The sequence below is a fragment of the Oculina patagonica genome, chromosome 4 (genome assembly GCF_052425735.1).
Source record: "Oculina patagonica isolate OP01 chromosome 4, crgOcupat, whole genome shotgun sequence".
NCBI lineage: Eukaryota > Metazoa > Cnidaria > Anthozoa > Scleractinia > Oculinidae > Oculina > Oculina patagonica.
The window spans coordinates 7,340,879-7,627,123 of record NC_135761.1 but is presented as its reverse complement, the minus strand read 5'-3'; the positions used below and the strand labels follow the sequence as shown (position 1 = coordinate 7,627,123).

The following is a 286,245-nucleotide window of genomic DNA, read 5'->3' as shown; positions in this document are numbered from 1 at the left end:
TCTCAAGCTTGTCTATTCTGGTGTTGTCTGAAATTGTGGTAGGCTTTGCGTTCTGAACAAGACGTGAAATGTCTTCTTCCCGTCGTTGTTGCAATGATTGCTGGATGGAATAGATTAATCTTGCAGTATCTTCGGCCGCCGCATAAGTCTTGGGTTCTTTCTTTAAAACGTCAGCTTAAATATCGGCGCGTAGGCCTTGAATAAGATAGCTTAGTTTGTCCTCATCACGTAAATCTAGGCAGCTAAATTTCTCGTTTAAATCTGCGAGAAAGTTTTCAATTGACTCGTTAGGTCCTTGGCGTCTAGTGGAGAGTGCTTGTCGGAGTCTGAGATGGTGATGTGCAGGAGAAAAACGTTCCTTTAGTGCTTCTTTAAGTGCATCATAGGAAGCTTGCACTGTGTTGGAGAGGTTGTAATAAAACGACTCTGCTGGGCCAGATAGGTGTAAGGCCAACTGAACGGCTGCTTGATCACTGTCTGGGTGTATTTTTCTATTAGCAAGGAAAGAGCAAAGCGTTGTAGCCAGCGGTCGACATTTTCGTTTTCTCGTCCGTGCAATGGAGTAGGTTTGGCCACTGTAGACTCGGCCACAGTAGGGATTTGTAACGAAGCTTGTGCTGCTTCAAGTTGTCTGCACATTTGGTGTTGAAGGTTGACCATTTGTCGTTGAAGATCGGTCATTTCGTCTGAATCCATTTTAAGATCGTTTAAACTTTCTTGACTAGAATTGATCGACGAGCCAGGAGATATAGAGGCAATGATTCCTTTATCGGTGTGTCCTTTTTCTGTTTCTATTTCAGTGGGTATAGAAACTGTCTTTTTACGGGACGAGGAGGGTAAAAGAGGTGTTGTTTCGTCCTCGTCTTGTTCAGACTCGTGAACTACTATTTTCTTCGTCGAGGTCCGGTGTAGTACTACGGGACGAGCTTTTCTCTGGAGTATAAACGGCGTGAAGGGCCGTGGAGGGACGGGATTGTCCGGCCTGGGTGGCTGTTTGAAAATTCGTGGAGGGACTGGGTTGTCCGGCCTGGGTGGCGGGTAAAAAATTCGTGGAGGGACGGGATTGTCCGGCCTGGGTGGCGGGTAAGAAACTCGTGGATGGACTTGGTTGTCCGGCCTGGGTGGCGGGTAAAAAATTCGTGGAGGGACTGGATTGTCCGGCCTGGGTGGCGGGTAAAAACCTCGTGGATGGACTTGGTTGTCCGGTCTGGGAGGCAGTTTCTTGGTTGAGTTGACGTAAATATTCTTGTTGTAAAATACTGGGCGAAGCTGGGCTATTTCTGCGGGGCGATCCGCTTGGTTCGTGGACGGGTTCCGTGTTGTCTTGGCGATGACAGGCACAACGGCAAATTCCGGTGTTGGAATCAAAATATCCCGGTGGACTAAAACAGTCTGGGTTATGGACGATTTGTTGACTTTTCTTTTTTTCTTGAACTGGTAAGAGCTTGTATTCTTCGACGGAGATTATATCGGGCTGTTCGTTTACCTTTGGTCATTCGCGCAACAGGCGAACAGGCACAATGTTTCTTAATAAAATATTGTTATCGTACAATAACAAAGTACTATCTTCGGCTAAAAAGCACGATAGATTGTAAATAAATTCAACAAAGTTCTTGGATGTAAACGAACAGAGTTCGTGGATAAACACGCAATTTCGAAGTGACTTCGTGGATAAATACGAGGTGTGTAACTCTCGTTAAATAACTTCAAGTGGAAATAAAACCACGAATACTCGAAAAGTTTTAGTTTCCGAGGGATTACCTTGAATTATTCGTTGAGTTCCTTTGTGTTGTCGATTTTCTGTCCTCGTTGATCGTCGTAAGAGCTGAAAGAACGTCTCGGGTTCGAACACCGCTGTAACGATACGTTTTATGACTATCGGGCGCTTATTTGCTTGTGCTTGAAACTCACGACGGATGAATGGACGATTGGTTCGGTAAATAATGTATTTCGACGCGGGACGGGGAGGACAACTCGGTAGAGCCACTGGCTAGGCTGCCGGCACTCGTTACGTATGCCAGAAGTACGGAGAACTTGCTCTTTAGCGTTAGTGGACGATAACACAGCAGAAAACCATGAAACTTCTTTGGAACTCAGCAAATCTTCTTTATTGTAGGTTAAACAATGACAGTACTTCACACTAACTCATAGTACAACTCTCGAGGTAATCCTCATAGTCCTCAATGACCTCAAGGTAATCGATTTGTAACAGTTTACCCGTTACTTATATACTAACTAAGGTAAATACAGTTGTCTTTCGCTATTGAGTTCTTATACAAAAGAGATCTTAGTAAATAATAAAGGTGGTAAATTGCAAGCTCGGGATAAATAGTGAAGAAATTATTCAACATGACACGAGCGTGGGACAAAGAAAAAATCTGAGTCCCCGATGGGAATCGAACCCATGGCCTCCCAGATACCGGTTGGTAAGATTCCCAACCGGCATGGGTTCGATTCCCGTTCGATTCCCGTTCGATTTCTTCACTAAAAGAGATTTTATTGTACATGAATCAAAGTTAGTTTTCATGCGAGAGATTGATGTATTTTCCAGAATATAGTATTTTCATTGGTTAAGTTGTAATTAAAAATCCAGATTAACTTTTGGTTCGTTTACCTTGAGAAATATAATGCGAGAATAAAAGGTTACTTTTGAAATGAAAAATCTATTATGTTTATGAATAGATTGACTTATTAAGCTATTTGCAAAGTCTGGGCAGATGTTCCTTTGAGATCTTTTCCTAATGTAAACTTTGTACTGAACTTATTGTATGCTAAAATAACTACTTCTGAATTGTATTGTATCGTTAACCATATTTGGAAAGAAGGTCAAGATTTCAGATAGAGTGGTCGTTTCATGTGCAATTCAGAGGTATTTTCTGGTTTTGAGGTATTTTTTGAGTTCGCTTCCTTATACTTAGATAGGGGTCTAATTCCTATCGTGACAATATATTTCGAACGACCCAACACCTATTTTCTGACATCACAACTACTTTTTTATTACCCTATTTTTAAAATGCGAGTACACCTTATTGCAATAACTTTGTCATAAAAAAGAAAAAAGGTAAGTAGGAATTAATTATAGTTTCATAACTGGTAGCATGCATTTACAGAAAACTCACGAGTTTTTCACTTTGAGTCCACTTTTAACAAGGTAAATTTATTTATTTGTATTTTGAGGCCATTTGTACGAATAAATTTCATGCATGCGCTTAATTAATTTCTATTTGACTTTTTCCTTTTTTCTATGACAACCTTATTGCAATTACGTGTAAATATCACAGGGGAGCTTATATCTTGCTTGCATTTTTGTTTGAAACTATACGCGAAGCTGATTGGACGTATCGCTTTTTTCACATGTGAAATATAGCAAAAATAGAATTCTATTTGCAAGGTCGTCTAAAATTCTCATTCTACATAACAGGTCAATTTACTGTGCCTCTCTTTCAGCATTGTTAGTTCCCTTCTGGTAAATCGCGCGGGGTGCAAAAGATACTAACAACAACTACGTGCTTGGCTTATCACTGCATCGAAGGAATCATGAAGACTTTGGTTTTATACCTCTCGTTAATCTTTATGTGTTTGGCAAAGTCCTCTGCTGATCTCGTATCACAGCATTCCTTCTTTGCTCCTCTGGATGAAGACCAAAAAGTGAAGCTGTACTGGAATGTCAGCATTGCAAACAAAGAAATTTATTTTACTGTGGAAGCTCAAACAACTGGATGGGTCGGTTTTGGAATCTCCAGCGGTCAAGGCAAGATGGAAGGAGCTGATATTCTGATCGGTTGGGTGAAAGATGGTAAACCTTACTTTAAGGTAAAAAGAAAATGAGTTATAAGATTGACACTTGGTTAATTTAACGTTAATGAAAAGCAACCAAGCCCTCGAGTCACTCTATTTAAATGTACTGTCCAAGAACTATCGGCTGATAGTGACCCCGTGGAAATTTGACGTGATTAAAACAAATGACTAACATGCTAACATCTTTCACTCTATCTTTTTATTGTACACCACTAAATTTTCTTCAGAACGGCCATTCAAAAACGAGCATCTTGAATTAATTTTTACGTTTTAGGATAAAACAGATAAAGGACTTACTTGAAAGCCGAAATCACAAACGAAACAAAACCAGGCAAGAAACCCACTAAATGCAATGAATTAAATGAGGTTTTCTGTCTGTAGGCCCGCTTGTTGACAAAAAATTCTCACGGACGAAAACTTTCCATCCGGGTATATTTTTCTGTCTCTCTGCGGATGAAAAATTTAAACCAATCAGATTCCGTGAACTATAATGATCGATATAGGGTATCTGCATAGCCAATCAAATTGCGCGTTTGCAAATGGTGAGCCACTGTAGTGGCTTGTGCTGATACGGCTCAAAATGCTCAAAAATCGCTACGTTTGTACGTCAATTACCCAGCTTCCATTTTTGACTACGTGGCAAATTGGTAAACGTGAAAGCTGCTATTTTAAAGCGTATGAAGCTGACAGCTTTTGTACTTCATGCAGGATCGTCATGCGACTGGTCACGTGACACCTCAGATAGATTCGCAGCAGGACTATGAGCTGATATCTCTGGTGGAGAATGGCGGGAAAACTATAATGAAGTTTAAACGAAAGTTTGAAACTTGCGATTTTCAAGATAACGCAGTTCAGGTAAATGTTTACTGACGTACTGTTTAGCGACTCACGATAAGTAATCGTGTGGTCGATATATTTTTAACAAGTTCGCCATGTTTTTATTGTCATTTTTATTTTTATTTTTTATCAATTGTAATTAAATTAGGTTATTCTTTGCGTATTTTTATCTGATTGTAATTTAAATCGGGTTTTTATATTTTTACTTTTAAATTTCAAATGTAAACGCACTGAGACGTATGTAAAGTGCGTGCTTAGAACTGTTATTATTATTTATTATTATTACTTACTAATTTACCTTTCATACAGGAGGGAACGACCAAACTCATCTACGCATTCCATCCAGACGATCCCTCCTCTGAAAATGACATTCCGCCACATGATTTTAAAAGCAGAGGAGCTCGAAGTTCACGACTACTCAACACTGTTGGTAATGTGCCAAAACTTCCCGATGATACAAAGACTTTCAACTTTACCGTCAACAAGGTAATATTGCTGAGACAAAAACACTTCGGTTTCTATCGGTTATGCATGTGTTTGCAATAAGGGAAAAACTTAAGGCCTGGCTAAACCAGAAAACATTGTTCCTTGTCATATTTCCTAGGTGGCAAAATTAACGGGAAGCAAGGAAAATGTTTTGCTAACCGAGTGGCTGAACTAGGAAACAATGTTCCGGGAACGAAGTGTAACGCATTCGTTTAAACTGATCAACATTGCTTCCAGCGTGGCTAAACTGGGCAACATATGTTTCGGAAGCAAAATTTGTGTCCGGGAAGCAAAAATGCTTTTGAGTTGAGGCAGAAACACTTTTTGTTTCCGTGAAGCAACATTTGTTTCCGCAAATATGTTTTTTCGCGTAGTAAAACTGGCAAACATTTGCGTCCGCAACAATGTTTCGGCAACGGTGTTTCCTAGTTTAGCCAGGCGTTTAATTCCCTCAAGGCAACACACGAAGCCATGCGTTTGGACACTGAAAGTTCATGACGCGTCGGTGAGATGCAGTACTTTCTAAGTGCTACAAATGATGGCTTTGTTCTCTAAGCCCAGGGCAAACGAAAAGTTGGATATAAGAAATCGAAAGCGCTCTTCTGAATCGCTTAATTATAATTAGCACTTCTTAATTGACGTATCAAAGTTTGGTTTTGCCAAGTTCTGAAGTAACAAGATAAACAAGACTAAGTGCATTGACGACCTTGACCGGCTGCCGATCATTTAGCCACAGTATTCCGAATATTCTTCGTAGCATTCGCGTCGGTATTGTTTTTGTCGACGTTCGTAGCCTTAGCGGTAGCGTAGCGTGTCGGCCAACACGTCGACGGCCGACGCGTTGACCGACGCGTTGTTTGGATCGGATTCTTTACCTTCCCCTTTTCTTCTCCCTTTCTTACTTTCTTTCATCCCTTCATCGTTTCTTCTTCTCTTTCTTTATCTCTCATAGGCAGCGGTGTTGAGTGAACGTACAACATACTGGTTTCGTGTGTTTGAGTTTCCAAAGTTACAGAAGAGACATGACATAATTAAGGTAAAGTCATTTAGTAAACGTACAGTATGTTTATCCTTGCTTAGTTTACTGAAAAGAAATTAAACGTATTGAATAAAATCTGCTCTTTGATACTTAATAAACCCGCTTAGCATTTACCCAAGCTAACTATCACCACGTTAATTAACTACTTTTGAGATAAGTTTCGTTTATTTTCTATTTTTGAGTCTAATGCTTGCGTGCGCTTTGCGCATGCGCATTAGACTCTTTGTTATATGAAAAAAGCTGTTAGCAATCCCAAGGGAATGGTTCGGGATCGATAATCGTTCGCTGTAATGTAGAAAACAATGATCAGCTGCAAGAACGGACTCCGTACGGACACGCACGATTAGTTTCAATTAAAAACAGCCAATCAGCGACACGTGTTCCCACGCATAATTAAAAGTTCTTTCTCAAGTCACGATTATTCAACACTTGAACAGGACGAAATAATTTTCCAGTTAAGACATTTGTAAGCTTTTTGTGAAAATAAATCTTCGTTTTCAGTTCAGTTAAGCACTTGTGTTTTCGTCTTGCTTAAAAAGCAAGACGTCTTTGAGAAAAAATATTTCGACGGCGACTCGCGTTTATTTACACAATGCGACCAAATATTTATTTTGTTTTAAAAAATAGAAAACTTTACCTCGGTTTTTGTATTTAAGTCATTCGAATTTTGACCAATTTTTTCTTTACAGTGCAAACAAAAACCTTCAAAAATAAAAGATGTACATGGATAAATGTAAATCAAGTTACGCGACTAAATCAAAATGCGTTTGTTTGGCCGCTTTGCAGTATTACACTGTCCCGGCCTTTGCCATACACTGAAATCGAATTTCATCTTTTACGACTCTCAGAGATCTTAAGTTCTTCTTACAGCTAGAAAAATATAAAATGGTTACATTGATATGGAAGTGATGATTCGCGAAATTTGTACATCATGATAAACAGTCTTCGCTCCTGTGTATGGTAGCTCGATAATATGCCTAGTTTCCAGCGTTCAAAAGGTCATCATTATTACGAGCATTTACACCCGTTTTTAGGAAAATCTGTCACTAAGTGCTTACATAAATGGAGTAAAGTCACTATTTCAAGTGCTTTTATTGCAAAATCTGTTTCAGAGTCATCATCAAATGGTGAAAAATCTGAAAGAAAACGATGTGAAGTTCTTCAACCCTTGTTGTAATGAACATGCTTTTTGTAAATCGTCACGCAATCTTGTCCAAATTTTAATCGTTTCTGCTTTTACGGACAATACGGAAGAAGTAACATCAACTCCTGTTCATACTTTAAATTTTGTGAAGATATAACATTTATGACTGTTTCGTTTTATCATATCATCACGTGCCCCTAGCTGCTATAAGAAAAACTCCCGAACACAAACCTCTAACCAATTTTAACCGGCTTACGAAAACCGCGCAATCTGAATCACTATGCCATACGGCATTAGACTCATGTCACCCTTGGTGACCTATTTTTGTAATATATAATCAATAGCCTCCATCTGGTGCGAAAATATGCACTGACATTGATCTATTCCGATCGAGAAGCGAACAGTTTTACGAGAGCTTCAAATTCGCTCTCGGAAAACTGTGAACTTCGTGGAACAGATAACTATCAGTGCATATTTTTTTTTGAGCCAAATGGAGGCTACTGTGTTTTTTGTCCTTTAAATATTTTTACGCAAGGCTGCTTGTTTCGGGAGATCTTTTCTCAAAGGTGTTTTCGAAAAATTGTACGTCTGTTCAGAATATTCAGTTCTATCCAATTTGAGAATTTACTTGGGATAAAAACTAAACGGGTGAACGTAAATCGCAAAGTCTGAAAACTAGGGAATATTACTTGGGGGATATCATCTGATATTTCCCAGTTTTGGCTACATAACGTGATGTGTTTAAACCAATCGATCGCGCACGTGGAGATAATTAACGGATTATAAAGAGTAGTATGTTTGGATGCTTGGGCACCTCTCCTAAGAGGACGCGTTTCCTAGCTGTAAGAATTCGGAAGTCCCCGTTCGCAAGAGTAGACTTTGCTTCGTAAACTGACAATCTATGTTTGGTCCTATTTTAGATCGAGCCTATACTTCAGGAAGAAAGTGTAGGAGTGGTTCACCATATGATGCTGTATGAGTGTAAAAATGATCTCCCGAAAAGTGACCTAAATTATCAAGGAAAACTAAATTCTGCTGACATGCCGCCTTCTGTGAAGGAATGCATTGGACCCTCTATCATCGCGGGCTGGGCAATTGGAGGACAGGTATCTATAACAGAACTATGAACATTCTGTAGACATTTTCATCCATGCAAGCCATAAACCATGACGAACATATTTTGGTTTTCGATTTCGTTTTTGCCCCCCATGTTCTAACCTGTGAATCCTGGTTTTCTCTGTTTTGCTGCAACACCGGGGGGGGGGGGGGGGGGGCTTGATGTTGCATCAATTACTGATGTTTTCTGACTTTCTAAAAAAATGGCGAAATCCAAGATGGCGGCTATATTGACGTCATGTAACGTCATACGACGTCACAGCCAACAAAACTTATGTCTTCTTGTAGAGTACGCTACGGGTTTTCTACGCAGTGCAAAATAATTTCGCTGTGCCTTGATAGAACGAAACCCTGTGGAGGGTTTCCATCCACACCCCCCCCCCCCTCACCCTTGTACGACGGTGGGGGTAAAAAAACCCAAGTACCGTATGCGTTTACGTCTGTAAACCCATAGATTTTTACAGTTGTGCTCTTCGTTAAATCGTAAACAGTAGTAATAATGGGCGGTGTTGGAAGTAACGAATCATCGAACAGCATTTAAACATGTGACATCACATACCGATTACATCTTCGTTCCATGTTCGAGAAGGTTCGTGTTCGTATTTATTCTCGCCGGACTTGACAGACGTGTTGACAAAACAGTTTGAATTAGTTCCCACGTCGTTAGCGTATACGCAGAATCGTAGCTCAGGGCCGGGTTGTTCAAAGCACGATTAAGCTAATCCAGGATTAGCGTGAATTTTGATATTAGTTTTTCAACGTATAGTGAGGGTTTTTTGTTAATATTCTCTATCTTCCAGTTTTGAAGTCGACTAATCTCAAACTCCACAAAACATAAGCAATAAAAACACTTTTATACAAGAGAAATTGAACCCTCGATCAACTTTTAATCCTGGGTTAGTGCTAATCAACTTTCGAACAACCCGGCCCAGATGTACAACCGACCGTGCTTATGATATCGTTTGCTTGTTCCACAGCCCTTCTATTACCCTGAGGACGCGGGGTTTTCCATCGGAGAACACAACAGTCCAAAATTTGCAGTCTTGGAAGTTCACTATAATAATGTCAAACTAAAACCAGGTAATCTTTGAGACCAATTAAATTGTGTTTACCTATTCTCGGCGCGGTGGCCTAACGGTCAAGGTTCGAGAGCGGTCAAGGTTCGAGGGCTGGCCGGTGCTGTCGAGGCAGGACACTTTACTGGGCGCTAGTGTCCTGCCCTGGGATGGACTCCACCGCGCGCGGTCAAATGTCTCAGGCAGCTTTTCTCTCTATTTCGTGGAATTACATAAATTATGAAGTGTTAGTATGAGCAAGGATAGATAAAATAGTTCCTGAGTGTAAACATATTCTCATTTCCTCAGGTAAACGAGTGTTTTCACTTTTTTAAATGTTCCGCATCCGAACCAAAGTGCTTTGACAAATGGTGCCGACAAGTCTGCATATCGCTATTTTCAAACACGTAGGACTTTTTTAGTAAAGCTCCAAAAAACTAAGTAAATCGTCAGGATACCGATTATGTATCGAACTTTGGACTGTGAAAATTAAAGCCTTACCTTTGAAGTACTTTTTTGCTTTTTTGCATATTCTGACGTTTGACCGCGGTCGAGGGATGGACTAGCATCGCATCCAGGAAAGGGGCCGGGGTAGAAATATTCGTAGTCGCTTTATACTGCTGAACACGGAGGTGGCGTTTCGAGTGGGAGCTATGAGCTATTTACTTTCTTTTTTTTATTAATTCCAGGCATCATAGACAGTTCTGGTCTACGTTTTTACTACACAAGCCAACTTAGAAAGTATCAGGCTGCTCTGTTAACTGTTGCAGCTTTATCCCTTGTTATCCCACCCAATCAAGACAGCTGGGAGACAGACGGCTATTGTGTAGAAGAGTGCACAGCTAAGGTTTGTTTCGATATTTCCCATTTTTCGTTGTATAGAGCAGTTTTCAACCGAGTGTCGTAACACCAAAACCATCGTAATCAATCTGGATAATCACAAAGGTCACAGACAATCCAGTGAACCATGCCAATCAAAACTCGAAGCAAATACATGTAGCCGGTGCAAAGCGCGGGAAAACGTGCGCGAGCAATTCACGATTGATTTTGGTTTTTACTTCTGATTAGTTGAGAAAGTGACGCGAGTTATTTCAACCAATCACTAAGCGTAGCAATGCAAAACCAAAGCAAACACGAATTACTTATGACACTGCAAAGCGCTCTGTGTACTTTTCGAGCGATAAGTTGCTGTCGCGATTTGAAGTGGGCCTAGGACGAGTGTAGCATTACTGAGCGGCAGATCTATGTCCGGGGCTACAAAATTTCAGATTAGTTTTACATTTTGAAGAGGAATGCAAGCAGGCCTTACGGCGAATAACTGAAACCTCCATAGTCAACTTTCACGAGCGAAAAGCAGGCGCGGGGAATGATGGGAAGGAGGCAGAGGAGGGTGAGAGACTTCGTCCTTCCCACCATCCTTTGCGTGTCTTACAATTTTCTTATGAATCGACTGGGTTCGAGCCAGGATTTATCAGGAATGATAGTTCCTACCAATGAAAAAATAAACATTTAATCTGCGCTTATTTTCAACCAAAAGGCTAGCGATGCCAACCATCTAGATTACAACCAAATTTACTGGATTTTTATACCATGACATTTGATTTCACAGGGTTTGAAAGATTCAACATTGCCAGGGGGAGGAATCCGGATATTTGCCTCTGCTCTTCATACTCACTCGGCAGGTAAGAGACAGCATGCGAAAGCTTAGCTCTCTTTCTATCTACACAACCATCATTTCACGTCTAGTAATTATGGAGTAGCAGTTCCAGCGCCCAGTGGCTTCATGGCGCGTGTCATGGCAGAGCTTTTACACCAGCATTGACAAATACACGTAACATAAAAGATCTCTCTTTTTGACAGGAAGGAAGGACTACGAGTCCCAGTTTTCTATGAGCGAATTAATAGTCAACGAGGCGCAGGCGAGTTGACTCAGGGCTTCGCCCCTCGCCAACAATCAGCCGATAGAAACCTCGAGCTTGCCGTTTAATTGTTAAACAGAAAACAGTGGGAGAACCAATCAAATTCGCAGATTTCCAATAGAACAACAATTTGTTACACCTTACACGGTATCATTTGTGCTTTTTTCGAGTTTTTAAAATATCATCGAAATTTTTATTTTATTTCCATTTTTCTTTTTGATTAAGGGAGTGACTTCTTTCCCCCTTCCACTCCCGTTTAATTTACGTAAGGCATTTCGCCAAATTCTAATAACACATGCAGAAATATGTAACATATATAACGCATTCAACTTGTGAATATTTCTCATATTAATTTTTTAAGGTCGGGCAGCACACACTCGACATGTGAGGAAAGGGGTCGAGCTTCCAGAAATTATCAGAGACGATCATTATGATGCCACGTTTCAGGTGGGTCCAATAATGCGAATGTTCTCTCCTTTTGAGCGTGGACTGGTATCAACCTTTCGTCATAAAGACCATATAACAGGGGGGGGTTATGCCCATAGTGTTTGATTCTGCTGGGCTATTTCTTGTAGCTATGTTGGAGTTTAGCGGAGTTTGCCCTCGCAGACAAAAAATCCTAGATATCGATACGGTCCTGATAATGTGCTTATTTTCTCTTGCCTTGCTTTAATTTGAATGTAACTAATGTATTTCTTAGCTATTTCCTTAACTATTTCTCTTCTTTCCATTTTAATCAAGTCGTACCAGATTCACGACAAGGAAATTACGGTCCTACCGGTAAGGCAGTCATAAAACGTAAAATGTCCTATTTTATCTTTCTTTGGTACTGTCAGTTGTCCTAGTCAAACACAGGCTTGTAGTTTTATTATGTTTTTTTGAAATTTTTTCAATATTTTACTCAAATTAATATATTTATTTTTTCAGGGAGATTCATTAATAACCATCTGCAACTACCACTCAGGAGAGAAAATAATAAGAGTACGTTGACTTATGACCTTTTCATTTCTTACAACAAGTACTTGTATTGTTACACACCGCCAACATGAAATGGTTTTTTACCCGAGTTGCATCAGAAAACCTTGAATTCATTAATTGAAATTTTGAACACTGCGACGCTTTGACCTGTCGAACTTTGTATCGAAATATACTTCTCTAAACCTTTGCGTGTTTATATATCTTTTTAGTGCAGAATACACTATTGTGATGGTTGCGTGGGCTGTCGTCCGCAAAACCGATAAAGCCCTAAAGCGCTAAGGTGACCTAAGGTGTAAACTTTGAAAGTTATTTTATTAATTGATTAATTAATTAATTAATTAATATTAATTAATAAGTAATTAATAAAATAAGTATTCCTGTGGAGAGGGTGCATGAGGGCTTGGGGAGCACCCACCGTACGCCCTAGGTAAAGGCATGGAGCATATCTACGTTACTTTAATAAAAAAATGCATATTTAGTAAATAAACCCCTTCAGGCGGCTGGTATATTCCCCCCGGCGGTAGGAGGATAATGCCCGAGGCCGAAAGATTGTCGAAAAGTGAACAGTTGGCCGAGAAGCGAAGCTTCGAGGGCAACTGTGAAATTTTGAGGACAATCTTTCAGCCAAGGGCATTATCCTCCAATTCACCAGCAAGCCGGGTTTATTTATTTTATAACCCTCCGACTTATTTCTACAACGCGTTTCATCGCCAGTAAATTTATAGGAAAAAACCTACGTAATAAAACTGGCGTAACTGTGGTTGAAACAAATGTAAGTTGATTGGTTTACGTGATTTTTTAACTCTCTGATTTAATTAAAAGTTAGAATTAAATAAGGTGACTTCATTCGTTTGTTTTGTGCCTGCCTACAAAATCGGGCGACGGATGTCAAATCGGACGGGGTATATTCGCTGATACCCGTCGTCCGATTTTGTACCATAACTATTTCTGTGATGCATTTTGTCCAATGAGCGCGCGCAAAAATTAATGGGTGGGTTATAAGACTATATATTTGTTTCCGAAAACCCCATGCTTTCCTTGTGGTACTATTCTTCGTATTTGATATTTGGCAGCGTTTTCAACGCACGTCCTGTTCACGTCATTACTAGTAAGTTTTCTTGTCCTGGGAAGATTTGATTGTAAAGCACAATATAACATTGAATCAATCGCACTCGTCCGCTTTTTTTCAGGGTGGTCTGGGTGCTAATGATGAGATGTGTATGTCCTTTCATTCTTACTACCCGAAAGTGAATTTTACAGGATGCGCGTCAGAAGAGAAGCCTGCCTGGGATAAGTTCTACGAAACACATGTCGAGTGAGTTGAGTCTTGAACGAAAATTTGCACTGTCAGTTCAGTAATTTAAGCAATGACCAACTGCAATCGCAGCGCGAAGTTAAGAGGGGTGTGTGTGTGTGTGGGGGGGGGGGGGGGGGGGGAGGGGATCTTTCCGGCTCATTGGATGTAAATGTAACAAAAAAGTGAGCGGACATCTCCCCTAGATCTGCCACTGTAATTCTCCTAACAACTCTACCAACGTTGAAATTTACTGTTCTGCTTCCATTTTTAGGCCAAACCCTGCAAGGTTCAAGTGGACCGATGAAATGGTCTCTGAACTACGTAAAACGTATCAAGATACAGATGAGATTTACGCATATTGCAGTGGCCGCAATAGCAAACCGTTACCGGTGAGCATTTAAGATGGTTTCTGCACAATGTTCGAGCAATACAGGCAAAAATAAAGTTATTTCAGTTAAAACGGACGTTTTGCGCCAGTTCAAAACAAAATGGCGCGTGTTCTATACATTTTTTCGAGGTTTGACTTTAATTTTTTATACAATGCTTTAGAATTTAATTGCGGGGTCACTAAGACAAATGAATTTCAATGAGATCTTTTAAATAGTATACAAAATGTTGCCGTGCAATGAGAAGATTTTTGGTACTTAATTTCGCACTCATTGCTCAAACTTTCAGCGGAATCCGTCTTAATATATGAACGATATTAAGATACTAGCTGCCCCGTAGCGCACTTCTATTGTTGGGGTGCTGCGCGCATGGAGTTCACAGCGCCTGTTGCACTTTTTGAGAAAAGGAGTATGTATGTTAACTTTCACTCGTTATTGTAACATACCGTAAGATTCCAAAAATAGGTCAAGGCGCTTAGCTCCACCAAAAAATAACCTCTCCAAATCTTAGACGCAAAAACTCTTCCGAAAATTAACACCCGAGAATATAAAGCCATGGTGGGATTATTTTAGTTACAGCTATTCCGATTACATGTATAACCCCTTATGGTGGGGTTGCATTTTACGTTTTAGAGAATGCTCATAGGGAACAACAGGACTTGTTTGGGTATCATATTGTTATGTTTAGAGACGTTTACTATGTGGTAACCTTGTAAGCACCAAAAAAATACGTCACAGTATCCTTAATCGCAAATCTCCATCTGAAAACACCCCCACCCAACACGTATATAAGCTCTCCCCGACAAAAAAAAAATAAGAAAAAAACAAATGAAAAGAATGGAAAGGAATGGGTTTTTGTTTGAGAATAAACACCAATATGGTGGTTGTGACGTCACGTGAAAACGCTCCACAAGCCGGTGGGCTGCTGGAAACATTTGTCGATTCTAGAACCTTCGTCAACTCTCCTACTAACTCTCCTCGTAACAATAAGAAAGAAGGCCCTGGGCACGAAATTGTCAATGGCGAAGCTAGCCTAGGGCTGTAAACCCGAGCCTATAAATTTTTTAGGCCGCTCGTATTTTTAAAATGTACAATAATAGAGAGCAGTTCAGGTGGAAGAATTTTCAAGATGATGTAGAAAGCAATATGCATCATATATATCGCAAATAAAATGTTGCGGTTTGTCAGGCTATAGCACGTAGAACGCGGGAGACTTCTAGAGTTATATAGAGACAAGTGCGTTTATATCTTTAGCAATAAGTGAAAGTTGGCCCATTTTCTGTAATAAAATCGCCCCCCCCCCACCCCCGCCAAAACGTGGTCATGCCTACAACTCTTCAAATAGCTGGCTACGCCCCTGACTGTGTCATTATTTGTCTTCTTTTTCACAGGGTCTAGTAAAGAAATTGGTCACCAAGCCAGCCATCAATTCTCCGTTGAAGAAAGAATCCGAGTGTAAATAGGTTAAAAGTCCCGTGTCAAACTGGCATCACATGCACACAGCCTTTTATTTATGGCAGTGATTTTAACTGATCTTTTTTCCTGTATTCACTGATATGACGTCATTGGATCAAAGGAGCCACGTAATGTATAGTACATTTTAGCAGAAATTAAAGAAGCTACGTCACGAGGATTTCGCGGATTTTTGGTCTAAACTGTTCTGGAATTAGTGGTAGGCAACTTAACTCACGAAAAACATTATATTTGAACATATAAAGGAAGATATAACTTTAATTTGCCAAGAGAAATCAAACCACGGCAATAAATATCGATATTTAGAAGACGCGCGGAAACAAACTTAAAAAGTTTAGCCTCAATTTTTCAAGTGTAACCCATTTCAATCCTAGCCATCCGCAGCCAAAAACAATTTCAGTGCTTCAATATATGACAATTGTAAATTAAAAAGGAATGTTATTTTAAGGTTTCCTACGACATAAATATGTTTTTGGGCTGTTAATATCCCTGACAAAGCCTCTTTAGTCAAAAGTTTGCTAATTGTACTCAGAGTCAATATTCCTCAGTTCTGACCATCCTGGTCTCTCTTCGATGTATGTTTACCGTCTTGGAGGAGGATACCACGCAATTTTCGCGGTTCCTCGCCCGCAAGGTTAGAGACTGTTCGTGGAGTTGAACTGGTCAACGTCCTGAAAGGGCGGGAGTGCTAATCCTATTTCCCAGCCCAAATTTTGCCCAAATCTCATTTCCCAGCCCATTGTTTCCCAAATTATTCTAAATCCCCGTCCCTGTTCCATTTTTTGTTCGTTTGTGTTTTCCAATCCCAGTAACGCAAATCCAAGTTCTCATTTTAGCTATTTAGGACCTTTGGCCATGTTTAATCCACTTTAGAGAGCTTGAGCCTGCTGTTTACAATCGAATAAATAATTGTCGTCTGCAGACTGCTTTGTATTCTTCCTCCTGAATTGAAACAGCTGAAATTGATTGAAACCTTCTGAAATCCCTTATTCGGCTTTCTCATTAGGTAGGCGTGATAGCATGAAGCAACTTCCACCCCCACCCCCTGCCCGCAATTTTGTCAGGCTGCTCTGACAATTCGTCAATAACCATTTCCAAATCTATATATACGTAAAGGTTTAAAGAAAGGTACTCTGAGGATAAAGTGTCTTGCCCCAAACACTTAAGCTGCGCCATTCGATCAGGAGTGTAATCCCATCCGCGCGTCAATCGCTTGCTGTTTTCCATTGACGTGTTCACTCACAAGACTTAACTAACCTCGAAAATTATTATTGACACGATAAATTAGTAACTGGACTTCGTGTAGTACAATTCATTATGGTAATTGGACTGGCGAGCGTCCGATTTCTTTAATCACGAGTATGCAGTTACACCCTGAATTGTACTCCACTCGGTCCAATTACCAGGACCTTACCTAGGATTTCTGTCTGCGGGGGCAAGTTTTCCTGGCGGGGGCAACTCCCCCCCCCCTGCCCCCCGCTAGGTGCCCTTTCATTATTATATATTATTATTATTATTATTATTATTATTATTATTATTATTATTATTATTATTATTATTATTATTATTAACCGAGACTAAGGTCAGAATACTAGGAAGCTGCTAAACAAGCCACCCTAGTTAAGTGGCTATAACAACTGTATTAAAAGGTCTGTTCAAAAATTGGAATATGATCTCAAGTTTGATATCATGTCCAATGTCCAAAGTTAGAAAGAAACCAGTACAAGTTTTCCTAGGTCCCATTTGGTTGTTTCATTTTAACACTACATTATTATTACTCAGTTATTTGTTAAAACAACATAAACGATGCCCTTTAGCCATTATAAAACAGCAGCAGCCACGCAGTTGAAACACATGACTCGAAATATAATTTTATCACGTTTTGCCACCATCGTGGAAATTGAACAGTTTTTACACCGTGTACGTTACAATATTTCTACTTTTGTTCTCAGTTTAAAAGAATTTATATAATTTATTGTTTGTTTAGCACAATTTAGCATATGGATATGATCAAATGCGCCTACAAAGTCCACAATTAATTACAAACCTAACAACTAACACTAGAAAGATGTAAAAATACATCAAAACTTTCCTAGAATAGTAAAAAAAATTAAACATTTGCGAGTACTCATGCTTACAGAGGCTCTAGAGCTGTAACAACCAAATGCGTTCTTGAACAAGTACGTCTTAATTTAAAAAGATCGTAATTTCTAATCCCTCTTATTTCAGTGGGTAAATTATTCCACAGTCCGGGGGCTGCTACTTGAAATGGTTTGTCTTATTTCATTTATTTATCCAATTATGTATTCCATTCCAAAATTTACAATGATTAACTACAAAGCAAAAAAACTAATTTGGCAAATAGAAAAAGAGAAATGGAAAAGGGAAAAATATAGTAATCTGATTCGATGCCCTTGATTTAATTACCATAATAGTTAAGGATAAAAAGTGAACAAATAAGGCCATCAGTTTGTCACCAGAGCTTTTAGTCTATCCACACTCCGACTCCTTCTTCAACGGAGAATTTATGGCGGGCTTGGCAAGCAATTTCTTTTCTACACCCTGTGAGAGAGAATAGACAAACGAATGATGACACAGTACCGTTCTCAGAGACTTTGCTCCTATTGTTAAGCGGGGAGTAGACGAAGGCTCTGAAAACGAGATATCTATCCAGTAACTCAGCTGTTTGTAGGGCAATTTCACATGACATCACAGCCGCCATCATTTGTGAGTATCTAAAAACAACAGGCGCGCACCACAAATTGTGAGAGGATAACAGGCCTTTCGATAATTTTTACGAATGCAAAAAAAAAAAAAAAAACAGATTGGTTGCAACTTTTAGTACAATAAAATTTCAAAATACGTCTTGCTCAACGGCTCAGGTGGGCTTATTTTCGGGGAGGGCTTATACCGTATCTATATATTCGATTAAACGCCGCCCTCGAATAAACGCCGCATTTTAGAGCAGAAATATTGCCGCGTTTATTCGAATAATAGACCCAAAAAGCAAATGCAGTAATAATCAATGTTGAGCAAGCGTAAAAATTCTATCTTCCGTGATTGTAACAATGTTTGAAGATCAGTACATTCGAAGCTCAAAGGAATATAATAAAAACACGAGAATAATAAGCGATAGTTCAGCTTAATCAAGCTTTGGAAATATACTTTCATTGGTAACAATGTTTTTCAGTTCAAGGTGAGTATGAATACTTGAGAACGATATAGAAGATGACTCTTCAGACAAGCACTACAATATGTTCCGGTTTTTTAAAATTCAAATGTTCTGTTACCATACTATTGTTTGCAAGAAATAAATTGGATTTTCAAATAAACGCCGCCCTCGTGTAAAGAATGCCCTCGAATAAACGCCGCACTCGAATCACGAAAAATTTAATAAACGCCGCGGCGTTTAATCGAGTAAATACTTGGGGGTTTGTTTTCGGATGGAAGTTTGCCTGTCAAAAAGCTTAAGGTTTCTCTTAGGAGGGATACTGTGACTACTGAAATTTTTTAGCGCATACACGAAATACATACTAGTTATGCAACGCTTTCGAGTGGTATACTGTGGAATATCCCTGTATACCGAGAAAATACAAGTGACAAGTGGGATATTCCATATTATTAAAAACTAGCAATGGTATATTGCAATTCCTGCGTTTTGATTGGTTGACAGCCAATAGTATATGAGTTCATATACCATTGACCACAAATATGGTAGCCAATACGCGTCAACAAAAACAGCTTGGGTGCTAAAATTTTGCAATTCTTTGGGCGTTTTTAATAAAACAATTATTCCATTCGCGCTTGTTGGATATGAGATCGTTATAGCCAACTCGGCACTACGCGCCTCGTTGGCTATCTACCATCTCATATGCAACGCGCGCTCGTAGAATAATTGTTAAGTATACCACGAGAAAGTGTTGTGTCACTTTTTTATATCCATGCCATAAAAATACGCTTTCTAAATTTTCTTTGAGAAAGATCGCAGTGGACGATGGGAAGGTTGAGTTGAATACCGTCGAATACCGTAGAATTCCGGTTATAAGCCCTCGGCTTATACAACTACATAAGGGGTTTTGGGTGGGCTTATAAGCGGAGGGGCTTATATCCGGGAGGGCTTATAAGCGGAATGAAAAAAAACGTTTCGAATAGAGCCACGAACGTGTTGATCGAAACATGTTTTTAAGTTAAAAACGCATAATAAAGCAACATTTAGCCTTGTTCAGTACTGTCATCCGGCAGAGAGGGGCTTATATCCGGGGGGGGGGGGGGCTTATAATCGGAAGTCCTTTTTTGTTTCCAGGTAGATGGGCCTATAACCGGGAGGGCTTATAAGTGGGGGGGGGGGGGGGCTTATAACCGGAATTTTACGGTATACAACGGCTTTTCTGAATTCTGATTGGCTGTATTTTCTATGGCATGTTATAAAACATAGTAAAACTCTCTCAACATAACGAAATGAAACCTCAATCAAGTTCTACAACATACCCCACAACGTAAAACTTAAAGGGGCTAACCAACTGGTCATAGAATTAACTGAAATATCACAATAATGGATCGATGGGCAAAATTCGAGAAGATTAAAACGGATTGCGTTCGGGTAAACTTGAAAAACGTCGACGTCGGCCCGACTTTATTAAAGTTATCTCAATTTAATTGTATTCAGTGTCATTTACATTCTCGGAAATCATCCTTGTTTGTTATGTGGCTGTGATTTTGCTAATAAAGCTTAAAAGAAAGACTTTTTCTCTGCCAATTTGAACTTAGGGCTCTTCATTTACGAAAATAAATAGAATTACCTAAAATACCGTGACTTACCCCTTAAAAACAAGCCAAAACATTCACAAAAATTGATACCCAATAAAATTAGGTCTTAAAATCGAAAATGCTATAACTGTAGTAATAGTTCTCACTATAAAGCTGCCCCCGCCTTTTTATCATTTGTTTTACAGCACTAATCTATGTTTAGCGGAGTCTTTTTGTCGCCTTTAAAATTAGGCTTCTTTTTTACTGTGTCATGTACGTCAAGACATTGTTTGGTCTGTTTGTTGCGGAATTTCTTGTTGTGTGACACCATTGCGTCCTAAAAAGTTCAATTACCTAGCGCGCGGAAATAACACCTAGCGGAAATAACACATATTAAACGCATTATTCCTGGTGACAACACGCAGGATTATTTCCGGGCTTATAACATTCACAATTAACTTACAACTAGTAGTAATCAGAGATTAGGGGAGTGCGCTCGACCTATAGGTAAAATAGACCCAAGGTAAGCAGGCAGTGGCAAAAAAAACCGACATGGTCGGCCTACTAGTAGTATTCCTTATGTCTGAGTTAGTTTCCATGCTTATACCTCACTGAACGCGAGGAGGATAAGTGTGAGAAAGATTGTGTGACGAGCCAAAATAACATAGAATGAATGAAATATTATTTACACAAAGATAATTATTTATTTCACTTGACCTGTTATCGTTTGGCACTAACGAGATTTAAACTTCCACAAACGTCTGGAAATAGTTTCACTTTGATTTAAAATTCCACAAAGTACTTGAAAATACAGACAATTTACACAGCAATCCACTACACGCATATACCCATACACAACGATTTCCTTGTCAAAACGTCTAGTGTTTCTAGAAATAACGGTATATCACAAATTCAAAGAAGTGATAAAACAATTTCGATCCGTATTATACCCACTCTCGATGCATTCAATTCTAACAATTTGTAGTTTTGTGCAACATATGGTAATTGCAGGAAAATACGCTGGTTTACCTACGAACTCTTTACGAAACTACTGTACGCATCGACTTACTCGATTTCCACTCTTTTTTTGACGTTCGGTGGCTGAAGACAACTCTGCTTCCTTGGATGATAACCTTTTAATGTTCTTCATGACATTTTTGGCAAAATTACAATTTTGGAAAACGTTTTTAACCCTTTTTTCAAGCAAAATAATGTTTCTAAGCTCCGTTTGGAACGCCATCTTGTTTTGCATGGCTAGCCATCTGTGGCTACCAGTTTCCCGGCCGAGATTTGCCCCTGCAAAAATCAATCGGGGCGGCCAATCTGGAGTCCATACATCTGCGCGCGCATTACGGCTCGATTCATTCCGCATAACGGTACACAGGCATACCAACTCAAAAGACACAGGACGCAAAAACAAAATTAGGCTTGCACTCTCCTTCGTCGAACGCAATAATTTCCAGGCCTAAAAGCCTAAAAATTCCACGAGTAACAAAATATGGCACATTAAAAGATTCGAGAAAACAATTTCTGATCATTATTCAAACCACTTTTTGGATTAATAATCTGACAGTTTGTTAGCGAAACGAATTACCTTGTATTACATGACAAAGTTCACGCTTTTTCGATTACTGGTTGTAAGATGTATACGACACAGGCAACTCCCGAAAGCAAACCACCTTAACGCTCGAACCAGCTCTTGGAACACACGTAGCCAAGAACACGAAACCGATTGCTCGAAATCTTTCGACGTATTACTAACAACTGCTTCAAATATCACTTAACACATCCAAACCAGAGAAACCGCTCGAACAAATCTGTAAACAAGCGTAAGCCAAAAATCGGAGTAATCAACGTGCAACAGATGCCAAAACACGCGTCAGTCTTTTTCATACCGTTCTAACCCAAGATAGGGATTTTCATTTACCGCTACACCCCTGTTATTGTTACGTCATGATACCCATAACTCCTTCGGGAATCTTCTGCTTATACGTCATCATTACCCAGAGAAGCTTTGCGGCAAAACGTCATCATTACCCTACATTCCTCGCGGCCTTTTTAGAGCAAATCGAGATTTTTTCTGGTATTCATACGGTATATTTTGACTGTAAGTACATTCTCTATATATACGCGCAAGCTACAATGAATGCCTCCTCGCCTCGGGCTTTCGCCTCTGGGCGAAAGCCCTGCGGGGGCAACTAAAAAAATCAGCCAATTTTCGGAAGGATTTTTGCGTCTGAGTTGTTCAATGTGGGAGGGGGGGGGGGGGGGGGGGGGTATTTTCGAAATTTTGAGTGGGCCACAACTTGGAGTCAAAGTTAATCTTGTCAAAACATGATCCGGCATTTTTCGGAACTGGAGCAACAGAACGGACACCGTACTCTAACAATGGAAGTGCGCCTGTAACAAGGGAAGGGACTTACTATTTTGCACTCAGTTGATGTAGTGAGACAATAGCGAGACACCTCATGACATATTTATGCCACGTAACACTCAGTTCATTTAAAATACTAGCACTGCGGTTATTAAATAGCACTCCGGTTAGCCTACTTTGCTTAGGTTGCTTGCGGTTAGCTTTTATAATAGGGTCAGGATTTCTATCTAAAAAATTCAGGATTCTGGCAGCTGGTCGTCGGTAGGCTAATGCATGGATATCATTCTCGCTCGGCATGCCGGCGACCCGGGTTCGAATCCTCTTGGTTAAAGAAAAAGTGTAATTTGTACCTCGTGCATGAAAAAATAAGAAGTCTCACGACATCAAGTGAGTGCTAAATAGTCACTCTCAACAAGGGAACTAGTAACTCGTAACTTAATTTCAATATCCTAACTTTTAAGTAAAAATAAATGCTTACAAATAATGATTCACTATTGCGGCCGCTGCAATATGCGTCAATCTCGTCTGTGTCTTGATAAATGTCATGCAGTTCAGAGGCCATCTTATCGGTCCACTTAAACCCTGGAAGGTTTGGTCTAAGAATGAAAGTAGAACAGTAACTTTTACATGTAACGTTGAAGTTTTTAACGGAGAATTACAGTAGCAGATCTGGGGGAAAGGGTCCGCCCTCTTCACACATCACAATGAAACTTCAGTCCAAAAATTGTAACGACTTTCAAGCAAATTAAATTGATTTATTCAAGTCTAAAATCGGAGTTCCCCTGTAATTTACTTTGCCCTTCATTGAAATCTGAATTTGTTGATGGTTCTTGTCCTTGCTCCGTAGGTTTTATTTCGAGTTCACCACTTTTCCTTCCTCCGCAAAAACCAACACTTCAAAATTACAATTCGATCGGGAATTTGAGCGGTGCAGGTTTGTCAGTCCCAACTCGCCAGACTGTTATGTGCAACCCTCATTAAACAAAGTCGATTTATTTATTTATTATATTTTATTGAATAAAAGCAAAATAACATATTCTGGACGAAAGTAGAGACATGCGGTGAACACAAAAAATAGCCGTAACACCATGCTGGGCCGTAAAGTCCCTCCCGCCCCCTCTACCTCCCCAATTCTTTAACTTTAGTTTGAAAAGGTCGACCTTCACGCTGCGATTGCGATTGGTGATTGCTCAAATTAGAGCGGTTTTCACTTGAGTGTCGAAATTAATACGCGTTTGCTTTGGTTTTGCATTGCTACGCTAATAGTGATTGGTTTAAAACTCTCGCGCCACTTTCTCAGCCAATCAGAAGTAAAACCAAAACCAATCAGGACTCGCTCGCGCACGTTTCCCGCGCTTCGTGCCGACTACATGAATTTGCTTCGAGTTTTCATTGGTTTACTGGATTGTCTCTGTTCTCTTTGTGATTGGCTAGAGTGGTTACTTTGGTTTTGGTTTTACGACACTCAATTGAAAACTGCGCTACTGAACTGGTAATGTTACTTGCTGTTCAATACAAACTCACTTGACATGTGTTTTGTTAAACTTATTCCAGGCAGGCGTCTCTTCTGACATGCATCCTGTTAAATTCACTTTCGGGTAATAGGAATGGACAGAGAGGCACATTTCGTTATTTGTCCCCCGACCACCCTGAAAATAATAAAAGAAACGCACGTGCAGTTGATCTAGTGTTGCATTGTTACATTTCTCAATGGCCATCACCATCGCTATCGCCATCCTCTTCAAATCATGATGATGATGATGATGATCATCATCATCGTCATCGTCATCGTCATCAACGTCATCATCATCATCATCATCATCATCAATCAATCAATCAATCAATCAATCAACTTTATTAAAGAAGGGTAACGACAAACAGGAAAAACTGACAAACAAACAGCCCTCGGATTACAAATTCATCATCATGATCATCATGATCATCTTCATCATCATCATTTTCATCACTAAGTGGATAAGAAAAGGGAAGGTCAAAACATACAAATATCGGTTTCTCTCCTGAGCGGTAGTTGCAGACTGTTATTAAGGAATCCCCCTAAAAAAAGAAAATGAAAAAAGATTTCAAAAAATTTCGCTCATAGAAAACGTGGACAAGAAGTTTTATTGTTTTAGTACAACTCTAAAGGATCGCAGTTCAAAACCTAAGCCAAAAATCAGAAGCAGCGCGCATTCAGTCGCGTTTTATCAGCGATTAGTAGAAACTCAGTCGTGTTTTATTGGAAATCCGTGAATCTGATTGAAAACGCATAAAAAAACCCTTATAAAACTACAGAATTCCGACCATAAACACAACACCACTTTCTACTCATTCCTTTGCTTTAAATGTTAATAAACAGACTTCTTTCAATTGTAGTTTTTGAAGCACTGTTGTAATTTTCTCAAAACCCTGTACACTTACGAGAAATCATGTGATCTCTGGTGCGGTAAGCCCAAGGTTAAAGCAATTTTCGATTATTTCATCGCGCATTCGTGCATTGTCTCCTATTGTAAGAGAGTAAGTTGGAAGCACTGCCGCCGACAAGGAGCACATCAAAATGAAGGCTGATAGAAAATATATAAAAAATACACAAACAAACAAACAAAAACCTGTGACCCTTTCTTACCGGCAGGACCGTAATCTCCTTTTTGTGAATCTGGTATCTCTTCAATAAGAAAGGAAAAAAGACTGAAGTTGATGAGGTAACAGCTATAACATTAACATAACATTTGAGCTTTATTTGCATGACCATAAAACATTACAGTATTGCAAAAGCATAAGGTAATATATAATAGTAATAATTACAATAAAAAGTCATTAAACAAAACTAATCAAATAATCAGTGATCAAGAATTTGATAATAATTTGTCTCTCATTTCAATACAGGAAGATATAAACTGCACTAAATGCATATTAATATAATAGTCAGTGGAGTTCATTAATTGCACAACCAAGGTTGAAATTGATAACTGCTTGGGATTCGAAATTATATGACCTATTTTACTGAAAGAAGATGTCTCAAATTGATGAATATCTTGGACAGTGAAATAGAAAATGGGTTTCATCTTTAACATTATGCCCACAAATAGTGCAAAGTCTGTCACTTCTGGGGATATTGTTATATCTTCCTGTTTCAATCAGGAGTTTGTGATTACTTATTCTGAGTTTCACGAGCGTTTTTCGATTAGGATTTTTTCTAGTCAAATCTAAATAGGGTGAAGGTGTATAACTGTCTTTAAAAGTATTATAAAATTCTTGTTTTTGCGAATTACAAAAGGAATGTTTTCAATAAGCGATACATTTCTTTTTCATTTGATCTACAAGGTACGTTATCTTAGTGTCATCTTAGAAATGTCATAATAATTAAGCATCTTTATAAGATTGGAATAGAAACTATTTGTACCAGTAATCACATGATTTCGAGTGCAATTTAGAATAAATAAGCACGAGTAAATTTTTCAAAGGCTAACAAAATTGCACGAGCCCGCAGGGCAAGTGCAATTTGTAGCCTTTGAAAAATTTACAAGTGCTTATTTATTCCAAATTGCACGAGAAAAATCATGTGATTACTTGTTAATAATATACAAGCGACAATTTCGGTCACGCTAAAAATTTTGACGTGTGAATTCATGCGTAAATATTCATTCACTCTGGAAGTGCTGCATGAAAAGTTTTCAGAACAGTCTTTTGACTCTTTTCGCCGTTGAATTTGAAGAATGTGAATGACAAAGCAAGGAAAAAATTCCTAAGGTTCTGCTGCTGTTCTTGGCTGAGAGGTATTTTTTGGTACGTTTTATCCGTGCTGTGTTTGTGTTCGCCCGAACAGAAATCAACCTCAGTTCAACACATGTTGCTCTAGCTGACAAATTAGTCAAACTAGAATACCGAACTGAAATACTGAACTATAAAAATCTACCGAACGGATTTTCTTAGTACAGATGAGCACTCTGCTACAACTCCGCATTGCTACCTGATTTCACTGGACGTTTTACAGGTTAGATTTGCCTCTTACAGTTGTAAAACTATCTTTTGTGCCTTTTGTTGTTGAGCGAGCTTTTAAATAAACAAGCTTCGGCTATTATTAAACAATCATGAAATGAAATGCTTGCTCCTTCTGTGTTCAAAACTAGGTAACCGGTTCCTTGGAAGTCTGGTCAGTACTTCTTCGCGTTTCGCTTCAGAGAAGTGAAGCAATGTTTCGGCGAGAATTTTAATTTACTATCGGCCGTCGGCCGTGAGCTTATTTCGAGTTTAGTTTATGTCTTGTCCTCTTTGCCTTTTTGATAATTCTACGTCTTTTACAGTAAGTAATGTTTGTTGTTCTTCTGTACTTTGCGTCGTTTTCAAGTCTTTTAATTAAAATTGCGTTATTAAGTTTAAATTTTGTCTCACTTTCGTCCGCCATTTTGTTTGTTCAAGATGTATTTTTCATGAGGCTGTTGTCAATTACACCGTTTTGCACTGCCAATTACACTTTTTGCACTGCCAATTACACTTTTTGCACTGGTTTGGAATAAATTGACGTGTTCTTAGCCAATCAGAATGGAGAAATTGCTGCTTGTATATTATTATTACCATTACAGTGGAGATATATTGACATTATCAGTAATTGCACGGCGAGGGAGTTTTGATCTTTATTTTGAAGATAACTTATGTACTTAAGAATTCGTTTATTTATATCAAAGGTTAAAGCCAAGAGACGCATTTAGTTGCATTGTAAAATTAACACAAAGGAAACAGTGAAATCCATAGTAAAATAAACGTCATTGTTATATAGCTAGAAATCTTTCCCCAACAGTGTGGGCTCTTATTCGAGGTCACATCTAACAATAAAAACTGTTTCCCGCCAAAAGTCTTTGAGTGGGCAACATTGCAAAACCTATGACGTCAGAGGGTAACATTGTTGCCCCGAATGTTGACCAACAAGCGCCATTTTTCTAAGTCTTCGTTGTACTATATACATGATATAAGATAATGACTGATCCCTCGGGAAACCAGGTAGTTTTGTTTGATCCCTTGGGAAACCAGTCAATTAACTGTTTCCCTCGGGAACAATAGCATAAATATCACAGTAACATTAAGAGCAATAACATAAGAGCGATCAAAATCTGCTATATATGACCAAACAAGTATAAAACAAATACAGTAAAAACCCGCGTGTAAGAACCTATTTTTTTAGAGTTTGGCAAAACAGGTTCTTGTATTATGGGGTACTTATTGACAGTTTAGGCTAAGTAGGTTCTTAATCAGGTTCTTAATTTCTACAGAGTAGACATTGTTGTTGATTATCAGAAAATAGTATAAAATCTGGTCTGTTCTTCATTATAAATATTTATTAATGTACCCATGTTACCAAAAGTCCAACAACATACTGTATATACCCCAGTAACATCACCTTAATCTGGTTTTTGGTAGAAAATATATATAAATTAAATAGTTAAACCCTACATATAAGAACCTGTAGGAATTTGTTTGGCTAAACAGGTTCTTATATTTTGGGATATTATAAAAGCAAATTTCTGCCAGAAGGTTCTTAAATGCCTAGGTTCTTACACGCGGGTTTTTACTGTAGCATAAAACAAGCTCCGCTTAGATTTTTAATCTTCAGTTTCTAACAATTTAATACGTTGTAGAACTGACGTAGCTCATATAATGGCTTGTGAAGCCATAGCTATATATATATCTTGAGCTTCGCCCCGTTTTGTCTTCCTTTACCAGCTTCCCTCGCTCAAAGCATAAATATCCTATTATAACATTTATTTTATGCGTTAGAAAGCAGGCTACAGATTGCGCAACAACATGTCGTGCATCGTTTTGTGATTTCATAAGCTTTGCTAATTACGCAACCACTTCAAACTTCTATTAACAGCTAGCTAGTACATTTTGCTTATATGGTCATAAAATGTAGACTGAAGGTAAAGCGTAGCTAAGATATTAACGAAACTATCTTAAATCTTCGGGTTTTAGACATTTTTGTTTGTCTTAGAACTTTTTATAATTGGTTCTTACATTGAGTGGATCGTGTTTTTGTTCAGTTTTTTTATTGCAACACAAAGACACACACACAAAAATTACAATACAATGACTTCCAATGCGCTATAGTTGCTCACATTAGTAACGATACAATAATTTATAACATCAAAAGGACAATGCCTAGCACTTTTTCCAGAGACTTTCCTTACATACTTATAGTTTAGTTTTATTTACAATAAATTTACTTAATTACTTACTTACTCTGTTTTGCTCTGAATTACTTTTATTGCAGTATTTGCTCTGTTTCTAGCGCTGTTTCTTGTTTTTAGCGGGCTTTCATTTCCACAGCTGAATTGGAAACTCTTGTACGATCGTCTCAGCGTTTAAAACTTGACATTTACGAAGAAAGTTTGATAATGCGCGCAAAAAGGTGAGTTCATTTTGTTTTAGACGGACCCACCTGAAACTTGGAATCATAATGATCGTCCCTGATAATTTCTGGAAGCTCGACTCCTTTCCTGACATGCCTAGTACGCGCTGCATGACCTTAAAAAATGTTCAGGAGAAAAAGTCAAAGTTGTCCACGTTCAGTACATTTCACATATTAATTCATGTGTTGTTTTACAAATCGAAGAAATAGCTATCGGTAAATTAATCAACCCTCTTAACCCACTAAACTTGGAAAGGAAGGAATAATAAGGTGTAAAAAAATGTTGATAGTTTTTGCTAAACTTAAAGAAAATCAAGTTAGGTAAACATTTGCTGACACCCCCTTTCCCCCTCAAAAAAGAAAAAAAAAACTGGGAATCAAATAAATAGTAAATAGAGCATTGGCTTACAGTCACCCTCTTTAAAAAAGGTTGGTGATGTAGCATCTTCGTGATGCTACTTTAAAAGTTTATAAACTGCACACGCTCGATCTGAAGCCTTTGGAAGCTGTTATTGCATTGTTCCAAATTACTACGCGTCACACGATGAATATGAACATAGAAAGTGAGTTAAACTTTCGCTTGCTGAGACTGTGTAAGGTGTAAAAAACTGTTGATGATTTTAGCTGGAATAAGGTAAGTTTTATTTGCTAGTAACCCCCTAATAAAAAAAAAACTGGGGAAAAATAAAATAGTAAACAAAATAGTTGCTAATAGCCGCCCCCTTTGTAAAATTCCTAGATCTGCCCATTTGAATCAAGAGGAGAGTTATTTTTAGTTACGTATACAGTCAACTCCCACCTATTACGGACACCCCTTTAATACGGACAGGAGTTTAAGTTCCGGCAAATAAGAATAACTGAAAATAACTCTCGCTACTACGGACCTCCTTTATTACGGACACCAATTTGTGGTCCCGAAGGTGTTCGTTATAGTGAGAGTTGACTGTATTTGGCAGTGCTGTTGTAAAAGCTCTACTACTGCGCGCGCCATGAAGACCTATGAAGCCAATAAATTGCTCTGGTAGCTGGAGCTGCATGGTCCATAATTAACACGTGAAATGATGAATATATGGATAGAAAGTGAGCTATACTTTCGCTTCCTGTCTCCTACCTGCCGAGTGTGTGTGAAGCAGAGAGGCAAATATCCGGATACCTCCCTCATGCAATGTTGAACCTTTCAAACCCTGTGAAATGAAATATCATTGTATACTTTGCGGTAAGGATGGTTTTCATATGATTTTGGGCATCACTAGTAGGCGATTTCTATCGTTATAAAATTCCAGTAAATTCGATCGAAAAATGAACCGAGATTGACTATTATCCCTGAAGACTTCCTGACTCGTCCCTAGTCAATTCATGAGAAAATTGTAAGACGGAAAGAACCGTGGGAAGGAGACAGTCTCTCTCTCTTTTCTGCCTCCTTCCCATCATTCCCTGCACCTGCTTTTTTCTCATATATAATTTGACTGGGGATTTGTCAGACATGATTCCCTGTATGGCCCAGTTGCATTCACCTTTAAAAGAATACAAATACAAAACACCCTACACTGATTTTTCACTTCCTTGCGTGCTTTATAAAAGAACAAGACACAGTCATGGCTGACTCGTCCCCAGTCGTCTTCATACAGCGCAGGAGACCTGATTGGAACAGAGAAAGGGGGCGCATCTCCTTTTCACCCACCTCGCGCGCTTCTTTCCCTTTGCCGCGTGCTATATGAAGACGACTGGGGACGAGTCAGCAGTCAAGGCTTAAATTTGATTTGTCCTATGATAGAGTTTTACTTACGTCTGGCTTAAACAGGTTTCGCGCGCGGAACGACGTCACGAAAGTATACGTTTTCGCTTCAACACAATGTTTTATTTTACAACATTCTTTTTAGAGAGAATATTAATTCATTCAGTAAAAACACGTACAGTGCACTTGCGTCATTCTTATTAATTTTGTGGTAAGGTGTATTAATTTAACCCTTTTACACCCGAATTTCCCCCCCAAATCGCGTTTTTTAACCGCTAAACTGAATTTTTGTTGCTATCATCTTGAATTTACCTTAACGTTGCTAAAGGAGCACTTTTTTACACTTCAGCAACATTTTGATAACGATTCCGCATAAAAATGTACAATATTTCATAAGCCAAAATTTGGACTCTTTTTGCTGAATTGTTCCAATTTTTTTTGCTCCTTCAGTTTGCTTCCGTTTTTTCTCGGCTTTCTCATTCTCATTACATTCTACTCTTCATATCCTTTCTTTTGGCCAAAAAAGTTTTGATGTTATCATTGGAAAACCCTGAAACGGGGACCTTGACCAATTACAGGTGTACTAGCCTATTTAAGCAACGATTTTGCACTAAAAACGGGTCGTATTTTTGTCTGACTAGCTCTGTGAGAATGCAACTGATATTCAAAATGAACAGTCCTGTAGAAAGGTCGATCCAAGCTCTATCAGAGTCTTATCACGAAATTCCACTGACGTGCTAATTGGTGACGTCACAAGTGGTTCAATGACTGCACCTTCAAATAGCGTAAATGCGCGTTTAGGAGTTAAAGGATTAATAGTGTAATTTCTCATTGGTTTGCGAAAAAAGCAAGATTTGTACTTGAATGTTCTAAAAGGTTCAGCAACGCTTGTTTGATTTGTCACTTTGTTATAAAATGCAGTAAAAGTAACTACAGAAACAAACCTTAGCCGTGCATTCTTCTACACAGTAGCCGTTCGTCTCCCAGCTGGCTTGATTGGGTGGGATAACAAGGGTTAAAGGTCCTGCAGTTAAGCTTAACAAACCCGCCTGATGCTTTCTAAGTTGGCTGGTGTAGTGAAACCGTAAACCAGAACTGTCTATGATGCCTGGAATTGATGAAAGTCGCGTATATTAAATCATGACAGGAAAAGAAGTGACGCGTTGTAAATCCAAGTGGGTCATAGCTCGCTATCTATACGCACACCTCCGGATTCAGTAGTATGATGCGGACAGGACTATTTATAAACTCCACTGGGAGGCGCGGTGGCCAAATGGTTAGCGCGCTGGATTCCAGACCGCGCGGTCCGGGTTCGAGTCCTGGCTGGGGTCATTGTGTTGTGTTCTTGGGAAATACACTTCACTCTCATAGTGTCTCTCTCCACCCAGGTGTATAAATGGGTACCGGCAAACCAATGCTGGAAGGTAACCCTGCGATAGACTAGCCTCCCATCCAGGGGGGAGTAGAAATACTCCTAGTCGCTTCATGCTACAGAAACCGGGATAAGCGTCCGCCTGTATGGGCCACTAGGCTAGACGCACAATTTACCTTTACTGATGGCCGAGATGATGCTAGCCCATCCCAGGTCACTAGTTCCCAGCAATTCATTTGTAACATTAATACTCCTGGGTAGATATAGGTACCATCAGAGTAAAGTTACTTACCCAATAGAGCAGTTTTTACATGAGTGTCGAAAGTAACTCGCATTTGCTTTGGTTCTGTATTACTACGTTTTGTCATTAGTTTAGAAAACTCGCGCCACTTTCTCATCAAATCAGAAGTAGAACAAAAACCAATCGTGACTCACTCACACGAGTTTTCCCGCGCTTTGCGCCGGCTTTTTGTACTTGCTTTCAAGTTTGATTAGTTCACTGGATTGTCTGTTTTTTATTACATTGGTTATGGTTTTACTATAATACGATGCTCAATTGAAAACTGCTCTAACATAACACACGTGTCCCACCCAGCCCTTAATCTGAAGTGTCAGCCGTCTTCTAGGACGAGAAGACGGCTGTTTATTCAAACTAACCAGCCCTCGAACTCGGACCACTCCGTCCATAATCCAGCGAACTAACCATTGAGTCATGTATGGCACCCGAGGTAAGGAACTACAACTTTTAATCATTAATTTTTCTTTCAGATTACCTGGTTTTCGTTTAACATTATTATAGTGAATTTCCAAGACTGCAATTTTTGGACTGTCGTTTTCTCCTATAGAAAATCCCACGTACTCAGGATAATAGAAGGGCTGTGGATCAGATAAACGGGTAGCATTAGCACGGGCGTGCATCGGCGAACGCTTAGGAAAATATGTGTTTACATACATGTCGCTTACAGTAGAAGGGGGTGTTGGTATGAGAAATAACCAATCAAAGAGCAGCGTTCAAACACTACTTGACATCGCGAACTGATGACATCATCAAAAATTCAAGGCACACAGAATTAAATAAAAAGCTAAAAAGAGAGTTAAAACTTTTTTTATAGACGGGAACGTGTGCTGATACTCTAATGCTCCCGCGTCCTTTTTTCTCGGTCAACATTTCATTCACTCGTATCTCTGTCGGTCCAACAGCTGTCCAAGCGACAGTGAACCCATACGGGTCGTAACGACAGAAAGGTTTGCAGATCTACGACTCTCTTGTCAAACACGACTTTATAGCGTTCGAATAAGGCCATGTGAAGGTTAGTTTCGAGGCAATGTCTCTCACGATCATGTGAGGATTCAACAAGGAAGCTCTCAAGGACCTCTATCACGTTCTGTGTGAGAATGTTGAAGTTCAGCTGTCTTTTAAAATTTGAACTTCGATAATTTAACGAAAATCCGCGCACTTCACGTTTGAATTTTTCATTCTCGTCTGATTTACGTATCTCTTCGATCCGTGATGTTTATAGCATTTCCGTTTACGTTCGTGACGGTTTATAACATTGATTAGAATGTCCACACATCGCACGACATTTTAAATAGATACTTTTCCTCCAATCGCCCAGCCCGCAATGACAGAAGGTCCAGCACATTCCTTCACAGCAGGCGGCATGTCAGGAGAACCCAGGAAACCTTCATAGCTTAGGTTACTCCTCGGGAAATCATCTTTGCACTCATAAAGCAGCATATGGTGAACAATTCCTTCGTTTCCTTCCTGAATTATAGGATCGATCTGCAATAGAAACCTACCTTATAAGAAATTTACGTTTCATGAAATTAACGTTAAATTAACGTTTAATTAATTTAAGTCGCGTTAATTCTTGCTAACATTAATTTCCGCCCCGTTAATAAAGTGGAGCGTTAATTTCCATGACCTTAATTTCCATTATTTCGGCCCAAATTCCACGATACGGTCTAGACGTTCTTGACTCCTAGGATAAAGCATTATTTTGTCAGGGTGGTATCACAGAAACTGCGAAACGCTCGAAGCAGTCAGATTCCTTCGCTTAACCTCTACGTTTGGGAAAAGTACCACGAACATTGTTTTTCATTATGTACGTCGCGTTAACTACCTTCATTTTAAAATGTTATCCCATTTTTCGCGTTAATTTCCTTTATTGGAAAGTAATTTTTCCTTCCCTTTGCGTTAATTTAAGTCGCGTTAATTTCAAATACCTTAATTAACACAAGCGTAAATCTCCTATAATAAGATATTATAAAGTAAAGTCTATCCTTGTATGAGAACCGGAGAAGGCGTCCGCTTAGGAGAGAGGCCCAATCAAAGTACAGTATTTTGCAAAAAATAGAAAATAACAACAAAGCACAAAACGAGTTAACTCTACAGCTTGGGTAAATGCTTATCGGGTTTCTTTAAAAGTATCAAAAAGCAAAGACGTTATCTCTTCCCCCTTTTATGGTAATAAACTAAACAGGAGTTTAAATACTATATATAACTAGTCGCTTTACCTGAATTATGTCATGTCTCTTTTGTAACTTTGGAAACTCAAACACACGAAGCCAGTACGTTGTACAGTCAGTCGACAGCGCTGTCTATGAGAGATGACCAGAGATAAAGAAAGAGAAGAAAAAGGTAGAAATGTTGCCTTGTTTCCTTGTTCAGGAAGGGTTAGAGGACTTAATAGTGTAGGGGGGCTAATTAAAAATATTAACTTCCAGTAGGGGCTTTTTACAGAGGAGATTTTGAGCTTTAACAGTATTTCCGTTATTTGTCTCAGGTACAACCCCTCTCCCCCAAAACAACAACAGCAACAACGGCTGTACCCTGTCTCAGTAATGTTACCTTGTTGACGGTAAAGTTGAAAGTCTTTGTATCATCAGGTAGTTTCGGCACATTACCAATAGTGTTAAGTAGTCGTGTACTCCTCGCTCCTCTGCTTTTGGAATCGTGTGGTGGAATGTCATTTTCAGAGGAGGGATCGTCTGGATGAAATGAGTAGATCAGTTTGTTTGTTCCCTCCTGTCAAAAAGAAGACATTAAAGAAACAACAACAGCAACAACAAAACTTTATTCACCCCTTAATATTTTACAAAAGAAAAATTAGATTTAGCCAAGCCTAAAAGCGGAGCTCCATGGCCACATATACATTTTTAATAACTTGTTGTTGTTTTTAGTAACTTGAAGTTATTGTATCACCTGGCGCAAGAAACTACTCAAGAAAGATTCCATAGCCGAGATAAATCTTCACTCCAATCGCAGAAATCACGCTGAACTTACTCCTGTCGTTACCCAAGATCGAAAAAGTAAGACGTGAGTCCACGATCCAAGTTAAAACCACTACCTGGTCAACGGTCAACTTAAAAACACGTGACCTTGATGAGCTTTAAACCAGAGCCCGCGATATGGTCATGTGATACTGGTTAGCGTATACGTTGTTTTGACAGCTGTCAATTGTCCACGACATGGTTGTGCTCACGTGACTACCAAATTTTCTCAGCTTGATGGGTTTACCAAAATTTCTTACCCATGGTACTCTGCTGGCGCACTTCGCGCGCCGGAGCTCCGCTATTAATATATAAATAATTAGGGGTCTGGCTGCCTAAAATAACTATAGTGTTAAAAAGGGCAGGCAGCTATACCAACCATATACTTATATACAAACCAAGTGCGTTGGTAAAGATCGAAAAAGGGCCGGGATGAATAGGGTTAATTACTGAAAATACCGACTGTCGATACTAAAGTCTTCTAGTACCGTCTCGAACAAGCTTGGTTAGTAAAAAAAAAACTCATAACTGAAAACCGCGGTGTAATATTCTGAAATTGGAACGGCAATAAACGTTTACCTGAACTGCGTTATCCTGGGAATCGCAAGTTTCAAACTTTCGTTTAAACTTCATAATAGTTTTCCCAGCGTTTTCCTCCAGAGATATCAGCTCATAGTCCTGCTGCGAATCTATCTGAGGTGTCACGTGACCAGTTGCATGGCGATCCTGGGTGTGGAATTACAAAAAGCTGTTAGTTACATACGCTTAAATCAACAACATCTTTCACGTTTCTCAATTTGCCATGCAGTCGAAAATGGAAGTGGGGTAATTTGAACTTCAAACGCAGCGATTATCTTGAGCATTTTCTGCAGTTCAGGGGGGGATGGAGAAAGTCGGCACTTTTCTTTCACGACATAGCGGTGCCGGAAAACGGTGCAAGTCTCTGTCAATCAAGCCGTTGCTAAGAAAGACGTCACCCAAAGGTTTGTTTTTCTCAGAAAGATTTAAATATCAATGACTGCATGCGTGTGAAATGCGAATAGTAGGGGTTTTTGCGTTTGATGTTTTACGCCGCTGAGATTGAGGTTTTTTTTTTGCATTTTCAGCCAGATTTCTCACCTAATGTTTCACGTCACTGAGAATGTTTTGGCGGCGTGCAATAACAAGCGAAAATTTGTCACGGTTAACATTTAAGAACCGTAAAATGGTAAATCATTTCAGAATCATTGGAGTTTTTTTAATTAGTAAAATTCGCAAGCCTTACTTTTGCCAGACTGGTCACCGTTATTACTGTTTGTTGTTTCAATGTCCGGCAAAGCTCAAAGAAGCAAACAAAATGCAAATTTCTATTGTGTTTTGTGCACAGTCAAGACAAAGATATTCGAACTAAAAAATGAGCTTTGTCAAGCTATTCACTATGCCCTTAGCAACCATTCGATAGCTACCTCGCACACTCGGTTGCCCGGCACTGCTATGCCGCATTTTTGAGTCGTGTAACAAAGGAATCTTCCCCACCCCCCATCCCGCTGCTGCAGTTTTAGCACAAGCCAGTACAGTGGCTCACAAAACGTGCAATTTTATTGGCTATGTGGATGCCCTATATCGATCAATCGCGGGACTCAGAGCACTTGCTTGCTTTTTCGTTACCGTTGAATTAACCTAAGTGTAAATCTTGTATAAACACATTTTTTTTTACCTTAAAGTAAGGTTTACCATCTTTCACCCAACCGATGACAATATCAGCTCCTTTCATCTTGCCTTGGCCGCTGGAGATTCCAAATCCGACCCATCCAGTTGTTTGGGCTTCCACAGTAAAATAGATTTCTTTGTTTGCAGTGCTGACATTCCAGTACAGCTTCACTTTTTGGTCTTCATCCAGAGGAGCAAAGAAGGAATGCTGTGATACGAGATCAGCGGAGGACTTTGCCAAACACATAAAGATTAACGACAAGGATGCCGCTAATTTCTTCATGATCCTTCCCAATCAACTAAATACAGAATAAATAAGAAAGGTGAGAATAAATATTAAACCCCAGCATTTCTATCACACCACTAACTGCTTTATAACTGGCTGTACAGCATGTATAGAGCAATTTAAAATGACCACGATTGACTCCATTGTACAACCAAAAAGGAAATTAAAGCGAAAGAGGAGTAGCATTTCAAAATGAAGGAAATTAACGCGACGTACACAAAGGAAAGAAAAACTTGTTGAGACAACAGGAACAAGCTTATTTCAACAAAATTTTAATTTAAAAGGCGTATAATATTAAACGTAAACAATGTTTTAGTGGTACTGCTTCGAGCTTTCTTCACAGTTTCAATACATACCGGCAGATTTCCACCCGGATACTCCTGATAAAAATAATGCTTTTTCCTATGAGTCAAGAACGTCTGGACTGTATCAAAAAATTGGTGCCAAAAAAATGAAAATTAAGGTCATAGAAATTCAAAATTTTTAACAGCTCTCAACAGTGAAGGCAGCTGCAAAAGGCCTTATTTTGAGCGTGGTCAGAACGAAAATTGCATAAGTTGACGAGCTCGCCACTCAAAAACTACCAAATGCAACAAAATATTATTATTCCTAAGTTAAGTGGTCCTTCAAAGGTTGGAAACGCATGTTAATTTTGATATATTTGGATTTTATATGGGTCCGTGAAAATTTAAATAGTAGCAACCTTTAGATCACTTTTTGTAAACATGCAAAAGTATGGTGTTTTCGCCGGCCTTTATTTCACAAGTCCAGAAGAGACCATTCTAATTTTCAACTGAATCCTACTAAACAGATGTTAGGAAGCATAGAAATATAAAAATACCTTGCACTTTTTATCTTCCTTTGCCACAGTAACAAACCAAGACTTCGAACATTTCGTGCTTATGCGAGTATTTCATATACATTATGCAAACGAGCTTACTAAAAGCATTCTAAGTCAAAAATATAAGACAGCCCACACACAAAAAGCTTTTAAAACGATCTTAATGGCTACAATTGGCGAATTATTGAGTATTGATCTTTGCATGCTTTTTTAAAATTGCATAAACGGCAAACGCAAGCTTGCCTTTCATTTTGTTACCTATTTATGCAATTCTAAAATTAATCCCCCATAAAAATAGGGGAAAAATCCCACGTTCACGCCAAAGACAGAACTACTCATTTCCGCGCACGAACGTCAAGCGGCAAAAGGCAGAAGTTGATTTTTTGCCGTTTGCGGGAAAAATAAACGATGCACCTCTATATTATGAAATTACGTTCTCTGGTAAGTTTGGTCCGGTTTCAAGAAACCTTGCGAATTATTTCGATCTCGCGTTTTTCTTTTGATCAGATTACAAACAATCATGCGCTATGCGAAATCTGTAGGCGTTTAGGGACAAAAAATTCGAAGATTTATTCAGTTTTAACTGGTTTTTAGCGTCGAGGATATTACCTTATTGTTTTATAGACAGTTTGAAATAATATTGCTCTTATTAATTTTTCCAGTGTAAGAATTGTCAAAACGGGCTGGGGGCCAACGCTACAGCATAGCTTAATTAGCAGCTATTTCCAAGAAAAAATTACCTTTTATCATTTGCTACATCCATGTATGTATGTAGATTTCACGACGCGACCACTGGGATTGCTAAGTCTGTTTAAATAAATATGAGGCAAATACTCAAGATAACGTACCTTCCAATGCTACACTAATAAAACAGTTGACAAACAACTCATCTAGAATAGCGATGTTTCTTCATACAGCTGAGATCTCAATCGAGTGTTTTATGGGCGACATTTTGTCAATAAAATGGTAATGAGCTGATAATTAGGCCTCGATCGTGTTGCGAGTGACGTATCTGAAGCTAATAGTGTTGTTGACACACCTTGAGAACATCACTTGCCGGATATATGACAGCTGAATGAATAAAGTTGCTTTTAAATGACAAGAGTGTTTAGCGAGAGATACTTCTCCTTTAAGAGAAACTTACATTTGCTTTTAAGAAACTTTTCTTCTTCAAAAATGTTTCGTTATTTGATTTCTGAAGCGTTGGTTTTCCTTTCGCTTGATTTTGTGTAGTAGAGCTAGCTACAAACTGACGCGGATTTATACAAGAAACAGCTAAATAAATAGTATATTCGCATTCATTTGTTATTTTCCTTTCCATTCGAAAATTTGGCAAAACTTTAAAAAACAAAAACTGACATTTTGAGTGGGAGTGAAGAAATCGAAGTTCAAATTGGCTGTTTTCACATTAGAAGACGGGCAAATCGTCGAGACGGACAAGTTGTCGTCTGACGATTTGTTCGTCTAGTGTGAATTTAAGACAGCTTTTTGACGACTTGTCCGTCTAGACAACCAAGTCGTCTTTGACGAATCGTCTTCACAGACGGCCAAATCGACGCACAAATTCAGACGACTTGTATGTCTGAAATCGTGTCCATCCCGTTTTCACACTGACGGCTTGTCTGTCTCAAGCTGCGTTCACATTAGGCCGAAACATGATTAGTCTGATCACGAATGAAACATGTTTCGCTGTAAAAGTGTTCACATCAGGCAGTGCATTGCGCGAATCATAATTGAAACATGATTAGTCTGATCATGATTGAAACTACCTCACGAGGTAGTTTCAATCATGATCAGACTATAAACAAGTTAAAAATGGCGGACATGCCGTGAGGAGGCAAGTGCCCAAAAGCTTCAAATTTGGGCTTTCTATGAGACCAAATGTTTATTTAAAATATGGGCTAATAAAGCGATACAATATGAATTATCGGTGACGGATAGAAAGCAGAATATTTGGCAAAATATTGCCACGAAAGTTTACGACGGCGGCTACAAGCGCGCAGCATTGCAGCATTGCAATTCAAAAACAAACTTCACACAATAAAAATCTTCTGCTACCGACTGATAGCGCAAATTCGGACAATACTGTCTTCTTGCTAAACGCTTGAAAGCCCTGCTTCATCGAAGGGCTTAAAAATAGACAGAAAGACAAAGATTTAATGGAAACTATTGTAATTTCGAGCTATATTTTTACGGTGAAGATTTATGCAAAAACCAAACACACAGGCATGAAACGTGTTTGAAACTAACACTTATATGTGAACAATGCAAAAACAAGCATGTTTTGGTGAAACATGTTCCGTTGAAACATGTTTATTCTAAACATGTTTCGGATTAAATATGAACGCAGCTTCAGACGATTTGTCCGTCTCAAGTTTGAAAACGGCCATTGTATGGTGCAAAACAAACAATTAAAACGTTGATCAGAATTCAATTAACATTTTAAAGCCGTTAATATATTATAATTTATGTTTTTTTTTATTTTGGGTTTAAGTTATGTTAAGAATCACTTCACCGACAAATTTCAATGTTCCAAGTTGCAGCAACATGTTGCACAAAGTAGAACCAAGTTCTACCCAGTTTTTGCAACAAATTTTTTCAACTTACCTCACTGAAATTAATTTGTTGCGTGTTCGTAATACGGGCAAAAAATCTTTTCAACTTGCAGTGCAACAATGTTGCGTCACAGGTTGAAAGAAAATGCTGGCCGTATGTACTTGCCCTTAAAGGATTATTGAGCTTTTTTCTTGAGAATCAAAGTTCAGATTATAGAGCGTTTTCACTCACGTGACAAGCGGCCATGTTGGATTACTGAAACAAAAGGCGATGTTTGCACTGGGGGAGGGGGAGAAAGTCGGCATTTTTCTTTGACGGCATGGCGGTGCCGCGAAACGGTGCAAGTCTGTGTCAATCAAGCCGTTGCTAAGAAAGACGTCAGACCAACGTTTTGTTTTTCTCAGAAAGATTTAAATATCAATGACTGCATGCGTGTGAAATGCAAATAGTGGCGGTTTTTCGTTTGATGTTTCACACCACTGAGATGTTGTTTTTTGCATTTTCTGCCAGATTTCTCACTTGATGTTTCACGTCACTGAAAATGTTTTGATGGCGTGAAATAACAAGCGAAAATTTGTCAAGGTTGACAATTAACAACATAAAAATGGTAAATCATTGGATTTTTTAATTTGTATGATTCGCAAGCCTTGCTTTTGCCATCACTGTTTGTTGTTTTGATTTCCGTCAAACTTCAAAGGAGCAAACAAAATGCAAATTAGCTATTGTGTCTCACGGTCAAGACCAAAACATGCCATCTAAACAAAGACCTTTGTCAAGTTATTCACTATGCTCTTAGCAACCATTCGACAGCTACTGTGTACACTCGGTTGCCTGGTACTGCCATGCCGCATTTTTGAGTCGTGTAACAAAGGAAGTTTCTTCCCCCTGTTCGAATTCAATCTTCTGAGGACCGTTGTCGCCTAATAACCAAAGGCTATAAATGTCGCTGTCGTTTTTTACAGTGTAGGTAGATGCCGTCGAAGCTTCACGTTTTCCCTGTCTGATCTGATGCTTCTACATTCCCTAAATCTGAATTAAAACCCGGGAGAAAGGTACACTGAAAAAATTTTGCTATTGATGATGATCTGCATTTAAAATTCGTTTTCTGAAATGCCATCGACATCCACATCGATCCGTTAAAATATGAAGGTACTACTGAAAGCTGACTTGCTTTACGAATTTTGCACGAGGCAGTATAGAATTTGGTAGTTTCTGTCAACATCGCGTGCAGTCACAAACGGCAATAGTCCTGCATGTGGGCACCCTCGTAAGTCTCACACAATAAATACCCTGCGCAGACTTCTCAGTAAGCGATCCACTGCGATCTATTACTTTTTAAAATGAAAAACATAGAGTGTAGAGGAATCCATGTAAAATTAGGCATTATGTTTCAAGGAAACATTATGTTGATGTCAAAATTTTTGTTCAGTTATACCATGCCATTATTTTTCCTTTTTTTTTATACTGCTGTATAGTCTGGGGTAACACCTATGATCATAATATTAAACCACTTGAAAGAATGCAAAAGAAAGCAATCCGTCTAATTTATTTTTCTGATTTTGATGCCCATACTAGATCCAATTTTATTAATACTTTTACAGACGGCACATCAAACGAAGGGTGGAAGCCAAGCGGCGTTCGAGAGAATACTTTAATTTAAATGTTTTCATTTCAAGCGGCAAGCTAATGTTTTCGAACTACTAGTGATCAACGAACAATTTTTACAGGGCGGTTACGTTATAGAACTCTACCTAAAGAAGTCAAACTTTGCCATGTTTGAAGATCAATAACCGTTTTAGCTGTGTTCACACAGCTTACAAAACTAGTCTGATCCCGAATGACACATGTTTCGTTGTGAAAAGTGGTCACATCAGGCAGTGCATTGCGCGAATCATGATTAAAACATGATTATTCTATCATGATTGAAACTACCTAACGAGGTGGTTTCAATAATGATCAGACTAAACACGTTAAAAATGGCGGACATGCGGTGAGGAGGCGAGTGCCCAGAACGCACTCTTAGTCCATGCTTATCAGCAGCGATCGCAAACTACTTGATACCTCAACTGTATCTGTTTTAGTTGGAAATTTTAATTAGTTGGGTGTAACATTGTCCTCAAATTTTACCTGGGCAGATCACGGATGATCACTTTTATATATCATGATATATATTTTTTTATTGCTACGCGTAAAACTTAAGACGGCTTACAAAAACAATATTAACTTGTTAGACAATACACTTCTTACAATATCCTTACAGTACACTATATCCACGGTTTGGAACGCTGCTTGGCGTCACGTCTCGATATAGTCGAGTATTAGCTCGCCCAGAATAGCTTGGTTACGTGAGGGCTACTAGGATCTGAAAACAATCTTTTGTTAATAAAAAAAAAAAACTATTTACTGTTTTTACCGTTACACTTCTAGCAGTACATTTACAGCACACCACTTACAATGTGCTTGATGATTCTACTTTCATGCACTTGACGCAACGTCAAACAAAAAGATTTCCTTGCTTACATTTTCCAAAGTTTTAACACCATACGGACGGACTAAAATTCATTGTCACGTGCAACATAAGTTGCTACACGGATTTTACCAGATTTTTGAAGCGCCAAAATTTATATTGGTGTCGCGTAAAATCTCAAAATAATAGTCCAGTTTTATTAAAAATTGCTATATTAGAGCACTGAAAGCACTGAAACTGTTAACTAGCATTAGTGGCTGCGGATGGAAACGGATTGGAAACTGCTGAACAGTTCGTGCAGCGGAGCTAAGAAGCTTTCAGCTAATGTTTTCACAAATTAAATGTGGTCGAATGACTGTATGCTCTCAAGTGCTCAATGTTAAAACAGCTTTTCGATGGCCCTTAGCCTTAAAAAAAAAAACTATAAATAGCATCTATGAAGTTGAATCATGTATGAAATAAAATACCTACCACATATATATTTAATCGAGTCTCGCACTATCGTGGATATTAGACAATAGACACAGGTTACGTTACAATAAACTCGACTTTTGTTTTGACAAAAAAATATGTTTTACACACAAGAATCATACTTTTGATTTCGAAACTTATTTAGTCTACTTTCGAGTGATAAAAAAAAATTTCATGTGTACTAAGGTTGATATGAAAGACTTTAAAATAACAATATTACGATATCTTGCGCCAACCCTCCTCTCCCTGCAAAAGCGGTAACATTGTTTCCCTGGCCGGAACATTGTTTCCTTGTCGTGTACGCGCAAAATTTGTTGCGGAAGCAAATTTTGTTATCAAAAAATACAAAAAGTGTCTCGAAAAGTTTCTAGAAGCATTTTGACTTACGTTTTGGCGTTTGCGCGCACCAAAGAAAACTTTTGGAAACAATGTTTCCGCGTTTGTGAAATTGTCTCAAAATGCGCCATCTGTGACCTGGTTCCTATGACATCATATCAGTAAATGCAGGAGAAGACCAACATAAACACCACTGTCACAAATACAAAGCTGCGTGACGCCAGTTTGTCACAGGAACTTGTTATCTCTTCACACTCCGTCTCTTTCTTCAACGGATAATTGATGACTGGCTTGGAAACCAATTTCTTCCCTAGACCCTGTGAAAGACAAAAGACAAAGACTTCTCAAAATTCTTCCTAATTTAGGAAGAATTTTGAGAAGAATTTATCTTGAAAATTCGCCCCTATTGGCGATAGGAGAATCGACAAAACTCTGAAACGAGATGTTTCCAGAAGCGTTTTGTTTATAAAGGAGTTTCACTTGTCTTCGCGGCCGCCATTTTGGTGTGGATTCCCTCTTTTCTCCTGGCCCTCTTTAGGAAATGAGCTTGTTTCTTACCCAAGCATTTCTTATTTATTGTTTGGAAAAACCAATAAAGCTGCCGTGAAAACGGTTTTCCCCGGACAAATGGTATAAAACGCGCGCAGTTATCGCCGCCCTGTTTCGCTATTTGCAATTGTTCAGTTATACCAATATGTAAAAACGTTTTCGTAGATTGACGACAACTTCATGCATTCGTAGGTCACACAAACTAGCAGTCAAAGTTTATCAAATACAGATTTGTCAGTCAAAACATGTTCCTTTCCCGAAAACGTCGACTGACTCTATTTAAAAAATCCTTGTCGCCGGTTGTCAAGCCAGTAACACTGTCTCGTCCCGAGGCAAAGCTGCATCTCGCGGATAAAACCGGGTGCTAGGGGCTTGGTGGTTAGGCCGCAAAACGTGGAACGTGTTCTTTTCGCAAGTCCAAAAAAAAAAAAAAAAAAAAAAATAGGTGCAGAACGCCACGCCCCTGTGCACCAGCCAGGAACTGAGGACAAGGTAACCAATATCTCGTAACTTTTACTCTAAATCGTTAACAAACTAAATGCTCACCGGTAGTGGTACGCTATTGCGGCCGTTGCAACGTACAGTTATCTGGTCAGTTTCTTGATAACTCTTACGTAGTTCAGACGCCATCTTGTCGGTCCACTTAAACCCCTTAAGGTCTGGCCTAAGAATAAAAGCAGAACAGTAACTTTCAAGCTGTTAAATTAAGGTTGTTAAGAGAAATACGATATTGAATGACAGTTTGCTCGTCGCAACTTGCAACTTTCAATTCAAATTTGCGCGAGCAATTTGCCAAGTTCCGGTTTTCCTTATAAAACGAGGTTGCATTGTAAGGGGCAATTATTTTCTGTTTCTTTGAAACAAAAGTGGTGCAACCTCGTTTTATACGGCAAAATAAAAAGCGGAACTTGGCAAATTGCTCGAGCAAATTTGAATTGAAAGTTGCAAGTTGCAAGATCAATCAATATTGAAACATTGCGCCGCAACATTGCAAAGTTCCCATCAAAAGAACATCCAGTTTGACTGTAAGTTAATTTTCTGACAAATTTTTCCTAAAAATTATTTACCCCCATTCCCCCGTTGTGAAACGTCATCGCTTCTGCATGCATTGCATACCAATTATTGTCGTATTTAGTCCCAGTACTTTCGGCCAAAAAGTTTACCCCTTTCTGTTATTCGAGTAATTAACAAGCCCACATTTACGCTGACCCCTCCCCACACCACCCTCTATTGGGGGAGGGGGGGGGGTAATTTCTCAATATATAAACTGCCGTTTGACACAAACTCACTTGACATATTTGTCGTAAAACTTATTAAAGGCAGGCTTCTGATTTGACCAGCATCTTGTTAAATTCAGTTTTGGGTAGTAGAAAAGGTAAGACTGGCACATTTCTTCATTTGTACCCAGGCCACCCTGAAAAAAAGAGGCACGAGGAATTTATTCAAATACCACAAGCAGTAACACTAGAAGCCTACTTGTGATCAACGAACAGTTTTTACAGTGCAGTTACATCACGAATTCTTTATCTAAAGAACTCACTCTTTGACATGTGTGAAGATCAATTTACCGTTTTAAATATGCTTTTAAAGTTAAAAGGACTGTGCCACGGATTTTAGCCACATTTAAAGCTGATTTCCAGTCCGTACTGCGCAGACTCGGGGTTTGTTTACGTTTTTGTTTTGAATTCGTTGAAACGTTATACTTCGGTGACACTGACAGCATACATGACGTTTTTTAGTCCGCCATTACAGTTCGTTTCGTTCAAGAATTTCCGATGAGCTGAAACGTCGGTTTGAAATAGCGTCAAGGTTCTTCTACTCGTTATTATTTGTTCTGCAAGGATATCTGGCGTTAATAATGAAGAAAAAGGTAAGTTTGTCGCGGAATTTTTAGTTTTGCTTGTAAACATTCCCTTCGTGTGAGGCTCACATAAACATTGCAGCCGAGATTGCGCAGTACGGACTGGAATTCATCTTTAAGCATGGGAAATGGCTATCAAATTCGGTCAAATATAAAAATAACCTCTTAAACTCAGAAAACAGTGAAGGAACATTTCAACAACACAGCAAATACAGAAGAAGCTACGAATGGCCAAAAGTGACGAAGATTGAAGCGGATTGCGACATGGGTTTTTGAAATATTGTTGGGCTGAACAGTTTTCAAAGTGAGTTTTGTTTGCTTGTAACTCTAAATTGTAACGTCTGGGAGACACATTTGGTTGTAATGAAGCTATAGTTTTATCTTTGAGATCCATAGAAATAATTTCTATGCAAACATTAAGTTTCATAGCAAGTATTTAGCAAAACTTAATAAAATAAATTTAACTCAGCCGTGACACAGTCCATTTAAAGATCTTAGAGATCTTTCTTAGCAGGACGCCCGTCTTAAATTCGCGGCAAAACAACAAGTGAAGGCAAGGCGTTTTGACATGGTAAAAAAGCTAAGTTTTTATTTAATGTTTTTATTTAATGCCTTTTTGTGCATTTGGGAGCCAACAGAGTGACGTTAAAAATAAACTTACATAAAGAAGGATATCTCAACGCAAAATACGAAATCTCAAAGTGTACATGTCGCACATGTCATTTGAAGTTTTATGGCAGACGTGAAAATTCAGTAGATAATAATAAAGAAAATATAATTTTCATTTTCAGAAGCGGGGTCTAACTGGAAAACAGTGAGTTTGAGAAGGTCACAACTCAACATACTTGAATCATTTTATCTTCTGAGCGGTAGTTGCAGACTGTTATTAAGGAGTCTCCCTGCAAAAAAAGGAAAATAAAAATACTGTTCACTTCACAATCCAGTAAATCCGTGTTTGACTTTTGCTCATAGAAAACGGGGGAAAGTTTTGAGTTATTTTTAAGCCAAAAATCAAGAAGAATTTTTTTTTTATTTCAAGAGCAACGCGCACGCGATCGAGTTCTGTCGATCGTAAGCATAACCCGCTGCCGTCCTGTATTGGCAAAACGCGAAATCTGATTGGTTACACAGGTGCCGTCTATTTAAACAACAGAGTGAATTAGTATATACTCAAACAGTGGATAGTGTTTTTGGCGCGCGCTGATTGGCTACTCAAACTCCGACTATAGCACAACTATAGTAAAGTGCGCGTTCTGATTGATTAATTTAGCGTCTACTATTTGCCCATGGGTGCACGCTGACGTATGCCTTCAACCTGAGCGCGCGCGCTGATCTGATGCGACATGGCACAAGAAAGTGCCACTACTTCACGAATCTTTACATGTTTTTTTTCGATTTTCCTGTGAATTTAAAAAGCTCAACATAAAAAAACCCATTTCTCCATAATGCTGAAAGACTTTGAAGTATAATGCAAGTATGAAATAGTTCAAAAGTTTGTTCGTTTGTATGTTTTTTCTTTTAGGTTTTCGTCAGCGTTAACGAGAACACTACACGCAATTGTTTAAATAAGCGTGCGCACTTTTACCTAGTAGTTTTACCTAGTATGGTAAACATCACAGCGTGCACTATTGAGTTACAGATGCACTTGGGAAGTTTGCTAAGCACTCATGACGCTTCTTTCGTGCTTAGCAACCTCCCGCGTGCATCTGTTACTCAATAGTACACGCTGTGACGTTAACCATTTGTTAATTATTTAAATTAGCATAACCCAGCTGCCGTCTATTGGCAAAACGCGCAATCTGATTTGCTACATGAGCGCGTTCAGTTTCTCGCAGAATTTATTTATCAAAACCTTCAGGTAATCAATTCTAGTGATATTCTGTGTTTAAGATCAGCCGCCCTGGTTATGCTAAAACAGTTAGACGGCTCACCTTTCGATAGAAACCTCGAGCTTGCCGTCTAATTGTTAAATAGTTTTTTTTAATTATTTTGTTACAGTTGTGGGTACACTATACTAGAAATAAAGACAATGTCATTTTATGATAAGCCCAATAAGCGCTTCCCTTCAAATAAGCGCTCCCCTTTCGCCTTAGAAAATTAAATAAGCGCTCTGGGTGCTAAATTAACGCGATATACGGTCATGCAAGCAAACACAGCTAATAGTAAACAAACAAACAAACAAACAGGATAGACAAAATACAAATTTACATTTTTTACTATCTTCTGTGACGCTTTCTTACCGGCATGACAGTTATTTCCTTGCTGGGAATCTGGTACTCCTTTGATTGAGGGGAAAGAAGGAAATTCATGAGGGGACAGCTAAGAAATACAGGAATCGCATTGTAAAATTAACGCAAGTGAGACAGTGAAAACCACAGTGAAATAAACGCTGATGTCACAGTGAAATTAACAGCAATGCTACTGAAGTGATAGAAACACAGGCTACCGGATTTGCTTCAATTTCTTTCGCTTTTCATGGGGATATCAAAAGGCGTATACATATAAATCTTGGAAGTTATCACTGGGGAGGGTGAGGGCTAAACAAGTGCTCCGCTTCAGCTGTTTAGCGTTCTTACGGTAGTATAATGTATTGTGAACATTTCTGAAAGAACGGCGAAGCCCTTTGCCCTATATCGCGTTAAGTTTCGCCTTCGTTTCCATTTCTTTGTCTTCTTCTCGCTGTGATCAATGCCCTCTTCCATTTTTTTCATGCTCCGCAAGCAGGCCACAACGTGCGCAGTGATTCCACGAGCTCAGCGAACGTTACATGCAATACACCCTTTCATGCAAGGACCTTTTGCTTATGTCATAAAAAAAATACACGCAAGGCAACACTTAATCTCCTTAAATCCGTCTTCTGCATGAAAACATTTCTGTCTCACTAATAGCCCTTTAGCTGGTTCTTAAACCACTCTGTTTCAATCTCATGTTCTTGTTTTTAAAGAGACCCACCTGAAAGTTGAAGTCATAGTGATCGTCTCTGATAATCTCTGGAAGCTCGACCCCTTTCCTGACATGCCGAGTATACGCTGCATGGCCTTAAAAAATGCATGCATAGGAGAAAAGGTCACATGTCAGCGTGTTTTTACATTTTACCGCATATATTGTTGTAGAGGAAATAGTAAACTTATCAGAACGGGAGATATTTGAAATTACCGTAGACGCTCTGTAAAGCCCCCGGTGGGGTTTCTTTCTTCCTTTTAATGACGGACTGGTGGGGGGGGGGGGGGGTGGACTTATTAGAGTGGGGAACTTATTGTTGGAGAGGTGTGCTTATTCAAATCATAGACCAGAAAATAAAAAAATCAAAGTGGCTTTGAGCCACTGAACTCGCAAAAATTAATTATGAAACAAGACTCAAAAACCGCAAACTGACAAATAAAGATTGCCAGAACAAATTATGTTAAAGTTTCCACACTTAAATTCACTTCACTTAGTTTAATACATCCAAAAAAAGAAAGAATCGCTTCAACACTTCAGCGAAAGTTTGTCACGACTTTGTAACAAGAACGTACTCGTTTAGCTGCTAATCGAGAACAGGCCAAAAGGCAGTGAGCTCAAGTACTAGTGCCCTAACCCGTCCGTTGTTTTTCCTTTTTTTTAAGGAGGCAAGGCAAAAAATAATATCACTGGAAAAACTAAGTTTTTGGTCTATTTTCAGAAACTGAAATTAGTACAATATTTCGGCTCTATTTAATAGTCATAGTAATGTAATGATAATTTTTAAGAAGGCAACTTCGATATCTTAGGAGTGCTAATATTACGTAATATAACTAGAAATGTAGGTAATCCGAGAAACTGGTTTAATTCTCTAGAGGCCTTATTACTCTTGCTCGCATTGCGTGCCTATGTCTAACAGGAATCGAAGGAGTGAAATTGACTACGCTCACTACAACTCGGAATTTTATGAGTTAAAAAGTGGGCTGTTCTGTTTGGTAGCACAAACTTCGGACAGCTAAATGAGCTAAACTTTGGCTTGCTGCATCTTACCTGCCAAGTGAGTGTGAAGAAAAGAGGCAAATATGCGGATTCCTCCCCCAGGTAATGTTGAGCCTTTCAAACCCTGTGAAATCGAACATCATAGTATTACGTTCCAGTTAAGTTGACTAACATATGATCATTGGCATTGTTAGCTGGCGATTGCTCTATTGCAATGAAATTCCATCGAAAATGGACCGAGATCAAATATTATTTACCGTATGACCTGCATGCATGCATGCATTCAACGTCAAAAGAATATAAAACATGACTGAATGAGATTGGTACGACCAAGTGCCAAATATCTGAATTTTTGTAGCTCAGCACATTCAATAAATCGGCTGCCTTGCTAGACGTCTTTCAAGGGCGCTTCGAATCGTGGCGGCAACAATCAGCTCAGTATTTAATTTCCTAAATATTTCATAATAAAAGTAAATCCCGAAACAAACCTCCGCCGTGCACTCTTCTACACAGTAGCCTTCTGTCTCCCAGTTGGCTTGATTAGGTGGGATAACAAGGGATGTGCTCACACTCCATCCAGCAGATATCATAGCAGCCTGATACTTTCTGAGTTGGCTTGTGTAGTGAAAACGAAAACCAGAACTGTCAACGATGCCTGGAAAAAGAATCGTGTATGTTTATTTTATCGGGACGAAAAAGCATTTAAAAATATTTTTTTCGTGCAAAAATTACCTGCTTTTTGCTCATAATTATCATAGTGGATTTCCAAGATTGCAATCTTTGGGCTGTCCTGTTCTCCGATAGAAAATCCCACGTGCTCAGGAAAATAGAAGGACTGTGGATCAGATAAAATGGTTTTATTAGCACGGGAGGGCGACAGAACTTTGTGGGCCTGAAGTGGGGGAAACACGTCAATAGCACAAAAATGAGGGCTGGGGACGAGTCTGCACACGCGTGGTTGTAACGATGTTGACTGAAGGTCATTCTCGTACTTCGAATCTTCGTTCCTTACTGCGCAAGCTTGACCAAACGAGCGAATCTCGAAAGTTCCGTTGTATAATCGCTTTTGATCTGGTTTAGAAAACAATAACAAAAGGCCGGAAGTAAAACACCAAGAAATTCGTTGAGTCATTCTTTTGAAAGCTAGGCATGCGCAATTCGACCAGAAGTCCGATTTTCTCGAACTTCCAATCAGATCTTTCTAGGATAGCTCGTTTTCCGACCGCCGGTCAAGGGAAACGAAGACTCTGGTTACGAGGATGCATATGGTTGAAGGTTCATTAGTATGGATGAGACTGTCTACACACTGTACAACGTTTTGTAATAAATACCTGTCCTCCAATCGCCCAGACCGCAAAAAAAGAGGTTCCATGGCATTCGTCCACAGCAGGCGGCATGTCAGGAGAACCCAGGAAACCTTCATAGCTTAGGTTACTCCTCGGGAAATCATCTTTGCACTCATAAACAACCATATGGTGAACTACTCCTTCATTTCCTTCCTGAATTATAGGATCAATCTGAAATAGGAAACGGAATTACATGTAAATAGTTTTAAGGTCATTGCCCTGAAATGGAACGAACACAATTTTTAACCAAACCGCCTGCTGTTACTAGGGAACTAAATGAAAAAAGGGGGTCACCAGATTCGTTAGGAGCGGGACCTTGTATTTCCATATCATTCCTTTTCCTCTGCGGTACTGCAAAGTCACGTTTTAGCGAGAGTCTGCTTACAGGAATCGCTCACCCATGGTCGTGGTCACCAGTGTACGGAGCGACATTTCTCGCGGACTGCCACATGAGCCGTCATTTTGTTGTGCGCGCGCTCGCCGCGCCGCGAACTGCGCGTAAGGATGCGCAATGCAATACGGGCAATGACCTTAACATGTAAAGTATACCTTTGTGTGAAGGGACTCTCTTACAACCAGAAAACGCGTCCGTACCTTCTTATGGTGCCCAATTATACTACTTTATACTACAAAATATGTATGTACTAGTTATGCAACGCTTTCGAGTGGTACACTTAACAATTATTCCACGAGCGCGCGTCGGTTATGAGAGTTGGCTAAAACGATCTCATATCAACAAGTGCGAGTGGAATAATTGTTTTATTTGACTCGTTTTAGTTGACGCGTATCGGCTACCATAGTTGTGGTCAATGGTATAAGAGCTCATATACCACTGGCTGTCAGCCAATCAAAACTCAGGAATTGCAATATACCATTGCCAGTTTTTAATAATATGGATTAGTATAATTTCCAGGGTGTTCTCTGTTGGTCGGGCCTTTCGCTCCCGCGCTGGCGGTGATTTGCTCTGGCTACTGCCTCCACGGTCTCCAGGCCGTGCGGCGGCGCTGGTCTCTTTTTGATCCTCCATCCTGGATATTGAAACATTGGGAATTGCATTACTACAGGCTGGGAAAATTCAGAGGCAGGCATAGAATCGTAAACATGGTGGTTTTGGAGATGCACACGGCCTACTCGTCGTCGACTGTCAAACATTATTTAGTTCTCTTCTCACTGGAGCTAGTAATTCGGAGGATTCACACAATTGCTCGGCCACCAACGATAAACAAAGCGGCTATCTATCTTTTTCGTAGTGTTTCTTTTGTTCCGTTTTAGCTAAAATGAGTGTAAAGATCTCGATGAAAACTGGTTACCGTATGCAAGCGAGCACTTCTGTTTGTTGTTTCGTGTTTTCTATTGTTATTTTGCAGTTTTTGATATTCACCTCTATCTAAATATTCGCCTCAGGTTCGATTATTGTTGAATAACCCCTCGCTTCGTCTCGGGGAATCAACAAATCACTCCCTTCGGCGAATAATTGTTAAATATTCCACGGGTCACTTGTATTTTCACGGTATACACATAAGCCTTTTCCATAGTTTACCACGAGAAAGTGTTGTGTAACTATTTTATGCCATACCATAGAAAATACGCTTACTAAATTTCGTTGAGACTTAGATCGCAGCGCACGATGGGAAGGTTGGGTTGAATACCGTCGCATGTACAACGGCTTTCCTGTATTCTGATTGGCTGTATTTTCTATGGCATGGCATAAGATAACGTAAACAGCGAAAGATATCTCAAGAGGAGTTAACTTGGTTGCTTTAGGTATCAAAAAGCAAAGACGTCAAGCAATCTCCTTCTTTCGCTGCCTTTTTGCAATAAGCTAAGCGGGAATTTAAATACTGTAACTGAAATTAAAGTTAGTAGTTCACCTTAATGACGTCATGTCTTTTCTGCAACTTTGGAAACTCAAACACGCGAAACCAGTATGTTGTGCGTCTAGTCGGCAGCGCTGTCTATGAGATAAAGAACGAGAAGATGAAAGAAAGAAACAAACAAACAAACAAACAAAAACAAAGAAAGAAAGAAAGAAAGAAAGAAAGAAAGAAAGAAAGAAAGAAAGAAAGAAAGAAAGAAAGAAAGAAGAAGGAGAAAAAAAAGAACAACAAAAACAAAACAGAGAAATTGAGAATATAAATTTATCATGGGTTTATTCTTGAATTTTTTTCGAAAAACTCTGGATTAGAGAAAAAATGATCTTTTGTCAAAAGAGCTTTTGTCGTTACTTTGTAGAATTAAAGTTCTTTACTAGTTGCAAACACATGTTCCATAGTCTTTCTAATAAACTATTTGGCGTGCGTTTGCAGTTAAATCGACGAAAAAAGCACAGCTGATTTAACATTACAGGAATATAATGCCAATGGAAATTCTTTCAAGAGACACTTCCTTTCTTCTTCAGCGTTTTGGCTAAAGGGTCGGCTTAGTGTCGAAGGTCGACCTGTCCACGTGGCAACGCAAACATGACCCTTTTAACTCGTGCAGTATTTAAAATCAATTAAAACCAAGCCAACTGGCCAAACTGTTTTTGTCTCAGCAATGTTACCTTGTTGACGGTAAAGTTGAAAGATTTTGTATCATCGGGCAGTTTCGGCACTTTTTCGGCACCATTTAGTAGAAATTTACTTCGAGCTCCTCTGCTTTTGAAATCATGTGGTGGAATGTCATTTTCAGAGGAGGGATCGTCTGAATGGAATGCGTAGATGAGTTTGGTCGTTCCTTCCTGCAAAAAAAGGAAAATTGATTGAAAGGATAAATATCACATGACTACTGAATTCCAGTCGCCTAACAGTCCGTAAGTAAACGTTTACCCGAATTGTGTTGTCCTGGGGATCACAAGTTTCAAACTTTCGTTTAAACTTCATTATAGTTTTCCCGCCATTCTCCACCAGAGATATCAGCTCATAGTCCTGCTGCGAATCTATCTGAGGTGTCACGTGACCAGTCGCATAGCGGTCCTGCAAATGATATTCCCTTAGTTACTACTGTACTGGTTGTGGAATCACAAAAGCTGTCATATTATATTAAACACTAACAATGGTATATTGCAATTCATGAGTTTCGATTGGTTAACGTTATAACAGGCAATGGTATATGAGCTGATATACCACTGACCACAAATATGGTAATCAAAACACGTCAACGAAAACAGCTGGGCCGCTCAAATACTGCAGTTCTTTGAGCGTTTTTAATAAAACAATTATTCCACTCGTTGGATATGAGATCGTTATGGCCAACTCGGCAATACGCGCCTCGATGGCTATCGACCATCTTATATCCAACGCGCGCTCGTGGAATAATTGATAAATATAAACTGCAGTGGTATAGCGAGTGGAAGCAAATCGATAAAAATGGTATCACACATGTGTGGATATCATTTTTATGTGTGATATAATTTTTGACCAATCAGCTCAAAGAGTTTCCATGTTTCAATGCTCAATGAGCCAAAGTTCATCGATATTTAGTCGAAACATCTTCGATCTTCCTCGGCAACCTTTAGGCATCTTTGGAAATTTTCGGAGAAGTTCAAAAAATGTTCGGAAACGTTCGTACGACCTTCGGACGACATTCTGGAAATCTTCGGGAAATGTTCGGAAATCTTCGAAAAATCGTCTTAAACGTCTTAATTAGTAGGTTTATATAATAAAAATAATACATGGTTGCTTGGAGATTTGAAATTTATCTTCTCGTGTTCAAAACCGATATCTCTATCGATTTGAACACTCTAAGATAAATTTCATATCTCCGCGCAACTATGTATTATCCTCTATATCTTGCATACGCTTTAATCAATAGCCATTGCTGTACAGTTAAAAATGGAAGAGGTAGTTTGGCAATTTGGCAATTTTGGTAATTTTCTTGAACATTTTCAGCGGTTTTAGTATAACGGTGTCTAACTATTTGCAAAGGCCCAATTTGATTGGCTATGCGGATGCCCTCTATCGACCAATGCAGTTGATTGCTTTTTCATGCATCATTGCCGAAACTTTTTGACAAAACCGTTAAATCAATGGATCATTTTGTAAATAGGTCCAAGCAGAATGTTTTGTAGAGTATTTTATATTTTGTTTTCTATTTTTTTACGCCTATAGCCTGCTGTCACGAGAACACGAAAGAGTTCATCACTTGCGTGACTGGCCAAGCGTTGCGTGATGGGGGCCCTTGCGTGATGACTCAAAACTGTATATTAAACATCCACGAATGGGACGAATTCCAATACAAGATCGATTCACATTTGAACGGTGAAGACGGGAAGCTTGCTCGATTAAATTAGCCTACGTTACATTGCAGTCGGACTTGTCACCGGCAAAAATAAAAATCCTTGGTATATTAGACTGTTTGCGACGCAGGCTAGATTAAATAGGACTCCTTTTAATTATAAATCCAGTGAGTCAGTCCCAATCTTAACTGAATCAAATCGTGATCAGAGTACGTTGTTGCATGACTGATTGATCGATCGTTAACCCGCTTTCCCTTAAATTCTGCATGGTTATGCTTAGTTCATTCGAAACAATGTTACACGCTATAGATTATAGATGCATCCCAAGCGTTATAATCTTCAATCGCATTTCTTTACCTTAAAGTAAGGTTTACCATCTTTCACCCAGCCGATGACAATATCAGCTCCTTTCATCTTGCCTTGACCGCTGGAAATTCCAAACCCGACCCATCCAGCTGTTTGGGCTTCCACAGTAAAATAAATTTCTTTGTTAGCAGCGCTGACATTCCAGTACAGCTTCACTTTTTGGTCTTCATCCAGAGGGGCAAAGAAGGAATGCTCTGATACGAGATCAGCGGAGGACTTTGCCAAACACAGAAAGATTAACGAGAGGTATAAAGCCAAAGTCGTCATGATCACTTCTAATGCACCGAGTAGCTTAGAATTAAAGACCAGAAAACGCAAAGCAAGCTATTTTTGCCACCCCACACGAAGCAGCATCCACAGTATATTTGTATCTAGCCAGTATGCCCCCTACACCACATGACATCATGAAGTGTCTTGGCATTTATTCCGTAATGTTTTGTCTGCCCAGAGCTACGTGACGGAACTATGTTGACCTATGTTGCAAGGATGCGTCAAGTTTCGTGGGAAAAACGTCATAAGCTTTGACGTTTTTTTGAAGTCTTCAGAATTTTGTATTTCTGAAAAAATAAATAAATCCTTCTTGTGCTTGGTGTTGTGACGTTACCCTTATGTCAAAAGCTACGTTAATGTAATTTGCAGGCTGGATAGCGCAGCATAAAACACATAATCTTAAGTACCTTATTTATTATATCAACTTTTCACGGTCGTATATTTCGCAACACTAAGCATTAATTTTACGGTGATTTTACGACAACGTCGAATCCAAAATCACTTCAATTTTTCGATTTTACCAACGTTACAAGTTTGGTTATTCCTGACAATGTAAAACAATTTTATGTAAAACAACCTTTTTATGAAAAAACATCAACACTCAACATAACGAGCTCATGACGTCAACAGCGACAAGTTCATCCTTTCATACGTATGGACATATGTATCAGACAGAATGACAGTCCCTTCCTTTATACGTCAACGTATGTTTGCGACACTATCTTTTGCGACACCTGAATTCTGCGATATTTTCGCGAAAAACGCGAAATAAGAAAAGCCTGATACTCAGGCTACAGTTTTTCTTAAACCTTCACCACTGCTTTTTTAGGAGGTGGCGCCTATATACTGTGGCCCGTGGACAGCAATTTACAAGTTACTCATGTCAGAAAGATAAAAAATGGGGGTCACCGAATTCGTTTTCGAGATAAGATTAGATAGTATCTGAAAGAAGGCGCTTATTTGGATAAATTTGACTTCGTCACTCGATATGACCTCTGCGGCTTCTGGAAACAAAATATTTTAAATGAATTTATGCAGGTCAACTTCCTTTGTCCGAAATTTATTTGAGAGGGTCTATTGAACGAATATATTTTACTTTAAAAGTCCCTTAGAGTAAACCTTGTCTTTAACAATTGGATTTGCAAACACTCAAAACAGTAAAATGCTGCAAAATGTGACTGATTCGATCGCTATTTGCACGGGAAGAGAAAATGAAAAAAATAAAAAAAAAAAAAAAAAAAAAATAATGAAGCGTTTTTAGTCAAGAATAAACAGTAGAATAGAACAAAATCAGTAGCAGACAGATGGTGTTTTGCTGAAGAATATACCTACCGAAAGAAGAAAATGCTCATGGGATAGCGCAGTTTAGACCCATTTCACTGCTAAACATTTTAGGTAAAATTTTGCTTGGCATAATAGCGAAGAAAGTGATAGAATTAGTTCAGATAAATGGATAAAAAAATAAAAAAAAATAAAATAAATGGGAATTTACAGTGGGATCTTCCACTTGGTGGCTCTTCTTGATCCCACTGATTCCAGATCGAATTGGAATTTTTAAGTGTTGGTTTTTGTGGAGGGAGAAAAACCGGAGAAGCCGGAGAAAAACCCTTGGAGCAAGGACGAGAACCAACAACAAACTCAACCCACATATGGTACCGGGCCGGAATCGAACCCAGGCCACATTGGTGGGAGGCGAGCGCTCTCACCACTGCGCCATCCCTGCTCCCGTAATGGATATGTGAACGAGTCGTTTCAAAAGGTCGGAATTCCAGGTATACCTGGGTGTGTGGAGCACGCGTTTGCCATCTGGGATGCAATACAGCAATACAGGAAGCAAAGGCATCAAAGGGAGATTTAACTGTGATCTGGTTGGACTTAGCGAGTGCATATGCCTCCGTGCCCCACGGTCTGATCGAGATAGCAATGGAAAACTTCTGGTTCCCAGAACCAGTGAAAGCAATGTTGATGCAGTACTACAACAACTTTCAGATGCGATTTACAACAGACGGCTTCACGACTGACTGGCAAAGGCTGGAGGTGGGAATAGCAGCTGGATGTACGATATCGGTAATACTGTTTGTCCTAGTCATAGAGATGATATTAAAATTAACAAAGGCCTGCATTGCTCTGCTAAGAACACTATTGAGAGCTTTCATGGATGACATCACTGTACTTGCAAAGTCTACGAACGCAGCAAATCAGATCCTAGAAATGCTAAATGAACTGATTACATGGTCAAGGATGAAGTTCGAGGCCAAGAAGTCAAGGATCAGAGTTGTTCGTTTGTGAAGGGAAAGCAGAAAGAGATTCGCTTCTCAGTAGCTGGAGACACTATACCCACTGTGAGGGAACAACCGGTGAAGAGTCTAGGCTGGTGGTATAAGGGATCACTGACTGACCGTCTCCACAAGGCGAAGATCCTGAAGCAGGCAGAGGAAGGTCTCAAGACTTTGTTAAGACTAGACTACCTGGAAAGTTCAAGATGTGGTGTCTTCAGTTTGGACTGTACCCAAGACTGATGTGGCCTCTTATGATGTACGAGGTTGCAGCATCAAGGTTGAGCGGATTGAGTAAAGATGTACGAGGTTGCAGCATCAAGGGTTGAGCGGATTGAGCAAAGATGCAGTGTTAATATACGAAAATGGCTCGGACTTCCAAGACAGCTTAATAACGCAGCACTTTATGGGAAAGGTGGCCAACTAGAACTATCTCTTGTATTCATTTTTGAGGAGTACAAGGTGGGTAAGGTGAGAACGGTAATTATGTTGAGGTACTCAAAGGACCAGGACATTCCAGAGGACCCTCCTGAGGAGCGAGTACTGGAAAAGAAGAAAAAAGTCAGAGGAAGAAGTAGACAAAGCGATGAGCAGTTTGAGGCATGGAGACATTGTAGGTGCAGTCCAAAGTGACAGCCCTTTTACCAAAGCAGCGCAAAGGAGAGAAGAGATGCGGTTGTGAACGAGGTGAAGCGGGTTGAACGCGAAAGAAAGTACGTGCACTCGGTACAGTGTAGTCAGCAAGTAACAGGTCACACAGATGATCACTTTTATATTTTTTTATTGCTACGCGTAAAAGACTGCTTACAAAAACAATATTAACTTGCTAGACAATACACTTCTTACAATATCCTTACAGTACACTATCATGATCCACGGTTTGGAAAGCTGTTGGGCGTCACGTCTTGATATTTATACCTAATCGTACCTTTCTGGTACGCTTCGGTGGCATATCAGGCGAGTTTGCTCGAAACAAAATACCGCCATTGGCGAAACTAAACGAGCCTGATATGCAGCTTAATATATATATTGATTTAACTGTGAAATTAAGGTAGAAAAAAATGGTTTCGTGTGTACTAAAAGCGATATTACACACTAACTAGCTATAGTAAGCTATATCACGTTTTGTTAAGGCCCCCACCGTAACACTTTTCCATGAAAAATTTTGTTTCCGAGAAATGCTGTCAGAGGCATTTTGCTACCACAGCAAATGTTTCTCCGTTTTGGCGCACCAAAAAAAACTTTTGGGAAACAATGTGTCTTCGTTTTTGAGGGCCTTTAAACCTATGGTTTGAGATGCACTAAACTTTGACCTTCCAAATCGAAGGATTACTCCAAATAAGAGGGTGCTACGGTAGAAAAAAATATATGATGATGAAAACTGGGGAAGCTTGACACGGGTTAGGGGTAAAATTTTCCTAAAATGCGCTATCCGTGCCGTGGCTACAATGATGTCATATCAGTAAATACAGGAGAAGATGAACATAAACACCACTGCCACCGCAAAAACGAGGTTGTGCGACGCCAGTTTGTCAGAGGAACTTGTAATCTCTTCACACTCCGACTCTTTCTTCAACGGAGAGTTGATGACTGGCTTGGTAACCAATTTCTTCCCCAGACCCTGTGAAAAACAAAGAACGAATATAGGAAAAATTTTGAGAAGAATTTATCTTGAGACTTGGCTCCTATAAGAGGAGAATTTACAAAACTCTGGAAACGAGATGTTTCAAGTAGCGTTATTTTTTTAAAAAATAAAGCGTTTCCGCTTGTCTTCGCGGCCGCTACATTGTTGTTAAATTCCCAAACAAAACATTCCTCTTCTTTGGGAAATGAGTTCGATCATTTCTCAACGCAAACATTTCCTATTTATTGTTTGGAAAAATCAATATGGCTGCCGTGAAGAAGCTATATATAGTATACTCGCACAAATTGAAAAAAACGCGCGCAGTGATCGCTGTCCTATTTCCCTATTTGACTGATGAATCTAGAAAAAGTTTCCATAGATTGATGACAACAACATGTATCCGTAGGTCACAAGTAGCAGTCAAATTTTATCAAATACTGTTTTGACAGTCAAAACATGCTCCTTTCTCGAAAATGTTAATGTTAACTGACTTTATTATCAAAATGACCAGGGGAATTATCCCCGGTTTTCAAGCTAGTATCACTATCTCGTCCCGTAAAAAAGGGTGCATGGGGCTTGGTGGTTGGGCGGCAAAACGTGGAGCGTGTTCTCTTCGCAAGTGCAAAAAAAACAGAACAAAAAAACAAAACAAAACAAAACAAAAAAAACAAAAAAAAACAGGTACAAGACTCCATGCGCACTGTGTTGTAGCCAGAGAAGGACAAGGTAGCCATTTTCTCAGCGTAACTTTGATTCGATATCGTTGAAATACTTAATGCTTACCGGTAGTGGTTCGCTATTGCGGCCGCTGCAATATGCGTTAATCTCGTCTGTGTCTTGATAAATTTTACGTAGTTCAGACGCCATCTTATCGGTCCACTTAAACCCATTAGGGTCTGGGCTAAGAATGAAAGCAGAACAGTAACTTCCAATGTTGTTAAATTAAGGTTGTTAAATGAAATACAATGACGCGCAAATCTAAGAGACCGGCCCACTCTACTTTTTAAGCGATGGCATAAGTGATCCAGTAAGTAACAAGCCCACATTCACGCTGACCCCCTCCCCACACCACCCTCTACCCCCTGGGGGGGGGGTGATTGCTCAAATTACATAACTAGTAATATAAACTGTCGTTTGACACAAACTCACTTGACATATTTGTCGTAAAACTTATTAATGGCAGGCCTCTGATTTGACCAGCATCTTGTTAAATTCACTTTCGGGTAGTAGTAAAGGTAAGAAAGGCACATCTCGTCATTTGTTCCCAGGCCACCCTAAAAAAAAAAAGAGAGACGCAGTTACGTTATAGAACTCTTTATTTAAATAACTCAAACTCATGACATGTTTGAAGAACACTTAATCGACTAAGATATGCTTTTAAAGTTCAAGCTCTTAGAGATCTTTCTTAGCAGGACGCCCGTCTTGAATTCGCAGCAAAACAACAAGTGAAGGCAAGTCGTTTTGACATTGTAGAAAAGCTAAGTTTTTATTTATTGCTTTGTGCGCATTTGGGAGCCAACAGAGTGACGTTAAAAATAAATTTACTTATAGAAGGATATCGTAACGCAAAATACGAAAGCTCAAAGTGTCGCACATATCATATTTGAAGTTTTATGGCAGACGTGAAAATTCAGTAGTGAATAATAAAGAAAATAGAATTTTCATTTTCAGTAGCGGGGTCTAACAAATCACTTACTTACTGGCCCCATGGAAAATAGTGAGATTGTTTCTCCTCGATCATCGATGTTCAATGAGCGGCTTGGAGAAACAAAACTCACAGTTTCATGTCTGTATTACTAAATGTAATGATACAATTAATTGTTCAAGGAAGGAGAAGGTCACAACTCAACATACTCTAATCATGTTCTCTTCTGAGCGATAGTCGCAGACTGTTATTAAGGAATCTCCCTGAAAAAAAGGAAAAAATACTGTTCACTTCACAATCCAGTTAACTAAGACTCCGTGGTTGACTTTTGCTCAAAGAAAACGAGAAAACGAGGGCAAGAAGTTTTATGTTATTTTAAAGCCAAAAAATCAAGAAGAATTTTTCTTTCAAGAACAACGCGCACGCGATCGTGTTCTATCGACCGTTGGCATACACACTACCGTCTATTGGCAAAACGAGCAATCTGATTGGCTACACAGGTGCCGTCTATTTAACAGTTATTCCACGAGCGCCCGTTGGATATAAGATGGAAGAACGATCTCATATCCAACAAGCGCGAGTAGAATAATTGTTAAATAGACGTCACCTGTGTAGCCAATCAGATTGCGCGTTTTATGCGTTTTGGATCTGTAGCACGCTGTGTAAATTACTAATTAACAACAGACTACGAGACCGAGGTTTCTATGAGCGCACAGTCATTGAGGCGCAGAAATGTAGGCTTAATTTTGGACACGAAGCAGAAAGCTTGCCAGGGAAACCTTTGACACTCAGTGCAGCTTTGCCCATTCAAATTGGGTTTAAGGCATAAGGGGAGACGTCTCGAGGACAAATTAAATTAAAATGCGTTTGCTCCCATGAAAATTAACCAGGGTTGAAACGTGTAACTCCCTATGATTCGTTTTGTGCAAAGCATTTGCACATTCGTTTCCATATGGAAAATCACGAGAAAAAATTAACCAATCAAAATTGGAATATTTGGATTAAATTCACAGCGCGAGCTAGCTCGCGCTCGATGGAAGTTTGGTTAAATTTCGATAAATTCTCCTGTATTATCGTCGTTAAGTAGTCCGGAGAACTCCTCTTGGATACCATTTTTTATTCATTAAAATGGATTTCTTTAGTTTCTGTAAGAAATTTACGGCGCTTAGGTCGGAATTCAAGTAACTCACCGCAAAACCTAAAAAGGGTTTTGCGTGTGTAAACGTTTGCCTACGAGGTCTTCGTGTTTTCAAATATGTTACTTGGCAAAACTGAATATTCAAGCGCTGTACCATGTAAGCGCCTTACACGTTTAACCCTTATGAGTTTCTGATATAGCGTATGGCAGTATTCTCTGCTTCATTTTCCTGGGTAGTACCATCGTGTGCCGCAACCGACCTTATGGTTTGGACGATCATGACAGCTAGCACAGCTACTAGTAAAAAAACAAAACAAACAAACAAACAAACAGGATACACAAAATAAAAGTCCAATATTTCTTTACTATCTTCCGTGACGCTTTCTTACCGGCATAACCGTTATTTCCTTGCTGGGAATCTGGAACTCCTTTGATTGAAAAGAAAAGAAGAACATGAATCACATTGTTAAGTTAACGCAAGTGAAACAGTGAAAACCACAGTGAATTAAACGCAAATGTCACAGTGAAATAAACAGCAATGCTACTGAAGTGATAGAAACACGGGCTACCAGATTTGTCATCAATTTCTTTCGTTTTTCATGGGAATATGAGGCAAAGTTACAAGCAATCGACGCTTTCAAGAACCTTTTGCTTACAGTAAAATTGCGGTTATAAGCCCTGGGCTTATCCAACTTCGTAAGGGGGTTTGGGTGGGCTTATAAGCGGAAGTGCTTATATCCGAGAGGGCTTTTAAGGGGAATAAGCTTATAAGCGGAATAAAAAAAACGTTTCGAAACGAGCCACGGGAGCGTTGATCGAAAAACGTCTTTAAGTTAAAAGAGTCTACTAAAGCAACATTTGGCCCTGTTCAGTACTGTCGTAAGGCAGGGGGGGGTGGGGAGCTTTAACCGGGGGGAGCTTATAAGCGGTGGGGGCTTATAACCGGAATTTTACGGTATGTCAGAAAAAATGCACACAAAGCAACACTTTAATCTCCTTAATTCCCTCTTCCGCTTGAAGACATTTCCCTCTCACTAATAGTTCTTTTGTCGGTTCTTACACCGCCCTGTTTCAAGCTGATGTTCTTGTTTTTGGCGAGAAAACTATCTTGTGATCGTTTTAGCGTTTACAATTAGTCGTTTATAAAAAAAAATTGATACCAAACTCTAAATCAAAGGCTCTATGAGCAAAGTCGTGAATGTGGTATATTATAAACTGATAGCCCAGAATTAGCCAAAATAAATTTTAAATGTCTGCTGACAAACAACATTTTTTGTAATTGTCTATGAAATCTGTTAACATATGTCACAGTTGAGTCATGTTTAAAATTCTAGCTGGTAAGTGATAAATAACCCCATATTCTAACTGAAAACTAACCATCCAGTAGTCCATCGAGGCCTTCTAGCTAAGCAGCTAAGAAGTGAAGATTATTTCAGAGCTTAAAATAATTAATGCTGAGAGAGACACGTATAGTGGTAACAAGATATGAGGTACCTTAAGATGCTGCCAAGCTGGTAATGGAAAGAAGCTAGGGATTTTTTTCCACCAAACTATTTCACATTTGCTAAAGGGTTCTTTAATTAATAACCAGGTAGCTCAGCCATTTTATACAGGACAGTGGTATTATTCGACATACATTTTTCTCTGTTAAAGAATGGCAGACACTGTGACAGAAGGCAAATAATTAAAAGAAACTAACAGATGCCTCATACATGTGACTTCTAAGAATTGAAATTGGCAGGAAACAGTAAAGCCAACATAATTTATTATCAATTTAGAGGCGTGATACATGTAACAAATGAAAACTTCTGCTTATTTCCTTTTCTGGTATCTTTACTTGCAACCAAAAAGTTTACTTTACCCCTTTACATGCCACGAAAATCATCAATGCATTTTAATCAGCCTTATTAATTCATTTTTAAATAATCTCTATACATTGCCAGCCATCCTGCAAAGATTTGGTGGCCATGTTGGATTAAAGGATCTGAACCTTAAAGCTTGTTTATCTTTTACTCTTTGTTTTCAGCAGTCAATAACAATAACTCCAAATATTTTATTTTTCAAGCTGTACAGTCTGCTAAAAGTCAATTTATAGAGAGCAGTATTCACTGTTTGTGAAAAATATATGAGAGTAAATTTGAAATAAAATTCTTTTTCTGATCATGTGTTTCATACAACGTTACGGCAGGAGGATGTTCATTCCAGCCCACACCTCTTGACAGCCTAGCCCCATGCAGAGTTCAGTGATGTGTTGTATTGCAGGATATTGTTTTGGCGAATCTATAAATTAATTCAAAATTCTATGTGCCTTGTTAAAATAAATCTGTAGGACAACACGTACAACAAACCATCTAAGTGTAAGCAATTTGTTATTTATCAGCATGGCATGCAACCAGGTTCCTTTTTGGCTGAGATAAGGGGGGGGGGGGGGAGGCATAGGACATGTACAGAAATCGACCTTAAGGTTACTATTGTTATATTAGTGGCCATTACATTTTAGTGCTTTTAGTGAATTGGGCGAAAATCGCTTAATTTAGTACTTGCTAAAATTTGTCTTGGTCAAATTTCAAGTACCCCGGTACCTCCCCGGTACCCCCTTCCCACCCTAATGGAACACAAAAATGGATACTGGTAACTTTGTTCTTTTAGGCAATGCAATTTATATTCATTCAATGTCAAGATATGGTAGTCTTTTTCTTTTACTGAACATTTATTTTCATCTTAGCCATATATTCATCACCAGCCAGTAAAAGCTGGTTTACACGATATATTTACTAAGTTTTTGGAAAATCCCTATATAGTCGCTAAATCTTGCTCAAAAAAATCGTTAAAATTAATAGCTGCTAACAATAGTACTCTCTCAGTATTTCTTTGAATGTCTACCCCATAGCACTCAGTGGATGTTGACAAAGCAAAAAATTACCTGAGTGCAATGATACACCCCTGGAGAACTACAATTACCACAGTTGAACTAATATGTCCCTTTTTTGACAGACCATGTGTATGAAGAAAAAATAATTGTAAGGGTTTGATGCATAATACTGTGTTTACAAATGTAGTTTTGCCTTCAAAAGCAGAGCAAATTTATCATTCACATAACATGATAAGGCTTGCTACCTAATGAGCTACGAATGCCAGAGGAAATTTTGATTTACGTTTAAGTCATGAGATAGATGTACTTGGGAACTTCGTTAACGAGAGTGTGACAACGAATATAAAATATTACGAGATACAAAAACTTGACGAACGTGCAAATGAATGATCGACCGAAAGACAAAGCAAGCCAACTATAGATATCTCTAATTGTTTCCAAACGCATCAGTTTAATCTTGCTGAGTGAGACTAATTTGTAGCGGAAAATACTGCCTTATTTAGGGTGATTTATTACTTACCCACTATTTGATTGCATTTCAATGGAAGATAATTTCATATCCGCGGACTTTCAAAATAAGCTATTGTTCGGCGTGCAAGTTTCTTGCTTCCTTGCATTGGCCATCCTTTCCATTGCATTGTGTGTAAATGTGGATTCGAGCACTGGCCTCACTAGAAAAATTCCTTCCAGAAAGGAAAAAATATTCGTATTCTCCTGATGTACATCCACAAGTTTGCATTACAACTCGGGAAACCAGCCCTTGTACACGTTCATCCGCCATTTTGAACTTAATTTAAACTTAATATAAAATTGCCAGGTTACCAAGGGAGTTTACACAAATTTAATTGAATTTCTCCAGCAAACCGCTATAAGTCGTTCTTTGCATTCACGACTTAAAAAGAGACCCACCTGAAAGTTGAAGTCGTAGTGATCGTCTCTGATAATTTCTGGAAGCTCGACTCCCTTCCTGACATGCCGAGTACGTGCTGCATGGCCTTAAAAATGAATGCAAAGGAGAAAAATTATATGTTGTTCACGTGATATATTTCACATTTTACAGCATATATTGTTGTAGAGGAAATAGTCAACTTATCAGAGCGGGAGATATTTGCATTTACCTTAAACGCTCTATAAAGCTCCCGGTGGGTTCCTTTCTTCTTTTATATGACGGGGTTGAGAGGAAAGAGGTTGGGGTGGGGTGGTGGTTTTAATAGAGAGGGGAACTTACTGTTTAAGAGGTTTGCTTATTCAAATCATAGAACAGAAAAGAAAAAAAGTGGACTGTGCTGTTTGGTAGCAAAAACGTCGCACAACTAAATGAGCTAAACTTTGGCTTGCTCGCTCTTACCAGCCAAGTGAGTGTGAAGATTAGCGGCAAATATGCGGATTCCTCCCCCAGGTAATGTCGAGCCTTTCAAACCCTGTGAAATGAAATATTAATAATGGTCTTACTACTACTACTACATGGTTTAAAGTACCTGTTAAGTTGGTTTTGATACATTTTGTTAGCTGGCGATTACTCTATCGCAATGAAAATGGACCAAGATCAAATATTATTCACCAACGTCCTACACGCTTGCATTCAGCGTTAAAAGAATATAAAACATGACTGAATGAGATTGCTACGACCAAGTGCCAAAAATCTGAAATTTCGTAGCTCAGTACATTCAATAAACGGGCCGCCTTATCACTTTTAAATGGTAGAGTAGTTTACACTGCTTATATCTCTGAGCATTTCACAGCAAGCACAGTACAACGGGCAAAGACAAGACCACAACACCGGGAACTCCATGCCCTACTCTTTACGATAAGTGTGTGGGTTCTTTTTCGTCCCCTGCTGACCATAACACTGAAAATGCAGGAGAAGGGGGCCTACGGTTTTTCGTCCTTATTCGAGAAGACTAGAATATCTAACCATTTGCAGATGTTATTGCAAAGGCACCATATTCTCCTCAGTTATTTTAAGACCCTGAGTGTTGGTTCGGTCTGGGACTCGAACCCGAGACCTCTCGCACGGTAGTCCGGCGCTTTACCGACTGAGCTAACCGGTCGGTGGTTAAACTTCTTTCAGGCGCGCGTCGATCGTGGCGGCAACAATCAACACAGTAACATCATTTTATTCCTTTTATTTTATTACTTTTAAAAGTAAATCCCGAGACAAACCTCAGCCGTGCACTCTTCTACACAGTAGCCCTCTGTCTCCCAGTTAGCTTGATTGGGTGGGATAACAAGGGATGTGCTCACACTCCATCCAGCAGATAACATAGCAGCCTGATACTTTCTGAGTTGGCTTGTGTAGTGAAAACGAAAACCAGAACTGTCAACGATGCCTGGAAAAAGAACCGTGCATGTTTATTTTATCGGGACGAAAAACCATTAAAAAATACTCTTTTTTTCCTGCAAAATTTACCTGCTTTTTGTTCATAATTATCATAGTGGATTTCCAAGATTGCAATCTTTGGGCTGTCATGTTCTCCGATAGAAAATCCCACGTGCTCAGGAAAATAGAAGGACTGTGGATCAGATAAAATGGTTTTATTAGCACGGAGGGGCGACAACCGACAGAACTTTGTCGGGGCCTGCAGTGGGAGAAACACGTCAATAGCACAAAAATTAGAGGACTGGGGACGAGTCTGGACACGCGTGGTTGTAACGATGGTGACTGAAGGTCATTCTCGTACCTCGAGTCTTCGTTCCTTACTGCGCAAGCTTGACGAAACGAGCGACTCTCAAAAGTTCCGTTGTAGAATCGCTTTTGATTGGTTTAGACAACAATAAAAATGGCCGAAATTAAACACCAAGGTGTTCGTTGAGTCATTCTTTTGAAAACTAAGCTTGCGCAATTCAACCGGAAGTCAAACTTCCAATCAGAAGTTTCCAGGGTCGCTCGTTTCCCGACCGCTGGTCAAGGGAAACGAAGACGCCAGGTACGAGTTTCACATCGGTTTAAACGCAACAAATGACGTCACGTCCGGTTTTTGCCGCCTCGAACTTTTCTAAGAATTTGAATCGAAAGTGTGCAAACTTTTGTAAGAATTGTTAAATATACAGTAGAAATAGTACGGTGAAAGAAAATTTCAAGCTGGGAAACTCAGTGGACATCAATTATCAAATTTCCCATCCATAAGCTGTGTATAAACCTTAACTTTCCAGGGACTGTGTTAACTTTTGGCTTTAAAGCGAAAGCTTTCGAAAAATTTAAGACATTTGTATGGAGAATTTTGGCGGGAATTGCACAGGAATTGCGCACGCGCGCAGCGTTAGACCGCTGTGTGGGTACGAGGATGGATGAAGGTTCATTAGTGTGGATGGGACTGCATACACACTGCACAACGTTTTGTAATAGATACCTGTCCTCCAATAGCCCAGGCCGCAAAAGTGGAATATCCAATGCATTCCTTCACAGCAGGCGGCATGTCAGGAGAACCCAGGAAACCTTCATAGCTTAGGTTACTCCTCGGGAAATCATCTTTGCACTCATAAAGAAGCATATGGTGAACAACTCCTTCATTTCCTTCCTGAATTATAGGATCGATCTGAAATAGGAAACGAAATTAAATAGTTTTTACGAAGTAAAGTTTAACTTTGTGTGAGGGGACTCTTTTACAACCAGAAAACGCGTCCGTTAGGAGAGGTGTCCACTTACGGTGCCCAGTCATACTATTATATACTACAAAATATGATAACGTAAACAGCAAAATATATCTCAAAAGGAATTAACTCCACAGCTCGGTTGTTTTAGGTATCAAAAAGCAAAGACGTCAAGCAATCCCCTTCTTTCGCTGCTTTTGCAATAACTGAGCGGAAATTGAAATACTGTAACTGAAAGTTAGTCGTTTACCTTAATAATGTCATGTCTTTTCTGCAACTTTGGAAACTCAAACACGTTATACCAGTATGTTGTTCGCGTAGATGGCAACGCTGTCTATGAGAGAGAAAGAAAGAGAAGAAAGTAGGAGGAGAAGAAGAAGAAGAAGAAGAAGAAGAAGAAGAAGAAGAAGAAGAAGAAGAAGAAAGGTAGAAAGGAAGAAAGGGAGAGAGAAAAGAAAGAAAGAAAGAAAGAAAGAAAGAAAGAAAGAAAGAAAGAAAGAAAGAAAGAAAGAAAGAAAGAAAGAAAGAAAGAAGGAAAGAAAGAAAGGAAGGAAGGATGGAAGAAAGAAAGAAAGAAAAATAAGAAAGAATGGAAGAAAGAACGAAAGATTGAAAGAAAGAAAGAAAGACAGAAAGAAAGAAAGAAAGAAAGAAAGAAAGAAAAAAAGAACAACAAAAACAAAACAGCCAAAAAATGAGAATATAAATTTATCATGGTTTTAGTGAATGAAACAGATTTTTTCTTCTCCTTCTAAAGACATTGAGCGTTTCCGACTCCCACCCATTCCTTGATTCTTAATTTAAGATGCCTCTTGAAGTTACTTCGAAAAACTCTGGATTAGAGAAAAACTATCTTTTGTGAAAAGAGCTTTTATGCGTTACTTTGTAGAAATAACGATATTTTCTAGGTGCAAACACATGTTCCATAGTCTTACTAATAAAGAAACTTTCTAATAACTATTTGGCGTACGTTTGCGTTAAAACAACGAAAAAAGCAAACTCAGGTGATTTAACTGTAAAGGAATATAATGCCAATGGAATGATCACTTGTGCAGTATGTTTGTCTTAATTAAACCAAGAAAACTGGCCGGCTGTTTTTGTCTCCGTAATGTTACCTTGTTGACGGTAAAGTTGAAAGATTTTGTATCATCGGGCAGTTTCGGCACATTATCAGCACCATTGAGTAGAAATGTACTTCGAGCTCCTTTGCTTTTGGAATCGTGCGGTGGGATATTATTCTCAGAGGAGGGATCGTCTGGATGGAATGCGTAGATGAGTTTGGTCGTTCCCTCCTGTAAAAAAGGAAAATTAATTAAAATAATAAATATCACGCGATTGCTGATTATGATTCTCTAAACAAAAAGTAAGCGAAAGTTTACCTGAATTGTGTTGTCCTGGGGATCACAAGTTTCAAACTTTCGTTTAAACTTCATTATAGTTTTCCCGCCATCCTCCACCAGAGATATCAGCTTATAGTCCTGCTGCGAATCTATCTGAGGCATCACGTGACCAACCGCATCATGGCGATCCTGAAAAGGATAGAATTACAGATGCTGTCAGCTGACAAACGTTTTAACCCTTTCACTGCTAAACGCGCATTAGGCGCTGTGTGGAAGCGCGGTCATTGAACCATTTGTAACGTGAGTGGATTTTGGGGATAAGCAGCTGATACAGCTAGGATTGCATTCTGACAGAACTGATCAAAGAAAAACATGATCCGTTTTTGGTGCAAAATTGGTGCTTAAACAAGCCAATACACCTGTAATTGATCAAGGTCCCCTTTTCAGGGTTTTCCAATGATTACCTCAAAACTTTTTCGGCCAGGAGAAAGGATATGAAGAGTAGAAAGTAACGAGAACGAGAAAGCCGAATAAACGGGAGGAAAAGGAGCAAGAAAAAAATCGGAATGGTTCAGTAAAAAAGTCCAAATATTGGCCTATGTGCATGCACCAAACTAAAATATTGTATATTTTTACATGTTTTTGTATATTTTTACATGGTGCTACAGTGTAAAAAAGTGCTTTTCTAGCAACGTTAAGGGAAATTCAGGATCATAACACTAAAAATTCAATTTCACAGTTAAAAAATCGCGTTTTTTGACAAATTTAGGAGTGAAAAGGGTTAATCATAGAATCTTTCACGTTTCTCAATTGAATTTCTATACAATTAAAAATGGAAGCGAGGTAATTTGGCGTGCAAACGTATGTGCTAAGCAGTGTAGTTATGATACACTCTCAGCGGTTTCCTTTTGTGTTTTTTTAATGTTTGCTTTTTTTGTATCAACGCCCCACGCCGCCGGCGGACACACAAACACAAATTCCTCGCTATGTTGGCATTAGACAGTCAAATGCCCCACCGGTTAGGGCTCACAGAGCGTCAAATTCGTCAGAACAAAACGAAGATAACGCCGATGTTTACTTTCGCTTCCAAAAGGAAGCCCGTGAAAGGTTTCTAGTAAAAGTTTTCTTCTGGCCACGAATCCACACTTAAACGTTTTTTTTTGATATAGGCAAAAGGATACCGTTACAATAACAGCAGTGGAATCGGCTTGGAATAACTCGGATTACGAAATACATGACATCTGCAGCCCGCCGTCAAAAGAAAACAAAAGATTTCATCTCTTCGATGTCAGGTTCAAACAGCATTGTACTTGAGGAAGTGTTCCATGACGACTAAGTACTGCATAATTTACATCCACGAATGGAACGAATGATCGATTCGAACGGCAAAAACTGGACTTGCTCGATTAAATAGTGCTCCCGAACCCGACGAAGCTCGATGAGTCCCCCCAGGGGGGGGGGGGGTACTCCGGCTTGTAAATGACGGGGATGATCGAATGGAGGCAAAACTCAGGACCCAAAAAATCCCTAAGTCTTCAGACATTACCCAAAAAAATCCCTGGACCAAAAATAACCCCCCAAAAAATCCCTTGTCAAATTACCCCTAAAAACAGAAACCACAAAACACAAAGAAAACCATAACAAATTGAAAGCTCGTGTTTGTTTACTCATCATACCATAAATACGCCAAGGCACTTTAATTCGTTTTTAATACCCAAAAAAATCCCCTATTTAAATCAAGTAACCCAAAAAAATACTTGCCAAATTTTCCAACCCAAAAAAACCCCGCAATTGAAAATTTCAAACCCAAAAAAATCCTTCGATCATCCCCGTCATTTACAAGCCAGAGTACCCCCCCCCCCCCCCCTAGGTGAGTCCCCGGGGATGAGTCAGCCTCAATCCTAACTGGATCAAATCGTGATCAAAATAATTGTTGTGTAATATTGATCGGTCGCTAACCACTTTGACGTAGGAAAACTGCATGGTCATTCGAATTACACGCTACGGATAAGCGATAAATTAACCCAATCGTTAAATTTCTTAGGCACATTTTTACCTTGAAGTAAGGTTTACCATCTTTCACCCAACCGATCACAATATCAGCTCCTTTCATCTTGCCTTGGCCGCTGGAGATTCCAAACCCGACCCATCCAGTTGTTTGGGCTTCCACAGTAAAGTAGATTTCTTTGTTTGCAGTGCTGACATTCCAGTACAGCTTCACTTTTTGGTCTTCATCCAAATGGGCAAAGAAAGAATGCTGCGATACAAGATCAGCGGAGGACTTTGCCAAACACATAAAGATTAACGAGAGGTATAGAGCCATGATCCCTTGTAATGCACTGAGTAGCTTAGAATTAAACGTGAAGCAAGCTATTTGCTGTTAAGTAGTCAAGTAGCTTTTGCACCCCACACGATCTGTCAAAGGTTTTTATAACCAGTTCGCTCCCGTGTTGCGTGATGTTATGCCTGATCTGTGACGTATTAAATCTGTGCAGTCTGAAAGAAATCAACCGACAATCATCCGTTTTGTTGGCGCTGACGTTAAGTCATGGTTAAGTGCACTGATGTCAAAAGCTACTGTGTAGCCTGGATAACATTAACATAGGTACGCTACCAGTTCGGTAACAACCGTAAAGATACCACAAATACAACTTTTAAAGGGGTTTCAGGTACGCTTTGATCTGCATTCCACTTCCAAACTTATATTCAGTCATTGTCAGTAGACTCACTGAGCTGATAATTAAAACAGTTTTATTGTTGTCAACGAAACGCCCGAGAAACTCCTGCTCGCTTAAGTTGGTCACGTCATTTAAAAGCATTAATTGTCTTTTTGTAAGTGCACTTAAGTTAGTCACGTCATTTAAACTGTAAAGGAGCATTAACTGCCTTCTTAAAATGCCTGAGTAACTCCTGTTTGTGTACGGCAGTGGAGAAAAACAATAAAAATAAAGCACGCTATCCACTATCCACCCTTTGAACAACTAGGCCCTGGTGGTTTTTATTTGACGTCACAAAAATTTTAAAATCTAAGCTAGTTTTTTACGTATTAAAGACATAATGGAGATATAAACCCATAAGCAAATTTTGGCATAGATTCAGTACTTAAAGGGACTGTATTACGGGTTTAAGCCAAATTTGGGCATGGGAAATGACCATCAAATTCAATGAAATATAACCTCCTAAAACAGTGAAGGAACATTTCAATAACACAGCAAATACAAAAGAAGGTAATTATAAGGATGGCCAAAAGTGACGAAGATTGAAACGGATTGCGATTAGTGTTTTTGAAATATTGTTCGGCTGAACAGTTTTCAAAGTTTATCTCGTTTTCTTGTAATTTTAATTTACAACGCTGGAGACAAATTTAGTTGCAATGAAGCTATGTTTTTGTCACTTACATCCATAGAAAAAATTTATTTGTAACATTAAGTTTCATAGCGAGTATTTGGCAAAACTAAATAAAATAATCCTATCTCAGCCGTGACACAGTCCCTTTAATTCGTTACGGTGGGTGCAAAAGGCTTTTCACGCACGATTCTTGTGACATATTCCGCCGCGTGCCAGAAAAATCATCTGGTACCCAGGGACAGAAGGGCTTTGTTTAGAAGACAAAGCATTTTAAAATTCCTGAGGTTCAGGATGAACGTGTTTCCTAACTGTCGCAATCTGCCTACTCATAGTTTTTGCGGTCACCCTCTATTAACCCTCGGACGTAAATGCAAATTTACACCCCCACTATGGTACAAGAGGCAACAACAACACTCGAGCTTTATTTGCATGGCTATAAAACGTTGCAGCATTGCAAAATAAGCATAATGCAATGAAAAAAATAAAATGTTATACGAACTGAAGGTGCCAGAATTTTCTTTTCGTTTAGTTTTAGTGTCATAGTTTCGTGTTAATTTTCGCGTTAATTAGTTCCCTTTGTTTTTAGTCTATTTCTGTACATGTTACTTTTATTTGTATATTGGTAGATATTCTGTTGCGTGTAATTTATACAGTCAGTTTTGCTTGCGAGTTCCGAGTCAAGTTTCGAGTTTTAACTTTACAGTCTATTTCGAGTTTATGGTCAAGTTACAAGTTTACAGTTCGTCTTTTATGGTTTTTTCACTGGTCGCAATTATCTTTGTAAGTTTCTCGTTTATTTTGCTTTGTCTTTTTCCTGTTTTCCTCATGTCAATCGTTGTAAGTTATGTTTGGCTCATTTCTGTGTTTGTAAATTGTTATTTTCAGTTACCGTATCTATCTTCGATTAAACGTGTGTATGGCAAGATGGTTTACGCGTGATTTTGCGCTTTGCGACTACATGAACAAAAACAACAAATAAGAGGAAAAACAAAACAAATAGCAATCAATTATCAAGTGTTTTACAATAATATATCTTGTATATCAGTACAGGACGATACAATATACGTACTACACCAACTGCTAGGAATAAGAATTGCTAGCAATTGTAGGTTCATTCTCGGAGATCCAGGGGCAGTGTGTGGGAGTAAGAGAAACGCGAAACTTCGGGAAAAAAATTCGGCATAAAAAAAGTTGGAGCGATTGAAAGGTGCTCCTAGGGAAGGAGTTCTACCAGGCCGTGGCCAGTTCCAAAGAGCTCTCTGAATGCTGCCTCCTGATTGGGCAGAAAAAGTCCTTTGTATTCCCTTTGAATTATTCTGCCCACAAACTGCCCCTGGGTCACCGAGGATGAGTAGGATTAAGGACTCTTAAAGCTCTCTTAAAGCACGCTTTCTTTTTTACAGTAGTACAGTGGAACCCCGTTAATACGGACACCAAGGGGACGGGCCAAATTGTCCGTAATAACGGGGTGTCCGTATTAAGCGGGGTCTCGGGAAAAATGTCACGGAAACATGTTTTATCGACACAGATGAAGGCAAACGTTTTTACGGCAACAGAACGTTGTTTAATTGTACTGTAACTGTAACAAATGCTAACTGTGAACCCTCTGACTAAAATTAAAAGTTTTTACGAAAACCTTTCGATCTAGTTAGACACTCGAACTAAACCTCAATAAACTCAACAGTGGAACTATCTGAAAATGTCTCAACTTTCCTATATACAAGAAATAAAACGCATTTTAACAGCAACAGAACGTTTTCTATTAAGTTGATAACTGAAATTCTGACCGTAACCGTTCTTAAACTCTACAAACTCATTTGAAAAAGTCGGTAACTTTACTTTGCAAGGAAGCCTTTAGCTTGCGACACAACCAGGCGGACTGAAGATTTGACAAAACCTTTGCAAGACACGCTATTAAGCTACTCTTTGCAATAAAATCGTTTTCACTCGTCTAATTCTGTCGTTATTTGACCAGAGTAAAGTAAGCAAAAAGTCGCGACTATGAAAATTGACAGCGCAGGGATAAACAGTGTCCGTAAAGCGGGGTTTGACAATGCATGTCAGTTTGTTATTCGGGGCACGGAAAAGTGTCCGTTGTCCGTATTAACGGGTGTCCGTATTAAGCGGGTTAATTTGAGAGAACATGTATGAGGTTTTCGTCGGGACCAACGAAACTGTCCGTAATACCGAGGTGTCCGTATTAAGCGGGTGTCCGTAAAGCGGGGTTCCACTGTATTATTTTTTCCATCTTTGATTACGCTCACACTGTTTTTGGGGACACAGACAATGTAATCCTAATGAACGATTTACAAGTCCCGCAAAACAAGGCTGCCAAAATTGTTCTGGATAGACCAGGCCATTATATTAGCGACCATATACCATCCATCTCACTCGCGTACTTTCTTTGAGTGCCACAAGATATTCGTGTCAGTTATCACTCGATGTATAGCCAGTAAAAATAGTTCTTACTCTAGGGTAGGCTTTTGTACATTATGCTAGCATTTTTTCGAGCATTTTAGTGAGGCAAAAGCATTGAGCATTATTCGAGCATTTTAGTGGCATTTTCTCGGAAAATTGATTTTTTTCCCCGAGAAAATAAAAAAGAAATTATTTTTTTTTAGAGAAAATGAAGACTAAAACTCAAAATTCAACTACAAATAGCTTTATAGAGATAGTCAACTGCTTTCTGTACTTAGCCTCGAAGATGATTTTGAGGATTATGATTGTTTTAGCTGTATTTATGAACTTTTATACGTTGTTGTTGTTACTTGCAACACTTGTACGTTTTTGTAAGTGTTAACAGTTAACGCCATGTTAAAAACTTTGAAATTAATTTAAAAAAACCGTTTGTATAATGAGCATTATCCGAGCATTTTAGTGACTTTTTTGGGGGAGACCGAGCATTTTAGTGGGAAAAATGGAGCATTAAGGTGGAGCATTTTAGTGGGGAAACAAAAGCATAATGTACAAAAGCCTACTCTAGGGTCATGAAAATAAACGAATTCTATAATTTTTATGACTTTAACTATAGTTCATTAAATGATTGTAATATTAAACAGGATATTAATATCATGAAACAGAAGTATATTTGACATTGGAACCAAACCCGACAAAACTCGCAAACACTATTAAAAATAATTATGCCCCTTCTACCTACTTAGCTTTAACAAGAAGGAACCCTTAAAGAAAAAACAGTAGTAAAACTGAGAATAAGCTGTCACAAACTTAGGATCGAAACAGGTAGCTACGACAATGAGCCCCTCCCAGGGCATTTTTTTTTACGCCCACTTTAGACACTTAGTTTTTTTTTTCGAATTTTATGAAAGAGGAAAAAGGAAAATGTTCGACATAATGTGCCCCGGGGTGGAATCGAACTCGGGTAGTCTGCTTGAAGAGCGAGTGTGATACCGCTACGCCACCGAGAGCCGGCTCCCAGAATTCGTAAATTTTAACTATATATCGTGTTTCCCTTGCAAATATCGATAGCTAACCGTAAACAGGCTAACCAAAATGCATAGTAGGCTAACCGAAGTGCATAGTAGGTTAACCGAAGTGCATAGTAGGCTAACCGAAGTGAATAGTAGGCTAACCAGAGTGCATAGTAGGCTAACCGGAGTGCATAGCAGGCAAACCGGTACTAGTTACCAGTCGACGACCGTAAGTGGCGGCAATCTTGAAGTGGGCGTAAAAAAAAATTGCCCTCCCAGGGGGGGAGGTCATGTTCCCATGATCCCATAGCCTTTTTGGATTTTATCCCTTGTTCCCCATTACTAAAAACCCCTTGTTCCCAAAAATGTTTTAGCCCATGTTCCCTTGATCGCGAAAATTTTTGCTTCGTTCCCTTGATCCCCAACAAAAATGTTTATCAGTGTTCCCTATATTTGTTTGCTTGTTTTAACAATGGTGTTTCAAAAAATTGACAGGCCAAACACGACTCCTATTGGTGAGATGGTATAACTTTGCCCTTCAAAGTTTTGCTCTAACGAATACGTCCTTCAAAGACCTCCCCTTTCCGTATGAAAGTTCTGTTGCCCGTTTAAGCGTTTAACATGTAAGCGCTCTACCGTGGTAACCAAGATATATCGATAAAATGACAGGAAATTGGCTACCCCTAACACCAAATCTGTCACGAATTCCATCCCCTTACAAAGATTCACAAACCAAACCCAGACAGGAGACCAATCATATCTGACTGTGACAGTCTAACAGAACGAATCTCATGATTTTTTGATTCAGCCAATTGCTAAAACACAGAAATCATATCAAGGAATCACCAATGGACATATTGAAAACATACGAAACATTCCACCTATACAAACCTTCGATACCAACAGAGATATACTTAGAAAACTCTTTCCAATTCAACGGAAAAACTGCTATCAAACACATGGTACCGCAATGGACACAAAAATGGCAGTATCTATTGCCAACATTTTCATGGCTGCAGTTGAAAAAGAAATTATTGAATGCTCATTTGAAAAAGATACATAGATGATGTCTACTCTGTGGAACATAAGAACAATGAAATAAACGCGTTCACAGAGCTAGCAAATAACTATCGTCCGACCAAAAAATTCCCGGCTGAAATTTCAGATACAGAAATAACTTTCCTGGATACATGCGTATACAAGGGCGAAAGATTTAGGAGCCAGTCAATTCTTGACGTGTCACCCTCCAGGTGTCTGGAAATGTTTCACAAAAGGCGAAGCATTACGCCTTCTGAGAACCAAAAGTTTCTTCAAAAGCTACATTTGAAGAAAACATTACATAATTCAAGCGTAGATCACATGACAGAGGTTACCCAGAGAACCTCTTAGACAATACTCTCTAAGAAGTTAAATTTAGCGAAAGAATGTCGGTCCTACAGAATAAACGAAAAAAGGGCAACAAAATTTTCTCGTTTGTAACAGAGTACTGCCCTTCAGTTCCTAATCTCAAAAAACATCCTTAAGAACAAATGGTATTTAATACAAATCAGCCTTTACTTAAAGAGAACTTAAAGACCCTCCCTTACTTTCATACCGAAAGGGGACGTCTTTGAAGGACGTACTCTTTGGAGCAAAACGTTAAGGGTGACAAAGTTATACTATCTTGACCAATACGTATCAAGAAATGGTTTATTGTTCCGGCTCAACTTCTCACATTAAGCATTAAACAATAGTCCTTTTGTTCTTGGTAGCGCTGAGGGACTTTGGCCGAAGCTAAGCGGAAAAGCTCGCGAACATGAAACATGAAACCTTGCTTAACGTTTTATTGACACTTTATGAAGACGCGAACCAACGCTTTGAACACGAAACCTTGCTTAACGTGATACTTTATGAAGACGCGAATCATCGCTTTGAACACGAAACCTTGCTTAACATTTTATTGATACTTATGAAGACGCGAACCACCGCTTCTCACACAAAACCTTGCTTAACTTTTTATTCATACTAATGAAGACGCGAACCAACGCTTTGAACACAAAACCTTGCTTACCTTTTTTACTATAAAAGAACTAATTAATCCGAGTGACGGCGTAAAGGCACAGTGCGCTACAACGGTGCATAAAATTTCGCATCCTTGACTAAATATTTACAAGCAAAATATCCGCAGCCATTCAAATAAACACAAAAATATAAAAATTTCAAATATGAATTTTACTTTTTTAAAGGATTTCTTCGAATTTTTTTTTTAACAATTAAAGCTTAAAAGGGCTAAAAACGATAAAATTAAAAATGATAACTGGTCGTCGATCTTCTCAGGATCCGTCAGGACATACCTTGCTTAATAAATCATTAGGCTAAAAACATCCATAGGTTTCCTCACTAACAGAATCCAAGAAGAAGAAATTCTAGCATGAACAGTTTCTTTGACTTTGTAGGATTTTGCTATAAATTTTTTATTTGCGGCCGGCTTTGCAAGAGTAAAATATGTTTTGGAGCCTTGTAATTTGCAAAATTAACAGGAACGGTTTTGAGTGAGAACTATCCTCATGAACTCGTTTGGCTTTAGAGCACGAAAACGCGAGCAACCATATTAACTAGCTCAGTGTTAACATTGCAAAACTTTCCACAAACATGACTCACCACAGTGGGATTTTCTCGTTCAGGTGTTTTCTTCTTCTGTAATAAGCCTTTGTTACTGGTTAGCTCTCTGTGAAGAACTGAATGCAATCGGTCGGTGGCTTTCTGTGCTTTACGAGGCGCTCGATAGTATCGATCAATTATAAAATTGGCATCTGTCAAGAACGAAAATTGTGTTTAATTGCTGGTTTCAGCTGGCGCCAGTTGGGCCTGCAAACAGCGCATGCTTAGTTGCATTCACCTTCCCATAAAGAATTTTCGCCGAGTTCAAAAAACTGCAAATTCTCACTTTACATATAATCTTTAACAAAAGTATAAGCAGCCATAGAGAGTGTGAATACTAGCAATTATTTTTGTATTTTGAAACTCAAATTAAAGGCAAAAACAAAGCGAAAATAACGCTAAAAAATTTCATTTTTTAAAAATAAATTAACAAACACTACGAAGTAATGATGACGAAGCAGGGGTGCCAGTTGTTACCTACGAATATCATTAGTTAAGTTCAGAAGGCTTTTGTTGACATCTTAAATTCAAGGATACATAACGTGACTGTTTAAAGCACATAGTAAATGAAAATGACAGTTAATGTCAACTAAACTGACTTTTAAGGAAAATACTTTATCCTAAGCAGACGAAACGTTTATCTGAATTGTCTCACATGACATGGCGCTAATTGTTCACCATGACAGATCACGAAATGAAAGGCGATCAATGTTGTTTTTCTAACGAAACCGGGTGTAATAAATTATTTGAAATAAAACCTACTATTTAGAAACTGGGAAAATGTTTCACGATTGCAAATCACAATTTTTTTTTTTAAGGTTGGCGGCGATATCCTTTTACGGTTTTAAGTCGAATGAATAATCATTCTGGTAAATTTCTGAAAGGAGATTTATATCGCATAGCAACATATTACCTGCCAAGGAATTGTAATGTTTCCATTAAGAAGAGTAAAAAGGCTTCTAGTGATCAAGTGCTTTGTTTACTTTTGAGCTCTTTTGGGTTCCAAGTAGAGATGACCGAAGCAGGTATGTTCATGGCTACTTTTATAGATAATTTATTAAGTCAAGAGAGGACTTTTGTTGACATTTGAATTTCAGTGATACATAACATGGCCGCACTTAGTAAATACGACAAACGGTTAATACTGCAAACCGAGTCCTAACTAACAATGAGTTTGTTATAAATGTGACCCTCCACGGGAAAACAGGGACAAAGGTGAAAGCACGCTCACAACACGCTTCCACTTTAAAACAAAATATTTCGATTTTAGCACGCTATAAGCGTGTTCAGAAACTTGCCTCATTACTGATTTTTTGTTTCACAGGACACACTAACACAATAAAGCGTGCGCAGCAGAACAAAGAAACGTGCAAAGCTAAAAAACAAAAGCTGCTAAGTACGCTAAAAAAGCTGCTAAGTACGCGAAAAAGCACACAAAGCATGACCAAGGCAAAAATAATTGAAATAATTCTCAACCGATTTTGTCAACTCTACATTGGACTCGTGAAATAAAGCAACAGAGTGATGTAAACGTCTTTGTGAAATGGTTTATTGAGCTAGCCGATAATGTTTTTTGTGTTTGCTAAATTTTCGGTGGTTTCGAAGTTTGTTCCTCGGTTGGCTCAACAGAATCCCATCTTTTCAACCGCTTCAAACAAATCCTTTTCTAACAGCAGAAACTGGGCTGGCAAATAAACGTGGCCAAGAAGACTTTATGACGCTCACTCTCGTCCGAATTTCTCACCAGCAAAAGGACCGCATTGGCCAGCAGCTATCCTGGGAAAAAAAAAAGTTTTCATGCACGGAAAGCGAAACATCAGTGCGCGATGGAATGTTTTATAACATAGCGCGTGCAAGCCCTTATCAATTAAATTTGCCGCGATCGGCGAATAAAATCGCCTCGTGTGTCGCGGGCTTAAGCTTACATGTTTACGGCCCCACGGCTGTCATCAAGACTACTAAGTATTTTATTCATTGCTGAAACTGAAACGAAAGTGAGCTGAGAGTCTAACAAGTTAATTGATGTATGAAAGGACAAGACCAAGACTGAAAGGTACCAACTTTACTGAAGTGTTGAGCCTAATTTTATGTTGTACAATGAATGCATTAATCGTGTTAGTTTTCGTGTCTTCCCGTAAATATTTGCTGCTTTTCTTCTTCATTAAGTCACTCTTGTTGTACCTTTTACAAGTATTTTGAAATAACGTTTTCGCATCAATCCTTTTGTTTTGCGTTGTTGAGTTAACTGTGGGCGGCCTTTTTGCAGTTTTGTGGTTTCAGGGAAGGCACTACCGATTACTGTACTTCTTGCTTATAAAGTTTGCCAAATTCGCTCTTTTCAGCTAACTTTGGAGTAGCTTTGTTATAAAAGAATTGGAACATGAAATCCCGCTTTTTATATGTTGTGAAGACGTGAACTAAGGCTTTGAACATGAAATCCTGCTTTTTATTTGTTATGAAGACGCGAACTAAAGCCTTTGAACATGAAATCCCGCTTACCTTTTAATTTGTTATGAAGAAGCTAAGTAAAGCATTGAACATAAAATCAAATCCCGCTTTTTATTTGTTGCGAAGACGTGAACTAAAAGCTTTGAACATGAAATCCCGCTTCACATTTTATTTGTTATGAAGAAGCGAACCGAAAGCATTGAACATTAAATCCCGCTTTTTATTTGTTGTGAAGACGCGAACTAAAGCTTTGAATATGAAATCCCGCTTTTTATTTGTTGCGAAGACGCGAACTAAAGCTTGGAATATGAAATCCCGCTTTTTATTTGTTGTGAAGACGCGAACTAAAACCTTTGAACATGAAATCCCACTTCACTTTTTATTTGTTATGAAGAAGCGAACCGAAAGCATTGAACATTAAATCCCGCTTTTTATTTGTTGTGAAGACGCGAACTAAAGCTTTGAATATGAAATCCCGCTTTTTATTTAATTTGTTGCGAAGACGCGAACTAAAGCTTGGAATATGAAATCCCGCTTTTTATTTGTTGCGAAGACGCGAACTAAAGCTTGGAATATGAAATCCCGCTTTTTATTTGTTGTGAAGACGCGAACTAACGCTTTGAATATGAAATCCCGCTTAACTCTTTATTTGTTGTGAAGACGCGAACTAAAGTTTTGAACATGAAATCCCGCTTAACTTTTTATTTGTTATGAAGAAGCGAACTAAAGCATTGAACATAAAATCTTGCATTTTATTTGTTGTGAAGACACGAACTAAAGCTTTGAATATGAGATCCTGCTTTTTATTTATTGCGAAGACGCGAACTAAAGCTTGGAATATGAAATCCCGATTTTTATTTGTTGCGAAGACGCGAACTAAAGCTTGGAATATGAAATCCCGCTTAACTCTTTATTTGTTGTGAAGACGCGAACTAAAGCCTTTGAACATGAAATCCCGCTTAACTTTTTATTTGTTATGAAGAAGCGAAGTAAAGCATTGAACATAAATTCCCGCTTTTTATTTGTTTTGAAGACTGACGCGAACTAAAGCTTTGAACATGAAATCCCGCTTTTTATTTGTTGTGAAGACGCGAACTAAGGCTTTGAACATAAAAATCCTGCTTTTTATTTGTTGTGAAGACGCGAACTAAAGCTCTGAACATGAAATCCCGCTTTTTATTTGTTATGAAGACGCGAACTAAAGCCTTTGAACATGAAATCCCGCTTAACTTTTTATTTATTAAAACTGCTGGAGCGATCTGTGGTCATAGCTTAAAATGTAAAAAAATGGTTTAAACAGATCTAAAAATATAAAAGGATACTCTAAATTTTCGATCGCCTTCTGCGGTCTTCTTCAGAGAATGATGAATTTTGCAAGGTTCGCAGAATTCTAATAAGTTGCATTGACGTTATTGTTCGTTGCCCCCCTGGGGAGCAACTAGCGATGCGTAAACCCTTGGGAAGGGCGCTCTTTCGTTTATAGTGTTTTTGTCGAGGAAAGAATGTAAAGACTCCAGAAACAGTCTTTTGTTCTTGCTGCTTACACCTGTTTTAAGAATTTCGGCGTAACTTGGATGTATGTCGTGGCCGATTTCTGCATGTTGTTTAATCGTGGAGTTGATATTTCCGTTTGTTCCGGGCTTGTGTTCGGCTCCTCGCGATTTCCAGCTTCTTTTGTTTTCCCCAACGTATGCAAATGAGCATGTCCTGCAAGTCACTTTGTATACAATTCCTTTCAACCGCTCTTTATTCGGTCGGTCCTTGGGCTTTTTGAAGATATTTCCTAACGTTCGTACTGGTTTGAACGCTGTCTTGATGTTTTCGCGGTTCAAAATCCGTCGAACGCGCTCCGACACTCCTTTCACATACGGGATGGACGTGTATGCCTTCGGATTCTCCTGGGTTCTTGGTTGCGTGTTTGTGAAGACGCGAACTAAAGTTTTGAACATGAAATCCCGCTTAACTTTTTATTTGTTATGAAGAAGCGAACTAAAGCATTGAACATAAAATCCCGTTTTTTTTTTGTTGTTGTGAAGACGCGAACTAAAGCTTTGAATATGAAATCCCGCTTTTTATTTGTTGTGATCGATTGTCAAGACGCGAACTAAAGCTTTGAATATGAAATCCCGCTTTTTATTTGTTGCGAAGACGCGAACTAAAGCATTGAACGGGAAATCCCGCTTAACTTTGATTCGTTGTGAAGATGCCACAGGGGGCCCAGACAAACTGTTTGTGTATGGACTGTGCACATTTACATTTTTATAGAGAATGTATGGAATTTACCGAATGGTTTGTAGAATTGCGTACAATGGTGCAAAACATTAACAAATTTGTGCTGAATAAATGTTAAATTTCCTACCTTTTGTGTAGTGTCGTTCTTTTGGCTCGAAATGGCGAATTTGAGTCGATTGAAGGGTATTTTGCTTTCGCTGTTTACTATACATCTAATTATATGGAAAGGGTGGAAACTCCAACAGCTCCAAAGTAGAACACTTCCAGCGCCGAGCCGATTTTCGATCTGATAATCCCATCGCACAGCTTTCAAACCACGCACCAGAAAAGAGGAAGGCTTGACGAATCTTCACGTATCATTTGATCGAAAATTTATCCAAACGGTCCGGAACAAGCCCTCAAACGAAAACGGGTATCCAAAAATTTAAAGCCGTCCGAATGCGTAGCACCAATTTGTGGTGCCGAAGGGAAACGCTATTCCCCAACCTCTTTGTGATTGGATACAATTGATCAATGGTCGTTAGAGATTTTGTCTCGTGGATAGGGAGGCAAAGGCAAAGCCAATACTCAATAGTATAGGGAGTGACGTCAATAGTGCGACACAACCTTAGGACCCTCGCGCAAATGGCAATTACTATGGTGATGCCGGAAGCGATGCAGTATCATAATAAATATGCGTCGTTGTAACTTGTATGCGTCGAAGTAAAAGGAGTGCGCCTATTTACTTCCAAATACACTCTTCCCGAAACACCGCTCCCACAAACAATGAAAACCTTTTTCCCTTGCTTTAGCAGTCAACTGTTGATAGCCTTCACCACAAAAGATTTCCCTGTTCCTCCCTCTCCAGTTACAAGAATATTGTGCCCAGCTTCGGCTATGTGTAGGATTTCAGATTGTTCAGAAGTTAAGGTTTCGAACCTAGAAAATGAGGACTATATATTTCGGTGATTGCAGCCATAAATGTTTAAAACATCAAAAACAGAAAGAAAAATAAAGGAACTCAAACACGAGTACCTTGCCATATTCGTATGTCGCGAAAAAATCCCACTTTTCCGCAAACTCGCGATCGCCTACATTTTCTGCGCTACGAAAGTCGTGATGGAACTTCGCGGGGTTTTCCCATACAGCTGGACCTTAACAAAAGAATAGCAAATCACAACAACGGTTTTGCACGAGAGTTTCACATGTGGGTGTATTGTTTTGCAATCTCTGTAAAACAACTAGGTGAGATGACTAAAGCCTGATATTTTTTAGGGCTGTAAAATATTTTTTTCTTTGAAAAATGAGCGCTGACTTTTATTTGAAGCTAGCTAGCTTTAAAAATGAACTCATACCGACTAGATGTAGGTACTTACTCGTTTCTTAAGTCAGTATGAATATTTCATAATTACTTCGCCACACTGACAAGTTACAACGACGCATATTTAAATGTTAATGCGTCGCTTTCGGCATCGCCGTCATAATTGCCATATTTTGCGCGAGGGTCCTAAGGTTGTGTCGCACTATTGACGTCACTCCCTATACTATTGAGTATTGGTTTTGCCTTTGCCTCCCTATCCACGAAACAAAATCTTGAACGACCATTGTTCAATTGTATCCAATCACAAAGAAGCTGGGGAATAGCGTTTCCCTTCGGCACCACAAATTGGTGCTACGCATTCGGACGGCTTTAAATTTTTGGATACCCGTTTTCGTTTGAGGGCTTGTTCCGGACCGTTTGGATAAATTTTCGATCAAATGATACGAGAAGATTCGTCAAGCCTTCCTATTTTCTGGTGCGTAGTTTGAAAGCTGTGCGATGGGATTATCAGGTCGAAAATCGGCTAGGCGCTGGAAGTGTTCTACTTTGAGCTGTTGGAGTTTCCACCCTTTCCATATAATTAGATGTATAGTAAGCAGCGAAAGCAAAATACCCTTCAATCGACTCAAATTCGCCATTTCGAGCCAAAAGAACGACACTACACAAAAGGTAGGAACTTAACACTTTATTCAGCACAAATTTGTTAATGTTTTGCACCATTGTACGCAATTTTACAAACCATTCGGTAAATTCCATACATTCTCTATAAAAATGTAAATGTGCACAGTCCATACACAAACAGTTTGTCTGGGTCCCCTGTGAAGATGCGAACTAAGGCATTGCACATGAAATCTCGCTTAACTTTTATTTCAGTTGTGAAGACGCGAACTAAAGCTTTAAAAATGAAATCGCACTAAACTCTTTATTCATATTTGTGAAGACGCGAAACAACGCTATGGACATCAAATGCCGATGGCATACTTGTCAGCCACAAGGCAGCTTTTACTTTTGATTGCAACATTTGCCCTACTAGCCACCCGAGAGAAACTATTTGCACCGAACAAACTATACAAGTACTACCTCCCCTGGGTAAAATTTGTTTACCCTTAGGTCTTGCCGATCGTTCAAATCTCACGCTCGTATGGTAATAATACTTTCAAAAACTCCCGCGAGTATTTAGAAGCTGTTACCGCCGTTGTTCAAAAATGGCCATGCAGGGGCCTTTTCAGGTCGTAAAACAAAGCCTATTTTTATTGAAGTTGAGCCACTTTCCTTGATACGAGGAGTCGTGATAGGCCTGTCAATTTTTTGAAACATCATTACAAACATTCCCAAGATGCCTTGTGCAGCTCGCAATAATAATCTTCTCGAAATAATCTTGCCTGACACTCAAGTACGTAATATATTTTATATTTTAGGGGCTCAGAAAAATAAAAATATATATAGTTTTGAAAGTAGATTGGTGTTGGCTTGTTCCCAACAATCTACCCAAGAGTTCCTTTGTTCCCTGAAAATAATTTAAAAATCTCCCCCGTTCCCTGAAAATAAATGCTCCAGTTCCCTTGTTCCCTAAAACCCCTGGGAGGGGCTCGACAATATACCTCGAAATGAAGGACTATGCAACTTCTGCAACTGCAACAAAATTGAAGATGAAACTCACTTTTTGTTAGATTGCCCAGCTTATTTTCAGGTACGAGACATATTCTTCTCTAAAATAGAATCCAAACTCCCATTACTACGACTACCGAAACACTAATATCACATCTTATGAATTCCACTGACTACTTTGTAATCATTCAGCTAATTTCATTTATCTCGGCATGCTTTGAATTGAGAGACAATCTCGTTACAATGATCACCACTTCGAACAGCTAAAATGAACAATTTCTGTTAGTTATTCGTTTATGTTTAATCTTATTTATTTATTTATTTTTGTTATGTTATTTTCTTCTTTACTAGATCTTAGTTAATGAAATAATATGTAATTACATTTAAGTAGCTTTTAAGTAGCTACCAAATTCCTATGTAGTCAACAAATAAAGCTTGTTGCTGCCCGGTGGGCTACTCAAAAGCGTTTTGTACGGGGAGGCTCCGCCCCGAAGTCCAACCCCTTACCCTTTTATATACCATTTTGACAGAAAAGGCACCCCTTTCGTATACCTTTTACTGAAAAAGGTACCCCTTTTATATATCGAAAAGACAGGACAAATGCCTAAAACAGGAAGTCTTGATGCCATTTTTATGTAGCGCTTAATAAATTTGAATGATACCTCCATAAGGTGCGTCTGTTCGAAATATTTTAATTAAAGGCCTTTTAAAATAACTAAATGAGCGATATCCCTACCCTTTTATATACCTGAAGCATGAAAAAGGTACCCCTTTCGGGCGGAGCCTCTCCGTATAGGCCAATATAGGGAGTGCTCCCCCCCCCCCCTCCCGCGGGTGTTGTTGTTGCTAGTAAATGACGAGGCTTCAAAATTTTATGCTCATGAAGCCCGGGTAAAATACAGGTCCACGCAGATGACCACTTTTCTTTATATATTTTTTATTTCCACGCGTAGAAAACTACCTACAAAAACAATATTAACTTGCTAGACAATACACTTCTTACAAAATCCTTAAAGTACACTATATCTACGGTTTGGAAAGCTGCTTGATGTTACGTCTCGATGTAGTCGAGTATTAGCTCGCACAGAATAGCTTGGCTACCTGCGAGCTACTAGGATCTGAAAACAATCTTGTATTAATAAAAAAATATTTACTGTTTTTGCCGTTACACTTTCTACAGTACGTTTGCAGCACACCACTTACAATATGCTTGATGATCCTACTTTCGTGTAGTTTAGGCAACGTTAACATTTCCAAAGTTTTAACACTATACCGACTGAAATACATTGTTACGTGCAACATAAATTGATACATTGGTACTACTTATTAATCGAGTTTGAAGCCATAAAACTTGGAAACTGCTTAACAGTTCGTGCAGCGCAGCTAAGACGCTTTCAGCTCATGTGCTCACAAATCTGTCGAATGACTGTATGCTCTCCAGTGCTCAATGTTAAAACAACTTGGCGATGGCCCTTAACCTTAAAAACCTATGCAGCAGCTATGCAGTTGAAACATGTATGAAATTAAAATAATTACCACATATATATTTAATCAAGTCTAGCCTATGGCGTTTCGTTGCGGACAAAATTAAATATCCACATCATAAAATAAGGTAAGGTAAAGTCTTTATTTAATGAGGGTAGCACTAAAATAGCATAAAAACACTAACAAACCAGTGGCCCTCAATAATTATTTACAATAAAATATAAAAATACTCAGAACAATACGAATATTAAAACTATGGATAAACTATGAAATATTACGAATAAAAATACAAGAAATACGAGATAAAATATTAAAAAGGTAAAAAGAGTAAAAGTGTAACTAAATTACAGAATAAAATGATTTAAAAACTGCTGTTCTTTAAAAATTCTCTTCCAAAGAGAGTTCCTAAAAGCTTTAATTGTTGACAATTTTCGCATAGATAGGGGTAGGCTGTTCCATTCTTTACAAGCAGTCACGGTAAAAGTTCTGCCACCTTCAGTTAATCGTTTTATAACTGGATGAACAATATTAAAGTTGGCATATCTTGTATTTCGTGAATGAGTCTCGCTAGTAAGCTTAAGTAAGCTTTTCAGATAGATGGGTACATGCCCCTGTAAACGCTTGTATATAATACAGCACTTAGTTAGTTTAGCCTGTTCGGTAAATGGTATCCAGTTAAGTCTATTAAACAGTTTGACAGAGTTCGCTTGGCGATCAGCATCTAGAATTACTCTTGCAGCCCTCTTCTGCAGTTTTAGAACACGTGTGAGGGTATGTTTATCACAGCTGGTCCAAACCACGCTCACGTAATCAATAATCGGTCTAATCATGGTGTTATAGTAAAGTAGTCTATGTTTTAGAGGTAAGTAGCATTTGATCCTCTTTAAAATTCCTATCCGCTGCGAAAGTTTTATACATATTTTGTCCACATGAGGGATAAATGTTAGTTCATGGTCGATCTCTAGACCCAAAAGCTTTGCACATTGGACATTCTTTGGTGCGCGCAAACGCAAAATATTTTTGTGGAAGCAAAAATGATGCTTCTAGAAACATTTCGAGACATTTTTTGCTTCTCGAAAACAAAAATTGCTTCCGCAACAAATTTTGAGTGTACACGACAAGGAAACATTTTCTAGGGAGACAATGTTACCTCGTTTGCGGGGAGGGGAAGGTTGACGCAATACATCGTAATATTGCTATTTAGATATCGCTTTTAGTACACAAGAAGATTTTTCATCCTTAGTTTCACAGTTAGATACAGATCGAAGCGGCAGGCACGTGAGAATTTGACAAATGCGAAGTCGAAAACACAACTTTTGTTCAAAAAGGAATAAATGAGTCCACTTGGTAAATATTAAGTCGAGAGAATAGACACATGTTACGTTACAATAAACTCGACTTTTGTTTTGACAAAAAAAAGATGTTTTACACACCAAAATCATACTTTTGATTTCGAAACTTTTTAAGGCTGCCTTCGTTTTGACTTGTCTATGTATCTAACTGTAAAACTAAGGATGAAAAATCTTCTTGTGTACTAAAAGCGATTTCTAAATAGCAATATTACGATGTATTGCGTCAACCTTCCCCTCCCCGCAAACGAGGTAACATTGTCTCCCTAGAAAATGTTTCCTTGTCGTGTACACTCAAAATTTGTTGCGGAAGCAATTTTTGTTTTCGAGAAGCAAAAAATGTCTCGAAATGTTTCTAGAAGCATCATTTTTGCTTCCACAAAAAATATTTTGCGTTTGCGCGCATCAAAGAAAACTTTTTGGAAACAATGTTTCCGCGTTTGTGAAATTTTCTCAAAATGCGCCATCTGTGACCTGGTTCCTATGACGTCATATCAGTAAAGGCAGGAGAAGACCAACATAAACACCACTGTCACAAATACAAAGCTGCGTGACGCCAGTTTGTCACAGGAACTTGTTATCTCTTCACACTCCGACTCTTTCTTCAACGGAGAATTAATGACTGGCTTGGAAACCAATTTCTTCCCTAGACCCTGTGAAAGACAAAGAAAGAATTTAGGAGAGAATTTTGAGAAGAATTTATCTTGAGACTTGGCTCCTATAAGAGGAGAATTGACAAAACTCAGGAAACGAGATGTTTCCAGTAGCGTTATTTTTTTTAAAGCGTTTTCGCTTGTCTTCGCGGCCGCTATATTGGTGTTGATTCCCAGACAAAACATTCCTCTTCTTTGGGAAATGAGTTCGATCGTATTTCAACGCAAACATTTCCTATTTATTGTTTGGAAAAATCAATATGGCTGCCGTGAAACGTTATATACCCGCACAAATTAAATAAAACGCGCGCAGTAATCGCTGCCCTATTTCCCTATTTGACTGACGAATGTAGAAAACGTTTCCATAGATTGATGACAACTAAATGTATCCGTAGGTCACAAGTAGCAGTCAAAGTTTATCAAATATTGTTTTGACAGTCAAAAGAAGCGTCTTTCTCGAAATGTTGACTGCGATTTTATTTTCTAAATAACCAAGGGAATTGTCGCCGGTTGTCAAGCTAGTATCACTATCTCGTCCCCAGGCAAAGCTGCATCTCGCGGGTAAAAAAGGGTGCGTGGGGCTTGGTGGTTAGGCAGCAAAACGTGGAGCGTGTTCTCTTCGCAAGTAAAAAAAAACGATTTAAGTCTCCATGCGCCATGTGCTCCAGCCAGAGAAGGACAAGGTAGCCATTTTTTCAGCATAACTTTGATTCGATATCGTTAAAGGGACTATGTCACGAATTTTACCAGATTATTGAAACCTAGAAATAATAGTCCATTTTTATTAAAAATTGCTATATTAGAGCACTGAAACTGTTAACTAGCATTATTGGCTGCGTATTGCGCGGGTGGAAACGGATTGAAATTTGAAAACCTTAGGCAAACGTTTTCAAAATGTTTCCGTGCGTCTTCAAAAAATCGATATTTATAGCCGTAGCTTGATTTCTATCCACAAATTAAGGTTATATCTTCCTTTAGATGGTCAAATATATTGTTTTTTATGGGTTAGGTTGCCTTCCACTAATTTCAGAACAGCTTAGACCAAAAATCTGCCAAATCTCCGTGACATAGTCCCTTTTAAATACTAACTGCTCACCGGTAATGGTTTGCTATTGCGGCCGCTGCAATATGCGTTAATCTGGTCTGTGTCTTGATAAATTTTACGTAGTTCAGACGTCATCTTATCGGTCCACTTAAACCCTGCAGGGTCTGGGCTAAGAATGAAAGCAGAACAGTAACTTCCAAAGTTGTTAAATTAAGGTTGTTAAATGAAATACAATGACGCGCAAATCTAAGAGACCGGCCCACTCTACTTTTTAAGCGATGGCATAAGTAATCCAGTAAGTAACAAGCCCACATTCACGCTGACCCCCTCCCCACACCACCCTCTACCCCCTGGGGGAGGGGTGATTGCTCAAATTACATAACTAGTAATATAAACTGTCGTTTGACACAAACTCACTTGACATATTTGTCGTAAAACTTATTAATGGCAGGCCTCTGATTTGACCAGCATCTTGTTAAATTCACTTTCGGGTAGTAGTAAAGGTAAGAAAGGCACATCTCGTCATTTGTACCCAGGCCACCCTAATAAAAAAAAAAAAGAGAGACGCAGTTACGTTGTAGAACTCTTTATCTAAAGAACTCAAACTGTGACATGTTTGAAGAACAATTTACCATTTTAGACATGCTTTTAAAGTTAAAGCTCTTAGAGATCTTTCTTAGCAGGACGTCCGTCTTGAATTCGCAGCAAAACAACAAGTGAAGGCAAGGCGTTTTGACATTGTAGAAAAGCTAATTTTTTATTTATTGCTTTGTGCGCCCTTGGGAGTCAACAGAGTGACGTTAAAATTAAATTTACTTATAGAAGGATATCTCAACGCAAAATACGAAAGCTCAAAGTGTCGCACATGTCATATTTGAAGTTTTATGGCAGACGTGAAAATTCAGTAGTGAATAATAAAGAAAATAGAATTTTCATTTTCAGTAGCGGGGTCTTACAAATCACTTACTTACTGGCCCCATGGAAAATAGTGAGATTGTTTCTCCTCGATCATCGATGTTCACTGAGCGGCTTGGAGAAACAAAACTCACAGTTTCATGTCTGTAGTACTAAATGTATTGATACAATTAATTGTTCGAGGAAGGAGAAGGTCACAACTCAACATACTCTAATCATGTTCTCATCTGAGCGATAGTCGCAGACTGTTATTAAGGAATCTCCCTGAAAAAAAGGAAAAAATACTGTTCACTTCACAATCAAGTTAACTAAGACTCCGTGGTTGACGTTTGCTCAAAGAAAACGAGAAAACGAGGGCAAGAAGTTTTATGTTATTTTAAAGCCAAAAAATCAAGAAGAATTTTTCTTTCAAGAACAACGCGCACGCGATCGAGTTCTATCGACCGTTGGCATAACCCAGCTACCGTCTATTGGCAAATTGCGCAATCTGATTGGCTACACAGGTGCCGTCTATTTAACAGTTATTCCACGAGCGCCCGTTGGATATAAGATGGGAGATAGCCAACGAGGCGCGTAGCGCCGAGTTGGCTATAACGATCTCATATCCAACAAGCGCGAGTAGAATAATTGTTAAATAGACGGCACCTGTGTAGCCAATCAGATTGCGCGTTTTATGCGTTTTGGATCTGTAGCACGCTCTGTAAATTACTAATTAACAACAGACTACGAGACCGAGGTTTCTATGAGCGCACAGTTCTTGAGACGCAGAAATGTAGGCTTGATTTTGGACACGAAGCAGAAAGCTTGCCAGGGAAACCTTTGACACTCAGTGCAGCTTTGTCCATTCAAATTGGGTTTAAGGCATAAGGGGAGACATCTCGAGGAGAAATTAAATAAAAATGCGTTTGCTCCCATGAAAATTAACCAGGGTTGAAACGTGTAACTCCCTATGATTCGTTTTGTACAAAGCATTTGTACATTCGTTTCCATATGGAAAATCACGAGAAAAAAGTAACCAATCAAAATTGGAATATTTGGATTAAATTCACAGCGCGCGCTAGCTCGCGCTCGATGGAAGTTTGGTTAAATTTCGATAAATTCTCCTGTATTATCGTCGTTAAGTAGTCCGGAGAACTCCTCTTGGATACCATGTTTTATTCATTAAAATGGATTTCTTTAGTTTCTGTAAGAAATGTACGGCGCTCAGGTCGGAATTCAAGTAACTAAAAAGGGTTTTGCGTGTGTAAAGTATTTGCGTACGAGGTCTTCGTGTTTCCAATATGTTACTTGGCACAACTGAATATTCAAGCGCTGTAAACGCGCCTTACACGTTTAACCCTTATGAGTTTCTGATATAGCGTATGGCAGTATTCTCTGCTTCATTTTCCTGGGTAGTACCATCGTGTGCCGCAACCGACCTTATGGTTTGGACGATCATGACAGCTAGCACAGCTACTAGTAAAAAAACAAACAAACAGGATACACAAAATAAAAGTCCAATTTTTTTACTATCTTCCGTGACGCTTTCTTACCGGCATAACCGTTATTTCCTTGCTGGGAATCTGGAACTCCTTTGATTGAAAAGAAAAGAAGAACATGAATCGCATAGTTAAATTAACGCAAGTGAAACAGTGAAAACCACAGTGAAATAAACGCTAATGTCACAGTGAAATGAACAGCAATGCTACTGAAGTAATAGAAACACAGGCTACCAGATTTGTCATCAATTTCTTTCGTTTATCATGGGAATATTAGCCAAGTTACAAGCAGTCGACGCTTTCAAGGACCTTTTGCTTACTGTAAAATTGCGGTTATAAGCCCTGGGCTTATACAACTTCGTAAGGGGGTTTGGGTGGGCTTATAAGCGGAAGGGCTTATATCCGAGAGGGCTTATAAGCGGAATAAAAAAAACGTTTCGAAACGAGCCACGGGAGCGTTGATTGAAAAACGTCTTTAAGTTAAAAAAGTCTACTAAAGCAACATTTGGCCCTGTTCAGTACTGTCGTAAGGCAGAGGGGGGTAGGGAGCTTTAACCGGGGGGGGGGCTTATAAGCGGTGGGGGCTTATAACCGGAATTTTACGGTATGTCAGAAAAAATACACGCAAGGCAACACTTCAATCTCCTTAATTTCTCTTCCGCTTGAAGACATTTCCCTCTCACTAATAGTTCTTTCGTCGGTTCTTACACCACTCTGTTTCAAGCTGATGTTCTTGTTTTTGGCGAGAAAACTATCTTGTGATCGTTTTAGCGTTTACAATTAGTCGTTCATTAAAAAAAAATTGATACTAAACTCTAAAAAAGAGACCCACCTGAAAGTTGAAGTCATAGTGATCGTCTCTGATAATTTCTGGAAGCTCGACTCCCTTCCTGACATGCCGAGTACGTGCTGCATGGCCTTAAAAAATGCATGCAAAGGAAAAAAAGTTATATGTTGTTCACGTGATGTATTTCACATTTTACAGCATATATTGTTGTAGAGGAAATAGTCAACTTATCAGAGCGGGAGATATTAGCATTTACCTTAAACGCTCTATAAAGCTCCCGGTGGATTCCTTTCTTCTTTTATATGACGGGGTTGGGGGAGAGAGGTTGGGGGTGGGGTGGTGGTTTTAATAGAGAGGGGAACTTATTGTTTGAGAGGTTTGCTTATTCAAATCATAGAACAGAAAAGAAAAAAAAGTGGACTGTGCTGTTTGGTAGCAAAAACGTCGCACAACTAAATGAGCTAAACTTTGGCTTGCTGCCTCTCACCAGCCAAGTGAGTGTGAAGATTAGCGGCAAATATCCGGATTCCTCCCCCAGGTAATGTTGAACCTTTCAAACCCTGTGTAATGAAATATAATGGTCTTACTACTGCTACTACTACTACTACTACTACTACTACTACTACTACTACTACTACTACTACTACTACTACTACTACTACTACTACTACTACTACTACTACTACTACTACTACTACTACTACTACTACTACTACTACTACTACTACTACTACTACTACTACTACTACTACTACTACTACTACTACTACTACTACTACTACTACTACTACTACTACTACCTAATGGTTTAACGTACCTGTAAAGTTGGTTTTGATACATTTTGTTAGCTGGCGATTACTCTATCGCAATGAAAATGGACCAAGATCAAATATTCTTTACCAATGGCCTGGACGCTTGCATTCAGCATTAAAAGAATATAAAACATGACTGAATGAGATTGCTACGACCAAGTGCCAAAAATCTGAAATTTCGTAGCTCAGAACATTCAATAAATGGGCCGCCTTATCACTTTTAAATGGTAGAGTAGTTTACAAAGCTTATATCGCTGAGCATTTCACATCAAGCACAGTACAACGGGCAAAGACCAGACCACAACACCGGGAACTTTATGCCCTACTCTTAACGATAAGTGCGTGGGTTCTTTTTCGTCCCCTGCTGACCATAACACTAGTACTGAAGATGCTTACGATTTTTCGTCCTTATTCGAGAAGACTAGAATATCTAGCCATTTGCAGATGTTATTGCAAAGGCACCATATTCTCCTCAGTTATTTTAAGACCCTGAGTGTTGGTTCGGTCTGGGACTCGAACCCGAGACCTCCCGCACGGTAGTCCTGCGCTCTACCGACTGGGCTACCCGGTAGGTGGTTAAACTTCTTTCAGGCGCGCGTCGATCGTGGCGGCAACAATCAACTCAGTAACATCATTTTATTCCTTAAATATTTCATAATAAAAGTAAACTCCGAAACAAACCTCAGCCGTGCACTCTTCTACACAGTAGCCCTCCGTCTCCCAGTTAGCTTGATAGGGTGGAATAACCATGGATGTGCTCACACTCCATCCAGCAGATAACATAGCAGCCTGATACTTTCTTAGTTGGCTTGTATAGTGAAAACGAAATCCAGAACTGTCAACGATGCCTGGAAAAAGAACCGTGCAATGTCGGGACAAAAAAGCAGTTAAAAATACTCTTTTTTCGTGCAAAATTTACCTGCTTTTTGTTCATAATTATCATAGTGGATTTCCAAGACTGCAATCTTTGGGCTGTCATGTTCTCCGATAGAAAATCCCACGTGCTCAGGAAAATAGAAGGACTGTGGATCAGGTAAAATGGTTTTATTAGCACGGGAGGGCGACAGAACTTTGTCGGGGGCTGCAGTAGGAGAAACTTGCAATAGCACAAAACGATAGGACTGGGGACGGGTCTGGACACGCGTGGTTGTAACGATGGTGACTGAAGGTCATCTCGTACCTCGAGTCCTCGTTCCTCATTGCGCAAGCTTGACGAAACGAGCGTCTCTCCAAAGTTCCGTTGTAGAATCGCTTTGATTGGTTTAGACAACAATAAAAATGGCTGAAATTAAACACCAAGAGGTTCGTTGAGTCATTCTTTTGAAAGCTAAGCTTGCGCAATTCAACCGGAAGTCAAACTTCCAATCAGAGCCTTTCAGGGTCGCTCGTTTCCCGACCGCTGGTCAATGGGAACGAAGACACTAGGTACGAGTTTCACATCGGTTTAAACGCAAAAATTGACGTCACGTCCGGTTTTTGCCGCCTCGAACTTTTCTAAGAATTTGAATCGAAAGTGTGCAAACTATTGTAAGAAATTGTTATAGAAACAGTGCGCTGAAAGAAAATTTCAAGCTGGGAAACTCAGTGGACATTTATTAACAAAATTCCCATCTATAAGCTGCGTATAAACCTTTAACTGTCAAGGGACGGCGTTAGTTTTTGTATGGAGAATTTTGGCGGAAATTGCACAGGAACTGCGCACGCGCGCAGCGTTAGACCGCTGTGTGGGTATGAGGATGGATGAAGGTTCATTAGTGTGGATGAGACTGCATACACACTGCACAACGTTTTGTAATAGATACCTGTCCTCCAATCGCCCAACCCGCAAAGATAGAATATCCAGCGCATTCCTCCACAGCAGGCGGCATGTCAGGAGAACCCAGGAAACCTTTATAGCTAAGGTTACTCCTCGGGAAATCATCTTTGCACTCATAAAGAATCATATGGTGAACTACTCCTTCATTTCCTTCCTGAATTATAGGATCGATCTGAAATAGGAAACGAAATTAAATAGTTTTTACGAAGTAAAGTTTACCTTTGTGTGAGGGGACTCTCTTACAACCAGAAAACGCGTCCGTTCAGGAGAGGTACCCAGTCATACTATTATATACTACAAAATATAATAACGTAAACAGCAAAATATATTTTAAGAGGAATTAACTCCACAGCTTGGTTGTTTTAGGTATCAAAAAGCAAAGACGTCAAGCAATCCCCTTCTTTCGCTGCTTTTGCAATAACTGAGCGGGAATTGAAATACTGTAACTGAAAGTTAGTCGTTTACCTCAATAATGTCATGTCTTTTCTGCAACTTTGGAAACTCAAACACGTTATACCAGTATGTTGTTCGCTTAGTTGGCAACGCTGTCTATGGGAGAGAAAGAAAGAGAAGAAAGTAGGAGAAGGAGAAGAAGAAGAAGAAGAAGAAGAAGAAGAAGAAGAAGAAGAAGAAGAAGAAGAAGAAGAAGAAAGGAAGAAAGGGAGAGAGAAAAGAAAGAAACAAAGAAACAAAGAAACAAAGAAAGGAAGGAAGAAACAAAGAAACAAAGAAAGGAAGGAAGAAAGAAAGAAAAAAAGAAAGAAAGGAAGAACGAAATAAAGAAAGAGAGAAAGAAAGAAAGAAAGAAAGAACGAAATAAAGAAAGAGAAAAAGAAGGAAAGAAAGAAAGAAAGAAAGAAAGAAAGAAAGAAAGAAAGAAAGAAAGAAAGAACAACAAAAACAAAACAGACAAAAAATGAGAATATAAATTTATCATGGTTTTAGTGAATGAAACAGATTTTTTTTCTTCTCCTTCTAAAGACATTGAGTGTTTCCGACCCTCACCCTTTCCTTGATTCTTAATTTAAGATGCCTCTTGAAGTAACTTCGAAAAACTCTGGATAAGAGAAAAACTATCTTTTGTCAAAAGAGCTTTAATTTTATGTGTTACTTTGTAGAAATAAAGATATTTTCTAGGTGCAAACACATGTTCCATAGTCTTTCCAGTAAAGAGACTTTCTAAAAAACTATTTGGCGTACGTTTGCGTTAAATCAACCTAAAAAGCACACTCAGGTGATTTAACTGTAAAGGAATGTAATGCCAATGGAATGATCACTTGTGCAGTATGTTTGTCTTAATTAAACCAAGAAAACTGGCCGGCTGTTTTTGTCTCAGCAATGTTACCTTGTTGACGGTAAAGTTGAAAGACTTTGTATCATCGGGCAGTTTCGGCACATTAGCAGCACCATTGAGTAGAAATGTACTTCGAGCTCCTTTGCTTTTGGAATCGTGCGGTGGGATATTATTCTCAGAGGAGGGATCTTCTGGATGGAATGCGTAGATGAGTTTGGTCGTTCCCTCCTGTAAAAAAGGGAAAATCAATTAAAATAATAAATATCACACGATTGCTGATGTTTATGATTACCTAAACAGAAAGTAAGCGAACGTTTACCTGAATTGTGTTGTCCTGGGGATCGCAAGTTTCAAACTTTCGTTTAAACTTCATTATAGTTTTCCCGCCATTCTCCACCAGAGATATCAGCTCATAGTCCTGCTGCGAATCTATCTGAGGCATCACGTGACCAACCGCATCATGACGATCCTGAAAACGATGGAATTGCAGATGCTGTAAACTGACAAACGTTTTAACCCTTTCACTGCTAAACGCGCATTCAGACGCTGTTTGGAAGCACGGTCATTGCACCACTTGTAACGTGAGTGGATTTTGGGGATAAGCAGCTGATACAGCTAGGATTGCATTCTGACAGAGCTAATCAAAGAAAAACACGATCCGTTTTTGGTGCAAAATCGGTGCTTAATAAACAGGTCAATACCCCTGTAATTGATCAAGGTCCCCTTTTTCGGTTTTTCCAATAATTACGTCAAAACTTTTTCGGCCAGAAGAAGGAATGTGAGGAGTAGAAAGTAACGAAAATTAAAAAGCCGAAAAAACGGAAGGAAAAGGAGCAAGAAAAAAAATCGGAACGGTTCAGTGAAAAAAGTCCAAATTTTGGCCTATAGGCGCATGCACCAAAGTAAAATATTGTACATCTTTACACGGAATCTTTCATATCAAAATGTTGCTGCAGTGTGAAAAAGTGTTTTTTTAGCAAAGTTTAGGAAAATTCAGGATCATACCACCAAATATTCAATTTAACGGTTAAAAAATCGTGTTATTTGACAAATTCAAGAGTAAAAGGATTCATCATAGAATCTTGCACGTTTCTCAATTGAATTTCTATACAGTTAAAAATGGATGTGAGGTCATTTGGCGTACATACGCACGATTGTCTTGAGCATTTTCAGAAGTCTTTTCATAAGCCACTGGGTCACTATTTGCAAACGAGCAATTTGATTGGATATGCAGATACCCTCTGTCGATCGATTTTAGTGCATCATTGTCAAAACTACTTTACGTTAAAAAACAGTTAAATCGATTGATCTTTCCTAAGAAGACGTCTGGAATATATATCACAGCTAACTGCGCGTTACATGCAGGTGCTAAACAGTTTGGTTGTTAAGATACATGTAGATATATTTTGTTAATTAAGGGTCATTAAGCGCGAGGGCAAAATTGAAAGAATATCAGTCTTGACAGTAACGTTTCCACTCTCAGGTGTCTCAGCGTTTTCTTTTTGTTTTCTTCCCAGCGCCCCACGTCGCCGGCGGACACACAATCACAAATTCCTCGCCATGTTGGCATTAGACAGTCAAATACCCCGCAGGTTAGGGCTCACAGAGCGCCAAATTCGTCATAACATAACGAAGATAACGCCGATGTCTAGTCGCTTCCGTAAGGGCAGTAAGGAAGCCCGTGAAAGGTTTCTCGTAAAAGTTTTCTTCATAGTTAGTAGTCGGTTAGTCTCCTCTACTAGCTATGTCTTCTTCTGACCACGAATCCCACTTAAACGTTTTTCGATATAGGCAATACCGTTACAATAACAGAAGTGGAATCGGCTTGGAATGACTCGGATTACGAAATACATGACGTCTGCAGCCCGCCGTCACAAGAAAACAAAGGATTTCATCTCTTCGATGTCAGGTTCGAACAGCATTGTACTTGAGGAAGTGTTCCATGACGACTAAGTACTGCATAATTTACAGCCACGAATGGAACGAATGATCGATTCGAACGGCAAAAACTGGAGGCTTGCTCGATTAAATAGTGCTCCCGAACCCGACGAACCTCGATGAGTCTCCGGGGATGAATCATCCTCGATCCTGTTGCGTCGTTAACCGCTTTGAGTAGGAAAACTGCATGGTCATTCGAATTACACGCTACCGATAAACGATAAATTAACCCAAGCGTTAAATTTCTAAGGCACATTTTTACCTTAAAGAAAGCTTTTCCATCTTTCACCCAGCCGATCACAATATCAGCTCCTTTCATCTTGCCTTGGCCGCTGGAGATTCCAAACCCGACCCATCCAGTTGTCTGGGCTTCCACAGTAAAATAAATTTCTTTGTTTGCAGTGCTGACATTCCAGTACAGCTTCACTTTTTGGTCTTCATCCAGAGGGGCAAAGAAGGAATGCTGTGATACGAGATCAGCGGAGGACTTTGCCAAACACATAAAGATTAACGAGAGGTATAAAACCAAAGTCTTCATGATTCCTTCTTTTATGCACCGAGTAGCTTAGAATTAAATGCGAATCAAGCTATTTGCTGTTAAGTAGTCAAGTAGCTTTCGCACCCCACACGATCTGTCAAAGGTTTATATCTAGTTCGCTCCCGTGTTGCGTGATGTTATGCCTGATCTGTGACGTATTTAATCTGTGCAGTCTGAAAGAAATCAATTGATCCGCTTTTGTGTTGGTGCTGACGTTAAGTCATGGTTAAGTGCCCAGATGTTAAAAGCTACTGTGTAGGCTGGATAACATTAACATAGGTACGCTACCAGTTCCGTAACAACCGTAAAAAATACAACAAATACAACTTTTCAGGGGGTTTTAGGTGCGCTTTAATCTGCATTCCACTTACAAACTTATATTCAGTCATTAATAATTAAAACAGTTTTATTGTTCTTACGAAACGCCCGAGAAACTCCTGCTTAAAAAGCATTAATGGTATACCGGTGGTTTTAATCTGACGTCATAAAAACTCTAAAATCTAAGCTAGTTTTTCACATATTAAAGACATAATGTATAGTGCTTTTGATGTTTCTAATAGGTGCACTTAAGTTAGTCACGTAATTTAAAGGAGCATTAACTGCCTTTTTAAATTAAATGCCTGAGTAACTCCTGTTTGTGTACCAACAGTGGATAAAACAATACAAGGCAGAGCACGCTATCCACTGGATAGTGATTTATCCGATGGATATAATGAACCCTTTGAACAACTGGGCCCTGGTTGTTGTTGTTTTTACGTCACAAAAATGGTAAAATCTAAGCAAGGTTTTTATATATTGAAAACATAATGGGCATATACCCATATGCAAATTTTTTGTATCGATTTAGTACTACATGTAATAGGGACTGTGTCACGGGTTTTTAGCCAAATTTAGGCATGGGAAATGACAATGAAATTCGGTGAAATATAAAAATAACCTCCTAAGACGGTGAAGGAACATTTCAATAACACAGCAAATACAAAAGAATGTAAGGATGGCCAAAAGTGACGAAGTTTGAAGCGGATTGCAATAGGCCATTTCCGAGTTACCCGTTGCCTTCGTTTCCAAACGAGTCTACGTGCGAAACCATTCATATGAAAATGAGTTTCATCCACGGGTCCATTTTCATGCAAATCAAACTCATTTTCGTTTGAATGGTTTCGCACGTAGACTCGTTTTGAAAGAGTGGCAAAGGATAACTCGGAAATGGCCTATTTGTGTTTCTGAAACATTGTTCGGCTGAACAATTTTCAAAGTTCATCTCGTTTGCTTGTAATTTTAATTTTCAACTGGCCGGGGAGACAAATTTGGCTGCAATGAAGCTTTGGTTTTGTCATTTACATCCATAGAAGTATTAAAATTTAGGTGCCCCTGGGGAAAGAGTTCTACCAGGCCATGGCCAGTTCCAAACAGCTCTCTGAATGCTGCCTCCTGATTGGGCAAAAAAGTCCTTTGAATTGTATTCCATTTGAATTATTTTGCCCACTAACTGCCCCTGGGTCACCGAGGATACGTAGGATTTAGGATTAACCTCCGCTTAAAGCACGCTTTCTTTTTTTATAGTAGATCTTTAATTACGCTGACACTGTTGGTGGGACACGGACAATGTCATCCTAATGAACAATTTACAAGTCCCGCAAAACAAGGCTGCCAAAATTATTCTGGATAGACCCGGCCAATAGCGACCAAATACCATCCACCCCACTTGCGTTCTTTCTTTGAGTGCCACAAGATATTCGTGTCAGTTATCACTCGATGTATAGCCAGTAAAAATAGTTTTTGCTCTAGGGTCATAAAAATAAATGAATACTATAATTTTTATTACTTTAACTATAGTTCATTAAATGATTGTAAAATAAAACAGTATATTAATATCATGAAACAGAAGTATATTTCACATGGGAACCAAACCCTACAAAACTCGCAAACACTATTAAAAATGATTATAGCCCTTCTACCTACTTAGTTTTAACAAAAAGGAACCCGTAAAGGAAAACAGTAGTAAAACTGAGAATAAGCTGTCACAAACTTAGGATCAAAACAGGTAGCTACGACAATATACCTCGAAATGAAAGACTATGCAACTTCTGCAATTGCAACAAAATTGAAGGTGAAACTCCCTTTTTGTTAGATTGCCCAGCTTATTTTCAGGTACGAGACTTATTCTTCTCTAAAATAGAATCCAAACTCCCATTACTACGACTACTACCACGCGAAACACTTTTATCACATCTTATGAATTCCACTGACTACTTTGTAAACATTCAGCTAATTTCATTTTCCTCGGCATGCTTTGAATTGAGAGACAATCTCGTTACAATGATCACCACTTCGAACAGTTAAACTGAACAATTTCTGTAAGTTATTCTTTTATTTTTAGTTTTATTTATTTATTTATTTTTGTTATGTTGTTTTCTTCTTTACTAGATATCTTAGTTAATGAAATAATATGTAATTAAATTTAAGTAGCTTTTGCAATACTACCAAATTCCTATGAAGTCAAGCAAATAAAGCTTGTTGTTGTTGCTCGTAAATGACGAGACTTCAAAATTTTATGCTCATGAAGCCCGGTCAATGTTAAAACAACTTTCGGATGGCCCTTAGCCTAAGAAAAACCTATAAATAGCAGCTATGCAGTTGAAACATGTATGAAGTAAAACAATTACCACATACATATTATACAAAAGTCTCGAAATGTTTCTAGAAGCATTTTGCTTCAACAAAAATGTTTCGGTTTTGGCGCGCACCAAAGAATACTTTTTGGAAATTTTCTCAAAATCCACCATTTATGACCTGGTTCCTATGACGTCATATCAGTAAAGGCAGGAGAAGACCAACATAAACACCACTGTCACAAATACAAAGCTGCGTGACGTCACTTTGTCACAGGAACTTGTTATCTCTTCACACTCCGACTCTTTCTTCAACGGAGAATTGATGACTGGCTTGGAAACCAATTTCTTTCCTAGACCCTGTGAAAGAGAACACAAACTAATGATTGCGAAGAACTTATTTTACATAAGACTTCGCTCCCATGGTAAGAGGAAAATAGAGAAAACTCTAGAAACGGGATGTTCCAGCAGAGTTGTTGTTTATAAAGCGTTTTCACATGACTTCACCGCCGCCATATTGGTGTTGAATCCCCCATCTTCACGCAAACATTTCCTATTTTTGGAAAAACCAATATGGCAAGTCAAAGTTTATCAATGTAGTATAAGCAGTCAAAACATGCGCTTCTTTACCGGAAATGTTGACTGACTTTGTCGCTGGTTGTCAAGGTAGCATCACTGCCTCGTCCCCAGGCAACAGAATCTCGTCGGCGAGACAAAGAGGCAGGGCTTGGTGGTTAGGCGACAAAACGCGGAGTGTTTTCTCTTTGCGATGGTAACTTACAGGCGTACGCCATGTTCAGTGTGCACCAGCGAGGAAAGGACAAGGTAGTCAGTATCTCGTAACTTTGATTCAATATCGTTAGCATACTAACCGGTAGTGGTTTGCTATTGCGGCCGCTGCAATATGCGTAAATCTCATCAGTATCTTGATACGTTTTACGTAGTTCAGACACCATCTTATCGGTCCACTTAAACCCTTTAGGATCTGGCCTAAGAATAAAAGCATAACAGTAACTTACAAGTCAGCTGTACTACCATACCTTACTTATTGTCACCTAGTGAGGCACTTTTGCAGAGCTAGCGATGCACGCAAACTTGAACGTCACTACAGGAAAGGGGCTTGAGGGCCGTTTAGAAGAACAAGCATGCTAGTTATACTCAGCTACTGGAGAGAGCCAAGTTGCCAACTCTAGCAAACAGGCGTTTATAGGACATCTGTATTCTCATGTATAAAGTTAAACATAGACTATGTCCTAATAGCATCTGTAACATTTTTAACGAGCATACTTCCGCATATAACCTGAGACAATTAGATTTTTCTACTCCTAGAAACAACACGGTTACTTATGGAAAGCACTCTCTTCGTTATGTAGGACCCAAACTATGGGGCAAACTGTCTACGGCTGACAGATCAGCCAAGACACTGCAGGCTTTTACAAACTGTATTCGCAAAAGGGATATAACTCGCTTAATGGACACCGGCTGTAAGGGCTGCATCCTATGCTGCATATAATGCCTTTCAAGTCATATTTTTAGTCATTATTTTACAATTAGTTAAAGATTTCAACATTTTTTATATCATAGATTATAAAAACATTTTTATATCACTTATATATATTTTTAGTGTATTGATATAAGTATTAGTGTAGTTTTTTTAGTTTTTAGCAGTTTCCCCTAAATAGTATGGTGTATTATTCCCAGGCTATAAGGTTTTGACACTTTTATAAAGTTCTCACTCACTCACTCACAAAGTTCTTAAATATAGTTGTTATTAGAATTACAGTGGCAGATCTAAGGGAGAGAGCCCCAACCCCCTCCTCAATGGGGAGAGCGGGGAAGAAAACTCGCTCATAGGGCTTTTCGCGTGGTAATTGGTACCGAGGCCGAAAAGCCCTGAAACGATGTTCGTTGGGTAACGTAGTAGCGATAGATCAAATCACTAATCTGGTAATATAACAACTACTGCTGTTTGGTACAAACTTACTTGACATATGTTTCGTAAAACTTATTAATGGCAGGTCTCTGACTTGACCAGCATCTTGTTAAATTCAGTTTCGGGTAGTAGTAATGGAAGGAAAGGCACATTTCCTCATCTGTACCCAGACCACCCTGGAAAAAAGGGAACAGGTGGAATTTATTCAAATACCACAAGTAGTACTCTAGTATGTAGTAAATAATAAAGATGGTAAAGTTTGAGCTCGGTGATAAATAATGATGTAGTTTTCAACAATGCCACGAGCATGGGACAAAGACAAATTCTGAGTCCTTGACGGGAATCGAACCCATGGCCTCCCATGGCCCTCTAACTAACTGAGCTACGAGAGACTCGTGGTGAGCTGGGCCATTTACTAGGTTGATATGTGACACGCCTCCTGCATACTGCTAGGATCAGCAATGTCGAATTCATCAAGTGTGTAGTATATAATAAAGATGGTAAATTTTGTGCTCAGTGATAAACAACATACTTGATGATTTCGACATTGCTGATCCTAGCAGTATGCAGGACGCGTGTCACATATCAACCTAGTAAATGGCCCAGCTCACAACGAGTCTCTCGTAGCTCTGTTGGTTAGAGCGCCCAACCGGTATCTGGGAGGCCGTGGGTTCGATTCCCGTCGGGGACTCAGAATGTTTCTTTGTCCCATGCTCGTGTCATTGTTGAAAAATTCATTTTCAAAATAAAGATTGTTTATTGTAACGACACAAAAAGTTGTCAACATACATAAACTGCTTTATCCTCTGAACGATAGTTGCAGACTGTTATTAAGGAATCTCCCTGAGAAAAAAAGAAAACAAAACATTACAAAAAGATCTAGTCCTTGGTATATTTCAAAGTTAAACTACGAGTCCGTGTTTGACTATCGCCCACAGAAAACGACCCACGAAATGTCAGCTACTTTTATTTACGTTAATTTTTGGATAAATTTCCCGGTGAAACGTCATCGCTTCTGCATGAATTGCGTGCCATTTATTTCCCTATCTTCCGTAGCCTTTCTTACCGGCAAAACTGTTGTTTCTTTGCTGGGAATCTGGGACTCCTTTAATTGAAAAGGAAAGAAAGAAATTCATGAGAGTACAGCTAGGAAATACACTAACTGAGCTACGTATGTTAACAGTTTCAGTGCTCTACAAAAGCAAGTTTTAATAAAATCGGACTATTATGTTTACCCCCTCTATCGCGTTTTACCTTTGCCTCCTTCTCGATGTAAACAACCCCCCCCCCCTCCCCTACTCAAAAACGTTTTGTACGGGGTGGCTCCGTCCCGAGGTCCAACCCCTTACCGTTTTATATACCATTTTGTCTGAAAAGGCACCCCTTCCATATACCTTTACTGAAAAAAGGTACCCTTTCATATACCTAAAAGACATGGCATAGGCCTAAGACAGAAAGTCTTGATGCCATTTTTATGTAGCATTTAATAAATTTAAATGATACAGCCATAAGATGCGTCTGTTCGAAATATTTTAGTTGAATGCCCTCTTTAAATACCTAAATGACCGATATCCCTACCCTTTCATATACCTAAACTTGTGAAATCCCTACCCTTTTATATACCTGAAGCATAAAAAGGGTACCCCTTTCGAGCGGAGCCTCCCCGTATAGGTCATTATAAAGAGTACCCCCCCCCCCCCGGGTAAACAACACAGGTCAAACAGTGTTCCATTCTTTTCATGCTCCGCAAAGCAGGCTTCAAAGTCAGCGTAACTACAGAGATTTAAACTCAGGTGATATGGTGCTTCTGTTTTGTGATTTCACATGCTCCGCCAACGTCAAACGCGATGTATTTTCATACACAGGGCCTTTTTCTAATATCGTCACAAAATATAGCCAACGCAGCACTTAAATAAATCAATTTCAATTTCTCTTCTGCTATAAGACATTTTTGTCTCACTAACAGCTCTTTAGTTGGTTCTTATAACACAGCTCTGTTTTAAGCTGTTGTTCTTGTTTTTGGTGGGAAAACTCTCGCGCGATTGTTTATGTTTTTTTTTTTTTATAAAACTTGGCGTTTACGAAGAAAAGTTGATACCGATCTCAAACGAAGATATACCAACCTGAAAGTTAAAGTCATAATGATCGTCTCTGATAATCTCTGGAAGCTCGACTCCTTTCCTGACATGCCGAGTATATGCTGCCCGACCTTAAAAATGTTCAGGAAGAAATGTCACAAGTTGTATACGTGCCTGTATTTCACAGATATTTGCAATTACCGTAAAAGCTCTATAAAACTCCCGTTGGGCTTGTTTCTTTTTAATGGACAGAGGAGCTTTTTTTAAACACAACATTGTTGCGTTAAAAATCGACACCGTGTAACATGGTGCGCCAAACAATTTTTAACCCAATTTGCGGCAACATGTTGTACGCGTCGGAAAGCGATTCAATACAGGCAACATTTTTTGCCCAAATTTTGTAGGGGCTGATGCTTGCAACACCCTTGCCGCCGACTTTTGACGCAATTTGCTGACATGTACAATTTACTGTACATGGTTTCCTAGCTCTAGTTCCTGTGCGGCTTTCTCCAGGCCCGTACGTTCAATTCATTTCGGTGACGTAGCCGAGACGGAAGGAACTAGGCAAGACACGAAGCGCAACTTTCGCTTGCCACCTCTTATGTACCAGTCAAATCGAAGGTTCAACACCTCCCCCCCCCCCCCCCGGGCATATCCCGAGCATGTGACGCCTTTGCCGTCCCTGAGGGTGGGAAATTTGATCACAACACATATGGGGTGGGGAATTTGAACTCTAACCTCGATTTCGTGCTACGTGTCCCAGTGAGTGAACGTGGGTTGATAAGTCATGGCGGAGGCCGAAATAAGGTTTAAGGAGTTTAAGGATTTTAAAAGTTTAAGGATTTTAAAAGAAAAGACTACCGCTTTCTGACAACTTGGATAAAAAGCGAAGGGTTTCAAAGGCTGTTTGCTGTATTTTAGACTTGTCTGCAGACTTGGCGCGCGTGAATTAATTCTTGGAAAAAAAGCATTTTTAATGACCTGAAACGGGGCATTTGAACGGCTTTTTGGCCCTGGGAGGGGGGAATTTGAACGCATGTTTTTCAAAAATTCAAATGCCCGGAGTGCTGTCCCCTCCCCCGGGGGGATGTTGAACCTTTGATTTGACTGGTACATTACCTGCCAAGTGAGTATGAAGAGCAGAGGTAAAAATCCGGATTCCTCCCCCGGGTAATGTTGAACCTTTCAGACCCTGTGAAATCAAATGTCATGGTATAACGTTCCAGTAAAGTTGGCTTACATATGATCACTGGCATTGTTGCATAGAAATTACAAAAAATAATGAACCGAGATTGAATATTATTCACTGTATGACCTGCATGCATGCATTCAACGACAAAAGAATATAAAACATGACTGAGCTGTGAGATTGGTACGACCAAATGACAAACATCTTGTAGCCCCTCACATACATTGAATCTGCCGCTTCAGGCGCGCTTCGAATCGTGCGGCAACAACCACCTAAGTAGCATTTTATTACTAATATATTTCATAATAAAAGTAAATCCCGAGACAAACCTCAGCTGTGCACTCTTCTACACAGTAGCCCTCTGTCTCCCAGTTAGCTTGATTGGGTGGGATGACAAGGGATCTGCTCACACTCCATCCAGTAGATATCATAGCAGCCTGATACTTTCTAAGATGACTTGTGTAGTGAAAACGAAAACCAGAACTGTCAATTATGCCTAGAAAAAGAACCGTGTATGTTTATTTTATCAGGACGAGAAAGCAGTTAAAATAGTATTTTTTCATTCCAAAATTACCTGGTTTTTGTTCAATATTATCATAGTGAATTTCCAAGATTGCAATCTTTGGGCTGTCATGTTCTCCGATGGAAAGTCCCACGTGCTCAGGAAAATAGAAGGACTGTGGATCGGGAAAAATGGTTTTATAAGCACGGGAGGGCGACAGAACTTGTGAGGGGGGGGGGGGGGGGGGGGGCTGGGAGAAAACACGTCTACGGCATTTTCGTCCCCAGAGCCACTTGTTGCTCTAAGCTGCCAGAGCCTGTGTCCGAGAAACAAGTGACTCTGAGGACACACAATTTAATAGGCTGGATTTTAACAAAAGGAACAGCCAATCAAATGAACCGTTTTAAAATCCCTTTATTATAGCAAAGTTTAGAACGGTTGATTTGATTGGCTTGATTTGAAACTCTCTTTGTAGCCAATCAAAGCAAGTGTCCCCAGAGGCACGTGTTTCTCGTGCACAGGCTCAGCCGGCTAACAGGGACAAGCGGCTCTGGGAACGAGAATGAAGCCAATAACACAAAAAAGCGGACTGGGGATGCAGTCTAGGCACGCGTGGATGTAACGATGGCGGCAGACGATTTATTAGGGTGGATGAGAATGTTACACATTGTTAAAAGTCTTGTTATAGATACCGTCCCTCCAACCGCCCAGCCCGCAATGGCAGAGGGTCCAGCGCATTCCTCCACATCAGGCGGCATGTCAGGAGATCGCAGAAAACCTTGATAGCTAAGGTTACTCCTCGGGAAATCATCTCTGCACTTATAAAGAATCATATGGTGAACTACCCCTTCGTTTCCTTTCTGAATCATAGGCTCGATCTGAAAAAGAAAACAAAATTAAATAGTTTTTACGAAGTAATTCTACCTATGCGTGGGGGACTCTTTTACAACCAGAAAATGCGTGTGTTTAGGCACACAGCGGTCAAACGTCGCGCGCGTGCGCAGTTGCTGTGCAATTCCCGCCAAAATTCTCCATACAAAGTATTAAATTTTCCGAAAGCTTTCGCTTAAAGCCAAAAGTAAGCGCCGCTTATACGCCGCTTATGGGGATTGGAAGTTTGATAATTGATCTCCACTGACGGTTTCCCAGCTTGAAATTTTCTTTCACCGTACTTTTTCTATAACACTTTCTTACAAAAGTTTGCACACTTTCGAGTCAAAAGTTCGAGGCGGGGAAGACCGGATGTGACGTCAATTTTTGGGTTTGACCGCTGTGAAGTGTTTAGGAGAGGTAATCACTTCTGGTGCCCTATCATACTATTGTATATTCGGATAATATATATAAAATGTAACATAAACATCAAAACAAACCTCAAAAGGAGTTAACTCTAAAGCTTGTTTTTTTTTTTTTTTTAAGAAATACTATAACTGAAAGTTAGTCGTTTACGTTACCTTAATAATGTCATGTCTTTTCTGCAACTTTGGAAACTCAAACACGCGAAACCAGTACGTTGTTCGCTTCAGTGGCAGTGCTGTCTATGAGAGAGAAAGAAACAGAGAAAGAAAGAAAGAAAGAAAGAAAGAAAGAAAGAAAGAAAGAAAGAAAGAAAGAAAGAAAGAAAGAAAGAAAGAACAATAAAAGAAAAAAATGAGAATACAAATTTATCATAGTTTTAATGAAAGAAACAGGGTTTTTTTTTTCTTCTACTTCTGAAGACATTGAGTGTTTCCGACCCCCACCCCATCCCTGATTCTAAATTCAAAATGCTTCTTGAAAATATTTCGTCAAACTCTGAATCAGAAAAAAAAACCTACTAATGTCAATCAAGAGCTATTATGCGTTGCTTTGAAGAAATTAAGTTATTTTCTAGGTGCAAACAAACTTTGTAATGTCTTTCTAGAAATAAAGAGAATTTCTAATAAAGTATTTGGCGTGCGACTGTAGGTAAATCAACGAAAATAAGGAAGACTGTTTAACATAAAAGATGGTCTCAATGGGGTGGTGGCTTTTACGGTTAACGGTTAAAATTTTGGCTTTTTACGACTTATGGTTAGCTTATTTCCATTACGGTTAACAGAAGTTAAAAATTAGTTTCCATTGTTTTGAAAAGTTAAAACTTAATTTACATTATTCAAAAACATATTTTAGGTCTTAGGACCATTCTGGGACGATGAAGTGATCTAGTCTGTTTAATTTATAATTACTGACCAATTTTTTTTACAGTTAACATCTGTCTTGATTTAATAAAAGGTGGCTACAGTCTGGCTGTCAAGAAAATTGAATGGGGTTGAGATTTTTTTTTTTTTTTTTTTCCTTTTAAGGACATGGGAGATTATTTGGCTTACTTTCAGTGGAAATGAAGTGCTTTCAATTTTATAGTCATGGCTTTTATCCCTTCTACCTACCTACCCCCCCCCCCCTTCCATTAACTTTTGGTTAGTTTACCCAGGCTCCAACTCGCCATATCTACCGAACTTTGAATTCTAATGGCGCGCGCTGACTTGTAGAACAGAGGTGATCTAGTTTTTCATTTTGCTGTCTAAAGGAAGTTTGCCGGAGGACATCATTAAGTCCTTTGAAGGTGGAAGTCTAACGATTTGCAAGTTTTGCGTCGGCTGTTATTGTACCTTAGAACAAAGCTTTAACGGGTTGAACTCTTGACTCGGTACAGTTTTGCTAGGTACAAATAGCGTTGTGCTTGCTTTAGACGGCAAAGGTCTTCAGCCACATCAACTAGGACTCGGAACTAGACTTTAGGGCTGATTTGAAGGCGGTCATGGCGATATTCGGCTTGAACTCTTCCTTGGCTGGAGACTTAGAAAAATTCTGTTGTAATGTCCGGGGGTATTGGTTCCCTTTATAACGATTTTTTCCACATCCGGGGTATTACATTGTGAATAAGATGGAAAGGTTGCAAAGAGCGCAGCTGATGGTCGAAAGGAAATCACTTCAAACCCTTACGTGAGTAGAATTCTCTTCATTTGATGATTATTTTGCCGTTTGGCTAAGCTAGCAATCAGAGCGGCCTGTGATTCGATAGTCAGCAGCAATTCGATATGCGGGGTTTCCGGCCGTGAATTGACATGAACTATGACCGAATGGTCTCGCTGAGTCATGAATTATTTAGTTATTTTAATCCCGAATTCGTTGAAAATGAAGCGATCGTCGATGTAAAATGCTTTCTGATAGTTCATTTTAGACCATGCATGGATTTAGAAAGCTTTAGTCCATCTCTCGCTCCGGCGCTTTAAACAAATTTGTTTTCATTTGATGTTATTTCATGTTGTAAACAAGTTAATTAAATTGGCAGAATTCATAATTTGAACAAAATGCCGTAAATGCAGTCTTTTTGGTTCATAAAGAGATTTATTAGAGTAATTTACGTTGAACATGAGCTACAACTAGTCGATTCATGCAAAGCTTCTTGCAAAAATATGTCTTTAGAACTAGAGCTGTGTAAAAATCTTTAGACACCTTTTATTAAATCAAGACAGACATATTTTACAACTAACGGTTAACATTTTTCAATTTTTACGCCTAACGGCTAAATTTGTGGCCGTTTTACGGCTAACGGTTAACCCCATTGAGACCCTCATAAAAGGAATACAATGCCGATGCCAATGCTTTGATAAGCGCTGATGCCTTTCTTTTTCAGGGTGTCGAAGGTCGCTAACATGTCCCTTGTTAACTGATGCACTTATAATCACTCATGCAGTATGGCCCGGGGGGGGGGGGGGTACTCAAAAACGTCTTATACGGGGAGGCTCCGCCCAGAGTTCTTACCCCTTTATACCCTTTTATATACCATTTTGACAGAAACTGTACCCCTTTCGTATACCATTAACTGAAAAAGGTACCCCTTTCATATACCTAAAAGACATGGCGTGGATTTAAAACAGGACGTTTTCTTGCCATTTTCATGTAGTGCTTAATAAATTAAAAAAAATACAGCCATAAATTGCGTCTGTTCGAAATATTTTAATTAAAGGCCCTTTTAAATACCTAAATGACAGATTTGCATACCCTTTCATATACCTAAACTCGTAAAATCCCTACCCTTTTGTATACCTGAGGCCTGAAAAAGGTACCCCTTTCGGGCGGAGCCTTTCCGTATAGGCCACTATAGGGAGTACCCCCCCCCCCCCGGGCAGTATGGTTGTCTCAATTTTAAAACCAAGGAAACTGGCCAGCTGGTTTTGTCTCAGCAATGTTACCTTGTTGGCGGTAAAGCTGAAAGTCTTTGTATCATCGGGTAGTTTCGGCACATTATCAGCACCATTGAGTAGCATGGTACTTCGAGCTCCTTTGCTTTTAGCATCGTGTGGTGGGATATTATTATCGGAGAAGGGATCGTCTGGATGGAATGCGTAGATGAGTTTGGTCGTTCCCTCCTATAAAAAAGGAAATTCAATTAAAAGAACAAATATCACACGATTACTGGATTCGCTGAAAAGTGCGTAGGAAAACGTTTTACCTGAACTGTGTTGTCCTGGGGATCGCAAGTTTCAAACTTTCGTTTAAACTTCATTATAGTTTTCCCGCCATTCTCCACCAGAGATATCAGCTCATAGTCCTGCTGCGAATCTATCTGAGGTGTCACGTGACTAGTCGCATAGCGATCCTGCAAATGATATACCCTACGTTACTACTGTACTGGTTGTGGAATCACAAAAGCTGTCTTATTATATTAAAAACTAGCAATGGTATATTGCAACTCCTGAGTTTTGATTGGTTAACAGGCAATGGTATATGAGCTCATATACCATTGACCACAAATATGGTCACCAAAACACGTCAACGAAAACAGCTGGAGAGCTAAAATACTGCAATTCTTTGGGAGTTTTTAATAAACCAATTATTCCACTCGAGCTTGTTGGATATAAGATGGTCGATAGCCAACTCCGCTCGTGGAATAATTGTTAAATATAAACTGCAGTGGTATAGCGAGTGGAAGCAAATCGATAAAAATGGTACAGTCGAAGCTCTCGTAAGCGGACACTCTCGGGACGCGAAAAAAGTGTCCGTAACTGAAACTGGAGAACGGTTCTCGTGAGCGGCCACTAGAGGTATAGGGGATAGATAGTCGTTTACGGGAGCTTTTTCATGCATCATTGCCGAAACTTTTTGACAAAACAGTTTAATCGATGGATCATTTTGTAAATAGGTCCAAGCAGAATGTTTTGTAGAGTATTTTATTTCTTGTTTTCTATTTTTTTACGCCTATCGCCCGCTGTCACCAGAACACGAGTTCATCACTTGCGTGACTAAGCTTGCGTAACTGCGGGATGACCCAAACCTGTATAAATTTCCACGAATGGGACGAATTCCAATACAAGAAGATCGATTTGCATTTGAACGGTGAAGACCGGAAGCTTGCTCGATTAAATTAGCCTACGTTGCATTGCAGCCGGACTTGTCACCGGCAAAAATGAAAATCCTTGGTATATTAGACAGTCTGCGACGCAGGCTGGATTAATAAACCCAGTGAGGCAGTCTCAATATAATAACTGAATCAAATCGTGATCAGAGTACGTTTCTGCATGATATTGATCGATCGTTAATCCGCTTTCCCGTAAAATCTGCATGGGCATGCTTTGTTCATTCGAAACAATGTTATACGCTATAGAATATTAACGTTTAATCAACCCAAGCGTTAGTCTTCAAACGCATTTTTTTACATTAAAGTAAGGTTTACCATCCTTCACCCAGCCGATGACAATATCAGCTCCTTCCATCTTGCCTTGACCGCTGGAGATTCCAAACCCGACCCATCCAGTTGTCTGGGCTTCCACAGTGAAATAGATTTCTTTGTTAGCAGTGCTGACATTCCAGTACAGCTTCACTTTTTGGTCTTCATCCAGAGGGGCAAAGAAGGAATGCTGTGATACGAGATCAGCGGAGGACTTTGCCAAGCACATAAAGATTAACGAGAGGTATAAAGCCAAAGACTTCATGATCTCTTCTAATGCACTGAGTAGCTTACAAGACCAGAAAACGCGAAGCAAGCTATTTTTGCCACCCCACACAAAGCAGCAACCACAGTATATATTTGTATATAGCCAGTATGCCCCCTACATCACATGACATCATGAAGTGTCTTGGCATTTATTTCGTGTCTGCCCAGAGATATGTGATGAAACTATGTTGACCTATGCAGTGCAAGGTATGCGTCACGTTTCATTGAAAAAAACATCAAAAGCTCGTTATGTTAACTTTGTGTTTCTTAAAAAACAAGAAGCTTGAGAAGCTTAAAATCGGGCGCTTAATAATGAGCTACCTGTTTTGACTTGAAAGGCAGGGTACAGTACAGTAAAAATCACTGGAAAAACGGTCACTTCAACCTATTCAGGCCGGGGGGGGGGGGGGGCTTTTGAGGCCCGCGCTGACTTTGGACGCTTATAACTTTTTCAAGATTCAACCAAACGCTGCCAACCTTTGCGCGTTTATCTAAAATTTATCTTGCAATAATTTGGTAGGATTAGTTATTGTGCCAGTAACTTGAAATCACCATGGCAACGTCATTTTGACAGGCTTGTTTTCCCAAATTTGAATGTTTCGTGTTTCTATTTAATAATGAAAATTTGGAATGTTTTCAAGATTGCATTATTACCTAATGACATAATGGTCTCAATTTATAAAAATATATTTCGCACAATACAAATAAACGATTGAACTAGACGTCTAGAAAATACAAATTTGTAACACTTAGCAAAGTGCAGCCTTTTCGCAATACATGTACTTTATAAAGGCGGGGTTTTTTACCTGAAGACCAATTTTTCCAACGCTTTAGGTGGCTAACGCATTTCAGTATTTTCCAGCCCTTACACTTTAATGGAACAGTATACAACTCCTAATCAGGTAACTACTATTGTCAAGAAAATGATCGCAACTTATTGACCAATGATTAGGTATTTGTTTCATACCATTACTGTAATAGCAACTGGTGAAGAATAGTAGTACTGACCCAAAGTATAAGGGCTGGAAAACACTGAAACCATTTTAGCCGCGTTTCAAGGAATCCAAAAAAGCTTTACTTATCCCATATATATTTGTTTTGCAGTATTTTGTTAATTTTTGGACGATTTTGGGGATGTCTGAGAGGCGATAGTTTTTCTCAAAGGATAAGTAAAATTTAGACAAATAAGAAATATTGGAAATTTAATGTGATTTTAAAATTTGAATCTGAAGTTAAAATTTGGTGGACGGACACCAAACAGTCTCCTGACAACCCGGAGTGCTCTTGCGAGGGGGTCAACTGTTTGGAGGTGTTTCCATTCTTTTCTTCAATCCCTTCTTTAAATCTCTTAAAGTTCCATTCAAATTCAGGTAGAACCCCACCTTAAGTTTTGTTCTTGTGAGAAAACAACAGAAGTCAAAGGTTGCGTGATATAACCAAGCATGGATTTTAATTCTCCCTCCCTTTCCATCTCCTTAGCCTTTCACCCCCACCTGTCCCTCCCTTTCTACTCTCATTCAATTTAATGTTTGTTTACATTTCCTAACCATTTCAGTATCGTGCTAATCTGTGCCAAGCAATCAGATAATAACAGAAATTTGCCTTAATTTTGATCTCCCATACCAAGAACTTAGAGTCTAAACCGCTAATAAAACAAAACACACTTGATAATAATTCTCTGAGGTTATACACTTGCAGTATTAACGTACTAACGAACTTGATAACAAACCCCATGTCGTACTAAGAATTTTAACTGAGCAACATAGAAAATAAGTTCACAATGGTTTGTTCCCAAAGCGTTTTTTACTGTACAGAGGGTTTGTATATTGACCTGTAACTTGTATACCGTATTGAAAAATTCAGATCGAACTACCATGATATCATGTTGAAAAATTTGCTCGTTCGAAACCGTAGCAAAATCGTTAGAGAAAGACAAGATACAGCCGTTTACTGGCAGTCTTTGAAAATCCTGAATTTCGTCAAAATGAGCCAAAATAAAGTTTTAAAATTTCCTTTATCAATATGGTTCTTATCTTTTTATTTACCGTAATTCAGGCGCGTAGCTGAGGTTTTTGGAAGGGTGTTCGTATTGACAGGAATATTTATTAGAGGGTTATTAAATGCGAGCGCCGAAGGCGCGAGCCTCTAGGGGGGTCTGGGGGCATGTGCCCCAGAATATTTTGAAATCTAGAGGCCTATTTTCAGCATTGTGCACGTCAATATTTCAAACTCGATGGAGTGTAAAATAACAGGTATTTTTAGTCAAAACAACAATATTTCCGGCGTTTTGTTAACTTGATACATTTACATACCGGCTTAGTACACTAAACGTTTTACAAAAGCTTGACGTGTGCTGCAAAGGCATCTCAGTGTAAAAGCTTAAGCCCCCCACCCCTCGGTTCCACCGTCAATGTACTAAAAGCAGCGTCAAAGCGTCGATACGCACTAAATACACGTATCACCTGGGTCCCCCGAAATTTTATTCCCCGCCTTTCGTCTATTGATACTCCATTTATCAAATCCCGAACGCCTGTCAAGGAAATATTTTTCAACGATGGGATTATTTTTACTACATATAATACTAGGTCACTAGGATATATTGAGGCCACTTACTAACTAATTCACTACAGGACTATTCGTAAAGCAAACTTGACAATTGCATCATCCTCGGGTGAAGGTCTTGAAATAGATTGATAATTTCGTCCAGATCGACAGGCATACTGATACTTGATATGCATGAGAGCTAGTGAGGAGAGCCCATTCTCCTTACAATTTAATACTTTCCCGATGATACTTTTAGCGTTTTCTTGCAGGGTAATGTAAACGCTGCGACACTGCGACGTTTCCCATTCCCCCACTATTTGCTAAAAGTTATAAAATCAACAGTTTGTGTTTTTAGTCCTCCATTATTGACCTCCAAAGGGGGTTCGTTCGAACCCCTCGAACCCCCCCTCCTACGCGCCTGCCGTAATTGAACTTTGAACTGCTTTTATGCAGTACTGTCCACAAAGATTTCAATTTCCTCAAAGTTTCGAGACAAATGGATACAAAATATTTCGTGCAGAATGTAATTTGATTAAGCGAATGTTTTCACGTCTATAAATACTTCAAGAAATGAATGAAAAACCGTTTTGTTTTTATCGGTGAGAACCACTTTCAAATAGTTAATGCATAAAAAATAACAATCAGATCAGAATACAATAATTATTAATGTAAAGTCTCGCAGAGATACTTCTTTTTTGCAAGTTCAAATTTATGCAAATTTCGTGTGAAATGTAATTCGATTCCACTGTCTTGTTTACAAACTCTTTCTTAAGAAAGTTGTATTTTCGTGAATAAAACCCATTGGCCTGTTTTGCTTTCCTGATCATGTTTGTCTGTGATTTTTACAAAACATGTGGTCTTTTTTTCGAAACTTTAAGTTGTACACAGATGTTGAACACAGATGTCACTTCCTGAATTTCTCATCTAAAATTCAATTGGTATTTAATTATAATTATTCGAAGTTTTCATTTTCAAGTCATCTTTTCATTCGATAGCTTTACTGATCTCGTAAAAAATTCCATTCAAGTCCACACCAATACTGTACATTGCCAATGTTTTGCTGACGTCTTGAGAAGTGTCTTACTAACGTCACTAGTCAAATCTAAAATATATCCAAACCAAGTTGTGCAAACATTCTACTCTTTGTGACAGGCGACTTTGACGCCCAACTGTGCGGAAATGAAAATCGCATACTTCTTGCTAAATATATAAAAAATAGTTTCAAAAAAATGTACCGCCAGATCACACTGCTATTTGTAGAAACAAGCAAAGCGTCTAGTTTCAAAGTTTCCCACAAAAACATTGCGTGACATGAATGACGTTACCCCTTTTATTTACAAAAATAGCTTCAACTTGTCAAAGCAACTACAGTTTCACAATGGTGATTATTAGTACTTTACCCCTTAAGCTGTTTTCTCTGTCCTCCCGCCGAAGCAAAGAAGAGAACCAGATTGCAGATTAGCCCAAAAGTCGACCCAGTGTTCCTACAGCGATTTACTGTCAAAACTGAATTGAAACCGATTGACCCAGGCTAACCCCGTCATTTTTAGCCGACAGGAGACTATCGTCTAGGACGACCAAAGGGTAAACTATAAATCGGCCACGCCCGATTAAAAAATTCCTCTTTGCCCTTATGTCAAAAGTGACGTTAATGTAATGTGCAGGATATATAGCGTAAATACACATATTAAAGTACCTTATTTATAACATCAACTTTTCACGGTTGTATATTTCGCGACGCTAAGCTTTGGTTTAGCTTTAATTTCGTGATTTTTTCGAAAATGTCGATTCCAAAATCACTTCACTGAATTTTGCGATTTTACCAATATTAAAAATTTGGTTATTCCTGACAATTAATGTAAAACATCTTTAAGTAAAACAAGCTTTTTTATTGAAAAACATCAACATCAACACGTGACATAACGAGCTCATGACGTCAACAGTGACCAGTTCATCCTTTCTTGACGTATGGACATATGTAACAGAATGACAGTCGCTTCATTTATGCGTCATCGTATGTTTTGCATGCGACACTTACCTTTTGCGACACCTGAATTCTGCGATATTTTCGCGAAAATCGCGAAATTAAAGACGTTCGCGCGAAAATCTTCCAACATTGCAGTTTTTCTTAAACCTTCGCCACTGCTAGTTTATTAACAAGTTACTTATGTCAGAAATGTACACCGAATTCGTTTTCGAGATAAGATATCTGAAAGAAGGCGCTTATTTGGATAAATTTGACTTCGTCACTCGATATGACCTCTGCGGCTTCTGAAAACAAAATCTGCCTGATACATAACAAAGTAGGGGGGTCCGGGGGCACGTTCCCCCGGGAAAATTTTCATTTTTTGAACCCCAGAAACGCTATTTTAGGCATTCTGGTAGAAGTGTTGCACTATTTTAGATGCCCATCATACAAATAATTATTTTGAGTGCCCCACCCTCTCTTTGGCCTGAAGATAAAAGATAATGTTTGAGCACGGTGAATAGCCACTATTCATTATTCCTTTACTGGAAATGACTTATTCATTATTCCAAGCATTGAACCTTAAATATTCCTTATTCATTTTCTGTTTTAGCCCGTTATTCATTATTCATTATTCCTCTTCCACCCCCGAAAATAGCTTGTTGATACAACAGGAACAAGATCTCCACTAAATTAAGGAGGCGGAAATTAACGTTAGCAAAAATTAACGCGACTTAAATTAACGCGAATTTTTGAACTTCGCGTTAATTTCATGAAGCGTTAATTTCCTATAATAAGGTATTCTGCAAAATAGTCGTAGAGAAGCAATGCCTGTATGAGTAACTCCTGCATGCTTTGTGAAATTGTGGCTTTCATCTGACGACATCAAAACGCTAAAATCTTAACAGTTTATCCTATAAAGCTATTCATAATTAACACAAAACCCCACGTCAATTTTCTGATATAGTCTCCCTCGCAGCCTTTTTCAGTGTCGTCACGCAACGCTCCTGAGTAATTTTTGTACCGAATTGTTAATTTCCCGAAGCCGAGAGAGCCTGGTGATGACAACATTTTCGCGCCATTCTCCGGGCATGTTTGATTGCTAGAGTGGTAGGCGCCATCTTTAAAACACAGAAAGCGAATATTTCTACATAAAATTCAAATGTCACAAAGGGAAAGACGAAGAAAAGCACCATGTGAGTATTAGAAAGTAAAAAAATCTGCGATCGATCACGTGCATTGATGTTTGGACTCATTTGTTTTGCAAATCAAGCTAGAGTGCTTAGCGAAAGCTTGCCTGCCTTGCACGAGTGAATATGGAAACTTTCGAAGGTATAGGCTTGTCTTCTCAGTGCTAAACTATCAACAAACGAAGCGCTTTGCCAAATTTCTCACAAGATTAGTCCGTTTGTCGTAAATTTGGTTAATCCATTCATAGAAATGCAAGCTCGAAAACGTCAAAAAGATCGCAAAAGACGGATTGTAACCTCTAAATTATGTACACCATTTTTCAAAACCTCTACATGCACTATTTTCGAAATTTATGTTACTAATATATTTTTCAGTTATTCATTTGTTATCCACGATCTAAGTTTAAGTGTGTATTATTATGATTATTGTTATTATGATTATTATTGTTATAATATGAGAATTCTCGCTGTTCAGTCTAATTATTATTATTTAGCTTATCATCATCTTCATCATCATCATCATCATGATGCATACATGTGACAGTTCACGCCACGAACTGCGATTGAGCAATGGTAAACTACCACTGCCCCTAAATACCTCTCGGTAATGTCTCTTACAAATCTACCCTTCTGTAAAACAATCTTTTTCTGGAACAGCTGTAAATAGAGATGTGCTTTACCTTTTTCATTCCAGTGGTAGTTGGTGTTAAATTGGATATGTTTTGCTGCTGTCAATGGCCAGTTGTGAAGGAGAGTTTAAGCTATAGCTAATGAGATAACTTATATGCATGTAATTTACATGATTGTTTTTTTTTTTGTTGCTGTAATAAAATTCTATTTTAGCAAGCTCTGATGGGCAGGACACAACATCAAATACAGTTCCAGCCAAAAAGGCAAAAGTTGATACAAATGGAACAGTACAAACAGCAACACCCAACTCAGCCAATCTTAAATCTGTAATCTGGGAAAGAGAAGCTGATAAATCCACATGGACAAAATATTCTGCTGATCAAGTTACGCTTATCAATGAAGCCTTTAAAAGTGGAAAGGCAGATGTTGTCTTCACAGATGGCAAGTCAGAAGTAACAGTAATATTTGAGAGGATGGTACAAAGGAATAAGAAGAGTGGATGGGAGAAAAGAATCCGATGTGCAGATGGGAGTTCAGATCCTGATGAATGTAAGCCTAACAATGTTTAATTTAGATTTTTATTCCCTGTGGTCAGATAGCAAGGAGTTTCATAAAAGTGTGTGTGAGTGGTGGGGGAAGGGAAGGAGGGGAGGGGAGGAGAGAGTATGGAGTGGGGAACTCTATGGAAGGCAGGGGAAGGAAGAGGAGGAACTAGGATTTCGAAGGTGGCCATAATCAGGAGAAAAGAGAAAACTGCTTCAACAGTGCATAAAGTTTTGCAATGCAAAAAAGCACCAAGAAGTGGGAACCACGTCTTAGGAAGAATGGTCTGTTGATAGGATGTCCTTATCAAGTGACCTGTTTTGGGAGCAATATTTTGATGCAGGAGAACATTGATTTAACTAATATTAAGTGTTCTGGGGGAGGGGGCACTTGCCACAGTGTATGAAGTAGCACTTGATAGTTTCTCATTTGTATGTTTACTCAGATGGTTTTGATGTTGCTGTTGTTTTTTTACAGATACCTGGGAATGGGAAGATGCCAAGGGTAACTGGATGGAATACTCCAAGCCTATTGTTCATCTTTTGGAAGCAGCGGTCATGTTTGGGTTAACCAATGTCAAATTCAAAGAGGACAAAAAAGAACTTATTGTTGATTTGACAAAAAAAGTTCAAAGAACCAAAGCTGGAAGAGCACCAAAGAATGTACATCGGATAAAGGCTAGTGATGCAGGTCAGTTGATCTTTTTTTCTTTTGGTATTTGTTACTGGATTAACAGTTGATCCATTTCAATTTTTTTTTTTTCAGAGGGTTATACTTTTAGGTGATCTTTATTTTCCAAACATACAGGTAGTAACCATATGAATAATAGGGTTGAGTGCTTTGTAGGGAATAAAATGTGATTTTATTCGTTTCAGCTTCAAAGGCCCCACCAAAAGCAGCCAAGGCAGACATAAGTGTGAAAAAAGAAAACAAGAAAACCAAAAAGGAAGAAGCTGCTCCTAAAGTAAAAACAGAGAAAGGTAAGCTTCTCTTACTAACAGTACTAATTTTAGAATATTATAAACGGGCCACTGTCATTTAAGGCAGATTTATTACATTTGAGATAATAATTGTATAAGAAAACACTGAACAGGTTTATTTCATCTTTTTTATGATTATTTTGTCTGAAAACTGCAAGTTAATTAAAGGAGAAGTCCACTCCAGAATGGCCATTTATTTTCTTTACGCCAATAAAAAGTTTATACAAAGATATGTTATTCACCAAAATTTTAGCCCCCAACGTGCGCTATAACCCTACGAAATCTTATCCAAAACTCGACAACTGGACGCCGCCATCTTGGAGCTTGTAATGTATGCGTGACGTCAAAGAGCTCAGCCTGAAGTTTTGTGGGAAAATTTAAATACTCTAAACTCCTTGTTTCTTCGAAGTGGCTTTTGTTTGACAAAATGCCTCTTTGTGCAGCTCTATTTTGCTCAAAATAGAGCAAGACAGTATGTATTTTTGACACTATTGTTTTGCATCATTTTCATGCTGCACATAGGTGAAGTTAAGTCACTTGTGTTCAGTGGTAAGGCCCCAGTTGACAGTTTTTGTACCATAAAAGACAGCACTCATGTGTTTACTGAGGGTGACGATATTTGGGACGTGATGCTTAACCAGGTGGGTCTCAGAATTATTCATTGTTGAACATCAAGTATGACATTTCGGTCTTGGTTGATTCTCTCTACATTGCTAACTAAAGTTTAAAAGTTTAAATTTGAAAGTGAGAGTTTTGAGAGTTTAATTTTTTCAGGGTGTGGAGGGAGGGGGGTGATGGGGAATGGATATAAAATTTTGCCAGTATTTTTAAGGTGAAGACTTATTTTTCTGTAAAGGTATGTTAAAAACAGTTTGTCGTGTGGCTTTTTGGTGTTTGAACAAGTTGAGGTGTTATGGGGAGTTTCCTTTCTTAATTTCTTCTCTCCTAGTAGGGAAAATAGGACCACAGGCCGGGGGGCTGCAATTAATTTTGTTCCCTTGAAAGGACGTACGTCCGACAAAGTCACCATTTTGATCGGACAAAACAAGTGAGGTCGGACATCATATTACAGTACTGCTCGATATGCCCAACCTGCTAATCTGATGTGTTGTCAACGCAGAACATTGGTCTTGTCAAAGGTCTTTCCGAGCAACTTCGCCGCTGCCTACAACAACAAGGCGTACGCGCTGTTTTCAAGTCGGAAACTACACTACGATCACAACTAGTACGGCCGAAAGACGCTGTTGATTCGACTAAGCAAGATGGCGTTGTTTACAGGATTCCCTGTGAATGTGGCAAAGTTTACATCGGCAAGACTGGAAGACCTATGCAAGATAGGATCAAAGAACACGACCGGGACATCCGACTCGCACGCACCCAGACTTCCACCGTTGCAGAGCATACCAACAACACCGGACACTACCCGCTTTGGAATGAGGTAAAGTTTATTGATCGTGACTCACACTGGTACACACGCCGGGTCAAAGAGGCGATTCACATAAGACTTCACCCTAATAATATCAACAGGGACAGTGGAATTGAAATTCCCGAAGCATGGATGCCCACGATCAAAAAACACAACAACAGGAGAACTGTACGACTGCGGACCGCCGAGGGAGCAACAGTACACCAGCATGCAGAACACTGAGGATCGAAATGCACCAATCAGAGCTGTTGAAAACCAACCAATCACAGCGCAGCCGTGTGCTTTATAAGCTAACGCACAACCAGTCGACCTTATCGCCTGATGAAGACTAGCAGTATGCAGTCGAAACATTGCGATCTCCATCACATGTGACTACGTCGTGAGACAAACGAAATAATACTTTATTATTGTACTCTACCACGATGAATAACCACAACATTTTTTATGACATTAACGCAGAACATTGGTGTTGCACTGGAAAGTAAAAAAAAGCTGTCCGGACATTCTATCCGACTACAGTTGGAATTTCATCAGACATTGGCAAATAATGGTCGGCCATTGTCAATGTCCGACTGTTATTTGCAGCCCTGGGACCAGATCCTTTTAAGGGGGCGGAGGTTATTTCTTTTGGCTGCTGTCTCACAGTGCCATTCTTAGGAATTTTTCACTTGATACACTGTGCTCAGGCTATTTCACAAGTTCTAGTACTATAATTAAAATTATATTGCTCTTATATATTGAACACTTTGTCACTATCTTTAACAGACAAATGTCATGAATAACAATAACAAGTACTACCTCATTCAATTATTGGAGGACAACAGAGCTAAGAAGTATTACGTCTGGCAGAGATGGGGAAGAGGTACTTACAGAAAATGCAATCTGATTACTACTGTGTATTAAATGGCTACCCTTGCTCCAGTTTAATCCATGTTTCTGTATTGTCAAGAGACTAGGAAAATCCCCTCCTCCACTCCAGTATTTTTTCCCAGGTGGACCTTTCTGCTGGCACCCAATTGAAAAAAAAAATATGGTTGATTAATTAATTAATTAAGAGGTTAATTATATTAATGCCTAGTACAAAATGTAAGATTTCATTATAAAATAATAATTGTAATTTAGAAAAGCTAATGTTGTGGACTTTTACTTCTGAGGGTAAATTAAGTATAGATGTAATTGTCTTTCAGTTGGGTTCAATGGTCAAAACAACTTAGTTACTTGTGGAGCAGATCTTGAGGAGGCTAAAAAGGTGTTTACAAAAAAGTAAGTTTGATTTGTGAAATGATGTTAGTTTGTTCCCATAGCTAAAGTGCTCTTTCTAAAAGTACATTGTGCTTTGGTGCTGCAACACAGGTTCCATAAGAATTGCACAATTGTAACTTGCATGCACTGTACAGCAAACAAACATGTGAAATTATAAGTTGCTTAAATGGGGCTGGTGGTTTACATGTACAGTTACATGTAAATTATTATTTGGGCTTAAAGGTCAAATGCAAGGAAATTTGATCAAATTTTATTTAAGACTCATTTTGACTTTAAATGAGAGGAAATACTGTGAATAATCATAATCTGAAGTTTTAAACGATTTGGTTAAAACGTCGCTGAGATATTCGATGTTAAAGACAGCCCTTTATCTTCGCTTCACAAACGGAACGGTTCGGAAAAGCTTCGGAAAATTGTCGGAAATAGATTTTGTGACGTCACATGTGGCGAGCTTCGACGCGCGAAGATGCAGCAAAGTGCTGTTGTCTCTACCATGTCTGCTGCACCTTTTGGCATTTAAAATCCCGATAAAGCCGGATGGCCATTCGAAATATCTTCTTAAAGACGAGGAGCGATGCAAGTAATGGTTGAGATCGACGAAAAAGAGAGGATGTTTATGCCAAATGCAATGCACGCTGGCTTTGCTCAGCAAATACAATATCATCCGACATGTTTTTCTCAGAAAGCTTCCAGCAGAATCTTGCACTTTGGTCCGAGTTCCAGCCCTAGAAACTTCGAATGAGACCTGGCGCTTCTCCTTTTATTATCAACTTGGAAAGAAAGCCGTTAATCCAGGACTAATGCGAAATCGTTTGCGACGAAATGCAGAATTCGAAGGTAAAGTCGCTAATAAACTTAACCCATTGTCTGGGAACCCCAAAGTTGTACTTTCTTGTATTATTTTGAACTTAGATTCACACACTACTTTCTTAACCTGACCCTAGTCGCTTCATAAACTTCTACCAAAACTATAACTTTACTGTTTGCGTGAAGTATTGTGAATCGCGAGGCTGGTATTAAAAATATATTTTTCATTACAGGAAGGAACTTTTGCATGAATTTACTAAGTTACAAACAAATCTTTTATGTTTATGTTTCTTTTTACTTAAAAATGATATTCCCTATATTGCTTCGCTCGTCTAAAAAGCTAAATTATACATGCAGACATTGAAGGAAAATAATGCTTTTAACCTACAGTATTGTGTACAATGAAACACTCTTTTCAATGTTTGTTTATATTTGAAATTATTATGAATGCTAAAATATAACAAAGAAAATACCCCCGACTGAACATTGTTGGTGCCCAAGAAAAGGTTTATATATTTCATGTAAACTACATGTATATGATGAGTTTGTTCACTTGTAAAGGCCAATTTACCTGATTCATTTGTTGTTCGGATCTGCATTAACCCCATTTCAGTCCAGTACAATGACTGTGGCATTGCATAGCACTCATTATAAGCTGCAAATCAGGCTTCATTGTGGCCAATAAATTGGTATGTGCAACTGAATGGTAATTTAGTTTTAGTTTAAGCTATTTATGAGAAGTCTAAGGCATAAACCCGACCAGATCAGCTACCTTTTTTTGTCTAGCACTTTTGTCATGAACTACTGGCTCAGGAGAATCTACAACCAGATTGTAGGTGTGTCATGACAATTTATTTCTGAAATTAACTCTTCATAATTTTGTCTGCCCCAAATCTGTTGACTTTTTACAAATTCCTCAGTAACAGCTTTAGGTGTACTCCCTTTCAAAATCTATATGGGTATTTTTGCTGGGGGTACTCCCATACTCCCAAAGACTTTCCAAAAGTTGTTCGCCGGCTTCTCGTTTCCGGTTTTGTGGTAGTAGACCCCGGTGCGAACCCGGTGAGGAGCCCTCGCGCTCTGTGAGCTCGACTTGCATAAGCAAGCCTAATACTCCCATATATGAGCTTGATAGGAAAATGCATGTGTGCTGCTGTGTGTTTTTCAAGCAGATGAGTTTAAGATGGAATAGTGATACAATAGTTTGGGGTAGGGTAGGCTGGGATTTTCAGTGTATAGTCTAGCATACTATGATAGGGTACTGCAAAATAAGCTGAAAATGGTCTGGGATAGGGTACGGTTACAGAGTCCCAGCAGCACACCCTACTCAAAAATATAAAGAGTACCCCCCCCCCCGCCCCCCCCTTTCCTCGGGGTGAAAGAGTATTGTTTTCAGCCATTCTGAAATTGGGTATTTTTAAGATTATCAATTTCTTTGTAAACTTGGAAATAGTTTTTTGAAGCACCTACTGTTTGTATTCATCCCTTGGTCTGAGATAAGGTGATAAATTACAAGCAGTGCATGCAGAGGCTATAATGTCTCCTTTGGGGGTCTTGGAAAATTACTGCACTTAGTTTGATTATCATCTAGCTGCTTATCATTTAGCTCATTTTTGAGCTATAAGCACTTAAAGTGAAAATTAAGGGTAATTTTTAATAGATTTTACTGTTGCTATGGTTACCGGTGACAAACTAAAAATGACCACAACTTGTTCGGCAATGATGGTACACTTGTTTCATAAAATAATTGCAGCATTAACTGACAAACAATTAGTACTGACCCATCATAGTAATAGGCTGGAAAGTACTAGAAACTGTTATCAGCTTCTTACACATGCATTCAGTGAACTTGCATAGCCATCTCTCTGCATCCATTTTTTAACATTGTCTTTCGACATCGCCTCGGGGCTGTGATTGCTTGATTTGGATTTGTGTTGTTTGTACATGTTTACCATGTCCAAAGATGGATGTTGACAAAGGGGCTATGCATTGATGTCCGACCCCATCCAACCATAACAAAAGAACATATTACCCGTTAATAGTACCAAAGAAGCTGACATAAAATGACAAATTGCATGAACAACTTTATATAAAAATAAATAAATAAATAAACCTTTATTTAGACATGGAGAGGATTAAAGCTAGAAGCTTGTGGGGCAGTGTATAATTTCCTAATCAAAATGGAATTTGGAAGTGTTGATTTTTGTGGAGGGGAAAAACTGGAGAACCCAGAGAAGAACCCTCAGAGCAAGGCCGAGAACGAACAACAAACTCGACCCACATATGATGCCAAATCAGGGAATCGAACTCGGGCCAATTGGTAGGAGGCAAGGACTCTCACCACTGCGCCATCCCTGCTTCCTAACATATTTTATAATATTGCAGCTTTGACAAAATCTCATGATAATTTGTACATACAAGGATGTGTAAGCAAGGACATTGAAACACAAAACAAGGTGTAAATTTTCCCTGCTACATGTCCCAGTGTCGGGTCCTGTGTCAGCACACAAGTTAGATCTTATAACCTGGGTCTTAAGAAATGCAAGTTGCCATAAATTACTGTTGAAATTGTTATCTTCGACCTACACCCCATCTACTTAAGACAATTCCCTTTACAGAGAATTATCAGTAAAATCAACTGAAAAATATAAGGGCCAGATTACAAGATAATCACCTTGGTTAATAATTCGGCAAATAAACTGAGAGCAATATTAATACCGGCATAATTCTGATTGAAGCTAAAAGGCCACACAGTCACGGTATTTAATTTTAATCTTTGAAAATAAATTATTCGGCTGAGGGGAATGAGTTTAAAGCTTCTAAACGTTTAATTGATTCTTCAAGGTATGTTATTTTAGAGAACACACTCAGCTCAGCTCGGGCAAATAGCTGCAAACAGTGTACAAATAAATACACATTGCAATCCTTTTGAACAAAAGCAAGACAATACTTCAACTTAGGTTCAACTAATTATTTATTTCAAATTCTCTGAACGCCGTTTCCATTATATTTATTAGGCTCACCAATATATGTGGCCATATTATATTCCTTCGTTGTTGGTGCATGTAGATGTTGCCGGATTTAAACGCCATCTTGTTCACTCGCAGAGTCGGAATTAATCACTCGAGAAATCGATTTATTCCTTGCCAGATGCCGTTAGTTCGAACTGATATGGCTGTATTTAGACTTTTCGAAGGCTTGAATCAAAGTCTTCATCGGTTTCAACTAACGGCTGTTCCAGAAACTCTGGAAATCCATCGAACAAACCCAAGGATTCGCAAGGATCGCTCAAAACACGTGAAAACTTGCTCGCCACACCTGACGTCACAAATACCTCTATTCGATTCCATTCCACGCGCGGCCATTTTTGGTTCGTTTTCGTGAAGTCTTCGGAAATCGTCGGATTTTCATCTCCTAAGCGCCACAATTCGCACAAAAACCATTTCTGAGAGTTTATTATCATTAGTACCTTCATAAACGACAGGTTTGCGGACAAAAGAAAAAAAATCCAATTTCGTTGCATTTGACCTTTAAGGAAACACCCGGGTTGAAATTCCGGCTTTGTTATTTTTTACGTTCTACCGAAGAATGAATTAATGACGTAATAGCTATGACATCATGTGAATGCACATTACCAATTGGGAATGTATGTAAACAAGCCAAGAAATATTGAAACAAAAATTTAGTGATGTATCCGTGAGATCATAAATGACTATCACCAATTTCTCATGGAATCCTTCTACAGACACGTTACTTTCGTAATTCATACTTTCTCATAATAAAGGAGTGGTAAAACAACATTTATTTAACAAAAAGTGCCAAATTTTTCTTAAAAAACAGCCCGAGTTCACGCCAAATATGCATCTTGTTTATCTTTTGGGGACTATCAGGTTATTTTTAGAAATTTGTGGTACCGGCCGGCCAGGTATACTGTAAAATTGGTTTTCCTCAGATTCACAGATAAAACAAAGAATGACTGGGAGGATAGACATAATTTTGAAAAAGTTCCAGGAAAGTATGACCTTCTGATCATGGACTACAATGCTGATCAGGAGGAAAAGGATGCAGTTGACGCACCTGTCAAAGAAGAAAAACCTGTTATAGAAAGCAAGCTGGACAAGAGAATCCAGAACTTGATAGAACTAATTTGTAATGTTCAGGCCATGGAGGAGATGTTGAAGGAGATGAAGTATGACACAAAGAAGGCACCTCTTGGTTAGTACAAGATTGCATTGTTTTTTATTTTAATTTTTTTTGTAAGAAAATGGTAAGCCAGCTCATTAACAAGTTCAGCTGGCTATTATGGTGTTTATGTTGTGGTTCAATTTTATCCTTGGTTCAAATTTTATTTTCCTTTGTTTTAAATACAGTATCATACATTAACATACCCAAAAAAAAAGGAAAATAAAATTTGAACCAAGGATAAAATTGAACCACAACATTTATACCTTCAGATTTATGCCAAGTCTTTGTCTTCTAGTGAAATTTCGGATGGCGATTTAAGCTTTCTTTCAGTCATTGCAATCAGCTTGTAGCTGGCTCTTAGCTACATTCCTGAGTGCTAGTGAAATAGTTCCCTATGGCACAGTACTTCAGGGGTATCTGCATTGCTTGAAGTTATTCTGGCATGGTTAAGAGAACACAGTAAATAAACTCCTTTTATGATGAATAAACATGAAGGTTTATAGTAAACAATAAAGATGGTAAATTTTAAGCTCGGTAATTAATAATAAAGATAAGATGTTCTACATGACACAAGCATGGGACAAAGAAAAATTCTGAGTCCCCGACGGGAATCGAACCCATGGCCTCCCAGATACCGGTTGGGCGCTCTAACCAACTGAGCTACGAGAGACTCGTTGTGAGCTAGGCCATTTTACTAGGTTGATATGTGACACGCGTCCTGCATACTGCTAGGATCGGCAATGTCGAATTCATCAAGTTTTGTAGTAAATAATAAAGATGGTAAATTTTAAGCTCGGTAATTAATAATAAAGATAAGATGTTCTACATGACACGAGCATGGGACAAAGAAAAATTCTGAGTCCCCGACGGGAATCGAACCCATGGCCTCCAAGATACCGGATGGTAAATTTTAAGCTCGGTAATTAATAATAAAGATATGATGTTCTACATCACACGAGCATGCATGGGACAAAGAAAAATATCTGGGAGGTATCTGGGAGGCCATGGGTTCGATTCCCGTCGGGGACTCAGAATTTTTCTTTGTCCCAAGCTCGTGTCATGTAGAACATCTTATCTTTATTATTAATTTAACCGTGCTTAAAATTTACCATCTTTTTTATTTACTACAAAACTTGATGAATTCGACATTGCCGATCCTAGCAGTATGCAGGACGCATGTCACATATCAAGCTAGTAAAATGGCCTAGCTCACAACGAGTCTCTCGTAGCTCAGTTGGTTAGAGCGCCCAACCGGTATCTGGGAGGCCATGGGTTCGATTCCCGTCGGGGACTCAGAATTTTTCTTTGTCCCATGCTCGTGTCATGTAGAACATCTTATCTTTATTATTAATTACCGAGCTTAAAATTTACCATCTTTATTATTTACTACAAAACTTGATGAATTCGACATTGCCGATCCTAGCAGTACGCAGGACGCGTGTCACATATCAACCTAGTAAAATGGCCTAGCTCACAACGAGTCTCTCGTAGCTCAGTTGGTTAGAGCTCCCAACCGGTATCTGGGAGGCCATGGGTTCGATTCCCGTCGGGGACTCAGAATTTTTCTTTGTCCCATGCTCGTGTCATGTAGAACATCTTATCTTTATTATTAATTACCGAGCTTAAAATTTACCATCTTTATTATTTACTACAAAACTTGATGAATTCGACATTGCCGATCCTAGCAGTATGTAGGACGCATGTCACATATCAAGCTAGTAAAATGGCCTAGCTCACAACGAGTCTCTCATAGCTCAGTTGGTTAGAGCGCCCAACCGGTATCTGGGAGGCCATGGGTTCGATTCCCGTCGGGGACTCAGAATTTTTCTTTGTCCCATGCTCGTGTCATGTAGAACATCTTATCTTTATTATGAAGGTTTATTTAGTGACATTTGCAGAAAGAACCCACCTGGCCTTCTACCATAAATTATTTTCTATGATTATGGTAAATCCCTCAAACATGCACCCCGCATTTGACAAGTTTGGAATCCCTTCGATTTGGTAATAAATGGCACATAAGCACGCAGAGGCGATGGCAGTTAACAATCCAGTGCTCCTTAGTTTGATTCATAGAAAAATCACGCATCACATAATTAGACACTACATCATATTATTTCCCTGATTGCCTGCCTGCATAATGCCTGCATAAGGCAAAAAATGATGTCATTACCAAAAAAGCAATGGGAAATAATGCACATGAGAAAGTGGTACAACTTTATGTTGTGATTTTGGGCAAATTTTTCAACTACAGTTTGCAAGCATTACTTATTTTAGACTAGAGTTACAAGTCATTTTGGGTCCTTATGTCAATGTGACACAATAATCTTTCTAGGAAAGCTTACCACAGATCAGATCAAAGCTGGTTATGAGGCCTTGAAGAGGATTGATACCTGCATTAGAAACAGTGACTTTGGCTCTAAGCTGGTGAAAGCTTGCGATGAATTTTACACAAGGATTCCTCACTGTTTTGGGTATGTAACAGATAGAAATAGATTCTATGCAGTTATAGAGTTTCTCAGAATTTTACTTCTAGTTGTAGGCATGCAATGTGTGTGGAGATCTTTGTAGCCGTAGATCATCTTTAAGGGCATTTCCACAGTTACGGACGACGTTACATTCAGAGTCATTTTTGAAACTTAAATCTAGCACAGGCAAAGAATAGGAAGAGGTTGTCCAATGTTACATTGATTATCATGTTTGTGCCTACTGATGCATTGATTGAGTTATAAAAGTTTTCCACCTGACTGGCCTATATGTTAAAATAGAGCAAAAAACACACCGTTACGGACGTTACATAAAAAACAACCACATGAACAAGAGCACTGGTATTAATGGAAAATTCCTGTGAAGTGTCAGGGCTTATTGCATGAACTGCTCCAAATATTTGAAGTATAGTAGTTGTGTGAACCAAAAAGCTTCATTTCATTTAAACTCACTTTCGCAATTATACAATGCTATGTGAACTTTAACGTTACGGACGTTACAGCCAATGTTACGGACGTTACACTGTGTGAATTATTATATTATTTTGTATTGTAGGCCACATTTTTTTGAACATAAAAGTTCAAAATGGCTTGTATTTAACATTTTATAAATCAAACTGGTTGTTACTTTATGTTAAAGCTGTGAAATGTCCCAACACAGTGTGAAGGACACTACATGCATTTTACATAAAGTACTCAGCCTTGAGCATGAGCATGCTCAAACTATCTAAGCCCACAGACATATACTGGACTCCAGTGAGTATAATCCATTCCTTCTCTGAAACACTGCTTTCTTTGAGAATTCACATATCCAAAATTGCCTTTAACTGTGGCAGAAACAGTCCAAAATCACAAGCTTCAAGAATTGTAACGTCCGTAACGTAACGTCTGTAACAAAGTTTTGTTACCATTTTTTGGAAAATGTTGCAGTTTTTCAGGGACCGCTTTTTACCAAAGTGTTTCTAAAGAATATTTAGCTTTGTGGCAGAAATATCTTTGAAATCTTTTAAATGGTTGTGTTAAGAATGGAAAAAGATTGTGTAAACGTTACGGACGTTACGTAACGTCCGTAACAAAATTTACTTTGTTAATAACTATTTTTTTAAAAAGTTCAGGGTGAAATTTATATTTTTTATGTATTAACTCCTTTGAGGTATTTCTTCTGATATAACTGTTTGTAGACACAAATCATTTCCAAATTTTATAAAGCAAGTTAAAAAATTTGTCTCTCACCTATTGTTTATTATTAAAAAATAAACACTTACTTTGGAGACCCCCCCTGAATGCATTGCTATCACAAGCGAACTGAAACTTATTTTTCTATGTACTATAACTTGTCAACAATATAGCGCAGGGTATGATTTTATGTCCAATCACGTTTTAAAAATCTGGATTTTTCACATTCTCACATGGAATTGCCCTTAAACACATAATTCATTCATTCTGACGTGTATCTTGCATCTTTGCCATGTTCTGTGTGTTTTATAAAGGACTTATTTAGTCTCCCTACTCTATTGTCCTTCCTTCTTAAGGATGAAGAGACCACCTTTAATAAGAACAACAGAGGAAGTCAAGATCAAACTGGACTTATTGGAGGCATGTTATACTTCTTTAATCATTTGTTTGTTTATTTTTGGTTTGACCATTTTCCTTTGTTTATGTATCTCACTTTGCAACAAGGAAAAGGTGATAATAGCTTATTTAGTTAGAGTGGTTTTCGGACATGACTGTTAAAAGTAATTCACGTTTGCTTTGGTCTTTGCATTACTCTGCTTTGTGATTGGTTTAAAAAACTACTCGCGCACCACTTTTTCAGCCAACCAAAAATAAAACCAAAACAATTGTGACCTGCTCACATTGTTTTTCCACTCCTTGATGATGACATGTATTAACTTTGAGTTTTGATTGGTTCACTGGATTGTCTGTGTTGTTTGTAATTGGCAAGAGTGATAACTTTGGTTTTGGTTTTACATTTGTACGACCTCAATTGAAAACTGCTCTATCATTTACTGTGGCTTTGCAACCATTGTTTGATGAAGAATCTTTTTTAGGCCTTAGGAGATATCCAGATTGCCATCAAAGCTTTACAAGATGAGGAAGAATCTCTTGAACATCCAGTGGACAAACACTACAAAACATTGCATTGTGCTATGATGCCCCTTGGTCATGAGCATGATGATTTCAAGGTAACCACTTCGAACACGCTCTTCACTTGTAATGCTTGTGTGTTTCAACACCAATATTAAAACTTATCTTTTTAAAGAAGCTTATGACATTTAATTTTTATTTCTTATACACATCTACTTTAAGTCCAGTTAAATAATCATGATATTTTTAGTTTTTAAATTTTTAACTTTTAAGACTTCACTCTCTGCATGTATAGATATTTTAGCTCAATAGATTAATTTAGTTAGGTATCTTTATATTTTATTTTTATATTTTAGCATAGTGATTGTAAAGCGCTATGAAAGACTAGCTAAATAGCGCTATAGAAATGATTATTATTATTATTATTATTATTCCTATTATTGACTAGCCATGGCTCTCCCTTGTCTTCACAGAAGGCATTACCAACTTGTTTTGGTATTAAAGGAAATTTTTTTAGTTTGTTTCACTCAGATTTGCAAGTTTTTTTTTTTTGGCATGAGGTCCGTTAGCCTGCGAATACAGCCGCCTCTCATTCGCTCCGGCTACTATGTACGAAACACGAGCGGATGAGAGGCAGCTGTATTCTCCAGGCTGGAGGTCTTCATAAAAAAATGTTGAGCTTATTTTTCCAGTTTTGGCGCTCATTTTGTACTAGAAAAGTCTTCTAAATAGGCAACATAGGGTGCTTATGCCACAGCCCTTCATATTTGACATGGTTCTCCAGATAATATGAACCAACATAGGAACAAAAATCGTTCCAAGGCTGATAGCTACAAAAACTGTTTGTACAAATTGCATGCCTATAACAAAAGATAATTATTACCTCTTATTGACATGTAAATAAAAAATGATTTGATTTATCATGGAGTTTAGCTCCTTTAAGTAAACATTTCCTGCTGCATAAACAACTCGGAAAATTTTCTTTCTTCAAGATGATTGCTAAATATTTGGAGAATACTCATGCTTCAACTCACAATCAATACCACATGGAGCTACTGGATGTGTTTGCACTGGAGCATGAGAAAAAATCCTTTACTGATGTCGGCAATAGGTACGTTTTTCACATTTTCACTTTTTACTGCTAATTTGCCAGTGAAGGATTCTGTTACCACTGAGAATAAATTATATTCGTATTCTCGGTATTGGACTGGAACTGGCTTGCAATGGAGGCTAATGTGGGGAATCTTTTCAAATGCAAAGTACTCAGTTGTACAAAAGATGGATAACACTATCCAGTATTTTTTTCAACACTTAAGGTGGATTTCCATTGACGCGTAATTTTTTACGTGCGTTTACGTGCGTGAAAAAAAAAATAGAGATCAGGAACGTTTATGCAAGTCGTTTAAATAAATACATTATCTCTATATTTTTTTTCACGCACGTAGACGCACGTAAAAAATTACGCGTTAGTGGAAATCCACTTTTATAGCGTTTTATTCGGTGGATAGCGTTATCCACCCTTTGAACAACTGGGGCATGATGAAAAATATTTCTGGTGAGCTGACTTAGCCAGCTGGCATTGCTTTGAGAGCACTTCAAAATGACCTGAGTATGTCTTCGTTAGATGGTTGCTTGGCCAGAACAGCAAAATAGAACGTTCTGATCTGTGTTGCCCCGTTCTCTTGTTGCTAATGTAGGATGCTTCTTTGGCACGGATCTCGTTTAACAAACTGGGTTGGAATTTTAAGTCAGGGATTGAGGATAGCTCCCCCAGAAGCTCCAGTGACTGGCTACATGGTAAGAACAGTAAAATCAGCCAGGATTACAGATTATTAACCGATTATGTACAGATAAGGACTTCAACTGAAAGACAGAAATACCCTAGCCATTTATTTCCATCCATACTCCTAGTCGCTTTATGCTACGATAACCATAGAAAAAACACTCGAATGCAGACTTTACGTCTTTACCTTACCATTTAAAGGAGCAATGTCACGGTATTTTAAGTCATTTTTCTGATTACTCTCAAATTGAAGGAAACCTCAAAATAGTAGTTTTCCAACGTAGAAAAACGCCAAAGGAGTAATAAAACACCGAAAATTAACAAGGATGGTTTCAACTGACGAAAGTTATGACGGATAAAGAATGAGAAACTTGAAAAAAACTTGCCAATTTTTTTCAAGATGCGTTATAATAAAAATATAATAACTGACTCCTTTAAGAACGTTTCTACGAGGTGGAATAGCAATATTTCTAGTCACGACAAGGTGTTTTCAATATCTCTTCGATTCTGTAACGATAATTGTCGACGCGTTTCGCGTCAGTAATCGAGAGAAATGCAATTTCATTAAGGAAAGAAAAATGTTTTTGTATCTTCATCGTTATTGATGACTAGTTTGAATTTGTTCGAGCGTAGCGGGATGCCATGTTACATGAAAGAGAATAAAGCTGTCCTAAAAGAATCCTTGGGTTAATAAAGTAATGTAATTGTGTTTCACTCCCCCTTATATAGTTTGGAAAGGGCATCTACTTTGCTGACATGTCATCCAAGAGTGCGAACTATTGCTTTGCAACAAGATCAAAGAATGTTGGCATTCTTTTACTCAGTGAGGTTAGTTAAGTTTGTTCAACAATGCATTTGTAATGCTTGTGTGGTTTTTCTTCGTGTCTAAGCCCGGGTCTAAGGTAAAACTATAATTCTGGGACGTAGTACGAGCTTTGCTCAATGGTCATCGCATTCAACCAGTAAACGTCTTTTCAAAGAGTACAGTGAATCAATTAGGAGTCGTAAGAGGATCTTAATTGCAACGGGTGCAAAGAAGGCGGGAAACGTTGGCCAGGTTAAGTTGTATTCTTCGCAGAGGTTATAAAATGGTTTAATAAAGAAAATGCCGCCTCTCTCACCCTCTCTCCAACTGAATTAATTTTTGGTAAGGACAAGGATAACAAAAACAAAGAAATAGATATCATTAGAAAGTTAAACTTCACCTTTTTATATGCAAAATATTATGTATACAATCAAAAATTATTGAATGGAAAGCTGTCATTAAATGAATTCTTAGCCAATGTAAAATTTAAATACATCTTCGAAAAATTTAAATGTAGTTAAAGCGGATTATTTGAAATAAGAGTGTACTTGGTCCTTCCAAAACTGCTTTATGTAAATTATTTTTGGAAAGGTTCTTGTTAACTCAACACGCCATTTTTCACTGAGTCACTCGAAGAAACTCGCTCATTGCTATGGTTGTCTTATCTTACAGGTATCTCTTGGCAAGAGTAACGAACTTTTAGCTGCAGATTACACCGCTGACAAGCTACCAGCTGACTGTCAAAGTGTTAAAGGCCTGGGGCGAGTAGGTCCTGATCTGAAGGACACTTATACAATGTAAGTCTTTAGCGTTTACAGTAATCGATTACGTTTCTTTATCCATACAGGCTGGAAAATCTTTGAAAATTCTCCAAGAAATTTTAAAAGGAAAAGGCACAGTCTTCATTGAAGTTTAGTTTATATTTACATTTTGACCGTGACTTCTCTTGGTTTATTTCACAGGCCAGACGGAGTTGTTGTCCCTTATGGCAAAAGTACAGAGACTGGAGTAGTAAACCCACGCGGATACACGCTGAACTATAACGGTATGTTGATTTTGAGTTGTTTGATTTTTTTTTTGCCAAGTCTGGTTGCTTGCTTGATTTAATATGGACGGGTATGCTAGGTAATACTTTACGATTCCAGCCATTAACATTTTTTGTTTCCTTGTTTTTGCAGAGTACATAGTCTACAACACGAACCAGGTAAGAACGACTTAGACAGGGTTCCTACATAATTGGGTATTTTTCCGCAAACTTTAATCTTTACTAGCAGTGGAGTTATATCCCGGAAACAGCTGTATGAATTTCACAGAAAGAGCCAACGTTTGGGGAATTTTGATACAATCTAAGCAAGCAATAATAACACTGATTTCCCAGGAAGGTATAGAAAAGCTTGTGAATTGAATTTTTTCAAACCCAACTTTTTTTTTATCAAGTACAAATTAAACGAATCGTAACGGACAAAGTTGGGAAGCTTTTTGCATGCTGTTTTGATGTTTCGCAACAGAATCCTCGAATGCGTGAAGTATATTTTTACAACGATTTTGTTTACTTTCTTCACAGGTGCGGATGCGATACTTGGTGAAAGTCAAGTTTAACTTCAAATAGGTTGCACCGTCCAGAGATATATAAAGGAAGAGAATTTTTATTGTGGCTGTCTAGATGATGTATTTCAGCAGAATTCAATATTAAAACCAGATTGAAGTGAACTTGTTCAGCTTTAAAGGTGCATTTATCATTTAAGAAGACTGGCTGAAGGAACGATGCCTTGATTGAAGGTTTAACCATAAGTTTTTACCTTCGTTTTGGTTCTTGTGTTCGGTTTTTTGTGCTAAGTGGTTGCTGATCACGATATCCACGATGCCACAACGGCCTGCTCTTGGCAGAAGGATTTTTCAACCACTGGATACTGGATGCCCAACCAATGGTTCGATTTATACATCTGGGCCGGGTTGTTCGAAAGACGATTAACGCTAACCCAGGATTAAAAGATGATCAAGATTTTAATTTCTCTTGTTTTAAAGGGTTTCCCAAGGCTAATATTTTGTTAAGTTTGAGATTGGTCCATGTCAAAACTGCGGGACAGAAAATATTAACAGAAAACCTCAACGAAATTATATAAAATTGAAATCAAAATTCACGCTAATCCTGGATTAGCTTAATCATGCTTTAAACAACCGGGCCCTGATGTTCGATTAAAGAGAGATGGAAAATTATTTGTTACCTCAGGTTGCATTATCTCGGTAATAAAAATAAAAATAAAAGCAGTGAATAATGATCGTAGACTGATTTAATTGCCCTAACTTATGTATTTGTGCCTCACACGCCCGACTCTCCCGTCCCCTCCCCCCACCCTTCCCGCACACACTGTCCACACTCTTCTCTCTTCAGTTACTCTTCACGCAGGAATGGCTCAGCCCGCCTACTGTACTTAGCGCTGCGGTTGTTCAAAGTAATATAGTGGGAAAGTCTTGGACATAACAGGCGGAAATAACAGCTACGCAAATCTTGGTCATATTGGCATTCTTGAAAAGATGATTTATCCAAATAAACGGCAACATAAAATTGCTTCTTCGCTTACAACATGATAACTTCTTTGGCTGATTTTGCTGCCCTTCTTAAGCCTCGGCTCGAGGCTTGTTTTTTTTTTCAATCCTTACCCAACCTGTGTTCACCTTGAGATTGTTTTGAATTTGTCTTGAAAAAAATGTCATGCGAATAAACCATCCTTGTTCCCATAGCAGTTCAATGCCCCTGCAAGTAATGTTTGTTGTTGAAAGATATAAAGTTTTTTCATGGTAACTGTTCACGCTCAGGCTCTCCATCGTGATTTCGTTACGGACTGTTTGGTTACAGAACATATGCTGTTTCACACTCCCGTCCCTACCGCCTTTCTTTATTTTTACGCTGACTATTTCACTTCTCTCTCGTCTCTACCTTTCCCCTACTCTTCCCCTACTAGCTACTGATGCAGTACCTCCTCCTGTAGCCTGTTCCAGGCTCTTGGTTTGTGGAGGAAGAGCGAAAATGCGGGGAGAGCCTGGAACAGGCTACTCCTCCCGTTGTGTCCCGCGGGCTTTTGTACAGCGGCTCTATGTTTTGCGTCACGAAAACCGTCACGCAATCTTGGATCCGCGGTCAGCGGTGCAGATTGTTCGCCACGCGATTCGCGCCACGATTTGGAGTGTGTTCTTATTGCTCTTTTAGGTTACAATCTTCTCTATTCAACAGCTTTATTTTCCAAGTAACTGATCAGCCTGCTCATGGATTCTGTTGTTGAACTAATCACAGAGACCGAAGAGCATAAATTTTGCGTGGAAATGATGAAACGCCTAGATATTCAGAGAAGGAACGAACAGTTCTGTGATGTGATTCTAGAAGTTGGCTCCGGTGACGGTCAAGCTCGCTTGAAAGCTCACAGAAACGTGTTATGTGCAGCAAGTCCGTTCTTTTACAACGCTCTTAACAGTGACATGAAAGAAAAGAAAGAAGGAGTGATCCGATTGGAAGAGACGAGCAAAGCTGTGATGGAAGAAGTGTTGGAGTATCTGTACACAGGACATGTTGACATCAATGAACACAATGCATTTGATTTCATAGCAGCAGCCGACTTTTTTCTTATTCCAAGTTTGAAAGCTTTGTGCAGTGAAGTTATTCTGCAAACACTGGCTTTTTCCAACTGTATTGCGGCTTATTATTTTGCAGTGAAGTATCGGTGTGAAAAACTTCAGAAAGGCACGAGTGATTTCATTCTGGCTAACTTTGTTGCTGCAGCAGAAACTGAAGACTTTCTGAATCTGAGCAGCGAACAAGTCGAGGAGTGGTTTGCAAACGATGGAATCGTTGTTAAAGGAGAGGAAGAAGTTTTCGAAATTCTCGTGAAGTGGATGTACAGAAATAAGACTCAGAAACAAGACTTTTACAAATTGTTTCGTCACATTCGCTGTATTTATGTGCACCGTGACTTTCTGTTAAACGTTATTCTTGTGAATCCTTTTGTAAAGGACGATTCCGAGTGCACTAGTTTAGCTTTTGATGCGATGAAAATGGTGTTCAGGGGACAAGAAGACTGCTATTTTGCTCAGTCACCAAGGAATTGCCTGAAAACCCATGAAGATGTCATTGTTGCCTGTGGAACAGATAGGAGTACATTGTGTTACATACCTTCCCAAGACAAGTGGTACAGACTGTCAGATATGTTGTCCACCAGGAGCTTTAATAGTCAAGCCATCAGTACATGCCACGGGAAACTGTTTTTTATTGGGGGACACAGTGTTGGCTATCCAGCAGAACGTTACGATCCATCAATAAACACTTGGTCGCCTCTAGAGTCTTTTAAACAAAAAATCAAGTATTGTACTATTGTGACATTCCAGGGGTTACTGTATGTCATTGGTGGAGTGGATCAGGAAGACGACAAACGGTTGAACACTGTGCAGAGATACAATCCTGATACAAACCTGTGGGAATCAATGCCCTCTCTAAGTAAAGCCAGATCTAGTGTATGTGCAGTGGCTGATGAAAGTCACTTGTATGCTATTGGAGGTAACTCGTCGGGTAGTAGATCAAGATTTGCTGAAAGATTTGATCCAATAGCAAAAGCTTGGAGGTCGATTGCGCCAACTCTAAAAGGTCGAGTTGGTGCTGGTGGTGCAGCTGTCAATCATAAAGTGTTTGTGTTTGGAGGTCTTACAGATGTAGCACCAGCTTCAAAGGCATGTGAAATGTACGACCCAGCTACCAACACATGGAGTGCTATTAACAGCAGGGTTGCTCTGCCAGGCTTTACCAGTGCTGTGAGGTTTAAAGGGAAAATGTATTTGTCTGGAGATTTCAAAGAAGGTGAAAGCAAAGGCAATATGGTCTTGCAGGTTTTTGATACCATTACAAATGAGTGGACGTCTTGCACTAATCCTTTACTGGCTAGTCTTGAAAAATTGAAAATTTCAAGTTTAAGAATTCCAAGAGAGGTTTTGGATAGATGTGCCGTGCTTTCATAGACATCTGATGTATGAGTTTTTTATTTACATTGCATTTAAATGTTCATTTACTAAACCCTGAAATGGCAAAACGAAATGAAGTGACCGAAACAAGCTAAACCCATTACCATTTTTGAGAGCTTACCAATAACAGGCTAACCTGAGCGTTATTCAGCCTAACAGGAGTGCCTTTGTTGGTTGCTGTTTCCTTTCATTTTGGTGGTTTCGCCCTTTTTCGTTTTGGGTATTAATACAAGCTGTGTCATTATAAGAAGAAACTCGAGGGTGTCATCTTATTGTAATCATCTAGATGGTCAAAGTTTTTAAAACACTTTTGTTTATTTATTAATATTATTTTCTTAAATATACAGGAATAAGTTCAAAGGAAAATAATATTTAATTATTTTTTTCTGTTGATTAATTCATTCTATCATCTTTTGTTCATAAATAACCAAATAAGGCAAGGAAAGAAATCTGATGCAATTCAATTATGCCAGAAGTTTGTAATAAAGAAACAGAGGCACAATAAAGGAGATGTAATCAAGCAATCAAGCCTTCCTGTGTGACTACCTCCCATAGACAACCACTTTTGCAAAAAATTAGGGAAGATACGTTTTTCCTTGGGGGAGGGAGGGGGGAGGACTGGGGAATTTCGGCATTTTTTCCAAAAAATGGTTGGCCCTCCCTAGCATTTTAATAAAAAAAACTCCTGCCCCCCCCCCCCCCCCACTTTCAGTTAACTGACAAAAGTGTGACCCTCCCCACACTACTACATGGTATGTTCCATGCCATAGAAACCTCACAACATTTCCCTTGTGAATGCAAAAGATGTATTTGGTACGACACAAGCGATGCGACCTCTGTCATAATGGCCTCACTTTCATGTTCAGTGTTTGCACATTTAAAAACCAGTTATACGAGTTTTGTAGTTTTGTTAGCACAAGGTCTGTATGTCGTCTATGCAGGTCGAGTGTTCAGGTGAACATTGTGGAACACTTTTGGACTTTGTCGAGTCTACGAGTCGAGTCAAGATGAACACATGTAAACGTTGAGTTATTAAATTCAATTTATTGCGAACCACAAGTCTAACGATTATTAACCTCATTCTCAAGGCTTTTTCTCTTCCTCCCGTGAAGCAGTTAAGGGTCCTGGAATCGAGGTTGGGTCTTTGCAGGATCATCCTCGCCTGTCCCCTTAGACGGCGTACAGAGAACAGTTGGCTCTGGAGACATCATTGGCTAGATTTTACAAAGAGCGTTTGAAAACTAGCAATCAAATCAATCGTTTTAAAATCCTTTTCTTTTAAGAGAGTTACGGTTGATTTATTTGGCTAGATTTTGAATTTACTTTGATAAAATCTAGCCAATCAAATCGCGTTCACAGAATGACCTGTTCCTCGTGTAAAGGTCCCTTGGGTATGTGGGACAGGCTGCTCTGGGTACGGAAATAGCTGCGGGATATGCCGGACTTATCATGCTTATGTCAGACAAGATTGTGCCGAGTGGAGAGAGGCATAGCCTGCGTAGCTGGTGGGATTCGCGACCGATTCGCTACGTCTTAGCTTTCGACGTAGAGAAATGAACTAGGAATTTAAGTGTTCTGGTTTAAAAAAAAAACTCTCCAATTTTCGCAGTAGCATTGTGTGTTTGAAAGTTTGATATGTTTACGGGTGGAGTTCGCGTCAAAGTGACCTTTGAAATGTCCTCAAAGACGGTATACACTTCAAGGGCTCCGCCAGCTAACGCCAGTCTTCAGCACGAAAACAATGAATAACTGATTTATCTATGCTCTTTAGGATACTTGTGTGAAATAGATCCGATTCAATTTCAGTGTATTAAAGTCAATATCACCCGTAATCTTTTGCTTTTACATGTATCAATAAAATATAACAAATACAGTGCCGTAGCAAGGGTAAAACTGAGTGGGGGGGGGGGGGGGTACGCGAGCGCCGGAGGCGCGAGCCGCTAGGGGGGTCTGGGGGCATGCCCTCCCAGAAAATGTTGAAATCAAGACGCTTGGAAATGCTATTTCCAGCGCTCTCCAAAAGCTATTTGTGATTTACGCATATTGCGAATTTGAGACAGTTTTTTCACATTGTTGTTACGATTTCTGGTTTGTTTTAGTTTTAGGCTGTTTAATATTGTGCATCACCCTACATACGTTAAAAAATGAAAAGAAGTACAAATGTTTATTGTTTTCAACCTCTCGGGAGATAACATTGTATTTTCAACATTTTATACAGGTCTGTTTTTACTTTATTGTGAAAAAAACTGGGGGGGGGGGACACGGGCCCCCCGGCTCCTCCCCTTGCTACGGCACTGAAATACGATATTACACTTCGCTCTTTTTGTACCCGGATTTCAGCTGCTATTCTGATTATTGTAATTGAGTTGTATTATTAGAATTGGCACAAAGATGGAATAGAATGGTTTGTATAACTCGCGGGTCGATCATAATAGCCAACTAAAGCTGAAAATGTTTATAGGCATATCTGAAAAATCTCTGGGATTCACTGTGAGATTAGACGCGCTTTACTTTTGACCCATTTTTGGGGCCAATAGACTGAGTGCGAGTGCTTTGTTTTCAGCTAATTCGATAAAGTTGTCGGAAAAACCACAAAAGTGCACGCGACAAGACCGAAAGGTGGATGGGTAGAGGTCAGAGAGCTACTGCACGTGCTGAATACTAATAAGATGGCGACATGACAAACGCGAATTTGCACGTTTTCTTTCTCTTTAGACATGTGGAAACAAGGTACTTTTAGCCACGCTGAATTGCAGAAGAATTTTCAAAACTCAAAGACATGCGACAGAAAAATAAGGGCAGCAATAAAAAGGCCTCCTGATCGAGAGGAAAAACAAAATCGTCACGTGCAAAAATACAAACTTGTACCAGTTTCCTCTAGGCCAACATGCAAAATTCCAATGAATACCCAGACCACCTTTCGGTCTTGACGCGTGCACTTTTGCGCCTTATTGCTACAACCTTTCTCGAATTAGCTGCATGGCGAACGACAGAGAGCCGGAACCGCGGAGCCGCGAGGGAATTGGGGAAGAGTCGAGTTGAGATCCCTCAAGCGGCTGCGCCGCTCACGCACGCGGTCTTCGCCGGCGATTTCTCTCGCGCCGCGCTATTCCGCCAGCTACGTAGACTACTGAGAGGCGTTCCTCGCAGACTGAATTTCACACTTTAAGGTGGATTTCCACTGACGCGTAAATATTTACGTACGTAAAACGTGCGTTAAAAAAGATACGTAGGCAAATTTCCACTGTAGCGTAAAAAGTAATAAAAAGCGTTTCCTTTTTACGCGCGTTGAACGTGCGTAAATGCCCGCCATACTGAATTATCATGTTGGTGAATAGAGTGCGTGATTGTCGGCCATATTGAAGGAGTGAAACAATAAATTGTTTTTCCCGTTGGGAAAAAATCATTAACATTTTTATGCAAATATCTTGTTGTTTGACTCTTCCAACATGGCTGCCATGAAAACACTTTGTACCACACGCTAGAAAAAGAAATGCGTGAATATGACCAAGAGGCATTTTATAAATACTCCCAAAAGACGCCATCAAGTAAAAGAAGATTTGAGGCGACCTTCCCTGATTCCCGGTTCAAAGCCTACGTGACCTGACGCCAGGCGTTTTCTTTCACTACTGCGTTCGTGTAATTTGGTTCTGTAGCCAGTTCTATAGATTATTTCTTGAAATGTTAAGACTTTCTCGATGAGAAGTGTTTCTACATCTGAATGTTTTCCCAAGTAAATCGATGGGCGATTTAAAACAAAATGGTTTTCCACATGGTAAGTGGTGTCATGTGACGAAATCCAAAAGTATGATTGGGTAAATCGTTGCGTAACCGCAGACAGCCGCGAAAAAAGTTGAACTCGGTTCAACTTTTTTCAAAACCCCCAAAATCGCTACGTGCGTAAACGTGCCCGTCACGTGCGTAAATACCTGGAAAAAACATGGCATTGGAAATTGGACAACGTAAATTCGACGCACGTACGTAATCGCGCGCGTAAAATTTCATTTTACGTACGTTTATAATTTTTACGCGCGTTAACGTGCGTAAACAAAAACGCGACAGTGGAAATCCACCTTAAGAAATTAAAATGACGAAACAAACAAAGCTTTTTTTTAAATTAATTGCATGAAACTCAAACGAATCTCGGTGACCGCTTTTGAGAACTTCCCTGTCTTCCGCTTCTTTCTCAAAAGTACCAATATTCAAGTAGCCTGCGAACACAGACGTATTTCCGGCTGTCGTTTCTCTTTGCCGATAAATTTATCGGCAAAGACAAACGACAGCCGGAAATACGTCTGCGTTCGCGGTAGGCATAAATAGATTGTGCTCGGCAACTTTTTAGCAACTTTTAGCGTTTTGAGCAACTTTTTGCAGTACCAGCAACCTAGGGCAACTTTTGCCGTCCTTGGCAACTTTTGAGCAACAAATCGGATATAAAACCGATCCAAACATAAAAGGTCGTTTTATTTCAAAGGATTTTTATCTTTATTATCTTTTTTTATTTTTAATTTTTTTTATCTATTACTGAAGTTATGTACCCGGTATATTGATTAGAACAAAGTAATTTTTTTCATATAACAATGGCTTTTTGGCCTATTTTAATGATTGTAGGAATATTTAATGAAAATGTTTAAATGGCAACAAACAAACAAACTCGTTTTGAGTATTTATAAAAAAAAACGACTCTAGAGAGCAATGAACTTTTCTGAATTTTGGTGGCATCTTTTTGACATTTGAGCAACTTTAGAGCAACTTTTGGGTATATTGTGAAGCAACTTTTTCTGAATTTACTAGCACAATCTATTCATGCCTAGTTCGCGGGCTAATATTCAAGGGAAAACATAATAGAAGCAGACTACTGGGTCACTACTGGAATCACAACTGAGGCTCGCTGTTCGGAAAAGACCGAATTGAAGGCTCACTTGGGTCATATCGGGTCTAATCCTCTCTTGGTCTAATTGTTTGTAAGAACATAACTGACCATACATGTATATGGCCATATCTTCAATTCTTCTTCTTACTGAAAATACCGAGAAATATTTTCCAGTCGCCCAAGCCACCTTGGCGGGCGGTGCTCAGAGAGTAAGGCATGCGATCTTTATTTTCATCATTTTTTTTTTCGTGCGAAACTAAGGCCAAGTAAAAGAAAAAATGTTTCTCATCCGGATTTCTATTAAAAAGAGAGCGGGCGAGCGCTTTTTTTGCCATTTGTCGCAAAATAAATCCTGACCTCTCCAGTACTGACCTAGCGTGCCGAGGCTTACAAAATTTTCTTTGTACTTAATTGAGGGGTAACGCCTGTTGGTTTTTGTCCGTTCCAACTTTCCTAATAACAAATATTAAAAAAAAAACAGAAGCTGTCCTAAAAAAGTGAAGCGGGCGGGGACGAGAAACATTTTTTTTACTTGGCCTAAATGACCACTTTTGTCGTTTGTGCTAAAATTTCCTCAATAATTTTTTGCGACTTTGTTATTTTCAGAACGCCCTTCTCAAATTAAAAGTATTTATTTACGGGACTGAGACGTAATAGAAGCAGACTACTGGAATTACAAGTAGTCCTGATCATTGTACTGGTCGGTTTACGGAAAAGCCACGGACCTCGAGAGACGGCGGAAATCGAGGCTAGAGCTCAAGAAGCTGCACTTTTTGTTTAACTTCCTCTATTTTTTTAAAGAAAGCTTAGGTGGCCACTATTAAGTGGGATTTTCGTTTTAAGCCGGATTAAACATGACAAGTTTGAACAGAAACAGTTTAATTTTCCCATTTTCCGCCCGTCAGTGTCAGGATTAATAATGGGCTCAGTCATAAATGACAGTTTTTACAAACAGGAAGGCGAACAGGCTGTCTTCCTTTTTGGGTGGAACATAAACGAGGATGCACATACCCAGAAAAACTATTAATTCTAAGAACGAAGCAATCTTCGAACTTCCTGTTTTTATCAAGGAAGTGTACTCTTTTAAGTTCAGTTTATAAACGCGTTTTTACGTTTTCATACCCGTCTTAATTCTTCATGTCAGACGTGTGACAGGTTCTTATTCATTAATTATTTTTTTCTTCAGTGTTTCAAGAGCTTTAAAATCGTGCTATTTCTACCGGGATATTTCGCAAGTTTTGTTGTTTTGGTAAGTGCTCGACCTTTTGATCCCCACACGTGCTATAATTCCCGAACAGGACTGGGTACGAAATTGTCCGATAACATGGCGGGTAATCTTGCATGTGGTCTTTGTGCGTTCCTCTGTTGATTTATTTAGGCTTTCAAGAGTGCTAACTTGTTAATATGGCCGAGGAAAGACCCAAAAGGCAACGGACAGTAAGATCGTGTACGGTAAGTAGCTTTAATGAAAGTTTTACAGCAATGCGTGAGAAATTCGTGATCGAGAGTTCGCGCGGAAAATCGCTCCAAAACGTGTTTCAAAACAATGAGCTGAAAGTGACTTGAAATGAACTAGGAACAGTGTTGTGGTTTAAAAAACCCTCCAGTTTTCGCAATTACATCGTATGTTTGAAAGTTTGATATGTTTACGGGTAGTGTTTGCGTGAAAGTGATCTTTGAAATGTCCTCAAAGACGGTACACACTTCAAGGGCTTCGCCAGCTAACGCCGGTCTTCAGCACGAAAACAATGAATAACTGATTTATCGATGCTCTTTAGGATGCTTGTGTGAAATAGATCACGATTCAATCTGATCTGTATTAAAGTCAATATCACCCGTTATCTTTTGCTTTTTACATGTATCAATAAAATATAACAAATACGATATTACGCGTCGCCCTTTTTGTACCCGGATTTCAGCTGCTATTCTGATTATTGTAATTGAGGACTTTGTATTATTAGAATTGGCACAAAAATGGAATAGAATGTCTTGTAGACCTTGCAGGTCGATCATAATAGCCAACTAAAGCTGAAAATTTTTTATAGGCATGTCTAAAAAATCTCTGAGATTCACTGTGGGATTTGACGCGCTTTATTTTTGACCCATTTTGGGGGCCAATAGACTTCAAAACTTGGCTAATTTAGACATACGTTTCAAAACTGGTCGTCTTTAATTTTGATTCAACTTTACCAAAGAATTGCATATTCTTTTCATTTCTAGGAGTTCTTTGGGGCAGGTCTTTTGCACAAAGAAGAAGTTGAGTTAAGAAGAGCACTGAATGCATCTTTGAAAGAAGCAAGAAATGTACAACAGAAGAAACGAGAGAAGTCCGCTGAACCAGTGATAGAAACCCGATCTATTTGCACCAATACTGATACAAAGATTCGGATAAAGGCTTCTCGTGATACTAGTAAATCAGAAAAGTCCAGTCGCAAGGAACATTCCCATAAAAAGAAAAAGAGAGAAAATAAAAAGGAAGAAAGTGAACTATCTTGGAAAAGTGATCAAGTAACAATCAAATCTCAAAACAAAACAGATGGGGCTTATGAAAGTAGCAAAGTTAAAAACAAAGGCTCATCAAGTAAAGAAGTAGAAAAATGCCTACAAAGGAAAGAACTTCAAAGTCCCATAAAATCACACAAAGCCACTAAGCCTTGTAAGGGAAAAGAGCTTAAGATTTTATTTCAAAGCAAGACTGCTAAGAAGCAACTTAACAGCAAAAAGGTTAAAGGTAACAAGAAAAGCAGAGTTGTTCAGAGTTTGACTGAGAAATTTAGTGGTGCTGGAAATGCTGAAAAACACACACCTATGTCATGTGGTAAAAGAAAGAAAGAAAGTGTAGGTCAGAGTCTTGATGAGACTTGCAGCGATCCAGTGAAAAAGAAAAAGAAAATCCCTTTGCAGAAGACAGAGGATGCACAAGCAAAACAGATTTCCTGTACGGCTGTTGGAGAAACTCAAAGCACTACTTCCAGTAGTGTTTGTGAACTTAAGCAAGTGCCAAATGTACTACAAGGGAAACTTAGAAGAAAAATCAAGCATAAGCTTAAAGACCGAAAACTTGTTAGCCCACTTGGAGAGATTTACATACCAGCTAATATAGCAAAGACTGAAGATTTCCTCACCTTCTTATGCCTTAGAGGTAAGTTGTAAAGGGTGGCAGTCTAATCTCTCGCTGGCTCACATGCTTTCAACTTCCAGCTCAGACCAGGATAAAAAGAAATACCCAGGGATATGTAAGAAGAATTTATACATATAAACAGGGGTGGATCCAGGATTTTTCTTAGAAGGGGGCACACATCCAGGATTTTTCTTAGGAGGGGGTGCACTACTAAGGAATGGCAAAATTGACTGGTGACGTAAATTAATTTTAAAAGCAAATTAATACTTAGCCGCAGGTCATCTCAAGGAGGGGTGCGCACCCCCCTTCACCTTCCCACTAGATCCGCCCCTGATAAAAACCACTTCATTCCTGTACATCTGACTGAGGCATAAGTAAGTGGTAAGTGATCAAGTGGTTTGTTTGTTGTGTTACATTTATTTTAAAAGCACAAATATTTTGTGCATTCACAACAGAGAAGTTGTTTATTTGTTTTATTTTACACAAACAAAATAATGTTGAATTTGCGGAACAGCATTTGTTGTAGAAGACTTAAAGTGTATTTTTCTTGTTTACAGGTAGTTCCAGTCTTCCAAGATCTTTTGAGGTCTTCAACAATCCGGATCCATTCTTTACTCATCCCACTCATCATTTTGCTGATGAAGGAGCATTTTCCTGCCCAGTGCTCCCCATTCAGTCATCAGTGACCTATTCTCCTCCGTCATCAAATGCACCTAGTGAGTCATCAGCAGCGTCGCCCATGTCTTCTACTGACGGGTGGTTGATAAATGATGACTAAAACCCAGCATTCAGTAGCAACAGATATGTCACTGAAGACAGTAGTGGAATAAGAGAGAGTCGATGGTATAAAACAGTGTTAATAAGTGGATTTAATTTTTTTCTTTAAAGCCTTGTTAAAACATGTCCTGGCGTTTTAAGGCTGATTTTAGCACAAGCAATGGAGTCTTTAGCAGATTCAGTAGTGAAATAAGAGAATTCATACAGACTCCATTGCTAGTCATAAACCAGCCTTAAAATGCAAGGACATGTTTTAATAAGGCTTTAATTTGGAGAATAGCAGCTTGTACAAATATTGATCACAAAAAATCATAATTATTCTGCGGCTCATTTGAGCAGAGCCCCCCAATTTTCGTTTGGGGGTGGGGGCTGCTCCGTCGCCCATGATTTGATTAATTTACACCAAAGAAAAATTACCAAAATGGATAACTTTCTATTTTTCAGTTAAACAATAGGTTAATTTAGTTTAGATTTTTATATTAACCACAAAAATCATGAGCAAAATTAAAGTTTTGCAATGCAGTTTTTGATATTCAGCACAAAGTATTCAGGGTTTCATTTAAAATGTGAGTAGGCGTGCAAGAGGTTGGTGACCTGGGCAGGTAATAGCCAGGCAAAATTGTGTTCATGTACAGTGGTCAGCCTTCAATGAATCCCCTGATTGTTACATGTATATTAGTTTAAATGCCTTTTTGTAGTCTCTTGGTGTATATATTGTAAGAAAGCATCTGGATGAAGCAAGTATCGACAAGCACTGATTATTTATAAATGAATTGTGTTTGTATGCATGAAGGCAAGAACCTTAAGGTTGATATCTGAAATTTACAGTTATGTAATTCAGTCAAACCTCTTTAAAATGCTGAGTGTCTGTATTATGGAAATAGAGATTATATGAATCCTGGTTTCTCTTGGACTAAGTAAACTGTAAGTCATGTCCATATTTATTTATGGAGGTGCCCATAACAAGAGGTTCGACTGCACACCTAAAATTGTTGAATGTTTAGGTCACACTATGTAAAGATAAGGGGCAAGAATTATATTAATTTAATGCCATGGCAGTGTTGAAATAACCTGATGCACAAAGTGTGTGTTATATATTGTATGTAATCCTTATGCAGTCCAGGGCTTCTATAATTTTTTCGCTGAAGTTATATATTTTTATTTCAGCTGTTATGCACAAATTAGGGTGAAAGTGTTACAAAGTATTTAATATTATAAACTGATACTATTTTTAATACAAAAAGATTTATATCATATTGATATTTTTTATGCATGTAAATGTTTTGCTTGTTGAATAATATATTTTCAAACACAACTGACAATATGACTCAAAAAATTGTTCACTTTTTTTATTAACATATTAAAAATAAAGGCATCTTTATTTTTTTGAGTTGTTGGAAAGATGTCCATAACCTGATTAGGTTGGCTGGCAACCAAACCCAGTGAATGGAATGGTTTTGTTACTGTGCCTTTAAGCAACTGCGTCGTCCCCAGGTGCCGATAGGCCCAAAGGCGGAAAGACAGGAAAACAGGGAGTGCGGGGGTTGAAGGTTAGGTTGTGGGCCGCGGAGCCTTTTTCCTGTCCGCATCAGGCCCACGACCATGCGAACCGTGCATGTTAGTCCTATGACGCCAAGCAAACCATGCACGACCAAGGAGGAGGACGCCCAGGGATGAGACAGTTTCAACAACATGCAAACTCTGCTCAAAATAACAGTTACGTTTTTTGCTGCAGTCAATCGTTATAGCCTACCCTCCGGAAACAGAAGTTCACCTTCAACCAGTTCAGAAGGTCAGGTCTGCCAGTGTGATTGGTAGATTAAGATCCTTTATGTTTGTTTCTGTTGTTCAAGGTTTCTTGGCTGCCACCATAAATTATTGACGGCAGCAAAAACGCAATCGTTAGTTGGGTTTGAACTTCAGAGTTTGTGTGTTTTTAAAAGTAGCTATAACACTGTTTCACGGATGTCTTGGCAGCATTTGCAACACAGGAAGGAACAATGTAATTGGATGCCTGAACTGATGCAGGGTACAGAGCTCTGTGTACATGTCGACTTGCATGTAATTGCACACAGTTGCAGCACTTAAACTCATCACATTCGAACCTCAGGAGATGACAACAGCATCATTAAACATTTTTCGAAGTTTCTTCTTCAGTTCAGGTATACCCCTTCCATACTTTGCTGATACTGGTATAACAGGGAGGGAAAAAGTGTTCTCTAATCGTTGAATTTCAATGTCTGATTCCACAATGTCTATTTTGTTGGCAACAATCGCTGCAGGTCTCTGTGAGAGCTGGTCCTTGTAAAGCTCCAATTCTTGTTGCAAGGAGGCAAAAGTGGTTAATGAATCCATTTGAGAAATGTCTAATACATACAGCAGGCAGCGGCATCTTTCAATGTGCCGCAGGAAGGCATGCCCCAGTCCCTTGTTTAGATGAGCACCAGTTATCAAACCAGGAATGTCTGCCACTAAGAAGAAAATAGAAACAAGAAAATCAACAAAAGAGCCTGTAAGAGATTTTTATGCATGTGCATTCTGGTCAACTGAATATTTTGTGTTTGATAGTTGTAACAGTAAAGTCTGCATATTAGCCTCCACGGTGGCTCATATGCTCATCAGGCCAAAGTTTATCCTGGTTTCCTTAGCATGAAGCAACTAATCTTAGTATTTCTACTCCTCAGTCCCTGGATAGAATGTTAGTCCATCACATACCCAGCATTAAATCTGCAGAAGTGGGTATCCATTTTTATTAAAAACTAGCAATGGTATATTGCAATTCCTGCGTTTTGATTGGTTAACAGGCAATGGTATATGAGCTCATATACCATTGACCACATTATGGTAGCCGATACGCGTCAACGAAAAGAGCTTGGAAGCTCAAATATTGCAATTTTTTGGGTGATTTTAATAAAACAATTATTCCACTCGTGCTTGTTGGATATGAGATCATTATAGCCTACGCGCCTCGTTGGCTATCTACCATCTCATATCCAACGCGCACTCGTGGAATAATTGTTAAATACGCTTCAGTGTGGAGGGAGGTATACTATGAGAGTAACATGACTTTCCCAAGAACACAATGCAGTGCTTTGGCCAGGGCTTAAACCCAGACCCCTTGATCTAGAGCGAGCACACTAACCAAAGCCACCGTATGGGGCGCCGAGTGTCAAAAAACTATTTAGTGCATTTTTCGCTTTTATTTTTGTTATTTACTAAATAACAAAGATGTTCTACTTGTTATTTAGAAATCACCAAGTTAGCGACTTTTACATTTACAAATAGAAAATTATTTTCACTCGGTGATTTATAAATTGCAAACAACTTGTCGTCGCGATTTATAAATCACCGACAACTCATCTTTGCGATTTATAAATTGCAATCAACTTGTATTTGCGATTTTAAAATTGCAGATAAATAGTCTGCAATTTATAAATCGCAGTAACGTTTATTGCGATTTCTAAATTGCATCTAGTATAGAAGTCGTTTATGCGCAATTTATAAATCGCAAATGTGCGATATGTAAATCGCAAATGCGTTTTATAAATCACAAATGCGACATATATAAATCGCAAGTGCGTTTTATAAATCGCAAATGCGACATATATAAATCGCAAATGTGATTTATAAATTGCAAACAACTTGTCGTCGCGATTTATAAATCACCGACAACTCATCTTTGCGATTTATAAATTGCAATCAACTTGTATTTGCGATTTTAAAATTGCAGATAAATAGTCTGCAATTTATAAATCGCAGTAACGTTTATTGCGATTTCTAAATTGCATCTAGTATAGAAGTCGTTTATGCGCAATTTATAAATCGCAAATGTGCGATATGTAAATCGCAAATGCGTTTTATAAATCACAAATGCGACATATATAAATCGCAAGTGCGTTTTATAAATCGCAAATGCGACATATATAAATCGCAAATGTGATTTATAAATCGCAAATGCCACATATATAAATCGCAAATGCGTTTTATAAATCGCAAATATGATTTATAAATCGCAAATGCCACATAAATAAATCGCAAATGAGTCATATAAATCGCAAATGCGTTTTATAAAGCGCAAATGTGACATATAAATCGCAAATTGCATTTGCGGTTTATATTTTTCGACACTTGGCGCCTCGTTAAGCCACAGGGAGTCCAGACAAACTGTTTGTGTATGGACTGTGCACATTTACATTTTTATAGAGAATGTATGGAATTTACCGAATGATTCGTAGAATTGCGTATAATGCTGCAAAACAGTAACAAATTTGTGCTGAAAAAATGGTAAGTTTCCTACCTTTTGCGTAGTGTCGTTCTTTTGGCTCGAAATGGCCAATTTGAGTCGATTGAAGGGTATTTTGCTTTTTGCTGTTTACTATACATCTAATTGCCCCTGCAGGGTTTTGGCCCAGAGGCCAAAACCCGAGGAGGCACCCTAGGAGTCCCCGGGTGTATACATACAAGGACAATGAATATTTGTTGAAAAAGTAAGAAATGTGTCTGTAGTGGGCGAACCACCAAGCGCGCACGATGGTGTCGGGTACTTGCAACCACGAGGTCGCGTTTGGTCACCTTCGAGCTTCGCCATCTTCTAGCAGCATTTTGTTTTCCGGTTTTGGCCTACGCGTGTCTACAGATTTGTTCGAGCGGTTTCTCTGCTTTGGTTGTGTTAAGTGATATTTGAAGCAGTTGTTAGTAATACGTCGAAAGATTTCGAGCAATTGCCGGCTACCTATGTTCCAAGAGCCGGTCCAAGAGCTGGTTCGAGCGTTACATTTGTAAGGTTTGCTTTCGGAGGTTTGCTGTATCGTATACATCTTACAACGAGTAATAAACAGAAGCGTGAACTTTGTCATGTAGTACAAGGCACAACGTAATTCGTTTCGCTAACAAACTATCAGATTATTAATTTTTGATCCAAAGAGTGTGTTGAATAAGGATCAAAAATTAATTGTTTTCTCGAATCTTTGAATGTGCCATATTTTGTTACTCGTGGAATTTTTTAGGCTTTTTGGCCTGGAAATTATTGTAGGTTAATTTTGAATGTTATAAGCCCGGGAATAAGCTTGTGTGTTGTCATCACGAATAATGTGTTATTTCCGCTAGGTGATTTTTACGCGCGCTAGCTTGTGAATATTTTTAGGACGCAACGGTGTCACAAAACAAGAAATTCCGCAGCAAACAATGTCGTGGCGTTCATGGCACAGTAAAAAAGAAGCCTAATTGTGCAGTCCATCGGCATTAATAATTAAAGGCGACAAAAAACAAATTATAAAAAGGCGGGGGCAGCTTTATAGTGAGAACTATTACTAGTTATATGGAAAGGGTGGAAACTCCAACAGCTCCAAAGTAGAGCAATTCCAGCGCCGAGCCGATTTTCGACCTGATAATCCTATCGCACAGCTTTCAAACTACGCACCAGAGAAGAGGAAGGCTTGCCAAATCTTTTCGTATCATTTGATCGAAAATTTATCCAAACGGTCCGGAACAAGCCCTCAAACGAAAACGGGTATCCAAAATTTTTAAGCCGTCCGAATGCGTAGCACCAATTTGTGGTGCCGAAGGGAAAACGCTATTCTCCAGCCTCTTTCTGATTGGATACAACTGAACAATGGTCGTTCAAGATTTTGTTTCGTGGATAGGGAGGCAAAGGCAAAACCAATACTCAATAGTATAGGGAGTGATGTCAATAGTGCGACACAACCTTAGGACCCTCGCGCAAATGGCAAAATACCCTTCAATCGACTCAAATTGGCCATTTTGAGCCAAAAGAACGACACTACACAAAAGGTAGGAAACTTATCATTTATTCAGCACACATTTGTTACTGTTTTGCAGCATTATACGCAATTCTACGAACCATTCGGTAAATTCCATACATTCTCTATAAAAATGTAAATGTGCACAGTCCATACACAAACAGTTTGTCTGGGCCCCCTGTGGTGAAGCGTTGCCATCTTGTAATCGCGGGCTCTTTCTTTCTCAGCGGTATATCAAACTGAACTGAAGTTTAATTTTGGCAGAAAGCTCGCGACCTAGCCTCGCTCTCACAGCATAACATAAGTTATTTCTTCAAATATAATAGTTTATTTTCGGTCCTGAATGATCAACACTGTTTGGGGTGAGGGCGGGCCGGGAGAGAGTAAATAGTTAAAATCCTTCAGCATTTAACGAAACTAACTAATAATTATAAAGAAACAACCAGAAAGGTTTCATGATGTTTTCACTAACGAGAACTTAAAACCTCTCGATGCAGCCACGGTAGATACATTATTTAGCTTCGAACTGGCAGTAATTGGCTCCAATGAAAGAGCAAAACAGGAGCTACCTATTGTGAACTGGAGAGACTATCTCCAAGAAATTAATCGATTAATATCGATTGCTGCCATTAATCGATCAAAATCGATACTCACAATTCAGATCCTCTAAATTGTATCGATTGTTATCGGTTATAATAAATAATAAATAAATAAACTATTTATCATTTCTTGCGACATTTGCAAGGCGGTACGTTACACATCCTTTCACTAAGTTAGTACAAGTTAGTCTAGTCGAAGTTCTGCGAGTCAAACAAAGAACGAAATGAACGGCTATTATTGTGAAGGGCTACCACGAGTGCACAAACAAGACTGCAAGGCTGATCGTACTACGTGAAAAGTAGACTTTGCGAGACACCACCACGACTAGAACCGATACAGCAGGATTGTAACCGCGGACAGCTGTTCCTTCTTATTGGAACTCATCAGCGCGGTGTAGCAAATCTAAATGACGCTAGCCCAAAGAGTCAACGCAAATAAATTGCCCATTAACCCGTACACTGTATCAAGTTCCGTACTTTGAACTCACTTGTCCCCCGAATCACGCGCTGCCACATCACGTGTTTCGGGGGACAAGAAATCCAAAGTGTCACGATGGAGCCCGCTCGCAAAGCAAAATAACTTATTATAAATGTGAATGGACACAGCCATTCTAAAACATTTAAGCACATGGACAAAACCATGCTAAATAAAAGCACAGCATATCGGATCTGAAAAGATCTACGGTCCAAAAATACGTAAAAGTAAGACTAAAACTGCAAGGGACCGTATACGATAATACTGCTATTCGTAGGATCTGCTGAGAGATCTCATCAGCAATAAAAATGAAATGACAAACAAGACTGCAAGGCTGATCGTACTACGTGAAAAGTAGACTTTGCAAGACCATTTTCAGTAAAGAAAGGCGAGTCTCAGAGGAGCGGAGAGGCATTTCGCGTTGTTAACTCGCGGGGATAAAAATCGATGAAAATCGATGACAATTGATGAAAATCGATGAAAATCGATACTCACAACTCTTTGGGTCATCGATTTTCATCGATTTCCGATATCAATCGATTAATTGGTATCGATTATTATCAATTGCAATCGATTTTATCGATTATCGAATTCAGTTTAACGATTGGACACGCCGGGATATATGTCGCATTTGCGATTTATAAATCACATTTGCGATTTAAAAAACGCACTTGCGATTTATATATGTCGCATGTGCGATTTATAAATCACATTTGCGATTTATATAACGCATTTGCGATTTATATATGTCGCATTTGCGATTTATTTATGTCGCATTTGCGATTTGTAAATCACATTTGCGATTTATAAAACGCACTTACGATTTTTATATATCGCATTTACGATTTGTAAATCACATTTGCGATTTATAAAGTGCACTTGCAATTTATATATGTCGCATTTGCGATTTATAAATTGCGCATAAATGACTTCTATACTAGATGCAATTTAGAAATCGCAATTAACGTTACGGCGATTTATAAATTGCAGACTATTTATCTGCAATTTTAAAATCGCAAATACAAGTTGATTGCAATTTATAAATCGGAAAGATGAGTTGTCGGTGATTTATAAATCGCAACGACAAGTTGTTTGCAATTTATAAATCACCGAGTGAAAATAATCTTCTATTTGTAAATGTAAAAGTCGCTAACTTGGTGATTTCTAAATAACAAGTAGAACATCTTTGTTATTTAGTAAATAACAAAAATAAAAGCGAAAAATGCACTAAATAGTTTTTTGACACTCGGCGCCCCATACCACCGTGCCTCCCCACTTGATGCATAATCCCACTAAAAAACCCCTTTTGAAAAAAAAAAAAGCATTGGAATTTTATAGTAGCCTGATGGAGTGTGGTAATTGGACAGCAAAACAACATTTAATTGGAAACTTACAAATACAAGTTGCATTTATCGTATTGTACCTGCGATTTGTAAATAATCTTCAAACTCCACTATGCCAACATGAGGATTAATTGTGGTGAAAGGATAAGCAGCAACAGCTGGCATTGCCCTTGAAATGGCTCTCAGAAGAGTAGACTTTCCAGCATTAGGGAAACCAACCTTGAGAGAAGATTACACAATAAGTACAAAAGACGTAAGGTAAACTCTGCCTACGAGCCTAGTGGCCCATCAGGCAGGAGCTTTTCCCGTTTTCGGTAGCATAAAGTGACCAGCCTGACGACTATTTTCTACTCCCTCCTGGATGGCATGCCAGTGCACCCCAGGGTTACCTCACTGGTACCCATTTATACACCTGGGTGCAGAGAGCCACTATGAAAGTAAAGTGTTTTGACCAAGAACACAATGCAGTGCCCCGACCAGGGCTGTAACCCAGACAGCTCGATCCAGAGTCCAGCATACAAACCATTACTAAGGCCACCGTGTCTCCCATGACTTTTGAAATGAAAAGGATTTTAATTCCCAGAATTTCTACCATGTAAGGACAAGGTTACAAATAATTCTTTTCCTATCCAGTAAAAGATGCCGGTCCTAAGTACGACCATCTTGGAGGGTGCTGACTGTATCAGCAGTGGATTTTTTTTTGGACTACCTCTGTATTACAAAAACACAGCCATGCACTTTGTATTCTAGTCAAGCTGCTGATTTAATGTGTGTACTAACCAATCCAATATCAGCAATGGTCTTAAGTTCCAACTCCACAACTTTCTCCTCTCCAGGGGCCCCCTCGGTAGAAATGTTAGGTGCTCGATCCAGAGCTGTCTTAAAATATGCATTTCCAAGTCCACCCAGCCCTCCCTGAGCAGCTACAAAGGTTTGGCCCTCTGCCGTAATGTCAGCTATCACATGACCACCTGCCTTTACAACTGTTCCAAGGGGCACCTGTGTAAAAAAGTCCAGCAGTTATGCACCTATCAATGTTAAGCCCGAGGGGGGGGGGGGGGGGTTGGGCTAACCACGGGAATTTGATCGTGAGGTAGGTCCCCAGGGTAGGGATTTTGATCGTACGTGATGGCCCCAGGGTAGGGATTTTCGGGTCGTATATGAAGGTTTGAAGGACATTTGACCACATTTCATGGGGATTTTGACCAATTATTTTGTCCCGGGGGTGGGGAATTTGACATTTTTTTATAGAAAATGTCAAAATCCCCACCCCTTGCCCGACCCCCCCCTCGGGCTTAACATTGATAGGTGCATTACCTTTTGAATTAATATTTGGCTTCTGTTCAAAAGTAGTGCTGCTCCTTTCAATATAACAAGAGAACTCTGTTCAATCAACAATTACGGTTTTTAATACAACTGTTTATCATCTTTTGACTTTGTGGAACTCAAGAGACAGACGTTCACTTTCACATGTTGAATAGGGGACTGGTCATTATTATTTTAGAGGGGGAGAGCTGGTGCAAATTGAGGGAGGCTATGTTGAAATTCTCCTGACCCTCTCCTTTAATGAAGCACATTTTTTTGCTGACCCTCCCGGCCCCCTTCTTACCCACTCACTCCCTAAACCTCCCTAATGTGCATGCATAAATTAATGTACCCCTCTTTTTTCTGCATAAAAATAACTGGCCCTCCCCCTATTTGCACCAACCCTCCCCGCCCTCTAAATAATGACCAGTCCCTGGCCTAGGTCACCTCTAGTTGTGATTGGTAAATTTTGATCCATTTTGTTAATTTCTTATTTTTTTTAAGGTTTGTTGAATGTTGTCTTATTGCGGTTTTCAGTGAAATGCGAACTCTGAAATTCAAAATCCAACTTACGATTGCGTTTTCGCCCCTGTCAATCATAATTTTGGCGACAGCTTAACGAACCATGAAAAACAGAAACAAACAAAATGGATCGAAATGTACCAATCACAACTGACAGACGTGACCTTTTGACCCAGTTGAAGTGAACGTCTGTTTCCCGAGAGGTCCGCTACAATGATTGACGGCAGCAAAAAGCGTAAACCGTTGGTTGAAGATTGAATTTCAGAGTTCGCATTTCACTGAAAACCGCAATAATAATTATGACCCAATCATTAGACAGGTTTTGAACTGAATTGTTTGTGTGTAGTTGAAAGGCATAGTAAGTACTGGACCTCAAGTTTTGTTTCCAATTACATTTATTCTAAATAATTCAGTATACAGTATATATACACTGTATTCACCTGATATGGGCAATCAGAGCCATTCTTTCCCTTACAATCATCCGCCCTACCATCACCACCATCCTCAGCCTTGATATGTTTAGGAAGATGGGCAAACTCCTTTACAGAATTATCTGCAATCAGAACAACACTTCCTCCACGACCTCCGTCACCACCATCAGGTCCAGCCCTGGGTTGGAATCTAGAAAGTGAGGACGGTTTATTAATGTCGGTTGTAGAACGCCAATGATTTCAATATTTTTGGTATTTTTCCAAATATGCAAGAGAAGTCCCAATAGCTTGGTAACAGCAAATGAACTTACTTTTGTCTTCTAAAATGAACACTCCCATCTCCACCATTTCCAGCCTTCAAAATAACTTTTTTCCAGTCAATAAATTGCCTGTTCTGTTGCAACAAAACAAAGCTTCAGTCAATATACCGTTAAATTCTGGTTATAAGCCCTGGGCTTATACAACTTCGTAAGAGTTTTTGGGTGTGCTTATAAGTGGAGGGGCTTATATCCGGGTGGGCTTATAAGCAGAATGTTCCGAAACGGACCACGGGAGTGTTGATCGAAATATGTTTTTAAGTTAAAAATGCATAGTAAAGCAACATTTAGCCCTGTTCAGTACTGTCATCCGGCAGAGGTGGGCTTATATCTGGGGGGCTTATAATCGGATGTATTTCTTTGTTTCCAGGTAGATGGGCCTATGCAGATGCAGAGCCTAGCTGCACTTGTCCGGTCATGTGAATTTATGCTGGCTGTTCATAATGTTTTGGTTGCGATTAAGGTTTCTTCATAATTACGAATTTTCAAGTGATTCAATACTAATTTTTCTCCTCCAGTGCCCATATGCCCCCAGGGGTTGGTAAAGGATAAAATTAAAGTGTGGGGGAGGGTTTATTTTGAGGAGGGGGGGATGGGTAAAAACCCTCCAGATCACCTGCTTCAAAGGAAGCAAATAAAAACAGTTAGGTTATTAATAGGAAAATTTGAGCTTAGAATTCTGTCCCTTAGAATTAAATCTTAATCTTGTTATTTTATCTAAACAATATTAAACAAAATTTAGATGTTTAAAGCTGATTTCCAGTCCGTACTGCGCAGACTCAGGGTTTGTTTACGTTTTTTGTTTTGAATTCGTTGAAACGTTACACTTCGGTGACAGCATACATGACGGTTTTTTAGTCCGCCATTACAGTTCGTTTCGTTCAAGATTTTCGATGAGCTGAAACGTCGGTTTGAAATAGCGTCAAGGTTCTTTTACTCGTTATTATTTGTTCTGCAAGGATATCTGGCGTTAATAATGAAGAAAAAGGTAAGTTTGTCGGGGAATTTTTAGTTTTGCTTGTAAACATTCCCTTCGTGTGGGCTCACATAAACATTGCAGCCGAGATTGCGCAGTACGGACTGGAATTCATCTTTAAATCCTTGTAAATCTGAATCTAAGGAGGTTTGAAAAAGAAAGTTACCAATCAAAGTGTTGGGTTAAAAGGCAACCCTCAGCAAGGTTTGCCTAAAAACTGTAACTTCCTCCTTAGGTGGATTATACAATAATGTATGCCTTTGATGACCTACCTTGTTCGATTTGGAGCTAAAACGCCGAGAAATTACTGTGCACCATCTCAAATTCATTACCCTGGACAGACTGAAGGCTTGGTTACTAATTTTACAGGCGTGGCTGCTAAATACGAACCCGCTGACCTGTCAACACAACCTGCAATGGCAAAATAGTTGTTTACAGATCGATAGGAAAAGCTGTAAAATGGAGGCGATGTACACGTGGTCTCGATTTTGTTTTCTACCTGGTAGGCCTCTAACATTTAAATTTAGCACCTAGTGGCTGTGAGGAGAATGGCGGCGGAGCGCCCTAGGCGAAGGATAACACATCCATGCTTGGTATGTAGAAGCAATTCATTTGTTCAACGCGCCATTGTTTCGCCTCTGTTTCTCGAATCGTGCGAATCCACGCATTTCACGATCGATTTCCTGTGTTGCTTGTGTTCCTGTTGCCTTCCTTGTCTGCCAGCTGTTCTTTATTGATCATTTCAACACCACAATTGAAACTGGCTTCTCTAAAAGTGCGTGTATTTAGCAAAACTTGAAAAGCCTATCCTTCTTCGAAATTTTGTAAAGTGAAGTTCGATTCTCTAAATTAAATTGACTGCGCGAGCCGAACACCCAGCGAAATAGAAATTCCCTGCATCGTTTTGTTATTTAGGTCAAAGAGAAAAAAGGTCCATGCATTCAAGTTAGATTTATATTAAAAGTTAATTACGCTGTCTGACTTGCGCGCAAGAAATTCAAAAAAATCTCCATCACTCTGTTGTCTCGATGCTTGCTTCAGACACGTCTTATTTAATTCTAAAATGTGTTAAATATTCTTGACCACAGCTGAAAATTTAGAGTTATTTTAAATTATCAGCTGGCTTCTTGAATATTCTTTTCCTTCCCCCATTATTTAATGGCATCGAAAAGGACTGGCCATTAAGCGGGTACAATATTGTTTGAACGACTCACAAGTTTTGACGCAATTGATAAGTTGTCGAACCACTAAGTGCCTGAATTTCTTGCAAGATTTTTAAAAGTGGTGCAACGTTATTGTTCGGAGAACCGCAAAAAGGATTAATACGCATTTTTCGAAACCTAGGTAAAAACAATGGGCTTAAAACACAACATAAACTTTGACATACGCAGCGCAACACCTTTGTAAAAATATACAGTCATGTAATTATTAAGAGTTCATTAAGGTTAAACGTTTGGTTACATGGTTTCATAATCCTAAGCTCTTGTAGCTGAAAGATCTAAAGCTGGGCACGACCTGTTAACAATAATATTATTAAAAACCCCTTTAAATCTATGGCAAATTAATTTATTTTTCTCTAGCTCTATCAAGATCTATTTGTCATACACTTCCTATAATTTAGAATGCTGTTGAATAAATATATTTCCTCAAGTCAATACAAGAATTATCTTTTTTATTAGTTTTTGCTGATAAACCTCTATTGTTTTTAAAGTACTGTTTGTTTGTAAATTTGTTTTCCATCATGCCAAGTAACCATACAAATGTAGAATTTAATGGCTTACAAAAGCATTTAGTTTTCCTGTGGATCATTAGTGTCATTTTCAGTAATGTGCTTTTGTTTGATAGGAATACAATGGGGGTCTTCTCCACAAGGAAGAACTTATGTTACGGAGGGCTATGTATGCCTCTCTTGTAGAGTCCAAGAAGACCTCGCCAAGCAAGCTGTCCCAGCATCATTCAACAACAAGCAATGAAAGAACTAGTGATAATGATTCACGCGATTCCATCAATGTTAACTCGGACGTAGAAGAAATAAATAGCAACCATTGTAAAAATCATGAAGGGTTTGACAACAATAACAAGGCTTACCAATCTGAGCACGTCAAGGATGCACAATGTACCGAGGCACATGTCATTCCCTCTGTGGCTGACAATGCGACATCAAAGAACAAAAAAGGTTCTAAAGAACCAAGCAAACTACAAAATTATGTGATCAAGAAAAAGAAAGAGAAGAAGACCAAACTAAAAGGTCTCTTAAGAACTACATCACCATCTAATACTCAAACTCAAAGTGACGCTTCTGGAATCACAGGTTTTCCTACAAATAAGCAAGGAGCAGTGAGCAGTGGAAAGGCAATTAAGAAGAAAAAGAGGCAAAGAGGAGCACTAGCAGTTTTTGTAGCCATGAATAAATCTGCAGGAGGAAAACTAAATAATAACCATGGCTTGGACAAGGAACTGCTTTTAAAAAATAAAAAGAAGAGGAGAAGGAAGAGAAAAAACCTTGAGAGTCAAGCAATTCAAGGCGATGGTGCTGTGAATGTGGACTGTGGCAAGCAGTCTGGTGTTGAAAGTGAGGAATCACCAGTCAAGAAATCTAGAAAGGAGGAGAGAAAAAAGTAAGTAATACAAGTTTGGTGCTGACTGAACAGAAGGGTGGGTTTGAAGACACTGACATACCGTAATGATTCGATTTAGCGCCCTCCTTTCAATAAGCGCCCCCTTCCGAATAAGCGCCCCCCTTCGAATGTGTTTTTGTAAATAAGCGCCCCTATTCCAATAAGCTCCCCCATTCTAATTAGCGCCCCCATTCTTATAAGCACCCCTATTTTAATAAGTACTCCTATTGTGGATAACTGCCCCTACTGAAGTCATTGACGTCAACTAAATTAACTCCTGACCGTTCACCCTACAGTTCATGAATATATTTACTGCTAAAATGAACAATTATTTTAAAAGTAACTGAACTTTTAACAATTTCTATCTGTTACAGTTTCTGTTATTGTTAAATACATTTGGTCGTTTCTCAAAAAATTAAATAAGCGCCCTGTCTCGAATAAGCGCCCTCCCTCGAGGTGCCAAAAGTAAATAAGCGCCCCGGGCGCTAAATCGAATCATTACGGTACACTGTATGGAATGAGCACAATGAGCTCTGCGGCAATGACCAAGAACCAACTTTTCCCCACTAGCTCATTAACCTAGCTTGGACAATAAGTGTTTTATACTTATACTACAAGTGAATTCTGAATTAGACAAGCTTCATACCAGTAGTCCATGTTGTCAACTAATTTGCTGATACATTGAGGTGGGCGAGGGAGAGAGAGAGAGAGATCGGCGGGGGGGGGGGGGGGGGAGGGGGCTAACAACATTTTCAAGGGCTGGCCAGTTCCTGTTGACCTTCCTCACCCTTCATGTCAGATATGTCCAGAAATACACATTAATTAGATTCATTTTCCTCACAATAGACATTCACAAAGTGTCCTTATTGAAATTCCATCAAAAACACACAAAATTATATCAAATATGAAGTACTGTAGAATTCCGGTTATAAGCCCTGGGCTTATACAACTTCGTGAGGGGTTTTGGGTGGGCTTATAAGCGGAGGGGCTTATATCCGGGAGGGCTTATAAGCGGAATGAAAAAAACCTTTCGAAACGAGCCACGGGAGTGTTGATGGAAATACGTCTCAAGTTAAAAACGCATAATAAAGCAACATTTAGCCCTGTTCAGTACTGTTGTCCGGTAGAGGGGGGCTTATATCCGGGGGGGGGGGGGGCTTATAATCGGATGTATTTTTTTGTTTCCAGGATGATGGGCCTATAACCGGGGGGGCTTATAACCAGAATTGTGTGGTATATGAAAATGTTTTAAATCCCAGTAGGACATGAAGTACATTGTACTCTGTAAAGTAACAATACTTACATGCATTTCTGGACACAAAACGTTTCAAGATGGTATTTATTTATGAGATCAAACCCTCTCTCATGTGTTTGCTGGTAGTTATAAACCTCTTCTTAGACTTGCCACAAGTCGACCTCACAAGTTTTCACAGTAAATAAGCGAGCGAAGCGAGCCTTTTAGGCCACGAAGCGGCTGTGCGAGCGACAAAGTCGCGAGATCGAGTGACAAAGTCGCAAGAGGTTGACTTGTCTCGCTTGAAGGGTCTTCGTTTGCGTTTCGCGCCAAAAATGGGGACTGGAGTATCAATTTTTTAAGGGGTGGAGTTTAGCTGTTGCGTGACTTACGCCTGGTATCTCGGATTTCGTTGCAAGTCCTTGACTCGAATTGCGGAACGTAAATGACTCAACTCCAACGAAAACAATCGAGCATGTGTGCAAATTTGGCAATGCAATGGCTGTCATCGATGAATACACATTTTAAATTGTTTTTTAACCGATGAAAAATGTGCCGATAGTTATTAAGAATCCCCACCGGACTTCCAAACACCAGTTTAGATTTAAAATCTAAAATATCTGTTGCTGTTCAGAGCAGTCATCGCCAACATACAAAGCTGGAATTCCAGAGGCAATAAGGTTCGACACTTGATCTTAAAGAAATCAGTGGAACGACAACTAAAACAATGGCGTTGCCATTCCCATCAAGAAAGGAGTCTCCAGAAAGCCTGTTCGCAGGCTACGGTTGGAGCAAACACAAAAACATCTCTCCCAGAAAGATAAGCTTCTATTATTTTTCGCTGGTAGTCACGCAAACTTGAATAAACTGGTGGCCTTGATCATCTATTGCAGCTTTCGAAATTGACCCCATGTTAAATGTTTGACCACAAGTCACGTTTCACTGCGCTTAATCCCTTGTGATTGACACTTCTGTCCTAAGGGCTTCTCTGATTGGTCTATGCTCAGAGACCCGTTTTTGGGTCGCTTAAAGTGGTGCGATTCAAGTATGAAAAGTCCTTCGTCCCGGCGTGCCATAATAAACAAGACGAATGACTTTATTGAAAGTCTAACCTCTTCTCTGCCTGTTTTACCGGTAATTTCTCTGCCTTTGATCGATGAATAATTACAACAGGATGTGGCATAAAATGCTTCATGATCGAGTCAGTTAACTTAAATTTTAACTACTTTGCATTGTAGACCAAGTAGAATGGTACATGCACAGAGGAAATTTGCAAAGAACCATCCATTGAGTCCAACAAGGTACAGTTATTGTTTCATAATTTTTGACAGTGATCTAAAAAAGTAATTGAAGCTTCATGTTTGTGTTGCTAGTAGAGAATAAGTCCGATCCACGGTTTCAAACAACTCCTTTTATTCAACAACCATCGCATGGAGTATAGTGTTCAAAATCTAAATTACAGATAGAGCAGTGTTATTATGTGAAAGGCGAATGATAATTAAAACCAAAGAAATGTATTACCCAGTGGCGTTTCAGTGGCGTTTCCTCTGACTAGCAAGTCATATTAAAAGCTGTTAATTACATTTATGATGTCATCGCATTATACTTTATGTTAGAATGTTGCGTCCTTAATTAGCTTGCGCTAAATCAATTACATTAATAATTTATTAATTTATTGCTATACATCTTACATGTGCAATTATAATATTATACACGTACATTAGGTGTTGATGTAAGGTAACCTGCAATCGCAAACTCCTTATTGTTTGATGTGGCTGAGTGTTCATTTTATTTAGGCAATGTTAATGTCAAGTGCTGGTCAGTGGTCTGTCACACAGTACATGTATGCGACCTGGGGGTGATCAAGAGCTATCTGCATGAACTCCTCCTGGGTTACATAATAATTGTATGTTTCTTGGAAAGGCTGTATTTTAAATTTTTTGCTGACCAGTTGCTTTGGTGCAAAAAATTGTAAGAAGACATGTTGACAGATTACATGCACAGTCTGGACAAATTCATTTAGCCAACCAAGGGTGTTAGGAAGCTGTTTGTAAACAATCAGTTAAAATTGCTACAGAAATGAAATACTTTAATTAGTTAATACTATCGATCCAGATGCTTGTTGAAAAGGCTTTTACACTGTATTTTAGGCCATTCCATGATTTAAAAAAAGTGAATGCATGATGATGAATTTGATAAATGTGTGAGCAAATAAACCTTAAGAAATTAATTACCAGCTTATGGTAAAGAATTTGAAAGGGGGAAAAATCATCACTTTTTTAAATCAGTGACCTACTCGTAAACCAAAAGTATGTAAAATGGCCATAAAAAAGGCCTTTTAACAGATGTCTACCCAGGATCGTTAAAAGTTAAAAGGAAATGTTTTCTTTTGTTTCCAGCATGAGGTATCAGGAAGAAAGAAACCTGCTAACATCTGCTTGTACATCAAGAGCAAAGACAGAGGATTTCCTGACTTTCCTTTGCTTAAGAAGTAAGTGACATTTAACTTATGTTGAGGCTCTGGATATGCATGTAAGAAACAACAACCCTGAAGCTGACTTCCATGTTTCCTTTTCTGGCATGCTTGTTGTTGTTGTTGTTGTTGTTGTTGTTGTCACATTTCTAAAGTCACATTACAAAATGATGACAATGAACCTTTCTTCCATGAAATAGACTATGAACAGTCTCTTTTTTGTAGTCCATCATGCATGAAGCCAAAAAAAAGGCACAAGTGAAAAAATAGCTGTGGAAAATTTGGGGGCAAGATGTGTGGGAAAAAAGCACCTCTCACGCATCTCAGCCCTTGATTGGGCAGTTCCAGAAAATATCCATACACCACGACGGACGGCTTTTTGGAATTCCGAGGGCAAGGGGGGGTTCTTTGAACTGGAATTCCGAGGGCATGGGGGGATACTTACGACTGGAATTCCGAAGGCATGGGGGAGTTCCAGATCTTGGATTTTCAGAGGAGACAGACAAAAGTGTGTTCCTTGAAATGCTAATTTTGTGGATTACTCATTTGTAAATAAAGCATGAACTGACGACCGCGTCGCAGAAGCAGGATACAAGAAGATGCAAGACAAGTATCGATCGATCAGGCGTGTGTTTGCGTTCATTTACAAAAGAAAACCAATAAAATATGGGTTGTACATCAAGCTCCAGAGGCCTTAACGTTGATGAATGTCTTCATTCGCTCTTTTTTCTTGTCAAAGCGGAACTATTTTGCCATGCTTCGAGACGTCATTTTGAGGCACGTGGGATTGGGAGCGACTGCTGACCCCAAAGGCTCAAATTCCAGTGCACTCGATCGTATTATCTTCCGAAAGTACACACGTACATAACACGATATTGTTATTTTAATGTTCTGTACCAATTTGGGGCAATGTAAAGTTAATGTAGGTTGTATCTGTTGAACAAGAGTAAGGAGAAAACTCTTATTTTTTTTACATTTTCATCCCAGCCTCTGTTACTAGAACTTGATCGAGTCATTTGAAATAATTTGATGTAAAATACGCCAAATTGGGCATATTTGCGAACCCTTCCGGGAATTGTAAAGGACTTAAAGAAAAAAGGAAAAATCCGAACGGGAGGGGGGTTAAGGATTATGGAATTCCAAGGGCATGGGGGGGGGTAACGTATTTTGGAATTTCCGAAGGCAAGGGGGGGTTCAAATATTGAAGCCGTCCGTCGTGGTGTATGGATATTTTCTGGAATTGCCCATTTCCCATTTGCCATTTTTGCACTTGTACTTTTTTTTGCTTTATGCTCAATGGACTAAGAAAAAGGAGGGTCTGCTTGTAGTCTAGCCAAGAAATGGGGCACTGAACTTCTGGTTTGTTTGAGAATGTTTTTGTTACAATATTGAAGTTCAAACTAAAATCTGGAATATTGGAAATTGCTTTCTGTTTGAAAAGTAGTATTTACTTGAAATAGGTGGTAATAAAGAGCCATACAAAAATGCTAATTCCTAGTCAGTATGGTAGGCCACTTTGCATGATAATTTTGTACTAAAAACTATTATTTTGCAGATAATCCTGTACTGCCTAAAGAGCTTGAGGTCTTCAATCACCCTTGCCTGCCAATGTCACCACTATCAGAGGAAGAAGATGACAATTCCTCCCCACCCTCCCCCACACAGTCTCAATCATCAATGTCAAACTCATCAAACCTGTCAAGCGCTGTCCAGAAATCCTTCACTGACTCCCCTGCCCCGTCTGTGGATAGTCCAGCCATGGGTGAGGGTCCTTCTTGGGAGAGTGGGGTCGTTAGAATGTTTGCTGATGGTCCCAAGGGACTCGCCGGCAAAGGCAAAGACGAGAAAAAATATGATGAGCTTCTTCCAAGTGATGAGGCGGATGTGAGTGAAATGTTTTTCTTGATGTGTGAATATTGATTCAATGTCGCCATTAGTAAGTTTTCTGAATTTTTACTGCAAATGCACATGGTCATTGATCCTTGACTAGAGGCATCTTTAATATTACAATTTTTATTTAGTTCTCATGTGGCATTCCTTTGCAACATGTTCACATACATGTAAAAATTACATTCATTTAATACTTACACTGTATTTGCTGATCCATAAATTATACAACTATTAAATCCAAGCACTGCTTTGCAAATTAATCTTAATTTTTAAAGTTTCAAATATACATTCACTTTAAAAATCACTGTAAAGAGACTCCAGACATTCACCAAAATGCATCAGAAAGAGTTGTGAGATGGCTACGTACAAGTTAGAGATTTTATTAAGAGATTTTATCTGAAAAAAAAAAACACTGTTAGCCTTGCACCGACCGACCCCCCCCCCCCCCCCATGCATGTATGGATCCACCAGACTGTAAACTTACCGCTTGAAATTTTTTTTGTAATTTAAAATCCTAAGTTTCTATTTGCTTATTAATTTGATTCTCATTGTCTAAGTGACCCCAGTTATAGTGGTTGCATTCACTTCTAGTTTTTAGCCAAAAGATATACTCAAACCTCTAGATGTCCTTTCATTCATACATTTTTTTTTCTACTGTTAATTTTCTTTGTAAATACCATTAACTCGCCATCACTGCCTTTTAATCAGAGGTTTTCACTAGGTGTAGTTTTCATGTCTTTATATTGCAGTCATTATTATATTTAGTATTTATCAATGCAATCCTCACATGTATATCATGTTGCTCTCTAAATAAACTTTAAAGAAACTATGTGTTTTTCAAAAGTTAGCATTCAGTAGACCCTGTAAAACCGAGAATCTATTAAACACATTTTATTTTGTAGAATTGTCTTAAATTATTTAGTACCCTGGATCAAGATTTTGGTAAATGTTTTATTCTGTATCAAAATTTATTCTATATACATGTGGAAAGAGCAGTTCTTTTTGCTAAAGCACAAAAGTATCCAGTTTCTCTAGCTAAACATCCACCCCACTAACTCAAATTCAACCTAAGTTTTTTATTTACATTCGAGACCATGTCAGCTAAAGGCTGGTTCTCATATGATCGCCCCGATCGTCTCTGTCACTTTTGTCGCTTCAGAAAGTGTGCTTGCTCCAATCGCCTCAGACTTTGCAAACGACAGAAGCGACAGAGACGATCGGGGCGATCATATGAGAACCAGCCTTAACAGACGCAGACGAACGTTTGCCTGTTCTTCTCGGCGGCATGGAACAATAGGCAAGATCCGTCTGAATATATTGGAGGCCACAGTATAATAGCAGTAAATATGCCATTTTGAAACGGGGGGCAAACATGGCAGCTCAAGAACGAAGTACATCGTTTTTTGAGAACCCCTTGTCAAATATTTTAAGTAAACTGGGATGTCTTAAATATTCAGGCCAACTGTTAAAAAGAAAAATACAACCCGAATCAAGAGCGTCATGATGCGGCTGTACAAAGGCTACACGTACCACCGGGCCGAGTCGATCTGTCGAACTGTTTCACATAGTCTTGAAAAGTGATGACACTTTGAACTAGAAACGAACCATTTACATGAAAGGGACAATCATTTCGCGTCTTTCTATGCCGCTTTTTCACCACTTTGAGAAACAAACAATTACGATAAATTTACATAACAAATCAGTCAACTCATTAATCCAAAGGGTGTTTTAGTTTACAAAACTAATTCCCATGGGAGTTAATTTAATCAAGTATTAGTTTACGAGCTATGCAATCATTGTAAGCGATATTTCAATACTAATTTGTGGGTATTGTTGGTTTTGAGTGAAATTTAGAATTCTTTGTTCAGAAATCTTATAATTGTTTGATTTCTTTTTTTTCTAGAGCCCCAGAGAGCTTACCAAGTCAGTCACACCTCCACTAGCCTTCCGAGTCTCTTCCCGTCCAACGAACTTGTCACCGTACCGAACAAAGGACAAGCAATTACCAAGACCAATTCCTAAACCTTTCGCTGTCAAGCCACTTCTTACGGGATCTTCAGCCACGAGGACTTCATTTTCTCCTTTAACGGGGAACACAGGGGGTAGTACAATCCCCCCTCCCCCACCGCTGTTACAATCGTCAGAATCGTCATCATGCTCCCCACCCCCTCCCCCGTTACTGTACATCCCTGCTGCAGCTCAACGAGTCACTCATCTCCGTGAGCCTCCCACGCTCCAGAGATTTCCTTCGACGTCTCCAACACGTGATCAGGAAAGCGATGCACGTGCAGAGCTGCCGCCGAAGTTGTCAATCATTCAAGATGACGGGCCGCCGCCCTTGAAGAGGTTTCCTCCAGTGGTCATAGAGCACGAGGACGCGAAGAAGAACGAAAGTAACTCGAGCAAGCCGTTCTTAACGCAAGAAAGTTCTTCAGAGTTCAATCCACGTTCGGTGTGGTCTCTGAATAAAAAAGAATCGAAGGCCGGAGCTACAGCGGTTAGTGCTGAGAGGTCAAGCACTTCTTTGAGCGACTTGACTAAAATTTCAGAGGAAGAACCAAAGACCAACAGGACTGGGTCTCCATGGAGCAGCAAAGAAATGCCTCTTTTACGGAGACACTCTTCTGCAAGTGAGTATACAGATGTGCGCGCTGAAGAGCTGAGCCATTTCTCCGGGATGTCACGTGCGGTTAACTCTAGCAGCAGTCCCCCTCGGCTTGAACGCGTTGCTGATCCGGTAGACACTGGTATCCAAGCACAACCTGGTCGAGTTGAATCTTCCGGGGGTCGCGGTGAAACATCCCGCAATCACATTGATTCTGCCGTCGCTCGCTTTCCGTCTCATCCTCCTATTCTTGTAAGACATTCAACGGGTTACCCAGACGCGAGCGTTAGTCGAACGTCTCTTCAAAAAGAAACATTAACTTCTGGCGGCTGTGATTCTAATCGGCGACAGCCTTCACCGTTTGGGGACTTAGCTTCGTCTGGGCATGAAAACGCGCAGTCACTTCAGGAACGGAATTACGCTCGGCCTATACCCGTCGTTGACCCCCTTGTCTCCGCAAGGCACTCTCCATTGTTTATGTCCTACGGAAATAAATACAAGAGCACGTACGTTTTCTCAAACCGACAGACATTCTCGCAGGCAGAAAACGAACCTAGGCCTGTGCAAGTGAGCTCTTTGGTCATGCCCAGTAAAAATGGTGTAAGAGTAGCATCAACAAGCTCTGAGGTTAATTCAATGCGTTTTCAATCAGTTAATGATGGCTTTGGCCGATCGGATGAAAGGCAACACTCTCGCTCCGTGCAGAGTCAGTATGCGGGGCCATCGTCTTACATTCATCAATCATACAATAACCTGTCAAGTGAACTAAATACTGATGCAATGACGGCAAATGGACAATTTAACAATTCACCTGTGGGATTCAAGAGAATCCCTTCTCCAAGATCGGACTTGTTCAGCGGCATATCGCCAAAACCGGTTAACACTGCGTGTATTTCGCACGTAGATGTTCCTTTTCGTGGTTCCTTGTCTTCTGGAAATCAACCGCGATCAACTATTGGACAAAAAGAGCACGCGCTTGACAGCCTACCCCCCACGTGGTCTCATCTAGAGTCGCCTTATTCCATTCTTTCCACCGCTCCACGGAATTCTCCCCCCAAACCGTACACTTTTTCTGTAAATTTCTCTCAATCTTCGCGCCAATCTGGAACGTATTCAGTTTCAAATTCTAGTTCAAAGTCAGGAATATTAGACGGATATTCCTTGCGTCCGATGGAAGCAAGCGATGGCCAGCACGCTCCTGTTATTCAGCGTGCAAGTATCAGCAAAGGCGAGCCATTGAGCAGCATACAGCACGAACTTTGTGTAGGCGAACAAGAAAATTTCAGAACGTATAATTTGCCTAAGGCTTTTCAAGGAGGCGATTCGCGGCCTGAGTCAAGCTCAAGCGCATTTTTGAACGACGTTGCATCAAGGAGAGACCACTTACATGTAATGCAACCTTATCTAAACGATCACAACACAGGAAGTTTAAACAGGGAAACCTCAAGCCCGTTGGCTCATCACACATTTCCAGCAAGGACGCCATCTTTAGACTTGACTAATTTAAAAGAAAGAAAAGACAAAGTTTTGGATTCAACTGTTACGGGCAGTACTGCTTTTAAGTCTAACAGTTCTCCGAAAGTTGTCAAGAAGACTTTAGGTTCCAAGCGAAAGGATACGTGCCCTTCTCTGGAAAAGACAAATGATTCACCAGTATTTCACCCCAGTGAGGAGGAATTCCAGGACCCTGTTGCCTACATCAAGAAGATACGATGCGATGCTGAGAAGTTTGGTGTGTGCGTCATTGTTCCTCCCGAATCATGGAAGGTTTGTTTTTATCTTGTTTGCTCTGTTTCTTGTGGGAGGCGCGGTGGCTTAATGGCTAGCAGTCCGAGTTCGAACCCTGGCCGGGGTCTTGGTGTTGTGTTATTGGGCGAGACACTACTGACACTGCCTCGCTTTACCCAGGTGTATAAATGGGTACCGACGAACTGTTGACCCTGACAATAGTGTTACAGTCGCCTTGCGGACACCCCGCTATTGCGGACACTCGGTATTACGGACAAAATCCAGATCCCCGGCAAAAGAGGTTTGACTGGAAATGACTCCCGCTATTGCGGACTCTCGCTATTACGGACACAAAACGACGCCCGAGCGTGTCCGCTGTAACGAGAGCTGACTGTAATGTTTGTTTGTTTGTTTGTTTTTGGGGGGAGGGGGGGGGGAACGGTGTATCCTGCAACGGACCATGGTCGTTTTGCCGCACGGAAATGGAGATAAGATCCGACATTGTTGGCCACTTAGGACCGAACGCAGTCTTGACATTTTTCCTCAGAAGGATTAAAATCTAATTTCTTCCTACTATATCAATACATTGTCAAGCAGACATGTGATGAGAATAAGGAAACTCATAACAGTCATTGTAGAACAGGATTTTTCCGTAGGCGTCACACATGTTCTCGGAGTGTAAATGACGTAAATTTACTTGAGTAGTCACGCAATGGTTATCCCAGCCCCCTGCCCACCAGTAGACAGTAGTGTTGTGTGACAGCCCAAATAAAGAAATAGAATAGAAATTCCCGACACAATTCCCGACACAGTGCTTTTACAAGCTACCACCGTGCTCTGTAGTCACTGAAATTTATTAGCTACCCGGAACTTGACCGTTTGGGTTTTTTAATGTTTGGAATTGAGTAGAGGTTTTTGCGATTTTTCCCGCGTGCGTCACTAACAATATTTTTTTTACCCTAAGCCTGAGTTTCAGGTCCCTGACAATGTGCGGTTTAATAGCGAGTGTCAGCTGATCCACAGGCTTCAAGACAGGTAAGATCAGCTCTTAACTCTCCTGCGAGTGACGTCAGTAGTAGTAAGTTAAAAAAATCAATCGACACTCTTTTCAAGCTGTTAGAAGTTGTTCTTTCACGCGCGTTCGCTAGAAATACGGCTTTTTGCAGTCTAGTAAAAAAGAGTCGTTTCTCTTTCTACCGGCCGCCCTCTGGTGATGATGATAAAACAAGTTCCCAACGAATAAGCGTATCATCCATGCGATACCTATCACTGAGACAACATACATGTTACACTCACAGGTAACTACGTATTTGAGGCGCTTAACAGCGTAAACGACTCTAAAAATCTATAGCGATAATACGACCTTGCACAGAACGCAAACGACGTACTGTTCATCATCTACTGATCGAATTCTCGTCCCCATAACCCTTCTCGTTTTTCTTAGCTGACGGAGCCTTGGCGCGAGAAACGAAGGGTTCTGGGGACACAGGATTTTCCAGTCCTAGATTCTAGGACTTCTGGTCTTTATATACGCAGTCATGATGCTTCAAAAGAATGTATGAGAGAGTCGTTGCGCTTTTGACTTTCGTTCAAGAATTCTTTGTTCCAAACAGCCAATAAAAAAAATAGAATTAATTCAAAATCCTATGTCCCCAGAGCCCTTCGTTTCTCGTGCCAAGGGATCGCCGGCTAAGAGAAACGGTAAGGGCTATGGGGACGAGAATTTAACTGATGGCTTTGAATTTTCCAGGTGGGGTCCTGTAGAGGAAGAATTGGCGTGCATCAGGAAACATCTCGAACAGCAGTCTATCTCTCTTGTGCCTATGCCCCAGGTATGTTAGTTACATGTCACGGCCAACGAGCAAAGAGCATGCTACGTTAAATCCTTAAGAGCGATCGTACGCTCTTTCTTCTGAGCGCGAACAACCTCGTACCCAGGGTCTTCGTTCCCTTCCCCTGGAAGTCCGAAAATATCGGACTTCCGTTTAAATTGTGCATGCCTGGTGTTTTACTTCCGGCCATTTTTATTGTATTCAAAATCATTCAAAATCGATCCTGCAACGGAACTTTGGAGAGTCGCTTGTTTCGTCAAGCTTGCACAGAAATGAACGAAGACTCGAGGTACGAGATTGGAGCGCGAACGGCTAATCCCAAAGGGGGTTTTTTCAGCTCATGTTGTAATGGCTCTGGTTTTCTGCGAATTTGTCTTGCAGATCGGCGGATATGAAATCGATCTTCCCCAGTTTTCTAGAGTAGTGAAACAATTTGGTGGACTGCAGAAGGTAACACATCTCTTTTATGGTTTACATCTATACGTCATTTGATCGGTTCGTAAGAGAAACGTAAATTTATACTAGTTTTTGCGCGAGGTTTGAGTGTGACTGTCTACTGCAGGGTCAACACAGATGTTCATTTGGAATACCTTTGTGCTGGACAAGAAGCAAGGAGGAGGGGTGGGGGGTGGGGGATGTGCCGTGGCGAAAACTGCAGACCGTGTTACAGCTTTTGAGCTTTTGCAGACGCGATGTAAGTCAATTCGATCCTACTATTGAGGAGACTGGTAGCTAAACCGAGTAATACTTTCTTTTGCCCTCGCAGGTAATTGACAGCAAAAAGTGGACAAAAATCGCCGACATATTGAAAATTCCGCGGGCGGTAAGTATAGTTGCCCCTCCCTTTTTTTTTTTCTTGAAACAAATGTTAGAAAATAGCGATGTCATAAAAAATCGTTCATTAAATAAGTACTCGCTAAAAAATCGCTGAACAAAACTGATAGGCTGTTAAATAGAGGCGGTAAGTTTAAGTTAAGAAACAGCAGATATTTTTCAACGGTCGTATAGCCGCTAAAAAGAGTAACTACCGTATTTATTCGATTAAGCGCCCCGCCTCGAATAAACGCCAACCTCGAATAAGTGCGCACTCTGAAGGTAGGAAAAGTTAATAAGCGCCCAGCCTCGAATATTAAAGCGCCCACCTCCACCACACAAAAAGAAACTGAAGTGCACAAAAGGAGTATTGCTTATTGAAATTGACTAAGTACTACTAAGAGACTTCACCCATGACCCATGATCTTACAGAAACTTTCAGTGAACAGTTAAAATTCGGCTTTGGTACACCTTCAAGTTTTATTATTATTTATTGTTTTGTTACAAAAATAAACTCACTATTTGCTGAAAGTAGTGAAAATTTAATAAGCGCCCGGCCTCGAATAAGCGCCTACCTCGAATAAGCGCCCACTCTCAAGGTCCAAAATTTACTAAGCGCCCAGGGCGCTTAATCGAATAAATACGGTATGGTAGATAAACCAGCAGTTTACCTGGCCTGGCTGTTTGGTTTCCAAAAGCGGTTGTTGTACATTAACGTACGTGTGATCCATTTTGTCTTTCAGGCTCAAGACCGTATCGGAAAACTTCAGGACATCTACTGCAAATATTTACTCTCGTACGATCTCCTTCCGAAGGTAAACTCAGCTATTCGTGCATATGGGCAATTCCACATGAGAGGTGCAAAAATCTAGAATTTTGAAAAGATGTTTCAGATGGAACTTTTCTCTTTGCTGTATTGTAGGCATGTTATAGTTCACAGAAAAATAAATTCTACATTGCTTGTGACAAACATGTATAACTATGCGGCTGCAAGAAACCTTGTTTGCAAACATTGCTGTTGGCTGATGTTGCTTGTGTCTCTTTGTTTTTCAGGAGGAAAAAGCTAAACTGCTGCAAGAGGTTCAGACGGAGAGGGAAAACAATGCGACATGTGGTATGTACCGTAGTTTACTTGTGCAGCATACTGCTGTTACTTGGGATGTCACACAGTGCTTTTCCCCAGTGGGCTAAGCATTGTGTGAGGGTTTCTAGAGTTTCAAGTCACGCTTCCCCCTGTGGATTGTTTGAGACCGAGAACTAGTCTGCATTCTCGACTTGTGCTTTCTAATACAATCTCGTTTTCCTCTCTTCTCGGGCTGTTTTCCGTCCGTGTGCTTCCTGCTTCGCCGCCCATGAGGTGGAACAGGCCACTCCTATTAGTTTCTCTGTTACAAACCAAGTGCTTAGTTAACACATTGTAACAGCTATTTTGCAAGGCAAGCTATTCCTCAATCAGCAAATTACTCACTCCTTCTTTTCTTTTTTCTCGTAGAACAAGATGCAGTTTCCTGGTCTGTCAAGGTAAAAACATTGATGGTTTTTTCAGGACTTTCATTTTTTTTCACCGCAATGAGATTTTCAGTCCTAGAAGAAAGAAGACACCGAGAGATGCTTACTTTTTAACAGTTTTAATACTCAAGAGCGACCCACATTTTATTTCTCCTTATAACATCAATGCATCGCCAAGCACACAGGTGGTGAGAAAAAAAAAAAGAAAATCATTAACAATTTATAGTTTTGATGTATTTCCAAATTCACAGAACTAACATTATAAGAAATGTATGGCAGTCAGTAAGAAGAGTTGATGTATTGAGCTGGGTGATTATTAACTGAAGTGCTTTTGTCTGTTATGTTTAGGGCCGCAGTTTTTCCTTGGTGCCGTTTCAAAGACTTGCACGGAACGTACAGGGACATTTCTTCAAGAATCCACCTTCAGCTAACGACGTAGAGGTATCTGCTTTTTGTAATTTTTTTTTGAGTTTTTTTTTCCTTGCTAGACGCAGTGGCCTGTTGGTTATCTGCTGGGCTCCGGTTCAAGCCCTGGCCGTGGCCATCATTGCGTTCTTGGGTCGATGCGTCTCACCCAAGAACACTACACAATCATTGTGGTGTGTTCTTGGGTGAGACACTTTACTCTCATAGTGTCGCTCTTAGATGGGTAACTGCAAATTTAATGGGGGGTAACCCTGCGATGGAGTAGCATCCCATCCGGGGAGGGGGGGGGGGGGTAGAAATACCCCTTGTTGCTTCAAGCTACAAAAGACGGATAAGCCCTGGCAAGATGAGTTACTATTAAGTGGACGCGCGTGTACAAAGTTTCCACCGGCGTTGCCTTTTGTAAATATTTAGTGTTTTTTTTTTCCAGCGGGAATTCTGGAGGTTTGTCCATAACCGTGAAACCTATGTGTCAGTACACCGTGGAACTGTGGATACGAACCAGGAGAACAGCTGCTTCCCAACTGACAAAGGGAATCCTTATTCAAAGTTAGTGACAAGTACATGTAATGCTCACTTTTTCCTGGTCACCAATTTAGGAAATTGTGCCTTTCTAGAACAGACACAGCGGCTGAAACGTAAACACGCGCGTTCAATCGTGGACACGCGTGGACACACAGAAAGAAACACGCGTGTCAACGTAACGCCATGGTTGTCATTGAATCACTTGATCAATGACTTGGCGAACTTGCTGAAATGTCGGTAGTATAGTTTTAAAGAAAATGTTTGGTCAGCGGCGTGTTAGCCTCCCACGCAGTCGTTCTTATGGGCGATCGTGTTTCACTCCTCCCCACGTGGAGTGAAACACGATCGCCCCTAAGAACGACTGCGTGGGAGGCTAGCGGCGTGTTGGACTTGAGATCGCTATAAGTTAAAAGCTTGAGCCCAGCCTGTGTTTTTGAGCTTTGTTTTTGACACCGACCCTTTACTCTCACGGTGCCTTTCCTCCAGTTAGGCGTATAACTGGTTGCCGGCGAACTGTTGCGACAACCAAACTGAGGCTTTTTATTGCCCTGGGATAATTTGCGATATCCTTGTATACAATGTATCCAGGGGAAAAACTTCTCGTCTCTTTATGTCAGTTACAGAAAACGCAAGTAATTTAGACCGTAACATTAGACGTTATGGAAAGTAAAGGCCCTGCTTCATTTTTTTCGCTTGGTAATTACAACGCCGTACTTTTTTCGTAGGCTTGGTTGGAATTTGAATGTTCTGCCGCATTTGCCTGGTTCAGTTTTAAAGCATCTGGGATTTGTTCAAGGTAAGAAAATAACTCCAAACCGTTAAACTGCACCGATTTCAAATGATAGTTCGTGTTTGTTTAAAAGAAGGGTTTTACTTTGTTCACCAAAACAACGAAGATGTGATATGGTTGTAAAATCCGTGCTATTGTTTTAGAAGCTGTTCCTTGATTTCTTTGATGCCAGATTCTTAGCACTATCATAGACAAACGTAGCTTAGGGATAAGTTTGTTGTCGACTGTTTTGTGAATAAGAGTTTCTCATTCCCGATTCCCACTATGGCGCGCGCTTGCAAGGGAATCATGGTAGTTGTATTCATCAAAACATGCGCAAGACTTGGCAACGCTGAATACAACTACCTTGATTCCCTGCAAGTGCCCGCCATAGAGGGAATCAGGCATTTAGCTCGTTGAGTATAAGACAACCTTTTCTTGTTTCTGTGACACTTTCAGACGTAACAGTACCCTGGATTCATTTCGACATGGTTTTCTCTGTGAAGCAATGGCAGACGCATCCTCTTGCTCTATACACCGTGGAGTACCTGCACAGCGGTGCCGACAAAATCTGGTGAGGACTGCAAGCGTTTTGTGTTTCAGCGTTTTTATGCCGCTCCTTAATCGAGGCAGCAGGCGCTTTTTGGGCAAATCTTCACACGAACAGTTTCTGATGGCTAATCTCCACTCACAATAAGACCAAACACTCGAGATTACTTAGAATGTTGACAGTTCTCTATGAGGATATGATCTGGCTCGGTTGTTCTTTGTATAGACGAGATTTCATTCTTAAAATGGCCAAATGTCTCACACTGATCGCTGATTAGTAAATATAAAATTATTTGATTGCTAATTTTAACGTTGTCGTAAGACTATGAGAGAAGAACTTTTGGCTCAAAAAATTAATATCGTGTTCGACGTTTCGAGTATGTCTACGAGGTTTTGCCAAATCGGCCATCTGTCCCTAGAACTGCACTTGGAAATTGAGTAAACATAGTTTGTTACTGAGCTACGACCACAATATCTTAAGTATATATTTTGTTTTCTTTCAAATTTGGAGCTTCTTATCTTAGGGACAGAGGCATATTTACCATCAGCACCTGTGAACGCGCTTAAAATTAGCCAATCATAATCCAGCAGAAACAGTCTAAGTTTTTATTTTGTTTCTGTTTTTAACTGTGTCTTTAGGTACAGTGTGTCTGCTGGGGAAAAGAAAAAATTCGAATCTCTTTTTGGTCAACATGATAATGCAGCTACTGATTCATCACGAGTTGATAAGATGGTAAGATAAAGAAGAAAGTCTCTTGACTTGTAGGGGTAAAAATAAGTAAACTAAGGGCCTGTTTACATGATTCCGGAATGACTTTTATCCGTAACGAGTTCATTCCATCCCCATACATTTCTCTGTATCTGTTTACATGATACCGAGACGAAAGTCAAGTCATTCCGGAATGAGTTCATTCCGGTTTTCATTCCGGAATGAAAGTTTCGTTCTGGAATGACATTTCATTCTGGTATCATTTAAACGCAGAACGAATTTCGTTCCGAGATGAAATCGCAACTCATGAAACCGCATACGGAAGCCACAGTTTGAATTCAGAGTGAAAAACGTAATAGCATTTACTGTTTAGCCCAAACAAGCAGCTCTATGGTCAAATTGCTCATTGAAATTGCAGATCCGGCCATTAATGGGCACAAAACATGTTGCGCGAAACATGCGCCATCTTGTTTTGATCTCGCGCGAACCATGCGCCACCTTCTTTTGATCTCGCGTGAAAACCGCGCACGTGAAAATGCCTTTGGTTGAACGGGTCGACTCTGTCATGTAAATGCAGAACGAACTTCATTCCGGGATGAGTTTCGTTCCGGAATGAAAGTCATTCCGGAATCATGTAAACAGGCCCTAAGTGAATACCTTGCGCTTTGGCTTGTTAATTCATCGAGATATGAAATAAAGTCCAGTAGTATAGCAGCCCTCGTAAGCTTGTAATTCTACTAGTCCTCTAGTGTAGTAGTTCCTATTGTTTTGGGGGCTAGGGGCATTGCTTGTTGTAAAGTTCTCTCGAAGGGTAGCAAGCCATTCATGTGAGACTTTGCGAGAGCTGCTACTCGACTCATTTAGTGCTCCCGTAAATTATACACAAATGTATTTGTAGAGAGGTTCAACAGTACTTCTAGTGGAAAATGTTTGTTTCCTGCGAATACCGTATTTATTCGATTATGCGCCCTGGGCGCTTATTAAATTTTTGGACCTTGAAAGTGGGCGCTTATTCGAGGTGGGCGCTTATTACATTTTCACCATTTTTAGCAAACAGTTAGTTTATTTTGCAACAAAAACAATGAAAAATAATAAAACGGGAAGATGTACCAAAGGAAAACTTTTACTCACTGTTCATTAAAAGTTTTTTTTTTTTAAATACTGAGAAACTCGGTCTTTTTCAATCGCAATTTCAATAATAATCAATACTCCCCTTGTGCACCTCGGGGTTTTTTGAGGGAGGTGATTAACTTTTCCTACCATAACCTACAGGGTGGGCGCTTATTCGAAGTTGGGCGCTTAATCGAATAAATACGGTAGTTTAGGTAATACACAATGGAATGAGGTGATTTTCGCATGTAATGTTAAAACCGCAGTTCATTTTTGCTTCCTATATATTTGTTGTGGTTCAATTTTACCTATCCATTATTAAATCAGTAACGAGTTGATTCAACTTTGTCATCAGGTTTCTCCCAGCAGCTTGAATGACAGCGGACTAACAGTTACAAGAGTAGTGCAGAAACAGGGACAATTCGTGATCGTCTTTCCTGAAGTAAGAATTGCTGTCTTTGTGTCTTACAGGGTGATGGACTTTGATGGACTTAAGTGTGTACAGTAAAAACCCGCGTATAAGAACCAAACATTTAACAACCTGTTAGGCTAAAATTTCATTTTTAAGCACCCTTCACATAAGAACCATTTTAGGCTAAAATTCTAAAACAGGTTCTTATTTTCAAAAAAAGAAAAAATAATCTTCTCAAAAATATAGAATTAAAAAATCTTCTCAAAAATATATTTATAACACAGTCTGTACACATTATAGTTACAGCATAGTTACAAGATTTATTGGGAATTATAGTGAAGGTTACAGTATAGTTTTGATTTTAACGGAATCAGATTAAAATAGTATAGTATTTTGCTTACCGAAGCCTTCAAGAATACTGTTATTGGACATTAAAGAGCAGATCATTTACAAATTCTACTTTATTTCTTGAACAAAAGTTAAGAACCTAATTAATAACCCAGTAAGCCTAATTTTACACTAAATACCATTTATATAAGAACCTGTTTAGGCTAACTTGAAAAAACCTAGGTTCTTATACGCGGGTTTTTACTGTAGGCGGCAGATATTTCGTTGTAGGCGGCAAAGTGCCGGCTGCCGGAACACTCTGACTGGCCTCTGTCGACTCCTCCATATTGTCTACACTCTACAATTCTGGTCTTTGGCGACAAATTATCGTAATTTTTAATTTTTACTAGAAATCGTGAGCTTGAAAACTTGCTTTGACGGCCAATCCGAAATCATTGAACTCCGCTCATCGAAATTCAGGATCGAAAAGTGACAAGTTTTCCCGAGAGGTCCGCAACTTAATTGTTGGGTATTAAATTTTTGTATTAGAACTACTGTTTGTATTCTTTATTTTTACTAAAGAACAAAGCTAATCCTTGCAGTATGTGGGAAGTTGGTCACGCCTAGCTCTCACAAGTCTCCTGTAACTCAGTAGTTGAGTTTCCAACGGTTGTCCAGAGGGTGATAGGTTTAACTTCTTGGGAGAACAGGAGCCACTAGTGATAAGCTTTGTCATATTTCTAACATGATCAACATACACCATCGTTTCATTTTGAACGGATTATTGGAGAGAACTAATTTGCTAAGTGTGAGCTGAGGTTTAGGTAAAGATGTATGCCACGCGAAAATTTGGACAAAATGTACTTGGAAAAGATAAAGTAAGCCGCCAGGCTTTGAGACTGGGGCTAATCCTGTTTCATGATCTCTGTCTCCAGGCTTATCACAGTAGCGTCAGTTGCGGCTTCTCCATTTCTGAAGCTGTGGCCTTTGCTCCTCCTGACTGGCTGATGATTGGGTCTAAACGGTACAAGGTGAGTTGCAGTACCAACAGCGTAATGCTGCATGTCATCTTTTACAACAAGAAGCGGTCCGTTCAGACAGTGTAGTTTGTAGAAATAATTAACTTTTATTCACCGAAGTGGAGGTGAGTAGTTGTGGATATTTACCGAGCCACGAAGCGGCGAGGTTAATATCCACCACTTTCACCACTATCACACAAGCTGAATAAAATAGCAGCCAAAAACTTTGGGTAGCCGAAGCGAGACGCGCAGCCATTTTGTTTCTCTTCGGCTGGTCGGAGGTGAATAGTACTTTGCTAATCACCTACGAGTTAGCCAATCCGTGCGCGCGAAAAGCACTATTCACTTGTGTGGTATATACTAATTCATGTGAACCAAGGGTAACGCTTTCTTCTTTTAAAATAACAAGTGGTCCGTACAAAAAGTGTGGTTTCTTTTAAATAATGTATGTTAACCAAGGATAGCTCTTTCATCTGCTCTAATAACGAGCAGTCCGTACAGAAAGTATATTTTCTTTGAAATAACCTCCTGATCCCAGTGGCGTGTTCAGTCGCCTTTTAATTTATTTGCCGTTATCTTGCATCTTATTCTGACCGTTCAGTTTTTGCTTATAATGCAAAACATCATTTCAGTTGGCATGTGTTGTATCTCGCCTGGTTAGCTGACCGCTTTCAATTTTTTAGTTGAGGTTAAGTTTAATCCTGTTTTTCTTTAAGGACTTACAGGGCACTTCTTGGTGGAGCGAATTCACATATGACAGACTGCTGCTTGGCTTGGCTAAAGAGGTAACACGACTGAATAAGTTATTTGCGCTGTCGTTCCTGCTATAGAGCATAGTGTATTATTCTGCCTTGGTAATGGTCATTAATGAAGTATGGAAGTGAAACCCCGAGCGGAAAGTTCCGGCGCGAAAAATCAGGACTAGAAAGGGGCAGTCAACCCCGGCTGGAAAAAGGTGGGATGATGGCCGCCGCAACTTAGCGTCTCGGAAATCGTCTTTTTTTTTCCTTTATATAACTCAGGGGCCAATGAGAAGGACTGCTTAGGCAAACAAGTCAGTAATTTCACGCGAGGAATGCCATTTATACCAGAATGCACGTACACATTCAATGGTTTTGCATAGAGATATTTTGGCCGTTCTCGAAAACGCCTATTGAAAGGCAGTCGGGGAACTTGTGCTGAGAATTGCCTGAGCCCGCGGTTTACGTCATGGGACTGAGTTGCTTGGCAACATCATAGGCATGTTATGACGTCATGCTGACGTGACAACGTTCAGAGACCTCGGGAGCAATGTGCTTGTTTATGATTAGAGAATGCGAGTTGAAAAATGTTCGCCTTTCAACGAATGCAAACTCGTGGGTCGGGTCTAAGGAAGAAGTAGAACACCCATATTATAAAGTCAACCTTTATTAGCAAGGTGCGCGAGTCTGTAACCTAACTTAAACTTTAAGTGTGGCCCTCATTCACTTGGTTTCCAAGCACTGTGTTAAATTGCTTGGGAATTTATTAAACATGAGGAATAACAGTTGTCGTATTATGGTCGATACACTTGTCGGATGTTGACATTCCGGTATGTGTTGCAATGGCGACGAACATCATTAGTAATGACAGGCAGTTTCAAAGCGATCACATAGGTTGCGTGCATTGTAATGATTAAGAGTTTCGGGATGGATGTACTTGGGAATATGGACTGTTTTAGAACTGAATCAAGTTGCATGGAAGGCGACATGATTTTACAGAAAGGGAACGCTACAATTTTTCGAACTTCTTTGTGTCCGTATATTTATGGAGGTGACTGTATTACAGAGGAGAGTTTGTATGAATTTTGGTCTCTTTCGGACCAATTGCACTGTCCGTAATGGGGAGGTGTGCGTATTACAGAGATAGAGTTTGTATGAGGGATTTTGGTCTCTTTCGGACCAATTGCACTGTCCGTAATGAGGAGGTGTGCGTATTACAGAGATAGAGTTTGTATGAATTTTGGTCTCTTTCGGACCAATTGCACTGTCCGTAATGGGGAGGTGTGCGTATTACAGAGATAGAGTTTGTATGAATTTTGGTCTCTTTCGGACCAATTGCACTGTCCGTAATGGGGAGGTGTGCGTATTACAGAGATAGAGTTTGTATGAATTTTGGTCTCTTTCGGACCAATTGCACTGTCCGTAATGGGGAGGTGTGCGTATTACAGAGGTGTCCGTAAGGAGAGGTTCGACTGTACATGAATACAGGTTATAATAGACTAGCATGCATGGGTACGTATGAGCGAATCAAACCCCAAAAACCCTTTTAAGGGAAATCAGATATTTATTATTTATTTGCATGTTTTGTGTTTGTTTATCAGTTGAATGATGAGAGCCGGGAAGTTCTTGAGTGTTTACTTTCGGAGCTAAAATCTATCAGGTAAATGATTGCTGTATGTTTGAGTTATTGTTCCATATTTATTCTCCCTAGAAGTCGTTCTCTATATTTTCTCATGGCACGAGTCCTTACTGAATAGCTAAAGTTGCTAATGAATATAAATCGCCTCGATTCTGTTCCTATGATCCGGTAGACCTGCTGTTTTACGTAATGATATAAAACTGTTTGTTATTTTTCCAAAGGGACGAAGAGAAAGCATTTATGGTTCAGCTTCTTGAACTTGGTTTGGTTGAAACCGTAGTTGACAGCGAAGTGAAGTCATCAGGGTCACCTGGAGGTGAGAGTTGACCGATTTTTTCCTTGGGAAGAACTCAATACAGATAGTTAATAATTATTGTAAGAAGTTAAGCAAAATATCGTGATTTGTCATTAGCTAGCAGCTTCAGGCTTCGGTTTCGACAAGTAATTGATCTGCGAAACAGTGACAAATCACGATATTTTGTTGAACCCTCTTGCAATAGTTGTTTTATCGTTCGATCTCTGTGCTTTTTTGGCCTAGTCAGAAATTTCAGATTGTTCTCTAACAACCCTGGAAATCAGTCTGCCAGTTTTCTTCAAAGAAGACACAACTACGCATGAGCAAAATGTCATTTGCGGCAAAATCTCTTTCATGCAAATGCGCATAAGCAGACCATTATTGGTAGGCAGTTAGTATTTGGTGATCACGTGAGGGCGAGGGCTTTCGGCCAATGAAAAGAAAAATATGCATCGAATGATAACACTTAAAAGTTTCGCTCTTGGACGTTTGTTTTCAGTACCGGCTATACCCTTGTTGAACTTTGCGTATTTCAAAACAGAAGACGCGTTTCTGTATTCTTACTTTGTTATTATTATTATTTTTTTTTTTTTCAGGTAAAAAAGGCAAGAAATCGATCACGAACTGGCCTCAAGCTGACTCGAGCTGTATTTTATACTGTGAAGACTGTGACCGCCCATGTTATCTGTCTGCGGTGAGTACGCACCAGCGGCTGTGTTACTGCACTGTGTTATGCGCATTTCCATTTGTCACTGTTCCCCCAGGAGTACGAATAAATACAGGCAAATTGTTGAGAAAACAAGAAAAAACAATTTCATCTGCAGTCTTCAGTTGGTTCGCCCTGCGAGCTCCTGTCAACATACATTTTCTCTTCATTCATTAGTGTTGGTTGCGAGAACTTGAAAACTCGTCAAGAAAATTCCTTCTTGCTGTTCGGTTTCTGAATTCTTGTGACTGGTGTACGTGACGTTGTGTTGTTTTTCTCGGGGGGGGGGGGGGAGGGGGGGAGAATAACAGGCTGATCTCTGTTCTTCAAATTATACCAGGGGGAGGGGCAAGGAGTAGCAGCTCTATGGCGCTCCTGGCCCCCAGGATACTTTTTTACCTCCAAACCATCCGTCCCAATTTGAACGGAAAAGCGCTCTGGTACGAGGTCCACATTAGCTCAGGAACAGGTGTAAAATATGCTGTTAAAGAGGAAATCGTTTTTTTTTTTTACCTGTTGATATTATTGTCCTCCAGGTAACAAGTGAAGATGAGCCTCAGGTTTTGTGTTTAAAACACGCCGTGGAACATATTCGCGAGAAGGCCTCACCAGAAGGCTTTAGAATTTTAAGCAGACATGATACTGTAAGTACAAGATGATTGGATTAAAATTTCACCCATCCATAATCTAAAGCTAAAGCGCTAGGTCCAGTATTCCTCACTGCAGCAATTGTAGTAATTTATTGTTAAATATAATTTCGTTTTCTTTTTTTTCCTAGTGCCAACTGGATGAACTTGTGTACAAGGTCGAAGAAAAGCTTCAAAATCTTCAAGCTACACCGAGTTAACAAACTGCAAAGGAACCGCTCTTGAAGCAACCCTTAAAACGAGACTTCTTTTCCTTCCCGAATTCATGATTAAGCATTTATTTTCAAGGCAACGGGCCAAAAAAGGTTCCTTGTTCTACTAATCACCCCAGGAGTTGCAAAGAACGGGGGGGGGGGGAGTGGAAGGGGAGGGGTGGGGGAGGGAGGAAACGAGGAGAAACACTTTAAAATTATCAACAATTCATTCCTCCTCGTCTCTTCTTTCTCCCTCCTCCCCCCGCCTTGTCTCGTTGCCGTCTGCTTGTTGTGTCTCGTTTTTCGTTTTATTCTTAGCTTCTCTGTGTAGAAAATACCTCTCAAATGTAACAGGTTTTTTTTTTCATTTTTGGTTCCAGTTCAATATATCCATTCGTCAACATTGAGAGTTTTTATCAGTGCATGTTAGCATTTTGGGTCCGATATGAAATAATATTAAACACGTCATTTAGCATCAATATTCATCATTGCATAAAAAAATTCATAGAGTTAATAATGTGTTGCTTCATTTTCAATACATTTCCAATATTGTATAAATAATAGAAATAAATACTAGGCACCAAATGTGTGTATAAAATACATTGCCAAAAGGAATAATATTCTATAGTTTATTAATAAATCAACATAAAGAAACAATTAAAAAACTTGTTTTTTGATGAATATTTTTTGGTGGGTTGTATGTACTGTATATGTACTGACGCTTGTGTGACCAAGTCACCCAAGTGCGATGAAGCCCTTCTCAAATGTTTACACAATTAAACCAGAGCAGTTCCTGAGAAGGCTGGTTTAAATGGGGTATCGATTTTGGTTCAGGTTAGGAGTGGGGTAGGGAAAATGACATATTTTGGTCTGAAATAAGATTAGGTTTTCACACCCCACCTAAATTTTCGGAAAGTAATCCCCGAGCTCTTGACCTCTTATCCTAAATGTTTTCTCCCGCGACGCCTGCCCAGCCGAAAAATTCACCCCCTTCAATTTCATCCTGACTCATCGAGGCACATGTTGCAGGGGCATGTTGCAGCCACACTTAACAGGGACAAAATGCACAACTTGACAGAATCATAACTTGTACACAAAAAAGAAAATGTAGCACGGGGTACAGTTGAAGCGACACGTTTCTTCTACTTGTGACGTGACATGTCTATGCAACACGTTCCTGCAATATGTCTCTTGGCGCATTAGCACCTTTACAGACACATGCTCTCCACGCATGAACGCTCGTAGACTGAAGGTTGCAGCAATCTATGCACGCGCAAATGCCATTAATTAATTAGATCAAGGAAAGATGAGGATCATATCTCGATTAATCGAATTTAGTCTTCAAAGTTTCGTTCCCGAGCTCGGAAAAGTGTTTCACGTTGTGACTTTGAGAAGTGAAAGAAGTGCTTCCAAGTACTTGCGCGCAAAATATCAAAATTTGTTCCTTTTTTTCATGTGCCATGTAAGGTGAGTCAGTATTTATTTGTTTTTATCCAGGTTTTTTTACATGCGTGCGTAACATCCGCAAGGAAAGAGACCAGGACCAGGGCCAGATTTATGAAGCTCTCCACAGTTGAGATGCATCCTAAGTGTTGTTTACCAGATGGGGGGAGGAGGAGGGGAATTCAAAAAATTATTATACGTGAAGGCTCCGGCGCGAAGAGTCCAAACCATTTATAACAGAAAGAGTAACCCTTTCGTGTTCCTACGATAGAAAACGGTACCTCTTTCACATACCTACAGAAGGGACACTGCATCTCTTTTCGAAATTTTTGACTTGATTAATCCCTTGAAATGCTCCAATGAATCACCCGTCCGGTGGGTCTCTCGAAATATTTTGAAAGGGCCATTTAAATAGCGCTACCTAAGTGGTAGTTTTCAATATCCTTTTGTGTACTCCAACTTGTAAAATCCCTCCTGTCCCTACGCTTTTATAGCGCTACAGCCTGAAAAAAGGACCTCTCTCGAGGGGAGCTTTTCCCTTTAGTCTACTATAGGGAAACCTCCCCCCAGGAGGTTGTTTCTTGACAATAGCTTTTTGGCAATACTAATCTACTAAAAATTGCTTCGTTATGATGAAAATGATTAAGGCAAGAAAAATATACAAGTTCAATCCCTCTACTGTACGGTCAGAAGTAGGGAATAAAACGCGGAATAAGCGTTATAGACTGCGTATAAACGCGGACTGGTTTTAAAATATCGAGAATCGAGGCTGTATTAAAGTAACATAAAATCTTGATATACCTCATCAAAGTACTTGGATTTTTAACAAGATTTTAAAGGTCACGTTGAAGAGCATTCGGCTTCTTACTTTTCAATCGTTTGGTCTCTTGACATTAACAGCAAGGGGCCCAACAATGTGACAATGTGACTACTTTAATTAAATATATTCTCATCATTTTTCGTGCAGATTAACAGACTCGGAAGCCGAGGATAGCTCCAAGAAAAACAACTTTAACCGTGGGCGATCTTCCGAAGAAACCGAAGACGATTTTTCATTGATGCTCGTTCTTTAGGCTTTTATGTGTCAATTGGAGTTTTCGCTAGCGGATTAATTTTGCAAATGCGAAATATTGACAGTAAAATAACAATTCTCAAGTGATCAACTGCGCAAGATCGCTCAGGCTTTTGTCGATTGTGTTGGCATATTTTATGGCATAATTAACCACTAAATACTAATTTAGCACTAATAATCTGGCTTTTTTGACTTTCTCAAAATGAAATAGGAACGTAATTTCGTTTAATTTTGAATATATACTTCTTTCTATTTATTCTGTTTCTAAAACTTTTGTTAACTATTGTCTCCGGGCTGCCTGTGTGTCGTACAGAGAGCTTCGATTTCTCGGGAGCGTTTATTGAAATCGACCAAAGGAAAATATAGCAAAAGAGATACCTCAGATTGATGTTATAGGTAAGAAAAAAAAGATGAGCATTTTACTGATTCTGAGATGATATGTAAGACATGTTACGACACGGTGGATACCGTAAATGATCTAATAAATGCCCGGGCGTCTATTAAATTTTTGGGGTCCTAGGGGAGGCGTTAAATAGATATGAGGCGCTTATAAGAGAGAGGCGTTTATTTCACTTTAACTATAACAACGTCAACAAAACAAATAGGATGCGTAGTTTGCTAGCGGAGTTAGATACAAAACAGAGTTGATGAGTAGGATATAGTCTGCAGTGCAGGCGTTTTCCGTGGGCGCGCGTAGTATTAGTTCGCGATCGAGTAGATTCGCCGCCATGTTGGATGAGGACAGAGAGAGGCTTGCTCACTCCTACTACACTGGGTCACGTTTCTCCTATCCCCAATCCTCTCCCGAGTAAGAATCCAAGATGGCGCCCGATCAAAATGCATTCGAATGCACTCACTAAATACGCCTGCTCTGCAGGCTAAGTAGGATAATAATCTTATCTGCGCTAATGCAAAACATATAAATGTCGTTCATAGTTCGATATCGACGTTTTCATCGTCATCATCATGTTCACTCAGCGGTTCATTCGGATCGTTGTTTTTGCAGTCTTCATCCGTTACTTACATAAACAGTAAAAGCCCAAATATTAAAACCTACTGAGTTCCGAAACTTTTTGGTTTTAAAATCACAAATGGCATCCCACAGCGTTGGAACTATTCCTTCATTTCAAATAATCAAAAACAATGTGGATACCGTAAATGATCTAATAAATGCCCGGGGCGTCTATTAAATTTTTGGGGTCCTAGGGGAGGCGTTAAATAGATATGAGGCGCTTATTAGAGAGAGGCGTTTATTTCACTTTAACTGTAACAACGTCAACAAAACAAATAGGATGCGTAGTTTGCTAGCGGAGTTAGATACAAAACAGAGTTTATGAGTAGGATAATAATCTTATCTGCGCTACTGCAAAACATATAAATGTCGTTCATAGTTCGATATCCACGTTTTCATCGTCATCGGGGTCAACCATGTTGGCGTTGTTAGCCACTTCGATGTCCGAGTCAAGCAAGCAACTAACTATATATATTGCGTGGTTTTTACTCTATGGAGATAATTTTTTGGATGGGGCCGTCTATTAGACACGGGGCGTTTATAAGAAGGGGCGTCTAATACAAACTTTACACGTCAAGGGAGGCGTTTATAAGATACGAGGCGTTTATTTAAGAGTGGGCGTTTATAAGATCATTTACGGTATTTGTTACAAACTAACCTTCAGTCGCTAGATAAGGGCTTGTCCTTGTTTTGTCTTTATTCGGCCTGTTCTGTCTTTATTTTGTTTAAAAACCAAGTAGCATTATTTTGATGGTAGGAAGCATATTTAAAGAAACTAGCATAATTTCGGCATAATTTCCAAAAATCCTAAGCATTACTAGAAGCATAATGTGCTCGTAAGTTTACGAGCACAATCTACAAAAGCCTAGTTCAGTCTAGGTGCTGGGACGGTATGGTTTTCGGGCAGGGGCGATAGTCTGAACATACCTGGGTACCGTGATCGGGCACGCACACTTTTACCCGTGATTTCCAGCGATCCACTCCTTCAATTGTTCTTAATCATAGTTACATTTAGAGTACCGTTGGCAGTTTAAGCTATGTAACATGATTCAAAATGAACAGCTAACAAATAAGAACCGTGGTATTCTTAACTTTTTTAGTGGAAGGCCAGCCAAATTAGTTAGAAAACTGTAGATTGTTTGTTCAAATTTGTAACCATAAATGCCTTTTTTCTACTCATAACTGACGAAGGAAAGTCAACATTTCCAAATGGAACTCTCAAATCAAACCGATCTCTCGACACCAATTCCTCCTCTGTCCGTCGCTGTAACTGTGATCACCTTGGCAACGGTTTGTACTCTGCTAGGAGTTGTCGGTAACTCCATCGTCCTTCTTCAACTTTACAACCGGCGAGACCTACGCAAAGCTCCTCACTATTTATTTGCAAGTTTGTCGCTGACTGGGTTGCTAGCAACGTTAGTGTGCATGCCTTTTTTAGTAACGTTTTCAGTTGTGTACTATCTTTTAAATCATCGATTTTCAATCGAGTTACTTTGTAAAACAGGCATGACATTGTCTTTTACTGTCAGCGTACTTAACGGTTTAACCCTGTCGACAATGGCGTTTGAACGTAAAGGTCGTGTTATGCGCCCGTTCACACTTTATTTGACGCCGACTAAAGCAAAGAAAGCCATCTCCGCCATTTGGATGATTGCAGCGGTGTTGACAGTGTTTGCTGTCTTTTTGGTATCGCAAGGAAGTTCCACGTGTTCTTCAATGGATCCTTATGTCTCGCTCACAACCGACCCAAACAAGGCAGTGAGGCTCTATGTCGTAGGTATAGGTACACTTATAAATACAGCTACATTCCTTGTCATCACAATTACTTTTTTTCGCGTCTGGAAGAAACTGCAATCATCTGTTTTACCACTGACGGCAAATACATCACCCCAGCAAACTGGGCGTCAAATCACAAGTCTGACGTACCAACTTTGTGCTGTTTTTCTCATTGCGTGGCTTCCACTTATAATGGTGAATGTGGTCGGCCGTATCAGTCAAGTTGATGCCGCTATACTTGGAACTTTGCGACTTTTTATGATAGTAATGTCAAATTTCAATTATGCCGTAAATCCTCTTCTACATTTTAGAATGCTGCAAACGAGGCGACAAATCCTTCCAGTTCGGGAAACGCGAGTATAAGGGAAATGGTCAAAACTATTATACTCAGACAGGACCCACCACTCCACAAAAAGACAGGTGGTCTCTCATGTACCACCCTCCCCCCCCCCCTTCCCCACCTTAAAAGATGGTGTCTTGTTTGTATAGCCCCCACTCTATCAGGAGTAGAAACTAACTGAAAAAGATTCAAACCTACTTTTACAATTTCTCCAGCATTGCAAGCCATGCACATCGAATATGAAAGTCTTAACTCAAATTTTGAAGCAAATAAATTTCGTCCATTAGGCTAATCAGACAGATGGTATCTTGCATAACCCCCTTCCCCTTCACAAGGTGAGTCCTCGTCGAGCACACTTGTTATGACCACTTCCCTAATTTGTTGCTCCAACCTTCACCCTTCCAAAGTCCCATGGATGGAACCTTTGTTGCTTAAATATGTGTATATTTTATTGTTGTTATTTTTAAACTACAAATGGTACCAGGGGCATGCATCCCTTGTTGCTATTTTGTTCTTCAGTAAGTTCTTCTCAGAGAGATTGACTACCGGTATCACTGAACCGGCATTTTCTCGGAAGATATGAATAGTTTCAACATAACCTGACAAGAATCCCACTAAATGCAGTGAAAGTGGTGTTCTGTACGCCAGATTGTTTACAAAAAAATTTCACGAGCGATTACGATGGATCCGGGCATTTTTCTCGGAAGTGTTTCTGTCGAGGAACTATCGACATGATAGTTGCCCCGCGGAAATTTGATGTTCTTAAAACAAATATTAGCCCGATAAGCGAAGCTTCGAGGGCAAATATGCTAGTTTTAAGAACATCAAATTTCCAAGGGGCAACTATCAGACCGATAGTTCCGAGACAGAAACACTCTATTGTCTTTATTGTTCACCACTAAATTTTCTTCCGCGCGCACATACATAAACGAGCATCGTGAATTATTTTTACTTTTCAGGATAAAAAAAAACCCTATTGAAAGCCGAAATTTAGCAAACGAAACAAAACCAGACAAGAAACCCACTAAATGCAGTGAATTTGGTTGGGTTTTTTCGTCTGCAGGCACGCTTGTTTACAAAGAAAATTAGTGAATTTGGTTGGGTTTTTTTGTCTGTAGGCAGCTTGTTTACAAAAAAACAGTCACGGGCGGGCACTATCGATTCGGGCATTTTTCACGGGAGGGCACTGTGGGCTGATAGTGCCCTCCGGCGCGCGGGCACTAACGCGTCACGTGTTCAATTTAAACCAATCAGAATCGGAGAAAATTTAGTGGTGAACTATAAATAATAAAATAAACAAAACCCCTTTAAAAAAAAAAAACACATCAACGATAGTTCCTCGACAGAAACACTCTATGTTAAAATAGTGCCCTCCGCGGATGAACACTATTGCGTCACGTGATCAATTTAAACCAATCAGAATCGGAGAAATTTAGTGGTGAACTAGCTTTAAAAAACAATAGCGTTATAGCTCTTTAACAGAAACCTACAGGAAAGGTGACAGTTAACCCCGGGGGGGGGGGGGGTACTTCCATATATGGGCTATATAGGTATGTGCTGCGGGATAGGGTATGGTTTTTGAGGTTCTCGGTCCTTAAATAGAGTATTATTTTTGCGCCTTTTGGCAATGTGTTCCCTATGTGATCCTTAGATAGGGTACCTAAAATTTTATCAGCTAAAATTAACGCCCAGCGTAATGAAAAAAAGGTATCTTTGAACTGAACTATCCATTCAAGTATTAGTAACGCGATTTAATAAGGATTTGTGTTTTTCCGTGCGCGGTTAGCCGTTATTTGGGTCCTCACGGAACGCTTCTCCTCCCCTTGAATAGGGTGTCATTTTCGGTTTTGGCCCTTAAAAAGGGTATCAATTTTCGCATTCTTTATCCTTATCAGGGTTTAAGAACCTTCGCGGCACACCCCTATCCGAAATTTATGGGAGTACCCCCCTCCCTTCCGGGCAGTTAACGATATGTACAGGATAAAAATTTCAATAATATTCCCCAAAACACAAGGAAACACTCGACAGAGAGAATGTTTTAAATACAATTTATTGATTTAGTTGGCGTCATACAAAAGATCTCCTCTGTCTTATCTAAATCAAGGCAATTCATGATTAAACATTACGTTTTCTATTCCTTTGATTGAAGAACATGCAAAATGTGCGACTTTTCATTCCTCTTTTTGTTCGTACAACATGCGTTTCATGTGCACATAATCTTGGCTTCTCTTGTTGCTCAGCTTCGAGAACGGACCCATGGATTTCACCGTAGCATCTTCAATGATTTCAGCTCCCTTGGGTTGTTCTCGCTTGCCCATCGGACACGGCATACCTCCATGGCGGTCACAGATTTGATTAAAATCCTGGGCGTTGACTACACACAAGTACAGCAGCAAAATCATTATAGGTTCCTTGAACGACATCTTTGCGCTTTCGAAAAACGTTTTTGTCCACTGAACTGCGGGAACGTACAAAAAAAATAAAGAAAATAATGATAAACGAAGGCAAAAACAAACAAACCATTTCTTCCTTTCCCTTGGTCGTGATTTGAAAAAATGTTTGCATTGTAAAAGGAGGCGGGGTGGCCTAATTGTAAGTGCGCTGGAATCCGCATCGAGTGGTCCGGTTTAGACCCTGGCTGGGGCACTGTGTTGTGTTCTCTGGCAAGACACTTAACTCCCATAGTTTCTCTCACCGTCCAGGTGCATAATGCTGGGAGTAACCCTGCGATGGACTGGCATCCGGGGGTAGGGGAGTAGAAATACTCCTAGTCGCTTCATGCTACGGAAACCGGGATAAGCTCCGGCCTTATGGGACACTAGGCTCAAATACAGACTTAACCTTCTGCTTTGTGAAGAAACCTGCAACATTAATTAACACTACGTTCTAAGCGAGACCTTGAAAGGGGACGGTTCTCTACACATTCACGGTTTTAACTGTAGCATTAAGATGCTTTTTAACTTTTTCTTATTTTGTAAAGCACTAAATAAAAGCTCTCAGTTGTTTTGATTGACTGACTAATATACGTGCACAGTTCAGGAACACAATCATGGTCGTTTCATGTTTGAAAAACGCTCGCTTTTGTGACGATTTTACTTACATTGACGCAAATGGAGCTTTCAGTGATTCGAAGCTAAGACCCTGTACATGTGTAAAAAGGAATTCAACCATTAGCGGTTTTATAGAGCATTATGTAGGTCAATGCCGATAACATAAAAAATACAGCTCTCCATACTACAAAAGAAATTTATTTTTAAAAACTGATGACGATATCGAAGTAAAGGTGAAGGTGTAAAGATACCACATAAAAGTGGTCAATAGCATTATACCTGTGTTTTAGCGTCAGTCTGCTTTGGTCGCAGTTTCAATCAATGTAAAACTAGAGTAACATTAAAACAAAACCCCATTAGTTAAGCTCTTCCTCTAGTCGGTCGATTATAAGGAAAAAAATTCTAACTTTGCTCAATGAATTGCCATAAAGCGCTTCTACAAGTAGTTGCGAATTGAGCGAAGTATCGCTAATTAACTGCTCGTAATGTCTGATTTAAGTGCGTGTTTTTTGCCGGCCATTGATTTGTCATTACTGCCATTCCAATTTCCATTTTGAGAATAAAAATGAATCCTTATCCCTCTTGTACTTTCACCATTTTTGCGGCTGCGTAAGTCATGCATTATTAAGTCTTTAGCAAATACGGTAGCCTTTTTTTCCATGCAATGAGTTAGTTTAGTGTCTTTAGTGTGTAGGCGAACTTACCTTCGTACGTTGGCCGGCAGCGAAGTGATCATTTGCTCATAACACACCGCCTTATATGAGTGAAACAAATTGATTGAACTAAAATTACGGTCTTAAGAAAGCTTAGATCTGTTTATACAATTATGTAAACCGAGGAAAAGTTACTTCTTGTTTCATTTGTTCCCATTGTTGGACAGTATTGACTATTAGATTGTGAAATATATTGCTTCTTGGTTTTTTTGAACAAAAGCCTCGAGGGAAGGAAACTTGGCGCGCGGTCAAATGAAAATTGTCTAATTATTTAAATACCGTTTCGAAGACTGTCGTAACGTGGGAAAAATGAAACTTACACGGTGCGCCGTTAATAAAAACGCAAGAACTAGGCGGCATTGCTTTTAAAGTTTTATTAACTTTTTTTGAATGAAAATGTAATTTTAATGAAATTTGTCTCAAGATAAATACTAAATACATCGAGAAAGAAATAGTAAACAACGCGATTTTAAAATATTGTTATCAATTCTTTTTTTATGACGGAGAAGAAAAGCATAGTTGCAATTTGCTACATGTATGAAATAAATGGTATATGAGTAACTTTCCCTTAATAAAAATCAGGAAAAAAAGTTCATATAAACAAAATATTTTCTCTCCAATTTTAGGAAGAGAACCCTTCAAATCCTTGGTCAGCCCTTTCTCGACAATTACCCTAGACGATGTCTGAATAGCTTACTATAATATTTTTAATCTATTGCTAAAAATCCTTGCAGGAAAAAGGGAAAAAACTTGAGTTCTTTGATGGTCAATTCAAAAGTTCTTTAAATGAAATTTGTCTCGAGATAAATACAAATATATCATGAAAGGAGTAGTAAACATCTTGATTTAAAATATCGTTATCAATTCTTTCTCATGATGCGTACGAGAAAAGCAGTTTTGCAAGCAAGTTGCTACATGTATGAACTAAATGGTCTAAAAGCAGCTTTCCTTTAAGAAAAATCTGGCAAAGAAATTCATAACGGATGCAAAATTATTTTCTCCTTTTGTAGGTAGAGAACATAACTAACAAATCCTTAGTCAGCCCTTTCCCGACAATTACTCTAGACGATGTCCGAATAGTTTACCATAATATTTAGACTATTGCAAAAAATGCCTCGAGCAAAAATGGGGGAAAAAAGAGTTTTTTGATTATCAATTTAGTTGTTAAATTTCCACTTATAACCCCTCTATATAGCTGTTTCAAAAGCGAACATAATTGCTAATAACCCTGCTTATTGATCCGCAAAGGAGCCACAAATATCAAACATTTTCAAACATTATGCCGAAGTTTTAATAATGGTTAAAAAATAGTTTCTATGGCAGAGGTTTTTTTTCTGTAATTGTTTATGAAAGCGGCTAATTTTCTTGGCTATCGGCGCCCTTTAGAATGCCTGTTTTTACGCAAATTTTATTTTTATCCCGGAGTGTTTCTTTTTTTAAATCGAATCGGCTCAAACCGGCAATTTCAAGCGCTGTATTCAGTCATGGTTAAATTTTCCTAAAATGTAAAACATGTACAAGCTATAATTAATTATTCTCTTTTTTGTAGACGATTTTGTCTCCTTTTGCACACAGGTTGCGACTTGTTTCATCACTTCAATATTACATCTTGACTTTTTCTACGGCAGATTACTAAATGTTGAAAAGTACTATTCTGATTGTTTTGTTTTGTTTTGCGGCCAGAATTCTTCAAGATGGTCTGCTATTAAGCCTAAAAACTGGTTTTCACTTGGGTATAAGCACAAGCACAAGAGAAACAATTATTGATCGTTCTTCATGTCCTTTTGCTTATTCCTAGTGAAGATAATGATAATGATAATCAATTTATATATATAGCGCATTTTTCATATGTATATGTTCAAATGCGCTTTACACGTACTGTAATTTTACAACACAATTGTAAAGGCCAGACCACAACACCGGGAGCTTCGTGCCCTACTCTTTGCGAATAGTGTGTGGGTTCTTTAACGTCCCCTGTTTTAAGACTGAAGATACAGGAGACGGGACCTACGGTTTATCGTCCTTTTCCGAGAAGACTAGAATGTCTAACCATTTGCAGATGAAATTACAAAGGCAGCACATTCTCCTCAGTCATTTTAAGACCCTGAGTGTTGGTCCGGTCTGGGGTTCGAACCCACGATCTCCCGCACAGCAGTCCGGCGCTCTACCAACTGAGCTAACCAGGCGGCGGTTAAGGCAACATAAGGCCAACATAAGGCCGGGAGAATGAGTGTGTTCGTTCTTCTTATATGTTGTGCCTTTGCTTTTGCTCATGCTTATGCTTGTGCCAAATGAAAGCCAGCCCAGTTTCCAAGACTTTGATCTGATGTCAAAAATTTAAGTTTACTGAAATGATCAAGTACTATACACTCAATTGCAAGTGCTCAAGTACTACACTGGCTGGCTATTTACATGTGGATAAAAAGAACATAGACTTTAAACTAGCCTGCGAATACAGCCGTCTCTCATTCGCGTCCCGCTTCGCTCTTCGTTGCGGGACGCGAATGAGGACGGCTGTATTCGGCAACTTAAACAACTTCTGAAGGGTTTTGTGGGCTTTAAAATGCCAGCTATAAACGCTGTGCAATTTTGATATCCATGTTGAGGGTTCAGTTTGTCAAATACAGCTTATTAAATAAATATGAAAGAACTAATTGAACCTCGAAGCGGTGAGGCGAATAATTGATCAAAAAAGAATTTTTTTCAGATCTTGTCAAGATAGTTAGAGAGATTACGCGTATTAAACTCGGCTCTTTTAGAAACAGATTAAAGAGATAATTGTTTTCATCCGAAAAAAAGACTTGAAGCCCCTTAAATTTCTAGTCTTCGACCTGTTGCTACGGGATAGCGGCTCTCAGTTCTCCAGGGGTATTATTGCAAAGAAAGAGATAATACAAACACAGATGATGTTTGCGCGGTTTTTAAATATCTTCTTGAAACTAGTCGACATTTTTAGCTGCATTTCGTCGTGTTTTACAAGCAGCATATTTGAAAAGGCAGTATTATTTCCGTTTTTCTGACGTTTCCGGTGTAAAACCTTCGTCCCTTTTATGAAGGGTTCCCACACTTCACTATAAACGTCGGAAATTAAAGAATAGACAAATAAGAAACCAGTCATAAGCGGAACAAAGAATGAGCAAGAGAGATCGAGGTAGGGTAGGGAAATATTTGTTTCTCTGTGCTTACATAAGTACAACAAAAAGCAAAAATTGAGTTTGTAAAGTAATTCTAAAGTACTGCCAAACATATCATCAAAGACGCAATCTCCTTGAACGACATTATTTATGTTTTAGATTACTGCTATCGCGCGTTATAATGTCAAAAAAGCCAATTTGTTTCCTTTTGAACACTCACAAGGATTTGTCGCATTTGGCATATTGAAATTTGTATTTTTAAAGATCTCAGTTACGACCAAGTCTGTTTGCCTTTCTCTATCAGTAAATTTCAAGTATTTTCGAAATGTATGTTTGAGGTTTACTGAAAAAATGTCAAACGCAAATTTGAAAGACAATTTTTCCGCTTTTAATTTATAATTAATTACTTAGGAAACGATCTTTACCGCCACCATGTCAAAGAAAGTTATCATGTCACTTATTTTTACTCGTGAAGGTGCCAAAAGCTAATATTATGTCATCTGCCTAAATTCTCTTCATTTACAGCACAGTTTTTGAAACCAATATTGGGAAACTTTTACCTACTTCCGTGATGTAGCTACAATCATTGACAAAACTCGTTGGCACACCCAAAACTCCCTGTGTAGTGCGTTTCAGTTTGTGAGCAAAAGTAAGCAGCGATTGAAGGCATTATTTTTTTCCCATGTTACGCAACATTTTATAGGGAGAGAGGGGGAATTGCTTAAATTTTTCATGTTTCAAGTGAGAAAAACAGCAATTGTGCTAAGGTTTTGTCAACGATTGTAGATTGGCAGCTTTTTAAAAAAGAGTCATGCATTGAAAAATCAATTTAACATATTACAGTTTTTACTTTTGACAAATGTTTTTGAAGTAGTTTTAAACGTTATGTTTCAGGATTGAGGATTCCGCTGGTTTTTGCGAGCTGTTGCCACGGAGACATTGCTAAGTTTTTTAAAACAAATTTTGATTGTGATTATTCCAAGAATTTTAGATTTCGTGTGCTTTTTGCGTTCACTATAAATTGATTTACACTAACAAAATTGGGTCTGTAATTTTGTGTGATTATAAGTGTAACATCGATCGGACATAAACCGTAAAGTTTTTCTACTCAAGTCAACACAAGTCTTGCTGTTTACTTCAAGTACTGAAGTGCAGCGCGCGCAGTATAGTATTGAAATGTCTTTTTTGTCAACTTGGGTACGCTAGCGAGCAAACTATCGAGTCCGTTTGGCCAGGAGGCCAGCCAACGCAAGTCTGTATGCATGTTCAACTTGCGATAGCTTGCGTCCACTTGCGTTATCATTTGGACAGGGCTTAAGACACTAAAGGGTAACTGCATATCCTTGAGGGAACACAGTTTCTCCGTCCGTTCGTTCTTCACGAAGTCATCAGGCACACTGAGGTAATCTCTTTTGCTTCTCCCTGGACCGAAACTTTTTCCTGTGCAATGCCTAGGTTGCGAACGTCTTGTGTCACAAAAGGTCCAAAACTCGACGTTACAGTTTCGGGGGTCCACTACTTTGGGAACATTACGGTGGGTCTGACCATTTCATGAGTTCGAGTTTGAGTTAGAATTTCGAGTTGAGTTCGAGTTCGAGTTAGAATTTCGAGTTCGAGTTAAAATATCGAGTTCGAGTTGCTTGCGGTTAGCTCCACTCTGGTTTGCTTGCGGTTAGTTCCACTCCTATTTGCTTGCGGTTAGTTTCACTCTTATTTGCTTGCGGTTAGTTCCACTCCTATTTGCTTACGGTTAGCTTTCATTTGGTGATAAGGGCGACACTATGCGTGACCAACTTGGAAAATGTTACCCCATAACTCGAACTCGATATGTCTAACTCGAACTCATAAATTCGATACACTCCTCTACGGTGTTCGTGTAAAACTTTAAATTTGCATCCGCTTGATGTTGATTTTTTAAAATAGCGAAATAGAGTATCGCTTTGCACTATATTTCCGTTGCAAGTTTTGGTTCTTGAACGATAACAACAGCAATGCTAATTATTTAAAGGAGCAATGTCACGGTAAATTTAAGTCATTTTTCTGATTCCTTTCAAATTGAAGGAAGCCTCAAAATAATAGTTTTCAACAAAGGAGTAATAAAAAGGCGAAAACAACCAGGAATGGTTTCAACTGATAAAGATTAAGACAAATTTCGAACGACAAATTTTGAAAAACTTTGCCAATTTTTTTTTCAAAATGTGTTGTCCATGACGTACGTAGCTCCTTTAATGTCCGGTTTTACAAATGTAAGGACGTGTTAAGGCGCAAGAGACGTCATTCCATTGACCGTTGTTTCTCGCGATCAGCGCACAGTTTTCCCCACGCAAACCATTTGGATTCCTTCCTCCCCAGTTCTTGTATACACCCAAGTCACTTCCATCCGCCCAGACCCAGATCCCCTCCGAGTCAGTGTCACTGGCTCCAATCCACGCGCTGTCCACACCAGCTGACGTCATGAGAGGTGTCGTGAACTCATTTTCACCACGTGAATTAATCGTCACCAAAGTAGAGTGTAGCTCCTCGCAATGTTGTTTCGCTTCCTCCCACGACTTCCTTGACTTGAAAAGCTTGTAGCAGGCGATATCGAATTTCTGCCATCCATTAGCCGTATCACAGTCTACGTAAACAGGTAGTTGAAGAAAACATAGAATTAAATGATGACTACTGATACAATTTATTCCAACATAACATGTTATCAAAATATTAAATACTGCAATGTAAAAGAGAATTCCTGCACATAAGAAAAACGTACAGTAAAAACCCGCGAGTAAGAAATGATAAAATTGGAAGAGAGACTGTTATCGAAAAGTTATTGTGTTACTCAAAATCACAGCAAGTGGAATGATTGACAGAAATGCCTGGCCGGCTGGCTGAACCGCTTTTAAATCCGTGTCCAACAAATTTATATGCAAAAATAAAAATCTAAAGATCCATAAATACCTTTGCAGTGTTTCCCTGCATACCCGGGCAGACACTGACATTTATAGCTACCGTCGTTGTAGTTGGCTTTGCATGTTGCTCCATTATTGCATGGCTCATCCGCACAAGGAGTCTGCGAAGAAAAAAAGAGCGTAATCTTAATTTAAGAAATAATTGGAGACACGAGTGACTGATGTACTCTTTTCATTTCTAGCGTAATCTGGACGTTTTCAGTCTTTGGTGATTTGTGCGGGGATGGCGTAGTGGTGAGAGCACTCGCCTCCCACCAATGTGGCCCGGATTCGATTCCCGGACCTGGCGACATATGCCCGGGGGGGGGGGGGTACTCCCTATAATGGCCTATACGGGGAGGCTCCGCTAGAAAGGGGTACCTTTTTCAGGCTTCAGGTATATAAAAGGTAAGGGATTTCGCGAGTTTAAGTATATGAAAGGGTATGGAAATCTGTCATTTGGCTATTTAAAAGGGCCTTTAATTAAAATATTTCGAACAGGCGCCATTTATGGCTGTATTATTTTAATTTATTAAGCGCCACATAAAAATGACAAGAAAACGTTCTTTTTTAATTCCACGCCATGTCTCTTAGGTATATGAAAGGGGTACCTTTTTTCAGTTAACGGTATACGAAAGGGATACAACATCTGTCAAAAATGATATACCGTATATAAAGGGTAAGGGGTTAGAACTTGGGGCGGAGCCTCCCCGTATAAAACATTTTTGAGTACCCCCCCCCCCCGGGGACATATGTGTGTTGAGTTTGTTGTTGGTTCTCGTCCTCGCTCCGAGGGTTTTCTCCGGTTTCTCCGGTTTTCCTCCCTCTGCAAAAATCAAGACTGCTAAATTCCAATTCGATCGGGAACAGTGCACGAAGAGGCACTCTGTGGAAGTGCCACTGCAATTTTTATTAATTAATTATTAATTCCCATTTATTATTAATTATTTTATTATTTGTTTATTTATTCATATGGACCCAAGTCCTTTACCGAATAGGTGAAATTTATTTCTGAAATAAACATTCTCATTAATTCTCACCAGAGCCTCAAGTTGAAAGAATCACAAGTTACCTCCCATCAAATTTCGTTCTAACCTCCCTTCCTCCTCCCCCTCCTACAGTTTTAGTATATAGGCCTCGGTCAACTGGGAAAGCTTCCCTGCGACGGGGGGACGGATTCGTCACAAAGACCAGTTCGGGCCGTAGACATTTTTGTTTATATGGTGACGTCATCAAAATTTGGTGCCTTGGTGCAATTGCATAGATCCTATGCTAGCTCCAATTTTTAGCCCTGCATTTTTGTCTATGGTTATTTTGTCCCTTGGGTCCCTCCCCGTAAAAAAAGAACGAAAAATCTGTAACGGCTCGGAGAATTCGACTTTTATTAAAACTAGATATGCCGCTCGACTTTGACACGAGAAGGGACTTACATTAAGACTTGACCGATATAAAACAACACAAAGACACTTCTACTTACGAAGAAAGAATTAAAATAAAGCGTGTTCAGTAGAGCTTTGTGGAGCAGTATTTTGTGGCACATTAATCATAAACGGCAACGTTTCCAACTAAACGGCGAACATACGAAAGAATTTTTCTTTTCAATTTGACAGTTATCCGGACGTTTTTTAAAAAACTCCCTGCTACTACTCCTTTATTAAAAACGTTTCGTATCACAAATTTAGCTTCAAAATCTTATTTTATACACTTTAGTTTTTGCTATCAACAAATTAAAATGTTTGAAACAAATGAGATGGATTGAACTTACTGTTATGGAGAAGTGATGTGAAGTTGCGTTTTCTCGAAAGCTTTTGGGATCTCTGTATTTGTCAGAAGCCAAAATCTCGCACCACAGTAATCCACTGTCTCCACTGAGAGACTGAACAGCCGCCATATTCACAGATACACAGGTCGGCGTTTGCATACATCGAAAGGCGCAATCGGCGAATTCACTGGCAAATACTAGACTTGAAGCTTTTACGGTGTTTAAGTAGTGGAAGGGATGTTTGACAAAATTGAGAAATCGTACAAAGTCGGAGCCATGACCAGAATGAAGCTTTTGTGCTTCTCCTTGTGAAACGGTGAAAATCACCCAACATGTTAAAATCCTCAAGTTAAATGCCATCGTTTGTGTCGAAACCGCAGCAAACTTCGTTAGATGAACTTTAAGATCTGAAAACAATCAACGTTTTACAATCTGAAAAACTTAAAAAAAAACGGAATACACTAATATTTCTTTTTATATTTCACCACTAAATTTTCTCCGATTCTGATTGGTTTAAATTGATCACAGAAAAACCCCGCTAAAACCACTGCATTTAGTAAGTTTCTCGTTTGGTTTTGTTTTGTTTGTTACATTTCGGCTTTCAGTTAATTAGGTCTTTTATCCTAAAGAGTAAAAAAATAATTCTAGATGCTCGTTTTTGAATAAGCGTGAAGAACATTTAGTGGTGAAATTCAAAAACGATAAATTGTTTTTGTCTCGGGGCGATAGCTGCCTGATAGTTACCCATTGGAAATTTAATGTTCTAAAAAATAACGTATCAGCCATCGAAGCTTCGCTTCTCGGGCTAATATTTGTTTTAAGAACATCAAATTGCATGCCGCAGGGCATCTATCAGCCGATAGTTCCTCGACAGAAACACTCTATTACAAGTTTAAAATAAGAACGTCGAATTTGGAGTTCTCGCTATGCCCGAACTTAACGATTTTTGTCTTTTTTTGTCACTTGAGGTTCGAACTATATTTGCATGCAAACAAAGTACAGGTATATTGAAACCATACCTAAATTTGCCGAATTGCATGTTTTAGAGTACAGTAAATGTACCAATTCTAAAACCTTGTTCATACGCGTTAAGGCTGGTTTTCACTAGCGTATAAACATAAGCATCTATAGACATAAGCATAAACATGAGCACAAGCATAAGAAACTTTAAATATAGCAGCAAATATTACGCTTAAAATGTAACTGTGCAAATTCGTTCAGTATTCAAGTCAAAATTATAAAAAAGTATTTCTTCTTTTGTTGAAGAACAGAAAAGTTCTCAGTACTTAATTAGTTCTTACTATGGACATCGATCTCTTCGTGTTCTCAAAAATTTTGGTCAATATAAACCCCACAAGCATTGTGCTTTATACCCTATCGTGTGTTAAATAAAGGTTTTTGTTGTTGTGTTGTTGTGTTGTTCTTAAGACGTAACGAGTAACTTCATTCAAAGTTTTTATACAATTATAAACCTCAATGCATTACCACGTTGCTAATTTACGTTCAGAATATTTAAAACTATGCTTACCGAACCACGCTAGAACCGGGTAATAAAAGTGGGAAAAAAATAAGAAATAAAATACTCATTGTAATCTGAATGCAATAGCACTTACAACAATGGAGTAGCTTTCCGGTTTACTGGATTATTCACTCAAGTCATTCGGATTCTGAGCCGGTATATTCACTAGGGGTTGTTCTACACTTGTTGGTTACTGGTTAATTGAACGGAAACGCAATGCAAATCGAAATCAAAATCGCCACAAAAAATACCGTTCCTGCATTATTTATTGTCCAACGACGAAAGGAGTTAAGGCATTTATCTTCTTTAATCTTACCCGGTTTACCAGATAAATATTGTCGTAGTACCGACCGACATGAGGCGTGATGAGATTATCAAGATTAAATTATTATCGCCGCATTTTAATATCTTTAATTGTTACCTAAATAAGTTATTTTTTATGCTCTGTTTCATGTACTTTAATCATAGTTTTCACACATAGTTACATAGCTATTCACGTCGCGCGGCCCGTTGGCGTCTGGGCCTCCTGCTCGTCCGGCACGGTCTCGGCCGGCCCCTCCTCGCTCTCTTGTGGACTGCACCTGTTCACATCCTGATTGCGTCATTCGCGTGTTTGTCACCATTTTTGTTTCCACCGTGCTCTCTCTGTCCTCTGCCTTTCGTCTGTCTGCTCGTCTGAAGCTGTATCTTAACAATAGATTTTATAATTTACACAAAAGCTTCATCATAGATTTTATATACATATATTTATTTATTTACTAGCATTATTATAAGGTATTTTTTGTTGTTGTGTCCCCTAGTTAGTATGGGTGTATGCCAGGCTACAAGGCTTTGACACTTTCTATTCTTCTGCTTTGAGCTGTCACCATGGAAGGATCTATGTAACGATATAGTATGCCAATTTTCTCCACAAAAAGCACAAAAGAGGTAATCATTAATTTTACCAACAATAAACAAGACTGTTATCAGGACTAAGGAAAATTAAATCTTCAACGTACAAAGGAGTGGGTGGGTGCCACTGAATGGCAAACGTGAAAAAAATAGCCATTTTCTCGTAATGCCGGCCGTTCGTAAGTAACTTGACAGACTCGTCTTGACATAGCTCTGTTGAAAACAAATAAAACTTGTATTTACTTGGATTGTTTGAAATTAGTCGGCTCTTCAGAGTCTGTAATAATATTATGCTAATAACTGTATGGATGTGAGAGGAGAGAACAGGAACAGATAGAGTGTTCACACATCCTCGGGACTCACTGGTCACGCACTGGGCTCCGGCGACGAGGTTGCTAGTGGAGGTGAGAGAGATGGAGATGAGGGCATCCTGCGCCCCCCCTTCGACACCAGGAGAGGAGGGGGCCAGACCACCTGGCGAGAACAGTCGAGAGGAGAGGCAGTGCGGATGGCGTACATGGGGTGGGCAGAGCTGCGCGCCAACAGGAAATGGAGGCATCTGTGGAGGCCTTGTGCCCGAGGCACTAAGAAGCTAGGTAACAGGCAATAACTGTATATTTAATTAGTATACATTTACGGGTAGGTTTCAGGTTCTGTTAGAAAGAAATTTACTTCCAAAATCCTTTCTGAGTTGTCGGTTTACATCCTTATAAATTTGAATTTATAGTTGAGTTTTCTTTAGCTTTGAATCTTTAAGAGTTTTACAGTTCTCTAATTTTAACATTTGTACTATTGTACATACTTTTATTGTCCCAGGGCCCCTACGGATACTAGCCTCGTTGTTGAATGTGCTACCTTGCTTACCGTATTTACTCGAATAAGCGCTGCCCCCGAATAAGGGCCGCAGTCCCGTGCGGCGTTTATTCGAGGAATTAAAACATCACTACAAAGCACTCTAAAACAAATTTGGACATTTTTTCCCATCAAAAACGATGCTTTGCAGTACAGAGTGATTGTTTTACCGCTCGCCCAAGTTTCTATCCAATATTTTTACAATACGGAGTCTGTAAATGTTGTGAAGGTATCCAACTTTTCCAGGACAGCTCGCCACTTTTCTCTTCAGCAAGGGATCGAATACTGACGATAAAAAGACTACTGTAAAAGATTAGACTCTTTGACATCCAAATTTTATAGTACAGGGCCGCCCACGAATAGCGCCGCCTTGATGCGGAAAAATTGAATAGGCGCTTCCTTGAGTAAATACGGTAAATGAAGTTTCTTTCTTACCTACTTTTTATTTACAGTTTTTCCTCAAGGAACCAGTCACGTACCCTGTCAATCATAAAATTAAAATTTTGTTTAATAAGAAAAGGCTACTTTTTTCACACTTGTACTGTTTTGTTTACATATTCCAACATTCGTTTTTTAGCGTTAAAGGCTGCTGTTTTTCGTTGGCTACCGTGTCAGAAAAGCGCTCGCAAATCACAAAGAGCGTTACGTTTGTGCGTTGCGTGACCAGTCGTTCTGTTTTGGCCGAGGTGGGCTACGCACCAGTCTTTCAGTTCTGTCAGGGCAATATGGCAGAAGTTGACTGTTTTTCACTCTAAACGTTTTGTTTCTCTTCGCTCCAAAGTCGCATTCAACATGGCTTCTATTGTTCGAAGTACTGTTCGTCCGATTTGTCGGTTTCTTGATCGAAGATTCCTTGTTCCTGCGTGTTGTAATGTTCGATGGAGCTCTGCACAATCCCAGGTAACTTGAACTCTTTCATATGCGGACCTCGAAGCTCGGTAAATAGAAGCTTATAGTGGTGTTTTCTACAGCATAAGTTCTGATTTGAATTAAATCTTTAATTATTATCATAGTAGCACGTTCGTGATTTTGCTAAGGATCTGCAAGATCTTGGGTGATTTTCGGGACAAGACGAAACTAGGAATTTATGAAATTCGATCTCCAAGTCGCCTGCACAAAGAGACGTCATTCCAAAATTGGAGTACAGTTAAGCGATGGGTCGTTGCAGAAACATTTAGGAAAACATTTGGTTATGGTTTCTACTATAATTTTATCATGCGGTAGATGGGAAGGGGCATTACAAATTGTTTATGAAGTTATTCTCAGCATAGCTGATTCAAGGTGCATCTAACCTGCGATCAGGCGTTATTTTTCTCGCGGCGGAGGGGTCAACGGAAAAATGAACGCCTGACACAATTACTTGTCGAGTCGTCTGTAAAAAGTCCAGAATCTGGACTTTTTTCTGATTGGTCAGGAAACAAAAGGTAACATTTGAACTCTATCCTGATTGGCTAATTTCCGGTCCAAAAATATCGCGCGTAGATGATTGTTATCATGGCGGGTGTTGAGCGGAATGAAGCGAGTTCTTCTAGCTTTTAGAAAATCTCTCAAGGGGTTTGTTCACAAAACATTTAAAGACGAACAAAGGGAGTGTATTCGACGAATAGTTTGTGAAAAAAAAGATGTTTTGGCGGTGCTTCCGACGGGATTCGGCAAGAGCGTGATCTACCACCAATGGTGTCGAAAGTATTACGTACATCACACCACCAAAGACGCCAGACCGACGATCGTGCCAGTGACGAAAACTACGACCTTGAAATGTCTGACCTGAGCCTTACACAAAATCAGCCTTTGCAGAAAACAAATTTTAAAAACCATCCAAACAGCTCGTTCAAAAAGGGTAATTCAAACACATGGTTGTGAGAGTAAATATATAATTTGAAGGCGCTAATCACACTTATCTGATGGCATTGCCGACATTCTCGACGACGTTGACAGATATTCTAATTAGGGGGCGACAGACGACTTGACAAGTAATTGTATCAGGCTTTCCTTTTTTCGCCTTCCCTCCGCCGCGAAAAAAGAAAGCCTGATCGCAGGTTAAGGTGCATCAGATGCAATAACATTGGGCCATTCCAGTTAATATCTGCACCCCCCCCCCCTCTCCTATTGAGGGACTGGGAAATCTGAGGGGGAATTTATGGCGGCGTATTTGTCACTATTCGTGACTATTTGTGAATATTCGTGACTATTCGCGACTTTTCAACACTATTCATGACTATTCGCACTATTCGTACTATTCGCTATTCGCGACTATTTCCTATTCGCTATTTGGGTTTTCCAGACACCCTATGTCAGTTCTGAGAATTTTGAGGAACATCATGACACAGATCCACATCACATGACATGTAACATTTTGCTAAATAACCTCTGTCAGTTTAAATATGAGTATTCTCTCATTTTTACTCAAGGTTTGCGGAGTGGGATCTAGCATACGATGTTCACAAGTGCATACAAAAACTACATAATTTTTGAACAAAAGATGGCTTTTTGTGTGTACTTGCCCTCACACTGTCCCCCCCCCCCCCCCACACCAGCCCAAAATACGACTTGTAATGTATCACCTAAGTCCCTGAAATTTTAATTTACCTGTTAATACATTGTGATCACATGTATTGATTTTACTGTTTAAACCCTGTAGGTTGCCTATTCGCCACTCAATGAAGACATAAAAAAAGCTTTTGAAAGCATAGTTGGAGAAACAAATGTGTCATCTGCAATGGCTGTGAGAGAACAGCATGGAAAAGATGAATCGCATCACAAATGTCATGCAGCTGATCTTGTTGTGTGGCCCAATGACAGAGAGCAAGTCTGCCAGGTGGCAAAACTCTGCAATGATCACTGTATCCCACTGATCCCATTTGGATCTGGAACAGGTCTGGAAGGAGGCGTGGTAGCCAAAAAGGTACATGTACTTAATGTATATTTTCATATTTGATGTAATTTTAGACACAATTTTTTTTCTTGTGTTTAAGGTGGCTCGACCCAGTTTTTTTCTAGCGATACCTAACAACTTTGAAACCCTCATACTTAAAGGGATTGATGTCAATGACAAAACTACTACATCACATGCATTACACATAGACTGAACTTCAATATGATATAAATTTTTTGGCGATCAGAATGAATATCACGTGACAATGACGTCACACAGGGTTTTGCTCTGAATCGATTTTTAGGTGGTATTACCGCATTTTCTCTCGAGATCCTCCACTCTACGTATTCCTTGGGTGTTTGCCTTCATCTCAGTGGAGTTTCATCGAAATCTACAAGAGGAATTTTGAAATATCTTGAAATTTCTGTTTAGATGGTATAATTTATGCGTAAAATAAAGTCAAGACTTCATATAAAGAAATTTGCTTCTTTTTTATGTTTAATGAGAGGATTTAGCCCCATTCCTTTAAGAAATGTCCCATATAGTACATCCAAACCTTTAGAAGAAAGTAGACTTGCGCGATTTTAAAATATATGAAAATATCTTAATCGGAGTAGAGCTCAATGTTTACATGTAGCTCTATTTACCATTTTTACGGCTACTTTTGCAAAAAAGCGATTATTTCAAAAACCCGTCGATGAAATTTTTCCAAATTTTTTCAGGGTGACAAATAATCAGTACACCACACAATCCCTAAATTTCATGCTCATTGAAAATATCTAAGGTTGTCTAAACTAAAAGCAAAATTGAGTAAACATTGAAGCAATGTCGAAGTTTTGAATATTTTTGTGCTCTGGGATTTCCTATTGTTTCGATTTAAACACAACATCGAATTCCTGTGCACCACGCGTGTAATGACTACGCTTGGCTACCCTCCGAAAGCTTTCCGAAATAGTTCGGAATATGGTAATATTCTCATCGAGTTCAAGTAAACAATAATGGATGAATGAATACATTTCCAACTGAAGAAAGCAGTCACACAACACCAAACTCAAAGCCGGTTAACTTTTATCTCAGCCAAGACGTCGACCCAACAAGAAAAGCTAATGCGTGACTTTTTCTTTTCCATTGTTCCATATTTCGGAAAGATTTCGGAAAGCTTTCGGAAGGTAGCCAAGCGAAGTCATTTCACGCGTGTTGCACAGGAATTCGATGTTGTGCTTAACTCGAAACAAAAGGTAATCCCAGAGCACAAAATTATCTCAAACTTCGACATCGCTTCAATGTTTACTCAATTTTGCGTTTAGTTTAGACAACCTTAGAAATTTTCAATGAGCATGAAATTTAGGGATTGTGTGGTGTACTGATTAATTTTCATCCTGAAAAATTTTGGAAAAATTTCATCGACGGGTTTTTGAAATAATCGCTTTTTTGCAAAAGTAGCCGTAAAAATGGTAAATAGAGCTAAACATTGAGCTCTTCTCCGATTAAGATATTTTCATTTTTTTCGAAATCGCGCAAGTCTACTTTCTTCCAAAGGTTTGGATGTACTATATGGGACATTTCTAAAAGGAATGGGGGCTAAATCCTCTCATTAAACATAAAAAAGAAGCAAATTTCTTTATATGAAGTCTTGACTTTATTTTACGCATAAATTATACCATCTAAAAAGAAATTCCAAGATATTTCAAAATTCCTCTTGTAGATTTCGATGAAACTCCACTGAGATGAAGGCAAACACCCAAGGTATACGTAGCGTGAAGGATCTCGAGAGAAAATGCGGTTACCGCCTAGAATTCGATTCAGAGTAAAACCCTGTGTGACGTCATTGCCACGTGATGTTCATTCTGATCGCCAAAAAATTTATATCATATTGCAGTTCAGTCTATGTGTAATGCATGTCATATAGTAAATTTGTCATTGACATTAATCCCTTTAAGTATGAGGGTTTCTAAGTTGATAGGTATCGCTAGAAAAAAACTGGGTCGAGCCACCTTAAGACAAGGGAAGATCAGGGTGGGGAATTTCCCTTCTGAAAATTGCCAAGCCAGATGGCAAAACGGGCTCAAGGGAGCACATTCTCTCCCTCTCCCCCCTATAATTTTACCCTGGGTACAATAATAATTTATTTGGTATTTTTCTTTGTAAGGATGTATGGATATATATGATAATGAGTTAAATAAAGCAAACTAAGGAAAATGCCAGTTTGTATTAAGGGTGAAATCAAGCCACAATGGACCTAAGGGAGCCATTTATTTCATGGAAATCTCTCTGATTCACAATGAAACAACAATGAACATCAAATTTGCCCTCTTATACCAAATTAATAACATGATAATAGCGAAACAGCAAGGTTTTTAAATACCCTAAGATGGCCATGTTCTTTCATCTTATATAAGAAGCACTTGCAACGTTTTTTTTAAGGTCTTAATTATTTTGTTTTCCTTTAGAAACAAATCAGCTTGTAATAATGTGGGAAAATTAAAGTTAATTGTAGGCTCTTTATGTTTTGTCTAGGGTGGTGTTAGTGTGGACATGACAAAAATGAATGAGATACTTGAGGTTAATGCAGAGGATTTTGATGTGACAGTACAAGCAGGTGTTACTAGAAACCAGCTGAATAACTACGTGAGAGACACAGGACTGTGGTTCCCTGTCGGTATGAACATTACCATAACAACAATACCTTTTAATGAGTTGGTGTTTATTATGGATGGCAGTCATCTTAAAAAAATAGCTCATCCATCTCAACCTTGTACCTATAGGCGAGTGGTTTCACTGCAAAGTTTTGGACATTTTATGGCGTCATTTCTATGGTCTATAAGAGTGTAGACCATGGAAAAATGTGGTCGATTTGTTTTATACCATAACAACTCGAACAAGTTTTTATCAAAAGCGATGAGTGACCGTGAAGAAACTTTTCTGGTGGGACGTAAAGATTCCGGCCCGACGCGTAAAACGACAGTGATACAAAAGAAGATGAACAAGAATTCAAAGAATAACAATTTTAATTAACTTTTCCTCTCTCGTTGAGTGTGTGCCTATTGCTTGAAGCGAGCAAGATTATTTTTCTTTCTGAAGATCTTGTTAGCGCTCGTTCACTGAACATCGCAGTCCGCTGCCAGTTCGCTAGAACCGTTCTTCTCAGTTAGACCAAAAATTCAAAAGCCTGGTTAATTTTCTTTCGACAGATCACCTGAGTAGAAGTCCAATCCTGAATTCCGAAAACAAATATGCACTTGATTCAAACAAAACACAATGAAATTCGCTTTCATTCATGGAGACCAAACTTACACATCTTTTAACCCCTGCGTGTGCGTGGCGTGATCTGACGTCACTTTCATGGTCTATACTCTCATCGACCATAATTTTTGACCAATCAGCGTGCGAGAATTCTCTCGGTTATGGTATAAAAAATTATAAACATGTACAGTAGTGCCTTGTATAACATATTTTCCTATAAAAGCTAACATTTTTAATAAATTTTAAAAAAATGAGAACCTGTTTCCAAATTTGAGGCTAAATAGGTTTTTATAAAAAGGGGGTCTAATTTGGAAATTTTAGCCAAGCAGGTTCTTAAATTTTAGGTTCTTACTTGCCAGTTTTTACTTTACTAAAAGAAAAACCTACGATTTTGTCTGAGCGATTTTGTGTTCATGTCTGACTTCCAAGCCGGACAATTTAATTCAATCTCTCTTAGTTCCTTGCCCCCTGGTGGGGGATAGGGCCGGACATCAATGTTCGCCATCTGTCCCTATTCTTGGCCACAGCTGCTGCTGCAGCCCACGATGTTAGTCCCAGCTCAGCGCGTTCCTTCTCCACCGTTCTCCGCCATGTTTCCCTTGGCCGTCCTCTGCTTCTTTTCCCGCTTGGTGCCCAGGATAATGCCACGTGTGGGTTTCGGTTTGGTGCCATACGCAGAACATGACCTATCCACTTCCATCGCCTTCGTCGTACTTGTGAACTGATCTTTTCGATTCCTGCTCTTCTCCGAATTTCATCATTAGACACGCGCATGGGCCAATGGACTTTCAAGATTCTCCTTAGGCATTTGTGAAGAAAGGTGTCAAGCCTTTTTTCGTCCGCTTTTGTCATTCTCCAAGTCTCACATCCATATAACAGGACAGAAATGATGTTTGACTTGAAGATCCTCATCTTAGTTTCTCGGCGGAATTCACCTGTTCTCCACACCTTTGAAAGTCAATGAAAAACACTTCTAGCTTTACCTAACCTACTCCGAATGTCCTGTTCGGCACCACCCAAGTTGTTAACAGTGGCCCCTAGATAGACAAAGCTGTCTGTATCCTCTACATCAGTGCCGTTTATCTTCATAGGATCTTGTCTTCTTGCATTGAGTCTGAGCACCTTCGTTTTATCGATGTTTATCTTCAAACCCGTACCTTCACTGTTGCTCCCCAGTCTTTCTAACTTCGTTTGTGCTTGCACCCATGTGCTGGAAATGAGCGCAATGTCATCGGCATAGTCTAAGTCTTCAAGCTGTCTCATCATCTTCCATCGAATCCCCGTATTACCTTGCTCTGTAGTCCTACACATAATCCAGTCTATTACCAACAGGAAGAGAAACCCTGACATTACACAACCTTGTTTTACACCTGCTTTCACGTTAAACCAATCCGATTTGCCTGCTCCATCGATCACTGCACACTTGGTGTTGCTGTAAAACAGTTTGACCATTCTAATGAACTTTGATGGTATTCCATAAGACTGCATTATCCTCCACAGTGTTTCGCGGTGGACACTATCAAATGCTTTCTCATAATCTACAAAACAGGTATACAGACTTGCATTCCATTCCAGCGATTGTTCGATGACATTTCGAAGCACAAAGATGTGTTCAGTCGTGCTTCGTCCCCTTCTGAAACCTGCCTGTTCTTCCCTTAACATCCCATCCACTGCATCGTGCAGTCTAGTAATAATTACTCTTCCAATAACTTTCGCTGGTACAGATAACAACGTTATTCCACGCCAGTTACCACAGTCAGTAAGATTCCCCTTTTTGGGAAGCTTAACGATCAGACCACAATTCCAGTCCTCCGGGATTTCCTCTGTCTCCCACACCGTGCGAAATAGGTCTTCTAGCACTTCTCTATGTCAACCTTCAATAGCTCTGCTGTGATTGAATCCATTCCAGCTGCTTTGCCATTCTTCATATTCTTCAGAGCCTGCTTTATTTCCTGTCGGGTGATACATTCGTCGCTGACATCTATTTCGTTTGGCTGTCTATCATCAACAACTGCGGGGGCCACTGGATCAGGCCGGTTCAGGACACTGTCGAAATGTTCTTGCCACCTATGTCTGATCTCCTCTTCTGTTGTTAATAGCTTTCCATCCTGGTCTTTCACCATGTTCATTCTTCGTGGACGGTCGTTGCATAACGTCTTCGTTACCTCATACACCTCTTTGAGGTTGCCATACCTTGCAGCCTCCTCGGCTTCCCTTGCAAGCGCATTTGCCCATTCCCTCTTGTCCGCTCTCAAACTTCTCTTTACTTCCTTGTTCTTGTCATTGTATTCTATTCTCCTTCTATCTCTTATCCTTTCTGATCTTGTCTCCTCCATCTTCTTCTTCAATTTCTTTCTTTCGTCAATTTTTCTCCAACTTGTTGCACTTATCCAAGTTTTGCTCTTCCTCTTCCTTTGTCTATGACCAAGAACTGATTTTGCTGTTTCGCTGTAGGCCTTCTTGATGTTCGACCATTTCTCCTCGACGCTTTCAGCATTCTGGGTGTGATCTTCTCCTGTTTCATCTGACTCAGTTCCTGCCAAGCAGCTAAATCTGTTCTTAAGCTCTAAGACAAACCTTTGTTTAATCTCAGGCACCTTTAACTTGCTCAGCTCATATTTCCGTGCAGTCAGTTCGCCTTGCTTTCTAACCACCCCACTTAGCTTTAATCGAATATTTCCAACAACCAAGTTGTGATCACTTCCTACATCGGCTCCTCTGAAAGCCCTGACGTCCTGTACCGATCTCTTAAATATTCCATTAACAGCTATATGGTCGATTTGATTCCTTGTTCTTCCATCTGGAGAGGTCCAAGTGTACTTATGGATGTCTTTGTGGGGGAACATGGTCGTTGTGATGGCCATGTTGTTGGCCGCACAAAACTCTACGAACCTCTCACCATTATCAGATCTGTCGCTTCCTAAACCGTGCTTACCAACCACTCCGTTTTCGCCCTCCAACTGGTGTCCTAACTTTGCATTCCAGTCGCCCATAGTAATTATGATGTCATGTCGAGGTGTTCTGTCATACACCTGTTGCAGTAGATCATAGAACCCGTCTTTTTCATCGGTGTCAGCGTCATTGGTCGGTGCATAGACTTGAATAATAGTTGTTTTTATGTGCTTGGAGTTGAACCTGGCTGTTATTATTCTATCGCTCACAGGGTTCCAGCTCTCCAAGGCCCTAGATGCCTCCTTGCTCATCATAATGGCCACACCGCTTTGGTGTTGGTTGTCGTTTCTGCCGGCGAATATTATATTCTCTCCTGTTTGTGTCCTAACCTGCCCAGACCCTGTCCATCGACACTCACTGATCCCTAGGATCTCCACCTTGTACTTTGCCATCTCTCTGCAAACCTGAGCAGTCTTTCCGGTGCTGTACATAGTACGCACGTTCCAACATCCCACTCTCACTGTCTTCTTAGGGTGAGTCAACGCCCTTATCCGCATGCAAGTTTCCTTTCGGCTTTCACCTGCATTCCTCATACTGCTGTCCATCAGGATGATGGAGTCGTCTCCCGTAAGACAGCAGGCCGCTGAACTCGCTCCTTGGTAGTTATGGGTACATAAATTTCCGGTTTCCGTAATCAGCTTGGTTTTACGGGATGGGGTGATTGGCCCCATGCCCAACCCCCAACCTGGAGGACCAGGGATTTTCTGTCGGGGTGTCCTTCCCTTAGCCACGGGTACCAGATATTTAAAGGCGCTGGAAGCTCGCCTTTCGCCATTGTCACTCAGCTACATCGTATTACCAGGGTCACCAAACGTGGAGGTGTGACATATGACTTGCTGGCAGAGCCTTTTTGAGACGGTAGGCATTTCTCGGCACTTACGAGAGCTACCTAGTGGCAACAGTAGCTCTCACCGGGACCTTTTACCAGCCTTTGACCCCAAAGTGCCTTGTATAACATATTTTCCTATAAAAGCTAACATTTTTAATAAATTTTAAAAAAATGAGAACCTGTTTCCAAATTTGAGGCTAAATAGGTTTTTATAAAAAGGGGGTCTAATTTGGAAATTTTAGCCAAGCAGGTTCTTAAATTTTAGGTTCTTACTTGCCAGTTTTTACTTTACTAAAAGAAAAACCTACGATTTTGTCTGAGCGATTTTGTGTTCATGTCTGACTTCCAAGCCGGACAATTTAATTCAATACTGAGTTCTTTACTCCAGTTTCCAAGTAACTCGGAGTATGGATGGCCAATGATTTGTCGCAGGTCTGATTATGCCCCCAATATTTGCTTGTGATTTCAGATCAACAATCACTTGTTAATTAATTATAAAATTTATGTTTTAGATCCAGGAGCAGATGCCAGTTTGGGTGGTATGGCATCTACAAGTGCATCTGGGACAAATGCAGTCAGGTATACAATATTTTTGGCAATCATTACAGAACTACATGTACTATGAAAATCACCGAACTGTGGAATAGGTCCAAGGTTTTTTGGTTGCTACCCCGCCCACTTTCTTAACAGCCCCGCCTACTTTCGTCTGTGAATTCCAACCGTCACCTTGTATCATAAAGTTCACAACTCACTGATTACATCATGATCGTCGTTAAATAAGCATCATTAATTTAAATCTTTCAAATTGGCGCTGTTGGTTTGTTTGTTTGACAGGTATGGAACAATGAGAGAGAATGTTATGAATCTAGAAGTTGTTCTAGCAGATGGACGGGTGATCAATACTGCTGGGGAAGGACGTCGGACAAGGTACTGTCATTATAACATGAAATCATTTACTGTTATACATACAAAGGGCTGCCACAACCTTATTTGCACTCTGTTGGCAATTCCTGACTGATTAGAGTGTGACATCTTTTAGATGCATTGCAAATTAATAGAATTAACAGAAATCATATTTTAACATTTAACCTATTCGTTTTTGCAGAAAGACATCAGCAGGTTATAACCTGACAAACCTGTTTGTTGGGTCTGAAGGCACCTTGGGAATTATTACAAAAGTGACCCTGAGGTTGTATGGGATACCAGAATCGGTATGATTAAAGATATAACATGCAATTTAATTTTACTTTTATTTTTGACCTGTATCTTTTACGAAGCCTTGTGTTGGATTGTTTTTGTTTCTAGTTTAGTGAACTCAAAGTGTAATAGAAAACAATATAATGGTATTGTTATAAAGGAAACAGTTTTCTCATTTATTATTATTATTATTTATTATTATTATTCAGAAAGCGATTTAATTAATATTTATTTATTAATCGTATTAAACTACAGACAGCATCTGGAGTTTCCTCATTTCCTGACGTGAAGTCAGCTGTTGATGCTGTTGTAGAAATTCTACAGAGTGGTATTCCTATGGCTCGTATTGGTAGGTTAAAAAAAATATAATTAATTAAATGAACGAACAAACAAACAAACGAACGGACCACGAACGGATGAAGGAAAGAACAAACAAATGAAGAAAAGAACGAACGAACGAACGAACGAATGAACGAACGAACGAACGAACGAACGAACGAACGAACGAACGAAGGAACGAATGAACAAACGAACAAAAGAACGAATAAAAGAAAAGCACGAGTGAAGGAATGAATGAAGGAACGAATGATTGAACGACCAGATGAACAAACGAAATAACGAACAAATGAACCAATGAACAAACCAACAAAAGATCCAAAAAAGGAATGAAAACTTCAACCTTCTTGGGTCATGTTATTAAAACAAGTACAGCGCTACATTAAAAATTCTTTGGTTAAGGGTGCTAATACAAAATTCTGTTGTTGTCCTGAAGAGTTTCTGGATGATGTGCAGATTGATGCTTGTAACAAGTTTTCAGGGTTGAATTACCCTGTAACCCCTACCCTGTTCTTGGAGTTCCAAGGATCAGAAAATGGAGTCAAAGAACAAGCTTCTGTTGCAGGTAACAGTAACATACTTCTTGCTTATAATTAAATAAAACTAATCATTACTTTCTTATTACGGATATTGCTATTACTATAAGTAAGATATAAAGACTGCTTTGAGCCTAGTGTCCATGACAGGCCTACATGAGCTTTTCCCAGTTTTCATAGCATGAAGCAGCTAGTTAAGAGTATCCCCCCCCCTGCAGTGGGAAGCTAGTCCATTGCAGGGTTACCCACAGCCAGCATTTATACACCTGGGTGGAGAGTCAGGCACTTTCCCAAGAATACATTCAACACAGTTACCCCCCCCCCTCCCCTAGGCTCAAACCCAGTCCGCTTAATCTAGAATCCTGCGCACTAACCATTAGGCCACTTCATCTCCCACAAGATTAAGTATACAAAAAATCCATTGTGCAAACGTAATTTAAGAGCACTTGAATGGAAGCAGGCGAGAGAGCTTATTTCCAACACTGTAATTCTCTACATATGTGCAAAATTGCCGATAATGTTTGCTTTCTCTGTTTTTTAGGGGACATCATTGAAAGCAATGGTGGCTCAGAATTCCAGTGGGCCACTGAACTGGAAGAAAGAAACAAGTTATGGAAAGCTAGACATAATGCGTGGTATGCTGACATGGCTCTTAGACCTGGATGCAGGGTAATACATGCACATTATTGTATTGTGTAATACCATTACAGTCCGACCTCTATTAAGCGGCCACCCTCCATTAAGCGGCCACTTTCCAAAGTCCTGATTTATTTGTCACTAAACTGCTGTATTTGATACCCCTATTCAACGGCCACCTCTATTAAGCGGCCGCGGCCACCTTTTTGCTGTCGCAAGTGTGGTTTTTTACCTCCATTAAGCGGCCAGCAAATTATCTTTCCAAGTGAAATGGTTATAGATGATATATATCGTCCATGAAATATCTTGAGCTTAATTTTTTCACATACTAGCTGTTGATGCAAAAAAGGCTTAAGAAACTTGTCAACGATGTTTTGCAAATTTTGCTGTATATTATCAACCCGAAGAAATACTGTACATTTCAACTACGTGCCCTCTGTGTCAGAGCTATGGGCTGGAAATGCACTTGATGTTTTGTTACAATGAATTTTGGATTTATCTTCATATATGTTCACTTTTTAAAAGCATGTTGCTATATAGAGTCAATAAAACCATGTTTACTGCCATTCCTAACCAATGTACATTGTACCTCTATTAAGCGGCCAACCTCTATTAAACGGCCACTGTAATAAACTCGAGCAAGAACACAACCACACAAGGAAGAAGTTCACTGAACTGTAATTAAGCCGTAAAACTCGCCTAGACGCTACAACATGAACGAATTCACAACGTTCGCTCGCTGACTCTGGCACGTGGTCTATCTAATTACACTTCATGTAAAACACATCGTCCTGTCCGGTATTGTAATCCCTTACATCACTTTTCGAAGTCCCGAGGGTGGCCGCTTAATAGAGGTGGGACTGTATTTTGTACTTTACTTTTTTTTTATTTTTTTTTGGGGGGGGGGGGGGGGTGATGGGGGTGGGGGGCACAGTGGAATAGTTTTTTAAGTATCGTAATTTTGATGACTGGGATCAAACCACTTACGTACTTGTTTTGTACGCAATCATGAGGAGAATCATGAGTCAGACAATTTGTTTGTTTAACCTGGAAATGATACTGGCAGCCTGCAAGGGACTGGCATCAAATAAAGAAGGAGTAGAATTTGTCCTAGTTAGATGCCTTTTTCTACACGAACTGGCAATAAAGGAGCGTAATAAATGTGTGAAGTCATTTTTCACAATGTTCAAAAGCTACATGTCTGACATGTACCTTCAAAGCAAAGAGAATTTACTACTGGGGTAAAGAAAATAAAGTAATTAAAAGTAAATTACCTTCATTTAGACATGGTTGGGATTAAAGCTATAAACTTGTGGGGCCATGTATTCACAATGGCATTGGAATTTGGAAGTGTTGGTTTTTACTGAGGAAGGAAAACCCGAGAACCCCGGGAGAAAAACCCTCAGAGCAAGGACAAGAACCAAAAACAAACTCAACCCACATATGACGCCGGGTCTGGGAATCGAACCTGGGCTACATTGGTGGGAGACAAGCGCCGTCACCACTGCGCCATCCCTGCGCAATCCATTCGCCATCCTGTTCCCTGCGCATAACATAACAAAAACACACCAAAAGGTAACAATAAACCATTGATTACCAAAAAAGAACAAGAATGGACCGGAATGACATAGATTAAGACCGATTGCGATTGACGAATATCTCAAAATGCGCCATCCATGACTTGGTTCCTTTTAGTGCGGCCAGGTACTGATTGGCTAGTGCGAGACTTATTACTTCCATTTACTTTTGCTGTTTATCGGTGCACAGTTTTACACTGTCACCTTGTCCTAAATCCTTTTTTTTTTCTTTGTAATTTTCTTAGGGAGTGTCAACAGATGTCTGTGTACCAATCTCAAGACTCTCTGAAATAATTGTTGAAACCAAGGAGGACATTATAGCATCCAACTTAGTTGGTGAGTACATGAACTATTGGCAGCTAGGTATTGGCAGTAGACGGTTAGGGCACCAGTAGGCATTCACCTTTCACTTCATTTGATGGATCTAAGCGATTACCCGCTTTGAATGATACAGAATGCAGACTACTAAAAAATGCCACCTAGCTTACCAGAACTGACGGTGCAGCAATATACAAACAAAATGTTGGCAGAACTCCAAACCCCCTACACTTCTTCCTCCCTATCACCATTCCAAAAATGAACTCTACTCTTGCCTTTCCTAGGTATTACTCTTTGTGAGTTATTTCTCACTCTCACTCACTCACTCACTCTTCAGTGGCACAGAGAGCCTCTACAAGGCCCCGCCAAGCTGCTTTCTCCTGGGCTGATCTTACGGCGCTCTCCCACCCAATGCCAACATTTGTCATCTCTTCCCGTAATGCCCTCCTCCATGTTGTTCTTGGTCACCTCTTTCCCTTTGTCCCTCTGGAGTCCATCTCAGTTCTTGCATACGCTGTTGAATTTAACTATTTCTAGCTAATAGTTAATATTGCACTCATTCCTTATTTCCAGCCCCTATTGTTGGGCACGTGGGTGATGGGAACTTCCATTGTTTTATTCCTATAAAACCGGATGATAAGGAGGAACTCCGCAATGCAAAGGAATTCACCCTCCGATTGGGAAGGTAAGAATACTGATCGGTTAATTGCCTTCCTTGTCTTTTTGGTTTAGCCCCAATTTCCGGGCATGTAGGAGATGGAAATTTTCACTGCGTTCTTCCTCTTGATTTGGAATGTGAAGAGGAATTAAGAAAAGCAAAAGAATTTGTAGACAGACTATGCAGGTATGTCAGTTCCCTTTACAGTTCTCAAATCATTAATAACCGTGACGGAGGTTTGGAAATCTGATCTTAATTAGTATTAATTAATTTTTACGATTTTATTTCTCCTTTACTCCTTAATTTTGGTTTCGATTGAGAAGATATATCAAGATATGTCACTTCCTGTAGGCGGACATCTCTTGTAAGCGGACAGACGCTTAGTCATTGTCCCAGCCACGCAAGAGAGTGTTTCATCACATTGGCAAAATACTGCGCTGTGCGTCGTATTTTCAACTCTATTCTCTAAGTTTGAAAATGTGATAAAACACTCTCTCCCCTGTTTAAAACCACTGCTAACGGACACTTTTCATTACTCCACACCTCCCGTTTGAGGACATTTTTCTCGGTCGCAAAGTGTCCGCTTACCGAGTTCCACTGCAATTTCTATACAAACTGTGCTATTTCTAGACAAACTGTCGTGTTGGCAAACAAGAGACTTAACATAGTTATACCGCATGGGAGTTGTTCTTCACTTTTGGCAATTTAACCAGCGGAATTTTCGGGCATTTATCCTTCCTTAATGCAACAACTTTAATAACTGAGCTGCTCTAACGAAGGATTAACACTGGAAAGGTCCACTTTTTAAATCAATAAAATCACCTTTTGAACGCAAACCTAATAATGTCGAAAAGATTTTTATTATTATTTTTTTTTTACTCCATGTAATGGCCTTGTTTTGCGCTGGAGCTACAGGTCCATTTATAGGGACGTTATTTGTAAGGGACAGCAATACAGGACCTAATACAAGTCGAACTACCATGCATGGTCACTTCCTGTAGGCGGACACCTCTTGTAAGCGGACAGACGCTTAGTCATTGTCCCAGTCACATACAAACACTACATTTTTAGCCGTCCAGCCTTCCATAAGCGGACACCTCTCCTTAGTGGGAGATTTGAGTCAAATAAGTCACTGAATCATGATTTAAGGGTCTATAAATCAAAACAGATCTGCCCATACTAAATAATAAAAGCTAACCGCAAGCAAACCAGAGTATACCTGACCCCAAGCAACCCGGAGTGTAAGAAGCCGCAAGGAAATTGGAGTAGAACTAACCGCAACCAAAGTGGAATGCTTCTAAGCTAATTTGTGTACAGGCAAACTGTGGTTCAACAGATAAAAACCTGCTCTGTGTAAAAATCACTTTGACTCATGACTCATTACTAATACTCATTTGACTCATAAAACTGGGGACCTCCCTTAGTGGACTTCTCCCCCCCCCCTCCCCCCGCCTCCCCGCAAAGTGTCCGCTGATTCTATAATGACGTACAGTGTGCAAACTGGCCTTTCAATATTTTCTTTTATCCCAGACGTGCTTTAGCCATGGGCGGTACCTGTACCGGAGAGCATGGTATTGGGTGTGGCAAGCAAGCCCTGCTACCTGAAGAAATCGGCCCAACTGGGGTACAAGTCATGAAAGATGTCAAAACCTTGTTGGACCCTAACTGGATTATGAATCCTGGAAAAGTATTTCTGTAAAAAAGGGACAACTTTGTTATAAGAAGCAAGCCCTTAGCCCGGTTGTTCAAAGCTACTAAAGCTAACCCAGGATAGCCGTCAACCCGAGTTAAGCTCATCACGTTATCATTAACGATTTCTCCTTTATAGTCTGTTCTTGTAGGCTCGATTTTCAGCCGCTATTTGGGAAAAGAGCGCGCGCGACGGAAATCGAACCTACTGGGCCGGGTTGTTCGAAAGGCGATTAACGCTAACCCAGGATTAAAAGATGATTGAGCTTTTAATTTCTCTTGTTTTAAAGGGTTTTCCATAGCTAATGTTTTGTGAAGTTCTAGATTGGTACACGTCAAAATTGGGTAACAGAAAATATAAGCAGAAAACCTTAACGAAATGTTATAAAATTGAAACCAAATTTCACGTTTATCTTGGATTAGCTTAACCGTGCTTTGAACAACCGGGCCCTGTTCTTGTTTCCTTTTCTTAACCGGAGATTTCGCAGATTTGTGGTCTAAACTGTTCTGAAATTAGTGGTAGGTTATCTTTGAACATATTTAACCTTAACTTGCAGATAGAAATTAATATAAATATCGATTTTTCGAAGACGCGCGGAAACAACTTAAAAACGTTTGCCTAACTTTTTCAAATTGCAATCCGTTTCCATCCGAGCCATCCGCAGCCAAAGATGCTCATAAACAGTTCCAGTGCTTTAATATAGCTATTTTTAATAAAAATGGACAATTATTTTTAGGTTTCCTACGACACAAATATAAATTTTGGCGGTTCAAAAATCTGGTAAAATTCTTGACATAGTCCCTTTAGCAGTAAAAATAGTGTACAGTGCATAAACAAAAGATTTTGAACTTTTGTCAACTTTTAATCCTAGACTGGAGTAACAACTGGGGCCTGTTACTATACTTTACTGTCCTTGCTATATACTTTTGAAATTTAAGCCGACCCACACTACTACTATCTATCTATCTATCAAAGTGGAATATTGTGATCTGGATGTTGAGCTGGCCACAGGAAGCAAAAAACATGCGAAGACTTTTAAATATAAAACATAAAATAACTTTTTTTAAGATGTATACTTTTAAAATAGGGTATGTCCTTGATCTGATCTGGGGAAAAAGCAAAACGGAAGTATAGTGCTATGAAATGAGATTTTTATGGGATCGTTAAGCCTCTATAATAACAGGAAGTAATACCGTAATTATCTTTTGTTCTTTAGATGATTAACAACCATGTAAGCCTGTATATAGTATTGGAACACTGTATTTCATGTCGTTTTACTTTAGATAAGGTAGAAGAAATTATCGCGTAAAGTATTAGTAAATGACTAGCGTAAAATATCGAAAATAAGCTTATTTTATATACGGGTTGGTGGGGGGGGGGGGGATTTTCGGATGGAAATTTACGTTTCAAAAATGTTTGGGTTTTAATTTGGACGGGATGCTGAGACTGGACTTTTTTCGTGCACTCAAGAATGTCGCTTCGGAAAACTCTGTAAACATAACGATATGAACCCACACAAGTCCTACAGTCGCCCTTAGCATTCAATGACATCGTAGAATGCAAAACAAGCCCTACAATGGGTGCTTTCGTAAGGAACTTTGCGTCTGAGACTTGAGCTAGCCTAGGCAATTTTACGATATGTGTAGTTAACTTTTTATCAATCCTTCGAAATAATTTCCATGTCTTTAGTGCCACGCTTGTAGTAGACCACTTCATTATTCCTTAAATTCTCATAACTACTGTGCTCCGAGTGGTTTGGTTTTTGTGCGGAGGTGCGTGCCAAAATGGCATGCGTGGCGCTTGGTCTTAATTACCTCGCGCGTCTAACTCGCAAATCCCTCGCTCCCTCAGCCTGGTTTATGAACGATCGACATAGAGCAAGTCTTCAAATAAGCATGTATATAAATAAGAAAAGAGATCCTATATTACAATCTAGTCAATGAAATTGTTTATTTTACTAGCTCATGCATAGGCATTCAATTGGTAGAACTTGCAAGCCAGCAATAACCACAGAAGTCAAAATTATTAAACATGAATGATATACTTTTGGAAGTCCTGACTCGTTCCTTATGGCTGTATTAACCGGGTTGTACGTCCGTTTATGTAAACTATTTTAATAGTTTACATAAAACTTCAGCTTCAGCGTTCAACAGCGTATTGAAAGGTTAGAAGTACTAAAATGTAAAATTGTAACAAGGTGGTAGAATTTAAAAGGTATTGCAAAAACAGGTTTGTTGAAATTTATTAGCATGCAGCTGCCATGTTGGTGTCCTTCAATTCTTTGGAGCACCGATATGGCGGCCATAAAACTGAACACAAAATAAAATAGATTCTATACAGCTATTTCAATTAACGTTGTCCGGATCAAGACAAGACTGAAAGGCAGTATGGGTAGAAGAAGAGGGCAACTGCACGTGCTGAATACTAAAATATATAATGAGATGACAAACGCGAATTTGCACGTTTTCTATTTCTTCAGACATGTGAAACAAGGTGGTTTTAGCCACACTGAATTTAAGAAGAATTTTCAAAACTCAGAACCAAGCGACAGTGAAGGTAAAGCTTCAGAAAGGCCTCCCGAGAGGAAAAAACAAACTCGTTAATTCTCCACGTGCGATGATGCTTAATGAAGCTTATAATTTATGCAAATTTGTAGTGAATACCCAGAACGCCATACGGTCTTGCCTTTTAGCTTTAAGCTTTGACCCGACAACGTTTATTGAAATAGCTGTATACCATTAGTATAATTCGCTATAATACAGATGTCATTGCGTTTTAATTTCCTTTCAAGTGAAACTAAAAAAAATGACATTGTTGCCTGTGTGTTATGGAAAATTAGATAAGAGAGCAGTTGCAAGACGATTCGAAGTGACCTCGCTCGTCACACTTTTTTTTTCAGTGATAAGTGTGAACATAATTTAATGGGTGTTTTGTCCATGCCATATCGAAACTGCTAAAGTGTTTCGTGCCGGGCGATCTTCTTTTGGGATGCCAGGTGAACTGAGAGCTAAGTCAGTAACTGGCAATTTCTGGTTCATGTATTAGTAGAATTAAGAAACGTCAAATAGTCTTAAACAAGCGACCTCAAAACATGAAAATAAATGGCTGAAACTGGAATTGTGTGTCGACTTTGCATGTTCTTTTTTACGGAATAACTCAAACGATTTTCGCCAACCTGATCGCCGGTTCGCATTCGTGACTTCCGTAAATTGAAAACAAATGATCAGTCATCGTTCACATAATGACTATCTGATAAATATTCTCCACTTTAGCATTCTTAGTATGATGATAAGTCTATCATCATCAAAAAAGTTTAAGTATAACTACTAGTGGTACCTATCGGTAGAAATGCCAACGAGTACAACGGAAGATCGAGAGAAGAAGGGAAGATAATTGTAAATGTTTGGCTGAAAGTACGCATTATGATTTTGGTCCGATCAATAAACATTGGGTGTTTTCTTTGAAAATCTTGAATGTTTCTGGAATAAAATGCGATTTTGTGAAGGCTAAATGAGGGAAAAGTTCTAAAATAATACCGTGAAAGTAGTGAAGATTCAGTGAGAAATCTTGTAAACTCCATGCTTTTGAGAGTTAAGCCATTGTTGTTCGATGCCGCTATCGCTGCTGTTTTAGCTTTTCTAAGTCCTAAAGGTCTTAATCAAAGTTGCTATGACCCACTGAACTCTAGACTACTGGTAGTCTGTCTTTTCTCTTAGGTCTCTTAGGGTCGGAGCGCGCGGTTATATCAGGAACGCGAGCAAACTGGTTGAACTGGCGGGTGGATGAGAAGGGGCTTGGGGCGAGACGAGAGTTTTTCCTCGATCGCGCGATCCGATCGCGCGCGCACTATTGTCTCGCCCCAATCCTTCCTCGCGCGTCTTAAACCCTCCCTAGCCTCGCACTCCCTTACTAAATTTCGAGAGAAAAACAGACTGCAAGCAGTCTAACTGAACTCGGAAAATAAATTACAAAACAAAAAGCAAACTTTTACAAAGATTTGCCAAAACAAATCATTTTAAACTTTCCACACTGCAGTTAAATCCACTCAACACGTAAGTATCCAACAAAATTGAGGTTTCATCTTTGTGGCCAAAGATGGAACGAGTTTATTTTATTTTACTACCACCGTTCCGAGAATAATTCATCACGCGCAATCGGTGACGTCTCAAATGTCACGTTAAACTGTTGTTGTTGAGACAGCTTTAAGGTAAATTCAAGGCCCGGTCGTCCGAGGAAAAAAAGCTAGACACTCCAGTAAAAAAATGAAGTATAGGGCATTTATTTTATAAATTCGAGAAACGAAAAAAAACTCTAAATAGCTCTCTTCTGATCGATAAAATCCACGACACCAAATTCGTTTTCCTGTTGTTTTCATAGCGCGACCTAACTTAATTACGCATGCAAATTTGTATGACTTCGAAATTTTCGAAGCTTTGGAAATGTTGAAGCTTTGTAATGCATTTCTTGCCTTTATCTTAAATGAAATTAAATTCTAAACAAAGTTTAATTCAAGTTTCTTTCGTATTTCAATCTCTAGTTCGGGAATTTTGGCTTTTTGATGCGCACAGATTTGAAACCTCTTTGTTATCTGACAGGCATCTTGTCTGGGAATTTTAGTTGCCAATGCATAATGCACGTGCTAAACAAATTAGTAGCGCGCTGATTGGCCAAACTACAAAAAAGTGTGCACGTGCTGAACAGATTCTGCTGAACGGATTGGCTAAAAACATCGGAAATTGTGTTTTCGACAACTTCCGCCTACATCCTAATATGGTCAAAAAAATATCACTGACGGAACCGGATTACACGAAAATCGAGCTGAAAGATTCTGAGATTTTTTTCTGCATAGCCCTCACACTACGCACGGCTCTATGTACTGCCGCCGAGACAGGCTCGCGTTTTCGCTCGCCTGTCTCGTTGGAAATAAAGCTTATATTTGAGCCCTCTGCCGGTAAACGCGCGATTTTTTTAGACGGGCTGGTAGATCTGTGGGCTAACACAGGGCGGTACACTTTGACGTGCGTGGGCGATATTTGAACTGGGTGGGCGAGACATTCCGGCTGTCCGCCAAATGATTTGTATGAAATAATTAATTGTTAATAACGGATCAACACTTTTGAAATAGGTAACTAATTACATTTCAACGCTAATCACGAAGTAAATTTAAAAAAAACGGCGACTAGCAAAAAAAAGTAATGGTGACATGCAAAATTTACTTTTCGAGGAAACGCTTTTAAAATACCAGACAAGTCTCGTATTTTTTTGATTACCATTTGCTTTTTAATTTTGATTTGGCGTTCAGGTTAGAAAATGGGCCATTAACAATAATTTCAGTATAGTTCAGTCGGGGGGGGGGGGGGGAGGGGGTACTTCCATATCTGGGCTATACAGGTATGTGCCGCGGAATAGGGTATGGTTTTTGATTCACTGGCAATCCTAAGATAGGGTACCTAAAATTTTATCAGCTAAGTACCACCCAGCTGACGAGCTGACGATGGCCATTGAAAATCAGACGATATTCTGCAAGATTGAGCAGGATAAATGTTTTATTATTCAACAAATTGTCAACGAACGGCATTTTACAGCCATATAGCTGTGGTTAAAAGGGCTTTGGACGACTTCGACATATCTTGCCAACGTACGTATATCGCAAGATATGTATGGACTTTCTGACTAAATGTGGACATCGTGGGAATTTGTAAAATAATAACGGCCTATAGTTGGCGAGGGGGTAACTTACAACAAAATTTATTCGCAGTCAACCTTGTACAAGAACTTACAGGAGTGGTGAATGAAAAATCGCGGTCTTCTGAGGCCGACCATCGATCGATAGAGGGTGCCTTAGAAGCCAGCCAGATTGCCACGACTAGATTCAACCTGTCATCTCCATCCTATCTCCTGGAGCGAAGGAGAGTGAGCTTTTATTGACTGAGTTATGCTAGAATTGAAGGACCTGTTAACCTGGAATAAACATATAAAGCGTGTTTTCTGCATGCCTAAGTTGCTTGCTTTAATATGAATGTCATTTAACTAAAACAATAAGTGCAGTAACGCAATCAAACCTCGAAGCAAACACGTGTAGCTGGTGACAAGTGCAGGAAAATCACGCGAGTGCAACAAAAACCCCGACATCGATCCCAGGGTCCTCTTCTTTCCGTCCCCTGGAGCGAGTGAAAGACGGGAAGGAGAGGACATGGAAACAAGGCTGCAAGATGGTTGCAAGAACTCCCTCGGAAGCAACCACCCAAAGCCGACGTCAACCCTGTATGGTGAGGGGTCTGAATTTAGTTTAACTGTTGGTTTAGCTTTTCAAGTGATCGTCTAACAAGTAGGGTTTTATAGATTGTGCTCCTAAAAGTGGCATATTATGCTACTAGCAGTGCTCAAAATTTTGCCAAATTATGCAAAAATTATGCCAGAATTCCCAAATTATGCTTCTGATTTCCGAAATTATGCTCACAAAATGACGTAGATTCTATACATAGAGGTGCGCAATAACGACACCAAATTATGATGTTTTTTAAATAAACTGTTGTTGTAAATTTATTTGTGTTTATGGCAGTTTATCACGGCCATCAGCTGTCCAAATTAGCTGCTCGCATCTCTAAACCGTTTGTAAAATGTCTCCAACGACTTAACAATCACAATTGTATAGCTAAAACACGCATTGCAAGAACAAACTACCTAAATTTCATTTATTTCTGTAGAAAGTACACCATATTTACTACATTTTATGAATTTATGCTCCAAAAAGTGCTAAAAATTGCTAATTATGCCGTGGCAGTGCTCGTTTCACAAATTATGCTTTTTAGCTCCAATTATGCCAAAAATTATGCTAGCACAATCTATAAAAGCCTACTAACAAGACCAATGCCTATACCTTCATCTTGATAACAGCAAAAAACCTGCGAGTAAGAACTTGTATTCTTGTATTGTACAAGCAGAACCACGAGAAATTCACAGCAACTGAATATTCCCCTGTGCAAAACCACTGCTGGCCAGATGTCGTTTTATTACAGAATAGTAAAGCTATGGAGCTCTTTAGACAAAGACTTAAAACCAACCTCGTTCCCAGGGCTTTCCCCTTGGCGATTTGTCAACGAGGTTGACTTAAAACTATGCGAGAGTCCACCGCGGTCAAACGACAGAAATATGCAAAAAATAAGAAAAGTACTGCAAAGATAAGGTTTTAATTTTCACAGTTCAAAGTTCCATACATAACCGGTATCCTAAGGGTTTACTAAGTTTTTTGGAGCTTTACTAAAAAAGTTCTACGTGTTTGAAAATACCGATATGCGGACTTGTCGGCGCCATTTGTCATAGCACCTTTGGTTCGGATGCGAAACATTTAAAAAGTGAAAACACTGGTTTACCTTAGGGAATGGGATTATGCTTTCACTCGGCAACTATTTTTATCTATCCTTGCTCGTAATCACTTCAATTTGAACAAAAAAAGGCGAAATGGAAAGAAAACCTGCCAGAGACGTTTGACCGCGGTGAAATGCGAGAGTCGTGCAAATTTTAAAAAAACTCTGAAGACAAAGCTTCTCAGCGAGTTTTTAAATTAATTTTTTCTTATTTGTTTCATTTTTCTCTATATTTCTTTTTATTTTTTATAATATATAACTAGTGTTCATATTTTATATTTTATTCAACTTCATGTATTGTATTGTTCACTGAAAAACCTTTTAAGGAGTGTTCAATAAAATTTTATCTTATCTTATCTTATTTCTCAAGTAAGCCTAAACAGGTAAATAAATGGTAATTGGCATAAATTTAGGCCATTTAGGTTATTATTTTCTGAAGAAAAATTTACATTGTTGTTAATAGAGTTTTCTAGTGGTATACCATTTTATTTGTATTTTGGCGATTGTATCAATAATAATATTTTATGATTTTCAACATTGGCATTTACATTGCCACTGAAGTGATAAGGCTCTTAGGTGTCTCCAAAGAGGATCCAGGATGTCGACTTATCTTATATCCCTAAATAAACATTTCTAATCGATTTTAGAAAATGAGAACCTATTTCCAAATTTCAAGCTAAAATGGTTCTTATAAATAGGGTGTCTAAGGCCAAGTAAAACGGAAAAAAAATGTTTCTCGTCCGGATTTTTATAAAAAAGCGAGCGGGCGAGCTTTTTTTTATTTGTTATTTCCTTCATCGTCAAATTCTCCAGAAACGAACTTGCAAAATAAATCCTGCAAGGTAATTGACCTATCCAGTGCGTCCCTAGCGAGCCAAGGCTTTGAAAAAAGCCACCTCTTACAGAATTTTTAGTTGTACTAATGTTTGCTGTTTTTTTTGTCGTTCCAACTTTCCCAATGGCAAAAAAATAATAAAAAAAGAAGGCGCCCCTCAAAAAATGTAGCAGGCTGGGACGAGAATCATTTTTTTGCTTGACCTAACAGGCAAATTTTAGCTCAGCAGGTTTTTAAAAATTGGGTGTAGAAAAATTTGGTAAATTTGCCACCACTTTTGTCTACGGATGCAGCTTCTCATCCAAGGAGATTATAAGTAATCCAAGTTAGACACTTTGTGTTAGACGCTACTCCGAGTTATACGCCAAATGATGTCCTACAAAAAGTGCACTGGGTTCCTACGCTGTTTTTGAACACATTAAATGAGAGTTACTGGTAAAGACAACATAAGAAGATTGAATGTTCATGTATTTATTGTGTTCTGCTGCTATTATGCCATTTGGTATAATACCAAACGGAACAAATTAAATTGCTATTCAAAGAGAATGGAATGTGTGTAATAACAGAAAGTGTTATTTGTTAACTAAGTAAAAAGGCATATCTATCATTTAAATTTCATATATTAACAATCAACTAGTCTTTATGATAATAATAATAATGATGATGATTATGATGATGATGATTATGCTGATGATGATGATGATGATAATAATAATAAAACAAAAAATGTTTTCGGTTTCTGATATAAAAAAAGTGTATGTAAATAGAAAGTTGGTAACAATAGAGTGTGTTACAATGGGGAGCCCAGGCTCCCCGACGGCTTTCAGTTGCTTTCAGAATTGTGGCTTGTGATTTACGCAGCGGTCGCTTACGACGAGCCTGCGATCAGGCATTCCATAAAAAAAAGCTATTGGATTTACGACGAATCTGGGATCAGCCTCTTTTTTCGAGGCGGGTAAAAAATAAACCATGATCGCCCATAGATTGTTTTAGCACGTTTGACATTCATACGCGCTAAAACAGACCTTGTTGTGGTTTGTGACGTACGCAGCGGTAGCTAACCACAAAAGTACAATAAAGCACTCCAAAAGAGATATAGGTTGACGACGAATCTGCGACCAGAATTCACGCGAATTTCCTTCTCACTAAGTGACGTCCGCAAAGCGGCAAAGGAGAGAACACGAACAACAGCTTAACCCAATAAAACAGATTTGCACGCCATGAATATTCATGACAATACTTTACTCAAAATCGCAGCAACTTAAAAAAGAGTAGCTTCGAACAGTAGGTGCAAAGCTCTTGAGTTTTAGTAAAAAGCAGCTTTAATAAATTGTAACAAAAAGACTATGCAAGGATGTCTTATTTAAAGTAAAATTTTAGGATCCTGTTATTCCCTTGTTAAACTGTTTGAAGTCACTTGTCTTGTCAGTTTGTGGCACATCTTCTGGACAAAAACTCCAGAACAAAAACAAAAAACAAAAAACAAAAACTCAGTAGGCCATCGCCCATTTGCAAATGATAAGTCAAAGGTTACTTCATAAACTCAAAGCTCTTGAGTTTAAGTAAATAGCAGCTTAATTACTTGCATTTAAAAGACTACGCAAGGTTGTCTTGCAAAAAATAAAACATTATAGGATCCTGGCATAACCTCGTTTGAACTGTTTGAAGACACTTGTCCTGTCAGTTTGTGGCTCAGCTTTTGAACAAAAACTCTAAACAGTAGGCACCGCCCATTTGCAAATGATAAGTCAAAGCTTACTTCACATCCTTATTGGCCCTATAAACAATGATCGACATCTTATTCAATAGAGAGTTCAGTTATAGAATAGAGTTCTTGGAACATGGTCACGATTGGTCAATTGATTCGCTTTCGTTGTCACGGAGGTTGATTGGTCATCCTTGCATAGTCTTTTTGTTGCCATTATGGTCACGTGTTACATGATGAGGCATTTGCATTTACCAGAGGAACAAGGGGATGAAAATCGTGTGGTATTACTAGGTTCAGGAAGACTATCAGGAATGAAGCTTTTTGGTTGACGATCAGCGAACATGTCAGCGAGGAATCCTTTGTAAATTCGCATTGAACAAGTATGTGTGGAACGTTCGTCAGGGAACTCAAAGTGCATCCCGCCACGGATATCTATTTCAGTTGTCAGGCTCCATTTATCCTTTACAGGGCCATAACAGTCAACTTTTGTACATGTATGTATACAGTCAAGATCTGTACTGCATACAGCATACAACTTATCATCAACAGCCAAGAGATTTTCAACTCGGCCATTCAGGCTTGCAATAACCTGCCACTCATCTGTTGTTTCATCGTACACTTGGCATTGGTTCGTATGCCACGGCCTGAGGGCACTCGAATCATCACTGAAAAGAAAAGCCCCCCAGCCGCGGTGCCATTCACTCGTTCCAGCAACAAAAATTTTTCCGTTCACCGCAGCTCCCCAGAGATACCTACAGCCTTCATGAATGCTGGATACTTTGTTCCATTGGTCTTTTCTAAGGTCGAATCTGTCAACATCAGTCAGGACGTTTCGCGTGTTATTTTTCCCATATTCTACACCTCCAATAAAATAAATAAAATCATCTTTGGCCACAATGCAAGTATGGAATCTGCCCAAATTTTCAAAGGATGTCATGTCTTCCCATGCGTTTGATTCGGGTTTGTATTTTGTGATGAAAGAAACATGTTTTTCCTTGCCACAGAAGTCTATCTCGTTCCGGATCCCTGACCCACTGAACGTGGTCCGCCAATATAATTCCCGGCACATACATCCCTCAAATTCCAAAGCGTACATTTCATCTTCTTTTGTTACAAATATTTGATCCAAATATCTGTTTGTTCTGTTGCCAGTGCCTGGTAATATCTTCCAGTTTTTTGTGAATGGATTATACATAACCAGTTGACGTTCGAACAAACACATACTCCCTGAATGCATTGATTCCATATCAATTGTCTGTCGGAGTCTATACAGTTTACTACGACAAGAAACAAATTCGCTTGAATGAAACGGCGTGTAGACTCTTCTGTAGGTAGATGATTTAGGACTACTGTAGTCTAAATGACACCACTTGTCTTCACGAGGGAAATAACACATAATTCTACTTCTGCTATTATAAATACCATCATTATTTGTTACAATAACTGTGAAACATGCCTCTAGTGACTTTCTAGGTCTAACAGTTAGAATACTAAGGTCATTAGACTTAATCAACTTCATCGCGTCCTCCACAAGATCCAAACAGCCTTCACTGTCTTTCACGAGAATGTTTGTCACGACATCACTGCAAAGAAAGTCACGTGATATATAAACCAGTCGAACATGACGAAATAACTCAGCAAAATATTTCTTTCGCTTGGTTCTGTCGTGATCAATCCACGATAAAATGATATTAAAAACATCTTCCTCCGCGTTTACATTTATTTCGTCACTAGAAATAAACATTTCGATTTCTCGGCTCGACATATTCAAAACGTCTTTTCTGTTGGCTTCGTATGCGGCGCTAAAATTTGCAAAGATGAATTTTTGTGTCTTCGAAAAAAGTTCTTCGCATTGATATCTTTCGGAAAAGTAGTAAATTGAAAAACAATTGAAAACATTCAACCCTTCCAGTAAAACTCCACAAGCAAGAGTTTTCAGGTTCTGAAGACACAAGTAATCGGCCATAACGATCAGGTCTGGAGTATCGTCTTCAGTCAGTATCTCAACATTACCGGTGTAAATAAACTCCAGTGTATTTTCCATAATACACTCGGAAAACATCTCAAGTCGAACAACTCCTTCTTTAGACTCTTTCATGTCGCTGTTCAGCAGCTTTTCGAAGAAGGGACTTGCCTCTGAAAGGACTTGTCGGTGAGCTTGAAATTCTTTGCCATCTTCGACCACCAAAGTAATATCGCATGGCTGATCGAGTGTGTCTTTTGGCACGAAGGCTACATTGAACATTTCTTGACTTGGCCCCTGACAGTTATCAGAGACTGCCATCTGAATGTGTAAAGGATCGATTCAAAGTTCTGTTCTTTTTGTGCTAACTTCAATTGCTGACTAATGATGTGCGTCAGAAATGTTCTTGTTTTATTTAATTGCGGTGGTTGTGTTGCAGCTAAAGGGCACGCAATTCAAGCAGAAGCGATGACGTTTTATGAGGGTCCTTAACTAGTAATAACCAAAGGTTAGTCAGTACGTGCGAGATTAGTGCAAGGTGTAATATTATGATATATTAAATTCCCTGGGAAGCGAGGCTGGCTTCGCATAGCAATCTATCGTGTACTTTCGTTCTTTTAGTGTGCGCACGCGCACAGCACAAGTTCGTTCCAATTGTCTCTCTATCCGTTATTTGTGTCGTAACGCAACGCTTGAAAGTTGCGTGACGAGCGCAAGCAACGGCTGCGAAAAGGACTACACTGGTATTGGTTATGCTAACGTTAGTTACGCCAGGCTACTCCCCCGGTTGCGTGGCATACAAAATTGCGTTCTTTTGCGATGTCCCTTGCATGTTAAAAGCGGCAGCATTGATGTGAGTGAACTTGAACTTCATATCACTTGTTTTGAAATCGTGCCGGGTCGCATATCAAAATGCAAATTAAGGCAGTCGACAAATTGGTGCACGCTTCTTTGTAATGTTTTGACGAGCGAGACGTTTTTGGAGTCATTGCGTTACACATTGCCAAAATGCTGCAAAATGGTTTTTAAAATAATATTAGTGAGTGAGCGCAGGCTGTTGTTCTCTCTGGCGAAAACGAGTTTGCTTTACTTTAAAGGATAAGAGCGCGTGTTTTATCCACAATTCTGGAATGAGAATGGCCAGAACGTGAAATGCGTATGTTTCTTTATTACGTATTCCTATTCAGGAATGGACAAAACGCCATTCCATTCATTTTGCTCCCAGGGGCAGAATGCATGACGAGAGCATGACGAACGATCGACAAGTAAAACATTTTGCACGTTTGATATTTATACGCGCTAAAACAGACCTTGTTGTGGTTTGTGACGTACGTAGCGGAAGCTAACCACGACACTACAATCAAGCACTTCAAAAGAGATATTGGATTGACGACGAATCTGCGACCAGCCCTTTTTTCCATGGCGGGTAAAAATTAACCCTGATTGCACGTTAGCTAACAGGATATAAAAAATGTAGCCGAAAAACCTATCCTGTATACGTCCGTGCGAAAGCATAACGAACGATCGACAAAAAAAAGATATTGGATTGTTTTTGCACATAAGTTAAATCCCGCTAGATTTGCATCTTTTTGTTTACGACCACTTTCTGGTGACATGTTACTTTGCATGCACGAGAGCTGCGACCTTGATGGGTTTCAAATGTCGTCATAACTTGCGTGATGACAGGCTACCAGGCAGGTTTCCTGCGAAGTTCGGGTCGGAGTATTTCCTGAAAGTGTGAAACCCTTATCCTATTTCACAAAATATATGCAATTTTTCCATCAAGAAAAATATTCTCCTTTACAGTCGTCATTGGATTCGTTACGCGGATTTAATTTCCTTATCACAAAGTGGCGTCGGCAAAGGAGAGCACAGAAACAACAGCTTAACCAAATAAAACAGATTTGCACTCCATAAATGTGGTCTGAATATTACAGTGCTTTACCTTTATTAACTTCGCTAAAAATCATAGCAACTTTAAAAAGAGTGGCATGGTTTCAAACAGTGTGCAAAGCTCTTTCGTTTCAGTTAATAACAGCTTTGATAAATTGCAGTAAAAAGACTATGTTAGGTTGTTTTGCTTAAAGTAAAATTTCAGGATCCTGTTATACCCTCGTTAAACTGTTTGAAGACACTTGTCTTGTCCGTTTGTAACACAGCTTCTGAACAAAAAGTCTAACCAGTTAGCCACCGCCCATTTGTAAATGATAAGTCAAAGCTTACTTCATATCCTTATTGGTCCTGCGAACAATGATCGACATCTTATTCAATACAGAGTTCAGTTAGAATGGAGTTCTTGGAATGTGGTCACTGATTGGTCAATTGATTCGCTTTGATTGGTCAATTTACTATAGCTTCCTCATGGTCACGTGTTACATGATAAGGCATTTGCATTTACCAGAGGACCTAGTGGATGAAGATCGTGTGGTAGTAGCAGGTTCAGGAAGACTATCAGGAATGAAGCTTTCCGGTTGACGGTCATCAAACATTTCAGCGAGGAATCCTTTGTAAATTCGCATTGAACAAGTATGTGTGGAACCTTTCCTAGGGAACCCAATGTGCATCCCGCCAGTGATATCTATTTTAGTTGTCAGGTTCCATTTATCCTTGACAGGGTCATAACAGTCAACTTTTGTACATGTATCTACGTCCCTAACCTCTGTACTGCACACAGCATACAACTTATCATCAACAACCAAGAGTCCTTCAATCCGGCCATTCAGGCTTGCAATAACCTGCCACTCATCTGTTGTTTCATCGTACACTTGACATTGGTTCGTATGCGATAAAAAATCTTGTAAATACCAAGGTCCGCGACACCACCGTTCACTTGTTCCGGCAACAAAAATTTTTTCGTTCACCGCAGCTCCCCAGAGATACCTACAGCCTTCATGCATATCAGCTACTTTGTTCCACTGGTCTTTTCTAAGGTCATATCTGTCAACATCAGTCAGGACGTTGCGTGCGTTATCATGCCCGTATTCTACACCACCAATAAAATAAATATAATCATCTTTGGCTACAGTGCAAATATGGAATCTGCCTAAATGTTCAAATGATGTTATGTCTTCCCATGAGTTTGATTCTGGTTTGTACTTCGTGATGAAAGAAACATGTTTTTCCTTGCCACAGAATTCTATCTCTGAGTGTTGCCACCAATATAATCCACGGCACAAACATGGCTCAAATTCCAAGGCGTACATTTCGTCTTCCTTTCTAACAAATATTTGATGAAAGTATCTGTATGTTTTGTTGCCAGTGCATGTAAATATAAATTTCTTTGTGAATGGATTATAACTAACCATATGACGTTCAAACAAACACAAACTCTCACTGTGCATTGATTCCATATATTCAGGTGCCTGTCGAAGTCCATACAGTTTACTACGACAAGAAACAAACTCAGAACTTGATACAGGACTTCTGTCCCCTATATGTCTGAACTTCGCGCCTTTCAACTTCCACAGGCCTAAAGGACACCACTTGTCTTCACGAGGGAAATAACACCCCATATCGTAGCCCGTTTCGATGACTATTAAAGATGTCTCAAGCGACTTTCTAGGTCTAACAGATAGATCACTAAAGTCTTTAGACTTAATCAACTTCATCGCGTCCTCCACAAGATCCAAACAGCCTTCACTGTCTTTCACGAGAATGTTTCTCAGGACATCACTACGAAGAAAGTCACGTGATATATAAACCAGTCGAACATGACGAAATAACTCGGCAAAATATTTCTTTCGCTTGGTTCTGTCGTGATCAATCCACGATAAAATGATATTAAAAACATCTTCCTCCGCGTTTACATTTATTTCGTCACTAGAAATAAACATTTCGATTTCTTTGCTCGACATATTCAAAACGTCTTTTCTGCTGGCTGCGTAAACGACGCTGCGTAAACGATGATGCAAAGATGAATTTTTGTGCCCTCAAAAAAAGTTCTTCGCATTGATATCGTTCGAAAAAGTAGTAAATTGAAAAACAATTAGAAACATTCAACCCTTCCAGTAAAACTCCACAAGCAAGTGTTTTCAGGTTCTGAAGACACAAGTAATCAGCTATGATAAACAGGTCTTGCGAATTGTCTTCAGTCAGTATCTGAACATTACCGGTGTAAATAAACTCTAGTGTCTTTCCCATAACAGACTCGGAAAACATCTCAAGTCGAACAACTCCTTCTTTAGACTCTTTCATGTCGCTGTTCAGCAGCTTTTCGAAGAAGGGACTTGCCTCTGAAAGGACTTGTCGGTGAGCTTGAAATTCTTTGCCATCTTCGACCACCAAAGTAATATCGCATGGCTGATCGAGTGTGTCTTTTGGCATGAAGGCTACATTGAACATTTCTTGACTTGGCCCCTGACAGTTATCAGAGACTGCCATCTGAATGTGTAAAGGATCGATTCAAAGTTCTGTTCTTTTTGTGCTGACTTCAATTGCTGACTAATGATGTGCGTCAGAAATGTTCCTGTTTTATTTGTTTTTGCGGAGGTTGTGATACTGCCAAAGGGCACGCAATTCAAAGAAGCGATATTTGTCTGCGGTGGTTGTGTTGCTGCCAAAGTCAAAGAAGCGTTTCACAAGAGGGTCCTTAACTAGTAATAACCAAAGGTTAGGCAGTTCGTGCGAGATTGAAGCAAGGTGACGTAGGATTAATAAAAGTTTATCAGACGTGTATAATTTATTTATTTATTAATATTTATAATGATATATTAACTTTCCCGGGAAGAGAGATTGGGGACCTCGCGGCGTCTAGCTGCCCAACAGCTCAACAGTCGACAGACAGGATCTGTTTCGTGTGTAGTTTCTATCATATAAGGTGCGCACAGCACAACCTCGGTCCCAGGGTCTCTCTTTCCGTTATTTGAGTCGTCACGCAACGCTGGAAAGTTGCGTGACGAGTCAAAGCAAGGGCTGCGTTGAACCCTACACTGGCATTGGTTATGCAAACGTTATTACGCCAGGCGACTCTTCTTGTTGCGTGACATACAAAATTTCGTGCTTTCGCGATGTCGTTTGCACGTTACAAGCCGCAGCATTGAACTAAAATTAGACTGAAGAAAGTTTCGAGTCGATTTGAGTGAACTTGAACTTGATATGACTTGTTTTAAAATCGTGCCGGGTCGCATATCAAAATGCAAATCAACGCAGGCAACAAATTGGTTCACGCTTCTTTGTTTACTCTGGTTTTAATACAAAAATGAAAAATTGCTCACACTTAAAAAGTAACTAGAAATTCTCGGTGCATCACTGAAATTTTTATCGCTATAAATTGTGCCACACATCATGTATAGGAAAATCGTCACGTACTTCAAACGGCAATGTTCTCACGAGCGAGAAGTTTTTGGAGTTATTGCGTTACGCATTGCTAAAATGGTATTAATTACAGTGAGTCAACGGAGACGTTTTCGGCTGTTGTTTCACTCTGGCGAAACGAATTTGCTTTACTCTAAAAGGCCAAGGGCGCCTTTTTTAAATTAACAATTCTGGAATGAGAATGGCCGGAACGTAAAATGCGCACGTTTCTTTATTCCGCATTCCTATTCCAGAATGAACAAAACGCCATTCCGTCCATTCTGCTCCCATGGGCAGAATGAACACTGAGAATGTTGCGAATTAAAATCCAAGATGGCGGGCGGCGAAATTAGGGTTCATCCTCGGTATAAGAACCTGTGAAACTCACCAGTGACGTAAAACAAAGAACGACCAAGACAACAAAGACCTTGGAAACAATGTAGAGCAGGAAAACAATAGCTGTAAAACAAAGAAAAATATCACAGGTTCTTACACCGAGGTACGTCTCTACCACAGGAGTAGAGGAGCCAAATTTGACCTTATGAATATTAAAATGTTTGATCTATTTCGTGGCGCTTTTCATATGTTATCCGATTGTTTTGGTTACGCAACGGTCAGCCAGCAGAAAACTCTTTCACTAGTTCGTAACGTTATCCCAACGGGTAACGCTTTTCGTTCCTTGCCCGAAATTAAAGGTGACGATTGCGGCCTGTGGCTACGCCAAGTGCACAGGGTACCAGGCTTAATCACATTTAGTAAACAAAAAGATCAGATAACACATGACAAGCGCCACGACATAGATCGAGCATTTATATATTCACAAAGTCACATTTGGCTCCTCTCCTACCTGTGTCTTTACCAAAGAAAAAAAATCAGGTTACACTTATAACAATAAAACATTGCTTCTAATAGCACTGCGCACGAATGACGTCACGGAGACTTTTTGCAGTGAGTACGAGTACGAGGCTTTTTGCAGTGAGTTTTCATACAAGAAGAAAGCAACTTGGTTTAATGATTGCAGACGACATGTGAAATAAGCGGCACGCATTGCATGCAGAAGCAATGACGTTTTACAAGGTGGTCTTTAATAATTGTCTATTCAAAACATTAACGGAAGTAAAAGTAGCTGACCATGTACCACTTCTGAGCTGTGTTGAATGATAGCTCAATTAAAATTGCATTATCTTGGAGCGTGACTTCTTAAACGATATGCGATAGTAAACGGTCAAACAGTCTAATGACTAGCCTGCGTAGCTTGCGCCAGTGTATTTTTTGGGCAAGCATTTAAAAACTGCACAAAATATACACTTCACATTTAGGCTGGAAACCCCTGTCGGCGGGGTCTAAATTTTGTTTAACTGTAGGTTTAGCTTTTCAAGCGATTGGCTAACAAGACCAAATTCCTATACCTTCATCTTGATTACAGCGAAAACCTGCAAGTAAGAACCTGCGTTTTCCCAAGTTAGCCTAAACTGGTTATTTCAGAAATGCTAATAAGCACAAATTTAGGCTATATAGGTTCTCTATAGGTTCTTATTTTCTGAAGAAAAATTTACATTGTTGTTTTCTAGTGGTATTCAGGCTGTTCCTTCTAAGACATTTGCATACCATTTTTTGTATTTTGGTGATTGGCATTTACATTGCAACTGGAGTAATAATGCTCCTACAGTGTAGGTGTCTCCAAAAAGGATCCTGAATGTCGACTTATCTTATTTCCCTAAAAATAAACATTTTCAATCGATTTTAGAAAATAAGAACCTATTTCTAACTTTTAGGCTAAAGAGGTTCTTATAAAGAGGGTGTCTAACTGGCACACTTTAGCTCAGCAGGTTCTTAAAAAATGAGGTTCTCACTCACGGGTTTTGACTGTAGTTGAACATGCTTCGTGAGTTGAGTAAATACAGCGCAAAAGCAAACAAACAACTGATGAAAAGTACAATGTGAACATATTATTATTACGTTCCAAGGTCATTAGAAACGCTGAGGCGATGGCTGAACAATCGTTTTCTTTGCCGTTTGTCGTTTCCCACTGCTAAGTACACATACATGTCTACATAAAAACGAGAAGATACATGTAGATTTTCTTCTGCAGATGAAATATCACAACCCGCAGTCGTTTAGCAAATGCTATCTGGATAACAGCGAGCGTATGAGAGCCTCCACACTTTGGAGAAACAAGTCTGTGTAGCCTTCTCCTCTGTAAGCATCAGCAAGGAGTTCCATGTCCGTTACAAACAATTTTTCTTTTCCTTGAATTCTGTAGCTTTCCAGAAGCGATTTCATATCATCTATAAACGTTTGGTTGTATTCTGGTATTTCCGTTGATAACTGCGTGGAATTCTTGTGCTCTTTTATTATAAATTGAGTAATGGATATTTCTACAGGAAAAAAAGAACAATAATTGGTTCCACATTAAAAAAATAATACACTTTACACTAACCTGACACTTTGTTCCTCTTACCCAATCTATAACAATAAAATCTGTTAACTTTCAAGATCGCCTCCATGATTAAGTTTTCTGTGAAAATTCGGTGAATATTTCTGACTGCCGGGCATTTAAACTATTTGAGACACAGGCGGCCCAGACGTTGTATTCGATCCACGTGACATATTGATGTTGGCGATTGCGTTACGTTTTCAGCCGTAAGACATATAGATTACCTCATAGAAAGTGCGACGTACGGATTTTTATTCACGAGTTGCAAAACTTGAGAAAACGAATGAATGAGCGTAGCGAGTTAGAAAATATTTAGAAAATTTACGCCTCGCTGATCCAAAACAATACAGACAAACTATAGTTATACCCAGGCTTTTAGCCAGGATTTAAAAAGTGGGAGTCCAAAATTTTTATAAGGCCCGACCTTGTCTCCATAGGAGGGCCTGAGGAGCATGCAATGTGTTTTTCTGCAGTTATAAGTGCAAAGGTATCTAAAGATTTCCAAATTTGCTAAAAAAAAGCCTCTGTATACAGATATTCATATTAATTTTTGCTGAAAAGTGGCCGTCCATAGGACTCCTGGACTCCCACCTGGTTATACCCAAGCAGGGTTCATGGGTTAGTCTTAAGTTTACAAACGAAAAACCAATCAGAATGTGACAATTCTTTTCGTACGCGTGAGATGAACATAAGCAAGCAAAACAAAGCGTGAAAGGAAGGGAAAAAAGAAAAACAACATGCCAGGAAATTATATCAACAATGTTAGCTAAAAAAGCTTGAATTTTTCGGGGTCTAGCATCCACACTTCATTTTATTTTATTGAACGTCAAGATGCCGTGCAAAAATAGAAAAAAAAATAGGGGAACAAAACACAGATCAACAACAAGGGCTGTCATGAACTAATTTAAATTCGAAATTAACCAAAAGCTTATCAGAACTAACTATAGTTAACTGCATTGGTGTGACCACAAAGACGACCGAAAGCACTAAATATAGTTTGGTATGACATCACCTGACGTAACTTGAGACTAACCATAGTTAAACTTTAGTTACGTCATAGATGTGACTGCAGCCACTAAATAAATTTAATCGAAAACTGCTCTATTAATACAGTCATGTACACTCACTTTTTAAGAGCCTATCTCTGGCATCTTTGTTTCCCCGCAGAACAGCTCCAAGCTCTCCTTTCAGTTCATTTATCAAGCCCTGGAGTTTGCTATCAAAATCCAAAGTTACTGCAAGGACTGTAAACATGATAAAAAGAGAACATGAGATTATAATAATCTATTAAGGTAAAGTCTTATCAGCCAGGAGCTTATCCTGGTTTCAGTAGCATGAAGCAACTGGGAGTATTTCTACTCCCACCTGGATGGGATGCTAAGTCCATCGCAGAGTTTTCCCCTTCTCCAGTATTAAATTTGCTGGTACCCATTTATACACCTGGGTGGAGAGAGGCTCTGCGAGGGCAATGTGCTTTGCCCAAGAACACCTTAACACAATGACCAGGCCTCAAACCTGGACCACTCCATCCAGAGTTCAGTGCACGCAGCTACTGGCCACCCTGCCCAGGGCTTGAGACTAACTTTTTTACTCACTGGTTTACTGGCTAGTGACATGTCAGATTTTACTAGCCAAAAGTAATTTTTCACTAGTCAGGTATATTGATTTCTATCAAGAACAGTTGACTTTTCCAAGTTTTTCACTAGCCAAATGGCTAGTAGGAATGCTAAACCTGGTAGCCAAAACCTAAATTTTAGTAGCCTTTGGCTAGTTGGCTACCGTTAGTCTCGAGCCCTGCTGCCTCCCACATAATAATCTATTACCGGTAAGCTGATAACTAGAGTGATTTCGTTAAACCTGTGAAACAATATCTACAAGTTTGTGCGTAATAGTCGAAAGGAAACAAAAGAAAACAATGGAATTTGTGTCTAATAGTATCTAAAAGTGTAATAAGTATTTCACGGGTTAACTGAAATCACTCTTATTTCACACTGTCTGCTAATTAGCCTCTGACCAAGAACCTCTTCAGGTGTAGTCAAACATTTTGGATAACTTATGGCACTGTGAGTGTGAAGTGTCCTTGGCTAAGAACACAACAGTGTGACCCTGTTTGTTTGTTCCTTGTTTTAAAGGTTCTTTGACTGTAGTCGTAATATTATATTATTATATTGATAAATGGCACAGAAAAAAACACACAATCATAAGGTAAGTTTGGTTTTAAACTAAAGAATTCATACGTTAAAAGGCTTAGTAGAAAAATGGAACACACTTAAACCGGGGCGCGGCTCTCATTGATTGTTTTCCATTAACCACAAAATTCCAGAATTTTTATTGGGATGCAAAATTAATGGTAACTTTTAAATAAGACTAATAGTTTGCCCAAACTGGAATATCCAAATAGAAAATGGTTATGTTTGCTTAAATTATATATTAGTTCTAAGCCTTTCACCAGTTTAAACAAATATGCAGCTACTCAAATTAGTTCCGACACTGCAAGTAAATTCTAGTAAATGGAACATTCCAACTTTCGTACAGAATTATAAATCCCATTTGGAACACTGTGAACCAACTGATTTCCCTGAGTGGGTAATTTCAACCAACCACTATTACAGCAAGGCGCCCAAAAGTGTGACCACTTTTAATTTATTCACATTCTTTCGTGCAGATTTAATCCAATCAGAAGTCAACTGCAAGCTGTCCACGGCAATTTTGATTGGATTAAATCTGCATGAAAGAATGTTCAGAATAAATTAAATCGGTGGTCACACTTTTGGGCGCCTTGCTGTAACATGTACATGTACCTGATTTATCAAACCACATGCACTTGTTATCTGGAACATGAGCAACCATAGATTTTGCATCATTCCAAAACTTTCCATTGTAGGTTACATGAGGTAGTCTGTCATTTTCTAATTGATGATTATCTCCATTGATTCCATTGCAAAGTTTAGCTTTCATCAGACAACCTGAACATGTTTCTACCACAATGCTGATAATGTTCTTGTCAATTCCAAAGTCTCTGTGACCCACAGTGTACTTTTCTTGGATCTGAAATTTTACATGACCATTAATAATAATTATATTACTGAAACGTCCACCTTCCACCTTTAGTTTGTAAAAAATAAAAGTTTGAACTGTTTCCAGAATTTTAGGAGGTTAAATATTTTAACTTAAGCTTGACGTTTCGACCAGGTTTTTGTAAAAATGTTATCAATATGGCAGAGCGCCTAGTTGTTCAGCTTGGTGACTGCACACAATGTATCCCCATCAACAATGTGTAGGTGATGTCAAAATAAGCGGGGAATGCAGTGTCAGGCCCATCAAGTACTTTTAATTTTGTGACAATTCCCTGACAGTCTATTTTAGTCTTTCTATCAATGTTGAGATTTAAAAAAATTTAATCTCAGAAAACCCCCAGAAAAAGCTCAAAATTTTAATTTTTACATTAATAATAAACTACACTGATAAATGGTTGAACAAAATTTGTCACTTTTAAAAGAATCATTTGCTTACATATAAGGTTTTTTGCCTCTTCTGGTTGCATGAAATATAGCACACATGTAATTAAGTAAAACAAATTGGAGGTGGATACTGGGTTACATCAATTTTGAGTTTACAAGCATTCCCAATCCCTCCCGCAGCCGCCCTTACCACCCCTCGATGAGGGACTCATCATGCTTCTTGGATCAATTGGATGTGCAGCATTAAATTTATCTTTCAATTTTTTTTTGGTTTTTCTGAAGTTTGCACTGTTTCTGGCCTACATCCTTTCTAGATCTTTTTCCTCCTCCCATGCTGTAAAAATAATAACTGTGGCAGGTGATGTCTACCAAGTGGGTTTCTGATGTCACTCGTTTCCAACCCACCTGTCTACTATTTGGTGAGGGAAATGTTGTCGCTGTCACAAATACCAGTATACACAACCCTCCAAGTTAAGACCATTTTAGTCAAGCATGAGCTTTTAAAATTTAGCGACTAATTTTTTTTCACTAATGACCAAACTTGGGCAATCGGTGGCCAAATGGCCACTAAAGAAAAAAATAAACTTGGAGGGTTGATACACCCTTTCAGTGCTAGTTTCTGCTGGTGTCGGTGCTCTGGAACGAGATTGTCGCTACATTTTTAGCTACCGGTATTTTGGAGCAATGTCACCTGTCACCAAAACCCCTTTGACAAAAGTAGTTGTCAATCTTTGACAAAAGTAGTTGACACATTGACTTCGCTCTGCGGTTTTTATGACAAATTTACCACTAGTTTATAAATTTCATGAATCTCTGCTAAAATACCCCCTCCCCCCATCCAATGTTGTAAAATGGTAGCAAAGGACTCTTAGAAACAAACTTCAACATTGATTGGGGGGAGGGGGGTTGGAAAGGTGGGGCAAAAGGATGAAATTGGTCCATATAACAATAAAAAAGGGCGTAAATTGACAATGTGTCAACACTTTTGTCAATGATTGTCTGAGGTGGAAAACAGAATATATTTTAAGAACAGCGCGTAATGATTAATCGGTTATGACATCAATTTATTTCTACCATCTGTTGTTTTCAATTGTCCAATCGGCATTGATGCTGTATTAATTGGTTTCTAATTAGAGGTCATTAACGAATTTGACGATAACGCAATCAAAGGGTCAAAAATGGAATAAATTGAGGCAAAATGTTTACCGCTGCTGTAATTGATGAAGAAACTCCTGCATTTACCTGCTTATTTCTGATGTGAAAATGGTTGAAAAAGAAGGAAATTATGTTGAACTAATGACACGTTTCCTAACCTTTGGCATATAGCATAGAGGTGTCTGAAGACATTAAACTGCGAGGAGGTCACGCACGCAAATCATCGTTCGAGACGAGCAAAGAAATATAAAGCCCGTGTTTACTGCCCATTTCATTTCCAAATGCCATTTTATGGAATAATGAAAGAAATTTCACCGTTAGGCGAATAACTGTTATGTCAAAGTAACAATGCGCTTATGCAATGTAATATACCTTGTGACATATCCAACGCAGTTGGATGAAGCGTGACAAGTGCGCGTGACAGCTCCAATTGTTGTTACTTCATGTTTTATTGACGCTTGTTTTAAGCATTTCTTTAAACATGAAAAGCTAACTTAAGATACGAAAGTCTTCATTGTCTCTTTTTCTACTATAAACAGCCTTCAGCAAGCCCAAAAGGTGTCTACCTTTTGAAAATTCACGGTTAACCACGGTTAACCACGGTTAACCATCAGTAAACAAAGAACATTCCTAATCCTTTCTAGACTGATGGTTAACCGTGGTTAATCGTTCAAATTTACACATTTTCGCGAATTGTGTGGCCAAGAAACATTCTAGCGAGATAATTTTGACAAAAAGTCATTTACCTCTGGTTTTCTTAGGGAATTTCAGCGACAAATGGGAGTATTTTCTAGCCTCACGATATCGTAGATCTTGTTAAACATTAATCTCAACCACCCGGGAATTTGGTTTCGCGCTAGAGAGAACGTGTATTGCTGCTTTTTCTTAAAATGAGCCGGCTGCTTTGTAACAATGAAACGAACATAGTTAACTGGAATATCACTGCGGAGGCCCCGCTTAACACTTTTAAACAAAAAAATAAATAATACGACCCTAGATAGTCACGCGCTAAGAACCATGCACGGGATCTGAACCCGTTTTGTCTTTATTTTCTCAACTGAAGACATTATTTTTAACTTCAAATAATCAAAACTACTCTAACGCCACACATTTAGCGTGCTTTCTAGAAATAATCCTGTTAGAGCTAAGATAGGTAACGGGTATTCTTTCTTTTCACTCAAATAGACCTCAGACAATCTTTGACAAAAGTAGTTGACACATTGACTTCGCTCTGCGGTTTTTATGACAAATTTACCACTAGTTTATAAATTTCATGAATCTCTGCTAAAATACCCCCTCCCCCCATCCAATGTTGTAAAATGGTAGCAAAGGACTCTTAGAAACAAACTTCAACATTGATTGGGGGAGGGGGGTTGGAAAGGTGGGGCAAAAGGATGAAATTGGTCCATATAACAATAAAAAAGGGCGTAAATTGACAATGTGTCAACACTTTTGTCAATGATTGTAGGCCCCCTATGTGGCAGATCAAAGCAATTTTTATCCCATAATTAAGTCTTTATTTTTATGTCATGTAAATAGAGCTAAGCAGTGTTAGCATAACCCACTGACCTTCTATCAGGTAATTGCCCAATCTGATTGGCTACACAGGTGCGGTCTATTGATCGAAAGATGGCTTTCGAAGTTTCAGTTGTGACATGACATCAGGTAGTGGGAAGTGCGCGCTCATTTTTCGCTGAATTATATCAATGAAAACCTTCAATAAATTAATTCTAGCGATATTCTGTGTTTAATTGATGGGTCAGTGGGTTAGCTTACGCAATAAGACGACTCGCTCTCAGTTTCTTGGGACTAACCTCAAACTCGCCATCTAATTGTTAAATACATGTAGCAGGGTTGCCTGTTGCCCAACCAGAAGGTGTAAATCCCGGAGGGGGGGGGGGGGGGCACTCCCATATAGGCTATATAGGTATGTGCCGCTGTGAAGGGTATGGTTTTTGGTCTAGAGAAGGGTAGCATTTGCCAGGAAACTGATCGGTGGTATGACGAATTAAGTCAAGAATAGGAATAGAAACTCAGAAGAGAAAGATCGTTTTAAACATAGCTTTTTTCCTTCCATGGTTATAATAAATTTTAATAGTTGTCTTTTTTAATAATTTGTAATTTACGCAATTCAGTTTTAGACTGTTTTAGACTGTCATGTATAAATATCAATTAACTATCTATCTATCTAAGAGTTTTTCCTAAACGTAAATCAAATCATCGCGGCATTGTTGTTGACAGATGGTTTTAATATAAAACACTGATCGTGATACAGTTCTAAAAAATGCAAGTCTGGGATAGGGTAGGAATTTTCGGTGTCTAGTCTAGAATAGGGTTGCAAAAATCAGCTGAATATAGTCTGGTATAGGGTAAGCGCTTTAAATTCCCAGCGACACACCCCACCCAAAAATATACCATTCACACCCCCCCCCCCCCCCCCCCCCCGGGTGTAATTTCTTTTTGTGATACTGGATGTTTGTTGTTTAAGTACCCAAGGTGGCATTGACATGCTTAAACAATACAAAATCATTAATATTGAAGGTACATTATTGCATAAATTATAAATTTATTACTGTTTCAGTTGTGACATGACATCAGGTAGTGGGAATTGTCTTCGGGGAGACACCCTGGTGTACATGTCTTAGGTTGAAATTTTTTTTTACCGGTTTGAATATTATTTCCTTTTATTCAGAATATGATAAGGAATATGAGATAATATAATAAATCAGCTTGGTTTGAAGATTTTAAAACAATAAATTTAACAACATCTATATGAACAAAAAATCTGCATCAGGCCAGTGCCCACCCTGTCTCGTCAATGAAGTTAAAAATTAAATGATTGTAAATTTTTTTGGAGCAAAAATTTGGCAATTAGCTGTATGTCATTTTGCATGTTGGCAAATACCCCGGGCAAATAGTAAACCTGTGTTTTGAAATAACAATTCTATAATAATAAATGTTTGAAAAAAGTCTGCCACAATAAAATAAAACACTGAAAAATAAGCTTAAATTCAATTGTTACTAGAATGGGATACTACAGGTTATATGAGGACTTTTTAAAACAATGATTAAAACCTTGGCAACCCTGATCGCTGTAATCACCGTAAACTCCGTAAAGAATCGAATTTTAATTAACTTGTAAACTTCACTTTAATTCTAGATTACTATAATTTTACAAAACTACATTAAACCCCTTTTTAATGATTTTGAATTCAAATGATTTAAAACTTTAGCCTGGGCACAAAATAGTATTACAAGGAATTTAATGTGGTACATACCAAGGAAAAAGTTTTCTTCGCGTCGTAATGACCCTCCGAATGAACTTTACTCACAACCGTCTCGAACTCTTCCAAAGGCACAATTATCTTTCCAGTTCTTTGGTAAACAAGTACTTCACGGTTAGACTCAGGATCGAAACGTATATCCATTCGTTCAGCCCAGTTTTTGAACTTTTCTCGCCGAGTAAGGCCTCCTTTAGGTTTTGGAAAACCCGCCGCTTTCAAATCGGGTCCGCTCGGCCACGGGCACTGCCACCGAGGGAGGGTGGCTGCGGAGCGCGCGCGAATGCAATTGAGAAACAGGTTATACAAAGTCCTCGGTAATGGTCCAGCATGGTTTCTTCGCTTTATAGGGATTTCACTTCCACTTTCTGCAAAGGCTTCCTCCATTTGTTTTATCACAATTGAAACTTCGACAAAACTTACGCCGTGTTGAATGCTACGAATCGACTTCCCACGTTTCCTGTGCGCACGCATGTTAGGTCACGTGATCAAAGTTCCCGTATGTTCATACTCTAAAGTTGCTTGGAGCTGATACAAGTCTTGGAGAGGGCAGATGTACCCCAACGCCTAAATTTCTTTAACCACTGTATAGACGAGGTTGAAAACAAATTTGCTTTTCCCACGCTGTCAAATTCCGTCAATTTTAAGCCAATGAGAGCAGATCACAAGAAACGTGCGTGAAAGTAGCATTTTACTTTTTAATTCTGGATCAACGGTGATGGGTCATTTATAAAAAATCCTGGGGCGGGATAGAACAACTGACAGAATATAAAGAACAGCACTGAAACTGTCCTCAACAGTCCGATAAAAAAGTCACGTGCGGATATGGTTGAGCAAGACCACGCACGTGCAGTAACTGTGTCCCAGCCCCATGCCTACTCGGTAATCATGGATCACCCCCCTTGACCTATTAGTATTTGCGTCGCTTATACAGTTACACAGAGCCTCTCGTCCGAAACCATCGAACGCCTTAAAGCGCTAGCCGGAAATGCGTCTGCGTTCGCAGGCTAGTCTTCAGACGGTTACTGACTTTTTTGGACATTAATCCCGGTCTTTTAACGATGCGTAATACCGCACGGCCACCTCGCATGCATGGGGGCAACGTTAACTGGCGCGCCATTGGAGGGAGGTTTGGTTGTAGGAGCTGTGTGAATTTGAGTCAGTGAAGACGAAACTCCGGCTGCTACAGCGAGGAGGCCGTTACAGCGGGCAGGGTAGGTCCAATCACGAATCGCGAGTCCAGTTTCCTTCAAATCACGAATTTATAATCACGTGGTAACCCTTCGGTGTCCGTATTAGAAAGGTTCAACTGTATTTAAAAATTAGTAAATACCACACAAGTGAATAGTGCTTTTCGCGCGCGCTGATTGGTTAACTAGGAGATGATTAGCAAAGTGCTATTCACCTCCACTTCGGTGAATCAGTTATTGTTAATTATTTTTTCGGGCATCTACCTTTCAATAGCCTAGTTGCAAGACTGCAAGACTTGATCTCTTAATCGAGCTTGCAGTGCAAGACAAGTAATACGCATAAATCTAGCCGAGAGAACGCGTCCTACACACAAGATCAATCTTTGCCATGCATTTTTGACTTCACGTTTTGTGTCGTTTGCAACTTCGTTAATCGTAACTTATTTTCGTTTTTCACGGGCGTTTTCAGCCGGAATCCCTAATTACGGTCTTCAAAATAAGCAGAGCACGCGTCATACTACATAAACCAGCAATTCACGGATCACGACCAGATTTGAGCCAGTGTGGCGAGACTGGACTAGCCAGCGTAGCTTGGCGTTCTAGTCAGTCGCGATCGGGGAGAGAGAGAAATCGCGCGCGCGAGCAAAGTGACGGCGGAAGGCAACTGACTAGAACGCCAAGCTGCGCAGGCTAAGACTGGACGACATGCATGCCAGCTTTTCTTGGTAAAAAGGTTTTGCATTCCCCCAGAAGTTTCTGTTTTGTTTCTGACCCTTACGGTATTATAAATCAAATCACAGCGACAAAACTGAAGTGACTGCAGCGATAATTTGGAAGCAGCCATTACCTTCAAAGAGATCATGACAAGTGCAATCATTTGTTTATTAATTGCTTACAACTCTATTATAATTTTGTTTTCCTAGTTTAATAATACTGCTTACTACGCTTATACACACCCTAGGGTCGTACATCCCCCTAATTGAAGCAATTGCAAAAGAACTAATTAATTAAACTATTTTGTTTGCATTAAAATTTATATTAATTTATCTTACTAAAGCTCTCTTTCTCAAAAACATCTTCTATACGTAGATTTTCATTAACAAAAAACTCAAAAAAGAATCTAAAGTTCTTTAGTCACCATCCTGTAGCAAGAATATCTTGCTGAACAAAAATTTCCTAGGAGAAAGCTGGCACATGTGCACAATGTATGCATGACTGAATATTATACACTGACAAAAGCATGTACTTGCTCATACTTTTCAAACTCTCGGGAGAGAAATATACATTGTACCGCAGACGATAAATTTGTCAAAATAACAAATACTATTAACTGTGAATAAGCACAGTGGTTTAAAAATGGCAATTTCATCGTAAAAATACTAAACATTTTCATCAAGAGCAACGTATATATTGTATATTCCAACTTGCAAGAAGTGACTTCTGTACACGAAGAGCATAAAAGATCAAATAATAAGTAATTTCACAGAAAATAACCTGTAACGATATTTGTTGCTCCTTATAAGAACTGGGCTTTAAATAAAGAATGAAAAATTGCTTTGTAACAAGACCAGTTTCTTGTAAAATCATACGTTTACCGTGAATAAGACTTGAAATACTTTCAAAGTATTAAAAGCAATGACTACAACACTATTGGACTAAGCGGTTATATCTACAAATTTGTTGATCTTTCAATCATTTTTTGAAATCTTTCTGTTGGCTCTTTCAAACTCCTTGCTTAATCTTAGAGCCGACTTCGGAACGTAAAATTTGCCAATTTACTACTAATTTCTTTCACCTCCCCCCACCTCGCCACAAAAACACAAACAAAAGATAACAAAAAGTTGTCAAATACTGTAATAAAATCTTAAGTATTACGAGGGTTTTTTTCCCACATTGCTATATCTTGCCTCTTTAGAGAATTTACTATACGTATACTTGAATCATAATAACTATTGCATGTGATGCGATAAACAAGACATGTCATATGGGAACATACATACTTGTCTTTGCTGAAAATACATCCTTTCTCTCCGGGAAATGAAGTAATAGCTTTTCTACTTGAAGAATCTCCTACATTCACCAATGCGAGTGGAGTTAGTAGAGTAACGGAGAGAGAGAGACGTCTGAAATTTTATACGGATGAAATAACACTACGAAGATCCGTGTTCTGTCTCTTATTGGTTGATGCTCGCTTATGAATTTTGGCGCGCAATTAACAACCAATCACAGACAAGTTGTGGATCTCTGAAGAGTCAGGTCATCAGTATGGAATTTATCGCCTCAAATCCTACTCGGCTCTCGCACGGGAGACGAATTGAACGCGATTATCGATATAGTTCTGTCAATCCAGGCTACCCGTTCATGAGAACAGTTCACAGCTTCCGCAGCTCCGTTGTCTTGAGCATTTGCGACGTGTTTAGCGCTCAAAGTGGTTTTCTGATGTCAGTTAGTGTGTACCACCGAGCAACAGACTTCTTTAGCTCAGCTTGTGAAAGATCTAACAGCACTCCACCGAGGAACTCATTCTCGCCGACATAATCGTGATCCAACACAGTCACTTGCAAGTGTCGCTGTCGGACCTCACGCTCCGACATGCTGTACACCAAAGTTTCGTTGAATGTCGGATTGAGTGTTTTCCGCGCAATCTTGGTCTTGAGTTTTGTCGCCTTGATGGGATCTGGAAGCAGGTACAGTTTAACGTAAGGATCAGCCAGGGTTGTCGTGTTTCTTGGAGATAACTCCTTTGCGTGCATGACCATAACACGAAGAGCTTCGCGCTCGTGACGAATCAGCAACTTCACTTGCCCTCCAATGGGTCGTTCGCGGTTTCGTTTCTCTTCGGGGAGTAGGCGGACCGAGAACTTGCGCGCTTCTCTGTTGTCTTGCTGCAGGGGATGAAGAAATGTGTACAGCAGTTCAGATTCGGAAATTTCTGCGGGCATCATTAGCAAGTGTCGGATGTAATCGTCGAGCTCGCTTCGTCTACGTTCGGCAACGACTCGGATCTGCGACCGACCGATGTAGATTTTGCTTGGAAGCTTGGGTAGATTGATTTCCGGAAACGCTTCGGTGAGCTTCGTGTGTAGCTCGTGAAAGTGACTGAACCGACGAAACACAAACGATGGTTCTTGGACGCCGACGCGGCAAATGTTAATGACGTAGATGTAATACTTCTCGGGACTGTAGCGCTTCTGAAAGTCGACAACTCGCGCTGAATCCACTAACCCGTCTGAATCGACGGAATAAGTTCCGTGCGCGAACGAAAGAACAGAACTTGTCCTCGAATTGGCAGCTGTTGAAAGTTTTAGCTGACTTACGTCTCGAATCTGCGCCACGTTGTGAATGAAGAAATTAACTTGAGTAAACCAGGAAGAGAGACTAGCCTCGATGAGTCTCGTGAAGGCAGCTGTGGCTTCTCCCTCAGAAGAGTCTGGGAGCAAGGAATCCCGGATGTACCTCAAATCGGCGACGTTAGTCAAACAGGAAATACCGGAATTGAGCATCAAGGACAGCAGATTAAGAAGCAAGTTGGAGTGGCGTCGAATCACGTTGAAAGCTTTACAACAGAGGTCAACGAAGTCTTGAAAACGACTGCTGGGCTCGTAGCCACCGTTTATAACAAAAGCCATGTCCGACGTCAAGACAAAGGGAGCCCGATCACGGCGGAAAGAGCCGAACATCTGTGCGTTTCCGAGGATCTTGGCGAAGTCGATATGAAATAGGTGACCACTTCGCTTGATCATAATGTTATCGTTGTGACGATCGCCGATTCCGAGGACGTAGGTAGCGACGCAGTAGCCCGCGCAGGAAGCTGTAAAATTGTCCACAGCCTGGTGATAGCTTTCGTCACCGGTGTTGTACTTTTGGATCCACCTTGCTATTGGTTCATCCTTGAACGATCCCGCCAGGCCCAGCTCGGTGTGGATTTGACGAAGTGTGGCCGAGTTTTTAACGATTTCCACCATCCCCATCCCGACGTCTGTCGCTACACATTTGTAAGTGATCATCTTCAAATCGATTCCTTCTCGTAGCCAGATCTTGTTCATGATGCCCACAAGTTGCATGATGAGCCTGTCTTGTCTCATGTCGTCGCCGATTTTGAACATGGCGTGCACGTCTTCGCCAAACTGATCAACGTTCTTGAAGATCAGTCGCAGTGGGGCGGAGTTCGAGGTGAAGTAGCCACATGCTGGTACGTCAACACCTTTCACTTCATAACTCGGGCTTATCGGAAGACGGACGGTTGTGATAAAGTTAGCCGCGATTACTGCTAGCTCTTGCTGAAGGACGTTCATTCTGGAAAAATCTTTAGCGTTCTTGACTTTCTGTGCCACTTGAGTCAGATCGGAGACAATCTCGTCCTGGCTGGTAAACTCAGACCTTTGTGCGTTTCCACAGATGCTTAGCAAGCCACCCAGAATGATCTGAAATCGCTGACCGAACTGTGGATCGCTGATCGTGTCTTTTAGGTACCAGAAGAGATAATGCATGACGCGGACACTACCCAGAGCACGACGGACCAGAAAGCGCACCAAGGAGGAGTCGTGGTAGATTTCATACTTCAACGCCTGGACAAGCTGAGGAAGATAATCGCACAGTTCGTCATCCACAAGTGCCTCCATCCATTCCACCGCTGTATCCCTCACACGAGTGTCTGGAAAGCTGACCTTTAATAACTCCATGGCATCTACCGGTCTCAACGGCGCCCACGAAGCCAAGAGGTTGTATATTTCTGGTAGGAAGCCGTACTCCCAAGATGGCGCTGCAGACAGAATAAGGGGCAATGCTTTTGGGACTGACATGCAGTAATGGCGATGCTCCCAGAGAAGTTCACTCTCCTCTGGCTTTAGCTCGTTGAAAAGATCTTTTTCCAAAATTTGCCTGTACACTTCGGCGGTTGTTGCTTGAGGCTCACAGCGATCGGTCTCATCGCAAGGTAGCCAGCCATTGGTCTCGAAATCTGGAAACACGATGTCAGCCAAATATCGTTCGAACTCAACCTGCAGAATGACACTTGAGGGGTGGAGCAGGTTTGACGTACAGGTACCGACTGGGTTGGCTGTATCATCGGGCCATAACCCTAGAAGCTGCGTTCCTGATACCAAAACTCCCTTGAAATCGAACAGTGGGACGGCTACCCAGCCAAGAGGTGTCCTGCTGGAATTCAAGGTGTTTCCTTTGCTGGTTGGCGGAATGCCATAAAGGGTAAGACATAGGCGGGACTCACGAGGCAGCTGACGAACTTGAATCTTGAACTGCAGCCACTCGTTCCATCTCAGCTGGTCGAAGAAATATCTGGTGATCTTCCTTTGCTGAGTGACTTCGATGGGACACGTCAAGCGTCCTCCATAGTAAATTCCACTGTGCAGTTCAAAGCTCTCAAAGTCTTGGTTCCATTGCAGTGGAAGTCTGTTAGCACATGCCACGTGGATGCGAACATTGTCTGTCATAGCTGTGACCTCTATGGAACCGGCCAGTTTCGGTCTGTCTACTCTGCTGGGAACAAACTCTGTATCGAATGCATCACAGTACATCTCGATAAGCAGCAAAACGGCTGACTGCAACTTTGAAAGGGCATCACTCAACTGGGTCTGGTCAGGAACCATTCTACCACCAGAGGACTCGGCGATTTGGAGGTTCTTTAAATTGTGAACGGCATTAATCACTTGTGACGTCTCTAAGGTAGCCAACGTTGCACAGATGGCCTTCACTGATTGGATAATGCGGCTTGGTTCAAAACGTGGTTTACTGTGACTCGTTGTCTCTTCCAGCAATTTGACAAGCTCGTCATTGAATGCTTCCAAGAGCACAGTCAGCCCATACCTTGACACAGCAGTGCTGACAGAGCAATCGAAGAAGGCTTTGTAGTTCTGGGAAACACTTCCTTCTAGATCGTCCTCTTCCGTTCTGGCCAGCTGACGAGAGACCTGCCAACTTTCAAGGAGTACCAGTTCAACCTCACGTTTGAATTTTATGCATTCCTGTACATAACCATACTGAATCAGGATGCCATTTGATTCAAGGTACTCAGAACGTCCACAAACTTTAAGCACATAAACTGCAGCTGAACTCAAGTCTACAAGTTTACTGTCATCTGATAAACAACTCAAGGCAAGTTCGATTATTTTGCAGACACGGCTGTGGGCACTGAAGGTGAATTTTAGGGTGTCCTGTCGCTCCTTGGTGTAGATTGCAATACTTGCTTCTGTACTGTTAGGAAATGTCTCATGATCATAAGGTATTGTGGGACTGATCACATGACCTGGGTTTGTCTCCTCATCCCAGCGAAAGTTTGATCTGAGTTCAGTCATCATTTTGCTAAAGGCAATCGCCTCTTCATTTCTCTCTTTAGCAACATCAAACAACCCATCTCCATAGAAAAGAAACTTTGAATCACGATCACTGCCATGTCTTGTCATGGAGGCACCTGGTGATTTCTTGTCAGGGAATGAGGCAGAGATAGGACGCTGGGAGATTTTGGGGGGAGGTGGCCGACCAGGAGGAACAGACTTGGTGCGAACCAAAGATCCCTTTTGTGACTGTTGAGACCTTTCGCCAACTTCTTCATCGGGAAATTGCACTCTCAAAGGCCTTGCATCTTTAGAATAAGTATTGAACTTGTCAGGACTCTTAGTGATCTCACATGGAAAGAAATCACTGCCTTTTGGTAATTTCTCTGCAGAAAGAATGTCTTCCCTGCTTCCCCTTGTTGAGAATTCTCCAGGATTCCCTTTTAGCTTTAAAGTGATAGAGCCATAGGGGTGCTCACGACTAGAATTTGATGAAGCAGTGCTTCTGATAGATTGGTCTGCACTTTGCATACCTAGATCAGAGTGTTGACTGTTTAATGTCACATAAAGACTAGAGGTGTAAGATTGCGGACTTTGAGCATTTTGAAATCCCTCTCTGCCATTGCAAGCTGTTGAACTTTGAAAGTCCACTAACTCAGATGGGGGTCTAAATAATTTGTGATAATTGGAAAATCCACCATGGGGGAATTGATGAATGTTGCTTGGCTTTTTTACTGGGCTCCTAGGAGGCGATAGGTCATCACAAGAACGCGATGCCCTCAATCTACTCTCTTGATTAAATAGACTGTCACGATTTGTTTCACTGCCATTTGAGAAATCGACCCATTTCGAGTGATCTCCTCCGCTGGCGAGGCTTAAGTGTGCGAATCGGGTTTCCGTTTTAGCAGTTTGCATCTCGTGAAAAGGATTATTACTGCTGACTCGACCACTGCTTGACTGAGGGCCGTCTAAGACACAGAAATTCGGTGACAGCGAACGTGTACTTTCAGTCCCAGAGCGACTTCTCGCTCCTGCGTTGAATTCTGACGACAAAACCGCCAGCCATGAAATTTCAGACTTTATGGCTACGTCAGCTACGTTGTCTTCCTCATCGGAAGAAAAGGACATCAGATTGTCTAAATCTACTCTTTCTTTTTCCATGGTTTAGTTTAACCGCAAAAGCCACGGCAATGTCACTTGCAAAACAGGCCAAGTTGTCACTTTGAGAAACCGTGCCAAAGTTGCTGCGCTTAATGTGAAAATATCATGTATCATACGATTGTATCTTTGCAAAATTAAAATTAATCGATTTCTGTCTTTAAATCCATTTACGGACAGGCTGTATAAGCCACCACAACAATCACTACATCGAAGGATTATCTTTGAAACCGGAAAATCCTATACTTAACTAGCGACGTACAAATCCGTAAATCCAAGTTGTAGATCCTGTTCTTGTTCGCTCTTGGACGCCTTTTCAACTCAAATTCTGTAAATTCCAACACAATACCAGAACACCAAAGGTCTCCTTTGCTAATGCACTTCTCTTGAATGTCATTAACCTTAAAATATTGGCAAAATGACCGTATTTTTCGGCTGTAGTTTTAAAATCTACAATATCGTATTTATAAACAAGCAAATCGACATTACGCAACTGCGCATAATTTTCTAGACCGAACCGCTGTCAAGAAAGGCTCATAACAAACATGGCGGACGTTTCCACGGGAACTGTTGCTGGTTTCTTTGCCGATTTGAGGCTTTGTTTGTGCCCATAATGGCCACATTTGGTTGGAGCTATAAAGCAAATGCAAGTGGAAGCAAACCACCACGTGAACAATCGAGGAAAGTAGAGGAATGGCAGAAAAACCGTTCTGATGGCGCTGTGAAACCTCTTCACCCTCAATCACATTCTGCAGAAACTTTGACTGCTGGCTCGCAGCTTAGAAAGAAAAAGTGTGAGTGTCATTTTAATAAATATATAATTTTAAGACAGTATTATATACATTTCAAATGTTTTCAAATGGCGTGTAATATAGTTTCTATTTTCCTTTGTTCCAGATTTATTTTAAACAAAGAAAAATAACTTACAAATCAGACTTGTTTGAAATCATTTTGACTGACAACTGTCACTGATGAAGGGCTAAGCCCGAAACGTCTGGTTTATTATGAACTTTTTGGCACTTACAATATACTTTTTTCGCAATATTCACAATTAGAAGTGCCACGCAGCGAACGAAGATTTATTCTTCAAAACTAGTATTAACTGTCAACATACACCTTCAGAGCTAGGTGAGTGCATGTTGGATATGAGAGATGCCGAGTTGGCTACAAAAACTATCTCATATCCAACAAAAAATAAAAACTTGCAAATATTTGAGCTGCATGACTGTTCTCACTGGGGTATAAACCCACCATTCATGTATTTGTGGTCCATGATATATGAGCTCTTATAGTTCACCACTCAATTTTCTCCGATTCTGATTAGATTAAATTGATCATGTGACGCGATAGTGTTCATCCATAAAGAGCACTATTTTAACAATAGAGTGTTTCTGTCGAGGAACTATCGGCTGATAGTTGCCCCGTGGAAATTTGATGTTCTTAAAACAAATGTTAGCCCGAGAAGCGTAGCTTTGATGCTAGTTTTAAGAACATCAAATTTCCAAGGGGCAACCATCAGACCAATAGTTCTGAGACAGAAACATTCTATTGTCTTTATTGTTCACCACTAAATTTTCTTCCGCGCGCACATACAAAATAAGCATCGTGAATTATTTTTACTATTCAGGATAAAAAACTCAATTGAAAGCCGGAATTTAACAAACGAAACAAAACCAGACAAGAAACCCGCTAAATGCAGTGAATCTGGTTGGGTTTTTTTTGTCTGCAAGCACGTTTGTTTACAAAAAAAAGTCACGGGCGGGCACTATCGATCCGGGCATTTTTCACGGGAGGGCACTATGGGCTGATAGTGCCCTCCGGCGGACGGGCAAAATCGTGTCATGTGTTCAATTTAAACCAATCAGAATCGGAGAAAATTTAGTGGTGAACTATAAGGGCTGATAGTGCCCTCCGGCAGTAGGGCACTATCGCGTCACATGTTCAATTTAAACCAATCAGAATTGGAGAAAATTTAGTGGTGAACTATTACAGCCCATAGTGCCTGTCCGAAAGAAATGATTGGATGGATTCTCGTCCGTAAATTTTTTTTTGTAAACAAGCTGGCCTGCAGACAAAAAATACACCAAATTCACTGCAATAAGTGGGTTTTTTGTCTAGTTTTGTTTCGCTTGTTAAATTTCGGCTTTCAATTTAGTCTTTTATCCTAAAAGGTAAAGAAAAAAATGACGATGCTCTATTTTGAATGGGCATGTGGAAGGAAATTTACTAGTGTACACAAAAAATGATAGTGTTTCTGTCGAGAAACTATCAGTATAATAGTTGCCCATTCGAAATTTGATGTTCTTAAAACTACAAGGTACATATGTAGCATATTAGCCCTTGAAGCTTCACTTCTCGGGCTAATTATAAACCGGTATTTGTTTGTAGGTCATTCCACAGTATTGCATTGTGCATCCCTACTACGTGACTTCTATTGTTTAAAGAAGCAAAGTCACGGTATTTTGTTGTTTTTCTGATTACTTTCAAATTGAAGGAAACTTCAAAATAAGTTTTTTCAACAAAGCAAACTTACAAGGGAATAAGAAAAATGCGAAAATAACCAAGGATGGTTTTGACTGACGAAGATTAAGATGGATTAAGAACGACAAACTTGAAAAAACTTGCCAGTTTATTCAAGATGCATTGTCTGTGATGTTGCTCAAAGTGTGTGGTTGCTTGTAAGAGCTCATTCTTGTAAACAATTAGACTTGCTCCAAGTCACTGTTTTTTCTTTGTGTCTATAGAGTTATTTGAATAGACTGCTAAAGTTCAAAAATGTAATATAAAATCACGCATTGAAGACCACGTGGAACAAATTTATTTGTCTTTGCATGTTTTTTGTTAGTGCAAGAAGTGCACTCAATCCACGAATGGCTTGGAACCAGCAACTTGTGTCAATTGCAGGTAAAAAAGTAGAACTTTGGATTCCTTTGGCCAAATACCGTGAATTGGTGCGCTGCAGGTGATACAAGTTGCTTGTTCCATGATCGGCTTCCATTCCAGCCTGTGTGCGCTCTCCATATTCAGCAGTCTCCTGGAATTGAATGAGTGACTTGGAGCAAGTCTAGTAAATGATCAGCTGTAGTTATGACCACTTTTTCAAATTGCCGAGGTGGTCCCTTCACAAGAGCTCTGACTGTATGTGGTCAGTGAGCTATGCAATGATATGTATTAGTTTCAGTCACTATCATATATTAATTCTATAATTATTTTAATTTATGCTCATGTGTGAAGATGACCCAAGAGCCAAAATATTTGTTGGGAACCTTGACTGGGAGACAAAAGAAGGTAGTTATAATTATTCATTTGCCATTTATTTAAAAAAACAACACCAACAAACACACAGACTATATTTTTTGTAATGTGGTCAATAATTTATTATTTTATTTGGTGAATAACAAAGTAAACTACATTGTGTAAATATTGCTTAATGTTATGGTGGCCAGCCAACATACATACAGAAAATTACCTTTAATTACTGTGTGCCTCCATGCTTGATCAGTTCAAACATAATTTATTTTTGTTTCAAATGTTGATTACGGTAACCATATTTCTATGTGTTCTTCTTGCTAATATTATTGAGTCATCAGCTAGGACATCATACATTCTGTATTTATTAAAAAATGTTATTTTATAACCTTATGGCATTTTTCATAGTTTACAGTACTTTACGTATGGTCATTGAAAGCTAGACTGCATGAGATGATGACTGATCATAATTGTCTTTTGCAGTAACGCTTGCTGAATATTTTTCCACTTTTGGAGAAATTGAAGCTGTAAAGGTATGACAACTTGTTTTTTGTTGTTGCGAAAATTATACACGGGTAGAAGAACAAAAAGGGTGATAAACATTTTAATTGTATTGAGTAAGTAATTACAACATGTACATGTTTTGTTTATCAGATAGTTGAGTAATTAGACTCAGGTTTCTTTCCGTGTTACTACTGGTAATACTAATCATTAAATTTAATTCTGAATAATTATATGTAGGTTTGACTATCAGGGTCCAGTTGTCAGTTCAAAGGATGGCTAATGCTGTCCACTGGTCGAATCACTATCCAGCAGATAACTGTTAACAAAACATGGTAATTTTCTGGATAGTGATTTATCTGGTGGATAGGATTAGCCACCCTTTGAACAACTGGGCCCTGGCAGTTGGGTACAATAATCTGAGTTAGGTTAGAACTTTCTTGTGTTTACTGGTAATACCGGTACATACTTCTTACCTATCTGGGTAATTAGATATTTAGTGTTAAAATGATATAAAGGATTTTTGTTATTATGTTGCATGGGGTCACTGACAATGTATACCGTAATTATGTTTTTTGTCTCATTTCTTGATTTTAGTGTATTTGCCATTTTTTGAGTGTTATCTTTTACTTTGAAGTGAGATAAAAACAAATTTTCAGTTGGACTAGCTGTCTGAAAAACTTGAAATTCTTACAATGTGTTGTTCCAGAAAATATCCATACCCCTCCAGCAGAAGGCTTTTTGGTTTGAATACCCCCACACCTCTGGAAATTCCAGATAAGTTCCATACTTTCTTTTAAAAATTTGGGCATTTGAGACCCCCTACCCCCACAAAATTTCCAATGACCTTCCATGGGGTGGGTATGGATTTTCTGGAACTGGACAATACCCTTTTCACCACCACCCCCCTCCCTCCCCCACCCCGGCCCCCAGGCCTATTCCCTTCAAATTACTTAATCAGATATCTTTGAGTCACATGTTTCTTGTCATCCTCATCATTTTATCCATTTTGCTGATGGAGAATTGGGCCATAGGCTCTCTGTCTACAGGCTATTCATCTCTGCAGCTGATTAGCTGCCTCTGCCCAGGTTCACATGTTAAAGTACATGATTACTCTTGTGCAGGTGATCAAGGACCATGAGACGGGTACTTCAAGAGGGTTTGCCTTCATTACATTCTGTGAAGTTGATTCAGGTAAGTTTGCATTTCAACACAGCTTCATGTACCTTACATGTATGTCTATAACAGCCTTATAACAACACCACTTTGGTTACAATTAGTAAAGGAGTTAATTTCCTAACATAAGGTACAATCTCTGAAATTGATTCATTCTTATTTTTATCTTACAGCTGTCAAGTGTAAAACATGGTGTGCCTTCAATCAGCTGGTAGGTAAATATCTTTTACTAATGAATTAATTCTGTCTGCAGTGGGCTGAACTTATTTTTTAAGTAAAAGTTTATATTAATTACCTTAATTTGTATACGATTTTGTTCAGAGCTTAGGGCTGCAACGGTACATTTTCTCATGATACCATACATACCTTGATACAAAAGCCACAATACGATACACGATGCGATACAACATTACATACAACTAACTAGTGCCATAATGTTACTTAATTATGTTGGTAACTCAGTTTTTTTCACTTTATCAGCAGCAAAATCTTATTTGCTAAGTGAAGTTTTCATGAACTGCATGTTTTTGCTTGTGGGCACACAAGGCTGTGTCAGTCGACAACTACTTGTCTCATCTTTAAAGAATATTTGATCGGAAGTGAAGCAGAATGGAACTTCTTGTCCCTCAGTTTAATAAATCGCTATTGAGGGCTTTGACTTGGGTAAAAAGTCGTTTAAAACAGTAATTTCTGAATGTTGATGAAGAATACATGTATTTTATTGTTTCATGATACTGCAATATTTTGTTCAAATACTGATATTCGTATCGTGACAAAAAATATCGCGATTCACCAGTGCATCGGTGTATCATTGCAGCCCTATCAGAGCTCAGAGAAGCTTGTGGGGCCTAGTATATTTAAGAATCCCAACTGGCAAGAATCTGACCAGTTGGCTTTTTACAAAGTACATAGAAGTTGACTTTAGGACTACATGTCCTAAACACAAATCCATCCAGTGGCAGAGAGCAGGATTTGAACCCGGGAAATCCAGAGTACAAGTCCAGCACCCTGACCGCTAGGCCATGTTGCCTCCTTGATATTTTTTTCTTTTTCTGTTCCTTTTTTATATTTCCATGGCCCAATTAAAGCAACATCCTATTTATTAGACTTTTTTTTTTTCAATTACGATAGTCACTGATAGCAGCATGAAACATGAAAGTTCATAGTGCTAAATCCCTTATTGAGGATAAGAATTTTTTTTTTTTTCCCCCCAGTCAGTGATCAATACAATAATAAAGCATTGTGGGGTTTTTTTGCCAGAAAATTGATGACAGAACTGTCACTGTGAGATCTGCCGAGCGCCGACAGGTAAATTTAATATTTTATGAATCAACACATCAGAAGTGAACAGTTCATATTCTTGTATAGAGTCCTTTGCAGAGTGTAGAGAATCGTTACCTGCTGTGTGAAGCTACTTTAGTTAGTTTATTTGAAATATAGTTCAGGGCCCGGTTGTTCAAAGCACGATTAAGCTATTCCAAGATTAGCGTGAAATTTGATTTCAATTTTATATAATTTCGTTGAGGTTTTCTGTTAATATTTTCTGTCCCACAGTTTTGACATGGACCAATCTCAAACTTAACAAAATATTAACTTTGGGAAACCCTTTAAAACAAGAGAAATTAAAATCTTGATCATCTTTAATTTAATCCTGGGTTAGCGTTAATCGTCTTTCGAACAACCCGGCCCAGGGCTGCAGATAATTTTTTTCACTTGAAATTTTTTTTTCACTTTTGGGAGCAGGGATGGTGTAATGTTGAGAGCGCTCGGCTTCCACCAATGTGACCCAGGTTCTTTTCTCGAACCCGGCATCATATATGGGTTGAGTTTGTTGTTGGTTCTCGTTCTTGCTCTGAGGGTTTTTCTCCGGGTTCTCTGGTTTTTCTCCCTGCACAAAAATCAACACTTCTAAATTCCAATTCGATTGGGAATCTGAGGGCCACAGGTTTGTCAGTTGCAATACTGTTATATACTACCCTCGTAAAATAAAGACAATAATATTTTTTAAACGACATATGTCCTACTAAGACACCATCTTGGTCAGACAAAACAAAATAATTATGAAATTGTGGTCAGACAGATTTTTATTCATTGTTGCCATAAAATGGTTTTTATGATCAAAAACTTGTCTGGACACTATGTCCGACCACACTTGGGATTTCATCGGACATGAGCAAATTTTGGTTGGCCAATGTTCGATGACCGACTGTTATTTGCAGCCCTGTAGTTAACTAGTCTACTAACTGTGTTTATTTTGTGCTCAAAAATATGGGCAGCCATTCCTTTTCTACTTGTGCAAAGTTTAATGTTTTCCTACCTTGGTGTTGACTGTTTTCTGTTTCTATTCAGCCTCATCAGGCAGAAGCACAGAAGAGGAAAAGTGTTGACGACAATAATCCCACACTTTACTGGGAGTATAAGTGGACTCAGGATGCTGATGCAGAGGTATTCTAGTATCATACATACAATGTACATTGTACACAATACATGCAAAGGGTTTCAGGGCGTGATAGACATATGTTATATGTTGCCTATGCCTTTGATGATTTTTTTTTAAAAAAATAGGCTGTTATAAAGCCTCCTGATTTATATAGACAGTACTTCCCACACAACTCCAGTTTCTGTAGTGTAAAGCAAGTACATTGAGTGTGGAAATATATGATCAACTATACGTTCTCTTGTCCACTGGAGGTTTCCCCCTGTCAAATAGCTGTTAAGTAACTCCTAAAGGTCTTGGGCACACCACTCTTTTATATATACATTTGGATGGAGAGGCATGGTGAAGTAAAATGTGTTTCCTATAAAGAACACACATACATGTAAAGGCAAGGGTTCAAACTCACACTCTTGACTTGTAGATTTAGCTCCATGCGCTAGACTATAAGGCCACAATGTCTTCCAAATTTTGTACCTTCAGCTCATATAATGTCCTTTTCATGTGAAGCTGGCCAAATTTTTCATTAAACTTTATTTACAACGAAGCAACTGCCTTTGTTTGTGTAAGACTTTTCTCTAAACCGCATTTTGTTGGTAGAAGCTGTCTGCAGGTCTGACTTAAGGTGACTGATAAGGAAATGATGCATTCTGTCATGAACTTGCAATGAACATGTCTATTCTCAGGTGTATGGGCCATATGAAACAAGCATGATGTTGCAGTGGTCCAAAGCTGTGAGTACAAGGAAATTTTGTTTCCTATTAACTCGTGCTTTAGCTGAATAGGTCATTCTTATGTGATAAGTCAGTCAGTCATGAGTTTATATCTTTTATATACAGTTTTCTCTTGCAGTTATATGTATAAGCTTGTTATTTGTTTAATGTCAAGGCAAAAATGTCTTAACTTTGTCTGCACTTTCCTTTTAGGGATGTTTTGACGCAGGTTGCTGGGTACGTGAACACGTGACCAAACAAAATTGCGAGGACAAAAGTGAACCCAAGGTAGCCAGACTGGTGGATCAAAGTTACGCAGATTCCAGCGACTCTGAAGATGACACGCCATCTGTGGAGGAACCTGGAGAAAATGACTTCGTACACGTGTCTGAAATCGATTTCTCCATGTTTCCTTAACTACAGTCACGCCAGGTTGGATGGCAGTATGTTTTAACTTGTCAACATGCACGTGACAAATCCACGTGAAATACAACCCTGGAGAAGTAATCGGTTGTATCGAGAGCGCAAAACTGCTGAGAGGAAATTAATTTGATGTTTCCCCAATATTCGTGACGCCTTCGCAGGACCCCGTTGATAACAGTACGCATGTACTGAAGGGCTATCCTGGATAAACATTCGATTATTATTATTATTATTATTATTATTATAATTATTATTATTATTATTATTATTATTATTATTATTATTATTATTATTATAATTTTCACGCTACACGTCTCCCATGGATATACCGATACCGGAAGTGTTCCCGAACTGTATCATCCAATCAGTGAGCGCTCTCCGAAAGTGTCGCGTCAACGTGTCACGATGAAAATGTGTCATATTTCTTATTACTATTGTCACGCTACACGTCTCCCATGGATATACTGATACCGGAAGTGTTCCCGAACTGTATCATCCAATCAGTGAGCGCTCTCCGAAAAATTCGCGTCAACGTGTCACGATGAAAATGTGTCATACAGTAAAAACCCGCGTGTAAGAACCTAGAAATTAAGAACCTCCTGGCAGAAATTTGCTTCCTTAATACCCCAAAAGGTTCTTATATGTGGGGTTAAACTATTTTATTTATAATACAATAACTGTATTTTATCAAAAAGGATGTCTTTAGAGATCAAGAATTGCACAGGGAAGCTAAAAAATGCCAGTAAGTACCCCAAAATATAAGAACCTGTTTTGCCAAACTCTAAAAAAGCAGGTTCTTACACGCGGGTTTTTACTGTATTTCTTGGTGAAGTTTCCAAGAGAGAAACACACATTTGAAACTTCATTATATAGTTGTCACTGGAATTTCGACATTTATTGAGCAGACTACCTTGACTATGTGATGAACAAGAAAGCTTCAACTGAATCGAAGAAGAAACCAATTATAAATTATAGCATTGTGTAAAATAAAATAAATTCGAAGCAATAAACAACATTTCTTTCTAAGCAATTCTAACAGATCCGTGTCGGATTAGGAAATTATAAATTAAAATTAAACACTGAAGCCATGCATGCATGGCTGCCTTTTCGACACTTGGTTTCATCGCCACATTATAACAGATTTCGCGAGTCAAAATTTCACCCCAAAAAAATGACCCAGAATTCCATACAGGTTAACTATCTCTGAACTAGAGTTAACTTAAAATCCACACAATGTTTTGTCCCCTTCCAGTCTAAGGTTAAGTCGGTTTAAGATGGCCTGTGTTTATATGCTTGCTGCGATCGAACGTTTGAAACGCTGTGTTCAACGCACACTACGAGTTGCCATGGTTACCAAACTCACCAGAGATGCTTCGTACCGTATAACTCACCGCTATTAAAAAAATATGTAGTGATCGCATTGACTAAGAAAACAATCTCTCTCATCGCGCACTTATTGCGCAAGAGAAATGAACGATATAGACTATTGTGTTTTCTATCCACGGCAAGTCGACAGCTAAATTGGACGAATTTTTATTTACAAATCTGCTGCCAGTTTTTTGGTAGCAAGACGGACAGAACCAACCTTTTAATGCATCATAGCCATCAAATGTAAACAGATGTCGACAGATAAATCTCTCAAGTGTTTTACACTTGAGTCTGTTGGATTGCTCTTAATGCTTGTTTATGCAATTAAACGGCTGCTTCAATTGTTTATTTGTTATTTTAAACAGACCTAGTAAGAAGTTAAAAACAACCCCTGAACAGTCCCTGAGAGCCTTAAATGGTGGGCAAATTATGTAGTGATCGACATGTCTAAGAAAACAAACTCTTTTATCTTGCGCTTATCCTGCGCGAGAATGAGCGATATTCAGATTGTGTATATTTTCTATCCGCGTACCGTATCGACAGCTTAATTGGAAGAATAATTATTTGATGAATAAACTAATCGAATTTTAATCGCTTGTATTCTATACAGTCGAAATCGCGCGCTGAATAACCTATTAAACTGTTATAAAAATGTTTCATCTTCCAACGATAAAACAAAGGGAACGACTAAGAAGTTAGACTACTTCCTGTATTTAAAATGCAAAATGCTTCTCAATCATTGCTTTTGTAGCTCTGGCGGGGTCAGCCAGCCGTGGAAAAGAAATCATTATAAAAAAACGGTGTCTCAAGAGTGTTAATTTTTCTCTCTCGCCCATTTAACAAAGTAACTTGGACGCTTCCTAAGTTTTAGAAGTTTGCGCTTTTCCTAAATTTTATTTGTTTCGTTTTCTTGGATAGGAAATTAAGATTTTAGTGGATTTTTTTTTGAGAGTGATGAGGAAGCGTCGAATTAGCGAACGCGAAAATTTACGTGAGTCGTTATTATGACTTCGATCTTATTATTTATTCCTTTCTACCAATAATATGCTATCAAACTAATAACATTTGTGATCATAGCAATCAAAGTTCAGTTCTCGTTTATCGGCCAGAAGAGTTGTTTCTTTGACATAGAGCTTCAAAATATTGAAATGGAGTACAAATCAGACGTGGAAGCGAAGAGAAAAATTTCCCCAACCTTGCGCTCGACAACGCTCGCGATCCTGGTGTTTGTGGGAGTTTCTATGATGGGTGTTGGGTTTTTGCTTGTGAGTGACTTCCGAATGAATCGACGCCTTTCTGATATCGAAAGTACGCTGGAAGGCTTGCGCCGTGAAAGAAATCAAATTCCCAACGTTTCTGATGTTTCCTCAGTTGAGTTGAACGCCAGACAGAAGAGAGCGGTCTCGAGTAATGCAACTCCTACTCAATCGGACATTTTAAAGCGAGTACAGGCTTTGGAGAAAAGGTGAGCCCAAACGTTTCTCTTTAGGGTATAGCTGGGCGCCCGTTTTCGGTTTTCTTAAAAAAATCTACCGAAAAAGAATCTCAAAGAATCTACGGCTTAAAAGTTAAAAAATTCGCCAGCTGATTACCGGTACCTGAAGAAGATCTAGTTCTTGCTCAATTCGATCCCATGTGTAGGTTAATAAAGGACCCCCATTTAGATTTTAACATAATCAACGGATGGCAGGGTTTTTATTTCGTTGTTAACATAAGCAATACGATTTTATGATCAACTGTTTATTTGAGAAGCGTACAAATTGTCTCTTTTACAGAATGAACGCAACTAATCAAGCTGCGACTCCGTCAACCCAGGCGAAAGATTGGTGGTTCCTTTCCTTCCTCCGAGGTCGGTAAAATATAATGATTCAGCAGTACTCCATGTTTTTTCCTGTTGTGTTGATATATCATTATTCAATAACTTTTTTTCATAGGGCGGGATGGCAGGGATGGCAGAGAAGGACGAGAAGGCCCCGCGGGACCCCCGGGCGCTCCGGGACAACCGGGCACAGCCGGTATGTCAGTTAACCTTCAGTAACGCATGTATAGCTACATACCTACCGAGTTTATTTTAGTTCCCTTCGGTTATGTGCGTATACCTACGGAATTTATTTTGGTTCCCTTCAGTAACGCATGTATACCTACGGAATTTATTTTGGTTCCCTTCAGTAACGCATGTATACCTACGGAATTTCTTTTGGTTCCCTTCAGTAACGCATGTATACCTACGGAATTTCTTTTGGTTCCCTTCAGTAACGCATGTATACCTACGGAATTTATTTTGGTTCCCTTCAGTAACGCATGTATACCTACGGAATTGATTTTAGTTCTCTTCAGTAACGCATGCATACCTACGGAATTGATTTTAGTTCCCTTCAGTAACGCATGTATACCTACGGAATTTATTTTAGTTCCCTTCAGTAACGCATGTATACCTACGGAATTTATTTTGGTTCCCTTCAGTAACGCATGTATACCTACGGAATTTCTTTTGGTTCCCTTCAGTAACGCATGTATACCTACGGAATTTCTTTTGGTTCCCTTCAGTAACGCATGTATACCTACGGAATTTATTTTGGTTCCCTTCAGTAACGCATGTATACCTACGGAATTGATTTTAGTTCTCTTCAGTAACGCATGCATACCTACGGAATTGATTTTAGTTCCCTTCAGTAACGCATGTATACCTACGGAATTTATTTTAGTTCCCTTCAGTAACGCATGTATACCTACGGAATTTCTTTTGGTTCCCTTCAGTAACGCATGTATACCTACGGAATTTATTTTGGTTCCCTTCAGTAACGCATGTATACCTACGGAATTTCTTTTGGTTCCCTTCAGTAACGCATGTATACCTACGGAATTTATTTTGGTTCCCTTCAGTAACGCATGTATACCTACGGAATTTATTTTGGTTCCCTTCAGTAACGCATGTATACCTACGGAATTTCTTTTGGTTCCCTTCAGTAACGCATGTATACCTACGGAATTGATTTTAGTTCCCTTCAGTAACGCATGTATACCAGCGGAATTTATTTTAGTTCTCTTCAGTAACGCATGTTTACCTACGGAATTGATTTTAGTTCCCTTCAGTAACGCATGTATACCTACGGAATTTATTTTGGTTCCCTTCAGTAACGCATGTATACCTACGGAATTTATTTTGGTTCCCTTCAGTAACGCATGTATACCTACGGAATTGATTTTAGTTCTCTTCAGTAACGCATGCATACCTACGGAATTTATTTTAGTTCCCTTCAGTAACGCATGTATACCTACGGAATTTATTTTGGTTCCCTTCAGTAACGCATGTATACCAGCGGAATTGATTTTAGTTCTCTTCAGTTACGCATGTATACCTACGGAATTGATTTTAGTTCCCTTCAGTAACGCATGTATACCTACGGAATTGATTTTAGTTCTCTTCAGTAACGCATGCATACCTACGGAATTTATTTTAGTTCCCTTCAGTAACGCATGTATACCTACGGAATTTATTTTGGTTCCCTTCAGGAACGATCATGTATACCAACGGAATTCATTTTGGTTCCCTTCAGTAGAGCGTGTATACCTACGGAATTTATTTTGTTACCATTCAGGAACGATCATGTATACCAACGGAATTCATTTTGGTTCCCGTCAGTTATGCGTGTATACCTACGGAATTTATTTTAGCTCCCTTAAGTAACGCGTGTATACCTACGGAATTTATTTAAGCTCCCTTAAGTAATTCGTGTATACCTACGGAACTTATTTAAGCTCCCTAAGTAACGCGTGTATACCTACGGAATTTATTTAAGGTCGCGGGGGACACCTTAGGCTCATCATTATGCATTTATTTAAAGCGTATGCACGAAGTACAACGACTGACATCGACAACTTTACGAGATATTTATGACTGGACAAAAATATGGGCGCGTGCGTGTGATTTGTAAAAAATCCCTGTTTCTTTGATATTTTAACCAATTTAAAACAACACTTAGCGATATACGTTCATATAGATTGTAGGAAGTCTTTGAGCTTATTTTCATTTAAATTTGAATATTTCTGCAACTCAGAGTAATCACAAAAATATTCGGCATAAACAATCGTGTCCTATTTAAAAACGCATTGTTCTCGCCATAAAAGCGTGGAATATAATTACCATAATTACATCTCTCCTTGGCAAAATGATCGTATTTAGGTCGGGACACCTTCGGAAATCTCAAAGTTTGGACTTTTCCGACAATTTTGTGGCAGAGAATACAGCGCGGATACAGAACTTCATTACTTGCCACTGCAGATAGGTAAACTATGAATACTGTAGTGTGTCATAACAGAAGCGGAATTTTAAAAGAGCACTTTTAGAAAGAGGTAGAACACATTAAATTAAAATTTGCGCACTTAAACCGCCATAACTTGCTGGCAAACTTTAAATTAAAAAAAATCCGCTTCTGTTATGACACTCTTGAGGTATTGACTGATTAGCTTTTGACAAGATCACAGTGTGCTGTCTCCTACTCGTTCCGCAAACTCTGCCACAAAATCATGTTTTAACCAATTTGGCACTAACGAGGCTATAACATCGCCGTTAAATGCAATCTACCAAATAAAAGATGACATTCACAATTTTTCGTCATTTCTTTATGTCTCGGTAAAATTTGAGCTTAATCGCACCTATAATAGCTGAGAAATAAGCGTTTTAAAAGATGCAGGTCAAGCAAAATTTCCCTTCATGAATTTATTCATGCAGTTGGTATCCCCCGCGACCTTAAGCTCCCTTAAGTAACGCGTGTATACCTACAAAGTTTATTTTACTTCCGTTCAGTAACGCATGTGTAACTACAGGATTATTTATTTTCCTTCAATAACGCGTATATACTTACGGAATTTGTTTTATTTTCCTTTAGTACAGTAACACATGTAAACCTACGGAATTTAATTTCAAGGGAACAAGAGATACTGCTGATTATTTTAACTATTAACGGAAACTGCATTAAAGAAGAAAAAATAATGAATCTAGGGAACCTGTATCCCCCCCCCCCCCATGGTTTCTTCCTTGTTTTGTCAATAATAGTTTAAATGATCTCTTCAACAAGAAGAAATGAACTCGCGAACAGGACCAAAATAGTGAATGCAGTTGTACGAGATCCATGATTTTTCAGACCCTCGTCATGAACTTCGTCATTTTTTTGCATTACACAAAAGTATTATTCTCAAGACTGAAAACTAAATTTATTTCACACTTTTGGGACATGTTTGTCACTGCGCAGTGCAATTCAATTTCCTGGGGCAATGCTGCTGTAGCTTGAGTTTCATGAGTGCCCATTTTCTTGCTTTCTCGCCCTAGATGAATATTAAACTCTTTCGGTTTGCTGCTGTAAAATGTGACAACAATGCGCTCATTTCATAGGTGCGCCTGGAAAACCTGGTACCAACAAGCCGGCTCCAGGTCTTCCTGGCCCAAAAGGAGACACAGGTCCTGCTGGGAGTCCTGGGTTGAAGGGACCTCAAGGGCCTAAAGGTGATAAAGGACAAGACGGAACTGGCACCTCTGGGGTGAAATATGTTCGCTGGGGAAGGACCACGTGTCCTAATGATGCTCAGTTGGTTTATGAAGGTAGGATCTACGTTATAGATAAATTGGCAATGAAAATATTAATAATAATAATAATAATAATAATAATAATAATAATAATAATAATATTATTATTATTATAAATAAAAATAATAATAATCAACTTTATTTAAAGAGGGTTAACACTTGACAGCAGTAAAAAACTGAAAAACATGGAGAAATAAATAAATAAATATAAATAAATTGTAAACTGTAAATGTAAAGTTTATAGCGGTCTAGCAGCATATGTCACATTTTTTACACTTATCTATAAGAGTAAAAAGTCTTTGCTGTTTTTAAAACTCTTAACATTTGGTTTCACCCAATCACCTATAATCTAATTTTTTCCCAGAAATGGGGCCCAAAATATCGTACAGAATGTTTTCTAAAATGTACAGTGGAATATTAAAATCAGCGTTCCTCAGATTATATCGTTTCGGAAATCTTTTTTTTTTCTCCTGATACTTGTGATTTGCGGTAACTACTGCTAAGTGGCAACGTGATGAATTTTTTTTTTGTCTTGATGTACCAGCAATTTTAGTCCGGCGGCTTAGCTCGAAATTTTAGTTGAATTGTGCACTTTTTGATACAAGCATAAAACTTGGCACAATGAAAGTGGTCACCAACATAATTTTTTTCAGATATAGTGCCAAGCCCGAAAAACACCGGTTTCCATGGAAACCTTAATTTATTGACCCTATTCAGACCGGGCTTTTTTGGATCTTTTCAGACCTCCGTAACTTCCAGAATATTTAAGCAATCACAATGAAACTTGGGGAATATATAGTATGGCCAAAGACCTATATTTTGGTATACGTTACGTGGGAAGATGACGTCACATGACGTGACAATTACATCATAATGTCAAAACAGCCGCCATCTTGGATCCGCCATCTTGGATTTCGAATTTTTTCCAAAACGTCATAAAACCGCCCAAAATTACTGCAAAGTACTCAAAATCAATAAAACTGTGCTTAAAAGCCGTAAAAGGATGAAAATAATTGCATTAAAATTATTTTTCATTAATAGAAACACGAAAATTACAAAATTGGGAAAACATGCCTGTCAAAATGCCGTTGCCATAGTGACGTCAAGTTCCTGACACAACAACTTACCCTACCAAATTATTTCCAGATAAATTTTAGATAAACTCGCAAAGTTTGGTAGCGCTTGGTTGAATCTTGAAAAAGTTATAAGCGTTCAAAGTCAGCGCGGGCACTTTCCGCCCCTCCCGGTCTGGATAGGGTTAAAATCAATGAAATTTCGTGAAATATTTGTTTGTCCAGGTTTATAGACAAATACTATTATGCCAGGTAGTGATACCAAGTCGCACGTACAAAATTTTGAATGAAATGCTGTGATTTAAACTGTTCACAGCCCTATATTTTCCTATTTTTCTTCTGTTAGCGAACGGTTCACCGATCGCGAGACCTGGACGCTAGCGCAAAACGAAAGACGCGAGGGAGCAGAGGGCGGGGAACGAAAAATCTTTTCCCATGCAATATGTTCCTATTAAATTATTGGTATCAAACAGATGGTAAAAAATAACAATTGTAAGCCTAATTAAAAGCATTCATATCTGTATTTATGAATAAAAATCAACAATAAAAGGTTTTTAAAAGTACAAGAAGAAATACTTTGTGAGGAAGGGGCAGGGGGGCCTCTCGGCTGAAAATTTCCTTGCTGTTTACTAGCTGAAAATAGGAAATTGGCGTTGGCACTATATCAAGAATTGATTAGTATGCGAATGCTTGTAATCCTCCAAAGTTTGGTGCTTGTATCAAAAATCGCACAATTCAGGAGCTAAGCCGCCGGACTATTTCGCAGAACTTACAAATTTAAATAATCGTATGGTAATTAGTAAAGAGAGTTTTGAGTTTGTACCCTGAAGGTGCTAAGATGCTAAAGTGGTTTGTTCATGTTCAGGTTTTGTTGGAGGTAGCTACTACTCTCACACTGGTGGAGGAGGAGAGTACATCTGCCTGCCAAAAATCCCAAAGTACGACAGGTACAGGGATGGGTTTCAGTCACAGTCATATATTTATGGCACAGAATATGAAGTCAGCTCGTATAATCCTTTCAAAAACACCAACCTTCATGATCATGACGCCCCATGTGCCGTGTGTTACGTCAAGTCACGTGCAACTCAGCTAATGATACCCGCAAGGAATGATTGTCCATCTGGTTGGACCGAGGAGTACCATGGGTACCTGATGGCAGCGCACTATAGCGACAAGCATTCTACCAATTTCATTTGCATTGACGGAGAGGCAGAGTTTGTTCACGGCAGCCATTCCAACCAAAATGGTGCCCGACTGTACCTTGCTGAAGGATCCTGTGGTTCGTTACCATGCCTCCCATACGTTTCTGGCCGAGAGCTGTCATGCGCTCTGTGCACCAAATGATTCAAAGCAGGCCAAGAGTATTGAAAGCCTTCGAAATAAGCTTCGAACACTAGTTTTAGTCTTAAAAAGAATACACGCCGAAAAGAATACACTCAGTTAGAAATGCATAGGTAATATTCAGGGTTTTTTTTCTAAGGGTTAAGCTTGTAGTAACGAAAACGTGTGTTGTAGAAATGAATAAAAAGTCCTGAAGCATGGATAAATGGTGAATTTGCTTTGTAACTTGAAGGAAATGATTATCATTTAACAAACAACAAAGACAGCAGTTAAATTTCACATTATGCGCCATTCTGTCCTCGTATACAAAAGATGACTTGTATATGCATGGAAAAAGGAAAAATCGGATTAATTACTCTAAGATGTTCCCATTCTTCAAACTTTGTGTTACACATCTTATGTTTCAAACTAAAAACAACAAACTTTAAATATTGAAATTATGAAAATTATGTATTGGACGAGCTTCACCAAACCTGTGCCCGGCCGTGTCATTGCTTTGGACATTTTCCCGAATACGCGCGAACTGAAGGTAATAAGGGAGCGTAAAAATCCCCCATTATTGACAAAATGACATGGCATTTTCAGGTCAGACATAAATTTTGTATTATCTTTGTGTGACAAGACATGGGCTTACTCCTCCAGGAAGTCAAAGGTTTCAACACGAAGCAAATGTCAAACAACCTCAGTATATGTGAAGTTTGAATCCTGAAGCATGAAGCGTGTACAGTCTATAAACAAATCAAAGATAACTTTGGCAAAAGATTTTTCTGATTGTAGTTTGAAGGATGTAAATGGGCTGAGAGCAGTCGCGTTTAATTTTCTCATACTTTGGTCTGTAGAAGTTACTGCGGATGATGATTTGCATTGAAAGCTGCCACTGCAATACTCGAGTACAGCGACCTAACTTTTGCAGTTTCCAGGATCTCTCTACGCCGCCCCTATTCTGGGCTCATGGGGCCTGGGATAAACAAAAGACGGCTTGGAAACGAGGTTCGGCTACAATGGCGGAGAAAGCGACGAACTGGTCTATTGTAAAACTTAGATGCTATTACAGTGTTTATCGTTTCGCTGCCGAAGTTAAACATGAAAATACTTCGAGGTCGCCTACCTTTAGTTGCAATACTGATTAAACAAAGCTGATAGGCAGCCAAAAAGGAACCAGATAAAATGTATACAGGGAAATCTGGTATACATTGCGGTTTTATTAAAGCTAATTAACAAAGTCTTGAATATCGGTTGCATTTGACAAAGGAAGAAGGGATTCAATAAATTGCTGATTTTTAAAAATTGTCGTTGTTTGCCATTGCGTAAGCCTTCAAGCCTGAGTCAGTTCACAACGACAGAGATGCGATGCCGATTTCTTCGTGAGCGGCTTCAAGGTATGCATTAATTCGTTTTTAAACCATTCAACAAGGAGCACTGCCACATCACGAACACCACTAGTAAAACAGCACAGACTCTGGGTAATTTCTTTGCTGCGTATTTAAATTCATGTTCAGTTGAACGCTAAAATAAAAACAGAACTGAAAGAAAACAAGAAGCAAACCGACAAATTACACAAACTTATCAGTTTGCGCAGTGAATTGGGGCAGCAGAGATCATAATATCCGCCTGTTGCAATAGTCCATTTTACAGTTGCCTGCCAAGTGACCTGGCCTTTGAATGGTAGTGAGGCTGAGGGTGACCTTGCATTGATACAAACCTCCCTGCTTTATCATGTAAATGCAAACTAATTAGCATCAAAACAACATGATTTACAAAACAAAAGCAGTGAGGTCTGTATCAAAACAAGGTCACCTCCAGCCTCACTTCCATTCAAAGGCCAGGTCACTAAGCAGACAACTGTAAAATGGTCCGATTGGAGAAAAAGCAACGCTAGAGGATTCTTTCAGAACTCGGTGGAGACTAAGGGCAGGAATAATGCGAGTTTATATATACAGCCAATACCTGCCCAGGGCCGGGCTGTTCGAAAGGCGATTAACGCTAACCCAGGATTAAAAGATGATCGAGGTTTTAGTTTCTCTTGTCTTAAGGTCGCGGGGGAAACCAACAGCATGAATAAATTTATGAAGGGAAATTTTGCTTGACCTGCATCTTTTAAAACGCTCATTTCTCGGCTGTTATGGGTGCGATTAAGCTCAAAATTTACAGAGACATAACGAAATGATGAAAGATTGTGAATGTCATCTTTTATTTGGTAGATTGCATTTTACGGCGATGTTATAGCCTCGTTAGTGCCAAATTGGGAAAAACATGATTTTGTGGCAGAGTTTGCGGAACGAGTAGAAGACAGCACACTGCGATTTTGTCAAAAACTAATCAGTCAATACCTCGAGTGTCATAACAGAAGCGGATTTTTTAATTTAAAGTTTGCCAGCAAGTTATGGCGGTTTAAGTGCGCAAATTTGAATTTAATGTCTTCTACCTCTTTCTAAAAGCGCTCTTTTAAAATTCCGCTTCTGTTATGACACACTACAGTATTCATAGTTTACCTATCTGCAGTGGCAAGTCATGAAGTTCTGTATCCGCGCTGTATTCTCTGCCACAAAATTGTCGGAAAAGTCCAAACTTTGAGATTTCCGAAGGTGTCCCGACCTAAATACGATCATTTTGCCAAGGAGAGATGTAATTATGGTAATTATTTTCCACGCTTTTATGGTGAGAACGATGCGTTTTCAAAAAGGACACGATTGTTTATGCCGAATATTTTTGTGATTACTCTGAGTACACTAGTTGCAGAAATAGTCAAATTTAAAAAAAAATAAGCTCAAAGACTTCCTACAATCTATATGAACGTATATCGCTAAGTGTTGTTTTAAATTGGTTAAAATATCAAAGAAACAGGGATTTTTTACAAATCACGCGCACGCGCCCATATTTTTCTCCAGTCATAAATATCTCGTAAAGTTGTCGATGTGAGTCGTTGTACTTCGTGCATACGCTTTAAATAAATGCATAATGATGAGCCTAAGGTGTCCCCCGCGACCTTAAAGGGTTTTCCATAGCTAATGGTTTGTGAAATTTGAGATTGGTCCACGTCAAAACTGGGGGACAGATAATATTAACAGAAATCCTAAATGAAAAGTTATAAAATTGAAACCAAATTTCACGCTAATCCCGGATTAGCTTAATCGTGCTTTGTACAACCGGGCCCAGGGACGTAGTATCAAATCATTATTCACTCTCATCCTTAATTTTTGTTATCGGGACCTGATCGTGAAGCAAACAACAAAAGCAATCAGAGCCTCGTCACAATCAATTTTTCCCCTTTGAAAGGGGAAAAAATGGGGAAAAAGATCAGCCGAAGTGTCCGGTAGCGATTTTTGGCGACGAGATAAATTTGTAAATTGATTCAGGAATCGTCTGTGATAATTTTATTGCCTTCGATCAATAAACCACTTGTAGGATACATAATGCAATTGACATGCACAATCCTTTGTTGATACAAAT

General features: G+C 39.3%; 18 protein-coding genes and 1 long non-coding RNA gene across 24 annotated transcripts in view; 8 read left to right on the top strand and 11 right to left on the bottom strand.

Annotated features, from left to right (window-relative positions):
- LOC144649305 (DBH-like monooxygenase protein 1 homolog) overlaps nt 1-16,026 on the top strand; it is a 33,385-nt gene extending 17,359 nt beyond the window's left edge. The window contains exons 2-15 of the mRNA XM_078508778.1: nt 3,448-3,813; nt 4,507-4,653; nt 4,945-5,121; nt 6,074-6,157; nt 8,225-8,410; nt 9,398-9,500; nt 10,165-10,322; nt 11,085-11,157; nt 11,756-11,841; nt 12,136-12,174; nt 12,322-12,375; nt 13,563-13,687; nt 13,941-14,058; nt 15,447-16,026. Of these exons, the coding sequence (XP_078364904.1) occupies nt 3,538-3,813; nt 4,507-4,653; nt 4,945-5,121; nt 6,074-6,157; nt 8,225-8,410; nt 9,398-9,500; nt 10,165-10,322; nt 11,085-11,157; nt 11,756-11,841; nt 12,136-12,174; nt 12,322-12,375; nt 13,563-13,687; nt 13,941-14,058; nt 15,447-15,518 (1,698 nt within the window). The 5' untranslated portion in view covers nt 3,448-3,537 and the 3' untranslated portion in view covers nt 15,519-16,026. The remainder of the gene's footprint in view (nt 1-3,447; nt 3,814-4,506; nt 4,654-4,944; nt 5,122-6,073; nt 6,158-8,224; nt 8,411-9,397; nt 9,501-10,164; nt 10,323-11,084; nt 11,158-11,755; nt 11,842-12,135; nt 12,175-12,321; nt 12,376-13,562; nt 13,688-13,940; nt 14,059-15,446) is intronic.
- A 1,353-nt stretch (nt 16,027-17,379) lies between these two features.
- On the bottom strand, nt 17,380-39,878 carry LOC144649344 (DBH-like monooxygenase protein 1). 4 transcript variants are annotated; one of them, XM_078508833.1, is made up of 15 exons: nt 37,760-39,878; nt 37,125-37,416; nt 36,008-36,154; nt 35,007-35,183; nt 34,673-34,756; nt 33,753-33,938; nt 32,929-33,031; nt 31,728-31,891; nt 30,160-30,232; nt 29,079-29,164; nt 25,272-25,310; nt 24,650-24,703; nt 24,173-24,297; nt 23,127-23,244; nt 17,380-18,090 (listed from the first exon to the last, which is right to left on the bottom strand). In XM_078508833.1, the coding sequence occupies exons 2-15, from the start codon at nt 37,398-37,400 to the stop codon at nt 18,019-18,021; spliced, it is 1,704 nt and encodes a 567-aa protein (XP_078364959.1). In that variant the 5' UTR covers nt 37,401-37,416; nt 37,760-39,878; the 3' UTR covers nt 17,380-18,018. The 4 variants fall into 4 exon arrangements, with proteins under 4 accessions (XP_078364959.1, XP_078364960.1, XP_078364958.1 ...); XM_078508834.1 differs by having other exon boundaries at nt 38,245-39,878; XM_078508832.1 differs by having other exon boundaries at nt 38,985-39,878.
- A 3,089-nt stretch (nt 39,879-42,967) lies between these two features.
- Nucleotides 42,968-56,773, bottom strand: LOC144649342 (DBH-like monooxygenase protein 1). Its single transcript, XM_078508830.1, has 14 exons — nt 56,343-56,773; nt 54,577-54,723; nt 54,312-54,488; nt 53,641-53,724; nt 51,755-51,940; nt 51,156-51,258; nt 50,912-51,078; nt 50,475-50,547; nt 49,437-49,522; nt 48,725-48,763; nt 47,330-47,383; nt 45,913-46,037; nt 45,170-45,287; nt 42,968-44,391 (listed from the first exon to the last, which is right to left on the bottom strand). The coding sequence occupies exons 1-14, from the start codon at nt 56,616-56,618 to the stop codon at nt 44,233-44,235; spliced, it is 1,794 nt and encodes a 597-aa protein (XP_078364956.1). The 5' UTR covers nt 56,619-56,773; the 3' UTR covers nt 42,968-44,232.
- Nucleotides 56,774-59,661: 2,888 nt separating this feature from the next.
- On the bottom strand, nt 59,662-80,575 carry LOC144649343 (DBH-like monooxygenase protein 1). Its single transcript, XM_078508831.1, has 15 exons — nt 80,524-80,575; nt 73,164-73,603; nt 71,147-71,296; nt 70,883-71,059; nt 70,018-70,101; nt 69,527-69,712; nt 68,587-68,689; nt 68,340-68,506; nt 67,525-67,597; nt 67,086-67,171; nt 63,694-63,732; nt 62,376-62,429; nt 61,671-61,795; nt 61,305-61,422; nt 59,662-60,518 (listed from the first exon to the last, which is right to left on the bottom strand). Exons 2-15 carry the CDS (start codon nt 73,428-73,430, stop codon nt 60,357-60,359), a joined length of 1,791 nt encoding a protein of 596 aa, XP_078364957.1. The 5' UTR covers nt 73,431-73,603; nt 80,524-80,575; the 3' UTR covers nt 59,662-60,356.
- Nucleotides 80,576-89,557: 8,982 nt separating this feature from the next.
- LOC144649340 (DBH-like monooxygenase protein 1) lies at nt 89,558-102,340 on the bottom strand. Its single transcript, XM_078508828.1, has 14 exons — nt 101,946-102,340; nt 100,065-100,214; nt 99,797-99,973; nt 98,917-99,000; nt 98,438-98,623; nt 97,555-97,657; nt 97,317-97,483; nt 96,311-96,383; nt 95,869-95,954; nt 95,091-95,129; nt 93,769-93,822; nt 93,061-93,185; nt 92,695-92,812; nt 89,558-91,598 (listed from the first exon to the last, which is right to left on the bottom strand). The coding sequence occupies exons 1-14, from the start codon at nt 102,219-102,221 to the stop codon at nt 91,440-91,442; spliced, it is 1,797 nt and encodes a 598-aa protein (XP_078364954.1). The 5' UTR covers nt 102,222-102,340; the 3' UTR covers nt 89,558-91,439.
- Nucleotides 102,341-104,020: 1,680 nt separating this feature from the next.
- LOC144649341 (DBH-like monooxygenase protein 1) lies at nt 104,021-116,653 on the bottom strand. Its single transcript, XM_078508829.1, has 14 exons — nt 116,214-116,653; nt 115,010-115,156; nt 114,750-114,926; nt 111,987-112,070; nt 111,228-111,413; nt 110,608-110,710; nt 110,363-110,529; nt 109,964-110,036; nt 108,890-108,975; nt 107,833-107,871; nt 107,556-107,609; nt 106,818-106,942; nt 105,706-105,823; nt 104,021-105,193 (listed from the first exon to the last, which is right to left on the bottom strand). The coding sequence occupies exons 1-14, from the start codon at nt 116,487-116,489 to the stop codon at nt 105,035-105,037; spliced, it is 1,794 nt and encodes a 597-aa protein (XP_078364955.1). The 5' UTR covers nt 116,490-116,653; the 3' UTR covers nt 104,021-105,034.
- A 5,424-nt stretch (nt 116,654-122,077) lies between these two features.
- On the top strand, nt 122,078-141,452 carry LOC144649334 (poly [ADP-ribose] polymerase 2-like). Its single transcript, XM_078508822.1, has 18 exons — nt 122,078-122,197; nt 123,035-123,370; nt 123,842-124,054; nt 124,240-124,344; nt 124,867-124,985; nt 126,536-126,632; nt 126,958-127,033; nt 131,793-132,055; nt 134,358-134,496; nt 136,041-136,104; nt 136,560-136,694; nt 137,589-137,707; nt 138,294-138,393; nt 139,109-139,207; nt 139,857-139,981; nt 140,147-140,229; nt 140,363-140,388; nt 140,749-141,452. The coding sequence occupies exons 1-18, from the start codon at nt 122,164-122,166 to the stop codon at nt 140,791-140,793; spliced, it is 2,178 nt and encodes a 725-aa protein (XP_078364948.1). The 5' UTR covers nt 122,078-122,163; the 3' UTR covers nt 140,794-141,452.
- A 907-nt stretch (nt 141,453-142,359) lies between these two features.
- Nucleotides 142,360-144,829, top strand: LOC144649304 (kelch-like protein 24). Its single transcript, XM_078508777.1, has one exon. The coding sequence runs from the start codon at nt 142,449-142,451 to the stop codon at nt 144,183-144,185; it is 1,737 nt and encodes a 578-aa protein (XP_078364903.1). The 5' UTR covers nt 142,360-142,448; the 3' UTR covers nt 144,186-144,829.
- A 5,359-nt stretch (nt 144,830-150,188) lies between these two features.
- LOC144649349 (uncharacterized) lies at nt 150,189-154,174 on the top strand. Its single transcript, XM_078508840.1, has 3 exons — nt 150,189-150,513; nt 151,282-152,203; nt 152,740-154,174. The coding sequence occupies exons 1-3, from the start codon at nt 150,466-150,468 to the stop codon at nt 152,958-152,960; spliced, it is 1,191 nt and encodes a 396-aa protein (XP_078364966.1). The 5' UTR covers nt 150,189-150,465; the 3' UTR covers nt 152,961-154,174.
- A 118-nt stretch (nt 154,175-154,292) lies between these two features.
- On the bottom strand, nt 154,293-165,033 carry LOC144649351 (mitochondrial ribosome-associated GTPase 2-like). Its single transcript, XM_078508842.1, has 6 exons — nt 164,959-165,033; nt 163,705-163,787; nt 163,403-163,583; nt 161,916-162,134; nt 161,216-161,354; nt 154,293-155,430 (listed from the first exon to the last, which is right to left on the bottom strand). Exons 1-6 carry the CDS (start codon nt 165,013-165,015, stop codon nt 155,066-155,068), a joined length of 1,044 nt encoding a protein of 347 aa, XP_078364968.1. The 5' UTR covers nt 165,016-165,033; the 3' UTR covers nt 154,293-155,065.
- A 66-nt stretch (nt 165,034-165,099) lies between these two features.
- On the top strand, nt 165,100-192,155 carry LOC144649302 (uncharacterized). 2 transcript variants are annotated; one of them, XM_078508776.1, is made up of 26 exons: nt 165,100-165,279; nt 166,532-167,304; nt 169,777-169,839; nt 170,938-171,029; nt 172,567-172,895; nt 174,805-177,273; nt 178,199-178,269; nt 178,985-179,066; nt 179,448-179,516; nt 179,833-179,889; nt 180,623-180,694; nt 180,933-180,993; nt 181,372-181,400; nt 181,737-181,829; nt 182,245-182,363; nt 183,065-183,135; nt 183,568-183,682; nt 184,297-184,390; nt 185,832-185,918; nt 187,151-187,246; nt 187,951-188,019; nt 189,576-189,634; nt 189,835-189,929; nt 190,514-190,602; nt 191,151-191,258; nt 191,393-192,155. In XM_078508776.1, the coding sequence occupies exons 1-26, from the start codon at nt 165,235-165,237 to the stop codon at nt 191,459-191,461; spliced, it is 5,376 nt and encodes a 1,791-aa protein (XP_078364902.1). In that variant the 5' UTR covers nt 165,100-165,234; the 3' UTR covers nt 191,462-192,155. The 2 variants fall into 2 exon arrangements, with proteins under 2 accessions (XP_078364902.1, XP_078364901.1); XM_078508775.1 differs by having other exon boundaries at nt 190,505-190,602; nt 191,393-192,154.
- A 6,975-nt stretch (nt 192,156-199,130) lies between these two features.
- LOC144652158 (uncharacterized) lies at nt 199,131-200,899 on the bottom strand. Its single transcript, XR_013570457.1, has 4 exons — nt 200,853-200,899; nt 200,428-200,477; nt 200,199-200,239; nt 199,131-199,556 (listed from the first exon to the last, which is right to left on the bottom strand). It is a non-coding gene; the product is annotated as an uncharacterized LOC144652158 (long non-coding RNA).
- Nucleotides 200,900-212,593: 11,694 nt separating this feature from the next.
- LOC144649300 (putative D-lactate dehydrogenase, mitochondrial) lies at nt 212,594-229,729 on the top strand. Of its 2 annotated transcripts, none has more exons than XM_078508774.1 (12): nt 212,594-212,849; nt 214,591-214,854; nt 217,342-217,483; nt 222,361-222,427; nt 222,683-222,775; nt 222,954-223,059; nt 223,301-223,394; nt 223,818-223,946; nt 224,459-224,586; nt 226,376-226,466; nt 227,181-227,292; nt 228,637-229,729. In XM_078508774.1, exons 1-12 carry the CDS (start codon nt 212,742-212,744, stop codon nt 228,803-228,805), a joined length of 1,503 nt encoding a protein of 500 aa, XP_078364900.1. In that variant the 5' UTR covers nt 212,594-212,741; the 3' UTR covers nt 228,806-229,729. The 2 variants fall into 2 exon arrangements, with proteins under 2 accessions (XP_078364900.1, XP_078364899.1); XM_078508773.1 differs by lacking the exon at nt 227,181-227,292 and adding an exon at nt 227,022-227,133 and having other exon boundaries at nt 212,595-212,849.
- Nucleotides 229,730-238,469: 8,740 nt separating this feature from the next.
- On the bottom strand, nt 238,470-241,023 carry LOC144648113 (kelch-like protein 25). Its single transcript, XM_078507748.1, has one exon. It carries the CDS (start codon nt 240,988-240,990, stop codon nt 238,933-238,935), a length of 2,058 nt encoding a protein of 685 aa, XP_078363874.1. The 5' UTR covers nt 240,991-241,023; the 3' UTR covers nt 238,470-238,932.
- Nucleotides 241,024-243,041: 2,018 nt separating this feature from the next.
- On the bottom strand, nt 243,042-245,049 carry LOC144648112 (kelch-like protein 40). Its single transcript, XM_078507747.1, has 2 exons — nt 244,670-245,049; nt 243,042-244,560 (listed from the first exon to the last, which is right to left on the bottom strand). Exons 1-2 carry the CDS (start codon nt 245,047-245,049, stop codon nt 243,042-243,044), a joined length of 1,899 nt encoding a protein of 632 aa, XP_078363873.1.
- A 2,839-nt stretch (nt 245,050-247,888) lies between these two features.
- LOC144649282 (uncharacterized) lies at nt 247,889-256,769 on the bottom strand. Its single transcript, XM_078508754.1, has 4 exons — nt 256,293-256,769; nt 251,200-251,446; nt 249,526-249,642; nt 247,889-248,339 (listed from the first exon to the last, which is right to left on the bottom strand). The coding sequence occupies exons 1-4, from the start codon at nt 256,767-256,769 to the stop codon at nt 248,089-248,091; spliced, it is 1,092 nt and encodes a 363-aa protein (XP_078364880.1). The 3' UTR covers nt 247,889-248,088.
- Nucleotides 256,770-258,465: 1,696 nt separating this feature from the next.
- LOC144649276 (phosphatidylinositol 4-phosphate 3-kinase C2 domain-containing subunit beta-like) lies at nt 258,466-265,388 on the bottom strand. Its single transcript, XM_078508749.1, has one exon. It carries the CDS (start codon nt 264,934-264,936, stop codon nt 259,909-259,911), a length of 5,028 nt encoding a protein of 1,675 aa, XP_078364875.1. The 5' UTR covers nt 264,937-265,388; the 3' UTR covers nt 258,466-259,908.
- Nucleotides 265,389-265,455: 67 nt separating this feature from the next.
- On the top strand, nt 265,456-273,876 carry LOC144649296 (uncharacterized). The gene is made up of 9 exons (XM_078508772.1): nt 265,456-265,727; nt 268,168-268,221; nt 268,666-268,715; nt 269,808-269,877; nt 270,033-270,070; nt 271,120-271,167; nt 272,209-272,304; nt 272,980-273,027; nt 273,220-273,876. The coding sequence occupies exons 1-9, from the start codon at nt 265,547-265,549 to the stop codon at nt 273,421-273,423; spliced, it is 789 nt and encodes a 262-aa protein (XP_078364898.1). The 5' UTR covers nt 265,456-265,546; the 3' UTR covers nt 273,424-273,876.
- Nucleotides 273,877-273,977: 101 nt separating this feature from the next.
- LOC144649280 (uncharacterized) lies at nt 273,978-282,995 on the top strand. The gene is made up of 5 exons (XM_078508752.1): nt 273,978-276,262; nt 276,573-276,646; nt 276,732-276,812; nt 280,190-280,396; nt 282,320-282,995. The coding sequence occupies exons 1-5, from the start codon at nt 275,946-275,948 to the stop codon at nt 282,796-282,798; spliced, it is 1,158 nt and encodes a 385-aa protein (XP_078364878.1). The 5' UTR covers nt 273,978-275,945; the 3' UTR covers nt 282,799-282,995.
- Nucleotides 282,996-286,245: the final 3,250 nt, after the last annotated feature.

Excerpts from the sequence above, each read along its gene's own strand:
- LOC144649344 (XM_078508833.1), bottom strand. The coding sequence starts at position 37,400 with ATGAAGAAATTAGCGGCATCCTTGTCGTTAATCTTTATGTGTTTGGCA. Across the intron at positions 33,032-33,752 it reads GCTGGGCGATTGGAGGAAAA|CCCTTCTATTATCCTGAGTA; the intron begins GTATCTATTTAA and ends TCTGATCCACAG. Across the intron at positions 24,704-25,271 it reads AGGAGATTACGGTCCTGCCG|GGGGATTCCTTAATAACAGT; the intron begins GTAAGAAAGGGT and ends TTCTTTTTTTAG.
- LOC144649342 (XM_078508830.1), bottom strand. The coding sequence starts at position 56,618 with ATGACGACTTTGGCTTTATACCTCTCGTTAATCTTTCTGTGTTTGGCA. Across the intron at positions 51,259-51,754 it reads TCTGGGCGATTGGAGGACAG|TCCTTCTATTTTCCTGAGCA; the intron begins GTATTTATTACA and ends TCTGATCCACAG. Across the intron at positions 46,038-47,329 it reads CAGAAGATAAAATGATTCAA|GGTGGCCTGGGTACAAATGA; the intron begins GTATGTTGAGTT and ends TCTTTTTTTCAG.
- LOC144649343 (XM_078508831.1), bottom strand. The coding sequence starts at position 73,430 with ATGGCTCTATACCTCTCGTTAATCTTTATGTGTTTGGCAAAGTCCTCC. Across the intron at positions 67,598-68,339 it reads TAGAAGAGTGCACGGCTGAG|GGTTTGAAAGGCTCGACATT; the intron begins GTTTGTCTCGGG and ends TTCATTTCACAG. Across the intron at positions 62,430-63,693 it reads AGGAAATAACGGTTATGCCG|GGAGATTCCTTAATAACAGT; the intron begins GTAAGAAAGCGT and ends CCTTTTTTTCAG.
- LOC144649340 (XM_078508828.1), bottom strand. The coding sequence starts at position 102,221 with ATGAAGACTTTGGTTTTATACCTCTCGTTAATCTTTATGTGTTTGGCA. Across the intron at positions 97,658-98,437 it reads GTTGGGCGATTGGAGGACAG|TCCTTCTATTTTCCTGAGCA; the intron begins GTATCTATTACA and ends CCTGATCCACAG. Across the intron at positions 91,599-92,694 it reads GCAATAGCAAACCATTACCG|GGTCTAGGGAAGAAATTGGT; the intron begins GTGAGCAGTTAG and ends TGTCTTTCACAG.
- LOC144649341 (XM_078508829.1), bottom strand. The coding sequence starts at position 116,489 with ATGAAGTCTTTGGCTTTATACCTCTCGTTAATCTTTATGTGCTTGGCA. Across the intron at positions 115,157-116,213 it reads ATGGTAAACCTTACTTTAAT|GATCGCTATGCGACTAGTCA; the intron begins GTAAAAAAATGC and ends TATCATTTGCAG. Across the intron at positions 105,194-105,705 it reads GCAATAGCAAACCACTACCG|GGTCTAGGAAAGAAATTGGT; the intron begins GTTAGTATGCTA and ends TCTCTTTCACAG.
- LOC144649334 (XM_078508822.1), top strand. The coding sequence starts at position 122,164 with ATGTCACAAAGGGAAAGACGAAGAAAAGCACCAT. Across the intron at positions 124,055-124,239 it reads GATAAAGGCTAGTGATGCAG|CTTCAAAGGCCCCACCAAAA; the intron begins GTCAGTTGATCT and ends TATTCGTTTCAG. Across the intron at positions 124,986-126,535 it reads GGGACGTGATGCTTAACCAG|ACAAATGTCATGAATAACAA; the intron begins GTGGGTCTCAGA and ends TATCTTTAACAG.
- LOC144649304 (XM_078508777.1), top strand. The coding sequence starts at position 142,449 with ATGGATTCTGTTGTTGAACTAATCACAGAGACCGAAGAGCATAAATTT.
- LOC144649349 (XM_078508840.1), top strand. The coding sequence starts at position 150,466 with ATGGCCGAGGAAAGACCCAAAAGGCAACGGACAGTAAGATCGTGTACG. Across the intron at positions 150,514-151,281 it reads GGACAGTAAGATCGTGTACG|GAGTTCTTTGGGGCAGGTCT; the intron begins GTAAGTAGCTTT and ends TTTCATTTCTAG. Across the intron at positions 152,204-152,739 it reads CACCTTCTTATGCCTTAGAG|GTAGTTCCAGTCTTCCAAGA; the intron begins GTAAGTTGTAAA and ends TCTTGTTTACAG.
- LOC144649351 (XM_078508842.1), bottom strand. The coding sequence starts at position 165,015 with ATGAATTTGAGATGGTGCACAGTAATTTCTCGGCGTTTTAGCTCCAAA. Across the intron at positions 163,584-163,704 it reads GTTCATTTTAGAAGACAAAA|ATTCCAACCCAGGGCTGGAC; the intron begins GTAAGTTCATTT and ends CTCACTTTCTAG. Across the intron at positions 161,355-161,915 it reads CCATTGCTGATATTGGATTG|GTTGGTTTCCCTAATGCTGG; the intron begins GTTAGTACACAC and ends TCTTCTCTCAAG.
- LOC144649302 (XM_078508775.1), top strand. The coding sequence starts at position 165,235 with ATGGCGGCGGAGCGCCCTAGGCGAAGGATAACACATCCATGCTTG. Across the intron at positions 167,305-169,776 it reads AGAAAGGAGGAGAGAAAAAA|ACCAAGTAGAATGGTACATG; the intron begins GTAAGTAATACA and ends TTTGCATTGTAG. Across the intron at positions 182,364-183,064 it reads AAAGGGAATCCTTATTCAAA|GCTTGGTTGGAATTTGAATG; the intron begins GTTAGTGACAAG and ends CTTTTTTCGTAG.
- LOC144649300 (XM_078508774.1), top strand. The coding sequence starts at position 212,742 with ATGGCTTCTATTGTTCGAAGTACTGTTCGTCCGATTTGTCGGTTTCTT. Across the intron at positions 212,850-214,590 it reads GGAGCTCTGCACAATCCCAG|GTTGCCTATTCGCCACTCAA; the intron begins GTAACTTGAACT and ends TAAACCCTGTAG. Across the intron at positions 222,776-222,953 it reads GGGGAAGGACGTCGGACAAG|AAAGACATCAGCAGGTTATA; the intron begins GTACTGTCATTA and ends TCGTTTTTGCAG.
- LOC144648113 (XM_078507748.1), bottom strand. The coding sequence starts at position 240,990 with ATGGCAGTCTCTGATAACTGTCAGGGGCCAAGTCAAGAAATGTTCAAT.
- LOC144648112 (XM_078507747.1), bottom strand. The coding sequence starts at position 245,049 with ATGGCAGTCTCTGATAACTGTCAGGGGCCAAGTCAAGAAATGTTCAAT. Across the intron at positions 244,561-244,669 it reads TGTGGAGTTTTACTGGAAGG|CGTCGTTTACGCAGCCAGCA; the intron begins GTTGAATGTTTC and ends TCGTTTACGCAG.
- LOC144649282 (XM_078508754.1), bottom strand. The coding sequence starts at position 256,769 with ATGCGTGCGCACAGGAAACGTGGGAAGTCGATTCGTAGCATTCAACAC. Across the intron at positions 251,447-256,292 it reads CGAAGAAAACTTTTTCCTTG|ATCCAAGAAAAGTACACTGT; the intron begins GTATGTACCACA and ends GTAAAATTTCAG. Across the intron at positions 249,643-251,199 it reads CATGTGGTTTGATAAATCAG|TCCTTGCAGTAACTTTGGAT; the intron begins GTACATGTACAT and ends TCATGTTTACAG.
- LOC144649276 (XM_078508749.1), bottom strand. The coding sequence starts at position 264,936 with ATGGAAAAAGAAAGAGTAGATTTAGACAATCTGATGTCCTTTTCTTCC.
- LOC144649296 (XM_078508772.1), top strand. The coding sequence starts at position 265,547 with ATGGCCACATTTGGTTGGAGCTATAAAGCAAATGCAAGTGGAAGCAAA. Across the intron at positions 268,222-268,665 it reads TGACTGGGAGACAAAAGAAG|TAACGCTTGCTGAATATTTT; the intron begins GTAGTTATAATT and ends TGTCTTTTGCAG. Across the intron at positions 272,305-272,979 it reads CTCAGGATGCTGATGCAGAG|GTGTATGGGCCATATGAAAC; the intron begins GTATTCTAGTAT and ends GTCTATTCTCAG.
- LOC144649280 (XM_078508752.1), top strand. The coding sequence starts at position 275,946 with ATGGAGTACAAATCAGACGTGGAAGCGAAGAGAAAAATTTCCCCAACC. Across the intron at positions 276,263-276,572 it reads GTACAGGCTTTGGAGAAAAG|AATGAACGCAACTAATCAAG; the intron begins GTGAGCCCAAAC and ends TCTCTTTTACAG. Across the intron at positions 280,397-282,319 it reads TGCTCAGTTGGTTTATGAAG|GTTTTGTTGGAGGTAGCTAC; the intron begins GTAGGATCTACG and ends GTTCATGTTCAG.